Source organism: Lichenostomus cassidix, chromosome 7 (genome assembly GCF_008360975.1).
Source record: "Lichenostomus cassidix isolate B80296 chromosome 7, HeHo_3.0, whole genome shotgun sequence".
NCBI lineage: Eukaryota > Metazoa > Chordata > Aves > Passeriformes > Meliphagidae > Lichenostomus > Lichenostomus cassidix.
Window position 1 is genome coordinate 4,969,950 of NC_139488.1, and position 238,146 is coordinate 5,208,095.

At 43.3% G+C, this 238,146-nt stretch overlaps 7 protein-coding genes across 22 annotated transcripts; 4 read left to right on the forward strand and 3 right to left on the reverse strand.

The window, feature by feature from the left end:
* The first annotated feature begins 1,657 nt into the window (after positions 1 to 1,657).
* S100B (S100 calcium binding protein B) lies at positions 1,658 to 4,272 on the forward strand. Of its 2 annotated transcripts, none has more exons than XM_085065940.1 (3): positions 1,658 to 1,813; positions 2,713 to 2,865; positions 3,326 to 4,272. In XM_085065940.1, exons 2-3 carry the CDS (start codon positions 2,728 to 2,730, stop codon positions 3,464 to 3,466), a joined length of 279 nt encoding a protein of 92 aa, XP_084922066.1. In that variant the 5' UTR covers positions 1,658 to 1,813; positions 2,713 to 2,727; the 3' UTR covers positions 3,467 to 4,272. The 2 variants fall into 2 exon arrangements, with proteins under 2 accessions (XP_084922066.1, XP_084922065.1); XM_085065939.1 differs by lacking the exon at positions 1,658 to 1,813 and adding an exon at positions 1,993 to 2,184.
* A 3,891-nt stretch (positions 4,273 to 8,163) lies between these two features.
* DIP2A (DIP2 acetate--CoA ligase A) lies at positions 8,164 to 82,278 on the reverse strand. Of its 4 annotated transcripts, none has more exons than XM_085065930.1 (39): positions 82,121 to 82,278; positions 60,982 to 61,053; positions 53,602 to 53,721; positions 47,021 to 47,140; positions 41,843 to 42,088; positions 38,345 to 38,473; positions 37,659 to 37,778; positions 36,611 to 36,808; positions 35,701 to 35,792; positions 35,316 to 35,426; positions 34,438 to 34,561; positions 34,075 to 34,184; positions 33,565 to 33,667; positions 32,851 to 32,915; positions 32,427 to 32,520; positions 31,882 to 32,001; positions 31,036 to 31,150; positions 30,037 to 30,176; positions 23,952 to 24,088; positions 23,423 to 23,503; positions 23,100 to 23,227; positions 21,999 to 22,113; positions 20,668 to 20,869; positions 20,442 to 20,542; positions 20,213 to 20,293; positions 19,713 to 19,836; positions 19,325 to 19,446; positions 18,902 to 19,013; positions 18,575 to 18,684; positions 18,332 to 18,462; positions 17,638 to 17,806; positions 16,283 to 16,453; positions 14,216 to 14,245; positions 13,732 to 13,793; positions 12,998 to 13,055; positions 12,616 to 12,690; positions 11,890 to 12,064; positions 10,489 to 10,612; positions 8,164 to 10,171 (listed from the first exon to the last, which is right to left on the reverse strand). In XM_085065930.1, exons 1-39 carry the CDS (start codon positions 82,215 to 82,217, stop codon positions 9,919 to 9,921), a joined length of 4,737 nt encoding a protein of 1,578 aa, XP_084922056.1. In that variant the 5' UTR covers positions 82,218 to 82,278; the 3' UTR covers positions 8,164 to 9,918. The 4 variants fall into 4 exon arrangements, with proteins under 4 accessions (XP_084922056.1, XP_084922055.1, XP_084922058.1 ...); XM_085065929.1 differs by having other exon boundaries at positions 20,433 to 20,542; XM_085065932.1 differs by lacking the exon at positions 38,345 to 38,473 and having other exon boundaries at positions 20,433 to 20,542.
* Positions 82,279 to 84,976: 2,698 nt separating this feature from the next.
* PCNT (pericentrin) lies at positions 84,977 to 154,579 on the reverse strand. 6 transcript variants are annotated; one of them, XM_085065921.1, is made up of 55 exons: positions 154,503 to 154,579; positions 149,459 to 149,656; positions 148,077 to 148,127; positions 147,056 to 147,235; positions 146,154 to 146,297; positions 143,343 to 143,507; positions 140,605 to 143,043; positions 140,403 to 140,495; positions 140,012 to 140,188; positions 138,768 to 139,023; positions 137,369 to 137,427; positions 137,023 to 137,197; positions 136,277 to 136,413; positions 135,638 to 135,749; positions 134,652 to 134,684; positions 133,260 to 133,524; positions 132,941 to 133,025; positions 132,168 to 132,363; positions 131,047 to 131,285; positions 129,649 to 130,115; positions 127,913 to 128,489; positions 127,082 to 127,315; positions 125,977 to 126,141; positions 124,158 to 124,304; positions 123,467 to 123,618; positions 122,399 to 122,610; positions 121,712 to 121,923; positions 120,441 to 120,603; positions 119,827 to 119,970; positions 119,647 to 119,685; positions 115,783 to 116,012; positions 115,228 to 115,347; positions 114,702 to 114,722; positions 112,336 to 112,563; positions 109,151 to 109,321; positions 107,849 to 108,001; positions 107,253 to 107,423; positions 105,881 to 106,993; positions 103,513 to 104,040; positions 102,993 to 103,086; positions 102,375 to 102,529; positions 99,370 to 99,567; positions 98,957 to 99,130; positions 98,172 to 98,367; positions 96,556 to 96,769; positions 95,907 to 96,057; positions 93,738 to 94,454; positions 92,913 to 93,193; positions 92,551 to 92,653; positions 90,204 to 90,368; positions 89,384 to 89,622; positions 88,154 to 88,242; positions 87,251 to 87,413; positions 86,700 to 86,827; positions 84,977 to 85,360 (listed from the first exon to the last, which is right to left on the reverse strand). In XM_085065921.1, exons 1-55 carry the CDS (start codon positions 154,554 to 154,556, stop codon positions 85,317 to 85,319), a joined length of 13,416 nt encoding a protein of 4,471 aa, XP_084922047.1. In that variant the 5' UTR covers positions 154,557 to 154,579; the 3' UTR covers positions 84,977 to 85,316. The 6 variants fall into 6 exon arrangements, with proteins under 6 accessions (XP_084922047.1, XP_084922043.1, XP_084922048.1 ...); XM_085065917.1 differs by having other exon boundaries at positions 102,993 to 103,089; positions 121,712 to 121,938; positions 132,941 to 133,037; positions 134,652 to 134,687; positions 140,581 to 143,043; XM_085065922.1 differs by lacking the exon at positions 119,647 to 119,685 and having other exon boundaries at positions 102,993 to 103,089; positions 148,077 to 148,130.
* A 2,086-nt stretch (positions 154,580 to 156,665) lies between these two features.
* C7H21orf58 (chromosome 7 C21orf58 homolog) lies at positions 156,666 to 164,900 on the forward strand. 6 transcript variants are annotated; one of them, XM_085065945.1, is made up of 9 exons: positions 156,666 to 156,774; positions 158,012 to 158,077; positions 158,600 to 158,657; positions 159,722 to 159,789; positions 160,282 to 160,425; positions 160,815 to 160,929; positions 162,204 to 162,343; positions 162,731 to 162,894; positions 163,963 to 164,047. In XM_085065945.1, the coding sequence occupies exons 2-9, from the start codon at positions 158,018 to 158,020 to the stop codon at positions 163,976 to 163,978; spliced, it is 765 nt and encodes a 254-aa protein (XP_084922071.1). In that variant the 5' UTR covers positions 156,666 to 156,774; positions 158,012 to 158,017; the 3' UTR covers positions 163,979 to 164,047. The 6 variants fall into 6 exon arrangements, with proteins under 6 accessions (XP_084922071.1, XP_084922073.1, XP_084922074.1 ...); XM_085065947.1 differs by lacking the exon at positions 156,666 to 156,774 and adding an exon at positions 157,710 to 157,745; XM_085065948.1 differs by lacking the exon at positions 156,666 to 156,774 and having other exon boundaries at positions 157,752 to 158,077; positions 160,282 to 160,395.
* Positions 164,901 to 165,515: 615 nt separating this feature from the next.
* Positions 165,516 to 174,851, forward strand: KMO (kynurenine 3-monooxygenase). 2 transcript variants are annotated; one of them, XM_085065943.1, is made up of 15 exons: positions 165,516 to 165,670; positions 166,785 to 166,854; positions 167,947 to 168,044; positions 168,880 to 168,969; positions 169,161 to 169,209; positions 169,793 to 169,880; positions 170,709 to 170,874; positions 171,379 to 171,450; positions 172,581 to 172,702; positions 173,156 to 173,303; positions 173,686 to 173,743; positions 173,855 to 173,937; positions 174,210 to 174,311; positions 174,395 to 174,454; positions 174,640 to 174,851. In XM_085065943.1, exons 1-15 carry the CDS (start codon positions 165,617 to 165,619, stop codon positions 174,805 to 174,807), a joined length of 1,428 nt encoding a protein of 475 aa, XP_084922069.1. In that variant the 5' UTR covers positions 165,516 to 165,616; the 3' UTR covers positions 174,808 to 174,851. The 2 variants fall into 2 exon arrangements, with proteins under 2 accessions (XP_084922069.1, XP_084922070.1); XM_085065944.1 differs by lacking the exons at positions 165,516 to 165,670; positions 167,947 to 168,044 and having other exon boundaries at positions 166,788 to 166,854.
* Positions 174,852 to 175,242: 391 nt separating this feature from the next.
* On the reverse strand, positions 175,243 to 186,912 carry ITGB2 (integrin subunit beta 2). Its single transcript, XM_085065942.1, has 16 exons — positions 186,620 to 186,912; positions 182,234 to 182,300; positions 181,841 to 181,929; positions 181,364 to 181,547; positions 180,991 to 181,161; positions 180,533 to 180,774; positions 180,048 to 180,203; positions 179,748 to 179,843; positions 179,518 to 179,607; positions 179,199 to 179,339; positions 178,762 to 178,946; positions 177,829 to 178,073; positions 177,357 to 177,576; positions 176,978 to 177,192; positions 176,699 to 176,865; positions 175,243 to 176,411 (listed from the first exon to the last, which is right to left on the reverse strand). Exons 2-16 carry the CDS (start codon positions 182,295 to 182,297, stop codon positions 176,349 to 176,351), a joined length of 2,328 nt encoding a protein of 775 aa, XP_084922068.1. The 5' UTR covers positions 182,298 to 182,300; positions 186,620 to 186,912; the 3' UTR covers positions 175,243 to 176,348.
* A 3,472-nt stretch (positions 186,913 to 190,384) lies between these two features.
* SLX9 (SLX9 ribosome biogenesis factor) lies at positions 190,385 to 228,884 on the forward strand. Its single transcript, XM_085065956.1, has 6 exons — positions 190,385 to 190,542; positions 191,740 to 191,848; positions 221,151 to 221,219; positions 224,237 to 224,390; positions 226,845 to 226,913; positions 228,268 to 228,884. Exons 1-6 carry the CDS (start codon positions 190,420 to 190,422, stop codon positions 228,392 to 228,394), a joined length of 651 nt encoding a protein of 216 aa, XP_084922082.1. The 5' UTR covers positions 190,385 to 190,419; the 3' UTR covers positions 228,395 to 228,884.
* The last annotated feature ends 9,262 nt before the right edge of the window (positions 228,885 to 238,146 follow it).

Here is a 238,146-nt window from a genome sequence, read left to right on the forward strand (position 1 = left end):
CAGGCAGAGGGCTGAAGTATTTTGCTTAGCCTCGGGCACTGTAAAACCTCCTTGCTTCCTTAAACACATCAGTCTGAAGCTCTGGCAAGGAAGCCCTGACCCTGAGGAAAGGGAGTACCAAGGCTGCACTCCACTGTTCAGAGATCAGGACATGAATTTTAAAATAAGAGAAGCAGCACTGAAAGCACTGCCAGCTCACAGCCCCACACCCATATCCAGACTTGCTGGACTGCCACTGGCTGGGTTAGGGATGATCCAGGCCAGGAGAGCAGCCTTTGTGAGGATATGAGCCTGGACAAGGATCAGGAAAGTCACTTGGAGCTGCTCATTAGCACAGGCAGGAGAGGGTCAAGGTTTCTGGTGTTCACACCTGATCTTGCTGCTCCTTCCCATCCTATCAGCAGATCATTCCAGATCATCACCTGTAAAACACAGCAGTCAGAATGATTTGGGGTGAAATGGACAGCACGAATCATCAAGAAAAAGAATTTCAAGACTGTTCAAGTTTTGATCTGCCAAGTGCTAACTTTTCTGTTCCATTTTAAGGAAAGGTCACTTTCCAGAATGACATCAGAAAATGGTTTAACGAGATGAGCTAGGACCTTGTCTCTGACTAGAAAAGGTTTGCTTTAATGCATTTCTTGGCTATGGACTGAGCTAGACATCTACCAGATCAAATTGCTATCGACAGAAAAATGCTGTCTTTTTCCTCCAGTCAGAGAGCCCCATTTATAGCCAGCTCTTACAGGAATGCAAATACCCTTGGAAAAAATCAGATCGTGCAAAATTGCTGACAAACTACCTCCACAGTAGAAACACCACCACCTAAAAGCATCCCTGCTGTCCCTCCCATTCCCACCAGAGCACAGATAACTGGTGTAGTTTGCAATGCCCTAAATGCAAGAATTTCAGTGGTCGGTAAATATTTAGATTTGACATACTCAGCCTTAATGCCAGGGAAATTATTTTTCAATGACTTATGACTGACTGCAAAATTTATTCCTGCTGATGCTTTCACTCACTCCCGTGGCTTGAATGGTTTTGCACAAGCAGCAATGGTTTCAGTTTGAAAAATCATTTTGTTGGTGGTATGTTTGGTGAAGCTGAGTGAATTGAAATAATCTTATTTTCTCTATTTAACCTGACTCTACAATCTTAAAACAGTAGAAAGCAGAAAGAGCGTGTTCAATATTAATAGTGTGCTCCCAATGGCTCCCAAACATAGTGAAAAGATCGGATGTACAAGGAATTGCTATTTTTGCATATTCACTGTTCAGAGCAGAACAGCAGCTTTAAAGAAAGCATTCACATCTTTGAATTGCAAGCTTGATTCGCAGAACATTCTGTGCATAGAAAGACACCCATCTAATGAACAGTGAGTAGGCATTCTATCTTTGAAAAACATGAACAAATAAATGGCATCATAACAGATTTATTTGTAATGTGTAACAACTGGCTCTAAGGATAATCTCCAAGTGCGTGTTTACAAAAAAATTCAGTTTACTGCATAGATTTTGAAACGGGCTGTATCACTACGTATGTGTCCCCTATGAAAACCAGTTGATTGCAACCATGTCCCCTCACCATCCTCAGCAAACAAGTAAAGCAGGCGTTGTTTCCCTCTCACAAGGGCGCCTTTCCAGCGGCTCCCACGTGTCCCCGCGGGCAGTGCGGGCACAGCGCCCGGCTCGGACACCCCGCCCCGCCTGCCGCTGCCTCCCCGGCTCCCCCCCCAGCCATAAGAAGCCAGCGGGTCCCCGGGGTGCCCAGCCACGCCGCATCGCTGTGCCTCAGCTCCGCCGCCGGCAGAGAGGTGAGAGGGGCCGGGGAACGCCGGGCGGGCTGTCCCCACCAGTGGGGGGATACTGTCGGGGCAGTATCGCCGCTCCGCATCGCCTCTGCGGAGCTGGCGGAGAGCTGGAGCGCTCCTCAGCCGGCCGGACGGGAAACAGGCAGGGCAGGAGCATGCAGAGGGCTCTTAGGGTATTTCCTACCTTGTCTGGGAACAGTCCCTCAGTTTGGACACTGCTGAGCGGAGGAGGAGATCAGCTGTAGGATCAGATTCAGTACCTTACGATGGAGGAACAGGAGCCAGGTCGCAGGGCAGGAGACATTTACCTGCGGGATATGAACAAACAGAATGCCAGGCAACAAGCCTTTTTTATTTCCCCAGTTTTTGGGAAGGTGGGTTGGCAGCTCTCCCTTTTTGATGAGAGCCTCTGGTTTGTCTGTTTGTGGAATCTGTAGGGAATGCTGCAATCGGAATTATAATCATTCCCAAGAGCGTCTCCAGATGAAGTGCAGGAGAAGGAGGTTCGAGAGGTGTTCATTTTGACCTCCTGGCATTCATCAAAACTGGTTCCTAGCCGGTTCCCCTGACTGCTGGGCTGGAGACAGGTCTGCAGGCAAAGGCATGGGCTCAGGGACCTGTGACAGGGACAGCAAAACCTTTCTGAAGCTCCGGAGCAGAGCTGACCCCCTGCCTGCTCCTCTCCTCCCCTTGTGGCTCTGCTGTCTACGAGAGCCACTGGCAGCAGTTATGGTCTCTGGGGACCTTCCTCCTGAAGCCAGAGCTGCTGCCGGTGCTTCCCAGCAGAATGCCTTCAGTGCTGGTCCGACCTTGCTGATCCACGGGCTGGCTGTGCTTCCAAAGCAATAGGAATTGCTGGAGCTTGCCCAGGCTGGCCTTCCCACTGTCCCCTCTGACCTCAGGGCCACACCACGACCATGTCTGAGCTGGAGAAGGCGATGATCGCCATCATCGATTCCTTCCACCAGTACTCCGGCAAGGAGGGAGACAAGCACAAGCTGAAGAAATCGGAACTGAAGGAGCTCATCAACAACGAGCTGAGCCATTTCCTCGGTGTAAGTACTGCCCTCCCCACAGCCTGGCTGGGCTCAGGGGGCATCAGCAGCCACTGCACTCCACTAACTCTGTCTCCCACAGGAAGCCAGCACAGGCAAAGGGGTTTGTTTACACAGCAGGGCATGAAATCCTTTGCTCCAGGTCTGCAGAGCAGCAGGATGAGGGCAACAGCCTGTATGGCAGACTGGGGGGTGGGCTGGATAGTAGGAAAATTACCTTCCCTGACATGGGGGGACAGCCTTGCCCCAAGGGGCACAAAATGTCCCTTCCCAGTAGCACAGCTGTGGCTGGGATTCCCAGAGGCACAGGACAGTGCCCCACCACAGACTGGGAACAGCCATTTGGGATGTGTCTGAACAGAGATTCAGCCATGAGAGCACTTGAGAAATGGGAACATGTTACTGTCTGGGCCTCCCTGTGGTCCTCCCCAGCTTTGGCTGCCTGTTTCTATTCCTTCAGGAGATCAAAGACCAGGAGACTGTGGACAAAGTCATGGAGGCGCTGGACTGCGACGGGGATGCAGAGTGCGACTTCCAGGAGTTTGTGGCCTTCATTGCCATGGTCACTGCCGCTTGCCACGAGTTCTTTGAGCATGAGTGAGCTGGTGGGAAGCAAGAGAGCCCCTTCTGCTCAGGCTGGAGAGAGGCAAGGCAGCATTGCTCTTCCAGGAAAAGGACTGGGTGTGATTACAGGCACCTTGGAGTTCAGCTTGTGCTAGTCTTCAGCAGCTTATTAAAAGTGCTATGGCTTTGTGAACAACACCTGCGCGGCTCACGAAAGGCTATCGTCTAGTGCCCACTGGGTTGGATGCAGTGAATGCCTTGCCTCAAGTTCCCTCCCTGCTGTTGTAAGTCAGGAATGTGCACGGGGCTAGAAGCAGAGGGATGCTGTGATACAAGCTTGCATGCAAAGGAAAAAGGGAAATTCAAGGGTTGAAGGAGGGGGTGATGCAGAAGGGCTGGTAATGGAAAGCTGCTGCTGAGCCCGCTGGCCTGAATGGGAAGGCTCCCAGTGATTCCTGTGGGCTCTGTGCATGGCACTAACCCAGGAAACCCAGCTCCTGTCCCCTCACAGGAGCTCAGTAGAGCCCACCCATTTCTTGGCACATTGAGACGCCCTTGGCTTGCAAGGCAAAGTATAACAACCTAAAAGCATAACCATCTGACAGCTCAGGCTTTTCTCTTGTTGATCATTCCTGCTTTTAGCAGCCTGCAGAACTGGAAGCAACAGTGTATGAGGCTCCTGTTCTGGGGTCAGCTCCTGGGTGTGGGATATTCCTTGGCAAGGTGTCCATGCTCAGTCAGAAGGGGAGGGGGATTGGCCCAATGTGACCACAGACCAGGCACAGCCTCCTGAGTGTGTGGAAATGACAAGAATAAAATGTTGGTTTGGCCTCTGGTGAAAAATGTGTCCTTTTGTGCCAGGCTGCTCTGCGCTGAGAGAGGAAGGCTGTGGGATCCACTGCTACAGCTCATGCCCCTGGGTTTCTTAGGCATCCGCCCCTCCTCTCCTCCCTGGTGTCACTGTGACTGACCAGACAGTGACCAGACAGTCACAGTTGTCACCAGCACCATATTCCATCTGGCTGCCCCCCCTGGCAGGACAAAGGAACACAAGGCCCTTCCACAGGACGTGTCAGCTGCTACCAGGGGTTTGCAGTGGTGGTTTGCAAAGCCCCAGCTAAACCCAGGACAACCTCCCCAAAGCCTGTGCTTCTGCCTTTTCAGTCTGCACATGCCATCCAGCTCAGCAATACCTGCAAGTTGGGCCTGCCTTGCCTGCAGCATCAATCGTGACAGATTCACAGCAAAGATGCTCTCAGATAGTACTGATTTTACCTCATTCCACATTTCATAATGATTTCATGCAAAAAATGACATCTTTGGACAGGGACTGTCTTGCTATTCTCACCAGCTCCCCCCAAACTGTGCAAGGGGACACTCAGGCAGAGCCAGGCCCACAAGGGACAGCATCTTGTACTCCACCTAGCACAAAATGACATTGTGCCATCCCAGGGTAGTGCTCACTTGATAAAATTGTTCAGCATCCAAGTTACTTCCACCATATTTTTATTTCCTCAGGTCTCAGTTCAGCTGCTTTCAGCACTGGTACAGACCTGAGGCCATGGGTGACAACAATGGCTGGGGACACCTCTGTCTCCATGTCAAGGTGAGGCAGGGTAGCCAGGACTCTCTTGACCAAAGGACACCAACAGTTTCCTACTTATCAACAGTAGAAGAACTGAAACGAAGAGAAGAAAGTGCAGCAACAGGAAGGGCCTGGAATGTTTGAAAGAGGCAGATTAATTTCTGAAACTAGGAAAGTGTCAGAGGGGCAGATTTTGTACACCCATGCTGTATTGTACCTCTGCTGAATCACATTTTCAGAATTTAAAATGCTGCTATTACTTTCTGCTCTGGGAGATTAGAATCTGCACTTTTATTCTCTCCCCAGATAATTTCAGATGTGCATCTGTGAAAGGGAACGCTCTCCCTGGATCAGTCAAAAAGTTACCAGCATTTTAAGAGCACTTACAGACACCTCTCCCCTTCCAGAAGTTCTTCCACACAGGATCTTACCAGGAGTGCTGATTGTTGCTCATCTATGAAAACATATACTTTATCTTAACTGTTGATGGAAGTGGATCCACGCTGAGTCATTCAAAAGCAGAGCTCAAGTGCTGGCAGCAAGAAAGAAAAAATAATTTTAAGGAGAAAACTCTGTTTCTTTTCCCACAAATGAGATGTGGAGTTTCACAGACCACAGAAAAGGAACAGAACCAACCCTAGCACTGTCATTCACATTTGGCAGAGAAAAGTGACAGAAATAAATCATGATTTTGCAATTACCTTTGCTAGACAAGTTTTGAGGAATGCTAGAAAAATAGCACTTTCAGGTTTAGGTGAGAGCAGGGTTAAACAAAGCAAAAGTGACTGGAAGAAAAGACAGTGGTGTGTATTGTTTTAATAACATGTATTGAAATACAAAAAAATAAAACTCTGCTTATATGGCACTGGCATAACCAAACAACACCATAAAGCTGGTGTGCCTAGTTCCTCCTAAACAACACAAAAACAACACAAAATCCAAACACAAACACAACATCTAAAGACTGTAGCAAAATTAGAATTGGTCATGACAAGGAATTCTGGCTTGCAAATATCTCATTTGAAATTTGTGACCACATAAATATTTAAAGTGTATTAACCAGCTGCTTCCCTTTCTCCACTAATAAATCCCTGGGTAACAATTAGCAATAAATGAGGGCATTAAAGCAACCTCATAGTACTGTTGCTAAAATGACACAAAGATTTTAAAATGCTGGTATGAAGTGCTGGCTCACAAGGAACACTGCTGCAATAAAGGCAGCTTCATTAATGCTTACAAGGCTGTTTAATACTCACTTTCACCCCAGAATAAATCTGAAACATTCTGCTTCAACAGCATTCCTCAGTCAGTGTACTGAGGGCCAGCGAGCCAGTGAAAGCAGCACATTAGTTCAGGAGACAGGGCTTAGAATTGCCTGGTTAGAACATTTTATTTTCCCACAAATCAGGGGAAAATCCACCAACAAACCAACCGAAAAATCATCCTTGTACTTTTATTACCAGCTGGGAGTTCGATGTCACACTAATCCAATTTAAGATGAATTACAGACTTTTGAATCCCGTCCTCTATTAGTTTTGAGAAAGAGGGGTTAAGTTGCTTTGGCACTGAAATCCAGAGTACTTTCAACATGTCACACAGAGCACTTTCTGGATGCGAGGCACAATGCCTGGCTGGAATTAAAAGTGAGAAAAACAGCCAAGGCTCCAAGATGCCATTGTCTCATTATGTGCAGTGCTTTTAAACACAGATCACATTTTGCAGTATCAATCTGTGCTTGTTTCCTAAACCTACTGTGGGTACAAATGGTTTCTGTAGCTGCCTCAACTCTCTTGCCTTTTCAAACAAAACATTTGCCTTCTTTAAAGAGACTACAACTTAATTTACTTCCACAAACAAGGATCTAAGTAAAAGCAGGTGCTTTGGTCAGGAACCTTGGGAAGTCTGGGTTAAAAAATGCAGATGACATGAAACAAATTCCCAGAGCTCCCTTCCAAGATGGAATGCCCTGTAGCTACAGAGTGTTCTGCACTAATAATAATTATGAGCAGTATGTTAGACTTAAATCACTTTTAGCCAGCATTTAGCAAAGCTGTCATAAGTCACTTTTATGGGAGCACAGCTTGGGAAAATTACTGAGACCTTAAGTTTTGATGAACTAATTCTGATATGCTTCAATTAATAAAGCCTGGGATAGAAAGATGTATTGTTGAAGCTGGACATCTGGAATGCATAATTTATGGACTACAAGGACATTTTGCAGAAACCAGAAGAGACTAACAAAGACTCTGTCTGTGTGTTGAATAGTCCCTACTGGAAGAAATAGATACAAAAACCCTAAAAATATGAACTAATTAGCTTGAACAGCGAGGAATCAGTAAGCAATATAGGACAGTATATTAAGGAATGAAAGAGAATTATGCAATTTAGGACCAATGAACATTAATTTCTTTGTTTGCTAAAAATGTAGAAATAGGTGAAAAAGTTTCGTATCAGTCTGTGTAGAGGCCAGAATTTTGGCTGGAATTTTGTCAGCCACTCACAAACCCTGGCCAGGAATAAAGTACTGCCTCATTCTCCAGCACTACAAAAGACACTGTTAGAGGGTTCTCTTCACCCTTGCAGTTCTGGAGGATTTTGGTAGCACAGCAGCTGCTGTGGGTCAGCCTGATGAGGTTGCTGGAGGGCATCATCCCAGTCCTTCTGTTTCTGTTCCCCTTTTTCCTTTCCAGCCAGGCCTTTCTCTCTGGCAGTCATCAGCCTGGATCTGGCATCAGGCCTCTTTCTGTCCTGCTGGTGCCTTCTGCAGTGTTTTCCAAGGGTATAAACTTTGGTGGATGTCCAGCTGCAAACCAAGCAGGGGCACGGCTGGTCTGTGCCTGGAGCTCGAGCCCTGAGGTCCTGGAAAGGCTTGGCCATGCATGGAGCAGCTGCTTAGTGCCACCACGGCAGTGACACCATATGTGACATGGTGACATCAGCACTGCAGCCTGGCAGAGGTTCAAAACACAGGAAAGTCAGGACCACTCAGGTTTTACAACTGCTTTACCTGCAAAGCAAGTGTAGTGAAGCTTTGCAGGAAAAGCTCTTTAGGCATTAAACTGTCTGAAGTATGGTGAGAACTGTGCTAAGCCAAAGTTTTGACCTAACAGCCTAAATTTCAACATTGATCAAGTCAGATTGGCAAGAGCTGTTTTGAAATGTTTAATGAGCTTTTGTTTTCAGATATACTTTACAAGGCAACTTGTCTCACTGTCATCAGTATCTCAATACAAAAGTCTTACAATGCTTTATTTGCTAAAAAACTACAACATGGAACTGGGGGTTAGGGAGTTCTCTCCTTTTGCCAGCTGTTTTGCTAGGAGGGGTGTCCCACAGCCTGCTGCTGGAGGCTGCTGTACTCAAACAATAAGTTACACAGGTTCTGTACATAATTACAGTCAGAGTATGCAGCTGTATAATACACCACAGGTAAACACCATCAGGGCACATAACTACTATAGAGGAGAGCTTTTTCTTGAAGATTTCACAATTTATTTGACCATGGATAAATCTGATATAGCAGGGGACTGACATCCATCTTTCTTAGGCACTGATCCAGGCAGAATTGCCTCGCAGAAAAAACTGGCTCTTTTGCCAAATTCGTGCATTATTAAAAAAAAATGTATGCAGCTCTCAAAGTCTTTAACAAATTTATAAAAATAATTATTTGCTAGTCTCGTGCTTACCTTCAAACACAGAAGTATTTTAGTAACTTCATATTCTCTTTCTGCATTAGGTTCACTGCAGTATTAGAGCAGGCAGAAACTTCAAAACCTTTATTAGTCCAACTGTGACTCAAACCAACTGGATATTTTAGCCTGAACAAAAGAGTTTAAATACAACTCCAAATAAAACAAAGGAACTTTGTACCACAGCAGCTCAAGCTAACTAACACTGAATAGGTTTTCCATGGTGAGAAAAAAAAAAAGTTACTATTCTAAGTTGTAGCACAGGATATTCAGGGAAAACATATTGTAAGCCAATGCTTTGTAAACATTTGTACAAATCATTCAAGGACTAGTGGCTTTGGAATTGGTTTTTAAATCCTTGGCGTTATGCAGGGCAGGAATTAACAGCTAACACTATGAAAACAAGCGACTTTGACATGGAGTTAGAAGAGCAAGAGCACTGAAGTCTCCCGCATCAAGTACTTAAAACTGGGTATTACTTTGTATTTTATTATAAAGTTTACAGCATTACAGAGTCCAGCATGGCACCTAAGTAACCTTGTTACAGTTGCAATATTTGTTTTTGCTTGGTACAAAAAAGCTGAACAGCAGCATAACTGTTACACTGAATCCAGGTTTGGAATGGGTTCGTTTCTTCTCAATAGGGATGAATCAGTGATTTAAAATAAAAAGGCTGCATTTTTAAAATCTCAAAGATGTGCAAAATTCCTTTCAGTAGAGAATGTGGTAGAGGTGTGTGCAATGTTGAAGGTTGTGTCCCAACCCCAATACTGCCAATACATTGCACTCACGTGGAGGGTGAACTCTGGATGGTTACTCAGGACTTTGGGTGCTGTTTCCAGGAGTCCTCCTCACAGCTGGTGTTCTCTTCCCACCCCACTCTTTGTCCTTTTATGCAGTGCATCAAGTACTGACATTCATAATTATTCACCCCCACCCCCCCACCCCCAAAAATAAAATTGGTCCATGATAGTTCTAATAAGCTTCCTTCAGGGAATTCCAGTAAACTCTCCATCCTAAGACAGATGTGACTGTTAACAATGGATTTATGAAAGCAAATGCAATTTGGGAGATGAAGGTCTGTATGTAAAGAGAAGTATCTCCATTTTCCTAAGGTCTTCAACAGCTTTTAAAAACACAGAGCATGGATTCCGATGTTATGACGAGGAAAGTCCCTTGGATTTGGTGCTTTAGCCTTGATGTGATTTGCTGTTCTCACATGTTGTAGGCGACATAAATAGGATCCAACTGATCAGCTAAAAACCCGTCCCTCAAGTGCATCCGTTGTTTCTCGCCACGGGAGTTGATGGGAATGACCCCAGGATCCACAATGACCACGACACCAACGATGAGATAATGCTCCTCCAGGACCACATTTGTCACCAGTGCCACCAGATCCAGTGCTTCCTGCTCTGAGCCTTCCAGCTCCACCACCACCACCAGCAGGTTCGTCCATGTAAACACAGCACTGTTGGCATGACACACATGTTAATGGGGAGGAAAAAGCACCTAAGCAAGTTATTAAAAGAGATTATTAAAAGAAAGACAAGACCTCCCGAAGCTTACAAGTAAACATGAATGCTTTGATGCTGGAGAGGACCTACAGCCAACGATATATATCATTCATTAGGGCCAAATGGGAATACAATCTGTGAGAAGACACCATCCATGAAGTCCTCAAGATGTGTTTAGCACACCCACATATGGACAGAGCCAAGAAAGTTACAGGTTCTTCGGCTTTAGAAGAAATAAAATGACACAGAAAAATACTGCTGAGGTTCTTACCATTCTGCAATGCTCTTGTGTGCCCTGATTACAGAGGTTTCTATGTCAATGGGGTGGTACCTCATTCCTCTGAGCTCCAGTGTTTCATCCAAAGAGCCCACCACATACAGGGCATCGTGCCTCTCTGCAATACAGCACACACATTTCAACATCACATCTACACATCTACAGGACAAACATGCTCACTTGTATGGGCTTATTCCTGGCATTCTAAGATGTTCTCAGTGCTTCCTAGGGGAAAGTCCGTAATACAAGCTCTAGCATTTGGAGAGAATTAAGAGCTCATGCAGCACTTCTGCCTATTGACTCCAAGCAACTGAAACCACACTAAAAGAACTTCTGGGCCATCAGTTCTGTCCTTTCTCTCATGTAATGTAACTGCAGCTCATAAACCCAATCAAAATCCACCATTAAAGCATCTTTTTGTTCCACTATTCTTACCAGAGAACTTTACTTCTCTGTTTGACAGGAACACTTTTCCAATTTCAACTTTTTTTTTTTTTAACACCAGCTCATACCCACTTGTCCCCATGTCAGCAAAATTCTACTCAGCTTCTTAAATTTACACAGTTTACACAGTAAGAACAACTCTGTCCTGTCCCCAGCCTCAGCTTTGCCAGGTTAAACAAGCAAAGCTCTCCCAGACCCTTCCTGAAGGACACACACATTCATCATGTAATTATGTTAAGTTCTACTTCGCTTTTTCTTTGTTAACTGTTTTATAGTTCTGTTCAATTGTGTCACTGGAGGTGAAAATCATGCTGGGAAGCTGTATTTAATCTGTACTGTATGTTAATTCACCATACAAGGCCTCTCAAAAGGTAAAGGACAATTGGCGTTGTTCCATGGTGATCAAAATCTCTATGATATGTGATTTCTCAGAAAGCTACAAGGCACAAAAGATTGCTATTATTACCTAGTGGCATCAGTTGGGACACTGACACTATCCATGTAGATACCATCATTCATAGAAATCCAATCACAGAAAACCAGTAAAAACCATTTTCTATTAAGTTAGAAGCATTCAAACGCCTTTCCTTAGGATGTTCAGAGATTTACTTTTTTATATATATATGACAATCAAGAGCTATATCTACTTTGTATTCTGTCTCAACAGAAAACAGAGCAGATGGAAGATAAACTTTTCCCAAATTTAGACATTGAAAAAAACCCAAGATTAACAATTTATTTTCTATACTGGAAAGTTTCTCCTCTAAACCTTTAACTTCTGAAAGGCTGCAAAGTAACTGGAGTCTGTGCATGTCCTGAACCTGCTGAATGATAGAACATCTCCTACTTAATTCAGGAGTCTTCCGTGATGGAAATCAGCATAAATTAGCCAGACAGCCTACTGTTTGCTGGCTCAGCTTCCCCAAGGTGCCTCCAGGTGTTTCCTCTCACCTCCACTGGCATCAGTGAGCTCTGTCCTGCGCAGGAAGCCCAGGTAGCCAGTGCGAGCCCACACGGTCTGGGTGTCCCCAAAACTCAGGCGAGCAGTAAAGTGATCAGCGTGCAGTGCTTCTTCTCCATACACCGTGTAGTAACCAGTAGCATTGTGTGGGCTACTCACCCAGATCTAGGGGATAAACCACATCCAAACTGGAATAAACCTAGGGTATTTTGCTGGATAGCATCATTAATTGATTTAAAAGATCTGTTTCACTGACAGTTTTGACTACTCCAAAATGCCAGTTTTATTGAAATCATTAACTTCTGACTGGAGAAAATTATATACATGTAATTCAGGGATGGTAAAGGCCATAAAAAAATGAACCAGGCATTTTGACTTACTGGAAAGGAACACCTGCTAACCTATTAGCTGGGCATCTTATTACACAACAAAAGATGTCTATAAAACAAAGGTTAAACCAAACAGCAAATTGCTGCTGCCCACTGATGGGAGTAAATCCCTACCTATTCTAGCTGCCAGGCAGACCAGACTGTGCCTTGGTGTCACCTGGTGCTGTGCAGGAATGCAAACAGAGCCAGCCCTCTGTGGGGCTCATTGACATGCCACAGCAGGGTGATCCTGGCTGTCCCACTCAGGGGAAGGCATTTCTCTAACAGGAGGTATCGATGGATCACATCACTGCTGATAAACACAGTACAACAGAGCCAAAGCTTTACCTCTCCTAAATGCGAGTCTCCCAGAGGCCCCTTGGTTTCTGTGTGTGCTATGATGACCTTTACTCCCGGAAGAATCTCGAATAAGAAGCAAACAGAAGAAAATGAATTCATTAAAAGAAAAGTTAATTGGAAATTAATAGTCTGTGCTTCCCTTACTACTTCTCTCTACACCACAGATACCAACCACCCCTTCCTACCACTGTTGTTTAATTTGTTAACTCTGAGCAGCTGTTTTGCAGTTTCAGCATTGGTTTCACATCTAGAAAATGCCTTCCACGTGAAGACCTCTGATTTTGAAACGAGCTTTTAAGATCTTTCTAACTCAAACCACTCTGATATTCTGTGATTCTGTGAGGAGGAATGATCACACCCAGCCTCTCACCTTCCCAGACTCCATGAGTGGCAGACTGTGTGGAGAACCTCTCTCTACCAAACGCACCCTGAGAAAACAAGAGGATACATTTGCACAAGGCTTTGAGAACTTAAACAGAAGTTAAAGAGCTGTGTTCTAGTATATCCACTGCTACCTCATCCTTCGCTGCAATGAATCACCCAGTTACTCTCAGTTATTCACAACTAACAGTTAGAAGTTTCTAGCTGTCTTCAAAACGTTCCTATTAGCATTCCCATAGACCATGTTTCTTTTAAGAATCTGTAACTCTGCTCTCTAGAAAGACAAGTAACTTTTTCAACAAAGCCCGAAGGTTGCAATCCCACCAGCACTTTAAATTCACCTGATTTTCTGGATTATTTTCTTCTAATTCTGGATTCTACTTGTCACACTGAGCCATGGCAGAGCATCATCAGGAATTACAAACAATAAAGAGCAAGCAACCTAACTGGAATTAAGGGACACAGTGCAGCCCAGGGAAGGCTGAGGGAACAGAGTTGGTTTTTTTTGAAGGAAAAAAAAAGACTAAGGGAGACTCTAACTGTACTATTTCCACTACCTAAAGGACTGTTAGAGAGCAGATAGCTTGGAATTGCACAGCCAGGATATAATATGGCAGGGAGTCAGCTGGCTGCTGCCAAGGATCTTTCAACAAACCAATGCAATGAGGTTGAAGTTTCTTCTCTACAGCCATTGAAGAGTTGATGCTTTAACACAGACTGTACCTGTCGTGTCGAAGTGCTCTCATATCTACATAGACTGTTGTTGGATCTGGTCCTGCTGTTCCCTAAGAATAATGAGGAAGAAACAAATTCAACAGAAGCCACAACATCCTGCTTTCATTCACATAAGCCACATAAATTCACAAATTTCTCTCCCTTTTTTGCTGACACTTATAAAGCACTTCCCTAATGTACAAGAAATAGAGTAGCCCCCCTTTCTACAGTGACTGCTGTAGAGCCTTTGCTTTTTATGGAATCAGTCAATGAATGCACAGGTGAAGTATGCAGTACAGGTTAAGTCTAAATTTGCGCATTTTTTAAATTTAAAATTCAGCTTTTAAGATTTTATTTGAGTAAGCACTTGATCTAAAACCCACATAACCAGTGCAAAAGGATGTAAGCATAAACCTGTGTGGGCCTAGTCCCTAACACTGCAGAACCAGATGGACTTTAGGACATGACAAGCACACATGCATCATCACTATACCTGTTCAGCCAGCTTGCCCAGCCTGTTCGGCTGACAGCAGGACCACAAACAGAAGTAACAGAGGCCATCAAAGTGTGGGAAACAGAGAGAAAGGGGAAAAAAAAGAAAATACAAACAAAGAGGCACTGGAAACACAAGATACACACAATAAGACAGAAAACAAAACTTACACTGTTTTAGAATGAAAAAGAAATTTCCATTTCAGATTATTTAAAAGCTTGGCGCTTCTAGGGGGTTCTTTGGGAAACATGCAAGTCACAGATAATGAACAAAAGAGGTCTAAGGCAACTCAAACATTCCTTTGTAATAAATCCTTTCTCCCCCTAAAAGACTGTTTGCAGCTTCAGAAACACCTTCTCAGTGAACCAGCTCAGCAGGGCTGGAACACGGGGACTTATTTGCCTGCTAATTTGTACCAAACGTTTGGTCATTCATTTACATTCATTTAAACCCAATTAATTAAAAACGCCTAACACAGGTATCACTTTAGAAGAATGGGGGAAAAGGGGTAGAAAACCTCTCCCACTAAAAAGGGGCTCAAGAATGGAGAACAGAGATGAAGAAAGCATAAAATGAAGGGGAAACTTAACTGCCCAGCAGTCCTGCATTCCTCACAGAGTTTTTATGGAGTACTTTTCATGTTACCATTCACTATTCTCCAGAAAAACTGTTTCCCCCCTGCCTTTATCCCAAAATAGCTTTTGAAATTTTTATTCACACAGGCAATTTGGAAAGCTGTTCTTTCACACTTGGCAGCTGAAATGTTTTATTCAATGAATTGAGAATCTTAATTTATAGTCATCTTGATTTCATGTGTATCCTTCCTGTTTTTCCACCTACTGATTCATAAAATCACTCTGACCTTATTTCTTTAAAACCATTTAGCTTGGTCTCGTTAAAAATCCTTCCTCCTTTAATTGTGAAAGAAACTATAGAAACTCAGGAAACAATTGTGAATGGCAACATATTTAAGTAACTCACGTCCCAGAATATCTCTCTTGTTTGAAACCTAGAACACTGTAATATATTCTGAGAGGAAAAAAGGCTTTTCTTCATCTAATGGGCACCAGGAAGAAAAAAAAAAGAAAACCCAAGTTTTGCAGAACTACAGTAGCAATTTTCATAGAATTTGTATCAGTAAAATTGGAAATTAAATTTACAATTACATATACTTAATCCATGTGCCCCCACAGACACTCCCCACATACTAAGCTACATACTGCCTCACCTGAAACCTGAGCACTTTATTTACTAATTCAAGCATCCTCCAAACTCCAGGGTACTTTCCCTTACTTAATACCTGATTTTTTGGGTAAGTTTTGGAATATATATACGTATTTTTTTAATCTCTTGACTGGAAAAGAAATATCTCATTAAGAAAAGTTAGTCTTCATCTGGTAGAATTACACATAAAAGTTTATTATCAGCTGAATACTAAACTGTCTGAGGTGGTTTTTGCCCACAGCATGTCATTATCTCCAGACTGTGAAGCAGGGCTGAGTACTTTAAGAGCACATCCTCCCCCTCAAAGTTTCCAATTTTATACTTTTAAGTAAAAAAAAAAGGTCCAGCTCTCACACAAGGTGAGACAAAAATATTTGCCTGTTGATAATAGTAATTTGAGATCTTTAAAAGTCAAAAAAACCTGCCAACTGTGTCAATTTTCCTGGGTCTTATTTGAGGAATTCTGTCTTCCATTTAAGTCCACATTACACAAAACAAGACAAAATCTGAATCACACAAATGCTGAAACAGCACTGCTTGTAACCTGTAATATTTATGAATAGGAAGCTGTTTATTTAACATTGCTCCTGTGTAGCAGGAAGGAAACAAGTTTCTTAGTCCTGACCCTCTGGATTAGAAAAGCAAATCAACTGGTCAATTAGTACAGAAATGTGAAATTACCATAACCAACATCATATTAAAAAGCTTATTTAACTTGGTGATGAAGCAAGCAAGCATGCAATGGAGCTCTAGTTCATTAGAAAAAGAAATCCATTCAGCTGAACATGACTTTCTACCAAGTTCCCAGAGATTCTGTGTAAGGAGCAAGCAGTTTAGTCTCACCTGTAAACAAATTGCTACGTTGACCCTGCAGCCAAAGGTAGTGCTCACTGCACGAGCAGAGAGGCCCAGGTCTTTGAACAACTTGGAGAAAGACTGAGTGAGGGTGATCCTTGGTCTCTCCTCCGCCACCACCATGCAGGTGCGCACACAGGACAGGTTAACCCCCTTCGTCTGCGGAGAGAACATCAGTGTGACTTCAAAGGCAGCAATTCTAAAGAGAAACCATTTCATCTGTGCAACAGAAGGGCTTTAAAAGCACTAGAGTAAGACATGAACTGGTGTAACAGTATATCGTGTAGCTGCAACACAATCATTCAGCCTTTTGAGCTGAAAACACCCCAAAAGGTCAATCTGCCACAGGGCTGGGCTCTCTAGAGACCTGCAGGCTCCCAGCACTGCACAGTTCAGGTGTTCCAGACACCATCAGCTCCTCTCAACATGAATGTGAATTATGGGCCAGGTTTCCCTTTGGTGAGGTCCAGAGGAGCAGAGGGACAGGCTTTTTTTGTCTCTGTTGAGAGCACACCATATAGCCACTTGTTTAGGAAGGAGAATGCTTTCACATTCTCAGTGGAAGTCCTTAGCAGCTAAGTTACTATAGCTGTGGGAATGCTCCTTCCTCTTCACAGAAATTAAATCTGAGTTAAGAGATTTCCCATAAAAATAAATAGATGTATTAGGGTGTAATTGCTTTTGTTAGAAATCAAAGAATCATATAGAATGCCTTGCATGGGAAGGAACCAAAAAGCTCATCCCATTCCAAGCCCTCAGCATGGGCAGGGACACCTTTCTCTAGATCAGGCTGCTCCAAGCCCCAACCAACCTGGCTTGGAACACTTCCAGGGCTGGGGAAGATTATATCCATTTTAGAACTCAACACTTTTGGTATCAAGTGATAGCTGAAAGTAAGTGAGACTTGCTAGGTTTGGGGGGCTTTTTCTTTTGGCTGTTTTGGGTAAGGTTTTTTGTGTTTGGTGGGGCTTTGGAATTTTTTCTTCTGTTGTGCGTTTTGTCTGGGATCCTTTTTTGTTTGATGTGGTTTTTTTTCCTTGTCTCAGACAGAAACAAGTTGATAGGCTTGCTATGTATTTTGCCCAAAATCTCAAAAACATCCAGCAGCACAGAGGCTGCACGAATAACTAAAACTGAAAATAGAAGACTTCTTTTTTTTTTGCCTCCACTGAAACACGTGAGCTGAATATTTCAGCAGTCTCAACACTCCCCAAAAGTCAAGTCATAATGAAAAGCTCACACAGAAACACTTAAAAACTCATCTTCTCCAATCCAAAAAGAAGTATTTTTAGACAGACACATGTATGTTTATGTCAGTTTGTGGGAAAATGAAGCCCACTCACCCGGAGGACATCAGTCTGTGTCCCAAGGCCTTTGGTGCACATCTCCATCACAGAGTAGGAGCAGAAGGTGACACGCACTTTGTACTGGCTGACAGCAGACAGCCACAGGGACACATTGCTCTCCAGCTCCAGGGGAGGCACCAGGATGGACTGGTGACCTGAATATACACTGGGGAGAGGAAGCAATAGCAACATGAAAATTCAAATAATTAATGCATGTGGCTTGTTTTAAAAGGCAAGAAGAATTGCAGTTTTGTGAGATGTGTTGCATTAGAGTAGCTACCTGGTTGAATCAAGTCAGGACTCACTCATTTTAAGAAACATTTAACTGCTTCCTTTAGCAGTATTTCTTAGTGCATACTAATCCTGCAGAGAACACCTTAAAGGTCTTGTCAAAACACCTGGTTTAATTGAGAAAGACTTTAAAAGGATTTACTTAATCAGTGTGAGACAGACAGTGAAGTCCTTTTTCTTTTCCTTGAATTTGGTATTCGATTAATTCCACTTGCATAGCTGAAGTTACTCAAGTAACTAACTGACTTAAATGGATTTTCTTAGCACAAAAGGTGTTTTCTGACCTCCTGATACAAAAAGGTTAATTTGGGTTTCTTTGACAGTTTCACTCAGGGTTCTGAAGGTTTCACTCTGGGGTTCTGGAGAAGGCTGGGCACACTGAGGAGCCCCAGAGCCATACCTGCACAAGCACCACAGAGCAAAGCCCAAGCCACAGTAGGGGTCCAGGCAGATGGCAATCTGTCGGGATGGGTACAGCTCACACTGGAGCTTTATTGAGCGACATAAGGCACTTGTAGCTGCATGTGACATCTGTAAGAGGAAAACAGGAGCTCTCAGGGACTTTTTTCTATTAAAAAAGCGTTTCACATACTCCTTTATAAATGTTAAGGAAACAAAATCTAATTATTTCTTGTTACCCTACCTTTACTCCTGCTAATATACCAGTAGTAGACACACTGAAGTCCAAGTATGCCAACATATCTGGAGATGTAGGTCTGAAAACACTAGCCAGCTTCTTTTTAGGCATATCATCTATTTAAAATATGTAAGAAGAGAAGAGTACCATATTACTTTGGGAAACAAGCACAGGACAAAAAATGTATCTTTACAGCATTACCACCAGATCCTGACTATAGGTTCTGGACAGCTATTTTAATGCAATGCAAAACACATCCGCTCAATCAGACAGTTATGGTGTAGCAAAATAAATACATCACTCTTCAAACTACTTCCATTTTGGCTACCGTACCTGTATCCAAAATAGTGGGCCATGTTTTAATATCTACAGCTGCTGCAGCCTCCTTGGACCTGAGCAGTTTCATTATAGCTTGGGTGGTCAGTATACACGCAGACTTACTGACCTGCAAAAGGCACAGCATTAAAACCATTGATAAAACCAGGGGATGCATGCTCAAAGTCATGTCATATCCAGCCAGATGAGATAACCAGTAAGATGAAGAGATGAAGAAAATAGTTGGAAACAAAGCAAAATACATCATGACAATAGAAGACCATTTAAAATGAGTTTCTGAAGAAGTAATTATTGACTTGGCCAGAGCATACTGAATATTTATTTTCTAGCTTATTTTACACTGACTGTGTCAAAGCAATTCATCAGGCTGCATCAACCATTCCACACTCCTCAAAAGCACGAGGAATGTCTCATACCTACCTCTACAATCATTTTGACAGTGGGCAGAGTGGTAGCAAGGTTCTGTGGATGAGGAGGGCGGACAGTGATGGGAACACAGCCAGCATACAAACAGCCATAGAAAGTTGCTATCAAGTCTACTCCTGGAAAGGATATTTGTGAAATTAAAGCCATTTTTATTAGAACAATAGGTCGAACTCTTTCACCAAAATCAAAATACACACTGATTTCCATTATCAAGCTGCAAAGATTTGTCACAAGTATCTCTTCAAATCAACAGGCTGCTCTTGACCACACCCAGTTTAAAGCATTTGGCATTTAAGAGTTAGCAAAAACGATTCCAATCCCATTAATGGACAGAACCTCTTGTGCAGTGTGACTGTGGGTTTTGCTGTCTGTGGTGCTTTACCTGGAGGGTAAACCAGGGCCACATGGTCACCAACGCTGAGCCGTCCCTTCTCCATCAGCGCGACTGCCACTCTCTCTGCCCTCTTGTGCAGCTGCAGGCACGAGGCAGTGCTGGCCACAGTGCCCTGCACAGGAGACAAGTGACAGAGAAAACCTTTATAGGAACAGCAGCAGGTCTTGGACATTGACATGAAAAGGTGTAAACCAAAAGGGTTCCTCCTGGAGGCATGTGAACACACTAACATGTAGCAGGAAATCACGAACTGCACTATTTTAAGCTAGGCAGAATGCATACTGAAATTCCAGTGTGGAATAAAAGATATGGCATAAAAGTCCCAAAGTGGAAAAATTTATGCTGCTTACTAACCAGCAATTTTTGTCTGCTTCATTAAAATAATCTGCAGCATTTCAGGGAACGACTTCTAGATGGAAGTTTCTTAGAATCTAAATAATCTTTTGTTTTCATCTCAATCTCCAAGCATGACCTAAAGTGCCTCTCACCTTGGAATTCAAGAGAAGGAAGAGCAGATGATCTGGAGTTGTCTGAGCTCGCCACTGAAGAACATCTGCTAAATACAGGAACTGAAATGGAAGCAAAAGGAGACACTCAGATTCACTCAAAATGCCTCACGTTTACTCTCAGCAGAGTATCATACCTGGTCTTCTGTCATTCTGAGCAAGCTAATTCAAATATTTAATAATACCAGGACCCCAGTGTCACCTTTCTTGCCTGGTCATTATCCTCCAGCTGGCTAACATCTCTCCCTGAGGCTTGTGCAATCCTCTTGCCAGCTACCAGGTTTCCCACAATCATCGATGCAGGGCCAACATCTGCATTTTGAAAAGAACAATGCAAAATGAGGAAAAACAACCTAAGGAACAAGCAACAACTCAGCCTGGAGGTGCCCTATATGCCACAGGTCTGGCAGAACTAACAAATATTCTGGTTTCCTCACCTGGCTGTTTCTGTCGAGGCTTGGGCAGGTTGGTAACACAGGTGTGGGGACACATCAAGACATTACAAGGATGCAGAGCACCCTCCAAAAAGCGCTGCTTGGTTTCTGAAATATGAATTCCTCCGAGTGGAGCCTTTGGCAAAGTGTTGGCTGGCACCAAAGCAAGGCAGTACACACCCACTTGGTGAATGCTATCAATTGCCTTCACAGAAATAAAAAAAAAAAATATATTCCACATTACCAACTGGGATGTAGCTAGAACAAGAATTTGAATTCAAGTCATTTATAACATTAAAATTTTTACTTGCACCACAATTTGCAAATAAAGGGTCCAATTCTGCACTCACTGAACTCATAGAAGCTGTGCCATGACTTCAATGGGAGCAGGAGCAGACCCAGGACTTTGCTTGTGCCCTCTACCAAGGGGATGCCACCTGCACATCAGGGATTAGGAAAGGCTCTTAAAAGTGGGCAAAAAGTGCAGAGATTTTCAAAAGCCAAAATTATATCACAGCAAATTTAGCATGTATGGCACAATCACAAAAGCGCAGTAGAACATAAAACTCACAAAATTTAGGAGGGAAGCACCTTTGCTGCCTAAAGCTTAAGTGTCTATTTTAGCTATGACACTTCTAAAAAGAGAAACAAAAATATTTTCTCTCATGAAAAAGCCTATTACCAGATATTCCCTCCAAAAAGATTAGAAAGCTGAAATTAGACAGAAACCATTATTACCCATCTGCCCTACTCTTAAGAGCAAACTTCCCTTAAGTTGTTCTCTGGATCCTTCCCTTCAGTTGCCCCTTACCAGTGTCTTCCATAATTGATCCCTCAATTTTTATTTCCTTAGAAATGATACATTCTAAAATCTGCAGATGCAAATCCACCACAGTTGCCCTTCCTCCTGTCCTTCACCCCCAAGGAAATACAGTAAAATAATTAAGGGAAAAAGCTTTTAATACTTCTTATTGCAGATCTGGCATAGGGCTGTTAGTGATAAAAAGCTTTCAGGGGCTGTTCTTACACTTGGCAGTGTAATTGGGAGTATTTTCAGAGGTAACTCTCAGTATGAAATCAGAAGAGACATAACCTATAACCCTTAGGACTTTCAGAACCCTCGTAGTAGGAAGTTAAAAAAAAACATTCTGAAAGAAAATCTTACTTTTTACAAAATGCTGTCAATTCTCAACCCTGAAAAAATTAACTTATTACAGCTCTCTGTGATTACACTGATAAGTTTTGTTTATGGGGAAAAAAAAAAGGTTCTCTAATATTCTCATTTCATGCATCAGCCTTATTCACCTGGAAAGAGAAAAGGACAGACTGACTACCTGTAGAACCCTGCTCATCCACTGAAAACTATCCTCCTCTGAGGCGTCAGGGCGCTGCTCTGCCACAAGCACTATCCGATCATCATGCAAAACGGGCACAGAAAACACTGCTATCCTAAAACACAAAGGACAGAAGAATGATAGGATGCAACATATGGTGAGCAGAGCATGGCTTATCATCACATGGGAATGGCTGCAACCTCGCATGGCACTGTTTCACACACACGAGCATTATTCATGCCAGGTCACAGAATCACAGAAAAATTTAGAACACATGTGGGTTCCTTGTGGTAACTGGTTTCTGGTGGGGTCAGGTGGATTTGTCACCCATGGAGCACGTGTGACAGGCAAGTTCCATACGTGCAGGGGCTGTGCAAACCTTGCCTACAGAACTCCATCATGCACACTAGACTTGCAGCCCCTACATATATGTCCCTTCTGGAAGACAACTATGCCAAATTACTGACCACCTTGCACTGAAAAATTCTTAATTCCCATTTGGGAATTACTTTAGTTTTAGGCTTGCCTCTTCTAGGATAAAATATTAATAATGCCTCAGTCTGGACTGGTCCCAGGCTGGACCCTGAGGGACCCTGCTTGTCATGGATGGCCATTGATGGATTGACTTGGACATTGAGTCATGGACCACTGAAGAGCACTCAGGTTGGAGATACAATACACTATCTTTGAGAGTCCTTCAGCAGCCTAGTTTGTTCTTTAGAACAGGTTGCACAGTCCCTCCCTCAGCCACCCAAAAGGCTCAGGGGGACAGAGGTGTTTTATATCTGGTATATGAGGTTCTTTTGAGTGTCTTGAGAGAAGCTTGGAAAGAAGTTTTAAACAGACACTTTAAGGTCTACCTTCATACTGTGTGAAAGTAGTTTAAAATCTATTATGCACGAAGCAGGGTGTCAATATTTGTCTTTCAATTTAGCAGGGACAGCCAAATTCACAACCTAGTGCCAACTTGCCTATAAAATACACATTAAGAAGTTCACATGCATTGCTCCTGTGTATGCTGTGGCACTTGATGACAGTCTGTGGGTTAAATATGGAGCATCAAAGCCCAATCAGCAGTGCTGAGGTTTTTAGTACACTCACCTTCCCCGATAGACAAACTTCATGGGTTCAACAGCCAAGGCAGTGGCTACCACATCATCTGCGTTGTGCCTGCGGCCACTAACTGTCATCAAGCCATCCAATTTTCCTACCACAAACACCAAATAGTCCTGAAAAGAAGGAAGGATTAGAAACAGAGCAGAAAAACCCCACTCCTGGCAATATATGCCAGACTCAAGCCAACAATACTCTTGAGATCTATAGGAGGGCAGTGCCCTGACATAAAATCCTGCTGAATTCAGAGGCATCACTTTAGAGTTGGGAGTCAGAAGGAAGTAGAGCCCTGAAGGCTTTTTCACACTTACAGGACCCACAAAGCCAAGCAATCCTGTTCTTGTGAAGGGCTGGTCTGAGACAGGCACGCCAGCTGCTGTCACTGGGATGGCCTGGAAGAACACAGAAGGATTCAGACACTCACTGGACTGATAAGGACTTTCACTCCTTTATTGCCAGAAAACATGAAATGGGGTATCACTGCAAGGAAAAATATGGGCAGAAAGATTGAAATGCCTTCAGGTAATTGCACATAAGACCACTATGTTAATTCAAGACTAAAATAAATTTAAATGCTCACACAAGCACTACACTGGATTGTGGAATGCAGAAGCAGCTGACTGAATGCAGATGACACTTGGTATTTTTGGGTATAAGAGACAGAATTTCTTGTTATGATTCTATGAATGAAGCAAAGTGTACCTGGACAGGGTATTTCTCTAACTAACTAAAAAACCAAACCAAACCATAAAACACACATACACAGGACCTCTAAGGAATAAGTAAGTCTGCTTGCAATAAGAAACACTAGAAATGTAACAATTACAAAGAAACACAAACCTCAAATACATTCTTGGTGATTCCAAGGAGGCCAAAATACGCTGTCCCAGTTGCTCCTGAATTCACACATATTTCTCCAACCTCATCAGCTTTACACAGATAAGGAGTCCCATCCACCTTCACAACACACATGCTGGCTGCAAGGAGGAAGAACACAGAATCACAGTGTTAGTCTGCTCCAGCAGCTGACACATGTGGTGCTCTGCCCCTGACAGATAAAGATTTTATTATCAATTATTCATCAGCGACAGCTACAGCACGCAAAAGAGCTCTCTTTAGCTTCTTGACATCCTGTACAATGTGTTCTCCAAGATTAAGTTGACAAATGCAATGTTTTTTTCTTACAGTGCTTCACAGCCTCCACACCACCTGCAGCTAAATCCAAGGCACAATGGACTGAGAGAGTTTGATTTAGCACTTAAGACTCAAGATCAAGAAAGAAATCAATAAATCTACCCAGGTCAATACAAAATAAACATGGCAAAGCCTACTCTGCTGCCTGCAGATAAAACAGATTTGTGGGTATATTTTCAAATCTTAGAGAAGTCTTCCAATTATCAACATCCTAGGTCTGAACAGGTGAGACAATCATTCACCCTTATCAACAGATCAACCTCTAAATTATCTTGGTTTCATAAAAATTACCTATCAGAACAACTAGCAGTTATTAGTAATTGTTTGGAACCATGCAATGATAACCTTGGGTGACCAAGTAAATAGATGCTACTCAAATTCTGATACAGTCCAAGTCCAAATTAGTACAACAGGTGCTGGATATTTTATGTGTGACCTAGATGTCTAGAATTAAAGTCTACAGTGTGAACTATCATTCATGCAAAACTCCACATTTTGCAATTTAGGAGGGAAAAATAATGGTAAAACGGAACTGATGAAATAGCTTATTACTACAGGAAGTAACTTGAGCTATATATCAGAACTATAATAAGTATGTAAGACTTAAACAGTGATGCAAAGAGAAGTGTTAATAACTGGATAAAAGCCCAGTTTGTGGGCATACACAAATGTACAGCCCTCACTGCATTCACAAACATGGAAAAACCAATGGATCAACCTGCAGTCCCTAAATGATGCTCCATTCATGAAGACCAAGGACAATCCTATCACCCTGATCAAATTAAAAAAAAAATACTTACCAGTAGCCAATGTATGATACAGGTAGTCTACAGGTACATTCTAACAGCAGGCACAGCTCTGCCCTGCCAGGTTACACTGCAAGGCTGCCCTTCTGCAGTATCTGTGGAGCTCTACTCTCGCTTCTCCTCCTTTTCCTGCTTCATGTGTGACATACAAGAGAGTGCATTACCACCATTTCAGTCTCTCTCAACAGCATTGCATCTGAAAAAGAATTAAAGAGAAGGGAAAAAGCAGATGGGATGGGAATGTACATGTGGACTGCACGTCATGAAGAACACAGATTCCTGCTAAGAAAGCTTTCTTCAAAGGAGTCCACATGTACATTCTGACAGATGGTGACTTGCAGCAGTCAGACCTGCCAAGGAGCATCCTGGCAGAAGATGAGAACCCTGCTGTGCAAAGGACCATGCTGATGCCCTACCAAAGGCTGGATTCAGCTCTGGATGTTTCAAGACTGGCACAGCAGGAATGCAAGAAGAATGCTGGGGGCTTGCCCAGCAGAAGGCTGTGACCAAAGGTACTGATGAAGCTGAAATGCTCTCTTGTTCCCCTTCCAGTGTTTCACAGCGGTTCCATATACAATGGATACTCCTGAACTGCACCTTTAGTTAGAATTTATCTTCTTGAAGCAGGAAGCCTTAGGAAAAATACTAAAAAGCCAGGCTAAAAAGCCTCTAGAGTCACTGTGGAAGAGATTTGCAGGGTTTTCAGACAAACCTCAGATTTGAGAAAAACAGCATGTGGGGATATCAAATGCAGACCTTAATCTCTTCCTATTTCTCTGGAAAGGGCAACAGGCATAATGCAAGCCAACTTCCTAGAAGAGTGAACATAAATCTGGACTCTTAGAGGTGATCACAAGCATCCAAAGTACAACATTTAAATTGGAAGAAAACACCTCATTCCAAGTGCACACTGGCACAGATCTCTAAGAGTTGCTCTGCAGTGGCTGTTGTCCCATTGTGTGACACACTGAAGCCATGTGGAACGCAGAATTTTGATGAATATGATAAATTCTAAAGGCTGAGTGGAAAAGAGGTTCTGTTAACTCACAATCTAAGGAAAAAACTGAAAGCTTCATCAAGTTGTTCTGTAAGAACTCCTTCTACTGAGGTGAAGGAACCAGATCCCTCTGCAGTGAAGATGCATTGTGGTAACTACCAGAACCTGGGCAAATGTTTGCTCAAACATGGACAGAAGAAACAATGAAATCCAAGACATCCATGGGCTGGAGACAATGTGAGCATCTTGACTTTAGAAAACTAGAACCATCTCCCTGAACTTCTAGAGAAGATACTGAATGCAGTCACAATCCAGAACATGACAGTGTTCTTTGCAGAAGATCTTGCAGAAGCCCAAGATTTCATGCCAACCTGAAGTTTTCTGCTTGAGCATAAGAAAGCAGCTGCTGCAGCAGTAGTTTCTAGGAACCAGCCTTTGTATGATTAGAGGCTATGGGGATTTAGAACTTTTGGATTCAAGAGTGTTAGCTCCTGTCAAAGGAAGAACATGAGAAGGATCCTGGTAAAAGAATGGAAATGATTGGTTGGGAAGCAGCAGGGAGACAAACTTAAATGAATACCCTGAGCAACATATCCAAGCTCAAACTTGAGGTATACTATGCTTCTAAGATGACAGATAACATGGCAATCACATTCCAATTGATGTGAAGGTTGGAGGCAGAGAATGGGCAGAAGAAAAGAGAGAGAGAGAGTTTGCACTCTCCCTACCATCTTTACCAGTCCAATTTGAAAAAATGAACTGAATATTGTTATGAGCTGAATTTAGCAATGCCAGACCCAGACAGAAACTATACAAAATAGCCCAAGGTGGTCAAAAGGTTAGGTAAAACATCATCCCTCCAGGGAGGATTCCAGCAGAATGCATACTAGGTTTTCTCTTAAGAATTCCCATGCCATCTTTGAGGGGAAGATTTCTCTGTGGATGCTGGCACTTCCCTTGAGGGTCTTGTGATGGGCATTCAAGGTAGATAATGGAAGTGAAGGGAATGTGGCATCAAGAATGGCCTGTGGGTTAAACAGCAGTGACACATGAAATGACCCTGGTGCTGATGGCTCTGGTGAGTAAGATCCCCAGAGCAGATGGGCTCAGTGTCTCAGAAAAAATAGCAAGATCTGAAGAAAAGGAGGGTGAGAGTGCATGTTTTATCCATGACCTTTTAACCAGGTAGTTCCTGAATGAAGTATTCCTGAGGTCTTCACAGGTAATGAGATCAAAGCCCCTTGGCTTTACCACTTCTGAATGAAATTCAGGGATGTGAGCTCCTATGTCACAAAGTATTTTAAAGACTAGGGCAGGCAGACTTCCAAGTTCAGTGGGGATCAGAAGATGGAAAAAAAAGCCTTCAGAAAAAAAATACAAAACCGAAAGCAGATCAAGAGCAAGACTCATCAGTCAGCAGAGGAGCAATGAACAGGTGGTGGTATGTTCTCTCCTGTATGCCAAACACCAAGCCAGAATGGACAGGGCACACCTTCCATGAATACTACACCAGAAAAAGCATAAATCTTACCAAGTAAGGCACAAGTATCTCCACTGTTAGAATGTACATGCAGACTCATTTGAAACTAAGTCATTCATTTTCTTAAGTCATTAATTTTTTTCATTTAGCACACCCCTGTAAGTAACTGCTAGTCCTTTGGCTGCCTTCCTACTCTGAAGGATTTTTTAAGAGACTAAGTTATCAATTATCCTCTATAATGAACTCTATCTTGTCTATTCTGACTTAAGGACTGTACAGAGAAATTTCTGCTGGAATTTTTAATATGTGGATAAATTGAAGCAAACCTGCCCCAGATTCTGACAGCCCAATGCTAATCAGTTTTAAAGGAGTTAATGAATTAAGTTTCCCAAGTTCTGCTTAACCTACAGTTTTACCACTTACTACCCTATTTTTCAAATAGCAACAGCCATCAATTACAAGTCATATCACTTTGAGGCACTTAATGGTACACATTTAATTGCTCTCCCTTCACAAAATCAGACAAGTCACTTGACACTTCTTACTCATGCAGAAAGTTATGGCAGTGTTATCACTGCCTGCCAGTGGCTCCCTAATCCTGAAGGGTCCCCTAGATTTGCCACACAATGCTCCAAGGAATTCTGACATAGAAGGGTTTTGTCACAGATCCCTCTGGCTGCTCAATCAAGCATTTCACAAGGACAGGGACACATTTTCTGATGACTCATAGTGAGGGGAAATTACTTACCCATAAGCATATAGGGAACTTTTCCAACACCCTAAGGCAGACCTGAACCTTCCACTGAGCAGATGCAACTCCATGGGACTTACAGCTCCAACAGCTGAATATGAAGAGTAGCTGCAGGCTGCTTTGTGCATTAGTGTAGTGAAGCACACTTTGCTGTGAGAGCAAGCCTGCAGCAAAGCCAGGAGCATCCCTGTGGTGCTTTTGCATGGCCTCGTTTTTGGCAGCAGGAGGGCTACAGAGGTGGAGGAGCCACATGGGATAAACTGATCCAAAGAAAGATTTCAACTGATCCTGCATCAAATATTACTTTTTGAACAGGAGCAACATTGAGTTTAAGCTCAGTCAGTTCACCAAAGGATTCATGACTACCTGAAGGGCAAGCAAAGTCGCTCCCTTCATGTCCCTGTGACTAACCCATAACCTAAGGAAAACACTGGGAGCACAGCTGAATTTCAGTGAGGTTTCAAGGAGACACCCCAAACAGACAGCAGTAGCTGTACACGCAGTCTGTATTCTGGCTGAAGCAGAAAAATCACTACTCTGTTGAGACACCGATGCCAGTCACAGAATTAGAGAACTGATTAGGTTGGAAAAGACCTTTAAGATCAAATCCAACTGTGAAGCTGAAGTTACTGCTTTTCTTGGAATTTATTATGGACTTTCAGAACAACTTCAAATGATCTTAATACAAAACAAAAACTTGAGAGAAAAGCCACACAACAACCAAGCGACTTCTCTGCTGTATTTTGGGATGAAGTGCAGAGCTTCTGCTCAGTCTTCAACAGAAGGAAGCTCTACTAAATTTAAGTTCAGTAACAACAACTGAACCACTGACTTTAGGGGCGGCAAAGGGCTTCTGGGCATAATAAGGAAAATGAAACAAAACCAATGAGACTTGCACACAACGGCTAAAATTTTCATCAGCAGAGTGGGAAGCTGTCTGCCTCCTCTTACTCATATCAGGGCCTTTGGCATACAGAGAAGAGGCTGTTGCTGAAATCCCACAAGTTGTGAGACTAACTCTCCACTTTACCTTGAGTTAATGCTCTACAGAGAGCAGGGATTTAGAACCACAGCTCTGCAAGGCAGGAAGTTCATAAGGAGACCAAGAATAGCAAAGCCAAAGGTGCCAAGGGCATGACCAGAATCAATGAGGTTCTTTCGTAACTACATAGTAAACTTGAGGGGTGAAGAGAGTTCCAAAAAATCTGTATTTCATCCTCTCCAAGCACACCAGAGCAGGTCAGGACAGGGCCTAAAGCTAGCAGTACAGACAGTGTCATGGAATGTTACACTGCCAGCCTAAAAGTTGGAGTAGATGGCACCAAGTGTCCAATCCTTCATCCCACTGTTCACAGTCTTCGGTCTAGCTTGGCACCCTGCCTTTACTAACCTTCTTCAGTGTGCTCTCCTCTCCCTTTCAACTCAAATATTCTATTCTATTCCACTCCACTCCACTCCACTCCACTCCAAAAACAGTTCTGCAGCAAGCCAAAAGCATTTGCCCATACCAAAACCTATGATCATTCAGATTTATTCTACATCAATCTCTAAGCATCACGTGTTTAGGTAATGTGTCAAAACATACATCATACTACCTTAAAGGTATTTAACATTTTTATTTATTCCATGCACACAAGTGTAATAGTAAAGATACCTTATATGAAATATGCTGAAACCTACACAAAATGCTTTCCTACCTCCAGGCATAATCTGCCCAACATCCTGCACAGTTAACACTGACAACTTCTCCTCTGTATCCACTCTGATCACGCCAAAACTCAGACAGTTCATGGATAACACTGCTTTTCCTGGAGGGGGGCCACCCAGTTCAGGAGGTCTGGAAGACAGAAAGTCCAGTTAGATGTGAAACAACAGACCAATATTGCTGATATGTCACTAAAACCACCGTGCTGGTTTCTCAGGCTTGGTAAGGCTAAAAAAAATAATGGTTTCTCACTTTAAACAAACAAGAGTTCAGGACTTATATTGTAACCAAATGAAGAAAGAGCTAAAGCAAAACTCTTCAAAATTTCATATTTTGTTTCAAGTTTTTCAAGAAAAAATTCCAGCATGTATCATCCATATGTCTATTAATAATGAAAGTATTTCCTTTTCTCAGAGCATCCCTTGCTATATCCAGAAATCCAATCCAATTTTTCAGACCAGTTACAAATATTTTTTTTAGTCCCCTGTTTAGAAGAGATTGTACATAAGCAATTAATTAGGGATTCATCATCTTCTTCCTCCCAAATAAGTAAGCCTTGTTTTGGGGGCATTTTAAAAGGTCCTCCAATAACTTTAGTGAGGATGAGACCTTGCTTTCCCAATGCATGAAAAAACCACCTTTTGCCTGACTATTCTTAGAAAATACTAAACTTTTTAAAGAAACCAAAGAAAAATCATCCATCCTTCAGTGAAGGAGATACCTGTGAGCTTCATATTTCTTCTGCCTAGGGTTTTGGCCATTTCTATGTGGGCCATGGTCTTTTCTGACTATCACCTTAACATGAGATTCCCATCCCTGGAAGTGTTTAAGGCCAGGCTGGACAGGGCTTGGAGCAACCTGGTGTAGTGGGAATTGTCCCTGCCCATGGCAGGGGGTTGGAACTCCTTCCAACCCAAATCATTTTGTGATGCTAAGACAAATTTCAACAGTCAAGAAAAGCTTCAGCTCAGGTCTCAGGAAAGGGAATTACCTGCGAATAGCTACAGTCAGTGCCTCTGAAGAACTAGCACAGGGACAGATTACTTCTGGTTTCAAACCTCTGGATTGAAATACATTCAGGAACGCGTCACAGGAAGATATTGACCCTAAAAATAACAATCACACGATTAGAAACATTTATCAAAGAGCAGGAAAGCTAGAGCTGCAGGAATTCAAAGTCTATGCTCACTCTCAGCTCAGTTATACAAATATTGTCACATTCATATACAAACCAAATATTCTTTCAAACTGTCTGAAAGACATTCCGGTTTATTAATTAGAGGGTAGATTTGGAAAAAGAACTCCTGCTGACTAACAGCTAAACTGAATGAAATTCCCAACTGCATACTCCTCATCTGGCAGCACTCATCAGCACTCACTATCATGGAAAGTCCTCCAGGGATCAGAATACTTTGTCACTAACTTTATGTCAACTTCTTATACAGCTCCTATCTGATTGTTTCTTACAGAGGTCACAGCACTTAAAATCAAACATCAAACGCTTCTGACATACCTCCACTTCACAACTGTACCAGGCCTCTAGGACTTGGCCCAAACTGGATTATATCTGTGTTTATATCCCCTAGGTATCGGCTAAAGTCAATTCATGGAAGAGTATAGCACTAACGAAAACATGAAGTTTAAAAACTGAATTTATGCAGGTAAATGTAGCGAAGAAGTGCAAACAACAATGAAAAAGCAGTGGCATCACTGGCACACAAATAGTGTTTTTCTGCAAAACAAACTGCTTAACTCCCCAAGCATCAGCTCTGACCCAGGGCTTACAACAAACAGAATCCTGGCAACACTGACACTCAGGAAAAGCATCCATACTCACATGGATTGGCTCCATCTGCCACTATTAACATCCGTAAGGAGCTCAGGCTGACATCTCTCTGATCCCTCTGAGCCAAAAGTGACCAGTGCATATCACGGGATTTGACTACTGCTACGCGGGCTGCAAATCAAAACAGTGATTATGCTGCACGTGCAGAACAAAATAAAGATCAATTATGTAATTATGTAAGCATTCTTGTGTATTTACACAAATTGGTGAAACCACATATGAAATTTATGACTTTACAAACGCAGAAAACAAATACAAATGCCAAATATTCAACTACTATGACACGTGTATACTCAATGTCTCCAGACAGACTTGATCATAAAATTTAAATGTTTACTACAAATTCAAATATTAAGAAACACAGTTTCTTCAAAGGTCTTTCAGAAGAAGCCATCGATGTCACTCATCAGTGAAACAATGAGCACACAGAATACTGAAATTGAGTACTCAGTGGAGTACACAGACATTTTTAACAATTTAATTTGTTTTTAATAACACAAAAAGAGATGAGTGAAATAAAAAAACTTCTAGAGTACCTTTGTATAAGCAGACTTTCTGTATCCAGGAAAGCGGATTAACCTTCATTAATGCATAGGGAATACTGATGACATGCATCCTGTTCATAACGCTCTACGAGAAAAAGATTCAAAAATAAACTTCCAAGTGGCTTAAAAAATACAGAACATGTAGGAATGCTAAATAAACCCTCTCATCATCACAGCTACAGCAAAACTCTTACACTTAACTGTTAGTGAAAACTAGGCATATACTCTCTGAATAAAATAAGCTACATAAGCTACCGAAAAAGTTTATTCTGAAAAATATAAATATTGAAACAAAAACCATTTTTTGTTAGTAGTACACTACCCCTGAAAGTAGTAGTACACTACCCCAGGGGTAGTACACTACCCCTGAAAGAAGGAAATCACTGCAGGTTTTCGCCTTCCTTGCAAAACTCACCGTTAACACTCCATGCCAAAGGCCAGCCTCTCGTTTGAAATCCAAGACATTTGTTAGTGTTTCAGCTGAAAGCAAAGGAAAAAATATCAGATTTAAAAAGCATATTTATAAGAATACTTAAGAACTCCAAATATTTGTTAAAGCAATTCTGAAACTTCCATAACTGCTAAGAAACCAAAGCTCTGTTGCCTATAACAAACAGGCTGCTTAAGTTACAAGTGGCTTGTTTTACTTATAGCAATCATCTTTGAATTATGATTATAGACTAGAATACTACAAGGTATTTAAGACCTTGATTCATTATAACACTCCTTCCATGTGTGTTTGTAACATCTGCCAATGAACTATGCACACTGTAGTCTTGAAGCAGACTGCTTCAGCTGAACCGAAAAAGTTAATCTGTATTTGAAAGAACTAGATCCAGTAAGAAATATCACCATGGCCATACTAAATTTTCTTGAATATTTTCTCTGAGAAAATTCATTATTAGTTAAGAGGAACATCCCTTCCTTGATTGTGATTTCACAGATAGCTTAACTCTCTTTCACACATCACACTCATTATGAATAAAGAAGTTTGTCTTTCCCTCTGCAATAGAAGCTACTACCCTGTATCTAAAGTTCTTTGAGGACAGCAAACATGATTAAGCAACATAAATAGTCTGAAGATACAAAGCTCTCAGTGTAATTTTAAAGTTACACCTATCTAACTTACCTTCTGAATAACCACATGCCTGAGTCAGTGCATGACAGTGTGCCAGCATGGTGGCATGAGATACAGTAATGCCCACTGTGCTGCCCTCTTTACTTGTTTTGTACTGAGAAGAAAAAGTGTGTACAAGCATTAGATTAACAGCAAAATCAAGAATATTTACAGTAGTGAATTGAAAACACATTACAAAAACAAATCCAGCTTTTTTAAAGTTAAAAAAATAGCATAAATGTGTATTTATGTCCACAGAACATACTAATATGGTAAAAAATCTGTTCCTCTACTCCAATTAAATTGTCCTGGGCATCCCAAAACGCTGATTATCCCCAGTCTTCAACCTGACTCCACACAATCATTCAACTGACAGTCTGCCTGGCAGCGTGATGGAAACATTGTTTCACAGTTTAAAATATTACAGTCATCCCTTTTACTGTATCAAGAGTTTAAAGGAAGAAAACACCTCATAAACTATGACAGAGTAACCACAGAAGTTATCAGATGACACTGGATCACCTCGATATAAGCAATCTCGGCGCTGGCATCCCGGACCTGCGGCTGCCAGTCCTTGGCTGGTTTTGCCAGATGCTTCCCATCAATCACAAACCAAATGAGATGAGGCCAGCCTTCAAAGAAAAAGAAAAGCTGCTGTCATCACAGTTCCAAAAATCAGGGTTTTTTCCTCAGAATTCTGGGAAAACAACAAGAGGCAAGCAAAGGCAAAATCCCCTGCCTGAGAGGAAAAAACAGCACAAGGCACTGCATGACAATCAAGGTAGTTCTTTATGTGTAAGAACCATGCAAGGAAACCCAAAAGCTGCAGTTTGACAGCAACAATCAATATACCTTCTTTTTATGCCATAAAAAATAAATCCACACCTTTGAACGTCACCACCTCGCCAGTCTGAGCTTTTGGGAGGCCTTTCTGACAGGCATCAGTGGTTAAAGCTAAGGTGACTCCACAGCTGCGCAAGAGAAACCCAATCTGCTGACTGCCAGCATCCTGTAGAGAAACCAATAGCAAAATTGCAAATAACAAAGCTTTTGGACAGTTTGCTGTAACTTCTTCACGTTTAGAAAACATTAAGTCAATTTATAACACAGGAAAAAACAAAAGTATATCCCTTAAGACCTTTCAATGACTGAGAAAATTTAGTTTTGCTTAGCACCCACAAAGATTTGGCAGAACTAGTAAGGAAAGCAGTGTTGGAAGCAATGGTTGTGCACCCCTCCTCAACCCAATAGGGATGTTTATAAATTCTGCTAAAACAGAAAGCTGGTGTGATGCTGTTTCTCAGTCCTGACACACTGGGGAGCAGAGCCTGTAGCTTTTTAGCCCTTCCCTAATAATCTCCAAGTGTGTAGGATTATACCTGCATTTCCAGTAACTATGGTGTCTCTGCCTGCCTCACTACTCAGCATGAGAACTGAAAAGACAACCTTTCTCTGATACACTCTGAGAAATACTTCCACACGTATTTTCAGAAATAATGAATTAAAATAATTTCTACAGTTCACAATGACATATCCTAAAATACTTAAATTACTAGCCTAATAATATTTCCTCCTTTCCTTAACTAAATATCAAATATAGTTCCATGCACAGAACGTACACTGAACAGTCCAGCTGATGCTTTCTAAAGAGCAGGCTCTGAACGACCCCATGTAAGGTCTATAGGATTTAGACAGAAACACACACAGAGACATAAGTTTCATTTATTTATCAAACCATAAAAATGTTGAATGTATTTCCCTACCTTTCTTGTCAGTGGAACTTCTATTGGGACAGGAATGAGTTCTGCCAGGAGACATCCATAAAATGCCACCATAAACATAACTGGATCACTATTAGGAAATACGAGAGCTACCTACAAAAATACAGTAAAATAAGAAAATGTATTTTTTGGTCATTTGGCGGGGGGGTGCTACTTTTTAATTTGTGGAACAAAATCTTCACAGCATTGTACAGGCTCTTATATAACTAGGAACAGAAACACTAAGTATTGGGACAAGGTATTATTACAAGTCACAGTAATGATCATATCACAATATATTATTACAATATATTATTACAAGGCTTTCTTCAGCCAAAGCTGTTCCTCACTATTTCATCCATAGGGACCACTTCCAACAGCAGCCTACCCGGTCTCCAGGCTTCAGCAGGGGCTCATTCTTCGTGGTTAGCTTGTTCAGCAGGGTATAGGCTAACTTCAAGCTTCGACTCCACAGCTTGCCTAAATTAAAAAAAAAAAAAAAAAAGAAGAAATTAAGGAATAGAAACTAAAATTTTAACATTTAATTGCCAAATCTCAGTCCCTCACACATGCACTAAGCACGAATGTATCAGAACAGTTGGCAGAAAGCCCAAGTACAATTCAGAACTTGGCTTCTTTTTGGTTTACTTTTTCCTTTTTTAAAAATTTTTTAAATGTAAAACTAAACATGATATTCTAAACACCACTCAAAGCTCCATTGCAGAGTATTTCAATTAATGCAGCTGCTCAGCTCTATTTCCTGCATCCTTCATCTGTGAGAATGCAAACAATAAACTTTAACATTCTAACATACTATACAACGAAATGCTATAGTGAGCTATCCTGAAGGCACTTATTTTCCCCAAAAATGCAATTTACTATAAAACTTCTAGTTCATTAATGCAGGCAAATTTCACTTCCCACCATTAACACCATGGTTATGCTCCTGAGGTACGAGTCTTCTCCATAAGGATGTGTAAGAAGATGCTAAAATGAAATGTCTCCTCTGGGAATTCAAAGAGTGCATTATCAGTCATGTGTTTCTACCTCTCTGTTTACAATGGGCTATTTTTAGTGCCCTTTCATGGAAAAAAACCCCCACAGTTCTGTGAGATTTACAAAAAGCCACTTGGAAAGAACCCATACATTTTCCAATAAACATTTTTCCTCCCTTAACTTCTTTAAAACCATTTTTCATATACAATGAATTCATAATTTACATTCCCACAGCACTCCCAAGCCATGTGTCACAAGCAAGGAACACCTAATTCCCCCTGCCAGCTGTGTCCAACACGTACCATAGGTGAGGGTGTAAATGGCTTTCCCAGTGGTATCCAATGCTGTCAGACAAGGGGCTTTGGGCTGGGTGGTTCCCCAGCGCTGCAGGGCAGCCAGCAGTGAGGGAGGCCAGTTGGTCACAACCCCCAAGGGTTCCCCTTTCAGTACATTCACTTGATTTCCTTCAGGCTTTGGTTGATTCGGGTCAGGCTGTTGCACTGAAACCAGAGCACAGGAGATGGGAAATGTCAATCTGTACAAAATCTGGAAGTTGCATTTCCCAGACTATTCTATGAACCATTCACCTCTTCCTCACAGCTATCACTGCTTCTCCTCTGCTTTATGATGATATTATGCTAATCATCTGTTAGCTTCCCAAAAAACACTGATCATCACTTCAGAGTTGTTATTCCACATTATCAAAGGACCAGGATTTGGATCTCTAGCTCACTTCTCTCTAGTTAGGAAAGCTGCTGTTTTCTGCTGCTTGTTCTCCACATCTATTTCAATGAAACATTCTACCAGTGACATCTGGACATTGATTTTTGCTCAATTCTCAACAGGACACCATGCTTGTCTAACAATATATTGTTAAAGAAAGACCTTCCGTTAAAATCGTGCTCCAAGCTGCTCCAAAAAGTGAAGTATCTTGATCTTAGTTAGCAAAGTCCTGGATGGAGTTAGCTAACACTCAATGTAGGCAAGCAATATAATTAATGGTTCTGAGTGGTGCTCTCCACAATTACATGCACCTGAATGGAAGTTCATCTGGAGAAACTTCAGCAAAAGACTAGAATCACAAAAATGTTGTATCTTACAAGTATCAAACCAACAGTAGGGGAAATCTAGTGGTTGCTGCTCAGAAATATCACACTGAGTAGGAAGGCTGAATTAAAGATTATCTTTCACTTGTGATAACAGATGACCTTTCTTGCTCCATTGTATTAATATTACCATGACTCGTTTTCTATTGAGAAGAGAAAAAGAAACCAACACTTGCTAAGAAGTATCAGGTCTGTGGTGAACCACTTACACAAGGAGAAAAAATGTATCTGAAAGAAAATTAACCTTCTAGAAGCTCTTCAAAATCATCCACAAAAAACTCCTTCAAAGGTGGGCGCTTTGGTCTTTTCAAGGTATTTAGCAGCTGCTGGATTTTAGAGGACACTCTGCTATTCACTGGGACACCTGCCAAATGGAGAAGATTTATTATTTATCATATATTAAGCAAAATACACTAAACCACAAAACTTTCAGGTGGAAAAGTCATTCAGGACAACTATCTTGTTTGGGAGAAAACAGCTTTAACCAGTAGGAGTTACCACCATCAATTTATTTGCTATCAAACAATGCTGCTCCCCAGCTACCTGGCTGACACAGACATGTTCTCACGCTTTCTTTTAGCTTTTCAAACCACTGACCCCTTAATGAGATTTCAAATGAAACATAAAGAATGTCCTTTACTCCAGGAGTCTAGGACCATTTACTGTACCTTAACATTCACTCCATTCTGATAATATCAAAATGTTTGGAAAAAATGAGTGAATCTTTCAGTATTTCACAGGGCTTGTAAAAATAACCACAACACAAGACATGTCAAATGCTGATTTTCACTTGTGTACGTTAAATTAAGTTAATGGTTTTTATATTCACCAATATTTAAAGTTCTGAGGCAATATAAAATTAAGATCCGTATGAAGATACATGTACAAGGGGACACAGATGGAAAGGTAGGAGGTCTAGAATGCAATCACCATCTGCAGTTTCCAGAATGCTGCTGCTGTAGCCCCTGGGCACTCCTCGCACAGATGCGACCTGCGGGCGCTCGTGGTGCAGGTATTCCACCAGGCCAGTGGTCACATCAGGGGGGGCAGAGTGGTTCTCTGCAGAAATGCAAAACACACAGCAGCTCATCAGGCACCTTAAGAATCAACATACTCAAAATTGCTTCTTACATGAGGGCATTGCACAAATCCTCACATACTCACAGGGGCTTGAGAACCTCCTTACAACCTGCAGGCACCAGCCTGCTTTGCTTGGAGCTGTGCCCTGTTTGCTGTAGAGCAACGCTTAGGGAATGTCAGAATCACAGAATGGTTTGGGCTGGAAGGAACATCAAAGCTCATCTTGTTCCCACCCCTTGCCATGGACAAGGACACCTTCCACTGTCACAGGTTGCTCCAAGCCCCATCCAACCTGGCTTTGGAAATTTCCAGGGATCCAGGGGCAGCCACAGCTTCTCTGGGCACCCTGTGCCAGGGCCTGCCCACCCTCACAGGGAACAATTCCTTCCTAAATCTCTCTTCTGGTTTAATTTAAAACCATTGCCCCTTGTCCTGTCACTAACTGCCCCTGCAAAAAGTTGCTATCATCATTCCAAAATGGTAACCTAGGTTATGGAATGGTTTTGAATGGAATGGGTTAGGAAATGGCAGTATTTGTGAGAAGTGTTTGAACAACGGACAATGAGAATAGGATGCTTGAAATATTCAGAATCCTGATGAGTAAAATCAGGAATGCAGCAGGGAAAAAGCTGAAGAAAACCCTGCTGCCCAGGCCTGGAAGAGTTGCCTCTGCAGACCCTCAGCACATCACAAATCCTGCCAGAAGAACTCCAGGCACAGGGAGATCTGGGCACTGCTATGAAATATATACATTACTCCCCACTCTAGGTAGTGATCAGCCCCAAGATAGCAAGTGCTTAAAGCACTGGTCCAGATTTCCAAAGCTGGCACACAAGCCACCAGTCCAGATCTAAGTGCTTTCAGAGGGATCACCAGGAGAAAGATTTAACTCTTTCCATTGGACCTCCCTGCAATGCCAATGTTTGCATTGCAGAGACTAAACTCCTTTTATGTGGGTGAGGCACACAAAGGACAAAGTGTCACTTCACCTCTCAGACAAATGCCCTGGGAACAGTAACCACAAAGATGGCAGCTGTGTAAAGCTGACCTGTATAACTACTGCACAGGGTCCTATAGAGAGCCCATATATACACCTGGCTCATGTATATGCTCTCACTCTGGACTATATATTTTTGGAGTTGCTTTTTTTTCTCTTTCATCTGCCTTGGCTTTCCCTAAGTCCCAAACCATGAACTTCCCACAGCATACAACTTGGCCACAGACATAAGTATACCTGGTTCCAACTTCCCACCTGACAAACCCCACAGGGACTAGCAATGTCTCACTATGTATGGAGAAGGAACAGGTTCAATTTTCACAATTTATGTTCAGATAAAAACCACATTAGCTTAATTAATCACTTGGGGATTTAATTAATAACTGCCCATGAGAACCCAGGCAATTAGTTTGCATCATCCTGAAAAACCATGGCACAGCAGGGTAAGAGAACTGGTAAGGAGTTAAAAAAAAAGAGCAGACTTGTGACTTCAGGAAGAAAAGTTAATTGGATTCAAACTGAAGGACCTTTCCATCCGTGGTGGCAAGACAGAGATAAATGCAAGAGAGCAGTGTTCAAAGAAAGAACACATGGAATATGACAAAGAATTAAAAGCCATGATAATCTGTATTTCCAGCTGCTGTAAGACCTAAGATGGGAAACACTCCACAGTCGATACAGTGACCTTGAAATAAAACCAAGACATACTGCCAACCTTATTAATTTAAAAAACAAAAATTACACAAAAGAAAAAACAGCCCCCCAACATGAAGGGCTGTCCTTGCTCCTATTAAGTGAAAGACAAACATCTTAAAAATAATGCACATTTCTATCTGACTCCATTAAATACTGTAACCTTGCACTTCTGACACTGCAGTTTACTGCCTGGGAACTTAGTCCGAGCTCACCATTAAAAATGCAGGCTGGAGAAGATGAGCTGCAAGGGAACAAGCTGCTAAATTTAAATTCTCCAGCATCTCAAAACTGAATAGCTATTCAGTACACAACCAAAACACAGAATATTTCAGTAGGACACAGCAATTAAGACATGTAAGATGCCTTTCAGATTGCTGATATCAGCACACTATCTGAAAAATAAATAAGCTCTTTTTCTATGCTCTAGGAAAAATCAAAGTCCTTTTGGAAAGTATGCAAGTATTTCTTGAGAATCATAGAAGTCTGCAGTGTAAGAACTAAGTTTTCATATTCTCGTGAGCTAGGAAAAGCATATACAGACATGAAAAATGCCCCAACTGAACTGATATTAGCCATGCATGAATGTTACCAAGCTAGGAATGAAAACTGATGGAACATGGCAAGCATTTCAGAAATGAGGAAGACCATTCTTACATAAAAACGCATCTATTTTTTTTTGTTAAAGGCACTGGAAATTTTCTCTTATATAAACATTTTTAATAGATCAGCTCTTTACAATCCCTGAGCTTCCTTCCTGAAAGATACTATAATTATTTATTTCCCATTAATGAAATTTTAAGCCTGCATACAGCCCAACATTCAGCTGCTTAAATGCTGGACTCTGAACTCTTAATAAGGCCTTGATTTTCCATAAAATGTTGTTGATTACAGTCCTCATGGACATGTCTATCTGGCCTGGGGCATGAGACATAACAAGCTGCTGTTTTTTTTTGTATATCTTGCAAGTTTTTACACCTATATTAAGAATTTCATCAAACCCAGTTAACTGTAACAGGTTAGCCATAACTGACTTTGTAATTTTAAGGAGTTAAACATGATTTCTATTAATCCATAATGTGAAATCCAGAATGGCTCAAAGTGAAGTGGCGACAGATTACATCTTTCTTGCATCCACTGAGGTCAAACAAAATTGCAGGTTTCTCATTAGTAATAAGCTTGGAAATGGGAATATGAAAAATTAGGTTTCTTTAGAGGTTTCGTACAAACAGCAAAAAAACTTTCCTAATGATTAATACTTCTGATTTCATAACTTTCTCAAAGATTGTGGGTTTTGGGTCTTTACCAACTGAATCACATCTGAAATACATAACCTGACATTGTTTAGGGTAAGTACAAGCAGATTGGAGAGCATGCACGAAAACCAGGATTCCTTTGAAATTCTGCTTTGGAATCCACTAAAACAGACCCTTAGTTTCTCGGCAAAGCAAGCATTTTACCAAGAAAAATGCACGTTCAGATCTCATGAACAACTGGCTCGGGTTCAATGAAATACATATACATCATACATACCTGGTCTGTGAATTGCATATTTTAAGGCTATTTACAGGCACCTCCCGGTGAAGACCTTTGTGTTTAGCTCAGCTTTGGGATTTGTAATCTGATTTTATTCCAACCACACCGGCAGGTTTACTGACCTATCTGGGTGTGTGCCATGAGATCTGCAAGCACAGTGGCAGCAGTGGTGGCAGGAGCAGTATTGGAAGCAGCAGCAGGTTTCCCTCCAGGATGAGATGAGGTGGAGGATGCAGAGGATGAGGTGGAGGAGCCCTGAATGACCCGGTTAAGCCAGGGCTCTGCGTTGGAATGGCTCTGGAACGGAGTGGAGCTGATCCGCCCTTGCCGCCGCAACGAGCCCTCATCTTCTGATGCTGACGATGTGTCTGCGGTCAAAATAACGATGACAGGCCTGTCATGTGGGAATGGCAATGACCCAGCACCAGGACATGGCACCTGGCCATGCTCTGTGTGCTCTGCACAGCGCTCTCACATGCTACACCTGAGGGGGTGTATTGTAGGAATGGGATATTCACACACACAATCCCTCTCGCTGCCGTGTTTTGGGTTAACACAACAACTTCTACACATTAGGGCCAGAACACAGCTGGAGCAAAGTTGCTGTTGCCTGCAGCATTTGGAATGACATGAGAGTCAAAGAAGGCTTCTACCTCCAGCAGAGGATCAGTGAGCATCCCAATCCCATCCCATCCCACCCTGTCCCATCCCGTCCCATCTCTATTCTACTGAAAAAATACTTCTGTTCTGAACAGGTAAATTTTATCTCATCACACCTGAATAAAACCCATTGACTTTTTTGTTGGTTATTTCCTTTTTCACTCTTTTTGAGGGGAAGGGAATTCTTCACTTTTTGATTCTTCTGGCAAATTATTTTGAGAACTAATTTCTAAAAAAACCACGGTGCTCCAAAGTTCAATGGAAGAGTAATTACAAAGCATGCATTTTAACCACATAAACTGGTATTAATGACTAGCACATGTAAATTAGTATGCTTAGTAAAGCATCTTTCCATTCTAGTTGTATATTTGTTGCTGTTAGAAGTCTGACAAAGGGCTCCTAATTTAATTACCACCCAGTTATTTAAAACTTTCCAGTTATTTACAACTTTCCAGAAGTTTCCCTTTGGCACACAATCTTTCCTAATTTATTATCCATCTAACAACAAATAAAAAGGTCATTCTAAATATAAAGAAAATACATCCCTTGTGATTTTGACTGAAAACCAGAAAGCCTTATTACTGAAAAAAAATCTTGCTTTTGTAAAGAGACTGCTGAATCTTAACGACTCGATCTTTTTGACGGACTAGACCTCTCTTCAGGATCACCACTTCAACAAGAGCATCTCCATCACACTAATGAGACCACAGACACCATTTAACTAGACTCCTACCACCCAAGAGGGTGGCAGGTTGTAGTCTGACTTTATCAGTTTAAGCTGTTGTTTCTGTATTATTGCCTCTATTTTAATTTTTCCTATTAAATTGTAATTCTGACTTGGAATCTTTTGCAACATATTTGTGTGGGGGTAATTTCCTCTGCTGGTTTGCTTCCAAACTAGCACAGATAGGGTGTCTGTTACTGTGCTCTAACAGTCCCTTCCAGACATGGAAATCTGGGGTGGGTTACATCAGGAATTCTGCATTTTGAATTTTGGCTGTTTTCTTAATCCTCTGAACAAATAATTGTTCAGCTAGACACTATTCCTTATCAATTTCTTGAAGCAACATTAAAAAATCTACTCCTCATCTTGGGCAAATAATTTCAGTTACCAGTTCTTTAATTTTGTGATTTTTCAAGAATATGTGCATTTTCAATAGCTTCAGAAGAACTTCTCTTAGCAGTCTCAAAATCACAAAAATGACAAACCATTTCATAAGAATCCCATTTACCATGATGGCATTTTCAAAGTTAAAATTGCAGGTATGTCATTATTTGACCTCCCTTGTCAAACATGACAATTCTGAATGAAAATACCCCAACAACAGATCTCTGAGAAGATCCAGCTGTGGTGCATCCCCATTCCTGGGTCCATGTCTCATGTGGTATTTCCAATCTGTTGCCAAATTTGGAGCTTTTGGCAGCTGACTCCATGTGCTCCTGGAGAGAAGCCAAAGCTGTCCTGTACTGCTTGCAACCTTCCCTTTCTTTCAGACAGAAAGCAAAAATAAGTAACTCCAGGAATACGGAACAAGATAGGATTATGAATAGCCAGGGATTGAAAAAAACCAAACCAAACCAAACCACCATGTTTGCAATTTACAACCACTTCAGAAGAAGGAATAAAAGTACAGAAAAAGCAGGTTTCTCACAGAACACACACTCTGACAGTATCTCCTTACCCAGATTCAAGACTAATGAAGTCTCTCTAATATTTCTAAGCTTTCAGATGTCTTACACAAGTGGAGGTGAAAAATCCAAACCCTTTAAATGTGTATTATTAACTGTACAAAACTGGAAGATCCATGGTAAAAGAATTCCAATATCAAACATAAATACATGAAGTAGCAAGGTCACCCCAGTAGTAGCCCTGTGGCAGCAGCAGGGGTTAATCTGTGGTTCCTGGTGTGTAGTGACAGAACAGTGACACAATACTGTGTGCTTGGCTTCCAGCTCTTCCTGGCTGGGAGCTGACCCAGAAGCCTCCCCTCTTTGAGCCAGCCTTGCATGAAGGCTACAGCTCCAGTTCTGATCACAGGAAATCCATGTGGGAAGGATCAGAGACTCTATAGGACAACACCAGAAGTATGTTAAAATTTTTGGAAGGATTACTGATAAAAACAGATCATTTACTGCAGCCAGGAATTGGGTTTCAATTTAACATCATGCTGAGAACCACTGATTTAAAGATTGATTTGAGTTGGAAGGGACCCTAAAGCTCATCCATTCCACCCCCTGCCATTGGCAAGAACACCTTCCACTACACCAGGCTGCTCCAAGCTCTGTCCAACCTGGCCTTGGACACTGCCAGGGATCCAGGGGCAGCCACAGCTTCTCTGGGCCAGTGCCTCACCACTCTCAGTGTAAAGAACATGAATCTGATGCTTCCTTTCTGGTACGTGATGGTAGCTATTTGAAACAAGATTTCAGTTATTAACACCAAAGCATGTTTTAATTGCATTAACTCCTGCCAATACAAGGACTTAAGGCATTGCTCAGGACTAGATGCTCAGCACTAGTCGGATTCTTTACAATTTCAGATCCTTCTTGCTGAGCTAACATTGCAAATAAAGACAGGCCCATAAAAATACAATTATTTTTATTATTTGATACAGCTGAAGAAAGTCCCTAGAATGTTTTTGAGTATCCTGGCTCCCTCTGATACAGAACTCATCCAGTGGCCCATTCTCTGACAGAAATAAGGGGATCTCATAACACCTTCTCATAGAAAGAGGTTGACACATTCTAAAGGCACTTAACACTTCATAGAATATCCTGAGTTGGAAGGGACTCGTGAGGAATACTGAGTCCAATGCCAGGTCCTGCACAGGAGCACCCCAATAATGATACCACACGCCTGGGAGTGTTGTCCAAATAATTAATGAATTCCAGCAGGCTTGGGGCCATGACCACATCCCTGTGGTGGTCACAACACCACTTTCAGCTCGTATTTAAGGTGCTGCTTCACCCTGCTCAATCCCAGTGTGAGCATACCTGGCTTCTCTGCTGACCATCAGCACAGGCACGTTACAAGATGACACTCCAGCAGCACAAGCACACAAAAACATGCAGATCCCATCTAGTGCTGTACACACATGTACAGCAGGGAGTGCAGGGTCAGGGGCATGGCCAGGCATGTGTTGTGTTCCCTTTACACAACTCCAGCCCTTTTGATCCTCTTATCCTGCTGTTTTCCCCATGCTTGCTCATCCCTAAGTCTGACCCTTTGACTGTCTGCACTTCCTCACCTACACATCCCATAACAAGACTCCTGCAGTTCCAAAATACTCTTGCCCTGAATCCCATACTGTGTCCCTTAGCCCTCTGTGTGTTCCCTCCAGTCCAGAAGGTGCTCTAGTGCTGACTGGTCTTGATGGCTTCACACCTGGCCAGGAGGGCTGAGGGTCTCCACGGGCAGCCCTGGGACAGGCCAGGACAGGGTGACCCTTCTCCTAGTCCTGAACTTGCCTTCCTGCCTGCTGCTGTTCCCAGTGCTCCTCTGGGCTTGTCCAGATGGGTCTGGGACAGGCTGGTGGCTCCTGGGACAGGGCATTATTTGGGCTGCCCCACCTGCCAGGCCCCATGCTCTTGTGTAGGTGTGCAAGGCAACTTTTATCACATAACCTAACATTGTCTCCATAGCATCTCAGCTTCTTTAAGAACTGCTCATAAAAAAAAATTCTTTAATTAAAAATACTTAATTTATCTTCTAGGCAAAAACGCTAAGGGTCAAGAAAGACCATATATAAGAACACAGAAGATTACTGTTTATTAACTAATGAAACAATTGGAGAACCCACAAAAATAATATACTTAAGTATGTGACTAGCAAACAGAAGTGGAATTCTTTTTAAGTGGGAAGAACAGAAAGAAGAAATACAGCTCAGAAGGCAGAAGGGCAGCATACCTGAACTGCTCTTTCAGAGAAGGGTGGTTAAGAACTAGAAATCATGGAGAAGAGCAGTAGAGGTCAGTGTGCTTCTCCTCCTGGGTCACATTACAAAAGACAAGAGCACATCCTCAAAATTTAACAGCTTAGGAAATCCCTCTTCTTTGTATACAAGACACTGGCCCCAAACCACTTGGCTTGCTAGCACAACACGTTGTGAGACAACAGGAAGATTACTTTTTCCCCCTAAATATTAAAGAAGGCATTCTGCCATGACCAATCTGAACAATTACAGCATATGATTTTCTGACTGTTTCCATCTGCTCAACATTGAATAGTTGAAACCATCTGATGAGTGCTAAGCAATTTAATGCTCTGGTATTTTCTCCAACTTATAAAAAAAGAATCTTCTGCAATGTGAAATGAGATATTTTCAGCTCTAACTTGCTTGCCTAGATTATCTCCTCTGAGCGAGATATGATATAAGAGAACATACTTATGCAAAAAGGGCACCTGCTCACTCTAGGACTGCTTTCGTGTGGACCTTTGGTAGCTGCACTACTGAGACACTAAAAACCAGAACTTTACTGCAACCTACTAACAACTTAGCAAAACAAAGGGCAGGGACACCTTCCACTATCCCAGGTTGCTCCAAGCCCTGTCCAACCTGGCCTTGGACATTTCTTGGGATGGAACAGCTACAGCTTCTCTGGGCAGCTCTGTTAATTCTCTGTGTTCACTCAACATGTACCTGGAGGTGTGTATGTCTCTACTGAAGAGTGCACCAGGACAGAGCGTCTCTTTGAAGGCATGGGCATCTTCCTCTCTTTGTATTTTGCAAGTGCTGCTTGTACTGCTTCAGTGTGGACATCTGTATAGAAAACAAACAAACAAAAAGGTTAGAAATTCAGTTAATCATGACTGAATCAACACCACTGCCTCTGGCTCCAATCCAGTGCAGAAGCAATGGTTTCCAAAGCTAAGGGATGATATAAGCAGGGTCAAGCTGACACATTTTCCTCTTGAAATCAGCCTAAAAAAGGCTCTGTGAATAGCATTTTGGAAAAACCCCTGAAATAAACACTGAAGTGACAGAGAACCCAGTACGTTAGTTTTGAATTATGAGTTATTTTCATTTGGGGGGCTAATTGCAATGCAGATTCTGTAAATTTGCAACAGCATTTGACATGCTCTCCTCAAAATCCAGGAAGGGAAAAGAAGTACATGTACATGCATATTTGAAGGTCTCACAAAACAATATAAGTAATGAAAAACAGAAAAAAGAGACTAAAGGACTCGATCTTAGAGGTATTTTCTAACTCTAACAGAATTCTATGATCCCATACGAAGAATTAGGGAAAAGATAGATGGAGCTTTTATTTTCCTGAAAGCAAAAATTACCCTAAGAGACTCATGGGCTGTATTTTAACTTTTCTAATTTTTAAGCAAAAACTGAGATTAAAGAGGGCTCAATGTGTTCAATGAAGACCTCACTGCAGATAAAATTTAACGTATTCCAGTAATTTTTCAGCAGCTTTTTCTCTTTGACATCTGCATTTCAACGGTGTCAAAAGCTTAAACTTATGCAGGAAGAAAATTCATGAGAAGTGAACCGATGTTGAGGAGAAATGAGGCAGACCAAAAATATACTTTGACTTACCACTAAGGACTCAAACTCATGAAAAGCACAATACAACATGTGTACACTTAAACATAGTTACAGTGGGCTTGTTGTGGTTTAGGAATGGTATTCTCCAATTTAGTCTTCCCTCTAAAAACACTTCTATACTCACTCACTTCCCTGTCTCCCTCCTCTCTGTGGTAGGATGAAGAGGAGAATTAATTGGAGGCATAAAAGGCAAAGATCTCAGGTTGAGATAAGACCAATTTACTGAACACAGCAATGAGATATGAAAATGAACAGCAACAGCAAGACTAATGACAGATGCTACAAGAAATGAAATGTTATTGCTCAGCGTGGAAACCCCTGGCAAAAGACAGAACCTGAACCAGGACAGAGCCCAAAAGTGAGTACATGATTATGCATTGGGCTGACCATGTTTCTTCTACATGGAAACTCCTACACAAGATTTTCAGAATTTAACTATTCAATTTGAAAGAAAATACATATTCTTTCGGTACGTATCCATCTGTTCTTTTGTTAAGATGCAAATATGCAACAGGTAGATAGATTTGAAGATATGAAACTATTTGTAGATACCTAAGTGTGTATGACAGACATACACTTACACAACTTACATATAATATACAATGTAATGTAATTACTCTATCCCTGTACCTCCAGGGATTTACCTTGGTGATGGCTACAGGTAAAATGCTGTATTTTACAGTACCTTTTTTTTGGTTGGTTGGTTAAAAAAAAAAAAAAGAAAAAGAAAGTACCATTTCTGTACTAACCCTGAACCCCCTTTGGTCAAGCTCAGCACAAAGCCCTTCCTAAGGAACTGTTCCCTTCAGTCTGGCCAAATGGATTCTACAAACTCATAAGAATCCCTGAGCATATGGTCCCAGACACCAACCAGTTTTTAGCAACAATAATGTCCCTTTTCATTCTGCAGATCCCCCATGATAAACGGTTCAGAGCGGTATTTATAATATGCATATATGCAAATATACTATCCTGTGGCTAGTATAGTTTTTCCCATGAGAAGTTTTCTTGTGTTTTGTAAATAAAGATAAAGTTTGGATGTTTTTGGAACAGTGTCCCAGAACTTGGGCAGTGCAGGCCTGGCCAATCAGGCCTGGGGGAAGGCTTCTGACTGACCAATCTGGGTGACTTTTGAGAACTCTATAAATGTGATGAAATCAAAACAATAAAGGTCATTCCTTCTTGCCACTGAGAACCGATGCATTCATTACTCTGCTAGCTGCTCAACAGCGACATCATCCCACCTGTGTGTTCCTACAAGACTCAGGAATGTATTAAGTAGATGCTTATCTCAAATAGGAATTTTTTTGTGCAAGTAACATGGGAGGTTCAAAGATGATGTTGTTATGAGAGGAAAAATATTAAGAAGAGAAAAAAAAAAAAGAAATCAGTAAAACCTCTGTCATTTATTACAATATTTTTTTTTGTCCTGGGCCCCCTGTCAGATTTTTGCTGCTGTCCTTCACCCCAAGGATTAATAATAGATGCTTTATAAATTAAAAATTCCCCTTTTCTTATGTCTGTCTGCATCCCTCTCCATTCCCACATCTAGGCTTTTTGTCAAGTCTTGGTTTCTCCTGATCCTTGGTTTTAGTTGTAATTGTCCACCAATGAAGTTTATTTCAATGGATACACAGAAGAAAACCCTTTATGTCCTCAAATTCTGGAAAGTTTAAGCAGGATTCAACATCAATTTAAGGTTGCTTTTGCAGCAACCTAGGGGCAAAATGCCCATTCTGAAGGACACAATTCCTTGTCAGAACTTCCAGTCAAAACCAAGCAGGAATGTTTCTAGAAAGAGACCATAACTATGAGATGCAGTCACTTCCACCATGCCTACATCTACTCATAATTTAAAAAGACATTTTTGTTACATTAGAATCTCACAGGAAGCAGAGGGACATAAATTGTTTTCCTCCAGAAAAGGTCTTCCGAAGAGCAAAATAACAGACAACAGTTATAGTCCACATATAAAATACATTAAGCCATTAAATAATGTGGCAGATAAAAAATGAAAGCATTCTTAGGCAGTTGTGCATTTTGGGAATGGAAAGTCCTAGTTGGAGGCAAGGGTGTGCTGGGGCTTTTTAACAAAGCAGAGCAGGGCAGGTCATAACATCACCCAGATTTGTGGGAGCAAGCATGGGAACTACTTTTTATTCCATTTCCAGAGGGCAAAGCCAGCACCACCTCCTCATCTAGTCCTAACTCCCATCCCAAAACCTGGAACAGACTAGATTAAATGATAAAAAATGCAACCAGGAGACAGTCAGGATGAATTTTTATTCTGTTCCATGTTTTATTTTTATAGCGCCAATTTAACTCATCATTCCCTCTATACTCATTAAGATCTATTTCTGGCTTGAAATCTTTCTTATAATATCTTGTCCTTGGACAACAGCTGAGTAGGAACATCCTCTCTCATCCAAATCAATGAAGTAATTGCTTTCACTTCCCTGGAACACTTTGTTCCTATTCCACATTTCATTTAAGAGCTTTTCAACATGATGAAACACATTTCAATAAAAGAAGTAAAAGGAATGAAATTATTTTGAAGAAGCAGAACGCTGAGGGTACAAAAATTCATAAATTAGTATACATTAAATTTTAACCAGATATTGGAATTGCAAAAAGAAGCTCTCTACCACTGCCTGTTACTTAAATTCTTCAAAATTTACTGTGTAAGTGATTTACCATGTAAGAACTGTGGAGTTCAGTTTTCTGCAGGGAATTAAACACTCATAATCTGACCAAATGTGTCACATTTTTGAGAAAAGGGAACACAAAAGTGATGAGCAGCAAGCCCAGTATTTCATTAACACAAAGAGTACGTGTATCAAAGTGAGGGAAAAAAACATCTGCTGCTATCCAAAAGCTGAAAGAAAAGTCTTGGAGAAGTATTTCTAAGCTTCTGCACTTTATTAAGCTGCTAACAACCACCAACAATTAATAACTGATTAAAAACACTTTCTCCTTCTGTTGTAGTAAACCACGTAATTGTCTCTCCCACTCTTTGTACCTATTTTCATTTTCTGTCTTTCCACGTGTCCTTAAAAAAGGGTAAAGGAGGAAAACTAAAATAGTTCATGGACTATAAATCATCTTAACTCTTACAGCTCCTAAGCTGTCCAGCTATTAGAAGGGCATTTTTCATTCCCATTTCTAGCCTCTGCTCATTTATCAGCCTGATTCTTGTCCCTCCTTAGGCATAGAAGGAAGAATTTCTACTGTCCATTGAAGAAAAAAATGACATTTATAGGCTGACCAGTGTCCCTGCTGCTCACAGATTTCAAAACATCTACATGTAAAGCAATAAGCATTATCTAGGTGAGACTGGGAGGGACCTGGAAAAAGGTAAAATCCATGGGTTGAGATAGGAACAATAACTGAAGTAAATTAAAATGTAATCATGATGATGATGATAATAATAAATAAAATAATAGAATTAGAACAAGAATAATAAAATATGAACATTATTCTCATTGTAAATCCAAATCACAGTACTGTACCAGCTATTAAGAAGAAAATTAACACTGTTCCAGCTGAAGCCAGGACAGCAGGCTTGTATTTATCAATAGTATTGTTAATTGTATTCACTTGTATTCACTGATGGATTTTTATTTTGTAATACTTACTTTTTGAAGAAAAGTATCTGGGTATGATAAAAACATATAGCTCATTTAAATACACAACTCTTCTGTGAAACTATTAAAAAAGTGCTTACAGAGAGTAAATGATAGATTAATTGCATAAAAAGACATAATTGTTTCACTTGCATGCTTATTTTAAGTAATTTATGTTGATGTTTCTGAAGTACCTATAATTGCTCCAGAAAGAGCCTGTAATATGAAAAGCTGCATTCCCCCCATATCAGCTACTTTTGAAAAAGAGTATCATAGGAGAACTGGTGAGATTTCAAGAAAGGAAAACAAGAAATAAAGGCTGTAAGGAAAGAAAAAAGAAGAAACTACACACTCCCCCCTCCTCACAACAGTCTAAAGAATAAATAAGGTGTGAGACTGAGGGCAAGAGGCTGAAGCTCATTATCCCTCACAACAGGCAAGGTATGTCAGGAAAAAGGGAAGTTAAACAAGGCAACAATTTATCTCTTTGCTGAGATAAAGAGCCAATCACTAATGCAGTAAATCTGAAGATTTGTTTTTCTAATTAGAGAGGAAAAAGCAGAATAGATATTGGCTTCTGAAAGCCATATCTACTTTTCCTTGCACAGACATAAGTTTAAACTAAACCATTTTAAGTTAAACCAATCACTATTTTGTTTTGATACCATCTGAGCACATTAAGCCTTGTCATATATTACCAATGGGAGAAAGAAATCCAATTATATGTGCTGTAACTAAGAACTTTTCAAATTTCCAAGTGAAGAACTTGTTCTAGGCAGGAATATTTAATGAAAAATGAGTTGGGGGAGCAACAATGTGAAACCACAGAAGAACATGGCAGTCCTCACCAAGGACTACCTCCCAAGGATTTCCTGCTGTAGTTGTGCACTTCTTACAGATTTTTATTAGTTCAACAGTGGCACATCTTACTTTCAATTATTTTCTGTATTTTTCTGTAACATATTTTTATAATTTAATATTTATTTTCGCATTTTTAAACACATCATTTAGCTAATCATGACACTAAACAATATTCCCTGACATTCAGAAGTTCCTACTCTCTGTAGCTGAACACAGCCATCCTTCCCAGGACTGTGGATATATCCCTCAGAGTATTTAAGAAGTCTCATTCATCCTTCAGTTAGCCTTAATGAATGTAAAAGGCACATCAGCTCCAGCTCTGGAGCCAGGGTTTACACATCATCAGGGCAGACAGGATGCAATAACCTCTCTGCCCAAGCAGTGGCAAGACAAGGTGACCCAAAACAAGTCCCCTGTTAAGGATGTGCAGCACATGGCATCACTTGCACTTCTCATTCCCAACCCCAAGATGTAGAATTACCCTGGAAAACAAACAAAAATATCTAGCTACAAGTCCAAAGGTATTTAGGAGAGAAAAGCTTCCAAACACCTGTTTTTCCTCACTATTGTGACACGGAATTTCACAGGGAAATAGTGCACTTCAACCACCTGAAAAGTAACAATGGGAACAGGATGCAATGAGGATATCAGTATTTTCACACAATTTTCCAAAACAGGTTTGTCACTGTGGTGTCCATTTAAAATGAAGTAGAATATGCATTGTGACATTTCCCTTTTTTGTGCACTTGCTTTAAACCAGGAAATATTTGAAAGAAAGCTACAATAAATACATAATCTTCCTTTAACAAAACAACCCAACCAAGCAAGTGAATTCACAACACTGTAGTCCTCAAAATTTTAAAGTAACTGCTCTACAGGCTGGAAACCCAATTTTGATTTCTCAGCAAACATGAAAAAAGTGTTGAGCATGCTAAAATTCACACCAAGAAACACATCAGAAGGCAGGTCTACAGTCTCTTACCCTTCTAGCACTTCCTTCAGGCCGGATTCAAACAAAACCACTTGTGTATCGAAACAAAAAGATACTCAAAAGGCATTTCTTATCTCTTCCCTTCTTCCAAAGCACTTTCAGCTCTCTGTGTAGGTGCAGATAGCATTTTACAGGTATACTTTTCCTCTCAGGACACGTGATACCTCAGCTACACCTCTGTCCCTTACCAGATCGGAAGCGCTCGTCCCTCGAGTTGGTGGATCGGGATTTCTGCTGTTTTGCTACTGCAGCAGTGGCTTGGGAAGAGCCTGGGACTCGGTTCTCTGCTTGCAGGGATGGATCCACACCTGAAACACAGTTTTGTTTTAGTACAAATTCAGCTTTGTAAAGATAACATCTGCTCCCTGTGTCTACGTTGTTTCTCCACCTTCAACACTTACCAGCTCAACTGATGCAACACATTTATCTATACCCATTTAACAGACCAGTACTCAGAAGATTCACATTTTACAAAAATGCTGCAATTCTCTAATAAAATCTTTGCAGATATTAAGGGCAGAATTACTGTCAGCTTCAGCAGTCTAAAAGCTCCTGCTGTAATCGAGCTGGGTGCTTCATGTACTCCTGAAATGATGACAGACCTTGCCAGCCCCATACAGGGTAACAAAAATAAGATGAACTGAGCCATTCTCTAGTTGTTTGCTTTGCACCTGATTAGAAGAGGGCTCTAGATAACCCAGGGCAGTTGCTTACCTTTAGCCTGCCTAATGTTCAGAAACATAAATCTCAATTTTACATTGTAGCACAACAGGAATAAAAACTCAAAGGGGTGGACAGTAACCATTAAATATCCACTATAACTCCCTGATCCCCCAAATGAGGAGACTCCCTGCTGACTCTTAATGCATCAAGGACTGTATCAATTTGGAACAGAAACTTTCCTTGGCAATTTTGTTATACATCCACACTTAAAAATGTAACATTCCAATGAAGTTGGAAGGGTTTTTATACAATCCTAACATAAATTTAGCTTAGTGCTATGTTTAACAATAAACTTTCCTCAGCAATGTAAGACCTGCTGCATCAAGTTCACTGTGTTTTCTCAGCCCTTGTACCACACATTTCATTTCACTCCTTCCTTCCCTTGAAGAGCTTCTGCTTTCCTACTTGCCCCCAAGTCTTTTGAAAACAAAGTATTTTGAAAACCACATTTTCAAAATGCACATACTTAGTGAAAGCAGCTCTCACTGAACTGAAGACATCATTCCAGAGGAATCTGGGCCAGTTCCTTTGCAAGGAAAGATCTTACTTTAACAAATAAGAAAAGGTTCCTCTCTCTCTCTCATGGGGTTTCTGTTCCCTCCCGTTTGTTACAAAGTGTGTACCAGGAAAGAAATTGGCAATTATTAACAAATCTAGCAATTATAAGACATTTTTTATGAAGACCCTTCAGTAGGATAGTCTTCACATTAGGAGTGTAATTGGATTAAGTATCCCAGTTCTACCTCAACAGATGAAAAAGAACCTTCAAATACTCTATTTAAACATAGTATCCTCAGGGGAAGTGTTTTATCATCTTCATGACAAGATAAATTACTATATAGCAGCTTTCTTGAGTATCTGTTGAGACCTTTGGATGAATGCACTCCCTTTCCCATCCCCTTTGCAGCTGACAGTGAACACCTCTGGATGTTGAAGAGGCAACCTTGAGCTAGACTAGACAAGGGTTCACTCAGGGGGTCTGTGGGAAAAACGACCCTAAATAATAGAAAAATGAAGGAACAGTTAATAAATCACACAGATCTAAGTTTTTAGAAATTAGTCCAACTCCAGAGATATGCTACTCTCTTGTGCAATTTGTGATAAAGAACAAACACATTCTCACCTTATTTTTCCTGATTTCCAAAAGTAAAGCCTTTTAAGCAGATGACAGAATATCTAATATCAACTGCACTGCCCAATGGGATAAATGGAGACAGACCAGCAAAGAAAACAAAGTGTCCTCACTGGAGCAGAGCAGAACATGTGCTTACCAAAACACAGACCTAACACTCCCTGAAACACTTAAGCAGAATTCTGTTTTAAGAGAAAAACAAGTGTAGTCTGCCAATTGAATTGATTCAACAGATCTGATAGAGTGGTGAAAACACTGCAGAATTCTATCCCACATTTCACTTGAACACAAGTTTTCCATAACCACAGGTCAACAGTCCAGGGGGATTTGTTGATCTGGAAACAATAACGACTTTAGATTTTGTTAAAAAGATAGAGGCAAGTGTGCTGGTTTTGCTTGGCCTGGTTTTGGGTAGTGGCAGGGCCCTTAATTTAATTTTTTTCTCTCCTCTGCCCAGCTGCAGCAGGGGAGAGTGAGTGAGCAGCTGGTTTGGGTGTCTGGCGTTTGGCCAGCGTCAAACCACCACAGTAAGTCATCTCCTTAAGGCTGTACCAAGCAAACAGGCAAGGCAAAGGGATAACATGGTAACTACGGTAGCACAAATGTATGTAAATTTTTTTTAATGTGTCATTTCTTTTCCTCCAGGAAGGTTGTTAGTTGTTAGCAGAAAAAGAGATTCATGTTCTTCCCAATTCCTTACTCTTCCCATTTCCTGTCTTGTAGTAACTACAGAGCCTTGAAATCAGGACTAACAAGAGCCCTTTTTCCACTCTGTGATCCCCTATGGGAGGAAAATAATCTGGGAAATGAGCTGACTGGTATAACCCACCAGCAGATGACAACCTGCATACGGGATGTCCCGAGGCATGTGCAACCCAAGCACTGATGTTTGGCCCCACCAGGACTGGGGGCAGGAGGAGCAGGGAAGAAGTGACCACACAACAAGAGGAGTGCATGACTCTTTCCTAAACCAGAACACGCTCCTCCTCCCAAGACTACGCGTCAGATTTTTGGGAATCAGAGTTATTGTGATGAAGTATGTATCGATGAATCTCAGAAATTGCCCTTAAATTAGGAAGAGGAATGTAATCTTTGGCACTGTTAGAAACCACAACACAGTTTTTTCAGGTTAAGTCTCCCTTCTTGCTGTCTCAAAAAAGGTTTCCTACCATAGCACAAAAATACCAACAATTAATCTGAAAAATGTCACTTTTTGGTAAAAATAGTATGATAGTGCATCTCTCTCTTAGGCTACACAACAATGTGCCAGTAAAATCCTGTTCCACAGGCTTGGTGAGCTTGCTCATTTATTCTCCTACTATGCAAATCACTACCTTAGCCTTCAGCAAAAGCAGATGGGTAATCAGGCTAAGTCTCCCCACTCGCACCAAACTTTATAAAGTAACATTTGAAAAGATATATACTAAAGATACTTGGTCCACTATCACTGCATCTTGTCCATTTTTAACTTACCCAAAGCTAGCAAGAATGAAGCCATCTTAGAGAGGCTGCTTGTTCCAACTAACTGAACACTTTGCTTCTACAGGATGAAATTAAGAGTTAATATTTGAATTATTGCTGTATTTGTCCATCCAAGAGCACTGGAAAAATCAAGACTAATACTGTAATTTCTTGCAATTTTCATTTATACAAGCAAAAATTATTTTACTATAAGAGCAGTGAAGAGCTTCCAGGAAAAGGAAGATTCTCTGCTGGCATCACTGGGAAGAATGCACAGCTAAAGATATAAAGTAAGCAGAGATCAAATTTTCAAAACATAATGTATTAAAGAGCCCTGCAGAGAGGAGAGGGTAAGAGGGAGGCCTAAGAGGGAACTCCACACTCTTTGTACATTATCAAGTCCTTCTGCAGCTATTGAACTGGGCCTGGAAAAAAGAAAGGAACAAATGATGGCAGCCAAGTTCAAAGCACTAGAAGAAAGGAAAAGGGGTATGACAAGGCAGAAAATCCAAACAGTGGAGGTTTGGCTCTGGCCCGATTACTGATTATCCAGTCCTCACTCAAATTCCCAGTTCAATGTTACCATTCTCTACTGTCATATCCAATCCCAGAACATGTTAGCTGCTGCACACACTTTTGTCTTCAAGATCCAAAACTAAGTGTTCACACCTTCCAGATCAGTGGGACTGAACAAGAGTCTACCCAACGTAATTTATTACCCAGAATAAGGTATCAGAAATTCAAGAAATGAAAAATAATAATGATAACAAAAGGCATCACAGACATGCACCTTGTTTGACAGTCTTCCATGTTTCTGTAACATTTTGCTCTACTCAAGGAAGTAAATCCCAGCTCATAAGTTTCCACTTGCAGCCTATGAAACCTTTTTTAGGGCACTATCACTTTCCATTCAAGGAAGCACAAAACAGCAGCAAAGAATACAAAAGCATAGAAGACACTTGTTATAAATTCAATGAAACCAAATACAAGCTAGGATTTGGATTCAATTCAGAGAATCCAAACTAAACCATCTCAGTGAAAACACCCACAAGCAAGACACACTCTCATTAGACACTCTAACAGACTGGTAAGCAGAACACCTACACGGCATTAGCTAGAACTTTAATATCTCAAAATAATAGTTTGCTTTAAGCAGCAATTCAGGAGGTGTTTCACAAGCAGACCAGCACTCCTAATGTAAAAGGAGGTGCACTGAGCTGAAAAGGCACAGGAATAGCAACCTCTTGGTATTTTGAGAAACTGTGAGCAATGAAGTTATAAACAGCTTTTTCAACTAGCCCACATGAACACATTACATTTTCACATACCTCATTTAAACCAATTACAGCAAGATCCAACCAAATTAGCCAATTAAAATTTGGACATACTTTGCTCACAGCTGTTATACCCATAGTATAAAGCAGGAGTTTTAACTCCATAGTATCAAGAAAGATACTTATTGTGGAGCAGAAGGCAAGAGTTTTACTTGAGGTGGTAGAAAGGAAGCTTAAGACTATCACTCACTGTAAATGCTGCTTATTTTATTATGTTATTTCTGAATGTTTTTCCACCCCAGCTCTACCCACATTCAAAATCACCCTCTGCCATGCATCTGATGTTATCCATCACTCAGAAGTGTCATCATTGCAGCATGCCAGCTTGCCTACAGATATAATTATTTCCTCAGTTTTATCTGTAATTGGCATGCAGAGGTTGACTGAGGAAGCCAATTACTGACTGTTAAATTTTACTTCATTACAATAATTTATTACTGTTTAATACTTGCTACTATTTAACACTTGGTTTTAATTTCACACAGAGCATTTGGTTGGATCAGTGAAAAGTAACTCATTCTACTTACTATTTCCATATATCTACACAGTTTTACGGTTCCTAAGCAAAATCTTAACATGTCCACCAATTCTTCATCACTGCCGATTTAGAACTTAAGAATACAAAACAATCTACAGAAGTGAGACTCTTAAATCACAGTGTGTTCTGCCTAATTTTCCTGTTAATTGAGAATGTGCTCTGCAGCCTCTTCTGTCTTTTTCTGTTCACCAAGCCCTCTGTTGGGTTGTTTAACACTGTTTGGGCAATGATCTGGCTTCCCACAGATTCAGCTACACAGTGCAGCAGAACACAGCCCAATCCATTTTACATGGCACTGACAGAGCAAGAGTTGGCACATGACTGGTTTGTAGGTGGCAGGTGATGAGGTGTAACATGAAAAGTTAAATTTCCAGAACTCAAATCTACAAGCATGCAAGCAGATTTTTAAGACAGAAAGTTGTTGAAATACATGATTTAGTAGTCCTGGGGATGATTAAATCATAGAGTAAGAACTCAACAAATCTAAAATGCCAACATTCATCAGTCTGCAAAAACTTGATGGATAATGAACCTTATGAATCCTATCAGGAATGCTGCGATCAAATTGTTAATGATAAAAAATTTCTGCAGGCTCAAAGCCTTTGGGACTCCCACACACTATTCAGAGCCATGCTGAAACTGTGTCAATTAAGCAAATTCCAAGTTAGAACTGGGTTAATGGAACATATGTCAGGAAACTGAAACAAGCAGTTAGCTTCATGTTTTAAGCAAATTTTGTCTTTTTGCCAGAGCATCATTCTTTGTGCTCAGAGGCAGACAGCCCATTCATTTTTTTAGAACGCTAAAGCTAGATTCCTGTCAGCTTAATGCTAAACTAGGCAGAAGTGATAAAAAAAATAAAAATCAGGTAATCTGGTATTTCTTAGAAAATGTGGTATCAAGCAAGTAGGACAAACCATAGGATTTGCTGACTCATTAAACCACTGCTTAAGGCGATTAGGGAAAACCTGGCTGAACAAGGAGAAAAATCTTTAAGCAGCTGAAAATTTAAACTTCATTTAACAAGTATGGCAGACAAAGTGCTGTAGCTATCTAAGCTACATACAAGCTACATAAGCTCAGTACTTGAATATTTGTGCAAACAGCCTTTTGAGAGTTGAGAAGGAAAAAATTTAAAGTAACACTCCCACTGTCAGTAGAAACGAACGAAGGCAGAGTAAATCAAAGGTGATGAGAGATTAAACAAGAGACACAAATCCAAAGACATGACTTTTTAGTAGACAAAGTGCATTGACAGGGTATTTCTTTTAATTGTAAACCCTCAGTCAAAATCCATACCTCACTTGGTCTCAGAATCTTTAACTAAGCTGAGTTAGAGGACAGGGTATTTTGAACAGAAAACTGGGACAGTCCTTTCCAGAAAAAAGGTGTAAGGAGGAGAAGCTGTGGCAGGTGAGGCTAGAGATTGCTGCTGACTGTCACAGTCATTCCAAAAATCCAAACTGCTTCTTTGCAAGGAACAAGCCATTTTAAAGAGATGAGTTTGGTTCTGCTTGGCCTACAGAGATTATAAATTTGCTAAGGGAAAACCTACACCTGTTCTTAAAAAAAAAACCAACCCAAACCCAAATAAAAAGCAAAACCACAATAAAGAAACCTTTGCTAGAATCCCCATGATGAAACACCAGATAACATTCTGACTGTTCAACAGTATCCCAGTTTACAGTGTCTCATTACTGGTTCCACTTACCTCCTCGGTTTTCTTCTCATTTTCCCTTATCTTAACCAAAATCTGTTAAGCTACAGAAAACTGGGGGATTATAGAACACCAAAGCTCAATGGCAGCATAACAGCCCTAACCCCAAGTTATTTCAGTGTCCTAGTATAAAAATAAATTTAAAAACAGTTTGGCATTTAGGTTTTGGCTGTGGAAGATGAGGTCTGAAAATAACCAACTTCAGAAGTAATAGTTTATAATAAGAAAGTCAGCACTTTGAAGAAGCAGAGGGGGTGAGGGGGTGTGTGGAAGTGGGGTGAGGCACAGTGTGAATGCAAAACACAGCAAATTAAAGCATGACAGGGATGACTACTGAGCATTTTTATCTAATGAAAGCAGCCAGTTTGCTTTTAGCAATAACTTTACTCATTTCTAAAGCTATCTTAAAGTCTCAGATGCAGTTGTCAAACTGAAGTTTGCTGACAAAAATGTTACCATTAAACATTACACATAAAACTATTAAAAATATATATTTCAGGCTCTTCCCTTGCTCTGCACTTCTCTGTGACAGCCATTTCCCACTGCTGGTTAGATGCCATATCAAACACTATTATAATTCATCCAGTCTATTTAGTGAGAACTTTTCCATTTTATATTTTCACAGATTTGGCACAAAGGAGTAACTTCCATGCAGTTTCTCACCTTGAATTAGTGGTATGTACCGTGCTAACAGCTTTGCCCTCTTCTTTTCATATCCTTTCTGAGTGATGTCTCCTAAAAAAAAAGAAAAAATAAATACATGTTGTTTGGAAATTATACATTCAGATCTCTGCTTCAAGCACACAGCAACATATTGGTGAAAGGGTTTAACAAAGCAAACTATGCAGGGAAAAACACAACAACAAAAAAGACATTAAATACATACATATGGATTCAGCCTACCTCTGGCCAGGTAGAACCTCTTTTACTCAGTCAGATTTTACATAGAAAAGTTCTTACTTTGTATTTTAAAATCTTTCTCAAGTACTTTCCTTAATCCATAAGGGTTGGGGTTTAATTTTTTGCTTAATATTCTCCATTTCCTCAATTATCCACCCCATCCCTGTATCAGAGAACACCAACAGACACAAAATCACTTCATTCTACCATTCCCAACTTCCAGCAAAGTGAATATGCATCATTTAAAGGTATTGACACTCTGCCAAAACAAGCAACGAGAGTTCAAAGGCATTGTTCAAAACAGGTAAGAAAAACAAATGCACATCCTGGAGTGCTTCAATCATTGCAGGGATTTCAAACTACAATCCACCAGTTTTTCTTTATAAACCCATGTAAATATTAAATATAAAATCCAGACACAAGGCAGAAATCACCATTTTTCTTGAGCAGAAAAAATTTAACAGAAGAAATACATAGAAATATAATTTATATAAAAAATTATTATATCAAAAAGAGAATGAGATCAAACCAGAACAAAGCACCACAACTGCCCAAGCAGTCTGCCTGGGAATAGATGGTCAAAATGACAAACTACACTTTTTAAGAAAAAAAAGGAAAAGGCTATCAGAAGAGAGGCATAATTTCCAGTTATGGAGGAAAAAAAAAAAACCAAAAAAACCCAAATACAACAGACAAGAAGCACCAGCACAAAGAACAGTTTTTCTTAAACCAGAAGTAATTTGGAAGACTAAAGCTCAGCACATTCTTTAAGGATCAAAACTGTACCTTACACAAACGTGGCGTACTGTAAGCTCAGTGAAGACACCAATTTTCCCAGCTCCATAAATGCTCCACATAATCTTTGTCCCAACCCTCTGTGCAGCTCAGCCCCTGCCAGGTACCACCCAACTGCACAGGTAAGCCATAGAAGCACTGATCAAAAAGCAGGGTTGCAGAGAGTCCCATTAAACCAGAGTACTTCACACTCTGGCGCCTTGCTGCACTTGGAAATTCTTTGATTTTGCTGGAATGCTGACTTGAAGGACTTTCCTTGAACGAGGTTAAGCAAAGGACGAAGTCAAAAGCATCTGTCGCCTTCTGCAGCACTGTGGCAGGTTGGGCTGTGCTGCCCAGCCAAGCTGGGCTTTGTTCCTCTCTCCAAAGCCTGGGGGAGGGCTCTTCCTGACAACTGCTTCCCCCCATCGTCCCCAGAGGGATTAACCCATCATATGGGGTTTTTGTGATCCCTCATTTCTTCCAAAAAGAGTCGCTTTGCCACATCTGGTACACCGGGGCCACAGCTGCTGTCATTTAGCCTCACTTTCTCCTGAGTTACTGGATTACACAAAAGCAATCTGAGGTTCCTCGGCCTCAGCAAAGCAGCTGGGAAGCCTGCATAAAGCCAGACACTGGGCTAAGCTGTTAGAGCTCTGCTGGGAAGAGATCTTTACTTGAAATATCTAAAGTACTGTAAAATATATATCGTAAAATGTGGCAGAGGTGCAAAGAAAATTAATCCAGACAGAGATGGAAGTGTTAGCATTTCTTAAAATGATCTATAAAAAGTATATTCTTCATTAGAGCACACAAAGAAGAATAAACATTCATGCAGTTATTCTGATTGTGCCTAGGCATGGTTCTATTCCACCATGTTAGCACGAGACCTAACAGAATCTTAATGCCAAATTCACTAAACAGAGCTGAGGATGGACCTGTGAGAGCATGGCACTTGCTGAAGAGAGGGAAATGGCTCCTGGTCCCCAATTTGCAAAGGTCAGAGCAGAGACATTTCTAAATTAGCTAGCTGTGCATTAAACGTGGATGAACCTAATAAGCTGGATCAGCTGTGCAAGATGAAACATTTAAGAACTGCACTGTTTGGCCACTGGTGAGCACAGGCACAATCACAGGTTCATCACCCTGACAAATCACTGCAGGAATCTTTGCCAGTTCCTTCAGGATCAAGTCAAGGGTACAAACTCTGGCTTCTGCCTGCAGAGGTGGTTCCTGGGTGGTTTGGAAAGGCAAGCAAGTTGCCAGTCTAAAACATAACTCACATGTCCTCTGTGGAAGTATTTACAGTATATCCTCCAGGTTTCTGGGATAGGCTGTCACTGTATTTTAAAAGTTGGTGGAGGTGGAAGAATTAATTCAGCAGACATCATTGTTAATTCTACATCTTAAACAACCTTGTCAAAAAAGTCCCTGAAGATTAACCAAAGACCAAAATACAAATCCTTTAAGAGAAACTATAGAAACACTGGAAAAGATGGGAGAAAGTTACGAAAAAATGGCAGAAATTAAACAGCCTAAAGAAAACTGGAAGTAGTTTGGGACATACTTTTTCCATATGCCACCAAAAGATTCTGCCTGTGGTAGTTCACAATCATTTTTATTTAACCCTCAAGCTTTAATCACCACCTAAATCTAGGAACCAGAACAGCTCTTCCAAACCTACTACCAGTATCCATTCCAAGGCACAGTTAGTTCTTACATGTTCTCCCAGACACTACACTTGTGTAGATCAGGATAAAGCCTGATCTACTGGCAATAAATCTACTGATCAACTGGCAATAAAGGAACTGAAATATGAAAATCATGACTTACAGTCAAAGAAAGTTTTGGTGCTCCAAACTATGCAGCAGCCAACACTTGCTGCCATCCCTGAGATATGGGCTCTGGTAGGTCTGCCTACCACATCTGGTAGGTCAACTGATACCTTAATTTAGTTTGCATATGATAAGCTAAGTGAAGTGTGAAAACATCTTGATTGGAATCTTTCATATTCCCGGAATCTCTTTAAAATGGAAATGACATCTGATCATTCCATATGGTGATGCATTTGACTAAGCCATTAGAAATTCTATTTCAAAGACCCTATTTGAAACATCCTGAGAGCATCACGATGCCTTTGAAGAAGTATCAGGAGTTTAGCATGACTTCACTGAAAATGTATGTTACTGGTAATTCTTAATTTGCAGCAGGACTTGAATCCCTTTGAGGGAATTTAAGTTATCAAAGTACAAAACTTGTCTGATGCAAAAGTGGTAGCATGGTGATATACAACGATATAAATGTAGAATTTCATTAAACCTTTGCACATACAACAGAATCATTGGAACATCAAGTTCTAGACACTATGCAAATACTGACGAGTTAATTATGTGTATCTTAATGATAGAAAGGGAAAGAATTTGACCAATATGTTAATAGCAGAAGAAGCGGTCTTCCACTTTGTTCACAATTACACAGTGGGACTACCTATTTTACAATACCATTCATTGCCTAATAAATTACAGAAGGAATTATCAAAATAAATAAATTTAGTTTGATCAAGCCATTAGGAGTTTTGCAATTGGCAAAGCAATGCGAGGCAACGTTTAGAATTAGAAAATTTGAGATGAGAATTAGCAAATTCTATTCTGACATATTTACATATCACCTTTACACCCTGGAGTTTCAAAGCAGTTGCAGGACAAAGGCACCGCTCAGATTTCACAACTTTAAAAAGCCAAGATAGGTGAATCCTGCAGTTCAGAAAGGATGTGCAAAGTCAGTGCATTGCAGGTTATTCTGTTCCATCCAACCCACACTTGTGAACTGTGTGTGTATGTTGGAAGAAGAGAGAGCAGCTCCTTCTTAACTCTGGAACTGCCTGGCTTAAACACTTATTTGCTTCACCTGCCAGGAGTTAGCATTTGACAGCACAAAAGAAGGTTAAATAACCAGATCACAAAAGCAGACTTAGCAGCAGTTTCTAGGCTCAGTTAAGCCAAATTAATGAATTGCTCTTCCACTGGTGCAGTAAATCCTTAATCTTAGTCCTCAGGGGAGACAGAAAAAGCTCCAACTCCATCAGTTCCCTTCTATGCTGCTGGGGCTTAGTGCAGAACACAGACACAGACTGACAGATGCCAGCTCTGGGTACACCTGTGGGTGAACAACATCTATCACACCAGGTACAGCCTGCAATTCTCATTATGATGGCCATCAGCAATGCTGCCATCCCCTTAAAAAAGCTGAGGAAAGCTACGTGCATGGGGTGCAATGAATGGGAATCCTCTGGTGCATAGAGAATGTACTGTCTGCTTCCACAGAAGCCAACAAAAGAAGTTGGGAAAAAAACAAACTAGGAGTGGTCAGGCAGATCAACAGACAGGATCTTTTAAAATTCAAGCCAAATTATTCTCTGACACAGTTACTTGGGTAAGATTCCAAAATTAAAAGCTTTATAAAGAATGCTGTATACATGCAATGTGTTCCCCATCACAAAAATGCTATTTCAAAACAACCAAAATCTCAGTGTACTACAGAAATGAAAACACTCAAGAGTTTCTGTTTGTCACTTCCAAGATGCATCAAGGATAAAATATCAAAGTAGAATAACTGTCTGACATGTAGTAACCAACCATTATAATGAATGAGGCCAGAAATAATTGCCTGAACCAAGTAATTGATGGTATCCCCAAAGGATCCCATGAAAACTGCCTCCAAAGATGCAAATCTAGAAACAACCAGGTATGGGGGAATCATAAAGAAAAGCCTTTCTAAAGTACATTTTCTTTTCCTTTCACATCCTTCACAGACTTACTATATAAAGCATAGTGATTAATGAACACATTGAAGATATTTCAGACTATTAAACTGGTATGAAGCTTTATTTTTACGGTATGTTTTTGGATGTCAGCAACATTGATTTTTTTTTTCCTATCCCTCCACCAATATGCAAGAAATTACTCAATCAGCTACAGATATTTTACAGACAACAGAGCATTTTATACTTACTGCTTGAAAAAAACTCATGTTCAAACTTTGGTAGCAACCACAAAGATCACAGCAAAAGTGCCATTTAAAGCATGATGCACCACACTAAAGACTGAAGCAGCCTGATTCAAAAATTCATGACCATGGAAATATCCAACTCATTTATGAGACCATAAAAATCATTTAAAACCCTACCAGCAAACCCCAAAACACCCAAACAGCAGCAAAACATGCAAAATTCACAGAGTATGTTAAAAACACACAAAGAGAAGGCCTGTAACCTGCACAGTGTCTACTCCATACACAAGTTATTTCAATTTGTAAACTAAGAAACGCTTTCAATGGATTTTTAAGTCTTGGTTTCAGGTTCAATTAGTTTCCTGACACATCATTACGATGCCCTCACATGCACTGTAAAATCATCCTTTTAGAGAAAAGATTTACAGTTAATCTTGAAATAACTGGGGTGACTGGGGGTGGCTACTGGGCAAAATTTTATGGTGAATGCAGACACATTGATTTCTTAAAATAAAATGTTGGCATATTAAAAAATTAATCTGTATTCATGTTAAAGCTACATAAATAACATAGTACAAGATAATTTTATCAAGAAATCAGACCTCACTAATATATTGGATGCACTAAAGTCATCTGACATGATCACAAAGAGTCAGATGAATGATTCACAGATCCTGGCTGAACTACAAATGATAAACTGAAAGAAAAAAAGAAAAGAAACCAGCTGAATTATTGACAGAAGGAGGCAGCAAAGCAAGCCAGCTGGTGCACACAAACATCCTCTCACGGCAGGAGAAAAAAACCATCAATCCCTATTAGGACCAGAACAATTCAGTGCTTGCACACTTGGGAAGCCCCAGCCCACCCAGGCCCCTGTGGTGGCTTAACTTATTCACAATTTATTTCCAGTTCCAACACTACTTATTACGTGTATTTTCTGATGAACTGGAGCTCTCCCTGAAGAGCAAAACCAAAATGTTGGCAATAAAATGTTGAGCAGGGAGGTTGGACCAGATGACCTGCTGTGGTCCCTTCCAACCTGGCCCATTCTGTGATTCTGGGGTTTCTGCCAACTGCACCTTTTCCCTCGTTTATCTGGTTTAAAAGAGCAAAGGAAAGCCAGGTTTCATGCAGTCTCAGATGCTCAAGGCCCCAAGCAGCACCTGTGTGAGGCTGAATGTAACATGCTGTTCCCAGGTTGCTGCCAAGGCAGGGGCTCACCAGCAGTATTTTCTATGAAGTAAGGTTTGTTAAAACCTTATTTGTGAAATGCATCTTTATCACAACAAAGTGTTGAACACAGGAATCGTTTTTAAATCGGTTGCTTAAGAACAAAGCATGTAGGGAGAAAAAGTGAACCAACTCCAGTACAAACCAAACATGTTTCCAGAATGTCCCATGCAGTGAGTGATGCCCATAATCAAAAGCCTGAAAAATATTCATTCACAGTAAAATATCCTTAGTTACCAACATTAACTGATCTGGAAGAGACAGGTTGGCAGTACCTTCATTCACTCATTCAGCCTTACCACCTCTGCCTAATCTTTGCAATTGCTGCTTCCCAAAATATGCATATGGATATGGATTCAGTCCTGCATCTTTTGATCCTGCAACCATGTATTTGATGGCATTGCCTCTAAAGGTCCTTACCAAGCTACTTGGTTATTTACCTTTACTAAGCCCACTGTAAGATAAAAAGTATTCAATTGGCAACCATATGAGAAATATAAAGTGGACCAAAAATTGGACCAAACCTGAGAAAACTACTGAAAATCCTGCCATTTGGGAGGTGGTCACATTTATAGAATCACAGAATGGTTGGGATAGAACTGCAAAGCTCATCTAATTTCACTGCTCTTGTATGGTCAGGCACACCTTCCACTAAACCAGGTAATTAATTGTAATTTATGGTTATTATATAATGAGTGTTATAATACCAAAAATATTATTAAAATATTATAATTTTAATTATGATTTAATTAATACAACTTATAATTCAGTTGTTAAAGCCATATCATTACCATGCTTTTCAAATAATTCACCATGACTTCTAATCTTTCCAGCTTCTTACTATCACATGACTAACTCCAATACCTCTGCTTTTCCCAGGATTCCCCCATGGGAGTAATTCAGAGAAGATTTTGGTCCGTACAAAAAAGCTGGATTCTCAAGTCTTCCCTATTCACACAGACCTACCTCCTCCTGGTTCTAGGATATTCTCATCTATTATCTGCCAAATTATACCTCTCTTTTTTTGGTGTCCAATTTCTTACCTCTTTTGAGTCAGGGAAACAGACAGGAGACAGAAAAATACCAATGAATTACTCAGAAAATCTGTATTTGGACAACCATAAATGTCAGTCAGGCAACTCACTTCAGAGGTTTTCCTTCTCTCATGTGCTCTCTCCACGGCCACACCTCAGAGATTCATCGAGGGCTCACCTCAAATCTGGTGTGCAGCTTTGGTGCTGTCATTGATGCCAGAGCTGTTGAAAGGTCACCTAAATGAGCTGAGGTCACCTAGTGTCCATCATGAGGGTGGCTGAGGAGGGTGCAGCAGGAGAGCTGTGAGAAGCACAGGCAGGGAGGCAAAGGCTGTGGATTCATGAGGCAGGATTGCAACGGCAAGAGAGGGACCTGCTCCCTTTTGGATGCTCCCAAAACAAGGACACATCCTGCACCAGGCCCCTCCAAAACCCACGACACAACAAAGCCTCAATTAAACAAAAAGTTTCAACAAAACTTAGTTTCAAGGAAGCAACATTACACCAAAGTTTTCCCACTTGACACCTAACAGTACTGCTTTCCTCAAGCTCTTCCATTACAAGCAGCTTTTTCCACCACAGCTCCTTAACACTGAGCACTATTAAGTAATTACTAATCACTTAATCGCTTGGAATCTCTTTATTAAAATAAAAAGATTGCAAGCAATTCCCTTAAAACAATATTCATCTATGAACTTTGGAAAGTTCACATATTTGATGCCTTAACAGTGAAGCCCAGTACAAAAAATCCACCAATGCAACGCTATCCAGTACCAACTCTGAGTGTCCAGAATGCAAGCTTAGACAAATTATTACAACACTTACAAATACAGGAATACAAAAATATCAGATTGAAGCTTATCCTTTCAGTCCAGCAAAGACCCATGCGTGCAAGAACCGGGAAAATCTACATGACAATGTTTATTTTTTAACAAGACCTGTGACTCATCCAGTGCACTGAAGAGACATTGTTCAGTGAACAGAACATTGAATTTGTTATCTCTTTTAATTCTCTCACTACGAGAGAAAAGGCTTCAGAATGCAAGAGCTCATGAACAGGAAGGCCATGGATGAAGGCACAGATTGGTGACACTTGTGAAGGAGAAGTCACCACCTGTTCCAACTTTTTCATCCTAAACCAGAAAATCTGTACTTCTTTATACTTGAAACAGTCTTATTCAGACATGTCACAATCTGGAAAGTCACCTAATCCTACATTCAGATTTAGTCTGACTGTGGATTTATTTCAAATTACCTCCAAGATCACCAGCAGCACCTCTTGCTGGTGTTGAGACCTGATGAAGCAGCAACAACCTGTTGGATGCTTGGGACTGGATGCAGGACAGAAAGCAGGACCACCCAAGAACTTCAAAACAAAACCAAACAAAAAAAAAAAAATACCCAAGAAATAACAAACCCAAGAAGAGATGCCACTGTTTGCATGGAAGTCAGCACCTTCAAAGATCTGCTTTCACCTTGTATAAGCTGCATGAAAATAGTTTCAAGATACATGCAGAGTCGTACAAGCTACTGATAAGCTGCTTTTTACTCAATCTCTTGCATTTACACTGAGGCAATTGGAATATAAAAGCCTCCACCAAGAAACTCATTAGCAATGAAACTGTCCTTGTTCAAAGCAATAGGTTTTGACACTTGTTTCCAAAAGCCTCAGCACCACTGACATTATCTTCCCAAATGCTGTTGCTAAAGAACCACTTTCTCAGACGATTAAAAGGTTTTGTTAAACAGCAGCACACTAATTTGCACTGGTTCATTATTTATTATTAAAAAATTAATTAAACATCAAAATGGCCAGAGCCACTTCAGAAAACCTTTGAGTTTCAAAGGATTATGCTAAAGGGCTGCTTGCTTTTTCCATCTCTTATGGCAATGACTGTTTCAATTACTAGGACTTAGACAATTTCTGCGATAAATGGAATACACCAGCATTTTTTTAAATTGACACCCATGTTTAAATTGTTTGAATAATTGGTTTAAACATTCATGATACAAAGCCTTTCCTGTTCAGGCATCTACATTACTTTAGACTGGCATAAGGAACTCCCTACATTGCTAATACAGAGAATGCAGATACTCTTAGAGTTAAGGATCTCAAACAGCTATAATCAGTCCCTTCATTTTAACTGATGAGCAGAAGACACTTTAATGGCCTTGCTGCATTCCATAAACAGCTGTGGAATTTTAAATCAATTAAATTACTGTTAATCTAATATGTAGAAGCTGCTGATATAACCAGTGCAAATGCTGTTTCACTTCTGCCCATTCATCTGCACTAGGTTTCTCAAGCTCCCCAGTCTTCTCTCTCTCCAGTTTTGATTAAGACCAGGAAAAGCATTTCACTTCTCTACCATGACTTTTATTAATTCATGAGCATTTTGAATTTCATTCCTGGAAAAATTAAGACTCTCCAGCTGTCTGGTAAGAGAGCTCTAAACCCAATTATTTTATATATATATATATATATATATATATATATATATATACACACACACATCTGTATGTATTTGAACACTTTTGCACGCAGCTCCTTTCCCATGAAAACTGTCTTGGCATACCATTATTAACAGCTCTATTTTTCAGCCAAAATTCTGCAATTTTAAACTTTCCAATACCTCCAAACTGCAGAGCCTTTCTGATTTTTTTATGTTTTCTTAGGATGTGCCTTGGTCTTATGAAAACAACTGAATCCCAGTAATCCTATATTCTCTACAGCTGCATGGCTAAATCCTCCAGTGCTTCAGAAATTAGACATTCCCCCAGAAATTTAGCTTCTCTCAGGATCAAAAGCATTCTAGTTTTCCATAATTGTCTTGACAACCTTTCCAGTGTACATGACTTAACCCATAAACCATGGGTTTAAAACACTCCAAACCTGACACAAGTGATAATAATTTCAAATCCTTATAACCAATTGACTGATTTATTCATACATTTAGAAAGTAATTTTAGTTCACAAATTCTGAAAGACATTTAAGAATTTAAAATTTGAAAGCTTTTACAGTTGCTACAGATGCTTCTCCCAAAGATTCTAAAAAGCTCTCAGAAGAATAAAGACTGAAAACAACAAATTCTCAAGAAATCTCAAGAAATTCTACTCGTGTCAGCCTAATGCAACAGGCCTAAAAAACTCTGCAAGTCACTACAGTTGGAACAGAAGAACAAAAAAGTAATTTCAAAGTCAATATTCTGCATGCACATTTTCCTTAAGATCACCTTTCGTAAGCACAAAAAAAACTCACTACAAAAGCCACCAGTAAAGGCCCTTCCTACAGAAGCTGAAAATCAGCAATGTTACTATTAACATGGTGTCAAGATCCAGTAAGATTTACTGAAAAATCAAAACAAGGTTAAAGGCATCAATGCGACATTCTCCTGTCAAATTATAGATTCCATGTTTATGCCTCACTTTCAATAGCCCTCAGTCAAGGAGCTGCTGCTCAGAACCTCTGCTAATAAACTCACATATTCAAGACACTCCAGAAGTGTCATGTGAAACCCCAGACATCAGAAACTTTCTTGAAACACCTAAAAAACCTGGAAGATGAGTCTCAAAGGTGTAACACCAATTCCTGTAAAGTTGGCAACTGGATTTCCTTTAAACTTAAGTTTTCCTTAGTCACAAAATACAACCCACTGGCATTTAGCATGAAACACCAATGGTTTAATTCCACTAAACACTATTACCTCACTGTTATTCAAAATGCCTACAAACTGACAAAGTTGCAAAAGTCTCTACACTGTCATTAGGTTTATCATCTGCAGGTAGTATGTTGAAGTTTTGTGGCTCGTAGTTTCCCTTATAAAAGGGCATTGAGAACCTATTTCATGTGATGGACACAATTTTGATAACATCAGTACTGCATGAGTCACCAATCTATCCCACAGTCCCCTTCAATCCCCCCCAGGGAATTATCTCATAGCAATTCAGAACCTCTCTTTATTTTGCAGTGTCAAAACATTGCTTGTTTGAACACAGCAACGCTGCCTCTTGTCATGAGTCAATTTATTGGGCTTCCCAAACTGCACCAGCTGCACCAACACATGACTGAAACCCTTCAGAGCAGAGCTCCAAGTCAAGTACAAACTATGAGTCTATGAGTTCACTGCTTACAAATATTCACTAAAAAAAGGAAAAGCCTCCAAAAAACCTCATGGGTTATCTCTAGTGCTGAATACTTTGGGCAGAAATGCATAAAACCAATTAAAGGCTCTTTCCACAGTGAGGAAAAATCTATCTGTTTGTAGCACAATAGTGGCCAAAAGGGCCTAACCCCAAAAGGGAACAACCCAAATAAATGGTAAAAGCAACTCTGATGCAAGAGCTTGCCCATGGAAGATGCAGTGAGGTGCTGCAGGGCACACAAAACAGGTAATGATCACAAGAACAAGTTGTCAGTTACTTGCTATTCAGAAGTTCTGTATGTTTAAAAGGATTTTTCTTTGTTTTCCCTCTGGATGCAGGCCAGGGAACACTGGTCCTGCCAGGAGGAAGGATCAGCAATATAGCAGTTGTGTAAGTACACAGTCAGCCACTATATTTGTAAAATCTGATTTATATGGCTTCCATTTTAAACAGAAATACAAGACTCTATTTATTTCTTATTACTATCTATAATTTTCTAGTTTCACTAAGCATTCTGCTTCTCCTCTGTCTCAAACCAGCTCGTAATCACCTTCATGATCCCAACTGCCCTGCTACAACTTTGCAACACAGACTTATCTCACCATTTAAGACCCATACAACTTGCTAGGACAAAAACATATACAAGGATTTATGCACAGACATTTTATAATTTAAAATATTATTGATAATCTTAACAGTAGTTTAAGATTAGAATATCAAGCCACAGCTACAAGCAAATACAGAATATGTATGTCAAGGAAGGTTTTTGTAGTTTTGTGGGCGCTGTACCACATGTTACTTGAGGTAACTTGTAACAATGAAGTAAAAATCAATTATGAATCAATTTCACTGGAAAAGGGCAATAACCATAGTGGTATCTTCTGCAGATCTGCATCCCATGGTCTCTGGAGGAGCCCCTGCCCCCCATAAACACCTCTGTTACAGGTATTCCCAGCCCCTGAAGTTCCTTCCAATTAGCAGAATCTAAGCATTCTGAAAGACACCTGAAAACACTGTTTGCTAGGAAGGGAAGAGTCTCATTTGCTAATGGTCAGTCTCAGGCACTGATAAATTGATGTCCTATGCAAATCAAATCACATCAAATCAAATAAAATCAAGTCAGTATCTGCTAAAACTCAAATCTGAAGAAAACTACGACTGCATTTATTTAGGCAATAGTTGCTGATACATCTAATCCTGGCTTCACAACTGTGAAAAGTCTAGAATCAGAGATATAATTTGTTCCAACCACTAAGTTCATCAGAAGAGAGCTTCCTATTTAAAAATACCCATTTCTTTAACACATTCCTTCATCTGTAGCACGATCACACTGGTTGATTACTATAAGTAATGCTTTTAAACAGACTGGTTTATTGAATTATTCATGAAAAGTAACCCAAACCCTCTCTAACAAGGAGGCTGTAGATGGAAAGTGAGCACAGGGACAACAACACCTTTGCACTATTGCTCAAACTGACATGTCCAGCTACGGTTCTGGATCTGACCACCACAGAATATATTGTTCCTCAGTTTCCCAAACTGCTCAAGGCAGACAAACACACAGTAAATACACAACACACAAATCCACATCAGCCAAACTATTCCTGACCTCACTGGTGTTTCTGTGTACACAGTCAAGTGTAGCCCAGAAGTCAACTGAGACCATGCAGAGTCAAACTGGGAAGACCTCCAGAGCAAAGCTCTTAACATACTTGCACTAAACCAAGGGGCTGGGCTGGAGAGGACAAGATCTCTAGCTCCTGCCAGGAGTGATTCTGGGGTCATCTGCTTGACTGGTAAGAAGTTTCAAGGTCATGCATTTTACTACACACACATCTAACCCAAGGGCAGTAGAAAAAAGGTAAAGAGCAACAATGAGCATCCCCAAGTACAACCATTTTAATTACTACAACGTGTACTACCCAACCTCAGCTAGCTGGTTTATAAAGTTTAAGCTTCTAAGTGATTGTTACTTAGCAAAAAAAAAGTGATTGTTAATTAGCAAAAAAAAAAAAAAAATAGAAAAGATGCTCAAACCCAAATGGTGCTTTCTTCAAATACTGTTTCTGAAAGAACATGAAGGGAAAAATCCTCACTGAGCTGCCATCTCTGAAAACAGTGAATATTCTTTGCAAGCTGAAGTTAACTCCCACCAAATACATATTATATACAAACATCTGAACGAGAAACTTTGGTCATTTTGTTAGACAACACATAATTGCCAACAAACATTTTGCCCCAATGGTCACAATGCCTTTTCCTCACCCTGCCAACCCATGTGCTTCAACAACATGGCCTGTCTGACATCCTTTCTTTGCATCCACACATTCTGGTACTTTCTTAACATTTCTTACTCCTTATAATGTAAGGCAGAAATCTCATAGTGTGGCACTTTGACAGAATTCTGCCTTAATAAACAGGCAGCTGGTATAGATGGAGCTGAAGCCCTTCTAGGTATATCCAAACCACCTCCCAACACAGGTTTTCATTTCTCCATAAGCAAATAACTTTTCAAACACTGTTTGATAAAATGCTGAGTTGGCTGGTATTTCCCCTGTAACTGATGAATCCCAGATCTGTGGGACAAAAACATATTCATTATGATTTATGGGAGCTGTCATATTTCAAGTTCTGGGAAAAAATGGTGCTACAATCATCAAGTCCAATATTTTATTCTAGGCTGGATCCAGGACAGATTGAAGGAACAGCCGTACAGATACAGGCAGACATTGGAAAGATTTATTTTGGGTATGAATTCATATTGCAGCTAAGCTGAAGTACTGGAACCATCTTTCCTCTGTCTGCCCTCAACACAATCCAGCTCTGAGGCCATCTGGTTATAAGTTGGAAAAAGGGAGAAAAAAATAAAATTGAGTCACAGTGAATGATAACAAAAAAACAGAAAAAATTATGATTTGCATCTGTCTTCATCATAATCACATCAGCTATCAGTATATTTGCAGTGTCCATAAAGAGCAAATCCTACAAGAGGCAAATTTTTGTCAGACACCGCTGGCATTCAGCAGAACACTGAATGGAAAGTCCCTGCTAGTTGAGGGATGAGGTACAACTGGATTCACCAGCTTATAGAATTCTCTTCAAGTCCTTACACGGATGTACAGAGAGATAATCAAATAGAAATGTCTTGACCTTTAAAAGGTAACAATAGACACAGACGATTAAGATCTGCTTCTTTCTTCACTGAATTGTGAATTGCAGACACCCGCTACAAGGCACAAGCTGCCACACAGGAAAACAACAACAAAAACCCACAGTTCAAAAATCTTTGTGTCCTGTTGAGCACAGCTGGGGAAACAACAGCTTGAGAAAGAAGAAAGGTTGTAATAAACCAGTAAGAAAGTGACAGATATTATTACCATTTGGAGGCTTTAATGATTCAGTCACACATTTCAGTTTGGTCCCCTGAATTCTGCATTGCAGAACTGCTTTGTTTGACCTCTGCACAGGAAAATCATACACTCCATTTTACTGCACATCACAGTGGGTTAACAGTTGGATTCCATGAACTCAGAGGTCTTTTCCAGCCTGAATGATTGTATGATCTTTGAATCTGCAACCATCACTTCAAAAAACTCAGGCGAACGCACCAAGTTTATGTTTCCTCGAGAGCTACAAACCTTGTGCCAAGAAACTGTCAAACACTTTGATACTTATTCCAAGGTAAATAGAAGAGTTCTTAATAACCAAATGACTGTCATGTAATCAGAGAGACTGGCATGTTTTGCCTCTCCATTTGCATACAGGTATATTAAAGTCTGTCTTTTAGTAACAGAACTGGGGGATGCATCTGTAACTCAGCTGTATGAAATGTCATCAAGCAGACACCTCCTTTAGTCCAAGAGATGCCACAGCCCTTCCTCAACGAAATCACATTTCAGAACAACAGTTTATTCCTTTCAAAAAGCCAAACTAAACCAAAGGAAAAAAAATCTCCCCAACAGCATTTTAACTAGCAAATGGAAAAGAAAAAGTCACTTCATGATTCAAGATTGGCTAAGCTTAATTTAGGTTTAGGGGAAGCACAGGGAGGTAGAACACAGGACAGTGTTCAATGCTGATTTTATAAAAGTCTATTTACTTCATAAATGTGCATTTATAATTTTAAGGGAAGCTTATTTTTGCACAAGAACACCACAATGATGGAAAATGAGTACGGTGGGGGAGTGGGAATGAGAGCAAAAAAGAAGGCATGTTACAGATGAAAACCACTGCCAATCGCATTGCTCTGCTGCTACAACGCTGCTTTCTAACATGGTTGCTAATATCTTAGGTCAACTCAACAAGAGCCCCTTAACCAGCTTCTCATTACCTTCCAAACTAGAGGGGAGAATAAAAAACATCTCTCATCATCCAGCACATCCGACATGGCAAGAAAAAGAAAATGGGTCAACCTCTTTTACTCTCCCAATGTAGAAAGGTTCAGACGACCTTGAACTCCGAACACCTACATTAAGTGCAATCTCTCTTAAATCTCTCATTTATTAATTAATTCTGCTGAGGCTGTAGCAAGGTTTGGATAAAACCTCTGCTGTAGCACTTTTGCACAGGTGAAGGAGCAGTGACAATCTGTTCCCTTTCTGAGGAAGAGGCTTTTCACTTGGAAAAATGGATCCCTTGTGTACTGTAACCGTGAGCCTTGCAATGGTTAACTACTGCAAGCCACAAGACTGTTTTAGAACAAATAAACCAATCAATAAATCAAAGCCCTGCTTCCCTTCAAACACATCATGACTATTTCAGTCACAAACTGGGCCGAAGGACACGAGACAGCTTGAAGGACGTCAGCCAGGTTCTGAGACCTGCGCCGGGTGTTATCGTGTGAAAACAAACTTTGGAGACTTACTCAGTCCCCTTGGGCATTTGGCAAGGCCCAGGAACTATCACACAATCATCAGTTTCTGTTGGAGAGCCCAGAAATTAAGCAAGAAAGATGCTGCAGGTCAAGTTTCACAGACTGTCATCTGTCTCCTCAGTCATGACAGTTCGTCCCACTGACAGCCTCAGATCATATTTATTTCCGAGTATTTCCAAGACTTCCATAGTAGAAAACTACCATTTTAAGACCAGGAAAAACTCAACTCCCAAATACCATGCTTTATCACAAGAAAAACAGGTGCAAGTCTGTGTGGATGTCTCTTCCTCACCTGATTTCACATACAGAAATTTAATACCACATCAATACTGTCGGTGTAACAAAAGCACCTAAACTTTTCCACTCTGACCATTACCTTTAGGTTTTATAAGAAAGGCATTCTATTATTTTATCAATTTATTTTTTAAAAAGCCCAACCTGACTCATTACAGTATTTGCTGAAATATTTGCAGTAGCCGAAGATATCAGCCATTAAATAACTTTACTTTTTTCAGGAAATGCTTCATAGCTGGTATCTTCTTCCACTCAGGAATTACCTGCAGTACTTCAAAACATGCCCAACACCCCCAATCCTTGCAAAAGAAAACCCCAAAACAACAGAACCCTAGAGAAAGCTTCCTTGTCACACACACAGCTTCTTCCTTTCTTAAATGGGATATAAAAAACTGGGATAAAAACCACAGGAGAGTCAGCTTTCAGTCCAGGCAGATGTAAACATCTGAAGAGGAACCAGAACAACCAGCCCACTGACCACTCCATGTCAACTGCATCCTTTGCCTAAAGCTCAGCCAGGCTCAGAACAAACCTATGAGGATTGTGGCAGAAACTAGAAAATACTCTCCCCCAAATCAACTGAGAAATAACTGAGATAATAATGAAGATGGTAGGCTACATGAAATACTTACCTATCTCAGAACTAATCCTGCAGCCTGTTTAACAGAAGCCATTGAGAACAGTGTTCCCTATCTGGCAATTGGTGGAGTAATGGAATAAATTTGAACTAGCAACAAAAATATCTTCAGCCTCTTTACTGTAGGTAATCTCTAGAGTTTCAGATTAGTTCACTGAATCATTAAGGTTGGAAAAGACCTCCAAGATCACCAAGCCCAAAATAAGATCAACCTACAAATTCCTAGCAAACAGAAGAAAACCCAAACCAATATACTTAATGCTTCAAGATGCAGAAATTCAGACAAAAAAAAGTGTACTATTCACATGCTGGTCAAACACCCCCTCAAAGTTGGTACAACTGTATTTTTCTTCCCACAGTTTTCATTCAATTTTTACTGAATGCAAATCCTGTGTTGTGCATCCAAATGGCCCAGACTCACTGGATCCAGACAGCAACAAGCATCAAAAATTTCTAAAAAAAGAAACAAATGCAGTCATATGTTCTTGTAAGTCCCTGAACTGCTGGCTGAGGGCACTGCCACCACCACCAGTCCCAGAAGATAAATCCAACACAGGACATGAACACACTACACAGTTTTATCTTTGACTGCTTCTACTCCTACATATCTTGTCCTTAGATGAGCAAGGAACAAATGAGGCACCTTCCTGCATAGATAATCTGGAAGAAGCAAAAAATGACCCAATTCTAAAGTGGTGTAGGTACATAAAAATATACACAAATACATTATATACTATCATACAACAGTTACAGGCTTTAAAACACACATTTATGCTTTTCCTACAGACTCTCCATTGCAGATTAGAAGGGTTTTTTTTAAGAACTATTTATAACCTTAGCTCTCTTTCAGAGCACTGAAGAGATAACCAAACCAACCCCCCAAAACAAACAAAAAACCAACCAAAACCCAAACCACCAGTGTTTTATAATTACTAATAAACAACCTGAAGTACTGGAGCTTCACAGCATCCCCATCATACTTTTACACAGATCCTTCCAGGCTGATTAGGGAACTCTGCATCTTTCCATTACATCAGAAAGCTGCAGCATCTTAGAGTCTTAAGGTAAGCAAGCTTAGTCCACAGATCCATCAGCTGAAACTCAGCTTAGGTACCCGGCATGGTCACAAAACTGCCCTTATTTCCCCAAAAGGTTGTGCCAGATCTCTTACTTTTCTTTACAAGTTTCACTAATTTTTTTTCCATAAGAAAGAAATTAGCATTGACATAACAAAGCAACACAACAGCATCATACACTAGGGTCACTTTTTATCCCTAACTATTATTTTTCTAGTACATGAAGAATACAAACAAAGTCAAGCAAGAGATTAGGATCTTGTAAAGCTGAAGGATTCATAACGGTGCACGTGACTGAATTGTAGCATGAACCAGCATTCCATCCCTGTCCAAAACTCTTCTCAGCTGAATGCTCTACTTAGGATTTTGAGTTGTCTTTAGAAAGTACCAACATACTCACGTCTCCATTCTTCTCCACATCTAAACACAAACACTTTTCTCAACTTTTGCTACGATCATCTGAAGCAAAACCAAAGGAGGTGATTAATCATCTTCCTGACTTATTTTTTACAAGTGAAAATAATGTAATCAAAGAGAACAGATATTATTCCTGCCTCATTACAACACACACAATATTTCAATTAACAAAGTACACAGACCAAGTAGAAAGGAACTTGCTCTCACGTTTCTCCTTTTCTCTTTCTCCCTTCACACTTCCTCTCAGTTGATAGGAACATCCGCCCAAGCACTGACCTTCTCTAACTTGAGGCATATGCAGCATAAGAAATCTTAGATTGCTATTCCTTCCTCTCCAAGTAAGCAAGTGCTGAGTATTAATGATGGAGGGGTCCATTTAAAGCTGCCCATACAAATATCAAGCAATGGCAGGATACGAGCACATAACCTATTACCAGATGTTGAAGAACTACTTGTAGACATTTTCAGGAAAGACAGAAAACGAGTCACATCTAAGCACATAAACTAAGTGTTCAGAGTGGTCAAGAAATTCAAGCTCACATTACCACTTCATCCAATCACTCCATTAACCCAGCAGCTGCACAGCAATACACATTCCACATCAGACTCACAGCACCCGGACAGTGTGCAACCACTTCAGGTGTCTCACAAGTTTAACACACTGCAGACCCACCTATAAAAAATTATTTCATCAGTTAAACAAACACACAGTCAAGAGCTCCAGAGCAGAGGAGCCAGCCCCAGGATATCCCTGCACGTGCCAGCAGGCACACAGGAAGAGCCACTGCATCCAGCATGGCCAAGGAGCACGCAGCCCCAGCTCACACGCAGGAACTCGTCTTGCACAAGCAGCACTGCATGCCAGGCACTGCTTCCGACCGCGCCAGCAGACATGCAGTGACAGGTTACCCTTGGACACCCGTCACACATCCTACACGCTTCCCCCGCCTCGGCACCAAAGCTTCCACACCGCAGGTGAGGACAGCAGGCCTGCGAATAACTTCTGAAAGCGTGACCTGAATCAGGCAGCACGCTGAGGTGAAACAGCCCCAGTTCTGCCCACCTGAACCTGCTGAGCTGAAAACCGCAACATCTACGGAGCACGCTGAATGTTCCTAATCCCAAATAACTCCACAGATAGTATTAACAGGTTTTTAGCTCCTCTGTTCCAGGGTGCAGCTTGACAATGCAACTAGGGAAAATGCAATGAGCAGCTGCTTACAGAAAATGCTGCCTTGGTCACCTCCACCCCGGCATGCCCTCCTGCACCAAGTGCCTACACCTGCCTGGCTGCACGACAGGCCCTGCCGGAGAATCACTATGCAAAAAATCCTTCCCCAGCTCTTTAAGAAAGATACCATGACTAACACCCACAGGGATCACAGAAGGGCTGCTATCACCAAACACTGACCTGGAGGTGGAAAGGGATGTCTCCTTTTAGGGGCAGAAAACCCACCAAATGGTCACAGTGACCCTTTACCTGGCACTGCATATCCTCACCTCTGGGCTCATTAATGCACAGGGCTGGAGCCCTCTGTAGACAGAGGATGCCTCTGCTCTGGAGACAGGCAATGAGAGCTGGGAGTGCTCAGCCTGGGGAAGAGAAGGACCTTGGAGCCCCTTCCAATGCCTGAAGGAGCTCCAAGAGAGCTGGAGAGGGACAGGGGACAAGGGCTTGGAGTGACAGGACACAGGGAATGGCTTCCCACTGCCGGAGGGCAGGGATAGATGGGATATTGGGAAGGAATTGTTCCCTGTGAGGGGGGGGAGGCCCTGGCACAGGGTGCCCAGAGAAGCTGTGGCTGCCCCTGGATCCCTGGAAGTGTCCAAGGCCACGCTGGATGGGGCTCGGAATAACTTGGTGTAGTGGAAGGTGTCCCGGCTCGTGGCAGAGAGCAGAACTGGACGAGCTTTAAGATTCCAACCCAAATCATTCTGTGATTCTGCGGTTTTGCAGAAATGGAGAGACCATCACCATATTCCTGCCTGTGTATACAGCAAAGCATAAAAAAGTTGGAAATTAACGAGAGATATCGAGGGAGAGATTTAAGGTTTCTGCTACAGCTAGGAACAGATATCACAACTAAAATAAAATCGCCTTTCCAGAGTATCCGGCTGCACGCTAGCTGGCCATCTGAAGCGCTCCTCAGGGCCTCCAGCAGCGCTCCCGCTCCCACCGCAGGGGCCGCGGGCGCTCGGCGCAGCCAAGGGGCGGCGGGGGACGGCGCAAGCCCGCCCAGCCCGGCTCCCGGCCGAGGGCTCCGGCGGGAGGGCAGCCCGGGCCCTCCGAGGGACGAAGCCGCCGCCGCCGCCCCAGACCCCCCGACGGCACCGCGCCGGGCCGCCCGCGGCAGCCACCGCGGCCTTCCCGCCGGCCCCACAGCCCGCCCGCGGCCCGCGCCCGGCCCCGCTCACCCTCCGACAGCTCCAGCTCCAGCTCGGCCAGGCTCTCGCGCACCTCGGGCGGCAGCGGCACGGCCTCCAGCGCGCAGCCCCCGCGCTCCGCCGCCATGGCGCGGGCGGGCGAGCAGCGAGCGGGCCCGGCGGAGCCGCCGCCCAGCGCCGCCGCAGGTGGGGCCGGGGGCGGGCCGGAGGCGGGCGGCGGCGGTCCCGGGCCGGTCGGCAGGCAAGGAGGGCGGAGGGAGGGAGGAGGTGCCGCCGGCCCCGCCGCCCCGCGCAGCCGCTAGCGCAGCCCGGGACGCGCGGAACGGGGCCGGGCGCTGGGGAGGGGCCGCAGCACGGCCCGCCCGCCCCGGCAGGCAGCCGCTGTCCTTCTCGTCACCCTTCCCTGTTCCCTCCCTTCCTGGCGATTTCGCACCTGCGGTGCTGAGGCCCCTTTTCTGAAATCCCCGAAACTGCCGTTTCCCTCCCCACTTCTTCCTCCCGGCGGAAAACAGGAGCTGTGAGCGAACCTGAGCCCCCCGGGCCCACGGCGTGCCCCAGAGCAAGGCACGGACGGGTTCAGGGCACTGAATGCCACTGCGAGAGCCTGGATGGAACGTGGTGCCTAGGACGGCAGAAAAGGGGAAAAAAATTATTAAGAGCGTCTTTTCTAAAGCCAACCACCTCTCCAAGGGCACTAGAGAGTAGAAGGAAGCGGTTGGGGTGGAGGCTGTGTTGATGCAGTAGGATTTCCCTGTTCAACTCCAGGTCCCAGGGTGAGGGATGGCAGGATATCATGGCCTGATGTTCTGGTATTCCTGCAGCCTCCCAGGGACTCGAGAAAGGCAAGTCCAGCGCCTTGTCCATGATCCTGGCCCCCAGAGCAACTTTCCTGGAACTAGAAAATACAGATAGCTGGGGTGTCCAAAACACCTCTGCTGTTTGGACTGATTGGGTTCATGCTGGGGCTTCTGATTTCTCTGCTCACATTTCTGCGGTGAACACATCACAGGAGAGTGTGACTGCTCTTCACACCACACCAGCACCGGGAAAACCAACCATGCTGCTGAAAATGTCACCCCTTACCCTGGGCAGAAACATTTCTGTTTCCACTGCCCTTCAGAAAAATGTCTAATGGGAGCAGGGAGCGGACGGGAATGTAGCCACAGGCTACAAACACATTACCTGTAGTTTAGGTGCTACTGGGTTGGATTCGATCTCTGCAGATTTCTTTTCTGAATAGGAGGCTGCAGTATCTGCTCCTTACCCCCATGTCCTGTGTGTGTTCCTGGAAACAGTGACTGTCCAAGAAGGCTCTTGGAGGAGGTGAGGCAGGGAAGCACTGACTGCCACAGAAAAGTTCTTCTGAATGCAAAGCCCTGCCAAGGCTGGGGCAGAGCCCTGCATATTCAGGGATGTAAAAAAACCCCTGGCGATTGATTTTAAAATGTGCCAATGCAAAGCCAAATTCCCTTGAAACAGAACTGAGCCCTATGATGTGCCAACTATCCTTTAAAAAGTAGTTTTAATTGCCCACCTACAAGTGCCAAATTTTAAAAGTAGGCATTAATTTGGACTTTCAGCATCAGTACTGACTGGCTAAATCTGAGCACAGGCGCTCAGGTCTCACAGACCTCCTGCTTACACTCAACATGGAACATCCAGCTTTGATTGCTCTATTACAGATTGGATTTAGTGCCAATTCTGAATTCTGCTCTGGAAATGCATTGTTCCCAAAAGAGGATCAACTTGTGCTATGCTAAACAAAAAGGGCACCAGCAGCACTCAGTGTGTGCAGTCTGACAATGCTGCACCGAGTGTTAGGATTGTTAGAAGCTGATTTTTAAAAGAAATATGATGCAGTCACAGAGCCAGCTTAAACTTAATTCAAACTGGTTTGGAACTCTGGACAAGCTAAGTTGCTTTTGCCACAGTTTTACACCAAATCAGGTATTGTTCGTTCACAGCTCTCTTAAATTTATGCCCAATCAGTTCAAGGGTTCTCCTATGGCTGTCCAGAGGATAATAAATCTGTACATATGCCAAGATCTATCTCTACCACATTTTTTTTCAGAGAACCAAATGGTGATCTGCCTGACAGATAAATAAGAGCTTACCAAGACAAAAGCAGTTAAATTAGTAATAAAACAATCTCAGAGGAATGTCAATATATAATTCTCAATACCCACCAGAGAAAGATCTTTTAATAGTCTGCAGCAGAACAATCTGCCTCTGGAAGAGACTTTTCTCATGCTCCAAAGTTAAACACCACATCTGCTTCAAAGGTAGAGATTTCATGTTTCCAGAGGTTTAAAGTATTTGGTATTATAATTCTTTCTATGCCTTTTCTAAAGAAACGTGGAAATATCACAGAAAGAAGTCTTATTCAGCATGATACTTGAATCTCATTTTTGCACTGAGATATTGTGACCAGAAAGGGGTTTACCACCAGAATACCTCTTTCCTCTTCTCTGACCAGCAACTTCAGCAACACTTTGGAACTGCCCCCCTGAAGACAGCTACAGCACAAGATACCAGAGAGAGGCAGGATCACTAACATTAGATGTTGATAGAATTCACAGGTTTCATTTGGCACATTTGGCAAAAATGCATAGAGTTAAACAGAAGTTATGGGCCTTTTGAACTAGAAAAATGAAGCTAAAAGTGTTCAGAGTAAATAGGACAGACTGAGGGAGGACTTATGTACTAAAAAAGCCAGAAGAGCAAACCCCAAATTCACAGAAGGCTATATAGGTATCTTTGTGAGAGCATTTGAGCTGTTCCTTTAATCAGAATGATCCAACAGAAATGTTAAAACCCAAACAATTTTAGGAATAGCAAAAGAAATAAATAGGTAAGGTGGAAACAAACAACCACACAAAGTAAGAATTCACTAATAAAATGCCATTTTAATAACTTTTTTTACAAGGAGTCCACCTATACACTATAGAAAAATAAACACCATAGAGACTTTTTGCAGCTTACAATACAGCGATGCAGGCACACTTCAGCTGTTAACTTAATTTCACATGAGACTGTAAAACATTGCTCTTAGTGAAAAGTAAGTCCCTCTTAAAGTACTAAAATATAATAAAAAGTCATATAAAAATCTGCTGTAAAAGCACTGCCCTTTATTCAGTTGCACAGGACATTGTAAGTGCCTCTGTTGAGTCAGGACCAACTTGGAAGGGAGCAGGAACTTGCAAGACAGATTTTGTAAGCATTCCCATCACTTTTTCATGTTTCTCTGACGAGGTGAGCCTGGCACTTGGCCTAAATTTAAAAAAAAACACAAATCAATATTGCAAAACTGCTTGTGTTGGGAAGCAACAGTGTACAATTAGCAGCATATTATTTCCTCAAAGCGCTTCGTATGAGCTATGCTGAAAGCAGTTCCAGTTTTCACAAGGCACCTAGGAGCAATCCAAAACAGGCTTTGAAAGCCTAAACATCTGCCAAAGCAAACCTTCCTACCCTGGGACCAGTGCTCCATCATAGGCCTGCTTTACCCCAGTGACAGCTCAATTCTGCCATTCCTGTGGTGATTCTGTTGCTGGGCAATGTCTCATCACTGAGTAGATGAAAAAGTAGTTCATTAGGAACTGGGAAATCATTTGGCTGACAGCACTATTCTAAAGATTGCAGCATCATTCTGTAATGCCTGATATTATCATCCTGGTGACGTGGAAATGACAGGAATTATATGCACTTCTCACAGAAGTGCTGTTTGTGGTGTCCCAGCTGTGTAGTATTTATTCCATACTTAGAAGGAAGCAAAATGTGTTAGTTCTATAAAGGCTGTCACGTTTCAAGTCTCAAAGCTATTTATCTGCATCAGCCATATAGCTGCATTATTTGGGCAAAAAAAACCCCAAAACAAAGAAACCCACAAAGCCATGGTAATAAAGTTTCTAGGTAAAGTCCTGCTGAGAACAATGTCAAAGTTCCCAAACCCTTCAGGATGATGTGATGACAGTTTGTGAGTTCCTCCTTAGGACAAGGTGTTTCTGTGCTATAACCAACATGTAACAGGAGGTAACTAGTCTGAATTAAACAGAGTAAATTCTGTCTTAGAAACTAGATGGAACTGTTTTAAATAGCAAAGCTAAGTGCCATTACAATCCTTTGTGTGCTCTTTGATCAAACTTAGAACTAGATGGCTGTATTTACCAGCCTCTAAATCTTTCTTTAAAATCTGTTATGAACATAAGGAAGTGGCAAATAAAGGAATCATTACAGTTTGTGCTGCAGAGAAAGCCCTGCTCAGCTATTACAGCAGTTTGACTTTAAAGCAAATTAACGCTATACACAGCTTTATTTAAATTGCAACACTTGCTTATTTAGACTTGGGAACAGGAGGGCAACAGAAATTACATGAAATTATTCAACCTTACCTCTGAAGACATTCACTATGAACTCAGAGAAATGCCACACTTGGACTACTTTTAGATACAATTCAGAAAGGTTTCCTTCCAGAGACTTAGTTGTCACCCCCCAGTAATGATAATTACTGCTTAAAACGATGCTCTTTATTGGCAATGTGTACAAAGAACCTTGCAAAAAGCAGGCCAGACTTGCAGGAGCTGTGAGGGGTAGAGAAGGTGGTTCTTACCTGGCTGCACCCCTCCCAGCCTTTGCTGGATCACCTCCAAACGATGGATATATTCTGTGAGCGATTGTTCAGGATCCTGAGGTGGCACAAGGGACTTCTCTGGAGCTGAACTTGGGGATGGGTGCAATCTTAAAAAGAAAACAAATTATCTTCTCCCTCTCATGCTATACTCTCAAAGATATCGAGTAGTTACATTCACACAGGCAGGAGTTTTGGGCAAAGAAAACTGGAACATCACACCTGAGCCACCACTAACCCAGCACAATGAGCACCAGGCAGGGCTGCTGTTATTAATACCCAGTTCCATACCATACAGGTGACTTTTCTCAGCAGGGCTGTCAGACCCAGACACATGCCATGATAGAGGAATAGGGTGAGGTAGAATTAAGTCTTTTAGCAGGTCTCAAACTCTCCAAAACATTTTGCTAAATTCCATGCAAACCAGAAGACTACCTGTCTGTTGTGACAAGCAGTCTGCCCCCCAAACCACTCAGCAGTTAAGAAAAAAAACCTACAATAATTTGAAGCATATTCTGCCTTTGCAGACTGACCTGTTGTGTGAGCGGGAGGAGGATCGTGGGGAGAGGTTTGTGAATCTTGCAGTACAGCTAGTTCTGTGGCACAGCCCTGTGTCCCTGTCCCGGGTAGGGGGAGAGCTGATGGGGACAGCTGGGAGCTGCTGCTCTTTTAGGACTTCTGTTCTAGCACCAGAAGCTGTGGGAAATATGAAGGGTTAAAAAATATGCACTAGGAACCATTCAGAACAGGCTATCATAAACAAATCCATGAAAATGTATAGTGTATAGTTAAGTTTGGTTTTAAATGCAGGCAAATACACTTTCTACAGCTTTTTTGGTTTGGGTGGGGTTTTTTGTTGTTGTCATCTTTGTTTTGTTTGATTTTTTTAATTTGGTTTTTTTTTTGTTTGTTTTTTGTTTTAACCAAATTTAACAGAATTGTGATGCTATTTTGTAGTGAGGTAGAAAGTTCAGCATTTGAGGATTCAAGTTTCTTAGGAATTACACTACAGTGGGTTTATGTACAAAGTTGGTGCTTTTTAAAAAAAAAAAAAAAGTATTTACAGCAACTTAGAAGCAGTGAAAATTACATAGTACCAGGTAATGAAAAATGCACTATTTAATTTGAATTTTGTTTAGCATTGAAAAGGCACAAGTAAAGGAATATTACATTAAGGGGAACAGTTCCACAATATTGGGTGCTGCATTAAGATGTTGGAATTCTTACAAAGGTACTCATAAGAAACTCAATAGAACACTCAGGTATTCCTCAAGCAACTCAAGTCCTTACTGACCTGCATCAGACCATCTATCCATCTACTTCACAGATGGATAGTGGCAAAATAAACAGATTTTTCCCACTTAGGTTTTGTTTTAAAATGAAACATCCCTGAACAGAAATGATGAAGAAAACGATGTACTTGTCCAAACACATACCCGTGTTACCTCCTATACTGTGAGAAATGCTTTCACCCTGTGCACTCTTCCTGCCAACTTTGTTCCACTTCCTCACCAAAAACTTTAACCTTGGTAAGAAAACAAATTTGTACAAGCATTAAAAAAAAGCAGAAATACATTAGATTTTAATATTAAGTAATTTGTTGGTATGGAATATATTAAGCAACATCAGTAACAATTGTCAGGAATGAAGGGAGAATTCTTCAACTTCAGTCTTTGGAATGCTGGCTTATCCCATTTTACCCTGCAACATTTACTGAACTGCTGAAAAGACTTGCTTGTTTTGGCTCTGCTCCTCCACTCTGTTCCTCATCTCCAGAGAGCTCTTCCTACCTGAGAGGAGGAGTTTGGAGCTCACTGTTCCTGCAGCCTTTGCTGTTATTATGGTATTCATGTCAAAGACTGTGTCATCTCCTGACAGAAACTTGTTAGTAATAATTTTTACCAGACAAAGAAATTGCTCAGAAATAACCACCTATTATATTGAAAACTGCTTTTTTTTCATTAAATTGGCTTAAAGCCATCAGGAGATGGCATATTGTCCCATGTACAGCTAGTAAAACCCATTTGATAGTGACAGAGCATGATACAAACACACCCAATGAAACACACACTGCTGGATTCCAGAGAGAACTATCCCTGACAGATCACATTCCAATACAAGACAGGCTATCCAGTGAGACCAAGGAGATAAGGGTGAACCCCAAAGGACTTCAGGTTGTCATGCTGTGCACTGGTTCCCAAATATATTGCAGCTGGGTATTACTCATGTAGCTTTTTCATAGAGTTATGGAATGGTTTGGGCTGGAAGGGATCTTAAAGCCCACCTTGTTCCATCCCCCTGCCATGGGCAGGGACACCTCCCACTATCCCAGGCTGCTCCAAGCTCTGTCCAGCCTGGCCTGGAACACTTCCAGTGATGGAACAGCCACAGCTTTCCCTGGTCACCCTGTGCCAGGGCCTGAGCATCCTCACAGGGAAGAATTTCTCCCCAATATCCCATCTAAATCTACCCTCTTTCATCTTAAAGACTTTTTGTTAAAACTTTAGTACGGATCAAACTCAGCTAGCAAGTCATGCTTCCACCAGTTCTGGAGATTGCTTTTGCTTAATATTAATGTAGGATAAGCCACAGGAACTATCAATCTTTTAAATTCTTTTAAATTTCCAAGAAAACATCACACATGAGAGGGAGTGTTTTAGCTTTACCTTGAGATGGCGATGATGGCTCTGACTGCACACCTGAACTTGGTGAGAGGCCGGGAGTGTGATGCAGAGAGCTGCAGGTCTGCAGGAGAAGGATAGATTCCCATGCGGGCGATGAGAGAGAGAGTTGCCTGCTCACAGTCCTGAAAGCCACCAAGCAGCAACAAGAGGTATTTCTTCTGGTAAACTAGAGCCTTTCTAAAGCTCTCTGCTCGAATGTATTTCCGATACAATCTCTGCAACTGAAGAAAAAAAAAATTTTGTGTCAGACTTCCTTAAATCTCCTGAATGCTTTCAAGCAAAATTGTCATACTCAAAACTCTAGAACAGTTTAACTCTTTAATAAAGAAAATAACATCTACTTAAAAAAAAATTAATATGGTGGGAGAGATGCCTATCAGACTTGATTACAATCAATGTATCAGGAAAATAAAAAGTATTTAAGATTAGTCAGCAGGGATTAAAAATGAGTGTTTTCTCTTTTCATACTTAGACAAGAAATCCAAGTCTCCATTCAAGAATAGAAAGAAATTCCAAAGATCCAGATTACTTTTGGTGCAAGTTCCTGTCTACCACTGAGAAAGTTCAAAAGGAGCTTCTCTGATGGGATGGATATATATGGGGAAAGTCTCTAATTTAAAATATATCAAACTGCTCATCTAGAAAATCAACCTTTTAAAATAGCAACTGAAGATTCCAGCAGTAAGTGAAAGATAAATGCCATAATCTGACAGATCAGGTAGAAATGACATCTCCTAGCTGTGGCACTGCTGCCTCTCCAAGCTCCAGAGAGCCCCTTTGCTGGTTATCCCCATCATTTTACCTTAGGATTGGAGGTTTCTGCCACTGGTTTGTTTTCAATTTCAGCATTGGCTTTAGCCAGCTGGGATTCTGCTTGTTTCAGTGCGTTCTGCAACGTGATCCTCTCTTGCTGCCAAGCCTCTCTTTCCAGCTCTTGAACAGAGTCAGTATCGCCTCTACATCTGGTCTAAAACAGAAACCAAACGGAAGTGAGCCACGGTAGGTTTTTCACATTACTTCTACAATCAAGCATCTCAAAGTAACAACCCAACTTTATGACAAATTAGAACATAATAACAATGAGCCTGAAGATCTGCAATGGCATTCAGGTGTTAAACAGCACAACGGGAATCTCAAATGCATGAAAAGCCCTTCTTAAGAAGTAACAAATTTTTGTCCATCAAGCTACCCCTTCTCTGATCAGCCTTACAGGAATTCCTTTAATAGCAGTCTCCCAAACCCTTTGAAATGGAAATAAATAATCTTTCTTTTACATCCACAGGCAGCACAGAAATTGTGAAGATGTCTTTGTACATTCAAAAACAAGTTGTACATACAACTAAAACAAGTTGTGGAGCATCTACAGAAGTAAATTCTGAAAAATCACACATTCAGTTCTGAGAATCCATTGTCCAGAAAAGCTGTGGCTGTGTCATCCCTGGAAATGTCCAAGGTCAGGTTGGACAGGGCTTGAAGCAACCTGGGACAGTGGAAGGTGTCCCTGCCCATGGCAGGTGGTTGGAATGGGATGAGCTTTAAGGTCCCTTCCAGTCCAAACCATGCTGTGATTCTATGAAATTGAGTTTTGTGGTAAGTCATCTCTTGTAGGAATGAAGACTCAGGACACCAGCTTCAATTCTTCATGGAAGTTTTGCCTTCATAACCATCTATGTATCAACTGCAAATTTACTGGTCAACAGTTACATCAATGCATGATGCAGCAGACCACAAAAGAAATAAAAGGTATTTTTTTAAAGTAGTCAGTGTTTTTCCTTTGAAATAAAATCAATACATTAGAGGAAGCCAGTACAGACAACTGACCCCAGTTTCTCCTAGCAACTTATTTCAGTACAATCTGTAGTATCTGAAGGAGTTCTACATGACTCATCTATGTCCTTGGCTTCTGCTGCACCATTTGGCAGCTGATTGACCAGACAGCTCCATTTTGGCACAGATTCTCCATGCTGACATTCTGCCAGGTTCCCTGTCCGACACTTCCCAATTTATCACAGCTCAAGGAGGTAACAGCAGTAAATTCCTTTTGTTTCCTGAGCATGTGGTTCAGTACCTTAAAGGAAACAGAAATTCAGGGAGGAGACTGAAAGAAAAGGTGATTCTGGAAAAATAAAAAAAATCAAAGCCTGAAAAGAGGGCAGAGAGGAGGGACTGTTTGTGCCCACAGAGCAAAAGCTGTCAAGGTGAAGTTTTTCCTCTTAAACTCTTGAAAGGAGTGTGTCTTGAAAGTCCTCTACTGAACTCTTTTTTTGTTAAGCAAAATTTAAGTCAGGAAACTTGAGTTCCTTTATTTTTGTGTGGTCAGTCCCTGGAGGAGGGAATTCTGCTCCAACAAGAGTTTTGTCTACAGCTGACAGCTCTAAAGGTTTGTGAAGAGGAAGGCTTAACCAAAATAACCCCATGAACTTGGAGAAGAGGCTGCATCCCCTTCCTCAAGGCTGGAGATGATCCATTTGGCAACCACCTATGTGTCTGCAGAAGTGACAGAAGGAAAATATGAACTGTATTTTGTGAGCAGGTGGACAGGGAGAGCTGCAACATTGCAAGGCAGCTTGTCACACATCAAACTGGTGAACAGAAGATACGAGAAGTTTTTAATGTATCAGACAGTCATAATTCCTTCTCAAAGGTGTGTCTTCTGGAGACAGGGCAGGTGAGGGAATAGAAAGGCTGAATCAAACAAGAGTCAATACTGTTAGCCTTAAATCCCCAAATTTTGACTGAAAAGTGATTGAAGATGGAAATGTCTACTGCAAGAGAAAGACATAAAACTGCAAAGTTATCTGGGGAATCAGATGGAATCTAAAAGCTATGCTTTCATGTATTTTGTATCTATAGATCTGAACTCAGTCTTTGAATAATCCCTGGGCTTGTATAAAATATTTGCAATACAGCAAACATGGGTCAGAACAGCCCTCCTGAGATTACAAACCACTATGGTGCTTTATGAAAAGTACTTGGCATTTTGGTGAAAAACAGTTGTCTCTGGATGCATAAAGAAGCTACAGCAACACATCCCAAGGTTTGTGATCCTTGGACACATTACATATCTAGGAAAAAAATACTGTCAGAAGCAGACTCTGCAATGCAACAAAACAGAGTTGGACATTGAAACATGTTAATATTTTCCTTACCTGAAATGTAGGAGGAGACAGTAAATCTGATTTTAGTTCCCTTAATGTCTGCAGTATAGAGGCTACAGCTTCATCATTTGATGCAGACCAGTCGTTAACCGTTCTGTTAGACAGAAATACCTTTTCAGTATTGGGTTGATTTGTAAGGATGTTAACACACATTTGATTGCTTCTTCCCACTACATGACCTTTAAGTTCTGAAGCTTTACTAATGCAATATTTAACAGACAGATTACTATGGGTACACAGAGAAATTAGCAAATTCTGTTAATTTTTAAGAATTAAGAGCACAGGGGTCTCAGCCATGACCCACCCAAGTTAAGAAGCAGAATGGAAAGCAAAATGCCCTTTTATGAACTCACTTATCTAGAGTTTTATATATGAACTCATTCAGGTGCACAGCCACAAAGAGCAACTGCTGCCTTATCTTCTCCAGCTGTTGTTGCTGCTGGTCCAAGTGGGGTTTTTCAGTTTCTTTTGTCACAGGCTGTTTGACACTCCTGTCTTTTCTTGAGGTACACAAGAGTTCCTCCTGACGGTTTGGAGTTGGAGGATTTCTTTCTCTTTCTTTTAATACTGCCAGTATTTCCTGCAGTTCTTTAATTCTTTGTTCATCCCTCTGGTGTTGCTGTTCCAAGTTTTGCTGTTTGAACAGAATAAGTAGTAGTTGATTGTATATTATACATACACACTTATATAAGTGTCATCACACCTAATGAGCATATTCCCCTGGGTGTTCCTTAACTGCCAGATCACTTTAGAGCACTGCTTTCCAGGGCCACCAGGAAGCCATTTAATGACACTGGAGTGGGCATTGTGTCCATACAAGGAGAAATCCAGGGTAAAAATAATACTGTTACAAGCCACGACTGGGATGCTAGCTCAAAATAAGGGCAATGACACAAAACCTAGTTTGGCTCCATCCTGCGTTTAACCCATGTTTGTCCCTACCTGTGAAAAACCAGCAGTTCCCAGCATGGGCAAAAATTTAAAGATCAACTTCTGTCAACAATAAACCCAAGACACAATCCCTTGAAAACAGCTCCATTTGAGAAAAGCAGGACAAGAGCTCATTTAACACATTTTTAGAATGCTTTAAGAGAAGGAAGCATTCCAATTGACGAACACCTTCCAGAGGCTTAAATCCCAGTGTGTGGCTATGTCAGTGTAAGGCAGAGCATTCTCACCAGTCTCTCCTGATCTCTCTGCCGATCCTTCTGTTTTTCTAGCTCTGTCTGCTGGTGCTGTCTCCGCTCTCTCTCCCTCTCCTCTTTCCTGTTCTTATCTTGCTCTTTCAGCAGCTTGAAGAGTGACTGCAGCTGTTCCCAGTCAGCTTTCAGCTTGGCCTCTCTCTCCCTCTGGGCCTCCAAGGAATGGATCACCTCTTGCTTCTGTGCCTGAAGAGACTCCAGGGTGGCTCGCAGTTTGTCGCTGACCTCCCTCTCCTTCTGGGTTTCCTCGCAGCACATCTGTACCTCAGCCTCCAGCTGCCTTTTGGACATGATGGCCTTGTGGTGCATTTTCTCAATAACAGCAGCAAGCTCCATAGTTCGGGTCCTCTCCTCTTCCAGCTGGGCTTGGAGCTCTTGGATGAAGGCTTGTTCCAGCAGCGACTCCCTGTGCTGACAGGAAGCACCTTCCTTCACTCTCATGCTCAGCTGCTCTGTCAACACACGCTCATGATTCAAGGAATCCAGGAGCTCCAACGAACGACTTTTCTCAGCATCCAGGTTTTTCTGGAGCTCCCACAGTTTGGTCTGTTCCTGGGACAGCAAGGCTTCACAGCGGGAGTGCTCGATCTGCAGTTCCTTGCGGAGGTTATCTGTTACTGTTTTCTCGTGCTCCAAGGACACAACCAGCTGGCGATTCTGCACTGACTGCACATCCAGGGCAGCCTGCAGCTCCTGGGCACAAGGGGGAGAACACATTAATATTCCAGTACAAACACTCATCTGTGGGGCTGGCTCGTATCTAGCAATTTTTAACCTCCTGTTTTATCCATGAAGATATTCAAGACTTCACTAGAGCAGTTCAGGTATTAAAAAGTTTAATTTAAAATCACAAGTGTCAAGGAAAATGCTCCTTAGCAATCTGACACCAAGCACCAAACCCAAAAATTATCATGTTAATATATCTACCAGTACATTATTTCTTCTTCAGTTAGTAAGACCCTCATTAGGAAACCACTACTCTTCATATTACTCAGTCCCATTAATAAGTAACTTCTGAAACAGCAATAACCCATGTAGTTTTAAAAAGAAAAATCTAAGCAGTAGGAGTAGATGGAAAAATTCAGGACTTGGCAGCCCATCTCTTCAAAGCACGTCTCATCCCACCCCCTTCCACGGGCAAGGACACCTTCCACTAGACCAGGTTGCTCCAAGCCTGGCCTTGCACACTTCCAGGGATTGAGAGGCAGCCACAGCTGCTCTGGGTAACCTGTGCCAGGGCCTCCGCATCCTCTGAGTAAAGAACTTCTTCCTGACACTTAAAAATGTGTGAATGCCAGACTAATCTGTCCCACAGCTACCCCCAGGGAAATGCACTTTGCTTCTGGCCTTGGCTAACTTGTCCTCCCTGCATGAGCAGGTTTCTGAAAAGGTGGAGGATGGTGGCAGCATGTAACAAAAATCCCAACAAAAATCACTCACAAACCTGAACACCTACCAGGAAGACAACAGGAGAAGCCAGACTACAAGGAAATAGTCAGAATTGTGTTTCCTCACTTAGGGAATTTAAGTAAGATTGTTTGGAGTTCTTTGATAGTTTAGTTTTGGGGTTCAAGAAATGGTTTATGTTAAATCTTCTTTTCCATTTGTTGTAGTCCTTTTACAAGCACTGAGTCATTGCTATTACAGTCTTGGAGAGAAAGCTGTTCACTTATTCTCTCTTCAATTAGAAGGGAACAGGATGACTTTGGTTAACCTCCAAAAATACATAATATATTGGAAAGGCTCCACTTACTCTCTGCCAAACCTATTTATCATTGGGTGGTTTTCTTTATAATCTCAGTGATCACACACAACACACCCTCATGGCAAGTTTGCTCTGGAATTAAGGGTGCAGCTCCACAGCTGTAGAATCTGGCTGTTCCTACTCAGCAAGGGGCAGTACACAACAGGGAAAAAGGGGAAAGGAAAAAACACTAAGATGATGTGGAATAAAAACCAAAACAACCCGGCATTCAGCTTGGGTTTATTTCTGCACGTGTAATTAATGAAAGTAATTGAAAGCTTTAATTCTGTGAAAAAAGCTTGCTGTGCACTTTCAGAAGAGGTTTGGGGGGTTTTAACAGTTACTAAACAAAGAACAGTAGAGGTGAAGAAGACTGCACAAATAACCTGCTAGTTAATTACCTCCACGGCCTTTGTCTTTTCATCCTCTGCTTTCCTCTGCTGACGCTGCTGTTCCTCAAGCCAATCTCGCAGCTCAGATTCCTTCAGCTGCTCAGCCTGCAAGTCTTCAAGTGCAGCTGCCAAATCCTTTTCTTTTTTTTCCAATTCAAAGCTGCAAAGTTCAGAAAGACATTTCCATGTTCAGAACAGAACATCCTTCACTAGCATCACAAGCAAGACATTTTGGGTTGGTTTCTCTGAGTTTTTTCTATTGATTTGTTTCTTTAAGGTGGCCTCTATTCTTTCTAAAGGGGATCAGTTTTCAAGTCACAGCTATTTAGCATCTGAAAACACTTACCTCCCTGCAAGCCAAGCTAGCATTGCTCTATTTAGTAAGAATTAAGAGATAGAGAGACGTTATTTATCCTGGCAGAGCAAAGCTGTCCAAAAGTTGTCCCATGAGAGGAAAGAAAAATATTGGCATACACTAAGAGGGGAAAGGAACATACCCAAGATGACAGAATTTAGTAAAGGAAATGTAACCCTTAAAAGTGAGAGACCCTAGTTTGCCTTCCTGTTTCCAAGTGCTAAGCCATTTGTGAATCCAATTAGTATAAAGCTCTTTCAAACTTGCTGATAAGTCAAATAAATTAATAGATCTACTTCTCACCGTAACTGATTTATTTCCCTCTGAATCTCCTCCAGGGATTTCTGCAACCTTTCGTTCTCTCGCTTACTTTCAGAAAGCTCTGATTTCAGGGATGCCTTTTCTTGATTCAGGAGATCACATGTTTCAGAGGCTCTTTTCTGCTCCTCAGAGAGGGTGCTCTGCAAGTCACTTACAATAGATTTTTCCTGCTGAAGCTTATATTCCAATAATTCAACTAGGATGAGAAAACATTGTAACAGTTATTTATATTACAGAGACCTTGACAATGTAGTATCACTTAAACTAATTCAAATTAAGAAAAAAAAATCAGCTGTGTTGAAGTGTTCATCTAGAGAATTCACTTCTTTTCATACATGAGAGGAATAAGCAGAAAGATGCACAAACACTATGATTCTACTATTGTGATAGTCTGTAAGCAATATGTTACTAATGGATTTTAAACCTCCTTAAGCAAACTTATCCACTTACATAAACATTTTATGACAGGAATCACTAAATAAAACCTGTTTTGCCAGCTCTGTTCAGAGTTAAGAGAAACAACTTTCCCTAAATTTGGAGGTTCCTGTTTGATAAGTACTAGTGCATGTGCTATTAATAAGCTTTTAAATGGCTGAATCCTGAATGATAATGAAGGAAAAACAAAAACAAGGAAAAAGTGTTTTGCTTTGAAGAGAGATGTTTGTTTGACCAAGGTCACTTGCACTTGTTTCTTTATTACATAAAGGCAACCTGCTGTGAAAACCAAGGCTTGCTTATTTAGTCAGGAACGTGGGTTAGCAGTGGGCTTGGCGCTGTTTATGGTTGGACTCCACAGCCTTAAAGGTCTTATCCAACCAAAAAAATTCTGTGATTCTATACTAGCAAACACATTAATGAGAGGAAAGAGAAGGGAGTGTCTTAACATACAAACTGTGAGTCTGCTGGTAGATAAAGCCGGATACTGAGAGAGACAAGAAACAATGGGAAGGAATTCCATAGGAATTCCACTAATTGACTTACCCAAGGCTGTGTTATATCCCTGGATTTAACTAAAAGAACAGAGACAAGGAAAAGGAGAAGGGGGGATGTATATTAGAAGGGGGTCTGTATTAGGCAATTTGGGAAGTCTGTACCTCTCGAGTACCTCAGCCACTGGGGAAAGAGAGAGGGAAATGCAGCTAGGAAATTAGGATAAAAGAGGCTGTGTCCTCTATCAATTTGAGAGACTCCATGGGAAATGCTCATGACCTCTCCCTTTACTCACAAATAAAGTTACAGGACTCCTCCTTTTTGGACATAAGCCTCTAGAATTTGTGGATCAATTTTTCTGACATTAACAATTCCCTGCAAACAAATTCCCTACTGTCCTTGCTGTATTTTCTCCATGTATACACTACTTCAGTTCTATTGCTTTGGGTTGTTTTACACTTTCTCTTTGCTTTTCACAGATTTGTCTTAACTACTGATACATGAGAAAGAACTGCTAACATCATAGGCAACCTGAGTGCATTCAGTAAAACTGAAGAACTGTACAGCATCTGCTTCTTTGCAAGACACCTTTTTTTGCCTTTTACTTTTGAGGCAAAAACAAACTGATGCAGAAGACAGAAAGAACTGAGAAAGACAGTAAGAATTACCTTTCCTCCTGAGCTGGTGTTCCTGTTTGTTGCCATGATCTTCAGCCTTGGTAAGGGTTTCCTGGAGCTGCTGGAGCTTTTCCTGGTTCTGGAGATGTGTCATGCGGAGCTGAGCTCGGAGGTCCTGGATTTCTGACAGCAAGCTATTCCGGTCTGAGGAGAAGAGGTGCTCCACAACCATCTGCCTCTGCTCCTCCTGAAACAAACCAAACTATTCAAACTACAAGGCTGTTTCCATATCTCCTGCAAGGATAAACGCTAAGGAAATGCTTGCAGCACAGGTTTTATACAGAAGCACTCAAATGACTAAGTATTGCTTCGTGTTAACGCAAAATGTTAATATGAGGTAAAAAAGAAAAAAACCCACTTCACTTGTCTTATAGGGTTTACACATAACTACTACAACCTAGAAACTAAGTATTATTGGCAAAAATCCCCCAGATTCAGAGTTAGTTCACTACATATCCTTTGCAAGAGAGGTCTGTGAAGCTCTAGACAAATGGGAAGAAAGGAAAGAATTGTACTAAGTATTTCCTATTCACTATCACAGTCTTTCTGGCTAAAATAATCTTCTTGCCAGCTAAAATAATCAATAGGCTTTGTAACACCATGAACAAAGTTCAAGAAAAATGCTACCACAACAAAAACTCTAAAAACTATTGATCCCACGCCATCTGCATTAACACACAAAATTTAATAACAGAAGCAAAAACTGAAAAAAACTCTTAAAAATAAGAGAATAAAGAAGTGATTTATGAGCAGAACACTTTAAGAGCTTTTCATACTTGCTGTTTCATTATATACTCCAGCTTTTCCCCTAATGAACTTGCGTCGCCAGCTGCAGGATTGGAGAAGTGAGACTTCAAGTCAATTTGCAACACATTTCTCTCCTTCTCAAACATGTTCTGTACTGCTTGCAGAATTTCTCCTCTCCAGTCAGCAGCAACACCTGAAATTTCCTGTCAAAATATATATTTTTTTAAATGGCATCTCTCAACCTGTAGCCCAGTGTTTTCATATCATAAGAGTATATCTTAATTTAGGCACTTTTAGAAGTGTTTAAACAGTATTGTCCCATACTCCTTAAACATAGATACGTGCACACAAGCCTCATAAAATATTACATATAAAATATACATTTATACATATATATATAAAACCTGGTTACCCTGCTTTAAAGGGGATTTGATCGCCATACCTTGTCTCCTCTATCTGCCACCTTGCTGAGGTAATCCTTCAGTGACTGGATAGCATCCAGTAGGGATAATCCCTCCTTCTGCCAGCCCTCCATCACTGCTCGGGTCTGAGGGACGTTCTTGGGCTCCCTAAAACCATAGGGATGCTCTGACAAAGCCAGTATTTTGTGGCTCTCCTCATACACCATCTTCAGCACAGCCTGAGAAGGGAAAAACAAGGTAATATTAGGAAACAGTGTAAGAGTAGGATGGGACAGTACTAGACAACAAAACTAAGGTGTCTGTGTATCAACACACTAAGATGCAATTAAGTATAAATTATTATTTATGCCAAAGGGCTGTGCTTTACCTTTGTTTCTGAACCATTTAGCTAACTTTCCTGGGAATCAATTAAATTCTATCAAGTCTGAAGCTATGTTACTAAACCCCAGTGATGCCAGAAAGCTGAATCATGTATTTAGAAAACCTTGGCTTAATTTAGCCAATTGTGTACAAATAACATCTCCCAAAATCATCAGTTTTAATAATTTACACAGTGGAAAATGTTTCCTCTGACATTGTCAGGCCAAATAATATATTTTAAATAAATTCCCCGTTCACAAACTATTACATCATGCACAGATGTTTCCTGGCCTCTTTTCAAGGAAGGTCACTGGAGATTTAAGTCCTTTTCTTACACACATCTCATCAGAAATATCCCAGATTCCATGTGGAGCTGTTCCTCATTGCTACTCACTTCAACAACAACACAGAGTACTTTTATTTAACTCTTTAAATTCTTTTCTTGCACTTTTTTTAATTACTTTTGAACCAACTTGAGTTGCTTTTCTGTCACTGGAATCAAAATAGTGATTACTTCAAGAATCAATGAAAACCTTTAGTAAACATTAACAGCAGAAGCACAATAAAGTGTTCAAACTAAACATTCAATACTGGAACATGCACTCAGATCTTCCAGCCAGTAAAGTCTAGACTGATGCTCTACAAAAGAAAAAAAATATATCTCTGTTCCTTAAGGTAAAATAAAACTCACCTCTTCCATTAAGTCTCTGAGACTATGCTTTTAAGAATTATTAGTTTTTTAGGCACAGAATGATAGAATGGTTTTTAGTTGGAAGGGACCTTCCAAGACCACTTCTAGTCCAACTCTGCTGTGACACACATGGGGAACATCTTTTAGTTCAGGTTGCTCAAAGCCCCATACAACCTCATTTTGAGTGGATTCTGGGATGGACTTCTAGGGTTCTGCCACCTCTCTGTGCCAGTGTCTCATCACAAGAAATTGTTTTACTTATGTCCAATCTGTTTCATGATCTAACTGGGCACTGAGATGAGGCTGAAAGGTCAGTAGTTTCCAAGGTCCTCGTTATGCTTTTTGAAAAGGAGTGCTATATTTCCTTTTTCTCCAGTCACTGGAGACTTTATCTGACTGCCATGACTTTTCAAAAATTATGGAGAGCGGCTTAGCAACTGCAACTGCCCAATTTCCTCAGGACCCTGGGATTCATGCCTTCTGGTCCCATGGACTTACCTATTTCCAGGTTCCTCTGATAGTCTTGAATCTGATCTTCTCTTACAATAGGAGGCTCTTCATCCCTCCAGTCCCTTCCTCATCTAATTTAAAGCTTTCCTTACAGGTTTGGCCAGCTTATTGGAGGACACACTCTTGTCCCACTCGGTCAGGTGAATTCCATGAGCTCCCAACACTTCTGGCTTCTCAAAGGTAAATCAGTGATCATAAAAATGAAAACCTTGAGTGCTGCACCAGCTGCACAGCCAGGGATTCACCTCTATCCTGGTCCCCTTCCTCTGACTGGGAGTATAGAGAATATCACCCATGGTGCCAATCCTTTGAACTGCCCTGTTACAGTACTGTTACAGCTCACATGGGGGATAATCTGTAGGGCTCGCTCAGCTTGGCAGCCTCAATAATACCACAAATACAAACTGCTGGTAAGCAACAAACTTCTCCAGAGAAAGTATCAGGATGGCAAGAGGGTGTTTCAGTGCCTCCCAGCAAGGAATCTCCAGTTACTAACACCTGATGTGCTTTTCTGGTAGCACTGGTTCTAATGCCAACAGATGGTTTCATCAGCTTTGCATGTTTGGCTTTTCCTGGATCACATCAGTTACTCCACATGCTCTTCCTTCTCCAACCCTAAAGCATCATGACTCTTATGAAGGGCAGCTGGATGGGGGAAGGATCTTCCTTCTGACTTGAACAGTGATAAAGGTCCAGTGTCCATCTTGTGAGTTACCTGTGCCAGCTAGCTTGAGTGAGTTTCAGCTCAGGCTCACCTTCCCTCCTTTAAGTCTTCCTCCATTGTGCTGGGCAAGCTGAAAGAACCTGCTAAGCACTTTAGGACGCAGTATTCCTTTCTAGGAAGGCTATTTCCTCTAGTTTTGTATTACTTGAGAACTCACTGTAACCTGCTGTATTCTCCCATAGATGAGAATTTCTCCCTTTTCACAGGTGGAATTTTCGGAACGGCTGAGAGCTTGTTCAGCAAACCAAAAAGTTCCAGGCATATTCAACTTGCTTTACTGACTAGAGTGAGTAGTCACTGCTCAGTCTTCTGCATATTCCTAATGCTGCTTGAACTGGCTTTGAAATATCCCTACACACCTTGCAATGGTGTTTCACAGCTCTCCATCACATCAGGATGACAAGAACATGCAAGGGAGCATGAGGTCAGCCACCTATCACTGCTTCTGAAACAACTTTCAGTGAAGCCTCCATGGAGCAAATTCAGCAATCCTTCTACCCCCATGTTCTGAAACAGCACCAATCCTGTCCTAGCAAAATTAGTTCAATTCTAGCAAATACAAGCAAATAGCAGTGATTTTGTTACGAGAGATGCAAGGACAAGAACCACAATCAACTTGAAGTTTAAACCATTGCAGACAGCTCTCAGTGTAAATGTAGCAGCGAACTACTTTATATTAGCATTTCATTTTTGCTGTCCAGTTTTAATTTACTGGTATGCTCATATTAATCATACCTTACCTTCATCTGTGGTGAAAGTATTTCCTTTTCTCTCATTGATTCCATGATATCTGGAATTATTCCGCGGTATCGCAGATAAGCCATGACATTGGCATCTAGGTGATCTGATGTTTGTAGCTCCTGCTTTAGTTTAGCTGCCAAATTTGAGCTGGTATCTGAAGGAAGAGACAACCCCCCATTCCCACAAGGTGTTATAAATATGAAAAGAACTTGAAACCAGAACAACCACTTGCAAAATAACCATGATTTCTTCTGCTCGTATGAATGCAGGATCATATTGAGTTGTTTGGTTGAGAATTCAACTAACTTAAACAAGGTAAAAGTCAGTAAGTTGACTTTAGACCCAGAGAAATTGTTGTAGTTAAGTCAGGACTCACTTAAACCCCCTGCCTATTTTCTGTATGTACAGATGAAAAGGTAAAAGCAGGCACAAATATATATATATATAGATATATATGTGTATGTTTTATATATGTATGTTCTTAAACAAAGAACAACCTGCCAAAGGCATAGCTTTCCAATAAAAGACCCACAGAAAAAGAAAATGGGAGAAAGGAGAAACATGTTTTTGTATTGAAATTAAGAAAAGGTAAAAGGAATCTATGAAGTTCCACTTACTGCTGCCACATCCATCGCTCATTGCAGATGCTCTTGATTGTTCATCATCTTGTAAATCAGAAGGGGTTAAAGTCAGATTATCAGCTTCTCTCATCTGCTTGAGAATAAGTTTTGCATGTTAATTTGGTTATCTGAATCCTGCTGTTGGTTTCTGCATTTAGAAAATGCAGAAACCTTGTTACTAGTGCTGATTTTAGCAAATGTCTACTTGATATAAGTGCTAGAGATGGCAAATATCACGATTAATGCAACATAGGCACTCTCTGGAAGCCATTATGAAAGATACATGTATTTATATATAATTACCCATCAAAGCAAGGCACAAAAATATATAGCTGAAGATAAATTTTCTGAAGTACAGGCTTTATCTTCCTGTGAAATTACAAAATACAGACAATATATATGTATCAGGGTGTAGGTTTCTACTACTTGGAGCTCATGGCCCCTCAGCAATCCCCAGAGCACAGAGCTGAGCAGTCTTGTTTAGTAAGAATTAAATCAGACATGGACTATCACTTACCAGAATCTTCTTCTCCATATCTTCATCATCATCAACAGAATAGGTACTTTCAGAGAAAGCTGGAGATTTTCTATCTACTCCCACTGCTGCATCCCCACTGCCATTTTCATCCAGGTTAGAATATCCCAGAGATATAGAATTATCTCCTTGCAGGGATGACCTTGTGTGCACAATTTCAAAATCTGTGTTTTCAGCCTCTGAGAAGGGTGTCAGGTAAAGAACTGGTTGAAGTTCCATGCTCATATCTTGCTTTCTCATCATCTCAGGCGAGCCCCATGAAGACATGCTTGCAATTAAATTCTGGAAATCTTTTGGAGTCTCTTTGTCTATGTTCAAATTGTGTTTTGGTGAATGAGGAGTTTGATGAATTTCCAATATTTGCTGGCTATGCTTTTTCAAATCTTGATCCCCTTCAGAGCTGTGGATCACATCCAACTCCTGGCACAAGATATTTTCTTGTGATTGCGTAATCTGTGTTTTTTGATTTTTATTGTGAACTGTTAAGTCACACGTAACTTCATCTTTTTCCTACAATGAAATAACAGATATTAATTGCTTAATGGAATTTGAGTATGATTTCACAAACTGAGAAACATGCACTTTAAAAAAAAGACCTTTCAGAATTGATTTTTCCTTCAATCCCTTTATCTAAGGCATTTTAAGACAAAATTACTCTTCTAATCTCTGATTCTGTGACTGAGTCTAAATAATGCACTATTTGAGAAGATATTTTAGTTTATTTTAAACCTGTCAACATAGAAATTTACTTTCATCCTCCATGCCTGTTAGTTTGTTAGATACAGTGAATAATTGTTTTCCCTCTCAATTTAGATCATCCTTCTTAATCCTTTTGTGTTAATCATGCCTCTTAATCATCTGCTTGAAGCCTAGTGCTAGCTGCTTGGACTTTATTCTGTTTGCTGCTGCTCCAGCTTTCATTTTAATACACTTCCTATTTTTCACATTGTTTCCACTTTTGAACCCAAGCATAACTGTAGGAGGGGTTCTTAGCTCCTCTAAGAATGATGTCAATATTACATTTTTTCTAATACTAGGATGAACTTGATCCATAGGAAAAAAGTCTGTTGTGATGAATGCTTGAAGACATGGTAGTTTATTTACTTTGATTCAACATATTCTCCAATTTTGATAATTATCCCTCTTCAGCCTACTTAAAAACTTCTAGCACTTAAACATGCAAATACATATACTGACATATAAATATTAATTTAAACCTTTCAAAGTCTGAGTTCCTACCTGAAAAGTGATTTTTCTATCATTTAACTGCCCCCAGAATTCCAGCATACCCTGATATCCTTCAAAATGTTATCAGTCCTCTCTTCACTGGATCCTAAATTATTTCTGTTTTTTAAATAGGGATCTGACAATCCCCACCTGTATAAGCAACATGGTCCAGCAGCCACTGGAGTAGAAATGTGCTAACTTGTACATCAGTCTGCATGGGTCATTGAACACTTTTCCCATCTGTTTCCCTTTTCTGAGAGATTTCTGGGACAGACTGTGAATATAGAGTGTCACCCAAGCACTGATGGCACTACTCCAAACTTGAACTTCCAAGCAAACAAAAATAAAAACACCAGGAATGATCCCATGTTTTGCCTAGCTACACTCTGCATTTCTGCTTTAAAAAGAAAGATGTCATTATACATAGCAATTATCCTATCACTTCTTTAAATAAGTCAACTCCCTTGGATGATTATTGTATCATACTGCCAAGCAGGGCCCTGAAAATCCACACAAGCCTAACACTGAATGTTCTTCCTTTCCTGTGTACTCAAACTCTTCATATAAGCCCTCTTAACTAGCACTTATCACCTCTGTAAGCCAGCCTTTAAACACAGTAAGTTGATGTATGACAGAATTCTACAGCTCTCTGAAAAAAAAATCACCTGGTCCTACTGCCTTCTAAAATTGAATGATTTAATAAGGGTTTAAAAAGATTAGGTTACTTGGAGCAAATGGTTCTAGGAAAGATTCAGAATAATTACAAGAAAGAGTCACAGTAAATGCAGGTTTCTGAAAAGAAAAGGAGATATGATGAAGTGTTTTCAAGTAGTTCCCCAATAGAGATATGAAGGATGGAAAACAGTCCTGGTAGCTCATGGTGGGCTCATTGCCTGGCTTGCTGATGCCCAATGTCTCACTCTCCCTCCTCAACACATCAGAAGGAAAAAATAAGATGGGAAGAGCTCACAGGTGGAGAGAAAGGAAGGGATATCACCTATTAATTACTTTCACAGGCAAAATAGCGTAAAATGGGGAAAATGTATTTAATCTATTAATCTAGAAATAGATTATTCTAAAAAAGCCTCCAAAAAATAATACTATTAAAAATCAAATCACATACCAGTTTAGCAGTAGGGGATGCCAATACTCCACATGACTGATCAATATTTGCTTCTAATTCCTCCATTCCATTTTTAAGGGCTACATCTTTTCTTTCTCTCTGGCAGAATGGCTTGAGAAATGCAGTCTTTTCATGACTTACTTGCTCCTTCAGCTTGCAAGACTCCAACTGTGAAAGAAGTTCAGCTCTTTCCAGTCGTAAGGCATCGAGCTCTTTTAGATGGGCCTTGATGTCACCTTTCAGTTTTGCAGTGCTCCCTTGCAGTTCCTTGATTTCTCTCAGATAAGCTACTTCTTTCTGATTCAGTGCTTGCACCTGGAAATCAAGTCTGGAAACTTCTAATTGAAGACTGTAAACATCTTGTGCCTGACATGTATCTCTCTTTTCCAGCTCTGTTTGGAGCTCTGCTGCCTTTTCTGTTAAGTACTGCAGCTCAGTTGTGTCAGCTTCTCTTTGATCTGCCATTGTCTTAATTTGCATGTCTTTCTCTAGAATATTTGCATCCCTCTCTCTCACCTTATCTTCAAGTTCTTGAACTCGAGATGCTGTCATCTTTGTTTCAGCCTCTCTCTGAGACAAACGAGTTTGGGAAAGGCTGTATTGTTCCTGAAGTGCCTTGTGTTGGATTCTCAGGGCACTGAGCTCTTCAACAGACTGCTCTGATGATTCTTGCAACTGCTGGCATTTTTTCTCCAAAATTTCCACTTCTGTTTTGAGCTGCAATTCCTTTTTTTCCAGTTGCTGCTGCAGAGCTTCTCTAGAAGCTGAGACAAGCTCCAGTTCCTCCTGAAGTTCTCTCACTGTGGAGAGCAGCGATGTGTTTGTTCTGTTTGGATCAGGATCACCCTGACAATCTACCAATCCCTTCTTCAACTCATTCTGAAGGTTTTCCACTGACTTTCCCAATGCAACTTCATAGAAATCATCTTGGTTGTCACTATCTTCATGACATACTGGTCCAAATTGTGCCAAGTCTTTTTGGAGCTTCTCAATTACTCCATGGAGTTGCTCCACCTCTTCATCCTTGTCCTTACGCAGCCTCTCCTGGTCAACGCGAAGGTGCTCAACCAGTGACCTGAGTTCTTGAAGTTCAGAGTTTTGGTCTTCTGCAACCTAAGAGAAAGGATAAGGACTAAATATTACTGTATGTAGGCAATTATTATTGCACACAGAGTTGATATTTCTCTGCTGTATCACACAGGCATTAAATCACACATTTAACAGCAGGAAGAAACACACATTTCAGCTGGTAACTTCTCAAAATAATCTCTGCTTTCCAAAGAATTATCAAACATATTTAATTTACAGTAAGAATCTGCACACCTTGCTTCCCCCAAAAATCAAGCAATGAACATATAGTAAGCACTTTTACTTTATTCTCCAGAGCATTCTGCAGCTCATGCTGAAGTCTCTTCATCTGCTCATTCAAGTGATCGATTTCTTGATTCTTTTCTTCAAGTAGTGCTTGTGGGAATGACAAAGCTGAGGAATCGCTAATACCCACGTCCTGACTTTGCTTCACATGAAGTTTTGTTAGATCCTCCTGACCAGAAAAAACAATCTCATTAGAAAGGACTGACAGTCTCTCTCAACCTGAGGTCAGAATAGAACTAGGGGCTTTGTTTAAACATTCTCCTCTTTACTATAATGGTGAAGAGCTCAGGAACACAACTACAGCTTCTTTGGGTTTGCACCACTGTATTAGACTGCCCCAACCCAGAAAATAACCTCAATTTTTGATTTAAATCAAATCACTGTAGAAGATAATGCTGCAAGCACGAATCCACAATACTGGGAGACTTTGGTTCTACAGTACCCAGCATTCATTCTGGTAAAGGAAATGCAACATTCTGCTGGCAAGAGAAACAACCCAAATACCTGTTTACAACATCATGAGATGAAGACTTCAACACTCCAGAAAGCAGGTCTCTGACATTTTAGGCACTGCACTAAAGTTAAGGAACCTACCTTCAAGTGGGCATTCTCTGCCTGAAGCTGGCTGATGCTTGAAGTGCTAAGGTTTTGCTGTATCTCTAACTGCAAGTTCAGCTGCAATATCTGCTCTTCTTTCTTGTTCAAGTTATCTTTATATTGTTCTAGTTGGTCTAGCAAGTTTGTAATCTTAAAAAAAAAAAATGCATAGTTGTTTCAATTAAGTCCTCCAGGATAAAACATCATTCATTGCTTTATTTAATGACAAGAAGTAACTTCAGCAAATTCAGTGATTTAAACTCTAATCAACCTGCATTATTAAGTACCTGACACATAAAAAGAGTGAGAAGCTTGCTTTCCAGCTCACCTGCAAAACCAAAGTACTGCAAAGGTGGGTTTCTATTTTCTTTTTAAAAAAAATCTACCTGCTCACAAAAGATGCATTAATCTGTATTGTGAAGGCTTGACTGATGTCATTTGATGTAAGAATATGAGACATATTAGCATTTGATGTACAACAATGACGAACAGTCAATATAAACACCATCCTTTTCCTCCCAGAAGCCAGAAATTAGCACTGCAGTGCTAATCCCAGTAACACAGACATCAAAGAGACTATTCAATAACCACATTTTTCTCTGCAGTGTGATGTTGCCATCCACTGGTTTTATCATCTCTTGGCCTTAATGGGTAGCAAGGTAGAGTGGCTTTGGGAATTACAATTGTTGAAATCACACTTCATAAGACAAATGGAAATTCCTCTCCGTAAGAAATTAATTTTTATTCTAAGAAATCTAATTTTATTTTCATCTTTTACTGTTCTTGAAAGAACAGTGTACAATTGACTGGAGGATCACACCTGTTTTTCTTCTTTACACATCCTTAACCAGTCTGTGTGTTTCTATATCACAGATATTATAATAATTATGTAATAACAATATAAATATACAATGGGGTTGTGTATGCATCTATACATGTAAATCCAATAGAAGTTCCAAATGTTGTGACCAATTACTCTGTGCTTCTTCTTAGCTTGACACAAAAACTCATCACATTCTGTCAAAACAGAGGTTAAACTACAGCATTATGGGTAATTGCCCTTTCTGGTCTTAAAAGAAGTATCTCTTACTCTCAAACAAAAATGGATCTACCTATTTCAACTTTGGAAGGAAAGGAAAATCAGTTTACAAGTGATACTGATCAGTTTCAAAATTAGGTGAATCATCACAAGAGTATTTCCAGCAGGAAGGGAGATGGACACAGAACAAAGCAAGAAAAAGGAAGGTTAGCTGAGGCCAAAGCACCTCCAAGTCTGCAGGACTCTCCCAAAGCTCTCACCTCTCTCTCCTTGGCCTCAAGTGCTTCCTGCTCTGCCTGGCGCTGCTCCTTCAGCACTGGGGCAGAACTGCCATCCACTGGCACTCGGTGCCTCGCTTCGTCCAGCTTAGACTGCAGGGCAGAGATCTGGATCAGGTTATTGTACTGCTGCTGCTGCAGTGCCTCTTTATCCTGAAAAACATTGGGTTGTTTTAATGTTAGCATTAATTGCTGTCAATATACAAACCTACCTAACCAGAACAATCCTGCCAAAACACTTCAACCCTGGCACACTCAGTAAAAGAAAAGTACATAATCCCAGTGGCCTATAAAGAAATAGGAATTCAAAACAACTGAATGCTTTTAGCTCATTTTTTACCCCCCCTATTTTTTGTAACCCAAGTTTAACAACTTCTGAAAATTTAGCATTCAGTGGTAAATTATACTTTCTCAGTTCGACAGCATTCAATATGTTTAAGAACATCTTGTTCTTGTAGCCATTTCCAAATTTATTATGATACCATATATGTCACAAACTAAATTTGATAGGTGGACAGAATTTAAGAAATAAAGAGTTCTGAGCAGATCAAAACCTACTCACAAACACTTCAAGTTCAGTCAGAATGTAATAGAGCACCACTAAGTTTGTCCAACCTGTGATCTGCCAAGCTACCATAGCTTTTTTACTTAAAATTCTTTTTTGGTCCTCGTTCTCTCACAGTCTCAGGAGCTGGGTCAGTCCAAAGAGGAAAGGTTCACTTGGGAATTGTCTGAACAATAAGCCTACATATCTGTACTTAATGCAGGAAAGGAAAGCTGGACAAGAAACTAAGGCAGTAATTGCCTCTGTTGTTCAACACTTACTCTGCCTATAGCTTAATTCACATATCTTTAATAGGTTATTTTGGACTCATCGTATGATTTGCAAAAAAAATACATTAACTATCTTTTCTCTAATTCAAGAGATCTAATGCCCAGAGTACATGGCTAGCATCTTCTGATCATAAACTGAAAGTAGCAGCAACTAAAAAATAAAAATAAATTGCAAAGTTAATGCTGTGTCACAGCATCAAAAGGGAAGGGAAAACCAGAAACTTTTCTTGCCCTTGCATGTAAACTGTGATATCAACCAGTCCCTCAGGAAAGAACATACATAAAACCAAACCTCAAACAACAGCAGAGCCCATTTTTTGTTTTTTATTGACTAAACATGTTACTCAAACCACACTGATCACTGACCAAAAGCCTTCAGCACCAGTGTGCAATCCAGACTCCTGCAGAATTGGGCTCCCTTAGCTCCAGTGTCCTTGCCTTTCCTGGACAGCAGAGCTGCAAGTGTGCAGTGTCAGTACAGCTCTGCACACTCGAGTTCAGTTGCATGTCCTGAGGTTGCTATAGAACAACCCAGCAAAATCAAATGGCAAACCAGGCAAAAGTCAGGGCTTTATGTAATGCATCTTCAGTGTAAAACCCTCTGGGTGGTCATTCACATGTAGTCTAAGGTATTTCTTCCATGAATCCCAAAATCCGCAGGAGAGCAGCCTCCCTAAATTAGCCCCACTTTTTAGATCTCAAGCAAAAGGATGAGCAATCCTCCCAACACAACCCTATCCAGGAACTTCAATATTAAGTATCAGCAACCTGAAACCACTGAAAGTAACTGGAGCAGGATAAACCAAAGACCTGTTTCATGCACATCAGAGCAGGACAAATGGATCTGTTAGCTGTGATTTTACTCAGTATTCCTTAGAAACCCCCACTGTTCTATATTCACGACATTCTATTTCCAGACCTGTTTCTTATTTCTCCATCACCTGCCACACATGCATTTTTCATATGTTGGAATCTGGGGGACAATAAAATTCTGCAATTGCCATTCACATCAAGTGTATTTTTACAGAAAAATGCCATGGTATGTAATTGTCTCTAGAACTTATTTACTGCATAAAATCACTTCAAGACAAGCTATTACAATGCTTACAGGTGGCAAATTGAATACTACAACCTCATTTAGACTGGATGAATTACTTTCTCAAAAGAAATAAACCAAACCCACGAGTGTCTGAGTTTGGCTTATTTAAGATTTTTACAAAACACCAGTTGATGAGGACATTCAGACAACTAAAAGAATATTCTGAATTCACATGGATAAAGAAAGCCTATTTAACACAAAGCCAAGATTCCAGAGAAAAGAGCAACTTGCCAACAGCAAGCAGCACTGTGTCCATCCACTCCAAGGCAGACAAAGTGAATGGGAATGGCTTTTGTAAGTTTGGATAAAATCACAGAAAAAATTTATCTGGGAAATCTTTTTAGAGTTCTCTGACTCGAAGCACAACCAACTTGGCTCTGCTCAGACACTTCTCACAACTCCCAGTCAGAGACACCATTGCCACTTGGAGCCTCCTTGAAGGAGTGGCTGCCCCCAGTGTGACCATTTCCCCTTCCATTTAATTGGAATTTCCTTTGTTTATAATCATATCTTCTCATCCTTTCATTTGCACCTTCTTGTCTGACTCCACCTTCTTATAACCTCCTATTACTCAACTGTAGGCAACAAGATCTCCACAAAGCTTCTAACAACACTCCACCAAGGAAAATTGTTGGGAGGAAACAGAACATTTAGTTTCAGATAGTAGAAAAGTTACTCAAATGTTTGGTCACTTTTGCTAAATGGATTGTAATTCTTAACTCCAGGCTGTGATTAAATCTCTAGTACTAGCACAGCACTAGAAGTTTTGGACTGTGGCAAACAGGTTTGGCTTCAAAGACACAGAGCAAAAAAGGCTACAGATCAAGATAATTTGATTTTAAACACAGGTAATTACTGAAGAGCCTCCATGTTTGATATTCAGTAACACTATGTTCTCAGAAACTTCCAGAAAAGCACAAGAGCAGCTCTGAACCAGCAAACATGACAACTGTCAAAAGCAGCCTCCATAGCAGGACTTGGAGTAAGTCTTACTTAAGTCTTGTAAGTAATATCCAAGTACAAACTACTTAAAAGTAGTACATAAGTCTTTATAATGGACTTAAGAGTTTGTAGAACCAGAGATTATTTAAAACTGTGGCTGTGATATGTGCCATTAATACACTAGTTTAGCTCACCAGTGGCTGCCAGACAGCACTGCAAACCCTACTGACAAACCCCATAAAGCCACTGTCATGTAATGCCAACCCCATTTAAATAAGGATTTCAAAAGTACCTGTTTCAGTTCAGTTTCCACTTTCTTCATTTTCTGCAGCTGCTGTTCCAAGTTGTGCACAGTCTTTGAGACCTCAGCACCACTGAACTTCAGCTCTTGGATCTGTGCCACAAGTTTCTCTATCTCTTTATCACGAGCTGCAATTTCTTGGTGTTTTCGCTCCTTTTCTAGTAACAGTTTATTGTAATCATCAATCTTCTCTTTTATTTCTGCTTGCAAAGATTCAACCTACGCAGAAATTGCAGTATACAGATATTCAGGCAACATGAACAAAATTCCTTCCAGTTGAAAGCAAGAGTAATTTCATGATAAAGCAAGTTTTACTACGGATTAAAGTAGTGCTAAAATCCCAGGTGAAAATAAAACTAAATATGCATAGAAAGTATGAAAAAGTTAGCTTTCTGAAATCTTGTTTTCCAAATGCAGCAGCTCTTAGATACATAATTGATTACTCTCTTAACATTTCCAGTACCTCCCATAAAGTACTAGGTGAAAGGCTCCCAAAGGAGCCTTTTGCTGGTAGGGGTTTGTTAGTTATGAGATTAAAACCCCACCAAGATTACATGAATTATTAATAATAGCATTGCATTTATTTCTGTAACTTCAGAACCCTCTTCCAGGATTCCAACAAATTCCAATTTAAAGTAAGATACCAAGAAATGAAGGATAAATATGCAATCAGAGAGATTCCCAGGAGTCAACACAGGACAGATACTTCTTTTTCCAAAAATTATTTAAGTATGAAGAGGATACCAATTTTGAATTTTAGCTGCAGGAAAACAGTCATTCATTCATCTCACTACTCAAGGTAAAGGCAAGGCTAGGAGCTTTGGTGTGACAGACAGAGTACCTCAGTATGTGATAAAGTCATTTAGGACAGTGAAAGCAAGCTCAGGCAGGAAAGCAGTGGGAAAGGGGGAATCATCTGGTCAATACCCCTGAGCAAGGAAAATGGGATTTTACAAAATAAATGCTTTGTTCATCAAAAAGTGTCTGAATTGATGTAAATCCCACTTCAACATTATAAAATTAAAATTCTTGGCATTAACATAGATCTTTACACCTTCAAAGTGTTGTGCAGGTATACTAAAGCAGCAAAACACACTTCAGCAAATAGAGAAGAGTCAAATTAATAAGCAGGGAGAGTGTAAGACTGGTTAAGAAAACCAAAAGTGATGAACATTACATTTTCAGCTGCTTACAGGCACAAACATTTCCTTGCCTGTGTATCTTACTCCATTCTCATCTCATCAGCAACTAACCATGGCTAAGCATAATACAGGACTTACAGAAAAGCTTTTGGGTATAAAAAAATCTTCTAGAAGTCTCATGTTTCTAACGCTACAAAATTCGGGCATCAGAATCCCAAAACTATGGCACTTGAGACATGAAAAGCATGTTTACAACACCACATTGCTAGGAAATTGGTGCTGCAATCCTGTTAGCTAAGGAAACACTTCCATAACCTTCACTCTCACAATTTGCACTGCAGCTCCCAAGAACAGTCAGCCCTCTTCACAAAATAATCCCACTCACACACACCTTGAACCTAGTCAACATCAGAGAGGGCAATTTGTTATAACTGCAACATGCAGAAATCAGGAGTTCACTCGAGATGATTTGGTTTGGAGTGAGTTAAACACTTACTGATGTTACAGGTGCATTAAACAACTGAACAACTGACAGTTCTTGGCACAGAATTTCTTGCCCACATTCCTGGCCTGCCTACCTCATTGTACCCACAATGTCACTTGCTTAGTTACCATCCTTATGTGTTTCTCTCCAAGAAAATTTTCATCTTTTCTGACAGAGGTTGCAAAGCTACAGCATTAATTTTTGCAGCTATGCTCTCCAGCATGGAAAATTCATTAATTGGAAATGAATTCATACCAAAATACAGATGTGCACCTCTAACACCGAGGGACACAATTCCATCAACTATACATACATAAACAGATGACAATGAAATTAAGTAGCTTACACATTGAAGTTTTGATAAGAGCCAGGCCACAAACAAAAGCTGAAGGCTAAGGCACAGTTTTACCATCACCATTCCACTATCTTTGCTTTATGCTCCAAAAATCAACTTCTTTTATACCAAAGGACTGTTTCAGTGAATAACTGCCTGTAACACCTCTGAGCAATAAGCCAGGAGAAATAAGTACTTATGTACAGGAAATTAAACTGAAAGTAGTTCTTCATTCCCTGCAAGAATCCTGTCACCCTAAAACCTATATCCTTAGCTCCAAGTCTTGCTGGGTCATGTCCTGACATATCAATAAGAGAAAAAAAAGCTAATGCATATCTAGAAGGGATTGAAAGGAAAAAGAAAGAAAAGTTAGAGACATTCATGCTGTTTTCCATACCTGTAGAATCAATTCATAGTTCTGTATAATGTTCATTTATGTGAAAGAAAAACCAACCAACCAAAAGAAAAAAAAAGCAAAAGTTAATCTTTGAAACCAAGCATCAAACGAATGAACATGTGTAAACAAGGACTCACTTAGAAACTTAAATAGGACAAGGCATGCAGACAAAGGGGACATCTCTATTACAACTGTTACAGGTAGAAAAAAAATAAACACATTTAGCATCCAGAAGTCATTCCTCAGATGCACTTTTTAGAGCAGAGTGTCTGTAGTGCTGTCCTCCTTGGTTCATTTAAACCAGACTCAAACTTTACTGTAAAGCACATGCAACAGTTCTTTCCAACTCCATAACAAATAATCTAAGTGCACCCTCATTGCCTAAGTGTAGTTCAATCAGCTGGGGAAAAAATCTGCTTTCTGGGTGACAGAGGGGAGGGGAAAAAAAAAAATCTCCCAAGAGCCAGGTTTTGGTATTTAATTGTAATAAAAAACTCCTTTGGCCACCAAGTCTGGTTTTACTCACCCTGTGCTCTCTGGACTGTCCTGAAGTCTGTGATTTTGCTGACAGTTTTAACTGTTCTTCCAATTTTTGAATTTCCTGCTGAAAATCATCACGTTCATGTTCCCTTTCTATGGCTTGTTCCTGTAAACCCAGCCAGAGAGAGCCAAAATTTATTTTTGAATATTTCATTACAATCTTGAGTACAAGAATAATTTGGAGTTTGTTTTTGTGGTGAAGAAACTTAATTTAAAAACTAATTAACTAATTAATAATTAATCAGGACTACCTTCTAGTAGTTCTGAAAGCATATCTACAGTTACAGGGAAAGAAAAAAAAGAAAGCACCTTTTTAACTGCATCATACATATTATCAATTAATGAAAAGGAAAAACTAGCCTGCAATATTACAAAAAAAGGAATTTAAAATTTAACTTTTTTTTTTCCTGAGACTAGAATACCAAGGTCTTAATTTCAACCAAAACTGAAAATACCCCATTTTAGGAACCACATTCCAAGACTCAAAACACAATGAGAATTTATCATCTCCAAACCCACGGAAATGAGGTCTCTTACTTACATCCATGAACTGCCGCTGGTTTTTCAGCTGTTTTTCAAGAACTTCAATTTGCTGTTTCAATTCAGCAACCTGCAGTAACTGTGTAGCCAGGTCTTTGTTACTGTGCAGCTGCTCTTCCAGTTCCACCTCCAAAACCTTCATCTGAGAGCGCAAGTTGGAATGGTCCTTTTCTGCCTGACACTGAAGCTCCAGTTTCTCCTTGGACAAAAATTCTACTTCCTTAAGGAGACCTGAGTAAGAGCACACAAATAATAAAAGGTGTCAGTGCAGGGCACAAAAGTCAGATGTCTCAGACGAGATTGAATTTGGCTATTTTGGACAGCATCAAAACAAAGAAAAATATTCCTGAGATGGGCTGTAAGAGACACCCTACACTGCTCTACCCTCAGTCCTTGCCAGCTTTCTGTCCCAAATCTCTCCTTAATCAAGCCATCTAAAGCAGAGTTCTCAGTGCCTCTAAACTCTTATGCAAAGACCCTCTGAAGCAAACTGCTATGAAAAGGCAAAGTTACTGTATTTCTTTGAACCTGGGTAGGGATTAAAACCCACAGAAAAATCATGCTTACTGAAAATCAGTCCAGTTCTGAGGTGACAGGGAAGCTTTTAACCTGGGAAAAAAGATGGCACATACTTTCCCCATGCAGACTGCAAAAGAAATATCAAAAATAGGAAAGTGTACATAGCTCAAATTATATAAGTTATGAAGAGTTAATTTATAGCTACAAACTGCATTTTCAAGCAGTTGGATGCACTGAATACACTGTTTAGGAGACCAAAACTGAGACTCCACTGTGAACACTCTTGGAGAAAAGCTACTTTAATGTGAATATAGTTACTAACCTGAGCAAAGAAAAGAAGCCTATTTTGTATCAAAGCAAAGTCCTGCAAAAGCTCATGATTTTACTTGTCAAACATTCCATTATTCACCTTCAATGTTATTGGTCATAGGTCAAAGGTAAGTCTGTGATCCAACAAGGACCTTAAGAAATCATCCAGCCCAATTTCCAGAATGGACAATTCCCTTTCTGAATTATGACCAACTCAATGCATATGATTTCTGCCCTAATGTCATTACAAGCTGCTCTTACAAGTATCTTGGATACCACAGCCTACCTTCTTTTTTCCTAGGGCTTCACTATCCACAGGTATTTAATGACATTTCTAGACCCTTGAAAGTAAGCAAAGAATCACGAAAATTTCCATGTTTGTGCATAAAAGGGTAAGTGGGACAGGCTTGGAATGATGCAACAATGGTTACACTACACATTGGGGAAAATGTCACCACAGTGAGGATAATGGAAAACAACGCGCAGGGTCTGTGAAATCTCTGGCTCTGGAAATCAAAAAAAGCTGGACAAAGAGAAACAAGAGAAGTTTGGGACAAAAATATGGACTACATGAGCTCTCGAGCTCCACAGCAACCCTGTTGTGGATTACAGCTACATTCCAACTCCTGGGTTAGCTCCTACATTTCACTCCAAGCACTAATTATAGCCTACATTAATAACCACAGTGCAACCACTGTGCCACACTCCCTACTTTTTCTTTTATTTTTAAATAATCACAATAAATAACCACAAGTTCATTGGGTTGTGGATGTAACTCAGGCTCTGGCAGAACACATGAAGTGAAGACTCTTCCCTAATTTCTCTCCCAACCCCCTTGGAGCTGTACTGTACATATCATATATCATAAGTATCATGCAATGCAATAGGAAAAAACACAGAGAAAACCTCAACAATAGTCTGAATTCCACTAGGACATTCAATCCCAGCCATAGCTGCATGACAGGGAATATCTTCTGCCAAGAGCTGGGTTTTGCCAAGCAAGAGACGGGAATAATGGGAATAAAATAGCACTCTGGTGTATTTGCTAATACATGGTGCAGAGAGGAGGGCAAGGTCAGGTGCTATAGATATTTGGGCACCCAAAGGAAAGTCATGGATGCAGACTGACCCTGAGAGAAAAGGACTGGTATTTGGGTAAACAAGCACAAGAATTTTTCCTCCTATATGCTAAGAAACATGGTTGATGGCTTCTTTTTTAGGTTCCAGAAGAACACTAGTGCTTTTGAAGGAACAAAATACTGATTAGGTAACACTGACCTACACAGTCAGTCACCTCCTCAGACAGAAATGCAAGTTAATGGAAAAAAATAATTAGGCAAACGGAATTTACCTAGAATCAGCAGTATTTCATAGAAAGCAGGTATCAAATTTTGGCAATCTCTAAGCACAATCTCTTTGACAAATCTTTTTCTTTTTTTAGCATACGTTCCCCAAGTGCATAAACAGAATTTCGGGAAACACCGATAGGTCATCAGCTCACAGATTTGTTTCTTTGTAGGGACAAACTTGTTATTTTATTAATGCTACTTCAAATCATGCAATTCCCCTTCGGAAAGGCCCCAGCACACTCCTCCCCACTCCCAAGATCATTAGCAAATGCCAAGCTCCATTCCAAAAGAGTTTTAATTAGCAAGGCCATTCTACTCACATTAGTACTCCACATGAAAAACGGGAGGAGGCGTCAGCTTGTCAAGGAATAAGTCCATGTCAATCAACTCCAAACAATCTGAATTCTATTTATCATGTTCTCTACACACTACAACAACTCCAAATCTGAGGAGGAGAGTACTACAGATGGCTGAGGTGGGGGAAAGGGGATGGATTTGAGGACTCACCCCTTGCAGCAAAAGCTACTGTTCAAGTCCTAAGGAGCTGCTGGCAAGAGCTGGGCTGCAGCTCCCAGGAGAATGTCAATCCCAAAATACACCATAACCAACTCGGTTTTACATTCCCTCTCATTCAGAGGGCAGCAGCAAATTTCAGGACAGTGAGGTGGCTACCAGAAATAGGTTAAATTATAAATAGTGTTTGAGGGAGATCTGAATGGACAGAAGGAATAAAGATACAGTAGCAGGCAAGAGAGCTCAGTGCAGCTTTTTAACCCTAACAGGAATTTACCTATGTAACTTCTATTCACCTGAGTGATTTGGAGCTCACACTCTCTGGGGGAAAAGAAAAAGTCCAAAACCAAGAGACAGTGAATGTGCAAGAATCTTTGAATATATATGTATGTTATAAAAAAAATTTATCTAAAAAACAATAGGAGAATTATATTTTGAGTAGACCACAAAACAATCATGTCAACTATGAATTTATCAGAGCTAAATGTTAGCCACTCAGGAGTTAAGTATGCAGACTTCAGTTTAGGAGGAAAAAAGGAAAATTCCTCTTTCAACTTGGCATCTTCAAACTTGACTTCAGCACTAGACTTCTAAAATCAATGTATAACTCTATGTATCCTTCTTGCTTATTTTTGGTTTCCCCTTTTATTCCATTATTAGCCTTCCCTACCATTCTGCTTTCCTTTTTTCTGACAGACCAATCCATTCAGTTACATTTCTCTTGTCTCCCTCAGACTTCCTTCAGTTCTTGCTGTACTTCTTTTAGCTCACTGTTTTTATGTCACCTCAAATATTTTTGTTTTTTCCCCCTCCTTTAATTTACTCATTTTGACAGCCCACTCTGTATCACTAGAAGCTCACAGCCAGCTTGCAACCCACTCCATCCCCTCAAAAAAATGAAGCTGGCAAACACAAAGACAATGGCACAATGCACTTTAAGATTGATGGCAGCAAAACATCTTTTTCCCTTCAAATATTCATTATTGAACTGAATGTTCCTAATTTTGCACCACAGAATTTTTTTTTTGGCCAAGATACTTATAAACCCAGTAACCTGCTGGGCCTAATTATGAAGTACTATTCCTCATTGTTAAAATAAAATAAAAGTTATCAATTCATTCACTCAGCGTTACAGCAACACAGCAAGAAAAAAGTCCACACTTGTCATTACAAACCTGAACCTTCTTTTTGTGCTACATTAGCAACAGGTGTTCCTAGAAATCAAAACACAAACACATGTACAAGACAAGAAAACGGCATTGTGATCCATTCCATCTTCTAAAAAAAAACTAAAAAACGTGCCCTGACTGGAGACAGCTTTCTTTTGCACTAAGAGTGTTATGCTTTCTCCTCACCAAGAATTGCTTGCTCCTGGGTTAGCTCCTGGAAACGTTCCTTCATGTTCTCCAGCTCCACGACAAGACGACGCTCAGATTCCTCTTTCAGGTTCAAGGCCTCTTCTAAAGCAGCTTTTTCTGCTACATAGCCTTCAATAATGCCTAGGAGCCAAGTCAGAATGCAAATAAAGCCACAGACAAACTCATCTACTGGGAAGAAGCAGCTTGAAAACATGAGCAAACAATTTTTGCCCAGCAATGGAAAGTGACGTAAAAAGGAAGAAGTAAAAGATGATTTAAGTTAATACTGTAGCTAGGCTTTTGAACTATCTTAAGGAATAAAATGTACTAGTTAATGTATTCTAAGATTATCAAGATTTTATGAGGCTGACGTGTCACAAAGTGTCTCTAAATCTGTAGAATTCAAATGGGGATCATTAAGCTTTGAAGGCCTGGGATGAGCTTGTAACACATCCTCTGCTGAGGGCTGAGGTTTGAAGAAATAGAATCTCCAGAAAATATGATCAAACGTTAGATTTAGAGCCCAAGAAATGCAGGACACAGAAAGCACATCATAGATATTGGGAGGAATGAGCTGTAAGTAAATGACACTGCAATCTCTATTAATTTACCCTCTGCCTTATGAAGCTCTAGTGCCAGCTGGTTCTTGGCCTCACTCTCCTCACTGAGGCACTCCATCAGCTCCTGGTGCTGACTCACCACCTGGGCTGTCTCCCGACTGCGGCGACTGAACTCTTCCTCAAACTGTGCGTGGTTTTCATGCATCTTCTCCAGCTACAAGGGAATGATTGCCCCAGCATCAGACCTCCAATGCAATTTAATAATACTGCAGACATTTCAACAAAAATCTTCTCTGTTTTTTAATAACATTTATGCATTAAGGTCCAAATTTTGAAGTTTCGTTTTAGTACTAAGCTGACTTTGCCCAAAACCTCTGGACACTTTGGTGAATCCCTGTACTTGCATACCACTATCTTTGTCACAACTCTTGCTTAGGAACCCAAGTTTCTTCACTGTGCATAGAAAGAAATACCTCCCTATTGGCTCAACTGCACAACTGGACACATCCTGAGCCACTTGAAATTCAAAGCATCCTTACACTTAAATTCTTCAAGCGGTTCAGTCATGTCTAACAGACAGTGAAATCCATACATCAAGTGTCCAAGGTACACCACCAACAAGCAAAATATGCTAGATCACAGCTGATGAGAGTCACCTAGAACCCAGATCTACCACGGCTTGGGCAAGTGCTTTAACCACAATTAGCTATGTCTTAGTGGAACCATCATCAGTACGTCAAAGTAAATATTTATGCACTGCATTCTAGGAGGGATTTTTTAAGATGGTGAATATACATTTCACACAGACACGTTTCTCTGGGTTTCACAAAATCCCTGATAAGTAGATTAATATCAGACATGTTCTTTCCCTTCACATTTTCTCTTCAATTAGGGACTTCCTTGCTCAACCAACTAATTAGTGTTGCACTAAATTCAATCCTCAGCTGTATACAGTGCTTGTCCATCTACCCCAGACTTGCAGCTTAGACTCAGTATGGAAATACTCAAGTTCTTTTATGATACTTAGTGCATCTCCTTTTGTCACAATTAAAGCAGCATATAAATACAAAGATGTTTGTTTGCTGCTACCTACATATTCCCCAAGCATTCTGGCATTGGACTGAGTTTTCCTGAACTCACTTATCAATGTTGAAGAAGCATCAATATGAAGTGTGATAAAAAAACTTCAAAAAACCTCCTGGTTTCCTAAGGTTACCGAATGAATTTAAAATCCTAGTTTAAATCTGCTTAAGGTGACCAATTTACTGCCTTCCCACAGGATCTGTTAAAAGGTTAAATACACAGAGATTAAAAAGTTTTACTTGTTTCGTTGACTCTGTAACCAGCTCCAGAAGTCTCTCCACTGCAGTGCGCAAACGATGACAGATTTTCAGCACCGTTTCTTCACTTTCACACGCCAGTTCTGGCTTTGCAAAAACACTTTCACATAAGTATTGGCTCAACTCAGACACCTCGTCACTCCCTGGAGACAGCTGGTTCTGTTCTGTCAGAGTTTCATCAAGCAGCTCCTCGACTGAAAACAAGGAAGCTATTGAAAAACACAGGCAAGTGACAGCTAGCCACAAAACTGGTCACCCAGATAACTGACGTCAGACAGTGACAGTGGCCCTGGACAGGTACTACAAGATGAAAACCTGGACACATCAACAGCTCAATCTTGAAAAATCATGAGGGGTTTTCACAAGGTTTGGGAATTTTGTGCTATACATCTGTATATTACATCTGAACTGTGCATTCACCAAGTTCATCTTTCCTGCCCTATAATCTATTCAGGCTTTTCCATCAACATTTTAGTAGTTGCACTATTAAAAGAATTAAACAGAGAACACTGGTAGACACTATCTGAAGTGTGGACCAACTTTGAAAAACACAAACATCACAAAGAAAAGATCTCTTTTTGTAATCTTCATCCATACAAAAGAAAATTTAACAAAACTATTTTCAAGAACATGAATTGACTACCTCCACGTTTGCTACTCTGCACTCACCTTTTTCTAGGTGGTTTTCTTTGGCTTTAAAATACTGCATGAATCCCATTTCTTCCACAATACTCTGAGTTTCTTTAGAATCTCCAGAAGCCAGACTGTCATCCAGGCAAAGACCAATCTTGCTACAGATAAGGTCCTCAATAGCTATTGTGGCTTTCACTGCTTCCATAAGCAATTTCAAAACGTGCTGATAAGATTCACGCAGTTTTTCCCTACAACAAAAAGCATATTGAATACTTGAAAAATTGTCTGTCTTTGTCAGTAGATTCAAAGGGTCTTTCAAATGAACCTGACAGTCTAAAATGGGTGTCTGCCATGGTTGGACAGTTACCAGTGAAGGTCATCGAAATGACTCACAAACCCCAGGTCATCTTTAAAGAGCAAACAATTAAACAATTTTTAAAGAGCTGGCACAGCAAAACACCTTTGTCTTCTCCACAGGGAGGTCACACTGCAGTCACAAACATCTCAGCCTTCCACAACCTGTGGAAGCACCAGCAAGGAGCATACATCTACTACTACAGTATCAGTGACATCAAAATAACTAGAGGTGTTCTGGCAGAGCTGACAACAAAAGGCATTCTATTTCTGTTTCTGAAAATACTTTAGTTTTAAGATTAACACTAAGCCAGTTTCTTATAAATGAGAGAGGGAATTCTAGAAGCTTATTCAGCATGACAGCTTCTCTAATTCATGCATCCCCATGACATGCCAAACCAACCCACACTGCACTGAAAGCCTCTTGGTCACAGAACCTCTCTCCATTTCTTAGATTTTTCCAAGATTAGAGACAATGGAAACCCCAAAACACTAAAGTCTTCATCAGACTGAAAGAAAAAGAGCAAGAAAAAACCCCAATTTATTCTGACATGAAGAACAAGTTGATAATTTAAAAAAACCTCGAAATAATTTGCAAATAAAAGCAATATATCATCATCCTACACTACTCTTTTGAGCTGGCTTAGTTTTGCCTAGTTATTGACTTCTTTATGTGAAGTGAGAAAACAAGCAAAAAAAACCCAAAAAAACCCCAAGCATTAAGCATTATATAACAAAAGATGGACAGACCTTTCCTCCTTGGATTGCTCAATATCAGACCTCAACAAGGCTACCAAATTGCCTCCTTCTTGGTTTTCCCTGTCCCTCCACTGAAGGAGTGTCTCCAGTTCAGAGTTGGTCTCCTCTATTTCATGATTTAAAGACTCCACTTTCTTTTCCAGCTGTGGAAATACAGTGACAACACAACCAAGTCAACAATTTTGCCTAAACTCTGTTTTATAAATTCTACCTGAAAACAAGTTTCTGGAAAAATGACTTCTCTCCTCATATTTATTTGTTCAGATGATACCTGTACCTGATTAAAATATATGATTACATATAAATAAAAATATGTATCTGTACATATATGCCTACCCCTACCTTCACATTTTGCTGCCAAACAAATTAATGCCATTTTGTTAGAAACTCTTTCTCATAAGTAAGCCAGCAAATAAGTCAAAATAGCTATATGGGAGAAAACTGCAAGGAGAGAAAAGCATTCTGCTCCCATGCTGACGTTCTCAGCCCACATCAAGTCCTACAGAAGAGCTAGAAAGAGTAACGAATTCCCAATTTAAAAATTCTTAGTGTTACTGTTTCCCCCCAGACTAATATACCACAAAAATCATACCTGCAGTCCCTCTATATACACATTGAGAGAGAGCCCTGTGAAACCCCAAAAGCACATTTAAAACCTAGTTCTAAAGTATTCTCTCCACACCTGGATAATTAGTGCTTCCTGTTCCTGCAGCTGGGCTGACAACATTTCTTGTTCCTTTTGGTGAGCAGCCTGTGCCTTCTCTCTCTCCTGAATTAACATCTGCTCCTTGTCATGTAGCGATGCCTTTTTTTCAGCTTCAAATTCATCCTGCATAAATCACATATACTTGGATTTACTGAGAGAAGAAAAAAAAAAAGGCCCAAACACCACCACCATCCTCCCAAAAAACCTCAAAACAAACATCCCCTGTATTTTTTCTTTATTCTTTAGAAGCACACACTTTGTCTATCAGAATAACAAACAGTAACTTACACATCAACACCTCCAAACAACAAAATTATGCTGAAACTGATCAAAATCAAAAACAGTGTGGCCAGCAGTGACAATTGATGAGGGACAATTTTATCCATGAACACCAATACACTCCAAGGTGACAGCCACCTATTTTTTACATTGGCAAATCAAGAAAACAGTGTTTGCCCAGGGCAAGAAACAAGACTTCAGAGCAGAAGATCTGCAGTCACCTGAGCTGACCTGGACCCTTTGCAGAAGACAGCTAATGTGCTTTAGCAGTTAGGAGAGTAAAAATGAACAGATGCAAAGAGGTAGGATGGCTTTCCTTGACCTAAAACATGGCACTTGTGGACAAAATCTCTGAAGCAGGCTGCTTGTTCTCAGAAATACTTAGAGAGTACGTCAGAGCACAAAGCAACTCTGAGTATCTCAAGTCTGCTAAGGAAGGCAGAGGGAAAAAAAGAAATCAAGGGAACATGTTGGCATGAAGACAACTGCATAATCAGCATAGGGGTGTGGGAAAGGAAAAACTTGCTGTAAAAACCTGGATCAGCTTACAATACAGCTCAGCCTGACTGCAATGAGATCCAGGCAGTCTCTCCTGGGACAAAACACCAGTCATCAAGTTCATGAGGGGGAAAAAAAGAAAGAATCCATAGGCATCTGTACCAGCAGAAGAATTAGCCCTGGCAAAATCTCAACAAAAAGTCAAGTTTCTGGTGTCCCAAATGCTAATTAAGGCAGCATAAGAGAAAAAAGCAGAGATAATTTCTGGAGTTTCTGCATAATATTCAGTCCAGTCCCAGCTTTTGTGGGCTGAAGGCTGGGGTTCAGCTGAGGACAGCAGTGCCAAATATACCTGCAGCAGCTTTCCAGGATATACTTGTGCCCTCTGTTTTCAAAAGACAGCTGCACCAGACAGAGGTCAAATAGTGATCAGGACTGCACAGAGGGCCAGAGGCAGGAAACATCTCAAAAATGCTTATCATGATGTTTATCAAGGTGAAACAACGAAAACAGAGATTAAGAACACACCAACAACAAAGTATCTCACAGACAAAGAGTTCACTGCCATCACACACTTGGTAAAAGCTTAGGTAACACCGAATTTATTTTTGCCATTTCCACACAGTGCAGTCGACATGGGATGACAGGCCAAGGGCACAGTCTCTGCAGACACCAAGAAGAAAAAGTCTCAAATGACAAACTGAACATTTGCACAAGGAATGCTGCTTGGAGTGACAACATCCCACTGATTTTTTTTTGTTTTGGCTGAAGGATACCACTTCCTATCCAGTTCAGGACTTTTAGACAACTTAGACAACTGTGGTAAAGACAACTGCTGACAGAACACTGCTTTATTTCCAGTGCTGTTTTTCTAGTTCTAACATTGTGAAGCATGGAAGAGATCTCACCCAGACTACCATTTTAGAGGTTGAAGAACAAGAATCTTATACCAATTACTCTTTTTCAGCAAAACACACTCCCAGTGCATACTGAGAAGTGCATTTTCACCAGAGCCTACCTTCAGCTGTGCAATCTGCTGCTCCAGCAGCACCTCTGACTGACACTTCAACAGCTCAATCTCCTCCTGGAACTGAAGCTGCTGCTTCAATTTTACCTCCTCAAATTGAGCCAGAAGAGCTGTTCTCACAGATTCTACTTCAGTGGCTGATGCAGAAGCATACAGCTGCAGACAAGGAAGGAATATAAAATATTTTAACCACTGTGTTAGAATTTAGGAAAAAATGAAACCAAACCAAACCCATCAAGTTCCACCAAATTCTTAAGAGTACATTCACAGTCCTCAAGGTCATACAGGGCTGCTGTCTATCAAAAGCAGGTTGATAAAAATAGATAAGAAGTAACCAGGCATTAGGTATCAAGTATCTCCTGTATTCATGAGCCCATCAGGTCAGACTAACAAAGTATTCCCCACTTGTTCTTTTCAGCAGACATTTCCCTAAGAGAAATTCAAAGAAATAAGGAGGAAAGAAGAGGAGAAAAACACAGGGAGGGCATATTTTGTTAAGATGCAATTTCCCTTGTTCAAATGGGAGCCAACATTACGCATCACTATTTAATGCAATTATCCTGAGGTACAACAGAGAATGCTTTGAGAGATTTTTGATCATTTGGGGCTTTTTTTTTCCCTAGTATTCTCTCTAAGAAGAGTCACTGTAGTCAGAATAGACATAAACCCTGTTTCTAGAATGATGGGCTTGAAGACTGAAGAGCAATTAGAATCTCTCAGAAAACTAATGAAATTTCCTCCCCATGCAATTTATTCTTCTGAAAGTGATTTAAGAGTTATTTGGAACAACACACAATTCTCAATTTAGTACGTGAAAAAGCAAAAGTTAATAATATTTTAACTTAACATGTGTTATGTGGTTATAGCTGGATAAAGCTCATTTTGTTTGTGACTTTTCCTACTATATGAATGTAATACATAACACTCGTGGCTGTTTGCATCCACAGAAGTCAGATTGTATCTTCTTATTGGCACTATTAAAAAAAATTCAAAAAGCATCTAGATATACAGCCTTATTTCTAACCTCAATAAAACTGAATTTACTTTATGATAAAACATGGATTGTTTTGAGTTTAGGTATTAGCAGCATTCTGACCTCTTGTTCATGCTCATGCTGTGCTTTTAGTTTCCCCAGTTCTTCTTCCAACTCCCTGGAGTACTCTTCCTTATGTTTCCTAATTTCTGCCTCATGAAGATCCTGAAGCTCTTGGAGTGCTTTCCTGTGCTTTTCCTCCATCTGCAACACTTCCTCACGTAACAGATCCAGAGCCAGACGTTTTTCTTCTTCCAGCAGCTGCCTTTGATTTCGAAGAGCTGTGTTCAGATCATCCTGTGTAAGCATTAATTTAAAGAAGGGAAAGGGAAAAAAGTAAGTACAAGTATCTTTACAACCCATTTGTCAAGCAAAATTGTCATACTCAAAACTCTAAAACAGTTTATCTCTTGAATAAAGAAAACAACATCTCAATCTCCCCATTTAAATGGGTTTATTTTTCTTATCTAGTAGAAGTTTTGTAAATCCTTACTTATTAGGAAGGATGTTTAGACTCCTGGAGATGTGGCTTAACCTTCAGAATTGCATTTACTTTGTTCTAATCGCTTTCTGAAGAATTACACAATAGCTCCACCAGGAAGAGAAGCTCTGAACCACAAAATGAAGATCCTCCAATCTTAATTATGTTAAAAATGTACCTCATTTGTATCTTCTCCACACACTGAGATAGCTCATTAGACTGCGCATTTGGGGCAGGAAGCAACAGATGGATTTAATTTTCAGCTGGAGTTTCTTATTTCAGCTCACAATATGGCTACATGCAATGTGTAAGTGGCATAAAGACATTGTGAAAATATCCCCTGAGAACAAGGGAAAAGGTGATCCCACACCATGAAATTTCACCTTCTATTCCATGTTTTCTCTCTGACTCACCTTATGAGCTTCTTCTGCTTCAAGAGCCATGGTTTTAAGCTTTTCCATATGAACAGTAGCTAGCTCAATTTTCAAATTATTTTGGGAGAGCTCAAGTTCTTCAGCATGCTTTAATTTCAGCATCTCAATTTCCTGAAGCAGTTGTGCCTGATGCATTTTATCCTGCTCTTGGAGCTGTTCCCTGTGCTGCAGCTGGAGCTTCTCCAGAGCCTGACTGTGTTCATCTCTTATAGTCTGAATTTCAGATAGGTAGGAAGACTCCAAGGAATCCAGATTTGATAAGTGTTTGACCTCCAGCTCATCGATTTGGGCCTGATGCTTTGTCTGTAGTTCAGCAACACAACTTTCAAGCTGACTCTGCTGTTTACTTTCCAGTGTAGATTTAAGTGTCTCAATTTCAGCTTGGTGTTTTGCCTGAAAATCAGCTGTCAGAGATGAAATCTGCTGCTTATGCTTCTCCTGTAACTGCTGACTTTGGAGTTCCAGCTCATCCACATGTTTCTTTTTCAGCTCTTGGAGCAGAATCTCTTGCTCAGTTGTGAATTTCTGAGTCATAGCTTTGTGTTCCTCCATAAACCTGTATTATTTCCAAGAAAATTAATAGACTATTGTCAAAAAAGTCACTTTTTAAAAATAATTGCACTAATAAAAATCCAAGGAAAATCAATGGACCTCATTTAGCCTCCACAAGTTTTACTTGATGTATCAAATCTAAATTCAGAGCAAGCCACAATGATGATTTCATAGCCACATAATTGAAGGTTTCTGCAGTCACTTGGAAGTATCTGGTTACTACTAGAGAGACCAGCAGCCCTATTAACTTAAAAATACAGAGCAACATGTTTGAGAAATACTGCCATGACAGCATCTATGATATAAACATGGCTCCATCACAGACGTGTTTTCTGCAAATAAATGAACTGTCATAACAAACACTTCTTAAACATCTGTTAAAGACAGACATAAAACCACTGTGGAAGTGTAGGTGGGATACTTGGGGGCTCCTCCAAACTCAGTTCTCTGAGTTCTGCTTAAAGCTTGATGCAGAAGATGTAGTATCTGAAGTGCTGCCATTTACTACAATCGGTAACTACAGTATTTTTGCATGCAGACACCAATAACAAACAAAAAACAGTTATCTAAAAGTTGCTGCTTTCAGTGGTTTTTTACTATCATTATTTCTCTAGTCTTGTTCTGTGGGCATAGGTTTGGGGAGGCAAGAAGGGATAAATTTGAAGCAACACATGCAAATACCAATATGGAGCTACTTCCCTTAATTCACTTGAAACAACAGATGTAAGATGGAAAAGAAAAACAGCAGTTCCAGGTATCCAACCAGAACTGAAAAATACCAAAGGGAGCCCTATCAACCTCAGCATTCAATGGTTAGCAAAGCTTCATTCACCAGGAAAAGCTTGTTCACATCCACTCAAATTGTTTAAAAATATTTAGAGAATTTTTCCACTTACATATCCTATCACATCTCTTTGAAGGCTGGTATAGGATTCTTAGCTATGTTGTACTCAGGCAAAACCTAACCACACTTCATTTTATTTGCTAGACTACAGGAAATGCCTTTACATGAAGCAAAATTATACAGCAGATCATAACAGACAGCATTCCTTGGGAACAGCAAGCTTTCAATATCTCAGATTGATAGTGCCACCCAGTGACTGCCCTACACTATCACTCAGTCAGTTTAAAATAAGAAAAAGCAACTCCTAAGGGAAACCTACTTGTTTTGTGCTTCCAGGAGTTTCAGTGCACATTCCTCCTGCAGGCTGAGTGTGGTCTTTTCCATTTCTTTTGCCATGAGGGCTTTGGCTGCCTCCAGGTCAGCTTCATATTGCTGCTGAGCTTTCTGCATGGTGTGGGCACTTGCAACACTGTCCTCCAGCTGCTGCAAGTTATTTTGCTGCTCCTTCACCAGCTTCTCCAGCTCTAGAATTCTGGCAGCTTGGTGATCTTGAAGTTGAAGCATTTCAGCTTCACGGAGTTCAAACTCTTTTTGTAAGTTCTGCTTCTCACATTCTGCTCTGCTTTGCAGTTCTATGTGCAATAGTGATAATTTCTCTTCTGCTAGGATTCTCTGGGCCTCACTTTCACATTGCCATTTCTTCTCTTTTTCTTTGTACATATTCTCTATTTTCTGGACTTCTTCTCTTAATTCATTTTTGTGATCCTCAGCAATTTTATATTTTACCTGTGAAGACAATTATTTAAAAGAAAAAAGGAATTAACCACCAAAATCAAACTGAAGTGCATGAAGTGAACACTCTCAGGCATTTAAGGTCTTGGAAAGATTAAACTCTTATAGTGAAGTAACCCTTCCTAATAAAAGTAAGGTTGAAATGACAATTTATAGATTGACATGCATTAAATTCAATGCATTAAGAATTAATTTGGATTACAAAGCTAAGAACAAGTAAGGGCAAAATTCTGGAATTAATTCTGTTGATTTCTCATGAGGCCACTTATCTTCTTTTCAGGTGTTCAACTTATACAGCTATGGGCATCTTACATGTTTATATTGGGCATGAATAAAAACCCATTTTAAACTTCTTCTGTGTTCCAGTGGTATTTTATATGGAGTGCCCAAGTTCATGACATGGACATAGCATAAAAGCCACAAAAAAAGCACGTAGCACAAAGAAGCCAAAGCAGAAAGTGATTGCTCAGAGACAGAAGACAAAAAAAAGACTCTCTGGCTTTTTCCATCAGTTTCTAAGTCTGGAAAAGATACGCAAATCCACAAAAAATGGCTCTTTACAAAGTGAGGAAAGGAGGACTTGATAAGTAAGAGCTTCACCCCTCTAATTCTCATACGCATTCAAATATGCAAGAAGTTAAGCAATTAATTAACATCCAATCTGAGTTTATCCTCAGACGGAACAGCTGATTTAATAGCAACAGTACCAGGTATGATTCTTTCAACTCTAAGACTTTGAGGTACAAGAGTTACACCAAAACTGGATGTATTCCAACATTTGTGTCTATCCAGGCAAGTCCATGGAAAGCTGAAGCTACCAGCCCTAAACCAGGGACTTTTACAGGCAAGTGCTGCCTCTCCCTCCCTTGGCCTTCCCACCAGATTGCAGTTTGCCCAACTGTACACAAAACAGTAGTACAATTACATTTTCCATTTCTTCTCTCAGATGCTTTTCATTCTGCTCAGAAATCTCTTTTTGTTTCCTAATCTCTTCCTTTAAGAGCCTTATTTCCTCTGAGAGCTCTGCAATACGCTGTTGCTCAGAGTTGAAGAGGGAAAGCTTGGCTTTGTGCTCTTCCTCCAGCACAGCCACTCGCTCAGCCACCTCCATCTCAACCTGCTGTGCTGCATCTCGAGCACTCTCAAGACGCAGTTTGGTGATTTCTGCAAAGAAAGAAAAAATAAAAGAAAAATCCAAACCAAACAATAAAATAACATTCTGGAATTTATTTTAACAGCTCCTATTAATGCATAGAAATAAAGCTGAATGTTGTTAGCTGTGCAATTTTTCAGTAGCCTTGCTAACTACAGTACAAGGAGAATCCCTTATCTGGATGATTTTATAGTCTGCTCCATTTTATCACCACTGTGGGAATTTACAGTATCAACAGACACTGAATAATCATAAAACCTGTGGCAGGACCTCCCTCCTTATTTGCAACAGCCAGAGGAGCAGACTTTCTTTCTGGGCAATGTAATGGCAGATTGATAGAAGTTTCATCTCCTCTTTTGCACATACTACTTGCATAAGGCATTTCCCCAAAAGTTAGATGGGACAAACCTCTTAACATTGTTATTTAAGTAGTTTAGATATTCTGTCTAGTATTAAAAATAAATAATTGAAGATAAGAAATACAAGTGCAAATTAAAAAAGCTCTACTAATCCTTTCAACCAACATACAGTGGAATACAATTATAACCATGTGTGTTAAATTAGCTAAGTTATGTACTGTTAGTTCAACTGTTTGTAGGACAATACCCTTCTAGACATCAAAAATGGAAACCTGATCAACTCCATTTAGCAACTGCTCCACAGGTTTAATAGTTTTTACTACAGAATAAACAACTTCAGGTCACCACACCTCCAGAAGTGGAATTCAACATGCCCGTAAGTGCTTGATGAAAAGATTAACATCTGTTAAATGTTCCCATAGTTTAGGGTAAACTAACAAGTTAAAAACTTCTTCAGATAATCCTGTTTAAAGAAAAATATAAGCCATACAAGCAGCTTACTATTTTCCTTCCCAGTCTGTCACACCATCCTACCTCTACAATGCTCTTCTGAAAGTCGGGCACGGAGCTGCTCAAGTTCTAAACAATGCTTTCTTTTCATGGCCTCAATTTCTGTTACATATTTGTCTGACAAATCCATCTTCATTTTCATCAGGTCCTCTTTATACTGAAGTGCCAGGGAGGATCTTAAGGAATCCAACTCATGCTTGTGTTGTTCTTTAAGATGTAGCTGCAAACAGGAAAATTCTTCCTTCAGATATAAAGGGTTAGGAAGGGATCTTTAGCTTCTAAGAAACCATGATGAGAATCTTTCAATGAGAGAAAGGAAAATTCATTTTCCAAACTCTTAGTCAACTTGAAACAAGTTGAGCAAAGATGTTGAGATCTTTGATTGCAGCAAGGTGCATGAAAAGAGGAGCATAAATGAAAGAGGGGCCAAATTAGCATCTTGGCTTGAAGAGAACAGACAACAAGGAAAGGCACAATTACTACCAGAACTATAGAAAGAGAAACACCACGAATTCTTGTGCACTTGTGTAGAAGAACTGATAAGCTCCTTACTCAGCACAGGATAACCCAAACAGTACATAGAATTACACAGCACTGTTTCAGCTCTTCTGCTGAACAGCCTCTCTGGGGCTAAGAGCTATTTCAAGTTGGTAATTTACAACATTCTTGTCAAAATAATTAAGCCCTACTAATCATCTGAAATTAATTTACTCTTTTTAAGAGCTAGGAATCAGACATCAGTTTTCATACAGATCATGTAAAGAACAGTACAACTTTTAATATATCAAAAATCCTACCTGATGTTGTTCAAACTGTTGATCTAGCTGAAGTGCAACACTTCTCTCTTTCTCAGCAGTCTCTTCAAAAACTGTGACAGAAGAACTGAGAAAAGGGCTTTAAAGTTAAAGATAGTGACATTTCATGAATTAAGTTAAATATAACTTGATGACTTATGGTGCAGCACTGAAAGTAGGCAAAGAGCACCCATAACAATTGCTCAGGACTGGCCCATCACCTAATACTCAATCCCAATATGTTTAGATGCTAACACCATCTTTTATGCAAAGAAAAATGAAAAGGAAGCATGCTGTCATAAAATGAAAAAAACCAGATCACCTGATGTCCCCTGCTTGATCTTGACTCATTTCCAACTCTGACAGTGAATACTCCTTCAGTTCTTCAAGTCTCTGATGCAACAAAGCCAACTCTTCTTTGTAGTTTTCCTCAGCAACAATTAACTTGTTTTCAAAATAAAGTCTCAGTTGTTCCAATTCAGCTTCATGCTCCCTGTTTCTCTGCTGTCGCTGCTGTTCAAACTCCTGCTTTAAACACTCTATTTCTTTCACCTGGGATGCTCTAGCCAGGAGCTGCTCTTTTAGCTCTGGAATGGAGGCAAAACCAACACAAGCATTAAGAAGACATATCTTTAAGGCTAAGTAATTCTGTGAAGATTAGATTCAGTTGCCTGTGTCAGATTTAGGAAAGGCATTCCCCAATTAATACTTCCACTAAAAACACCACTCCTTTCTCAATGGGAAGCACAAAAGACAGATTACAGGTTGAGATAAGAACCATTTACTGGAAATAGCAATGAGATTAGAAAAATGAACTTCTGAAAGACAAAAATTCCTTCCTCTGAAGACATTCTCAGTTACACTGCATTCAAGGAAACCATCCTCATGCTAAGAATCAAAATCACCAGCACACTGTTAGCTCTCCTCATTTCCTTCCAGTCCAGGGCTAGGCTGGTAACATGCAGAGTCCTGCACTGTTGATTAATCTTCACACCTGCTTATTGTTGTAGCACCCAGAAGCAATAAATTATTCAAGAACATTTAATTTGCTCCAGGCAAAACTGTCCAAACAAAACCAACTTGAGCATAAACTGTGCAGAAAAGCAAAAATCACAAGAAAGAAAAAAATCAATTCTGGATTACTTCAGCGATGGTTGGCTACCCATTGTGTGCTCAGAGGCTGAACTCACTGGATTAAAAGAATTAACCAATAAAACAGGAATGCAGCAGAAAGCAGCTACCAAGGCGAGTTCAGCAAGCTGTGCTCCTTCCAGAGAGTGAGAACATTAGCCAGCATTGCAGCTTTTTCACTAGCCCTCTGAGAGCTTTCTTTCTTCCCCACCTCCTGTATTAAAGCAGCAGTAATGTTTTGGGAAGTTAAAAGGTAGGAAAAAAACCCCTCAAGAGAGATAAGTTTTCCTGATAGCTCAACTTTCCAAATAATTGAAATTAATGGAATCCCCACAGAATCAACTGAAGAGGGAAATGCATTTCAAGAAGGAACTTGGAGAAGTTTATTGAAAAGAAACTACTTGCTTGGAGAAAAGCAGTTGCTTTTGTTACACAAAAAGAGAAACTTGAGAAACCTTGATGGAAGCAGATGATTTGGATCCTACCATCAACCCAAAAGCATGGCCAAATCATCACTCAAATGAAGAACAGCAGAGTAAAACAAAACACCTTTAAGATCTCACACACCAAAAGAGATCCTCACCTGGACCATGGGCCTGCATTCTGGTCTCACCATCTTCTAGTAAGATGAAGAAACAGAAAGGATCCAAAGAATGGGAATGTGAGTGGTTAGAAACATGGATAAAGACATGTGAAAAGTTAAAAGATTAGGGCTACAGAGAAGAACTCCAGCAAATACTATAAAGTGCTATGTGCTAAAATCCTGTAATATCAAAACAGAAAGATAAAATAGTCAAGGTAAAGTCTGCCTGGATAGAAAAATATATTTATTTAGTGTATGACCAAACCAATAAATCCTCACAAAACCCTAATATACATCAAAAGCTACCTAGATCTATGTTATTCTGAAAATCTGATAGCATTTGTTACTATTGCACATTACATGTGCCTTCTGTTCTAACTACCCCAGCAGAAGTCAAGAACCTCATGTTACAGTCTCAACACAGTAACACTGGCAGAGTCCTGGTCTCTAGGTTTTTTTTCCCCCAGAAGTTCTTTAATGTATTATACATGTCTGTGCACACGCATCTAAGACATGTTATATTTTATTTCAAAAGTGTAAGTCATCTCCAACCACTACACAGAAAAAATGGCTGATTTATTTAATACACCTGGGTCTTGAACAGAAATACAAACAGGAGCATGTTATTGAACTGACCAGCATCTGCCCCAGTCGTTAATTACATTATACTTAATTTGACATTTCAATGAAAAACCTTCGGTTTTCACTGAAGATTTTTATAGTGTGCAAGAAGAGAGTGGAAAGGGAAAGGAAAAGCACAGGAGTAAGCTTTTCCTCACAGTCATACCATTCTTTTTGATACTGCAGAACCTGACATCTGACACTGACTCACCTCTCAATCTAGAAACAGATCATTGGGCTACACCCATTGACACTGTGACCTTCCTGTGTGTTTCTTGTACAACATTAAAAGTATTTTGCATCAATAATGTGTACCTCTGGATGAAGAAGAGGCAAAATACAAAATGTATCAGTTTTGGACATACCACTTAGCTCTTGTCGATTTGCTCGAGTACTGTCAAGCTGAGACCAAAGCTCCCTGATTTCTTCTTGTGACTGAGCCTTGAGTTGTTCATACTTGACCTGAAGTTGGTCCAGCTACAGAAAACATGTTAAAACAAAGAGAAAAGCCACCACAACTTGTTAAACAGTTTTGTTCTCAGGGCTTATTTTACATGCAACAGACACTTCTGTCAGAAATAGGTGGAAACAGTGACAATAACACACTCAGCTCCTGACAGTATCAGAGATCCAGAGTAGCAGTGTCTCTTAACTATTACACCCACTCCTCTGAGAGGAAAGAAGTGGTTCCTGACGCCATAATTATCTTCACTGGCAAAAAAATAAAGCATTAGCCAGATAAAAACAAAATGTGAGAACCAGAAAATTAAGGCTGTAAATACAGAGGAAGAGATGGCACCAAATGGCACAAAGGAAACTGCATTCCTAAGGTTTTGTAGTCGTATGAAAACTCACAGAATTTTACCTGCTTCATGAGATGCATTTTGCTTTTTCAATGACATCCCTAAATACAAACAGGTCACTCAAATGATACATGTATGGTCTAGGTTTTGTTATAAAAAGAGTAATCAAGTACTCTAAACAACCAAGGAAATGTAATTTACCTCGTTCTGAAGATCCTGTTCTTTTTCTTGGCTTTTCATCTTTATCTCCTCTAGGAGTTGGTTATGTTCAGCCTGCAGCTGTTCTTGTAATTTTGTGATGGCTAACTGGTGTTGCTTCTCCAATTCTACACATTTCACTAAAATTAAAAATAAGTTCTGTTACTCAGTCATCCTGGTTAATGACTAACCTGTACAACCTCCGTGCAACAAAAACAGAAATGCATGTCTCTAGCTTGAACATGAGCTTTCAGGGAATCACAGAAATGCTTGAATAGTAAAGCATTTGGAAGTCAAACATTTCCATGCACTGCTTCCTAGTTCTCTGCATCCCACACTGTTAGTTAGCCAAGAGACAAACAGTTTGATGAACTTTTATTCCATTATGCCTTAACTATTCACAATCCAAATGCAACTTTTGCTAGAAAAAGCTTCTATTAATATTAATCACAACTTTCATTAACTCAGCAACTATCAAAACTGATTTTCAGCTGGAAGCAAAACAGCATCCCCCTTTTAATATTTGCCTCGCACCTCATACTCTGTAGAAGTCAAAATGCAGCAGTGCTATCCAGGTTTTAAATGATTTTTCATTTACAACCTGTTCTCTAGACAGTCTCAGGCCATCATCCCAGTTTTTAAATGAGGCTACATAAATACATCTTGTATTTGTTTTTATACATGTGGTGAAATCCCTTAGCTATATCAATGTTCAACAAAACAGCTGCCTCCCAGACCATGGTACTTACTTTTAGATTGTGCATTCTCAACAGAAAGAAGCCCCAGCTCTGCTTTGAGTTTCTCCAAATCCATTTCCAGAGATTTCTGCAGTGCAATCATCTCAGTCTGATGTTTTTCAGACAGCTCTTCACATATGTTTTTTAAATGTGTATCTGACTCTAATTCCCAGTCTCTTTTGAGGGTCTAAGAGAGTAAGACATGCATTATAATAAAGCAAACACATTTAGTAAATTCATAATTTTTTCTCCATTTATTTGTCCTTTACAATAAATGTGTAGCAGATGTGGGACTTGTACCAGCTCTTGTTTTCTGAAAAGAGATTTTTTTTTCTTGTATGAAGAACAGAATTTGTACCTCTAATGCCTGGATATGTGTCTCTTCCATTTCCAATTCTATTTTCTTTCTCTGGTCAACTGTGAAATAAAATACTTATTAATACATTTACATAAAATATTATTATTAAATTAGAAGTAGAAATATGGATGAGATTACAATTTTCAACATCAAACTCAGGACTTAAATGGGCAGGCATAGAGCAGGGTAAGGTGCTGGGTTCTATCCACACCTGCACTGTTGCCTTACCTTATTTATAATATTTAATAATACCATTATTTCAAGTCATTCCATGGGAAATGAAAACCTAGAGATCAAACTGACATTAAGTTACACTGGCAAAATACACCTTAAGAGCATTGATATTAAGAACTGTATCTAGACCTCCTCCTGCTCCCAAGCCCCAGTGTGCTCCAGCATTACTGGTGGTAACAAATGTTTTCCTACTTTTAGGTCAAAGAAAAACACACTTAAATGAATGTTCTCGTCCTCTTAGGGAAGGACAACAAAGGAATGGTTTCTATATCTTATTTCAGAGCTCAGAGGGGTGTGATGAGCAATGCAGAGTCTAGGCAGAGACCTGCAGCTAGTGCTGTTCCCCATGGATCCATCTGAATACAAGGAAAAACTTGTTTACTGTGAAGGTGACAGAGCCCTGCAACAGGCTGCCCAGAGACATGGTGGCGCTTTTCGCTCTGGAGATATTCAAAACATGCCTGGATATTATCCTGTGCAAATTTCTCTGGATGAACCTGCTCTGGCAGGGGTTTGATGAGCCCCAGAGAGCTCTTCCACCCCAACCAGCTGGGATTCTGTAAACTTCAGTGAAGTGCTGCAGGATCCACTTTTCTCCAGAAATTCCTCAAGCTCTGCCATACAGGTTAAAAATAGTCTGACCTGGGAAGAGGCAAATTTCCCAAACAATGCCAAGAGCACCATCAGCAGGCCTTCAGTACTATTAAGCGCAACTTTCCTCTTGCTTATGCCACACTACAATCTTATACAAAATGCAGCTCAAAGGACACCCAGCTACAGGTTCTCACTGAGCCTTTCAGTTCTTTCCCAACTCCTTCCTAACACTGAGAGGGCAAGCCAGGAAGCATTCACATATCTTCTCAGAAAAACAACAGTAGTGCTGACTTAGGGCAAGAAAAACCCTGACAAAATACAAGGGATTGCACTGATTATGAGAGCATGGTCTAAAGCCTCCTGAAAGAAAGTAGTTTAGTTTAGCACTACTTTACAGATAACAACTGAACTTAGGTCTGCACAACTTGATTTTCATACATAAAACATGCACTCTTGCACATGGCAGTCCTGACCATATTCAAGGCAACACCAGCTATTATTCACAAGCCAGCTCCACACCAAGACAGAAACCTGTGCAGGAAAAAAAATAATTATTCCCCACTTTTAATACCTAGTTCTTGCTGATACTTGGACTGAAGGTCTTCTTTCTCCTTCAGACATTGTTCTTTGATCTTCTCCCACTCCAGCTGGTGGCGGCTTTGCAGAATTGCTACCTCCTGTGCCCGTTTGTCATTGAGCATCTCCCGCAGCTCCATGAGGGCAGTCTCCTTCTCTTTCCTCAAGTTGGACTGTGTAAGCTCCAGCTGAGAGGTGTGCATATTGTTTAAGGTCAGGCGTAAAGCTTCCAGTTCAAGGCTGTGCAGTGTCTGCAGTGGAGGAAAAAAGGGTTTCTCCCTCCCCTCTAATTCAATGTGCTCACTTTTTTCACTATACCGGTTTCGGTTTTGACTGTTAAACACTTCTAAGTTTTGCCTTTCTGTACTTAGAGTATGTTTTTTTGTGGCAGGGACCCTTAAAGGAATCCTTAAAACAAGCTCTTACAATGATAATTGGATGTTTTCAGTGCAATGGAAAAGGCTTTCCTTACCTGCCTCTTCACCTCCTACAAAATACGCTGTATCTGTCCACTTCCTCACATCAGAGCAGAACAGAAGCTCACCCCAGCCCTTCACTGTCTATTAAAAGAATCCCTTATCTTTGCTGTTGGTTATAATTTGTTTAAAAAGTGAAGTTCTAAGTCAAAAAAGTGAAGTTATTGGAAAAGAGAAATAAAATTTAACACACTTCATTAAAAAAAAAGGTGAGGAATAGCCAAAAGTTAGAAATGGTAGCTAAAATAAACCAACCAAACTTCTCAATCCTTAAGGTAAACTAACCAGAGTACCAACAGCTTGTAATGATACCTAACACTAGACATATTCTTTCCATTTCCACTTCATATTTAGTGCAAATGTTTAAAAACCCAGGAAATATATAGAGGAAAGTCAGGTTTTCACACTTCAGCTTACCAAGAAAGCATTCCTGATTATAGTGGTGGAATAAGTAAAAAATGGGAGGGGTTTACTATCCTTTATAAAAATTTACTTGTTAAACTTGCCAAGACATGAAAAAAAATCAGTTGTTTTTTCTCTCTTAAAAACCATCACTTTAAACATCCAGTTTTCTTCAGAATTAACGTTAAAATACAATTGCAGTGAGGATTCTGGAGAACTCCTCTAAAAAAAATCTCCTACCACCCACCAAGAGAACACTCCTATTCCTTCGGCTGCAGCACCATGCAAAAGAGCACAAGTAATATCCACAACAATTAAAGAGAAGGGTCCTTAATTAATCAACTGGGTTTGCTGTTTTTACCTGGGATTGGAGCTGAGCTTGCTCGTGCTCTGCTCTGTGTGTGGCTGCCATTTGCTGCCTGACTTCATCCAAAAGGTGACCCTGTTCTTCCTTTAGCTCAGCACGGAGCTTCTCCATCTCCTCTCTGTGTTTAGCAGTCAGCTCAGAGATTTCACGATCGTGCTCTCGTTCATGCACCTGCAGGGAACACTCAGATGAAAAGCTTTCTTCAAAATATGCTTGTTCAGCCCTGATTATGGAACCAGGGCTCTCCCCTCCTCCTGACCCCAAATCAAAAACACCAAGGAAGAAACAATGAATAGAATTTTACATGTCTAAAATGCTTACACTGCTTAAATGACAAGGCAAAATGAGTTTATTTTTCCAAAATAAACCCAATTACAGCATATACCTTTTTTATTATAGCAATCTCTTCCTTTCTTTTTTCTTCCAACTTCTGTAGCTCTTCCATTTTGTCTTTCATTTCAGCATTTAACTCTTCCATCTGAAAACAGGCATACAAACATTTGCAATGGCTACCTTAAGCATTCTGAAATCCCATGACTGCTGCAGTTATCAGGGTTTCCTACCTCTCTCTTGTGCCTCAAACTCACTTCAGTTAATTCAGCAAGGTGCTGAGCCTCCATCTTATCCATTTCCTCTTTGTAATGCTTCTCCATCTTGGACTGAGCCTCCTGGGCACCTTGACAGGACTCCTGCAAGTGAGCCTCAAGCTTCAAATGAGCCTTTTTCAACTGGGCAATTTCTTCAGTCAACTGGCTTTTTTCCTCATTGTATTCAGTAGTCTTTTCCATTATTTTAGCAGTAAGTTTATTAATTTCTTGGTTGCTGAGGTTTAACCTGTTCTCATAGCTCAGTCTTTCACACTCCTGAACTTCTTTGATGTTTTTCATTTCAGCGTTAAGCTCGTGGATGTTTTTCTCAAGGTCCTCAATGATGCTAGCATTCTCTGCTAGTGCTTTTTCTGCTTTCACTAGATCCTCCTCCACACTGGATAGTCTCTCTCTTAAGGCTGTTTTTTCTTTCAACCAAAGTGCTAAATTTTGCTCTTTATTATTGATTTCAGCTTTCAGCAACTCCTGTTCTTTTAGCAATGCCTCTTCAGCTGTGGTTTCCTGAACAAGCAGCTCTGCTGATCTCTGGTTTTTAGCCTTCTGAGCATCAAGCTGGCTTTGCATCTGATCCCTCTGACTTTGCAAAGCAGCCAACTGATGGCCAAAAAGAGACTGCACTTCACTTGTCACGGAATCAGAAGCTGTTTTCTGCTCCCAAATGGCTCTCACTAACTGCTCCTGAGTCCTCAGCTGCGTCATCAACAAGTCTCTTTTCTCCTGGTGGTCTTTCAGCATTTCTTGCCAGATAGAGGAGTTTGACACTTGTGTTCCAGATATCTGGGCTCCATCCTCACCCTGTGTCTTTACTAGAAGCATGAGTTTATTTTCAAGCTCTTTCTCCTTCTCCATTTTCTGAACAAGTTCTTTTTCGCAACAGATCCGTGCTTCACTTTCTTCCTCCAGTTTTGCACGCATATGAGAGAGCTCAGACATGGCTTTTTCCCAATTTCCAACAGCTTCTGGCATGCCCTGACAAGGCATTTCCAAGGCTGACTCCTGATGGAGCTGCCCAGTTGGCTTCAGATGTATCTCTGCTAAACACATAATCTCATCATCCTGTATGTCACCGTGGTCCCCGATTTTGTTTTGCTGCAGGGAACCATCTGACACAAATGAAATGAAAGCCTCTGGTCTCATCTCTGCTTCTTCAAAAACGTCTTGATCCAAGCCACTAGGACATGTCCCTTCATCAAGGCTGGAGTTTAATGGAGGAGACATAAAATCTCTGCTGGGTTCTAGGAGTGCACTGTTGTCTAACCCATACATACTGCATCTGCCCTCTTCAATGGCACGGCCTTCCAAAGAGCTGGACACACAGGACTCTTCTGAAGCTTCTGTGGAAATGAGGTACTTAGCCAATATACCTTCATCACCACTGAAAAGCCCTAGCTCTGAAAAAGGTTCTTCAGACAGGTTCTCCCCTTCACTACTTCCATTATCCTTGATGATGTCTGAATTCTTAGTTTCTTCTAGTTGATCCCTTGAGGAGTCATGCTGGAACTCCAGTTCTCCATGCATTGGCTCATCTCTGCCTTCCAGTTGGTGTGCTTTGTCCCACATCTCCTCAAGCCCAGCTTCCTGCAACTGAGACACCTCTGACAAAATCTGTTTTTCTCTCAATTTCAATAACTTCATATTGGAGACAATCTCCCCATCATGCTTTTGCCTGACATCTATACTTTTTTCAGCCTCATAGAGTCGCTTTTCATTTAATTCCTGGATGTAGGAATTCAGTCGCTGAATCTCTTCATTCAAGAACTGTTTTTCTTGTTTATATCGCTGGGCTTCCTTAGCTTGCTCTTCTGCATTAGAAAGTTGATACTTAAGGCCATCAATTAAATCCTTGTATTTAGTTTCTATTTCAGATTTTTCCCTCTGAAAATCTTCCCGTTGGTTTTCAAGTTTCTTCCTCAAATTTTCTTTACTGATTTCAGATTCTTGAAGACTTATATTTAAGTCAATTATTATGCCATTCAAATTCTGAATGTGTTCTTCAGAATTCAAAGCACAGAGTTCTTTTTTTAACTGTTCAAGTTCATTCTTGTATTTTAAAGTCATTTCTTCCTCACAGAGGTGCCTGACTTCTGCAATCTCTCTTCTGTAGCACTTCTCCAGCTCATTCCTCAAGTTACCCAACTGTCTGCAAATATCCTTCTCATGACTGATTTTCAGTTCTTCAATACGTTGCTGTTCCATCACTTTGGATAAAGCTATTTCTTTTTTTAGTTCTGTTATTTCTGAGTCCCGGAGAGAAAGTGTGTGCTGTAGTATAGACAAGCCAGATCTTTCTGATGTCAGTAGATCTTGAAGACTTTTAATAAATTGTTCTTTTTCATCTATTCTTTCGTATAGCTCTTGCACTGTATCTTTCATATCCTCTTCCATTTGGGCAAGCAGATTTTCTTTATCTTTGGTATTCTTAAAAATAAAACGTTACATATAAAATATGCCATTATTTCATTTCCTTAAGTTTCATGCTTTTAATTTACATGCATAAATAATAATGTTTAAGTTAAACGTTTCTATTATGGCACTACTGGTTACATTTTCAAAGGAAACCAGCCCTTAAACTGTTTCTTTAATGTATGTTAGTCACCATAATCCCTATAAATTTATTTCTAGATAAAAAGACTTCTCATTATTATGTCACTACAGCAGATTCAAGTTATCATCTAATTTGAAATACATTTATTTTTTTTTAAAAAGTACATTTTTACCTTTTGAGAGGACTCCAACTGCACTTCCAGGTCATGTGCTTTCTCACGCAGCATCTCCAAGTGTGCACTTTGCTCTCTGAGACGATCCTGAAACAAGGACATTTGCTGCTGGGCTTCCAACCCTTCATTTTTCCTGAGACTTTTACTCCTCAGCATCTCAGTAACCTGAACACATAAAAGGTACTCACAGTCAGGGGAAAGTTTGTATCCAAACAATGCATTCACAAGACTCACTGTAAGCACAAATGAGAGAGACAAATCTGATTTTTATTTATGCCTCAACATATGTTACACACGAGGTGAAAAATGCTTTTAGGGTTGGTATGCATGCTGGAAGCCTTGTCCCACAGGAGGCTCTTTTCCCCTCTTTGTTCCTTTTCCTGCCCCCCCTTGGTAGGAACACTTACCCTTCTTTATCAATAAACAGTTCTCAGATATAATATTGCTGCGTTTGCACTTTATTTTTTGCCTGGGAAATCTATTAAAAGGAATCCTTCCTGACTCCCCTTTTTTACAGCAGGACATTAAAACAAAATACACTGTATTTACAGATTTACCTTACACCTTTCATTCTCAATGAATAAAAGTCATCCTAAAAAGGCAGACAACACTTGTCATGTTTTAGATATTATTACTTACTGTATAAAGATGTAAATGTTAGATAACACTATGGTGAATTATCTAACATTGTGAACCTGTAAATCTAACATAATGAATCATACTGAATTCCTCCAATACGAAGCAGAATTTGCAAAGGACTGAACACGCCATTAAGAGGACAATGAACAAAAACAGTCTTCTCTGCAAAGGATTTACAACTCATTACCAGAGGTTAGTTATTCTCCTCTCCACATCCCTTCAAATGAAGGAAAACTTTTCCCCCATCAGGGTAACAAACTATGTTTTATTTATTGTTAGCATCTTTTTCTCAAGATGTTGCTAAACCCAAGAAAGAATTTAAGACATTATGAGTGCTTTCATCTGTTATCAAAGTTGACATGCTTCCACAATGTGCATCCTCTCACTAGACTTACTTAGAATATGCCTGAAATGCTATTTAGAGGCTTGATCCTTGTCTTTCAATGGCTTATGGTGCAAATCCCAAACACCTGTAGATTAACCTTCACTTTTACCACATTTTGCTGTTGCAACCAGAGTTGTAGATAGGAGTATTTTTTGTTACTTTACAAAATTTCATTTAGCACACAGTTTACTTTCCAGGGCATAAGCAGCTCCTTTAAGAGAATTCCTGGTCTGAAAAGCCTCAGTTTTTATTTTAAAAAAATTTTAAATCCCCTTCCTTTCTTACCCAGAACTTTAAGATGTGTAATCCCACACAGGGCAATTCTTATCCTGCAAACCTGAAATAGTACCTATACAGAAATATTTGTCTTTGGCATATACTACAAGGCTCCAAGGACAACAAATACATAGGTTCAGAGAGAACAGCCACTTGAACACTTAGCATCACCAAAAAAGAATAAAGCACTTTTTAAAACACATTTTACAGCAGAGAAAAGCTGCAGTTATAGCTCACTATCCAGGGATTAGATCCATGATCAACCAGTTGCACTGAGGCAGGTTCCTATGTGTCACAGAGGCTGCTTCAACCATGTTCATGTTATTTTAAATTTCTTTCTTTGAGCCAACTCACATTACCTCAGCACAGCAAGTTTCTGTCTAACAGCTGAGATGTTCCAGCTGCCCAAGCAGAAACTCAGAGATTGCTCTGGCAAAGAACAAATGATCACATGCCAACCCAAATTATTACAGCAACAGTTGTGTACAGGTCACAAACCACTTGTGGCAGGACATTCCCCTACCACAGGAAGGCTTATCTGCTCTGCCTAGCAGCTGGTGAGATAGCTCAGGGCATCTTCCCCCTCACATGAATTTGCTAATTGGTGAAATATCTCAAGCCAGACATCTGTTAGTGAGATATTTCTGGTGCCATGGAGGTGGCATTCCAAGCTGACAATAAATATTTTGCCTTGGGAGCAAGATTGAAGGATGACAAGCTGGAATTTCTGACTGACAGACACTTTATTTTACAAACTATAAAAGCTACACCAAACTTTCACAAAGCAGAAGTCTTTTGCACATTCCCTGGAAATGTGTGGGGCTTTCCACCAAAGTCAGGATGCCACTTTGTGGGTCCTCTCTTAGGGGTTGAGTGAAAGGAATCTGTGTGCCCCATCATCAATCCAGTGGTAAATTCCACTGACTCCTAATTACTATTTCTTTGCTAGCTATAATATAGGTACCTTTACATTGTGCACTGTTTCATCTAATCTACTAGTAGTTCTTTGTTTTAACCTGTAATAAGTAACCCTGTTTAGGCTCATTTGTCTGTTAATCTTCTGTCTAATCAATAAATAACTCATTTTATAATAGACCTGACTTGCCATTCTTAAGAACTTGCTAGCCGGAGCAGTTTAGGTGCAGGTCACCTGAATTTAAGCTGCTGCCAAATATCTGAACTTAAGGCAGGGCTTGTCTAACACTTTCACTTGATCCATAACACCACTAACAATGTTGTATAAAATTTCCTAACCAGGGCTTAAGTGATGAACAAAGAAGTGCAACAACCTCCCAAAACATTAGGCAAGCAATTGGAAATTATGAGGATATTTCCAGGACCTTTTCGTAGCAAGTGGGAAAAAACCCTGCCTCACCCTGAAATAATTTTCACTGTTGTGCTGTAAACTGAACTATGGAGAGTCAAATCATCAGCTCAATGTTTTGACATTGATAGTCTAAAGCTGCTCTTGCTGTCTCTGTGAGGACACACAGATTGGAGGAAAGGCACACCTGATGTAACTGGAGCTGTAAATCATGGATCTCACCAGCCACACGCGAAGCCTCTTCCTGTAGCTCATCCCTGTCTTCCTTGGCCTGTTGAAGGCAGGTTGTTAACTTCCTGATGATTTCATTCTGCTCTTGAACTGTATTTTCCTACAGGGGTCACAAGAAGCGCACTTTTAGCATTAAAATACTCTTTATATATATATGGAACCAAGAAGGTTTTCTTGATGAAAAACTGTTACAGAGTCTGTAGTTACACTTCAGTTTTAACCAACTTGCACCAAAGAAATCTGCATCCAAAGCCAAAAGCAGGCATGATGGAAGAGGAGTCTTAAACTGATCTCAGAGATGACAAACCTAATCAAAAGTGTTTTTAAAAACAAATTATGGGATGCCAGCAATGAAATTGGTATTTTTACATCTACATTTGTAGCTCTTATTGATGTAGAAGGCAATCAAGTCTTCAAAAGGGATATAATGAATATTTAGTACCCCCTAAATTATTTCCTATCAGCCAGAAATTCCCTTCAGTCGTGTGAAGAAGCTAATGAGATGGGATACATTCATGCTATTTTATGTTAATCACATTTATCTTTTCAATTTATTTCTCACCAACAAGAAATGTCTTTGTTTACCCAACCCTAGAAAGAGAAAAAAATATATAAAGGGGAAAGTAACTAGTCTTAAGAAGCACCTGGTAATAATTTACATAGAACTGCTAAAGAAAGGGAATTCAAAACATTATATTTTTAATATTCTGGAAGAGGATGCTGCTTTTTGCAGTACATGTTAGCAAGGTGAAGTACTTCTCACTGAAAAACAATAGGTTTTTTGAGTCTTGTGGCCTAAATATTTTTAGAATGAAAACCAAGTAGTATTATTGCATTATCCAATTCTATGAAACATACCTGAAGCAGCATAGAATCGTTGTGCTGGGTGAGCTGGTCCTGCAGCTCATCCATCTGTACAGTGAGTCTTTCCACTGCCTCCTGTTTCTCCAGCAGTCGGCTCTCCAGCTCAGCTATCCTTGCCTGACACACCTGAGCATCAGCTTCACTGTATTCTCCAGTAGAATTTACCCTGTCTTTCTTTATTTTAAAAAAAAACCAAACATTTATTCACTAAAACAAAACACCATGTCAGGTTTGTGATTAGTCTGAAAACAAATTCAGCTTCAAGGTTAAGTCCTGGGCAAATTCTACTTTAAAAGTAATTCAGCAGTGGGACTTTGTATTGAATAGAATCATTATAAATAAAGTCCTTAATTCTAAACAATTTCCAATAAAAAAATTATCATAGCTAATACATTTTCATGATACATTAAGGCACAAAACTAAGAGTGCTGTGATTCTACGGCACCAAATGGTGGCAAGATGCCATTCTGGCACGTATTGTGATTTAAATACCTCCAGTTGTGAGGAGGGAGGCAGGAAACTACCAACTTAAACAAAACTTTTACATCCATCTGTGCTGACTGGAGAACAGTCCACCAACAGGAGAAACAACAATGTCAAGCTCTTGAATCAAAATTCAAGTCCTGTGGCTTCTTAGAAGCAATATTGTTACAATCATCGCAGAGGATACAGTATATTGTATTTGATTTTAAGTAGTTTTTGGTTGTAGTATATGAAACAAGAATGAACCTATGTATCAATTAGAAACATTAAAAACATACAAATTTCTCGAGGCAAAGTGTATGTTTTTACAAAAATCAGTTTTCTTAGCAAGCAATTTTGACTGCCAGTACACGTACATACAGCAAAACGCCTGTTTTATACCATAAAATAGTGGTATTTTATGGTATAAATCACATCAGTTTTATCATATTTTATAACAATGTTCAATTAACCACTTTAGCAACCATTTATCACAGTCTTCTTTCATCTCTATCCAGCATCTTTTACTGAAGATGCATCCTTTCACACTTACTTCAGTTGCATGATCATCCAGTGGCTCCCAGCTGGACAAATCAGTGTTGTCCTGCTAAATAAACAAACAAAACAAACACTAAATCATAGCTATTTTAAATAAAAATAAGAAAAACCAGAACTATTTTGGAAAAACCCTAAGCATGAGCCAGAGAGGTCTGTGTTGTGAGAGACTGACTTTAATGCTACACCCAGCTAGTCCTTCACCATGAAATCCCCTAAACTGCAACAAACAAACAAAATTATTATAAATGTCTACTTAAATTTAGGGCTAAGCCTCAACACTGATTCAATGTTTGATCCTCTGCTGTTGTAGCTGGCAAATAGTTGAGCAATCTTCAATCTAACACTAAAAATTAGTAAAGTGACAGGAGATTATTTAACAAACATGCTAAAAACATTCAGGTAATCACAAAAGCAGCACCTTTTTCTGACTCACAGATTTAACATGGCTTGATACCTCGAAAGATGTTTTCTTCTCACTAAATTCACAACAAAACCAAGATGATGAGAGCTTTATTGGGAAAAGGCAGCCCACAGCTCTCCCCGTATTTTGAATCTGCTTGAAGTAGTTCCCAATGATCACTGCCTCCCTGGAGGTGCCCTCTCCAGGTAACCTAGAATTCCAGTTGCTTTACAAACCAGCTATTTTGACAAAAGCTGCTTAGCAGCATTAAGTGATTTTTGGTTTAAGTTCACATGAATGCAGCAAGGACATTGCTATGGCTGAGTGACAAAACACTACATTTTTGCTCATGCAGACACTTGTGTGTAGCTTCATAGCAGCCTTTGCAATGCTAACATTATGCTGAAAATATTCTGAAGGCATCAGTACAAAAATACCAAAATACATCATACAGAAGCAGAGTCACACCTCAAACAAATCTGTGGAAATAACACCTATGATGGCTTTACAAAGGTGACTAAGAGCTTGCTGGAATAAATTATAATTTTTCAGAATACATCAACCATATTTGAGCCAGCAAAGTGATACAAAACCAAATCAATGCTGCTGTGCATTTTAAGGCCCTGGCAATTTTTCATCTGTTGATCTCCCAGTCCAGATCTGCCATTTCATGAAGTCATAGCCACATAACCATAAGTCTGCCCAAAGAGAAGTCCATGGCAGTGAAAGGTGAAAGACTTCAATTTCGCAGGCTAACCAGCTGCCCAAGACATACCATGGAGATGTCTTACGCAGTAAATGAGATCACTTTGAAAGAAAGTGAACTACTATAAGAGAAAATACACCATTCACTTACCTCCCAAGGGCAGCTTGCAGCCAGTGCCAGTGAGCTAACACTCAACTGGGTAAAACAACCACCTGGAACACTTGTTACCTGCACACAGAGTGGAGCAAAGGCAAGAAATACTAAGATTTACCTGTGTCTCTGTTGTTGCCTCTGGCAAGTTGGTGTCTTCAGCCTGACTCTCTAGAGCCTTCCCAGCATCTCTGGCTGCTACTGGGTGCTCTTCCTTCGGAAGGTCATGCGCGTGGACAGCCGAGCCCTTCCTCTTCGCCGCCTTTTTCTGCGACTGCGCGACGTCGCCCTTTGCTTTTCGCTGTCTGAAGTAAGCAAACTGTGCAGGAAAGATTGCAAGAAGTACAGGGAGAGGTAAGCAAGGAAAAAGTAGCAGGACCACAAGATTAACACAGTCATGGGTGACAAAGATGCTGTCTTGATAAAATATATACATCTGCAGAAAAACTGCTTGATCTGCCTACTTTCCACACACTCACAACATAGTGGATAACTGTGCCATTAAGCAACAAATCTCACACCAGCACTAAAGGCTCATTTCCATAAAAGAATCAAAATTTTACTCAGTGAAACTTTGTGTGTCAACGATAATCCAGAACTACAGCAAGACAAATTAGTAAAGGAACAAGTTGTCAATATAGTAGAAGCATTAGGAAAAAATAATAATTGAGCAGTCTTTCTGCAAGAGCAGCAAAAACAAGAACCCCCTTGTCACGGTGCCAAAACCAGCACACCCCTACAAATATATCTAAACAGATCTTTGGCAGCGTAAGCTTTGAGATGAGGATTCACTTCCGTTAATTTTAATGCTCCTTCCCTGCCACCCCCTTAAGAGAATACAGCAAAACTTCCTCGCCAAAAAGCAGCCTCCAGTACATAAATAGAAAATCAATTAAGCCAGGTCATTTTAATTTCTTCTGTTGAAGAATCAGATGCTCTACTTTATCAGGCTATCACGGCTCTGCAAAGCCCCGGGGACTTGTAAAGAATGTCACTGACAATTTATTACCCAACTCTCCCTAGTACCTTAAACAGCTTAAAAAGGATTATTGTTATTTTCAACTCTAGTATTGTGTTTAGGCAGCATTTCCAGGTAACATCTCCCCCACAGCATAAATGCAGACATCCTTCACATAAGGAAAAAGCCTTCTTCAAGGTTAAAGCCATAGATTATCAAATGCAGGATCTAACACATCTTTGTGATAAAACAGACAGTTAACTGATGACTGGATGTAAACATCACTGCCCAGTTCTACCTGCAGTACATATGAAAATCCACTGCTTACAGCTTGGCTTTCCTGTCAAACAGCCACCTTGCAGAAAAATCTTGTCCCATTCTGCCCATTCAGTTTGTGAAAAGGATCTAATTCAGTCCCCTCTCCTAATAGGAACTCCTACTTGACAACTCAGCTACTCAACAGGTGCACAGTTACACATCCACTACACCAAGCAACCTGTTTAAAAGGTATTTTTGTAGAAAGACATCAATTCCTTACCAGCTGATAAAATTCTTATGTACAAATAACTTATTTTTAAGATGACCTTCTGTAATTTCTACAGTTATTAATACTGAAATGCAGATTAAATGAAGATTGCCAGACCTGTGCCTTTCTTAATAAGCAAAATGAACAGAGCAGTGGATAAAGCTGCAGTGAGACACAAATACTATCCTCTGAAATCAGGTGTCAACTCCAGCACTTAGTGATGGCAATGTATGTCAAAAATAGCTATGGCACCAATTAACCTGATAACATGGGGAAACAGGGCAGGAGGAAACCTGCAGAAAACCGGAGAGTAGAGGAAACTGCTGAAGCAGGGAAAAAGGGAAAACAGGAGTAAAACCACCAGAAGAGATGAAAGGCAGAGGGAGTGGGCACTACAGAGAGCAGTTACTGATTAATGAAGGGAGACCAAGTACCTGACATTAAAATACCAAGACTTGGCATGACTGAACACCTAAACAGTATGAATTTTTAAATGCACAGGTCAAAGAAAACAAAATTTATTTTGTCCCATTCACATGCACTAAACATATAAAATCATAATACACACAGTGCAAAAGTATCTAACTACACCAAAATATGGAACTACTGGACTTGGTGGAGTGGCTGGAGGCAGACAAGCTCCAGATTTATGGGAAAAGTTCTATTTAGAACAATATCAGGTTTCCAAAGCCCTTAATCCGCTACATCAAGTTAAACGTCATTGTAAGAGAATCTCAAATTCACAGACAGCCAATCAACATGAAGTAGTGAATGTGAAGAAAGCAAGACTCAACTGCCTCTGCCCCATCACAGTGAGATCTCCCTTTTGAACCCTTCTTTTGCTTTCTAAAAGTACATGCAACTTCATTTCACCAGGACCAGTCAGTTAGAAGTTGATGTACTACTTCATAGGCTTCAGAAAAAAGTACCAAAACCAACACCCAGAGAAAATGGAACAGAGCAGAAAACCCCATCAGCACCAAACAGAAACTGGTTGTTTAAATAAACAGCCCAGCTCTTGGATACAGCAAACAAAAGCAACAAGTGCTCTTAGACAAAACCCAGAAATATTTTCTAGACCTTCCTCAAAACTATGAGGCAGAAAAACTTCATGGAAAACCTGAACTCATTTTTCAGCTCCTAACTGAAAAACGGAGGTGGAGCAAAAACTTCTCACACTTGAGGTTATGGCTTGAGGTTACAGAGAGCTTGAGGTTACAGAGAGCTCTGTAACTAAGAGGCACAGTGACCAACATGCAGACTAGTTAATGTGAGGTAGGAAAAAACAAGGAGAAAAAAGCAGCACTGAATAGTCAGGCTTGTTCTGTATCTCAATTACTACCCTGGCTATTATTACTGCATTTATTAAAAACAGGAATCTGAGGGACCTGATACAGTCAGTACTTAACTGCCAATTACAATCTCCAATTAATACAACAGTTGGCATTATCATTATTATTGATAATTTAAATCCATCTCAATTATGGAACTTTCATTCCTATATTAAAAAGAAAAATGCAAGTGCTGGTTTGAAAAGGAAAACATTTACATCCTATTTCTTCGCCAAGTCACTGCTTAGCAATTTAAAGGATGCTAAAGATAAAATAATTCATTTTCTGGTGGGTGGGGCTGAGGCAAAAAGCCCTCAGCAGTTCACACCTCGAGAACAAAGCAGGATCAAACTGCAGTTGCATCACTGCACAGGTTGCTACAACAGAATCCTTTCATACAAACCAGCCTCATTCCTGTGCCCTGCTGCCAGGAGCACCTGTGCAGTGATGTGCAGAGATGGTTCAGGAACCTGATCTGATGGACACTGAACACTTGGATCAGACCAGGAATGGGATCTCCTTAAGCTGCTCTAGGCTGCACCACAGGAAGGAAAACCTGGACTTGCTCATGGTTCTTCCTCCCTTGCAAAACCACACTGTATCCATGAGATGGGGAGCACAAAGAAAACTAGAAAAAAGAAAAGCAAAAGGCTAAAAAAGGAGGAAATGTCCTCTGGGTGGTTTTTGGAAGCTGCCTGGTGACCACAGTCTGGCAGCCAAGGAACAGATCTCTGTGACATTTTAATCACCTATCTCTGTCTCTCTAAAACCCTTCCTCTCATCTCAGCATACCATATGATATCATACAGTAGCACCATTGGTGGGGCTGCTAATAAAGTTGTTTTTTTATTAAATGGAAGAGAGAAATTCAGTACACACTATAAAAAAATAGTAAATGCAACACTGGCTCTGCACATATAACTTGAAACATAAGGCAAGTCCCTGCTTTTTCTTTTCAATGGCAAAAAACCAGTTGTCCAACAAGTGCAAACTAATAACTTACTCAAATTAAGTGTCACATTTTTCTAATCATAAACAGGTTGTGCACCTGGAATTAATTTACATTAACAGAAATGTTAACACAGGTCGTGCCACACTAAGGTAACCTTCCAGCCTGAAGAACTCCTGCTCTCAGAGTTCTCTCTCATGAGCTAATGCTACAGTTGTTCTCTAGCAGAGGTTTGTATTTTCAGAGCACGAAACAAGGCTGGGAGGGCAAGCAGATGAGAAACTGCTGAGCAGGAGCAGGCAGTGTGGAATGCAGGGCAGCACCAGGCAGGACCAGGCCAGGGATGTACTGCCCACCACGGGCTGCTGCTCCAGCACAGCTCCAGCCACAGCCCTGCTCCCTTCCAGAAAAGCTCTCTTGGATTTTCTTGTGCACAGCACTGGCAGGAAGCAGCTGAAACAGAAACACAGCAGACAGACAAGACAGCTGCAAGCCACCTCTGAGCCCACTAGCCAGATCCAGACAGGTCCCCTGCAGAAAGAGCAGGATTTGAAAGACCTGTTAGGTCCAAACTTGCCAAGTGCAGCCTCAGCTAGCCCTGCAGACCCTGTGCAAGCTCAGCTACTCCTGTCTAGCTGTAGCCCCCATCCCAGCCCTACTGGAATGGTGAGAACAGGGGAATGCTGTAGCCACAGACCAGCAAGCCTTACTCAGCAGGGACAGCCAGGAGGGAAATATGACAAAACCAGCTCCAAACCAGCAGAAATGTTGAATTAAAAGGAAAGTAATCAGGCATTTCCAACCAGCTCCCTGACCATCGTCACCAAAACAAAGCAGGTATTTTTATCTAAGGGGGTTAGCACACAACCAGGGTTAAACACATGGCTGCAGGCAATATTTACTTGGAGAACGTTATTTTTATTTATCAGCCTCATCCTGTTAGCTCTACACAGACCCTAAACTACAGGGAGATGAAAACACCTGAACGTTTAAAGTTTATGAAGTGTTTGCTGCCAGCGTGAGTGGAAACCAAGAGAGCCCAGCTCCCTGCTAACCCACAGGCAAGCGAATGGAGCGGTGGAGTAATAAAGCAACACCAGGTATTTGGGATCCTTAATGGAAAGGTAGTATTCCCACAAATTACTGAATCCTAGGCAAAAATGGGAGAGTACGGAAGAAAAAACCCAAACGAGAGCGGAGCCTGAAGGAAGGTATACACACTGCTGTCAGCTGTTCCGTGCCCACCCGAGGCGGTGTTTCCATGCCTGTGTAACGGGGAGAGCGCCTCGGCCCCGCCACCGAGGGGAGAGCCCCGGGGCGCGCTGAGGCGAAGCTCCCCCCGGCCCGCCATCCCTCTCAGCGCAGCCTCCGCCCAGCCGGGACCCCTTCCCTTCCCCTCACCTTGGCCCTGCCGGCCTCCAGCTTGCGCCTCCGCGCCTCGTCCTGCGAGTCCATGCGGCACCTGGCTCGGCTCAGCCCGGCCCCGGCGCTGTCACGGCAGCAGCGGAGCGTCGCTCATGGCCGCCTCAGGCCGCTCCCCGCCCGCCGCCGCGCCACACACACCGCGGGGGGCGGAGCTACGCGCCCATTGGCCAGAGCGCGCTACGCAGCGCGGCGGCCAGCCAATGGGAACAGCCTCCCTCAGCCGGGCCCCGCCCACTGCCGCTCGATGGCTCCTGGGATACCTCGGGCAAGCCGAGGGGAGCTCCCGGCCACGCCCCCTCCGCCGCGGCCGCCAATAGGAACTTCCCTCACCGTTTCAAAAGGGCCGCCGGCCCCGCCCAGCGCGGGGGACAGCCAATGGGGAGCGGGGCTGGGGCAGCCAATGAGGGTAGGGCTGGGCAGCCAATGGGGCGCGGGGGCGGGGCTTGTCCCGCTGGCCCTCAGCGCCCTTCCCGCCTTGGCGCTGATCGGGAGCTTCTTAGCGAACAGAGAAATTAATGTTCGTTGGCTCTGAGCTGCGTGGTTCTCTCCACTAATCAGTGTTCTGCCCTCTATTGGTTACTGATTTCTCGCTCTTCTGCTAATTGGTCCTCATTCTTTAGTCCTCTTACCTTTTTCTCCAATTTCGAGGCTTTAATCTCCTCTGGGATCTTCTGGTTACTCTAGTGTCCCTGAAGGGCCATAATTTTAAGATCCCAGATGTACAGTCTTCAACTCCCTTCAGCTCTGTTTATTGAAGCTACAAGGCTGGTGGCTTCTTTGTATTTTGAGGTCATTAAATTATAAAAATAGATGCTTTAGTCAAATCTGTTCTTTGGAGCAGTGTGCTGGATTGGCAAGGCTTTCTCCAAACTTCAGAAAGCCCATCTGCATCCAGGGCTGAGTTAAGGTTTCTGGGGTATGGTAATTTTGGCTTTCCTCTTCAGGAACAATTTTACTCTTCCATAGAAGAGTGGAAGTTTCAGTGAGCAAACCATGCTTATGTTAGATGTGACACTGAGGATCTGCCTAAGGCCAACTATGGTCATCTCCTGCTTTGTCAGCTCTTGAGGGGTTTTTTTGTTTTAGTACTGTCATGCTCTCTGATTTTGTAGCCAGCATTCTGAGATTGTCCCCAGTCAGTACTGAAAGATAAAGTCTGAATTATGAAATTTCACGTGAACACCTGCAAGGATGGGGCAGCCACAACTTCCCGGGGCAACATGTTCCAGAGCCTCACACAGAAAACCTTTTTCCTAATATCCAATCTAAACCCACTCTCTGTCAGTGTCCTACCACTCCAGACCCTTGAAAATTGTCTCTCTCCATCTTTCTTGTAGTTTTCCTTCAGATACCAGAAGGCCACAGTTAGGTCACCCCAAAGTTCCTCTTCTCCAGGCTGATCAATCCCAATTCTCTCAGCCTTTCCTCATAGCAGGGACGCTCCACCCCTCTAATCATCTTGGTTATCATCAAAATATCTTTTAAAATGGCCTTTTAGAACTCATAGAAATTAAAATTAAGGGTATAAAATATCAAAATCGATAAAAGACATCAAAAAGATGCAATAGTGGTGTGGACCTCAGCAGGTTATCTAATCCACCCTGTAACTGAGGAGTCCTACAGTAGTTATTGTATACAATGTATAGAATGTATAAAATGTATAAAATGTGTAAAATGCATACAATGTTCAAAGTATACAATGTATACAATGTATACAACCTGCAACACATTTGGTTTTTTAATTGTTTGTAAACAACTTCTGTGAAAGTTCTTTCTTCCATAGCTGCTCCACATTTCCCTTAGTGGCTAATTAATTTACACACCCCCCAAACCAACCACGTTTTTCCAGACAGAATCTCCTCATCCTGCCCTGTTCTTAATTGTATCCTCTCATTTATTTAAAAATTGGCCTGTCCTCTTCTCACCATCTGCTTACTAACTAAACAAAGCCAGTTCTTTCAAATCTTCCACAGAACCTATCTTTTATAAATGCACCTTTTTTATTTCCCCTGGACTTTGTTTCCCTCTTAAACCACCATGTCTAAAAATAGTCACAGTGTCCAAACTCTGACTTCAGCACTGCTAAATAGAGCAGAATAATTATCTCCTGTGAGGTGCATGCAACACTCCTGTTATTCCTTTGTAGGATTAAATTTGTCTGGTTTGCTCTTCTGAATCCTCATACTCGAGTGTGATCCCTGGTTTGGGATTCAGTGGAGCTACAGATCCCTTTCAGCAAGATTTCCTTGTGTGTGGTTGGCACATTCCTGGCACCTCATTAGTTAGGTTGTAAGATGTCCCAAGGGTAGGGATCACACTGTCACCAAGGCATCCAAAAGTGGGGAAAAGAGACATCCCTAAGGGATATCCAGCTTTGCTGGAAAGCGCTTTTTTTTTCCCCTAATATTGGATTTCCTCTGGGATACCTGTCACATCAAGCAAAAATTTCCTCTTTAGTAAATTCAGTTGCTTAACACTGGTGCTGTATTTTTAATGGAATACTTATACCTGGTTCTTATTGTCAAACTTTGTATCACTCTATTCACACTGCAATGATGTTTCTAAAAATTTAACTTTTAGGGGCACTGTACTAAACCAGTCAATGTTAATAATAATTATATATACACAGAGAGAAGGAGTGTTTGTTACTTGGCTTTTTTCTCTTGCCTTGGTGCTCATTTTATAGATGTCACTGATAAATGTTACCCTGTTTTTATGCTGGTAGGGCTTTGCTGGGAGAGGGAGACACAGCAGGTTTCTTTAAAAGGATGTGATGCCATAGGTTCTTTACTCTTGAACTTACCCAGGGGTGAGTTCCAGCTATGCTCTTTCATTTTTTTTAGTTATTGTGTGCAAAGGGCTGTGTCAAAATGTGCAGACCCCTTACAGTGGGATAAACAGGTACCAATCAGCAAGATTACAATCTGATCCCTGGCACTGGCCTTGTGCTAAAGAACCATTGGCTTTTATTTCCTTTTTTTATTCTTGTCCACCAGTGTGCCAGGCATTTGCTTTACCAAAGGTACACAAGTTTCTGTGCCTGGAGATTAAATTGTTTATGTTGTGTTGGCACTGCAAACTTAGCAGCCAGGTTACAGGCACAAAGCTCTGAGATAATTAGAGGGCTCTAACAACACAGAGGCCAGGCTTAGTGATGCTGCCAGGGGAAGGGTAGCAACCATAAGGAACAGACAAATATTCAGTCTCAGCTGCCCTCCTGTGACCATCACAACCTGCAGCACAGCAGTGCATTGAGGGAAATGGCAGGAAAAGCTGTGTCTGTGACACTGAATGCCTCTACTCATTTTTAGCTGGGAGTCAAACTGAAGCTTTTATCTTCTTCTCTCAATTTCTACTCATCTTCTGCTACCGTTTTTTAATAATGGAATTATCCTGTGAAGATCATGGAGGGGGAAAATGAGCACTGAAAACCCATCTGCCTCTGTTTAGCTTTTAAACCTGATTTTCAGTGCCTCCTCTTCCAGGAGACAATGGCAGATCCTTCAGTGGTGGATCACCTGACACGTCTGAAACTCAAACTCCTAGAAAAGGTAAGGGAAGAAGTCTGCAGTGCTCACCTTTGCTCTGCTTTTTGCTCTTGCATGTTTAGGCATTCAAACTGTTATTTTAAAATAGTATAACTCTACTGAGATACACTGAGGAGGGGTCCTGCACACTGTCGCTTTCTTAAATAACATTGCACAAGTTTATGTGGACTTACAGTAAATTAAATTGACTCTGATTTTATGGGAGGTGTCACCAGTTAGCTCAAAGCCAGTTTGACAGGTAAAGTTTAGGAATAAATCTTGGGTGAAGAGGATGTCAGATTGTTTTAAGGCAATTTCATGTCTGCTTTCACATTAGGTGTGGAATAGCCTGCACTGTTGGAAGCATGACTGTTCTTTGCTGTAACTAGATTTGTAGTGAGACATTTTATACTTAAGAACCACCACTTGTCTCCACTTCTGCTTTATTTCCTCCATCCCAAACCTGTGCCATAAGGTAGGCTTGGAAATCCTTGTGAGCTTTTCTGCCTGACTTATAACCAGTTCTGGTTGTGATTCTGCCAACAGAGACTAGAAAATGAACAGGAGAACCTAGAGAAGATGGAATCATCTCTCCCAGCTGCGAGTAAGAGAAACATTTGTTATAATTATGGGAATACTTTGGAAAGGGCTTGGTTATGTTCTCAGGCATGAGTTCCTCAGGAGATGATCCCCTCTCCTCCCTAACAGCTGCAAGCTAACTGCTTTTGAAATTCAAAAGTCTTTTGAATTTCTTCAGCTGTTTTTTTCCTGGCCAAGGGAAGTGAACAACTAGCTGAGCACTAATATAAGATGACTTCCTGCTCAGGTAGGAAGTCTGCTGCCTCTCAGCTGGAGCAAACTGATGGTGATCCAGCCTGTCCTAGCTCTTACACCTATTGCAGTCCTGCTGTTTGCTTGGCTTTGATCCTGAAAAGGCAGGAGGAACACTTCATTTCTTTGCATGGCACAGGCACTGTTTATAATTATGTTATCTATGTATTCAAGGCTACCAGTAGAAGCTTGGTGATATTTCTAGATTGTACTCTGGGCTCCTGTTTATTGATCTGATGCACTAATAGTTGGAAACTTCTAATGCTGTGGCCAAAAATATTTTTTTTTAAAGTCTATAACAACTTACAGTTTCAAAATACAGAATGGTGCTTTCCAGAGCAGATGCTGAGCATGGCTCAAAAGTATTTGAAAACTTTCTTGTTTATCTTCATTTCAAGTGAGTTTAAAATCAACTGCATGTGGAATGAACTCAAAAGTAAGTTGATTCAGAAGAAAATAGAAGCAGAAAAGTTGACGTTCAAACCTGAGTTTGTTTTGAGCTGTTACAACAGACAGTCATCCTCTGCATGCACAGGGTGAATCTAGAAACTTCCAGGCTGAAATGGATGCCTAAGCCAGGAGGTCAAAAGGAGGCTTTGGAGAGCAATCTAAAGAGTTTATTTTCAGAGAAGGTAGAGCTGCTGAGCAGCTGTGACTGCACATGGCATAAAGTCATTATCCATGTGTGTATTTGACAAGAAAAGTAGCAAAAGCCTTTTTATGGAAGAGCTCAAGCTATCTAACAACAAATTTTCCACATTAATATCATAATGCAGGTGCTGTAATAGCTCTGTCTTTGTGATCCTTTGAGAAGATAATGGACTTTTCCTCTTCCAGGGAGCAGACCTGAGAAGATGCTCCAAAGTGCCCTGAGGCGAAGGAAAGATCTGCTGCAGGAGCTTAGGGTAAGAGCTCTCTGTGGCCAGAAGCAGCAGAAAGGGCCCTGAAACCTCCACATCCACTGCTGATGTGGATTCAGTGTTTTCCTGTCCTTTAGTTCTGGGGCTGGGCAGGATTGAGTGCTTTGGAAGCTTGCCCCTGCTTCAGGTACTCAGTGGGATGATTCTGTTTGTCCTGAACTGCTGTGTCATGGACTTTCTGTGCCAAAATGCAAAGAAGGGATTTTTAGTGCTGCCAAAGTAGGGACAATAGTAACTGTTACTTATTCCTAGTTTGTGGAGGATACCAACTATTAATGAAATGTTTTCCCAGACTTTTGGCAGCTTGTTCTGCACATTTTTTTCCCCCCAATCCTTTTTGCTTACGCTTCAAGATCTGTGGGAAGGAAAATTTTCTTTATATTTATGCAGGCGCTGACAGTGCCCTGCTGAGAGCATAACCATACTGTCTGCCTTGCTGTGACCAGATTTTCTTTAAGAGAAGACTTGATTTTGCAGGAGCAGCACCTTCTGGAAGAGCTTTCACAGCCACCTGCGCCAGCTGGGGGACACTGTGACACCCACAGAGCTGCCCTCCCACAAGTCTACCAGCTCCCTTTTCCAGCTGCCCAGGTGGAGCCCCCAAGGATTATCCAGCAGACTGTAAGGATTGTCTCCTAGAAAACACCACTAGCACTGTGCCAGTCTGAGCTGACAGCTGTTTGGGAGCTGTGTGGGAACAAAAAGGAAAGATATTCCTCTTGCTCTTTTATGGGATCCTTGCTGCCCTCAGCAAAACCTTAGGGAAATTCATCTTGCAAGTAAGGCACAAAATTAGCAATGGGAATGGTTTACTCTTGGAACAAGATGGCAAAAGGGATGATCCTCAATGGGAATGGTTTACCCTTGGAACAAGATGGCAAAAGGGATGATCCTCATCTCCACGAGGATCCCAGAGTTCTCCTGAAGCCTAGGCAGATGACAGCCCTTCTCACAGGTGGGGGAGCTGGCTAAAACCAGCCCTGTCTTTTCCATTGTCCTTTCCATTCCAGATGCCACCTCAGCCTGCCACCATCATCCAGCAGCTGCCTCAGCCATCCCCTGTGATCACACAGATCCCCCCAGCCCAGCCCTTCGCAGCCCCTCGCTCTGGCAGCATTAAAGAAGGTAACAAACTCTCCATTGGGCAGCCAGCTACTTAGTTTTATCACTAAAACTAAACAAAAAAGGAACTGCAAACTCAAGGGAAGCTTGGGAAAGCAAAACAGCTCAACTCATGGCAATGAGTAATATTAAAGAAGTCCAACTCATGCACATGGATGATTCCAGAATTAGCAAAATCTGGTTTTATTATTTTGTTCCTTCCTAGCCTGCTGTTCAATCTCCTCAAGGCTTTTATTTGTGTTTGGTTTTTATTTGGTTTTTCCTGTGTTTGGAAGCAAGACAGAACATCTGAAAGTGTTGTTCTAAATATAGTGCAATGCCAATAAAAGAGTTTGTTTCTAAACATAGAGGGGTGCTACAGTGACATATGTGAACTCAAACCTGGGGTGACTTCCCTGGCTCAGCCTTCAGCCAAAGGTTCATCTCACACAGGAATCCTCAGTCATGAATCTGCAACATTTCTCAGCTCATACTTCATTTAAGTGTCTGGATTTTTGGATCAGAGTTTATTTTCATAACCAAAATAGTCCCAATCCACTCATGACTCTTCTGAAGCTGCTACATGTAAACTACTTTTTCTGTGATCAGTAAAAAGGAAAATGAGAGTTGCCTTCATAATTTTTTCCCTTTTTTCTCACCTCTCCCTTTTCACTTCTCGCCAAGCAAATTAGTTACATTGCACAAGTCCTTTGAGCTCGTGTAAGGAGATTTGATGTGCATAAAATGACAGTTTGAGGGTTGGACTTGCTGATGTTAAAGGTCCTTTCCAACCTTTACGATTCTATGAGTCAGTGGACTCTCCAGGTGGCACTGCAATATCACACAAATTTGAGGAAACCTCTCACATGGAAAGCAAGGATCTGGGCTGAAGCAATGGAGAGCATGGCCAGGAGCCTGTTCAGTCTGGAGTAAGGGAAAGCTGCAGCTCAGCTCTTCTCCATCCTGCCATTCAGCTCAGCCAGGGGTGTGCAGGGCAAACAACACACAGAAGATTCTTAGCAGTGGCTTTCTTGTAGAAGGGAGGAGAAACAGGAAAGCTGGCATGAACAATCTCACTCACAGACATTAACTTTGCACTGTCTGGGGAAATAATGCCAATATTCTTCACGTGCCAATATTCTTCACGTGCCAATATTCTTCAGCTTCTTTCAGCTGCTTTGCCTTGCTTGCAGTGACCAGGCTGTGTGCTGGAGGGCACTCCTGACCACGCTGCCTCTGCTGCTTGTGGATAAAGCTGTGGATAGAGCTCTTCTTTTCTTCTTTTCTTCTCTTCCCAGATATGGTAGAGATGATGCTGATGCAGAACGCTCAGATGCACCAGATCATGATGCAGAACATGATGCTGAAGGCTCTACCACCGACGGCGCTCGCACAGCTTGGGGGAGCCAGCTCTGCCCTGCTCCAGCAGACACAGCAGGTAATAACATCCTCACCCACAGCAGCATCCTCACCCACACCAGGCAATGCCTTATCCACCTGGGAAGGCCTGGAAAGAACACACAAAGAGCTGGGAGAGCCAGAGGTCTGGAGGTCAGAGGAAGAGCATGCCCTGCTGCCCTCCTTCCTCTCCAGGCTGTTCTGTCATTCTGCATTTCCCTGACATTGATTGATGGAATACATTGGAGGGAGTGGGGTCTGAATGGGAGGTGAAATCTGAAGTCATCAAGTGTTTTTGGACTGTTGGAACTTGCAAACTCTTCTCCAGGCACGTCCCAAAGGTCTTCCTTTCCCCAGGGGTGGCAGAGTGGAACCCCAGCCCCTCAGCACAGGTTTCTGCAGCCACCCTTTGTCTCTCTCCACCAAGGACCTCCAGCACGGACCCCTGGCTGTGAAAGCAGACAGGCTCAGAGCACCCGTGGTGCACCACCATCACCATTACCCTCCCACAGGGGTGTTCCCTGAGCCCCCCAGGAGCTTCCCATTCCCACCCACAGCGCAGCACTGGACTGGCAGCTCTGCCCATCCTGTGTAAGTAAGCAGGCAGCTGGGATGTCCACTTGTAGCCCTTTCTCCCTGCCCAAGATGGAATAAACATGACAAGAATGAGGATCACACAGAGACCCCAACCTGCCATGCTGCATTGCTCTGCTCTGCTGGGGCTCTCACCCCACCTTTTGGGTCCTCCTGTGAACCTAGCAGTCACCTGCTTAATAAGACAGGGGATGGGGGGGAGGGGGGGGAAGTGTTTTACATCCAGGCTAAGGTTCCCAGCAGGATTTATGTTCTTAAAGCACTGCTGAGACATTTGCTAATCAGAAAATCCTGGGGAAGAAAACCCCAAACCACCAGCTAAGGAAAATGGTACAAAAGGATGGGAGTGTCAGAAATAATGCTGAGCCTTTGCCATAAGCCTGTGCTTGCAGCTGAAGGGGGTTGGTTTCAAGTGCAGAAATGGATGAACTTCTCCCCAGGATGCTCCCAGGTCTGTAGAGCCCTTGAGCCCTGTGCAGAGGTCACAGCCAGCTCCTCCAGGAGCTCACTTGCTCTGTGCCTTCCTCTGAGCTTGTCCTGCTTGGCTTCCTAGGCTAGAAGTTCTTACATGCCAAGGCTGGTAAAGAAATGCTCCTTGCTAGAGCATGGAAGGGGGGTGACATGGGGACACACTGTGAGAACTCAACTGTTATTTCCATACCATGGCTCTTTCAGAGTCTTAGTGAACAGAAGGACAGGATGGAGGCAGCCTTGGGCATGGGTGAGCTGCTGGCAGGGGTATCTGTACAGCCCTCTTTAGCTGAGGATTTGAATTCCTGAACAGATTATTTACCTAATGGGTTTACAAGGGATGAACATTGCTACCTATTTCCCTTTGACATGGGTTTGTAATCTGAACCAGTAAAGAACTGCTGGCTCCTGTCAAGATCAGTGCAATTCAAATGTTTGCAGAAATCAGTAAAGGTCTTGTCATGGCCTTTAAACTATTTTCTTCCTCTTCTTTAGCTGCCTTCCACCTCAAGGTATGAGACCAAACACATCTTATTGCAGCTGCAGCACTGCTGGCTGTTGCTAAGCACAATAACCCCATTTCTCTTGTTGCAGGTGGCACACATACTGACAGCACAGGATCCTCTGCAAGTCAACCAAAGCCTTTGTAAAAACAATAAAATCCTGATGTTCTTCCTCAGCCATTGTCTTTTTCTTCAGCAACATTAATTGAGCACTTTTCCTCCCTTTACTTTTCCCACTAGTTTTCAGAAGGCAGGCTTTAATCCATGCCCATGCTATCCTGATCTTTTTAGTTTTATTTATGACTCCTTAAAGGCTCACTCAGAGTTTTTTCAGGCAACACTTTTTCATGCTCTCAGCAGCCTGGTTTTGCTTAATATAGAAAGATAAACAATGATTTTGCAGCACCTTCTCAATATCTTCCCACCTTCTCCTGTTTTTAAAGTGGAGAGCATCTGTACACTGGGTTTGCCTGGTGCAGTTTGTGAGTGAGTCTGATCAAGAAAACCCAGGGACCTAAATTTTGTTTGGAATGAAGAAAAGATAGTAATTGTCGCTGCTGGAAGCTAATGGTGTGCTGTCTGTGCTTCAAAAACAATTAATGAATAATTTATTTACTAAGTAAAACCTACCTTGCTCTTTGCACTCTCTGCTCTGCTGTCTTTGAGATTCTTATCTCTCTCTACAACTTCTCACTCTCCACAACTACCTGAAAGAGGAAATGGCCTCAAGTTTAGAGGTTTAGATTGGATATTAGGAAGAAATTCTTAACTGAAAACATTGTCAGGCTTTGGAAGAGGCTGCCCAGGTAATCATTAGAGTCCTCCCCATCCCTGCAGGTCTTTAATAGCCATGTAGATGTGGCATTTAGGGTCATGGCTTAGTGGTGTGCTTGGCAGTGCTGGGTTAACAATTGGATTTGATGTTCTTAGAGGGCTTTTCCTACCTCAATGATTTTATGAGCCAAATCTGCTGATGCCTGGCAGGTTTAGCAATAAATTGTACTCGGTGTATGCAAATGTCTGCACTTTCACTGGCTGCTGTTTAATTATTGTGTGTTGGCTCTAATTGGCTCCTCCCTTCTCAATGCTTGCTGTGGGCAGCAGTGGCAGAGCATTTCCTCGCAAGGATGGGCACGTGGAATGGTGCCTGCAGAGATGTCTCCTCACAGCCTCGTCCAAGCCCTGGAAAGCTTCTGCAGAGCAGGCAGGGACCTTCTCCTCAGCATCACATGCCAAAATGTCTGAGCCACACACAGCTTCCTTGGACAAAAGATGTCCTCAAAGATGGGATGAGGCTCCTGGGCAAGCAGTGTGGCTCACATCCCATCCTCAGGAGAGTCTGTGAGGCTCCAGAAGTCACTTCACATTGTCCCACCAATGCCTCTGCAGTTGCAGCCCAGTGGAGCACCAGCAAAAGCCTGGGAGATGCAAGTTCTCCTCCTGCTCTGTGTGTGTCCCTTGGAGCCTAGAGCAGGGCTGCTGTACAATTTCCAAAGGAGGCCTTTGGATAGAGCCTGACTGAATAACACCACATTGCCATCTCTGCACCTCAGGCTCAGCCAGGCTGACTCCCTGACAGTCTCTGGGCTGGGAGTTAAACTTTAATACAAACCTGGGAAGAAGAACCCAGGCATGACTCAGCCACCCACGTGCTCTCCCCTCCCCACTGGCAAGGGCAGTGGGACTGGGGGGAGCAGAGGGATTGGAGACTGAGCAAGGACTTGAGAGCCAGGGGCTGCCCTAGCATGGAGCCCTGTGACCCACGAGGGAAAAGAGTTGCTGTCATCGGTGGTGGTCTGGTAGGAAATGCCATTTAGCTGCTGCACGATTGTGTTTGCCGGGGAGCTGGGGCTGTAAAAGCACTGCTTGAATGTGGGGGTGAATGTTTTTCTAAAAATCGTTCCTCTGTCAGATGGCAGGGTGTTGCGAAGGGGTTGATTGAGTTCCTGCTGTGGGAGGCTCCTGTTCTTTTCCCAGAGGAAGGGGTTTGGGTGGTGGTGGAGCAGTGGTGCCCAGGAGCACTGAATAACATCCCTGCTTGGGCTGCCAGATCCCACTGCCCCTTGGCTGCTTTTGGCTTTAACCAAATCTCTGATGTGAAATGCTTTGCAAGGACTGAGGCTGGTAAATGCCAGGCTGAGAGGAAATACCTTCCTCTGCCCACTTTTGTTTGGGAATGGTCATCATTCACTGCTGCTTCCAGAGAGGTCTGACAGTGAATGCCAGGCTGGATGGGGCTCTGATTAACCTGGGCTAGGGAAAGGTGTCCCTGCCTGTGGCAGAGGGCTGTAACAAGGTGGTCTTTATCGCCCCTTCCAACACAAACTGTTCTATGAGTCTGTGATTCTATCTCAGCTTGGGGCATTGCAGCACCTACACCTCCTTCTTGACTTTTTGGACATTAGCTTCTTGGAAAAGAGTGATGACATGAGGCTATAGTTCTGACAACAACTCATAATGGAAATTAAACTTTAAAAATTATTTAAATCGCAAACAGGACATATTTGTACTGTTCTCTCTCACTGTGTTCCCAAGGGAATGCTGCAACCCCCTGCATTTTATTGAGGAAGGTAAACATAGTCCAGAGAAGAGGTGGGAGCTTGCCTACACCAGCTCCTGCTATCTCTGGCTGAAGAGCTAAGCCCTGCTGCACTCAGCCTCTGTGTGTAAACAAGCCTGAGCTTGGTGTGACTTTAGAAAAAGAGTTTGGATGGTGGCTTTTGTCATGGACACTCTGCAAACACACAGGGCTGCCAGAGGACTGCTCTTCAGGAAAAAGTTTTCTAAGGTTCTTGGTAAAAGGATCTACCTGTTTATGCTGAGCTTCATCCCCATGTCACTTCTTTCCCTTGATGCTTCTCAGTAGTGACCTCTGAAATACTTCACCCACCACTCCTGATCCTTCTCTTGTAGGTGGGTGCATTAAATGCCTGTTTCTTTGCTAGACGAGGTTTCCATGTTGATGTTTATGAAGCCAGAGAAGGTAAGTTCAGCCTGATCATTACTGTGTGAGCTCACTTAAACTGCAGGGAAAAAAAATGAAATCTAGGAGTGGCAGTTGGGGGATATTCTTTTCTCTCTCTCCTTTAGCTCCTGTGGTGGGGAAGAGCATTTATTTGTAGTTCATCTTGTGTGGAGGGAACCCACCCTTTAGCTACTAAAATGATGCCCTTTTTATGTTCTTGGCTTAAACACTGATTCAAATCCTCACCTTTGAAGCATGATAATACAGTGCTGGGTCAGAAGGAGAGATGGAGCCTCCAGGTCCACAGGGCACCACAAAAGAGAAATTAGGATTTAGAGCCAAGATGCTGGCTGAAAGGCAGAGAAATTGTTCATCTTCAGTATAAGCTGGTGGACAAATAAAACCTGGGCAGAGGTGGCGGGTGAGAATGACACCGTGGAAGGTGAAACTCGACTCAAGTGTGCAGTGAAGGGAAGGAGGAGCTATGCCTGACACCTCTCTGTGGTAAATCTTCCTGCCCTGATAGACATCAGAACAGGCAGTTCTGCACGGCTCACAGGTGCTAGAAGTTCCACACTTCGAAAAGCCTCTGATTTCTCTCATCTGCCTTCTAAGTTGGATGGCTCTTACTGTGCTACTTGAGTTTTTGGCCCATGGCTTGCACTGATATGCATGTTGTGATAAGGAGGATCTGCCCCATGCACTGTCCAGACAACCTGGGAAGTCTAAATGAGGCAGCTTGGAGGAGGAAAAGGCAAATGCACAGACATTTCCATCTGATCAGCCATGAAGAAGGTGACCTGCCAATGTCCCAAAAAGCATCACTCTGTGGGCTTTAGCAGAACCCTCCAGGCATTCATTGCTCAGCCTCCTCATTTAGAGGGGAAATGGCTCTTGATGATAATGGGCTCTCTGGCACATGGGGAGCTGTCAGGATCCAGCATTCCCTCTGCAGCGCTTGGCTTCTTCCAGGCTAGAGGTGACACAGAGGATCCAGGCTGGGCTTTCCCCTACCCCACCTGCTGCTGCAGCTGCAGGGGGCTTGGGAGATGTTCCCCTCAGCAGGCTGTGCTCTCAGTACCTCCCAAATCAATTTCTCTTCCCCTGCAGATATCCGAGTGGCCAGCTTTGCCCGGGGCAGGAGCATCAACTTGGCCCTGTCTCACAGGGGACGCCAGGCGCTGCGAGCCGTGGGCATGGAGGAGCAGGTACCCTGGCACATTCTCTTGGCAGGAGGGGGTCTGTGTGGTTAAAACCCTCTTGCCCAGTCCCAGACAGACCTCTTCCAGTGCATGTCTGCAGCCTGGCACTCCCCTGCTTCACATCTGCCAGCAGGATCTCCCCCAGTGGAGATCTCCACCCCTCCTGGCAGTGGGTGCTTCCCTGGGAGACCAAACACCTCCCAGTGTTTACTCCCTGCCATGCTCCCCTCTCTCCTAGAGGTGAGAGCAAACAGGGCAGGAGTAGATGGACCCCCAGAAGAGGTGGTGCAATAAAGCAGAATGCAATAAAGGCAGCTGTTGCCCCCACTGATGTGCCCAGATTTGTATTTTCCCACAAAACCTTGATCTTTAGGCTGACCCCTGAAATCCATCCACACTGCTTTCTGCCCAGCACGCTTGGCTGGGAGCCCAGCACTCTTCTGCAGGGTTCTGGCTACTGTTTACTGTTTTTCTGGTGGGATCTCCTGGCCCCTGGATCCCTGCAGAGGAGCCCAGGCTTTGACACATCCCAGTCCCAGGATGTAATTTGGCTGTCATCCCCTGCCCTGTCCAGCACTCTGGGATTTTCACGTCCCTTCTATCCAAAGATAATTTCCCTCTGATTTTTATGAGAATGAGCTTGTAAGTAATCACAGTAAACTGTAGTAAATTGATGTGACAGCCCTGTAAGATTTCCCCCAGTGATTTGGAAATGTGTGAGGAAAGAGCTCCCCATTCTTCCTCAAGTGCAGTGCTTGGGTGAGGCAATGATGCTTGGTAACTTGTACTGAAAACCCACCGTTTTGGCCAGAAGCCTGAACTGTATTCCCTTCTGTTTCAGATTGTGGCCAAGGGCATTCCCATGAGGGCAAGGAGGATACACACACCTTCAGGGAAAAAATACTCCATCCCTTATGGGAAGAAGGGCCAGGTACTGGACTTGCTTCACAGAGCACAAGGGGGTTTTGTTAACATTTTTATCTGTGTCTTGGGGGCTCATGGATGTGGGAGAGGCTGGAGAGAATAAGGGGAGGGGATTGACTGGAGGGGAGGGTTCCCTGTCTGGCCATGCAGGGTGTCCTTCAGCAAAGCCTTCTGAACCCCTGTTTGTTTGCCTTGCAGTACATTCTCTCTGTGGACAGAGCGAACTTAAACAAAGAGCTGCTGACAGGTAGGTTGTTACTTCTGTTTGCAAATACTTCTAACACACCTTTTGCTGGGGATTTAGGGTTTGCCCCATGACCAGAAGGTTTTGGGCCCCAAGCTCCTTTACCTGGCCTTCAGAAAGTGCAAACCTGAAGTAGCAGAGGAAGACCTGTGCTGCTTCCCAGCTAAAGCAGGAGACACATCCTCAGCCTTGTCGTGGTTTGTAGCATTTTCTATAACCCCTGACTGTACAGAGACAAATAGAAATTGGAGCTCTATGGCCAAGTATATAATCAGACTAGACCAAATTTATGCAGATTCCCCACTGACTGCAGGAACCTCATCCCATCCTGAACTTCAGTTGGAGTGATGGTGGAAAGTCATGTCATTGTGGAGAAGAAAGACATCCTTACAGGATTCCTTGTGTTTTTCAAATAGTTTATGCCACTGTTGACCAGTCCCAGTGTGCCTTGCCCACTGGCCCTCACTCAACATAGTAAATTATTCACTGTAATGGGAAGAATCCCTGTAATTTAGGGATCTCTTGGAAATATTTTTTGCAGTCACAGTAAACTCCCCAACATTTAGATGTCTTTTTTTTTCCACAGCTGCTGAGAAGTACTCCAATACTAAACTGTTCTTTGGACATAAGCTCCTTGGGTGCAATGCAGAGTTGGGGACATTATCCATAAAAAGGTAATCCCTGGGCAAGCGTGGGATCAAGCACTGTGGTCAGGTCGTTTCTGCTTAATCATTTGTAAAACCTCAAACAGTTGAGCAACCTCAGTTTCGAAACTACTGTGCAGACAAAACCTTTCGGCAGCTTTGGAAAGAAGAGACATCAAAGCAGGGTTCATGGGGAGGCTGAGAAAGGTTTAAACAACTCACTAACCCCCCAGCACGGCAGCAGGCACACATTTCTGACCTGTGCAGGGGATAAACGTGCCAGTATCCATGGCACTGGCTACAGGGACACACTGCCCATCAGGGAGGGCAGATAACTGGTGATGCTCCATCCCTGGAAGTGTTCCAGGCCAGGCTGGATGAAGATCTGAGCACCCAGAGCACTCTTGTGTCTCTGCCCATGGCAGGAGGTGGAACAGGCTAAGCATTAAGGTCCCTTCCAACCCAAGCCATTCTGTGGCTCCATGACCTTGTTTCATAGGCTTTCACAGAGGTTCTGCTCCTATCCCCCATCCACCTGGCAGGTGCTGCAGGCTCTGCAAAACAGTAGCATTATCCCAAAGGTGCCTGCTGCACTGCTGAGTAGACCTGGCAGAGTTATGCTTTTGAAAACCCGCAGGATAATTATTTATGATAATGCTGAGCTTCCCAGGCAGTGAGAGCTGATCTTGCCTCATCCTAGAAGATTAATAACACATTTTGCAAAAGGCAGAGCCTCCGGGCACAGCAGTGCTGAGCTGGCCTGGAGTTACAGGAGGATTAACCATAGAACCATGGAAAGGTTAGTGTGGGAAGGGACCTTAAAGATTAGATTGATGCAAAGGATGCTCTTGCTTTCAGATCTGACCAGCAGACCTTGGAAGTGACCTATGATCTCATCGTGGGCTGTGACGGAGCCTTCTCCACAGTCAGAAAGCAGTTCCTGAGGCAAACACGCTTTAACTACAGCCATGAGTACATTCCTCATGGCTACATGGAGCTGACCATCCCTCCCAAGGATGGAGATGTGAGTGTGCCTGTCCCAGGGGCTGCTACAGCCTTCACAGGCTGGACATCCCACCCCCTTCTCACAGTGGCTCTGTTATAACAGCTTTGGGAAGATTAATTTCTCACTAGGGCTCAGGCAAGGGATTAAGCTATTCCTAAGAGAAGGCATGGATCTCTTCCTCTTCCAAAAGTGGGGCCAGTGTTGGTACCTGCATGAAGAAATCCTAGAGAGCCTGTCCTGGAGTAATGGGGTTAACTCTGGCTCTGAGAGGTCCTGGCAGTATGGGAACATCTCTATGAATACATCAACAATTTCAAAGCATGAGATTTTTGCCCATATTTCTTACCCTTTCCTCTTTCCCTTGCTCTGTGCCTCCCTGAAGCATCAGGGACCAGAAAGGAGCCCTGTAGTTGTGTCTTTCCATGGGAACTGTTGTGCTGGTGTGAAGGGGAGCCAGGGCCTGGGCTGGGGAAGCTGAGCAGGGACGGTCAAGGATTCAAGGCAATTTTCTTTCTCTTACAGTTTGCCATGGAACCAAACTACCTCCATATCTGGCCAAGAAACACCTTCATGATGATTGCACTGCCCAACATGGTGATAACCCAGGGCTGTGCTCTCTTGGGGCACAGGGTGGGGCTGCTGGGGATGAACTGGCTCTGGTGGCAGGGATTGAGGGGGTCAGCAGTCACAGAATAACAGAATCACAGAATCAAGTAGGTTGGAAAAGATCTCTGAGATCAAATCTAACCTATGACCCAACAGCACCTTGTCACCCAGACTGTGGCACTGAGTGCCACATCCAGTCTTTCCTTAAAAACCTGCAGGGACAGTGACTGCACCACCTCCCTGGGCAGCCTGTTCCAATGTCTAATTACCTTTCGTGTGAAGAAATTCTTCCTAATGTCCAGTGTAAACCTCCCCTGGTGCAGCTTCAGACCGTGTCCTCTGATGCTGTCCCTTGTTCCCTGGCAGCAGAGCCTGGTGACATGGCTCCACCCTCCTGTCAGGGAGTTGTAGAGAGTGATGAGATCTCCCTGAGCCTCCTTTTCTCCAGGCTAAACACCCCCAGCTCCCTCAGCTGCTCCTCACAGGGTTTGTGCTCCAGACCCTTCAGCTCTGCTGTCCCTCTCTGGACACACTCCAGCACTTCAATGTCCTTCCAACACTGAGTGGCCCAGAAGTGGACACAGGACTCGAGGTGTGGCCTCATCAGTGCAGAGCACAGGGGAAGAATCACTTCCCTGGTCCTGCTGGCCACACTGTTTCTCAGACAAGCCAGGTGCCATTGGCCTTCTTGGCCACCACAGGGCACATACTGGCACATATCCAGAGAAGGAGCCAGGAGGGACACCAAACCTGTGCCAGGCATACCACAGCCTCAGGGGTGCAGGACAGGGTGCTCAGAGCCAGTCCTACTCACAGCAGTGAGCAGGTACCTGTGGCACCTCTCTCTGCCCACACATCTGAGCCCAACCAGACCCCACAAACCAACACTCTACACACCAGGAGCACCAGGACAGCGTGCCAGGCCCATGCTGGCCAGTCACACACTTTTTCTGCCTCCCCTGTGCATGCCCACCATGAGAAAGGGGGTGCCCAGACACATCCCTTGCTGTGCCAGTGGGTCACTGTGACTGCTGGTGACAGGCTGGGCACTGAGCTGCTGCTCCAGGTGCTCTCTCTGGCCTCTGGGCTTCTTACTGACCTTCCTTCCTGGCTGGCAGGACAAGTCCTTCACCTGCACGCTCTTCATGCCCTTTGAGGATTTTGAGAAGCTCAAAACAGGCGAGCAAGTGCTGGATTTTTTCCAGACCTTCTTCCCAGATGCCATCCCCCTCATCGGAGAGTAAGTGTTCCCATCTCCCCTTTTCACTCATCAACACAGTTATCTATTATGGGATGGGCTTTTTCTTGGATGATATCAACAGTCTCAGCTGTGTTAGGCAGCCTCCTTTCCTCTCAAGATGAATTATCACAGGACTTCATTTTAACTGAGAAACAGATATTCCCTGGTATGTCCTTCCTACATTGACCAACATCTACCACTGCTCACAGTAAGAGGACAGAGATGTCAATGGTCATGTTGTGTGCAGAGTTTAAAGCCTGCAACCAAAACATCTGGTCCACAGAGGGGAAGTTGACTTCCACATTTTTCCCAGCACAAATAGCCTAGTGTACAGGCTTGGGGTTTGCACACCAAAGCTGACAGTGCCTGTGGCCTGGCTTCCTGAGCTTGGACGTGGCATGGCTTGTTCTTCTCTCTTGTCCCACACAACAAAATCTGTTGTTTTACCTGAAGGCAAGAGCTGAAGCACGATTACTTTTTGCTGCCAGCCCAGGCCATGATCTCTGTGAAGTGCTCCTCCTACAACCTCTCCTCCCGGTGTGTGCTGATGGGAGATGCTGCACATGCTGTTGTGCCCTTCTATGGACAGGGCATGAATGCGGTGAGTTCGTGGCTGGCCTGTCCCTGCTGGTGGGATCCCCACTCCTTTTGCCCACAAACAGCTGGTTTCAGTGTTTAACTCCACAGAGTTCATGGGCTGCAGAGCCTGATGTCCTCTGCACTGGCAGGGGTTGAGCTTCTGTCACGGTGTCCCCTTGGGGAGGACAGGGGTTAGGGTGATGATGCCACCTTCCCATGGAGCAGAGGATTGTGTGGGAGGGTGGTCCAGGAAGCTGGGAAAGGCAATCCCCTGCATTTCTCTCAAGATCCCTGTTGGAAGGGCCTGGAGTAAGACTCCTGCTCTGAGGCTGTGGTAAATGTGACCAAACAGCTACGTTAGTATGGCTTCTTTATGCCTATTAACCTCCTAATACTCCTCCCAGGGCTTTGAAGATTGTCTGGTCTTTGATGAATTAATGGACCAGTTCCACAATGACCTTGGTAAGTGAGGTGGCTGGGGAGGAGTGAGAGCAGAGGAATACCCCTCTGCAGCTGAGGGCAGCTGGATACCCTGCAGGGAGCTGCCTATGAACTGTTGCTTTCTTCTCTCAGGTGCCTGCCTCCCCGAGTTCTCCAGGCTGAGGGTGCCAGATGACCATGCGATTTCGGATTTAGCCATGTACAATTATGTAGAGGTAGATGAGCTGCACACAGACCTGTGGTTCCATGGGCCATTCACACACAGTGGTGCTCTCAGGATGCATGCAGCAGGCAGAGCCTCTGGCAAGACTCTGGCTGGGCTCTCACCCTAGCAGGTTTTAGCTTCAGAGCTCCTTGGGAATGTCACTGGGGCTGAGGAGGCACTGCTCCCTGCATGACCTCCAGGACAGGCAGTGGGAGTTGTAGCAAAGCACAGGGGAGCTCTGCCAAAACTCCTTGCAAAGGGGTGACTGTTGCTGTGTTGCAGATGCGTGAGCATGTGAATTCAATGTGGTTCATCTTCCGGAAGCACGTAGACAACTTTCTCCATGCCCTCATGCCTTCCACCATTGTCCCACTGTACACCATGGTAAGCCAGCATGTCAATCCCTACTGCCACGAGCTCCACCTGCCTGGCTTTGGGGTGGTGACATGCTCCTGCAACCCTCCCAGGTGACCTTCACCAGAATTCGCTACCATGAGGCCCTTCAACGCTGGAAATGGCAGACAAAGGTTGGTCAAGCATGGTGCCCATCCTCCCCCTGCCATGAGCCTTGGGAGCATCCTGCACCCCAGCACTGCTCAGTTACAGAGGGCAGCTTTGGTGGTGGGATATTGCCAGGTGTGATGACTTTGCTTGGTGCTGCAGGGTAGCAGCCAACCTCTGATGATGTTGGGGTTTCTCTGTGCACTTGCAGGTAATTAATGGAGGGCTCTTTGTTGCGGGGGCAGCAGGACTGGGTGGCACCTATCTGCTGATAAAGCGTCTGGCACGGAACTTGGATTTCTGCTTGGAAGACTTGTGGGGCTGGTCCCATTATCTGAAGAATATTGGAAATCTTCCCTTTGGCACACGAGTGGCTTAAATGTGAGGGGAGCTCCTTGTTGTAATAAAAGCAAAGGCACAGGCTGTTGGCTCAGCTGGATGATGTTATTTCTCTCGGGATGTGGTTTGACAGCCCCTGCAGCCCCTTGGAAGCAGTTTGGCCTCTCTCCCTCCCAGGTGAAAGGAGCCCATCATGTACAGAGTGCCCAGAGGGCCTCTCCAGGGGCTCAGGTGTGTGCCCTTGGCAGCCTGGTCTCAAAGGATGTGGCGTGTAGATGTGGCACTTAGAGATGATGGTTTAGTGTTGGACCTGGCAGTGCTGGGTTAATGGTTAGACTCAATGAGTTTTTTCCCAATCTTAATGATTCCATGATTCTATGATCTGACTGGTGTGTCCCAGCCTACAGATTGCTGTTCTTACCAAAATCAAGCCAACATTTTGAGGGTCCTCAAGCCAAAAACAGTTGCAGATGCATTTACCTTATATATTAATCTTTATTCACATTAAACCCCTTTGGAGAGGAAATGAAGATGCAACACAATACAACTCTATGTAAATTAATCCTAAACTTAAAGCAAATAAGGAATTGTACCACTGTTTCCCGGGAATGATCCACAATGTAAGAGCAACTGGATGTTGTGTGTGGTTGGGATAAGTGCTGAGCTGGAGATGCTCTGGGTACTGCCAGGTGTTTTGCACAGCTGGCTCCTGGTATATTGGACTTGCTTGCAGAGCAGGGAAAAGATTATGCTCCAGGGGGTGTGGAAGAAGCTGTGGATGACCTCCAACCTGCAGGGAATTTTCCAGGTGCTCAGTGCCAAAGTTTCATAGATCAGTCACTCCTTGCTGTGCAGTCAACTTCACGGCATGATGGAGGTAAGCCAAGCATGCAGGAGCCCAAGCAGAGCCTTGCCTGAGGTAGGTCTGAGCAGGGAATGATGTCAGGAAACAGCTGGTGATTTGGGAAAGATTCAGTGCATGTTCTCCAGCAGCTCTTCATCATAAGGTACAGGTGCTCACTAGCCCTTAGGGCCCATCACATCACTGCAGCTTCTGGAGTGGTTGCTTGGACCCTTTATGTCCAACTCAGCATTTGGAAAGCATTGCATAGTGATGGAGACCAGTGCAGCAGGGGAAGGCATGGAGCAGCCTGGGAGCAGATCCTGCTGGAGCAGAAGAGAGACGGCAGTTTTGAAATCCAAGCTCAAAATCAAATCTGGAAGCACTCTGTGCTCTCAGCTGGCTTTGGGGCTTGGTGTTGAGGACTCCTGCCAGAAAGCAAAGTTATCATCAGGAAATGGGACAGGAGCCACTGCATGTTCCTGTGGTGAGGCCTGAAGCTGTGTGTGTTCCCTTCTTCCAGCTGCACTAACCCAACCATCAAGCAGTGGGCCAGGAGACTGGCATGGTGCAGCCCCTCAGCCAGCACCTGACATGATGGGAACCTCTTGGAAGAAGGGAATAAACCATGAGGATAAAGAAGAGCAGGTGAGAGCCTTAGTTTAATGTTTCCTTAGTTTGAGCTTTCCTTAGCTTGGCATTGGCTTGAACAGTGGGTCCCAGCGCTGCCAGGTGTTGCCTCATTCATTAAACCTGGGGTTGACGACAGTGGTGGTGGCACTCTTGAAGAGGGGGTTATCAGCCTGGAGGGAGAGAAGAGAAAGGCTTGTGTTGGGCTGTGCTGGATTTCCAGCAGAGCATTACCCATCCCACCCATCCCAATGCCAACAGCACAGACAGCACTGGAAGAAAGAGCCCACAGGATATTTAGTCCCCTAAATGGCAAAATCCAGCTGGGCTGAAAAACGAGCAGTGGGGAGGGCTCAGGTCTACGTGGCTGCCTCTGGAAAGGCTGTCCCCTTCTACTGCTCCCTCCCCAGTGGATGTGAGAGCCCCAGAACACCCCACTGCCATGGATGGGCTCTCTTACATCATTCCACTTGGCTTTGGTCTTCTCCTTCTCAAACCGGCGGTATTCCCGGCGGTCAAGCAGCTCCATCAAGAACCGCCAGATGACCAGGATCAGGACGCCAATGAGGAACACGCCGGCAATGGTGCTGCCCACGATCAGGGGGACGTTGGGAGGCTGTGGGCACTCTAGGGGACAGACAGATGGTGTTGGGCTGCAGCCCCTAGTGAAGCAGTGAGGCTGCTGTGGCAAGGCTGGCAGCCTGCCTGCAGCAGGGCAGGAGGAGTGGGGATGGGGTACCTCTATCAGGACTGACAATGACAGTGTATATCTCATCACCATCCTCCTGGATCATACGGAAGGACATCCAACAATTCTGGGAGTCCTTTTCCCTGCATTTCCTATCCTTTTTGCCCACATCTGTTGAGTTTGCGGCCAGATGGATGTTGGGGCAGGCCTGGGAGCAGTTCTTCTCAAAGGGGCCGCTGCTGAAGAACTTGCACTCCACACAGGGGCTGTAAAACAAGCAGCCACAGCTCACATATGCAGGGGCAGAAACCCACTCACCTGGCTTTGGCTACAGCTGGGCTCTGCCCAAGCACAAGCAGGGCCTGCCTGCACCTCCCTGGGACACTGGGGAACCCCGCTGCCCCATGCCCTCTCTGTGTGCACCACTCACACGTGTTTGTCACAGGGTGAAGGGCAGCCTGGGCATTCCTGGCAGAAGGGGGGCTGGTAGTTGCCCCGGCACTGGCAGCGGTTGCAGAGGCAGGTCCCACGGAGGCTGCACACGTTTCCTTGGCTGTTGAGGCAGTCCTCCGTCGATTGCTGGCACTGGCAGGCGCTGCCCTCGTACCCAGGCTGGCACTTGCACACCCCGCAGTCGCACTGCCCGCGTGCTGCAGGGGAAGAATTTTCAGATCCTGCAGACAGCCAGGCGACCCTCCCTCTGCTGGTGCTTGGAGAGCATCACATACTCTGCGCTTGCCACACCACCCTCCATGGGATGCTCAAGGAGGTCCTACAGGCTGGTGTGCTGAGACCCAGCAGCCCCCTCCCACCGGGGTTATGGCACAAAAAGGCCACATCTCCCTGGGCATTTAATTCTTCTAAGCAGTGGCCAGTTGGAGAAGCCATGCCGGGTGCGTCACCTGGGCCGCCGCAGAGGGAGCCGTTGAAGAACTCGCAGTCCATGTTGTCGCACTGGCAGTAGGTGCCGTAGATGTACTTGCCGGGCACGTCGCTGGTGTGGCAGACACACTGCCCACACACACAGTCCCCCTGGCCCGAGCAGATCATCGAGGTGTTGTCCCTCCGGCAGCTGTGCTCCAGCTCCTTGCTGCTCTTGCCTTTGGTGTCGCACTCGCAGTTCTTCCCCGTGTATCTCGAATTGCAGCTGCCGCCAGAGGAGAGAAGCAAGCTCGGGTTAGTGGCCGTGGGGCATGCAGAGGGCCCAGACCTCCATAAAAGTGGAGCAAATCTGGGACAGCCTCACCAAAAAGCAATGATAGCATGTTGGTGCTAACTCCATGCTGGAGCAGGGTGGCTGACTGGGAACAAATCTCAGAAATGCTGCTTTTCCCCCACTTGTATTCACAACGCTAAATGGCTGCCCAGAAATTATTGTTTTATTTATAATTTTCAAAACCTTGCCAGGGAGATGTGAGTATTTTCGGAGGAAACCCAGGAAATTTTTCTCTCCTTGTCACCGAGGGGCCATAAAGCAATAATTACACTTAAAGACCTGTACGAACTGCAGCCAAGAAGGGGGATTTTGAGAGATTTCTATAGAAATCTGTGTGTGCTTGGTGGGTAGATTGGTGGATGATTTGATACTGAGATGGATGGGTGGATAGTTGGATGGATTGAGGCCCTCAGGAAAGCAGAAGAGATAGCTCACTGTGTCCCCTGCCTCCATGAACACAGGGGACCGTTCCAAGGGGAATGCACAAATCCACCTCTCTGAACAAAAACATTTCTGCAAAGCTACAGAGCCCAGCCCTGGTTTGGCCCCACACCCCTCTCCCAGCAGCTCCCTAGCTCTGGCAGCATTTGAAATTGTGTTTTGGGCAGATAGCACATACCTGCAGATCCCACATTCGACGACGCCTTGCCCATTGCAAGCGGCCGGGTCAGGCTGGTCATTGCAGTGGCAGTCACAGTTGCTGGCCACGTGGACAGTGAGGGTGTCTGTGAAGCCTAGTGGCCGGATGGTGAAGGAATAGTTTGGAATGCATGCCTTGGCTGTGACCTTCACTTTGAAGGTGACCTAGAAAGTGCAGAGTAGGACAAGGAAGGGCCAGACACCCAGCTGTCAGAGGGTGGGATCAGTCCTAGGCTGAGGACATGTACATCCAGCACAAAGGAGCAACTCCCCCATCCCACAGCATTTTGGACACTCTTGGCATTAAACGAATATAAACAGAAAGCCTGGAACAGCAGCAAGGGTTCCTGTCCTCAAACAGGATGGACAACAGGAACTGTGCAAGCTGTGGGGTGTTCCTGGAACAGGAGAACATACCTCATCATTGATCCTGACATTGTCACACTGGCCTCTTGCTTCATCCATGGAGTCCTTGTCGTTACTGCATTTGGAGTCATATTTGACATCCAGAGTGTCCAGCAAGGTGGAATGCTCCAAGATGATCCGTGAGGAGAGGTTCTGTGGGAAAATGGTAGAGAAAGCGCCATCAGTCCAAGAGGAGACCAAACCAAGGAGATATGAGGGTGCAGGTCAGGAAAAAGGGGCAGAGATCACCCCAGATCAGGATCTCAGCTGCCTGGGGTGGTCCTGGAAATGCATGTGACAGCAATGGAGAGGTGGGAGCTCCAGCACTTACATTGTAGGCCACCTGGATGAGTTCAATGATGTTGCTGGAGTCCTCGTTTAATTCTCCCACCGCTGACTTTGGAATCATCTCACTGAGTTTCTGCCAGTGGAGAGCGAAGAGGTGAGCACTTCCTACCACATGACAGCAGAGCAGGAGACAGCAGCAGGAGGACACAAGTAGCTGTGTCTCTCCTCCTGGGAAGGGGATGGAGGCACCTGGACCATCTGACATATCCTCACCTTGTAAACATCCACCACTTTACTAGTGACAGCAAAAATGGGCTGAATGTTGTTTTCAGCAAGTTTCTGGACCAGCTGGCCAACAGATGGGTAGTCCTGGGTGGGGAGAGAGATACCACACTCAGCACAACCTCCCCCACCAGCAGAACAGTAGACACTTTGGGTGTGGCAGCACAAATTATGGTGATTATGGTGATGTTTTATTCCCCATAAGAGGCTTTTTTACATGACATTTTCTTGTCTGACTGGGGGTGCGAGGCAGTGGGTGTTGGAGATACTGAGCAGCCTCCAAGTACTTACAAACTCATTGCTTCTTTTGTACATATTGTCCTCCAAGTGACACTTGCCATCGTTGGGGGTCAAGATGCCTGCAAGCTTGCCATCCCCGGCGAAGTGGAAGCCATCATCAGTAGCAAACACCAGCAAGCGAGTCACATTACGCCAGCCAATCAGGTCCTGCAAGTGACACAGAGAGTGGCCTGTGTCCCTGAGCAGGGCTGGCAGGACAGTGCCAGTAGGTGTGGCACTTTCCAAAGTCTTGCGTCAGCCACAGCATGGGGCAGGGGGCACTGGGAAGGTGAATTATGGGAGATCAGGGTTAGGATGCTCAGGGTTAGGAGGATGTCTTGTACTCCCCAGAGTGGACCTGCCCCTCTGCCAAATCAGAACTTACACAGAATGGGCTTCCAGAGCCCACCTGGAGAGGGGCAGAGCCACCTGCGTGTGTGGGTCACAGCCCTCTTGCCTGGGCACAGCTCCTGGCAGTAGGATGGCACAGGACTCACCCCACACACTGCTGCCTGCATCATGGCATCCAGGCCTCCCTCTGGGGCATCCAGGTTGCCCGAGATGAACTGCTTCCCCACTTCGCTCTCAAACAACTTGGCGTTGTCGGTCAGCGACAGGATGTGCTTGAAGGCGAAGGGAGGCTGGCACTTCTTGTCCTTGTTGGGGCAGGGGTTCTGCAGCTTCTCAGGGTGTGTGTTCACGAAGGGCAGCACCGTCTTGTCCACAAAGGAGCCAAACCCTAGGGTAGCCAGACTGCAGTTTCAGGGGCAGGGCACAGGGCACAGGGCACAGGGTATGGACAATCTGCCAGCACTAGGGGACATGCCCATGTCCCTTGCCCTGCCACACTCTTCAGCCTGGCAGAGGACACCTGCTGCCCACTTCTTGCATCCCCCTCCAGCCCTGTGGCTCTTCCCAGCAGCAAACAGCTGTGCCAGGCCAGAGAAAGGCTCACCAATGCGCCGAGAAGGGGTGGTGCTCTCCAGCGCCCTGAGCAGCTCTCCTCCCAGCTTCTTCACCTTCTCCAGGTCATCCAGCATGGAGTAGGAGAGGTCCATGAGGTAGTAGAGATCAATGGGATACCCCATGGCACGGCGAAACTTCACCTCAAACACAGCAGGCTGGCCTGAGGGAAAGGGATGGAGGGATCAGATGCCATGTTGTACCAGCTGGTGCCATCACCCACCCCTCCCCTCTCTTGGAAGAAAAGGGGTGGAAAAGCAGGCTGCAACGTGTTGCTGTGTCTCAGGTGAGCCTGGGGATGAGTGGAAGGGCATCGTTGGCAGGCCATGAGAAGAAGGGTGTCAGGAACACCAGGGAGAATGTACCTATCCTCAGCTTCAGGTGCACTTCCTGTGGAGTCAGCTGTATCTTGTTGCTTAAGGGATTGTCCTGTGCTCTTTTGATCTCATTGCCTGGAAACTCAATCTCACTGCGTGGGCATCCCCTCTGCTCCAGCTGCTCGATGGTGTCACAGCGGATGGAGTCTGGCTCGCCGGCTTTGGTGAAATTCTGTGTGTGGAAACAACAGCGGGGAAAAAATCAGAGGAGCAGGAGGTGAACAGGCAACCTTATCCCCAAACTCAGCCCCCAAACCAGGACTCCAGGGCATTGATGGGGAAAAGAAGACCTTTGATGGGTATTGATGGAGAAAGGTCATGGCTGTTGGATCCCTCCTGGCCCCATGTAACATATGAAACACTCCCACAACGAAGTCAGGCAGAGCCAGGCAGGCAGAGTGACTGTCCTGATGCCTGTTAGCTGACTTCTGGGGGGTGACAACTAGACAGGCTTCGTGGACCTACCAGCTTCCTGCACCAGGCACAGCCAGGACCAGACTGGATGCAGTCCTTGCATGTCCCCACCTTGATCTTGGGGCACTCCATGGCAAAGGCTGGAAAAGAGAGAAGACACAGTTGGTGTGGGGGGCACTTGGGGTGTTCAGACACCCAACAGCAGGCACCCATGCTGGCCTGAGCCTGCCTTGCCTCTCAAACCCATGCTGGCAGGGCCCTCAACTGCCTTGCTGTCCCTCAGCTGGGCTGGATGGAGTTAACTCCAGATCCCAGGAAGTGTAAGGATATGGTCCTTGCACACCTCTAAATGCCATGTTCCTGCTGCTATTGGGTGGCATTTGGGATCCCCAAACTATTTCACTGCCTGTGAAAAGTGCTGGGAGGAAGGCAGGTCAGGCATACCTGTTGTCACCAGCAGCAGCACCCAGGTTACTGCTGGCAGCTGGAGGTAGCAGTCACGAGGCATTTTCTGCAAGACAAAAAGCACTCTTGTGACCAGCTGGGATGTGCCCCGGGGATGGGGCAGCCACAGTTTCTCTGGACAACCTGTGCTGAGATCACATTCATTAACACTGTCATGTGTCACACATTTCCCCAGCAAAGCCCTGGAGCAAACCCTGACATGGTAGTAGCCTTGCAACATGGAGGAACATGGGGAAGTCAGAAAAGAGGAATTTGTTAAAAGAAGAAAAAGGAGTAAGAAAGTATGAAGGAACAACAGACATTGCCCTTTTTAGCAATAGACACAACATCTGAAAATCATCATCAGTTTCAAAATAGCTGATGCTGCCCTGAGTAAGGAAAGAACCACTCCTTGGCTCCTGCCATCACCCCTTCCTGTGAACTTGCTGAATACACAGCTCAGAGTGACGTGGAAATGAGAATACAAGGGAAACCTTCAAAAGGCACTGAGGCCAATTAGTATGTAGGGCTGCTCAGAACCCCTTCTGAGGCATCAGGGTGTCCTGTCTCAGCTCATCAGCCTCTGTGAGACACCACACCAGGTGAGGATTGCACTGGTCAGTCTTGAAAGGATGTCTGGTTGGCTCCCAAGGGCAGACAGAAGGTCTAGGTAGGTCAGTGGGTAATGTGTGCACATTGAGGTTTGGTGCCCAGTTGTGGTATAGACTTTGAGATGTGGCAAGACTCTAAGGGTAGTGGCTGATTATGGCAGAGGCCATCTGGAATCCCACCCTGCTCTGGATCCAGTCTCCCTGGCAGAGCTCCACAGCCAACATCACATGGCTGCACAGCCAACAAGAGGCACCTCTGTGGTCATCCAGCCAAATCCTCAGGGTGATGTGGCCTGGGAGCTCACTCTGCCATGTCTGCACAAGACCATCCTGTGGTGGGTAGCCAGAGCCCTTCTAGACAGAAGGATCCTCTGCAAGTCCCTCTCCACCACTCCAGTCCCACTTGGTAAGATTTTAAGAGCATCATTTATTGTCACAGCTGCAATGTCCCTAACAGTGTGATGTGCACTTCCTGTGCTTAGCTGGCCCAACACATTCCTGTAACCTCCACATTCTGCCAGCAGAGTTTGAGCTTGCAGGAAAGAAAAGTGGCTCCTGCCCTTGTTTCCTGTAGATCTCAGTGACTGACACCCCAAATGCGCCTAATTAGGCTCCGGTTCTGCTACAAGCCAGAAGTTTCCCCACATGCTGTGAGGACCAAATCCATGGACTCAGTGAACTCCTGCTACTCCACCTGCTCAGTGTTTCCAAGTGTTTAATTCGTGCTGCCATGCCAGAGTGTGTGGTGGTGATGGGATAGAGTTCTGTGAGCTCCTCGTTCTTGCTGGAGTCTGGAGTTTCCTGCTTACAGGCTCAACTTGTAAAACAGAGCAAGTTTCCAATTAAAACTGTATTAAAAAAAGCTCCCAAACTCCAGAAATACAGCAGGACTCTCAACACACCCCCAGTGCTGGCTGCTTTTAAGTAAAGTAGGATTCATGTTGTGGGCTGGATATGGATGCCTTTTTCACCCCAACAGTGTTTTTTTGCCCTTGTCACAAGAATGTGAAGCACACCCTGACACTTGGAGAGAGCAGCAGCAGGAAGTTCAACACTTCTTCAGCCATGGAGGGAAATTACGCCCTGGTGTGTGGGTGGGTGAGTGAATAATGTAATGTGGCATGTCTTTTAGAGAGAACAAATGGAGTTCTGCCTTTGCCTCCTTACAGCCTTCAGAGGAGGGCAAAGCAAGTTTTCAGCCTGACTACACGAGCAGGGTGCTGACACAGGCCTCAGCAGCATTTCCTCCAACCCCCCTGCTGATCCCTATGGCTCATGCCAGACTTGCAGTCACCACCAGTCCTGGGTCTCATCTCCTGACTGTGCTCTGCCTTTGAAGTTGTTTTTTTCCCCTTCTCTCCCATAAATTCAGGCAAGTACAGGGGTGCACACAGTCCAGGAGGAGCAAGCTAGGAGTTATAAATAAGGCTGAAGGGGAAGTGTTGATGCCTGCCGTGATCTCGTTGCTATTATTAAAACAAGTGTTTAACAGCAAAGATGAGTCTTGTAGTCTGTTAGCCACAAGTTCCCATCAGGGCTTTGCTAAACATCTGTGTTCCCACAAAAAGGGAGGACATGCACTCGTGCCCAGTATCATGGGGGACTCCTGGCACCACCCACCTGTAATGGTGAGCTGCCACTAATGCCAGTGCCCATGGGTGCTTCCTGCACACTGCCAAGCATCCCTGGTGCTGGGTCACCATCATACTGTGACAGAGATGCCAGGTAGTGCACCCAGCAGAGCTGCTCCTTCCCACCCCTATAATCTGGGTAGCTCCAGACCCCAATTACAGAAAGGAAATGAGCAAAGTGGGGTTTGAAGAGGATGGGAGAGTGGATGTCACTTGACTTGGGGCTAATTCTTCCATCATTCCATTGTGTGATGCAGATAGATCCCACGTAGATGGTCATACACAGGGCTTTCCCAGTCCATGCAGAATATCACACTCAGTGTGTGTATGTGTATTTTCATATATATTTTGTATCTATAAATCACAGGGAAAATATAAAAAATAAATCTACATAAAAACATTTTCATATATAAAGAATTGTTGCGGAGCATTAAGGTCTTGCAAAGTGAGGGCCTTGTTGCCCTTGTAAAATCCTTGCTCATTTCTGTTTCTTTGGCTAACCAAAAAAGCATTCTGGAAATAACTCAGCTAAACTAGAGCTAAAAAACTAGTTACCTAATTGTAAAACAGTTATTAGAACCAATAAGTGTTCACACCATGGGGCTCGTAGTCGGTTACATCTAATACCTCTTCCTATCATAACCTATGGTAGTTAGTTAAGCACATTTCTTGTGCCTCACAAGTATGTAAACTCATAACAAACTAACAGTTTAAAAGCCCTAAATTTTTGCAATAAAGTGTCTTCACCACACCATCTTAGAAATTGTGTGCTTAACGCCGCAAACAATAAGTATAATTTAATAAAAAAAAGGAATATATACATTCCCATGTCCTGTTAGAGGAAATATGAATATAGTGTATATATATTTCCTTCCAGCAGCTTCCCGTGTTTGCAGAGGACAGATCTGTGGGGTGAGCTCTCTCCCATGTGCTGGATCCCTGCCTAGTCTGTGGCTTCCCCTGGCACTGAGCACCAAGGTCCCTGGATGCCCAAGGGACCCTTGCCCTGCCCTGGGAGGGAGGGAAGGAGGGCATTTGTGTTGCTGGGTCCCCTGGGGTCAGAGCTGTGTGAGAAGGGACTGCCCACTGGCTCTCCTGCCCTGGGTAGTCTGGGAACATCACACTCTTCAGCCTGCTGAGATCACTCGGAGCAGCACCAGAAAAGTGCAAAACCACTGTGTGAAGCAGGATGTGACAATATATGAACCGAATATATGTGACAATAGATATACGTTCATATATTTGCTTCTCACCTGCCAGGAAGCTGGGAGCTGTGGCTGTGACATTGGAAAAAGCACCAAAAACAGAGACCAGGCTGCTTTCCCTGACACCTGGGGTGTGTCCCACATTTCATCTGCATCCAAGAGCCACTGATGTGCTGGGAAGGATCTGCTCTCCCCAGGGTCACATGCCTGTGGAGTATTTGATGTGTGCAGCACACAGAGAGATGGAGGAGAAGAGTGAGGGTTTCACTCCCTCTTCCAGCTGCTCCCTCAGGCCCACAGGGGTGCAGGGACACCCGGGAAGGTCTGTGCAGTGGCACAGTGATGACACTGTGCTTAGCCCTCCAGACAGCCATCCCTGCCACCCCGGTGCCCTGCTGCTATGCCACTTCCCTCTTCCCCACCACATCCTGCAGCTGACAGTGGGGAAGATCCCCTGAGGAAGAGAAGGTGTCACTGGAGGGGAATGTGGCAGCCCACAGCCCTGGTGCTGCAAGTGAGCACACAGCCCATGCCACCCTGCCCAGTCACAGGAAGGCACAGGAGGAGCACACTGAACCGTCTCTGCTCTGCTTTCCGAGCCCACAGGGTGGAGAGGAAAGGGAGTTTTGGGGGGCCTGGCATCCTCCCCACAATAACACCTACAGTTCCAGGCTCAATGTTACCTCCAAAGACAAAGCATCCTCCTGTTACAGGCCAGGCAAGCTGCCTGTGCAAAGGCTGCACAGACTGACCCGCTTGAGAGAGGGACACCATGCTGAGTTCCCTGAAGCTCCCTGAACTCAAGCGGCCAGAGGTTAGATCAGGAATTATAAAAGAAATGCCCTTGAAACACCAGAGTTTCAAAACCCCTTTGTTGCCTGGCTGCCTCCCCCCAAGAAAGGAAGAACAGAAGCATAAAAATCAAGATGTTGTACTCACCTGGCCTCCAGCCCTTGCCTCTGTCCCGTACGTGGGCTGGGATGAGGATGGTCTCAGCTTCTCAAGCTTGACTGGGAAAAGCAGCTAGGCATCAGGAGCTCTGTGACGTACCCCAATCTTTCCTTCCTATTTCTGTCTTGCCGTCGCAGGAGAAAGAGGAAGTCAAGAGTAGTGCCTGTGGGAGGGCGTGTTCCCCCAAAACCCCAGCCAGCCCAGTGTCACTCAGCCCAGCCAACCCCACAGCATCCTGCCTTGTGGGCCTTGGGCTGGTCTCCCTCAGATAGCCAGGGGCTTGCAGCCCTCCTCCCTTTTCACCTTTCACAGCACTGCTGTGGATGAACCCTGACCCCTGTGGGAAAACAAAGCTGCGAGCAGGAAAAACTAGTTCATTTGGGATCTATTGGCAGCCCTTGGGTATGGAGAAGATGGGGAGTTGGCTCCCCTCAGACCGTGGCTTGGGCTCTGAAATGTTTATGTCACCTCAAATGACAGAGGATGCAGGTGCTGTCCTCACTGTGGCAAAGCTCAGGGCTGTGTGGGAAATTTTTTTAAAGCAGCCTTCTTGTGTTTTTGTGTTGGCTTTGATAACGTCTCCCAGCAGCAGCATTTCCCTGAGCAGAGAGGAACCAACTCCTGGCAATTTTCTCATAACCTCTTCAGGGCACTACAGTAAAAAAAATAAAGCCATGTAGAAAAGACACAGGATTGTAGGGCTTTCTAAAAAGGTAATTAATGTGAGTCTTTTTAAATTGCTTTGCATGTTCCCCTTCCACACCAGCTGATGTTGAGTCACCTGTTGCATTGTCATGGAATCCAAGAAGAGTTTGTATTGAAAAGGACATTACAGACCATCTTGTTCCAACCCCCTGCCATGGTCAGGGCAGCCTGAGGCATTCTAAGACCCTGATGCTGTTCACCTGCTGCCGTGTTACAGTTATGGGTTTATTTTTGCAGCAAGAAAAGAGATTGCTGTGCCAGCAGAAAACTTCCAAGCCCTGATGGATGCTCTGTGGATTGGTGCTTTTATTAAAGAAGAAAAGATAGTCCTGGCTTGGTTTCATCACAGCCAGGTGTAGCAGAAAAGCATCACAATAGTGCTGGCAGTGGGACAGGAGCATCAGAAGGTAGGTGGAGCTTCCTGCCAGTGGTGGGGGTTGCAGATCTGGGGAAAGGAAGTGTGGTTGAATGAAATGAGCTGGCGTAATTTTCCTTTTGTATTGCGTGAGCCCTCGATGAGCAGATCTTTTCTCCTCAGTCATTTCATGGGCTTTGTCCAGCCACTTGGCTTCAACTGCCTCAAGGTTCTAGGAAGGGGGTGGGAGAGTTGTAAGCCCCCAGAGTCGGACTAGTGGGAGCAGAGAGGGTGTATCATGGGTCCTTGCAGCCAAAGCTGAAGCTTGCTGGCATTTCCCAGTTCCATCCAGCTGTTCCTCAGGCTCTCCTGCAGCTTTGGCCTTCAGTGCTGCAGGTGAAGTGGGTGGGATGTGCTTGATCACAGCACATATGCTCCCCAGCCTGTTCTGTAAGCATTTTAAGCTGTGAAACATTCCCTTTCCTATTTTAACTGCCTTTATTTTTGTTGGTTACTATCTTTACTAGAGTGGATTGTTCCCCCGCACCACTAACTCCAGGACTGCTGGGGTTTATGCAGGATGCCCTCGAGCAGGTGGGGTGGGGAGCTGGGCATCCAGCTGGGCACTCTAAGAGTGGATTTTCCCCAGAGTCATTGATTTTGATTATCAGAATTGATTTTGGGCCTTTGCTCCTAAATGATGCTCACCCAGCCTACAGCAGGATAAGGGAAGTGTTCCTGTTGTTATTTTTCATTCCAAATGAAAACTAAATCTTTCTATCCCTGATAAACATTAAATCTTGCGGATGCCCCATCCCTGGAAGCGTTCCTTGTCAGGCTGGACTAGGCTTGGAGCAACCTGATCTAGAGGTGGTGGAGTGGGACGAGATGATCTTTAAGGTCCCTTTCAACCCAAACCATTATGTGATTCCACATATTCAACATCCTTCCAAGGGGAAGCAGAGATCTCTTCACTCTCATGTCTAGTGACAGGACTTGAGGAAATGGCAGGGACCTGCGTCAGGGGAGATTTAGGTTGGATATCAGGGAAAGGTTCTTCCCTCAGAGGGTGTTCACACACTGCCCAGGCTCCCCAGGGAATGGGCACAGCCCCAAGGCTGCCAGAGCTCCAGGAGAGTTTGGACAATGATCTGAGTCACAGGGTGAGATTGTTGGGGTGTCCTGTGCAGGGCCAGGAGCTGGACTTGATGATCCTGATGGGTCCCTTCCAGCTCAGCATATTCCATGATTCCATGATCTTTCCAATCACCTTCCCAGAGGCCTCTCCCTGCGTTTCCCTGCTACCCACAAGGAGTGTCACCAGCTGTGCACTTCCATGGCCCAATATCAGGCCCTGGGAAACACAGCCTGGAGGGGAATGGAGAGGGCAGAGAATGCGGAAAACAAAGATGCATTAACTAGGGAGGACCTGTCAGAGCTTTTTAAGATCAAACACACTGTGGCTCCAGGCTTGGAGCTTTTTATTCACCTCGGAGCAAGGAGAAGCAGCTTTGCATTTCACCCTCTGCTGTGTTTGGAAAGGTGCAACTGGGGCTGGGGTTGCTTTGGTGCAGCGTCCACCTGAACCTATGACTGCAGCCTGGCAGGTGTTTGGGCACCCTAGGGCATTGCTGGGTATTTTCTACTGTTTTAACTGGATAAATAATTTCTGGTAGGAAGTTTTAGCATTGTTTTCTGTCCTACTGTGGCAGCCTGGTCTCTGGCTGGTGCTACTGTTACTGAGAAACCCCCAAAATAGTTTGGATAAATAAGACTCTCTCTAAAACTGTCTTTTTAGTGTTAGTAAAGCTTTATTCCTGGCCAGGAGGTGTGTGTGTGGCTGACAAAGTTCCAACCCCCACACTGACCCCAGCAAAAAACCTTTTCCACTTATTTATACATTATTATATATATATGCTACATTATGCATTATAGAAATTAATGTAAATTGGTTCTAAATTACATAATTCTCTTCATTAATCAGTATTCTATCCTCTATAGCTTATTGATTTCTTGCTCTTCATGCTAATTTGGTCCACATTCTTTGTTTTATCTTTTTCTCAGGCAGGGAGTCTTCAACTTTCGAGGCCTTAAACTCCTCTGGTATCTTCTGGTTACTCCAATGTGCTTGAAGGACCATAAATTTAAGATCCCAGATGTCCAATCTTCAACAGTCTTTGGCTCTGTTTATTGAAGCTTGTCAGGGTTAACCAACTAAAGGTTTTGGTGATTTAATGATCAAAGTAAGAGTGAGGAAACTTAAAAAGCGCAAGTAACTGAAACAACTCATTAAAAACGAGTTTAGGCAATACAATTTCCAATACTAACAAGAGCTCTCAGCTCCTACAGGGGCTTACACCTGATTTAAAACCGTGTTACAGAGTGTCTGGGTTTAAGCTAAGCACCCCGAACACCCTCAGGCCGTTCCAAAGAACCATCCTGGGCAGCTGCAGCTGACCACAGCGCAATAACCCGCGGGCTGCTGGCATCACAAAGCTGCCAAAACCAGCACAAAGCCACCATCAGCCCTGACACCATTCTGCCCCACAGCGAACAGCCGGGGCAGGCCGGCCGGGGCTGCCGCAGCACCGCTAGCCGAGCTCCGCCCGTGGCCGGGAGCAAGGCGAATTTGGCGGGCGCGGTGAGGGCGCAGCGGAAGGTCCCACCCGTGAGGGCGCGGCCAGCCCGGCCCGACCCCTTCCCTTCCTTCCTTCCGCCCCGCGCCGCCATGGTGGGCAAGGCCAAGCGCCCGCGGCTGCACCGCGCCGCCCCCCGGCCCTGGCCCGCCCGGGAGCTCCCCGAGCCCGGGCCCGGCCCCGCCGCGGGCGGATGGAGCGCGGCGGCCGGGAAGGTACCGGGGCGGGAACACGCGGGGCGGCGGCGGGCGGGGGCTGGCGGCGGCCGCCTCGCAGTGACTAGTCGCCTTGCCCGTGCAGAAAGGGCCGCTTCGCTTCCCGCACACCGCCAGCCCCGCACAAGCTGCTGCGGGGCCCCGGGAGTGTCCGTGCTTCCCCCCGGGCCTGGCGGATTTGCTGGCTCCTTGCTGGCGGGGAAAGCCCTGGTGGAGCTCTGGCTGTACTCGCCACGCTGCGGTCACCTGTGGGAGCGTGTGACATGGGCTCGGCAGGGAGGTGACACGAGGAGCTGCTCCAGCGCTGTGGCAGTCCCAGCGTGCTGCTCCTGTGGTGGTATCACAGCAGCTGTGGTGTTACCAAGCAAGCCTTGGGAGAGGAGGGGACTTTGCGGTGCCTCCCTTCAGTTTTAGGTTAGGGCAGGTGGACAGGAGCTAGTAGTTAACACAGAACTATTTAGGATATTCTCGTTTAACCAGCTTTGTTTGGAATACACAGTTCAGGCTAAAGCTGGGTGCATCCCCCAGCCCCCTCACAGCAAGGATGCTACATCAGTAACTGTTTTTTTGGTGCCTAAGCTTTCCTTGTGAGGAGGAAGGAATTGCCTATGCCAAATACAGCTGGATTTATACCACTGTGAAGTTATGTGTTGGTGCTGGTAGATACTGTTGGCTGAAGTAATAAATTTTTCTAATTCCACCAGAGTAGCTACTACAGATCTTAGGGAGGCATTGCATGCTTAAAGTATGATGCTGAAGATTTGGTGAGTTGCTGGTAGTTACTGAATCTGCTTAATGTCCATTGATTTAGTGTTTAATCCCCTAATCTGCTCATTTGTTGCTTATCTGTATCGTTCTGTACCTGTAATAAATCTGTCTTTTCCTAAGGATGCTGTTTGCAGCTCTCCTGGGAGTGAATGCATTTGAGTGAGGCGAGGCTGAGTTGAGACAGGAATCTGTTAGGAACAGAACAGCCCAAAATGAGACTTTGTGAAACTTCCTTCTGTGTGGAAGAGCTGGGGGGATGAAGCAGGACAGTAGGGTGCCTTACCTGCCCTTCCCTGCTCAAGGGAGGCACCTTCTCACTGCCACCATTCCTATCTGGGTGGTGCTGGGTTTCATTTTTAACATTTTTTTAAACAAATGTTGCTTGGTGGTGTTTATACTGATTCCTGCTTTATGCTTCTTTTGGATAAGGACTGGGACTTCTCGTCTTCTGGTATATTTTCTGGGCTGAAGATTGACCCTGATACCTTAGTAAAGAAGCTTGACTTGGACTCCAGAAGCATCATTTCCTCCAGAACAGGTTTGTTGTATTTCAAATGAGTGCCACATCAGGTTGTGAGCAAAGACACTGGGGACTGTATTTGCAGTGGCTGTCAGTGGCTATCCCAGAAGCTCAGGGAATTACAACCTAAACATTGCTTCCTGTGTTCCCAAAAAGGCTTTTAGAACTGGTTTGGTTTTTTGGGCTTCTGCATGGATATGCTTAGTGATCCCTAGGTGGGGAACTAGCTTCAGGATATCTGTGGGATGTCCTTGTGCAGCCAAAGACTGACAGAGCTGAGAGCACTAAGAGCACACCCAGGCTCTGATCTCTGATCTTCACCTCTGGCTGCTTTTGCCTCACCAGCAGCTGCCATTGGTAACCCAGTATTTTGTCAGGAGGTTCTCATTGAGTGCCAACAATGCTTCACTCACATCAGCCTGACTGCAGCAAGTCTTTTGCTGTCCTTTGCTGTTGTGGAGTCCATGCTAGAGGATTCCTGGGCAGGAGAATTGTAGCATATAGGGAGTATGGGAAGTGAGAGTGGGAAGAGGGAGGACATGATAGAGCCCTTTGATTTCCAGTTCCACAACAAAGAAATGCTCCCTTTGACTGCTCACTTGCAGACAGCTTTGTATCTGAAAGCAGTTTTGTCTACAAAATCTCAAATGTTTACAAGATCTCAAAAAAATTATCTGAAACTTGAATCCCAAACCCTTACAGATTGTATGTAAGTGTTTAAGAAGTCCCAGAAGAACCAAACTACCAGACAGAGCCTGGTAGCACAGCAAGCTGTCTTGATGCAGAAGATGCATGTGACTCCCAAATACCTTCTTTGCAAACTAAATTAATTTCTCTTCATGTAGATAAATACTACAGCGACTTTGTTTTCCTATCCAGGGCTACGAACAAATCAATCACACAAGAGATAGTGGTTGCCTGAGCAGTGGTGAGCTACCCACCAGCCACATTTGGGCACAGAGTGAGGGAGTGGGGAGGTTGTGTGAGGACACATTTGCCTGCTCTCTGCGCAGAAACCTTGGTGAAACGTATTGTTTTCAAAACACTGGGTACATTGTTGGTAGCTCTCCTGGGAAAAGGACATGTATGCATCTGTGTGTGCATGTGCACGTTGCCCTCTCTAATTAAATCAGACAGCATGTTGTTGGGGGCTGGCAGCCTGCAGTCCCAGCCTTTCATTGCAGGCTACAGCTGTACATGTCTGGGTTATAAATAGAGCCATGCTGCTGGTCCCCGTGCGGTGCTGATGATGCAGATGTGCAGTGCCTGGCTGCCTCTCTCTGGGCTACGTGCTGCCTTCCTGCAGACAGCCATGCTGACCCCAATGCTTTGTGCTCCCACGCGCTTTCCAGATGAGCAGCTAAAAATAACTGCTCATTTGGGGGCTCAAAACTGCAATTCAACCAGGCAAAAAGCGATTGGATTATTTTTTTACATTTTCCCAAGTCGTTGTGCCCTTTCTTGTTGTTTCACTCTGGAGCCGTGTAGAGGCTTTTTCGTTGTGGAAATCAATTCATTTTTTTTGTGTTAATTCAGTGAACTGTAACTAGGCTGTGCATACAATGGCAGACACCCTGGAGTTAGAAAAGAGATTCTAGGCAGCTGTGCTTTGTCTCCTGGCATCTCTGGTCAGCTTAGAGCCTGTTCAGCAGGAAATTCAGCCTGACTCTAGCCCTTCCTCCACTTCTTCCTCCCCTTCCCCCTCAGCTTAGTGCACAGGGCAGGAGGGTAGGTTCTCCTACACATTGCTATTTTAAGATTTAATAACAAGACAAAAGCGTGCTTCTCTCCCACTTGCTTTTCAAGCTCTGAGAAGGTCAAGTTGGCAGACTGTAGGTGGGCTCACTATCTCCTGTGCTTTTCACAGCTAGAGAAGTTTTTTGTTTTTTTGTTCTGCCAAGGCTGCTATGTGGCAGTTGGGAAAACAGGTATATTTGTCCTGTGTGTGTATGTGTGCCTCACATTATCCAAGATTTAGTCACATTGTCCAAGGTTGCTGGTATTTCTGTGTTTTTTATTCTGTGACTGTTTTATTCTGGCGCTATTTTATTCGGTGACTCTCCAAATAAAAATGAGTCTGAAGAAGATCTTGGGATTGGGTTAGACTTTAGAAGGTGTCAGCTTGGAGCTCAACAGTGGTCAAAAAAGCCAATTGGCTGTTGGGAAATAGGAGGGGAAGAGAACACAGAGAGCACTGTAATGCCCTGTAAATAAATCTGTGGTCTAGGCAGCTATTTGATGCTATTTGTAGGATCACAGGGGCTAACTAACCAACGGCAGAGCGTGGTTACCTCCACGGGATAAAAGGCTTCACCTGAAACACCTGTGTTGATGTGTCAGAGCCAAAGGGCTGCAGTCCTGTAGGAAACCACCATTGTGCTGGGGCTTGAGGGCTGTTGCCTGTGGTTGCCAACAAGAGAGGACACCTTTCTCTACAGCTTTTTCCTCTTAGTTTTCCTCAGTTTGTAAGTGACCAGCTTCTGCCTCTCTTTTGGCTGTGGTGGTTTTGAGGGAACAGGGAGAAACACGATGTGCAAATTGGAAAGTGCATAGTCTCTAGCAGGGTCATCTCAGTGAACACGAGTGCTTGTGTGTGCTGGGGCTGAAAGGAAAGAGGCCCCTTGTTCTGGAGGATAAACTGGTGGTGTTGGTTCTTGCCACCTGAAGGCCTTGTTTTTCTGGGGGTTTCTGAGGATTGTTGGTGCATCTGGTTGAGGCAGGGTGCCCTGTAGAAGTATCTGCTTCCTTTAGCTACAAGGCTGATTCAGTGTGCTTGTGATTAGTGTGAGGTACCAGCACAGGCTGTTCTGGCATCAGTAATCCTTGTGGCATGAGAAGGAGAGGGTGGAACTGTAATGAAAAATGTCACCAAAATGGAATTAATTGTAGGTGAGTCTTGTGTGGTGTCATACAGAAAGCCAGGGGTCTAAAAAGGAAAGTATTTTAATATGGTAGCTCTGAGCTCTGTCTTTCTCTTAAGCAGACCTGCTGCAACTGCTTTTCCCTGCTCTGCTTTTTGCCTTTAATCATTAGCTCAGCTTAACGCCAGGTTCCAGATGATTTCCACACACACAGAGGTGACAAAAGCCAGTGCCATCCCTGAGAATGCTGGAGCTCAGTCCACGAGTTACTTTCTTGCTCAGTGATTGCTTCCTGTCAATATAGTTTACTTAGCCACTGACGTAATGTAAACCAAAGGCTTTGCTGTAATCTAAGCCACGCAGGGACGTCTGTGACTCATTTGAGTGAATAAATCTCATCTGGGTGAACCTCTGTAGCATGGGAATTGAATGTTTCCTAGCAAGTCAGAAATAACTGCCTGTCATATTGGGGTTGCTGCTGCTCAGTTTTTGTTGTTTTCTTTGGCTTTTCTTCGTCAGTGTTTGCTCCCTGAAGCAAGGGTCTATTCAGGCTTGGCTCTGGACAAACAGTTGCCTGTGAATGTCTCTTTTTTAGGAACAGATGATGAACCACTTGTGGAATGATATGAACAACTGGATTGGTAGTTTCCTGCTTTATTTTCAGCTACTCCAGAAGGGAAGAGTGATAAGCTGTGTTGTTGAGAAAGCAAAAGTGTGACAACAACAAGTTCATAATTGTTTGCAAAACCTGATGCAAAATCGTCCTGATCTCTGAGGTTGGATTGGACATAAAGAAAGACTTTGCATTTTACAATGAGAGTGGTGAGGCCCTGGCACAGAGGGGGGTAGAGGAGGGAAATGACTGAGCATCTCACAGAAGAGATTCCCTTCTCCTTCTGAAGAATTGTGGGAAATAGGAGGGAATAAAATCAGACTAAGAAGGAATTCACTGACAGCAGTGAATTTCTGGGGTCTGCAGGCTGTGTGCAGCCTTACTTTCCCCCTTTCTGAGGTTCTCTATGAGTTTCTTTTGTTACTAAGCTTCCCTCTGCAGTCACTGACAGATCCCTTCTGGTTTGCACCTCAGCTTCTGCTCTGGAGTTCCAGATCTGCTGGGTCTGTCACCTTATCTGCTTCCTTCTGCTTGGGCTCTGCATGCACTTGTCCAATTCTGTTCTCCTTTTCTAGCCTCCAAGGGAAGCAGAAAAGCTGTACTTGGTTGGCATTGTGGTCCTGCATTAGCTTCATGAGGTATGATTTACAGTTTGGGGTTTTTTTAATGGATGTTGTACCAGAATGTTGTAGAGTCGCTGTAAGACCTCTCCTCTGACAACATGGCTGTTCCTGCAGTGTCTAGACTTGTGGTTACCCCTGCAGTGGATCCACTCCAGTGTTGCTGGAAGAATTTCAGCCATGACCAAGCCCCCATTACTGTTCAGGAGGTCTTGACAGGATGCCAGTCTTTGTGTCCCATGGTTTATTCCTGTCTACTGATTGGATTTCTGCTTGTTTATTGCCTTTAAATATTATGGTTCTTCCTCTTCTGTCCTCATCCCTGATCACCTTCCCTCTGTTTTGATTCTGTGTTTTGGGTTTTTTCACTCTTCTGGCATACTACAGTGTTCAACAATTGAAGGATTAAAAAATAAAAATTAATTCTGTTTGTTTTAATGAATGCATCCTTTCTGAATATCAATTCTAAACCTCTGCTGCTTTTTCTTAATGCATGCTTGTGGAATTTTGAAATCTGCTTGTGTTGGTCATTCACATTGCTGGTGTGGAAAGCTGCTGGATCCTCACAATTCTGTTGCTTTTTTTCAGCTTTTCATTCTGTGCTGGCAGCTGTCAGGCCTGTCTTGTGTTTGTTTTGTGCAGAACGCCTTCGTCAAGCTGTTCCCCACCGTAGCACTGCTCAGATGGAAGGGGTGGAAACGGGCTGCTTGCTCCACATGCTGAGGATGGCAGGGAGTGGCTGCAGCACCTCCAACATGCACGTGAAATTTCCTTGAGAATGCCTGTGTGCTGTGCTAGACCCAAGTGATGAGGTGTTCCCCCTCCATCTGTCTTTTTTTATTAGCTGCCCAAGCTTTGGGCTGTGAATTTGGGGAGTGGTGAAATGCTCTCCCTGAAGCTGTTGGTGGTGCCCTTGGTGGTGTAGCACTGAAACCATTTTAATGTCCTTGAAAATATCTGATGGGAGCGTGGGTGCTGCCCTGGGAGGAGCAGGTGTTTGAGCTGGGAATTCTTGCTTTAGCTCTCCCCTCTCTCCACCCCGTTCTGCAGCTGTCTGTGTCCTTTGTGTCACCTGCACAGGTCAAGGATGTGTCCCAGGACTGAGTGTGCAGCTCTCAGCTCAAAGGGCTTCCCACCATAAGCTGGTGTTGCTTCTGACATTTTGCGTGAAAGTGCTTGAAACCTCCAATAACAGAATTTGTAAGAAAGGAAAAGTTCCCAGGGAAGGGAAAATGCTGTGTAGGGATTAAACTCTTTAGCTCTCCCCCAGGCCCAATGCTGGCCACCCTGGTAGCTTGATAAAGTGACAGATGGCAGTTTACCTTATCTGGGTAAATTGCTTTAGGTAGCAAATTACTGTACATTCCTTATTCCTTACTGTTCGACTGAAATTAATTTGGTTTTTTGACTGCATCATTAGGACCTGCTTTTATCTTGACAATGCAAAATCACCTTTTAAGGGCAGATTTGGTGTCTGGGAGTTTTGTAAGAGGCTGTTAGAAAACTGCACTGTGTTTGAGAGGAGCTGAGATAGTGGTTTATGGTGTGGGAAGCCTCTCTGGTGAGGTCAGACAACCTCAGTCTACAGGACACCTCAAACAGATTCTGTAGTTTCCAACTATGTGCCTTGAAACCAGAGGGTTTTTCTGTTCCTTTGGTTCAAAGGATTAAAGTCAGTGGGATGTTACTCCAGGAGTCACATTGACCAAGTTCTGTAGCAGTGGTGAACAGCTGTGGGGACTGGTTGAAATGGAGAACAGAAGAGACCTGCTGTGGGTATCTCCTGGGAGATTGTGGAGTGGGGATCCTACTGAAAGCTAAAGACATTGGTGCCTTAAATAATAATTTAAAAAAAGGTAAAAAATCCACACTGCTTAATGTTGCTTTAACAATTTGTCTGTGTGGCGTGGTGCTGGCTGTGAGAATAGCTGTGGGAAGCTCTACTTTAATTAAACTCAGTGCAATTAATTGAGAAGCAGTAAATGAGCGTCTGAAACTTGCACTGTTTTCAGTGCTTTGACTTCCCTTCCGCAAAAAGAGCATTTCCATGTTGTGAGTGCCTTCTGCCAGATCACAGGAATCAGTTGTGTTAATATTTATGGAACTAATTAACTTTTTTGTTTTCTTTCCCTCCCTCTAGCTGTGGCTAAGTCTGTGTTCCTAAAACTAACATTAAAAAACCAAAAGACTTCAATTAGCTCGTGGTCATGGATACTGAGCACTACACAAACATTTTTCAGAGAGCCCAAACGTTCCAAAATGTTTTGCAGCCTGCTCCAGGGGAGGAGGCTTTTGGTGGGAAAAGCTTGAAATGAGTCCCAGGAGTTTGAAGGATGTGTCAGATCCCTCTAGTTTCTTATTTTGCTTGGTTCCTTGGCTGTGCCTGCTGTGTAGTGCTCACCAGCAGCACTGGTGTAAGATATGTGCCTGCCCTGGAGCAGCCTTGCCGTGCTGCTTGGTGGCTGGAGAGGAGGATATGGCTCGGTGAGGGGTTGGAGATTTCTTTGGAGAAGCTCCTGAGATGCTGTTCTGTGCTTTTGCAAAGCTTTCTTCCAGCCTTGGTAAAAGTTGGGTGCTCAAACATGATCTTTTTAGGTCAAAGATAGCAGTGCCTTGTGCCACTGAAGGGCTTTCTAAATTTGGGGGCAGTGTGCCCCCTTGCCTTCCTGCCCAGGTGTGGTGGGGCATGACAGTTGTATGTCATGCCATGTCTTGCTCTGTGTGATCATGATTCCTGGAGCTTTAAAAAGATACTAATCTAGCCTGGTATTCTTCTGTGAAATGAATTTAAAATTGTTGGACATGCTTATTTACACAAAAATAGATAAGCACCGCTTAGGAGAGTACTGAAGCTGCAGCGTTACAAAACAGGGTTATGAACTGAAGTCCTTGTCTTTGCTGTACTAATATTATAGCTTTGACATAATTGAGTTATAAAATTATAAATTCTACAAAGAGAGAGGTGGAACGGCTCTGCACTGGTGCCAAAGGGGCCTCCCAGCACAAGTCCCAGTAATGAAACCCCTCGTGGGGTGTGAGAGGGATGGCTTAACACTACAGGAATTGAGAAACCAAATCCCAAGAGGAGTGAGGAAGCGCTTGTGGAAAGGGCGGATTGATAGCTCTGGAAGGCAGAGCCCTTTCCTTGTCACCAGCAGTGGTACGGTGTTGTGTCAGGCTGTCAGGTATCTCTCTGAAATACATGTCCTGGGAGTTTAATAGACACTGTTTAGAAAATCAGTAGAGGCTGGTGAAGGGTGGGTGGCATGAAGATTTCCCTCTTCTGGGTTGCCCCTTCTGACTTGTCTTGATGTGTTTTTGAGGCGCAGGAATAAGTCAGCCTTCTGCTAACACCTCTGGGAAATGCCTACGTGAGAAACATTGTTTTGCTTGTTTGTTTTTTTTTTTTCCCACAAACTTCTTTGCTACATAAATGACATTTCTGATTTACCAGGAGATAAATCTCTGCCCTGCTAATGTGGGTCTTCCTGAGTTACAGGCTGTGTTACAGGGAGATCTGAAGAGTTCATATCTGTCATTCAGACCTAGGGAGATCTATATTATTATTCTATTGTATGCAAGTTATCCTTTATTCCGGTCTTTGTGGGCTATTTATGGACCAAGGTTTTCTTTATGCTCGAGTGGGAATGCATGTGTCAGCTGAAGATCTGTTTATCACCTTCAGCATTTCAGAGTAGCACTACTGATGCTCATGTGTGGCATAGCTGGTAACAGCATCTAATTTGGGCTTAGGTTTTTAGTCAAGTGGCTTGTAGAAAGGGTTTTTTGTTGGTTTGTTTTTTTTTTTTTTTAAATGAAGCTTTTAACACTGTAAATCTTAATGTACATTGCTTGGGCTAAATGTGGGAAACACAGCTATGCAAGGATTAAATGCAGTGGGTGCTGGAATATTTTGGGTTGTTTCAAGTGGTAATTTGGACAGATTTAGACTGAACTAGCAGTGTTGCAAATGTTCCATAAGGCTAACCACAGAAAATTCTGGAGAAAGTCCTGCTGCGGAAGAATAGGCTATCCAAGCAGATCTTCAAGCAAGAAGGGACTGTGAGCTGGAAGGTGCTTAGTGATACTGATTATCAACTTCTTTGAAATATGGTGTTTGAAAGAGTCCCAGGCGGGAAATCTGATGGAAAATGGGGCACACAAACTTGTTTCCTGACTGGCTTGTGCTGTGTTGTTGACTGTTTGGAGAACACACAGCAAATCAACAGATCTCCTTAAAGAATTTTGGCTTTGATGGATGTTGAGGATGTTCGTGCATGGTGTGGCTGTGCATGTACGTGCTCTGGGCTGATTGCCCTCTGTTGCATTTCCTAGCTCTGTGGCTTTTAAACTTTGTTTTCCTTATGTCTATTTTCCTCTCCAAGATTATTTGTAAATTCAGGTCACTGAGTGTTCTTATGTAACAGGAATGGGCTTCTTCAGCATGGAGAGGACATTTCCAGCTGCCATGGGTACAGGCTGTGTCTGTACAGGCAGCAGTTATTTTGCAATGTGCTTTGAGTTGAAATAACCTGGTGTGCCTGTTGACAGGGAGGCATGGGAAGGCTGCAGGAATTCTGCTGCCAGAAATCACAATTTTAAATTGCTTTGTTCAGCTACACTTCTATATTGTGCTCAGCAAAGCCTCTGGCTATTGCTTTTGATTGATGCCAGTATTTGTGACTGCAGGGCTGGGCTTAGGTAGGGCTGGGCTTAGATGTGCTCCTCTGCAGCTGCAGGTGTGCTTGTTGTTTTAGTGCCAGTACCTGAGTGGGTTTTTATTTATGGAAATAGCATACAGATGTCTAGATACTGTTTGTGGGGGGTTATTATAACTTCTTTGTGTATTTTCTTCTCCAAAACTGAGAGCATTGGCCTGTTTGCCTGCATTGGGTGTAAGTGGCAAGGTGTTGGTAGCAGGACAGAAACCAGAGCTGTCACAATCTGGGCACAGTCAGGTCCAAAGAGCTTCAGTGCACCCAGGGCAGCCAGAGTGAGCCTGTCAGGCACAATGGTGCTGGCTCTGGGAAAACATAGAATTAAGGAGTAGAAAAGAAGTGAGAGAGCACTTTGAAGACCAGGGGCAGGAGAGGAGGTGCTCCAGTCAGCAGGACCACAGTGGGTTAGTGTGAGGAGGAGGAAGCAGCAGAGAGTGACTGTAATGCCATTCCCTGGCCCAGTGCTCTGCTCAAGGGAGCCAGGAATGAAGAAGTCAGAATGAAGGGGTGGAGCTGAGAAGGGGGTGGGTGGGGGAAGGTGTTTTAGTGTCTGTTTTTCACCATCTGATTCTATTTTAATTGGCAATACATTACATTAATTTTCCCTGAGTCAAGTCTGTTTTGCCTGTGATGGTAGTTGATGAATGATCTCCCTGTTGTTTACCTCAACCCACAAACTTTTCATCTTATTTTTCTCCCCTGTTCTTTTGAGGAGGGAGGGAGCAGCTGGGTGGGCACCTGGCAGCTGGCTGAGGTCAACCCACAGCATCACAGTAGCTCAGTAAAAACCCAGATGAAACTCAGTATCAGGTAGAACTCTTGCTCCATGGCTGTTCCTCTGCCTTCCTTACTGCTTTTTTCAACTGAATGTCTTCTGAGCATTGTGCAGATGCAGAGACACCCTTGAGTGAGAACTTAATTCCTTTGCTGTTAATTGATGCTCATAGGTGATTAAGTAAGTCCTTCTTTCACATGTCTGGGGTTCCTGGATACCTCTCATTGTGGCCTTTCTGTCCTGAAGGTCACAATTAGGAACTTCTCCCCTCCCTCTATTCAGGCAAGGAAAGGGAACAGAACAGGACACAGCCAGATACTCCAGTCTACATTCAGGGAAGTACAGAACAGACCTTGGGCCCATGCAGGTGTTTCTTCTGCCTGTCTTTGCTGTGTGGGAGGTGCTGCTCCAGCTGTGCCTGCATTGCTGACAGCTCTGTAGCACAAGGGGACGTACCTGTGGCAGTGCAGAACAGATCTCTTTTGAGAGTGTTCATTTTCAGATGTTAGATGTGCTCATTAGAGGGCAGCAGAATAACTCTTCCTTTTTCTAGGTCAGGTCTGTATTTTTGAATGATATTTTTCATCTCTGCAGGGCACAGAACAAAATTTTCCAGTTTCTCCTTCAGTTTTTCCTGGTACATTAAGTGTACCAAACAACAATGCTCATATGAAAACCTTAGCCTGTGTAAAGAAACATGGAATATTTATAGTAAAACTTGCTTCTTGGAAGCTTGGGAGGGTTGCAGGCTCCAATGAGAGAGAGCTTCTCTAAGATTAATCCACAAATGGTCAGCACAGTATGTGGAAAAACAGCCAAAAGAATGTTTCTCAGCTAACTTGTTTTTTGCTCAGCCTAATTCTTATTTGACCTATATGTCCATATGTATCTATGGATTTATTTGCTGCACTCCAGCTGCTGCTACTACCTTTTTCTGCTTGAAGAAAATATTAAAGAACCAGTCTTGCTTTACTACCTTTTTCTGCTTGAAGAAAATATTAAAGAACCAGTCTTGCTTCATCTGTAAGTAATCTTTAAATGAGATCTGATAGTACACCCCTCACCATCTTCTGGAATGTAAATAAAATGAATAATTATGGCACTGTCTTTAAAGGCTGAGAGAGGCTGGGATTTGGAGTTCAGCATCACAATACCTAAAATGCATTATTTGTTATGTAACATCCATAGAAGAAGGCTGTAGCACTGACTTTGTAGCCAGTGTGTTTCAGGTTGCTGAAAGAGCTGTGTACAAATCCTGGCTAGGAGTGAACATCTCCCCTGCACATCTTACTGGTAATATTTTACATGCTGTTGACTTTGGGAGGAGCTAAGCTGGTTCAAGACAGCTGGAATAGCAGGAATTTTTTAGGTTTTTTTAGCTTTAGCAGCATCAGCCATTGGTTTCCAACAGCTGACTGATTTTGGAAGATCCTCAGTAGAAGCAAAGGTTTATTAACTCGTCTTTGCTCCTTGGCCTGACATGGTGGAGCAGGTGGGAGGATTGGCAGGGGGAGACAGGCCACCTTTCTCTCTTACCCGCAATGTGTTGTGTGTTTTGACATCCTGCAGATTTCCTTATCTCCCTGCCCTCTACCCAAAGGTTCACATGTCCACCCAAAGGGTTAGGTCCCTCAGGACTTGGTGGGTGCATTGTGTTCCTCACATGCATGGAGGCTGTACCACAGCAGCATACACTTGGCTGCTGCTTTCTGCCCCGAATTATTTTTAGGGTGGCAATATCCAAACCCACAAACTGCTGAAATGGAACAGCCTTCTTGACACTGACAAACGTTGCTCCTGGCACAGTAGCTTGGAGCAGTCCCTCCTCCTGGAGAAGTCCAGAGTGTGCTTTGCACTCTTGGTTTGGGATCCGCCATGTAGCTGGCATTTCTTCACGTCATGCTGTGACACCTCAGCAAAGTCAGGACTAATGGGGAGCTCCTCATCAGGGAAGGAAAGCTGAACAAAGCCAGAAAAATGTGAATAATAGCTCATAGCTCTTGGCAGCTCTTGGGCCATTAGGTAAAATTAATATCCTGTCAGCGGGGTAAAAAGATTAAACTCAGTCTTATGCCAGGTGAGAAACATGATGAGTCTGTAGGCGTGTGGATCTAAATCCATTGGACTGTGATCCATATTAGGAAATTAGCAGGCACAGTGCTCATGCCACAGCCCTCTTCATGCAGAGAAACACTCTTCCTGCCAGCATCTTCCCTGCAATGTGGAAAGATCTGCTGGCTTCCCTTTTACAGTGAAAGTCTCTCTCTTCTGGGAACCCACATGGCATTTTGTTGGGGATGCAGGTGTTTTCAGTAGGTGCGGTTTTTTGGGTGTGGTGAGCCTAAGTATTGCATACAGTACTTGGGAAGGGGTGTGTAGCTTTTTGTTCAGGGAGCACTTTGTTCACAGGAAGGATGGCAGTCCTTGTTCCCCTGTAAGCCTGAGGATACTGAACGAGAGATATGGGGGATGGGCAGTCTCAAGGTTTGCTGCTGCAGTCCCAGAGCTGAGAAGATCAAGGCAATGCCGAATGTCTGGCAGCTCGGTGTGTCAGAGAAGCACCTACTCATGATACTCTGTTCCTTTGCCATCCCCTGTTATTTCTTTTAACATCCTGGGTGTTCTTGCCACAGCTCTGTGCTGGCAGCTGCTGATCTCATCTCTGCGTGGGGTGGATGGGGCTGGACCTGTTTGTGCTAGTGCAGACAGTGTAAATGAGACTTTATTGTCTGCCTGTGCTGCTGGCAGGGGAGAGCATCAAGTACAAAGTGGCAGAGCCCTGTCATTTTTAAAAAATTTTGCTTGCTTTAAAATAGATTCTGCCAGGAAAATGTCGTTCCAAGATGGGTGACCAAGGCAAACCTGCAAGGTTCAGATAAAGAAAAGGGGAAGAGGTGATGGGCTGGAGGAAAAAAACCCCAACAAAACAGCTTCTGCCTCTCCTAGAGGGGCCCAGATCCTGATTTTCCTTTTTAAAAAGATTTCTTCTGCATTTAAGTGAGCCAAATAGGCATGTTGGAGTAGAGAGGCTTGCTGTGAGACCTTGTTTGAAAAACAAGTCTTGTGCAAAAGTCATTGTGGGCAAGCAAAGAGTTCCCTGACAGGGGGCAAACCCAGCTTTGCCAGGAATGAAGAATGCTGTAGGAGGTCTGCAGTGAGGTGGTGATCACTGGGGTCTGTCAAGGGGTAGTGGGATTGTGCCCTGTGTCCTTGGAGCCAGAGGTGGAGTTGGGAGGGGGTGTGGATGTAGGTCTGGCCACGGGGGAAGATGCTGTGTGAGTGTCTGTGTTGTGTAAGATGGCAGAGCTGGTGATCCTGTTGGTGCCTCAGGGCTTTTGGGAGCTCTGAATTGTCGGCTGAAGCAGAAGAGAGTTGAGACAGAACGAAAGCAGCAGCCACCAGAAATGGCAGTGGCAGCTGGAAGAGATGGTGAAGCAGTGCTTGGACCAGTTCCACTCACAGGGCAGTCTGTGCTCCCAGGAAGAGGGAAGGAGACTTAATGTGCTTGGGCACCACCTGGGAATGAGTGTTTTCATGGGCTAGGCTTGTTGAACTGTGTAATCAGCATCACCACCATGGAAAAAAAAAACCATCAAAACCAGCAGTTCACTGTGTCACGTTTGACCATTTCAAGGTTAAAGGGCCATTATTATCACACAGAGGCTTCATGCAGCCACAGGATCACCTTGGTTTGTCCTTTAGGGACTTCTGCTTGGCAGCTTGTCTTGACCTTGTGGTGAAACAGTTACTTATCTATGTTACTCAGCTGTACAGTGCTGTGGTAAAAAAAGTCATCTTTCTGGTCTAGGCATTAAGCCCTTTGAGCTGGGAGGGCTGTGTGCTCCTGTGGGATATGAAAGAGTACCTGGGTGCAGCAGATGCTAAGCTTCAGTAGATTTTGAGAGTTTCATCTCCACCCCAATCACAGACCAGAGCAGCAAGGACTTTATGTCTTGTACTTCTCCAGGCAATTATTTTCCCAGCTCCATTCTTCAAATACTTCCCAAATCTGCTATATGTGCTCCTAAAAAGAGAGCGGAAGAATGGGAAGTGTTCTGCATTGCTGATCCTGTGTGTGTGTTGTTGCCCAACTGAGCTGGGGGCTGGAGATGAAACATATGCCTGTCACAAGCTATTTGGGAAGCTTTCCCAGGTGTACTCACCCTCCTTCTTACTGTATGTTAGTGTTTTAGTCCTCTGTGTGTGCAGCAGTTTATAAAGCCACCTAAGATGCAGTTGGAACTGACTGATCAGAATGTGACTAGATTGAGCTAACAGTTCTTAAATGTACATAATGAAAGTCTGCTGGTGCTATGCAGGCTGAGTTGTGGCACTCTTTTCTATGTCTGAATCTAAAATTACTATGTATATTTTGCCTAAGCAGAGTGTCAGGTAAAATAAATGAATATTATTACATTTGATATGTGGCTGGTCAGTGGTGGAAGATGTGGCTGGACTTGGTGTTTCCTCAGTGCTCCCAAACTGCAGGTGTGTGGGTTTCCTGGAGTGTAGGAGCTCTGACAGCTGCAGATGGTGGGATTAACTCCTTGACGTATGGTTGTGCAATAGATAGGGCAGCATGGGGAGGGGAGCACACTGCACTAATCTGCCATACAGACTTAACAATCAAGGGCAAGCTCTGACATGTGATTACTTTTTTCATTTCCCTGTCAATGCATGGAGTGTTGTGAGTGGGGAAACTAACCCAGGCCATGGGGAGCCTGAGACTAGGCATGTTAAAGAATCCAAGGAGGAGTGCTGGGAGAGGAGAATTAATCAACAGTTAAAACAACACAGTGGAAATTTTGCCATGGTCCTAAAGCTCTGACTGAGGCTCAGAATAATTACTTCATAAAAATAATTGATTGGAGCACTCAGAAAGTGTCTCTAGAAACTCTAGTTCTGCTTTTCAGTCTGCTGGGGTGTAGGCATTGCCCAAGTCCTTGGGGATGTGAATATTCATCTGAGTTCACTGAGTTTCCTTAGCACAGGGGCAGGAAAAGTACACATGCCTCACCTCAGAGGAGGTATAGGAGCTCACAGTGGTGTCTGCAGTCAGTGCTGTCCTTCCTGAGCATTCACATTTATCTGCAGATCAGGTTTTCAGCAGTGATACCAAAGGTGTGAGATATGAGCAATGATTCAATGGATCAGAGCTCTTTTGCTTGGAAAAGATGACTGTGAGAAAAGAGGAGCTGATGGAGTTCAATCAAATAGGATTGCCACAGAAACGACACTTATTCCCAGTCTTTTCCAGTGAGGTAAGTGGGAAAAAAACAAACTAGAAGATTCTGGGTTCAAGGTGGGCAAAGATCTTAATGAAAATGGCAGGTAAATGGCAGGACTTCTTGCAGATAGTTGTTCTGGATTTCTGGAACCCACATGGATTCAAAGCAGATCCTCCAAAATAAAAATACATTGGAGGTACTACATGCAGGCACTCTGTACTTGAGCATTACATGAAGCTGTGGTCAGGCCTGGGATGTGTTCTTAGCCCAGTGGTGCTCTTTGGTGGTGGTAAAGCTGAATGCCAAGGCTCCAGTTCAAGTCCTCCAAGTGCCTTCTGTTAATGCCCTGTGAGATGCTGGTGTGTAGCCTCTGCCTGTGGCTGCCCAGACGAGGTGAAAGGCCAGAGTGGCTGCCCATGGATGCTCCAGTGGGTGTTCCTCCAGCCCAGTTTCAGTGCCTTTTTTGTCTCCTGTAGCTGCAACTGGAGATGGGGCTGAGGGGCTGCCAATGGTACAGCTAAGCAATGCCAAAGTAGAATTTTTTTGTTTCTGTCCTGATCCTAGTCCTAAATTCATGCAGTCACTCTGCCCCTCGGCTATGTTAGCATGAAGTTGTCACTACAGTATTTCTACTGCAATTTAAAAACTGGAATGAAAGTGTTAAGAATCTGACCTTGTACATGGTTTTAATGCAATTCTGTGGCAGACCTGCTGAAACTGAGAACAGCTGATTAAAATATTTCTGGGGTACAAGTTAAGCTTTGGGCTTTTTTGTCCATTCTGCCTGTAGTGTTTTTGTAACTGCCTGAAAATTGCTCTATCTTCCCAGTCTGTTTTGCAGTCATTAGTCTGTACTTACTTTCTTCTTTCCTGTGCTTCCTGCTGTCCTTCAGATTTATCATGGAATTAATTGGTGAGGAAAAAAAGAACACAGAAAGAAATTTGTCCACTGTGCATGGCAGGAGTTTGCTGGCAATGCTATCTCAGGTCAAGTACAGAATTGTAATGCACCTTTCTGTAAGATATCAGGCATCTGCTCCATGTTTCTTGCTTCAGGATAGGATGTGTAGGTTTTGTCTGAAAAATAAGGCCTATGGCCAAGACTGGGAATGTTGGTTACTTAGCACTAGGGAGGAGAGAGTACAGTTGACCAAGCAAACAGGGCAAGAATATAGTAAGTAATAGAAATGCTGACTCTGCTGCCCTCAAAAAAGGGTAACTGGAGGCTGGGAAAGAGCCACTGTTTGGAAAGCAGTGGCAGGGATCTGTTGGAAAGGTCAGGGACTGGCTGGATTAACTAGGACAGCACTGAAAACTCATCAAAAAGAGCATAAGGTGGGACAAGGCTTTTTTTAACTTCTCTTTGTTGGTTGCCCAGGATCAGGCACTAGGAACTCATTAGAATAGGCTGGAACTTTCTCTGTGCCTCTTTGTCCCAGCAAAGGATGTGTCTGTGTCTCCCAGTGTGGGCCTTCCTGGAGCCTGGTCTCTGCACACTGCAGAGTCTTAGATCATGTGGCCTTCTGCCCAAGCCTTCCTTCTCATGTCATGCCCATTCACAAAGCAGACCAGAGCACTGAGTCCCCTTCTAATTCTATTTTCTTCTGTTTGTTTGCTTGTGCTACAATTCAGGCTGTGTAAAATTCCCATGTGTGCATCTGAAGGGAGGTTTCTGTGATATTTGCATCTTCAATTTAGAGGCACATAGTCCTCTCTCAATAGGTGCTCTGGGCTGCACAGAGCAAAGGAGAGGCTGAGGGAGTAGCACTGGTTTGATGTGTATCCTGTGCTCTGTTATGTGCCTGAGACCAGTTAGGAATCTGCTGTTTGCAAACACAAAACGTGTAACTTGTAGGACTGTGACAATCAGGACACAGAGATGTGTGTCTCCAAATGTTATGCTTATCTGCTCTATTTTTTTATCTTTCCTGAGGCCCATGCAGGGGAAAACTTAGTGTCCAGACATCTCTGTGTGATTTTTTTCATGTCAGCAGCTCTCCAGGAGCCAGTTTGGATACTTTCTTACTTGTTATGCGTGTCTGAAAGCCGCTGCATCTTTGGGTGGGCTTGCACAGCCTCTTACCAGCAGCTTCCCAATAGTCTTGAGCTGATAGTTTTTTGTTGTGTAGTCTTGGTAGCCTAATCTTTTTTCAAGATCTCCTTTCTGAGTATTGAGGCAGAGGTGTTGACATTCCAGTACCCCTAAAGAGGAGTATGAAAGTAAGAGAGGACTGCAGACATGGTGGAAAGCTCATTCCTGGGACAGTTATGGGACCCTAGGAGGAGAAAGGAAGCACTTGTGCCACAGCAGGCTAAACCATACAGCTGTATCTCAGTCTGTAGGGAAGAAGAGAAGGAAGAGATCTTGTAGCAGTGTTCATCATAACTGTTTAACAGACAGATGTGGGACACACAAAGTGTGCATCCAGGTTTCTCTGTAGGTGACCTCTGCCAGCTGCTCCCCTCCTTTACCCTCTGTCTAACAACAGGGCTCTTCTGGAGTCCTGAGTTTGGCTGGGAAATCAAAAAAATCAAAGTTGTGGTGTCATGCCAGGTCCTGCCTCTGGTCACCTCCCTTCTCCCATGCCATGTTGTCTTTGTCTTTTTTCCCTGTGGAGCTGTGGCTGGCTGTTCTTCTAATTAGGTCCTTGGGAAGAGGCAGAACCCAGCTAAGAAATCTGTGGCTAGAAATACTAAAGAAGGTGAAATTGGGGAGGAAGGAAGATTTTTCAGGCTGTTGATGAGCTGGTTTTAGAGCAGGTCAAAACCTGCCATTTGATGTTGACCCCTGAGCTGTTTCTCACACTTTTTCTGTTTTGTGCTTCCAGGCTGCAATCAGAGTGGGCATTGGTGCTGGAATGTTTGATCAGGGAATTTGTTTCTTCTTTCTCATGGTCAGACACATGTTTCTCTATGGTTCCTGTGTGTGAGAGAGCTGTGTTTGCAAGGTGAGGGTTGGAGTGGGTCAACCAATTATTTTCATGTTTCTCTTGTTTCTCATGGCTTGGTTGGTGCTGTCACTGCTGAATCTCTTACTGTGACAAGATCTTCCCCACCTTCCCACGAGGCTTGGCACAGGAGCTGGTGTGCTGTGTCAGAACAAAAGGGTATCCAAATTGAGCACTCCCATCTTTTGACAGCAGCCAACAGGGAAAATGTTGGGAATATAGCAGCACTTTCCTCAAAATGCTTAGCTGGGTACTTTAAACATCCAGTGCCTAATAATGGTTATGAAAAGCAAACTAGTGAACTGCAGAAGCAGAAAGCTGTACATAACCACCAGTGCCACATCCACTGTTTCTCCAGCCTTGAGAGGTTCTGCAGACATTCCCTCTGTCCTTGGTTGTGAACCTGTCCTGGGGACTTGGGAGTGCTTGTGTGCTCATTCTTGTCAGGCTGGAATAGGGGCAACAGTTGGCCTAGAGATATGTTGCTACTGATAAATTTTAACTTCTGTCTAAAATAGATTATGGGCACTTTAGACCTCGGGGCTGAAGTCTGAAAGATCTGTCCAGCTGTCTCACAGAGTTCCCTGTGCTCCTGATCATGCATCTCCCTCGGTTTTGCTCAGCTCATTAAAGGAGCAGGAAGCTGTTCTTGGTGCATGGGCATTGGGTTTGTGTGCAGGACCTGGGGGAGGCAGGGTGGAAGAACCAGCAGCAAATGCTTGGGTAAGCTAAGCCATGGCTAAGCTCTCATTTACCAGCACCCTGAGCTGCTCTGGAGTCTGCCTGCTGTTGTCTCTGTGCCAAGTTTCCAAATGTCATGTGTTGATACTGCCCCTGGTATTGATACTGTTTCACATTCCATGTCGATCTTTCCAGAGGAAACAGCCCAGGCTCTGTGTTATTAACACAGAAGTCGATTACAGTTGATTTTTTTTTTCTTTTGTTCCATTAGAGCCAAGCAATCCAATACTGCTTTCTGTATTCCCTGGAGGAGGTCAGCACTTTCCAGACCTCTTCACTGATCCCCAAAACACCCCCAAGCATCTTGCCAGCGTCGCTGTAGAATTTGAGAGTGTATCGCCATGCCTTTAGCAGTAGGTGGGGGGTTGGCATACAGAGACCTTGGAGAGGTGTTCTGGAGATGTTGCCTGTAGAGGCATGTGGTGGAAGAGGCTGCCAGTTGGCCAGGAAAGCAGATTTACTGAACAGAGAGTTTATTAAATGAAATCAGGGCTCTTTCCCTGATGCATGACCCAGCCAAGGCTGAGGGCTCCCTGCGTTAGGTGTGGCTGAATACACTGAGGCTTTTTGACTGTTGCCTGACTTGTTTTTAAAATATGTGTTTTGGTGAAATCCCAGCTGGATTATAGATGCTAAAGAACTATTTCTGCCTGATGGAAGTTTTTTTGAGGAAGTGGGGGAAAGCAGAGGTGTGACATTTCAGCCTCCTTGTCCCTGAGCTATGCAGCTCTTTGGACGATGGTGGCAGGGTGGTCCTTCCTATTGATGAAGTATCCTCTCTGCTGAAAAGGCAGCCTGAGATAGCTGCTTGCCAGTGGTAGAAGGCTGCATTCAGTCAGGGCCATCCAGCAAATCCCTTTCCTCAGGTCTGGATTGCAATACACCCTTTAGATGCTAATATAGCAAATCTCCAATGAAGAAGCAGGGAAGCTGTTAGCTGGGAAGAACACTTGTCTGGATCTTCAAAGATTTTTCTAGGATTTCTCACAGTTTTGCACATGTGCTTTCATTGTATCATTGTATTTCTGGACATTTGTGAAGAAGGGAGGGCTTCAGGAATAAATTTTAGGCAATCCTAGTTTGGACAAGTTCGAGTCCATGGTGCTCTTGGAATAGTTGCCATGAGAGATGAAGGGATGCAGAGATCAGGCTTGGATGTTACTTTTGGGTCAGCTGTCATGTTTGAAAAGTCATAGGTTCAGATTTTTCTGGAAAGCACTGACTGGCATAAGCACAGTTGCTTCTCAAATAGAAGTTGTTGGAGTGAAGTATTTAATGCCCTTCTGGCAAACTAGACACTGAGGAAGTAATGGTAGGGAGACTTCTCTCCTTGCCCAGCTCTTCTCTGCCTTCTGCTATGCCCCTGAATTATTTCATCTCAACTGATGGAAGGAGAGGATCTGTCCAATCTCTGCCTCATGTGTCCTGTGGAGAAGAGAGGGCTTAGTAAGTAGGTGCTTTGGGTCACCAGGCTGGGAACAGAAATGATTCTCCTGCCTTCTCCTCTCCCTGTTTGCCTAGATGGGCTTTCTGTGGGCTTTGGTTTTGGTGTGGCAGCCCTGTACATTTCTACTGGAAGACAAACCTCACTGAACATTTAATGGTGTCCTGTGGGTGTCCAGCTTCCTTTAATGTCCTTGTTTCTGCCTCTTCCCTTCCTGATCATCCTTCTCCCCTTTTTCTCTCTGTAAGAGCTTCCTCCTTATGTTCCTGTCATTTGAGCCTGTCATTTCAGCCAGTTTTGACAGTCTTTTCTTGACCTTCATGGCTCAGTTCTTCCTCCTTCACGATGGAGACATTTGTGATGTGATCTTTTCTCTCCTCTCTGTGCTGTTGAAGCTCCTGTATGTAAGTCCCACTTAAGGCTGATCTTGTGATGGTTTTGTTTTTACCCTGAAGTTATGAATCTGCAGAGTCTACTCAATGCAGTTTCTGGCTGACGTTGTTGTATTGCCTGGAAATATAATTAAGTATTGATCACAGGGCAAATGAGTTAATGAGTCAAATGAGTTAATATATTAATTATGTGTAAGAGTATGTTGTTCCAGTAATGTTTGTTACCTATGGGCTGACATAGTGTGTGTGTTGAGAGGAAGGGTGGAGATGGACATTGGAGTGGTGTTTGCTTTCTGTTTTGCCTTTTAGTAGTTATAAGTCCCTTGACCAGTGGTGGTGTGGGCATTGCTGTTTTGCTGGTGCTGTTGTTTCTTGCCTGTTCCTGCTTATTCTTCTCTGCTGCTGATAAATTTCAAGAAGCTTTACACTACCTCAGTGGTTAATGCGAAATCTGTTGGAAGCCAGGCTGGATATCTTGCCAGTTGACATCTATTTTCTGGGGGCTTCCTGGGAAATGGTGTTGCCTCCCTTACTCAGAGTATCTGTCAGTGGTTGACCTGATTCAGGAGCTGAGTAGCTACTGGCTGGAAGATACATGTCTCTGCCAGGCCTCCACATTCCAGAGAGTGCAAAAAAAATTCACCTTATCCTCCTTGCTCCCTGGTGGTCTTCACTGCTCTGACTCCCACCCTCCCCTTCAACCTACAGAGTGGATCCATTGTGGATACATGGCTTAAAATGGGGGAAAAAAAGTGTCTCTGCTGCCAAGTCTTGCTACTAGTTCATGTTGGATTCTGTCCATCAAAAGTTTCTGAAAACCTCTGGCCAGATGCAACTTTTTAATAGGAGCTGTGTGATTAACCTGAAACTGTCCCTGCCAGCTTCCCCTGTGGCACAGTTGGTGTAAAACATCAATCACATGGCCTGACCTCAGTGTGTGTGGTGGGAGATTGTTCTTCACACATCCAGAGAAGGGCAGTGCTGCTGGGGAAGGGTCTGGAGCACAAATCCTGTGAGGGAGCAACTGAGACAGGCTGGGGAGCTCAGCCTGGGGAACAGGAGGCTCACTTGCTGTCAGGTAATGTGTGCTCTGTTTTTGCTCAGCAGGAGGAAAGGGCTGAGCCCTGGGATTCTTCCTACCTCTTTTTTTCCATTTCCACCTGAAGAAAGGTCCAGCTGTAGCTCTTGCTACTGGCTGCATCAGATGTTGAAGGGAGGTTCCTGCAGGCACTTCACAAGCTGCGCAGTGAACACGGTCCGGTTGCCTGTCCTTCCTCATTTCAGTTAAAGAAATGATTCCAGATGATAAAATCTGTCTGAATCCCTCCATGTCCTGGTTTCCCCAGGAAAATGGCTTTGACTCAGAGAAATGAGGGAAAACTCAGTACTTCGACCAACAAACCAATGAATCCATGAAATGTGTCATGTAGGAGTGGAGGGGAAGGTGGGGCTCTGCACATGACAGATTCTAATGTTTGCTGTAATTCTTGAGAAACAGCAAACAACTCCACAGCTCATTCTAGGTGCTGTCTCACCCCTCCTCCTGTGTGCAGCTGGTCTGCTGCCAGTGCTGCAGTGGCAGCTGACAGTGACATACTTGTCTGTCTGCCTTGGAAGTCTGTCCCTCTGTGGTTTTGTCTCTCTGTACTCTGAGCATCTTTAAATCCTTATTTTGTTTTCCTCTCTTTGTTTTTGTCTGCTCTCTCACCTTTCCCCAGCACCCCATCAGGCCACTGCTTTGGCTTTGAGGGGAAATGCAGCATAAAATGCTGCCTGAGGCAGTCATGGTTGGAACTAGATGATCATTACGGCCCTTCCAACCCAAATCATTCTATGATAGAATGTTGTGTCTCCACTGAGTCCATCCACTGGGAATGGAATAACAAGTACAGCTGAGCAGAACTGCTTCCTCTAAGGTGCTGAAAGAGCATATATGAAGGCATAGGTAAAATGCCTTAAAAGAAATGCCAGGTGCCAGAAAACGTGTGAGGGGGGTTATAGGAACCAGTGGCTAGAGATGGAAAACTTCCCTAGGGAATGGCAATTTAATTGTCTGCTAGCTAATGTGCAGTTAAAAGGCAAGGAAATTAAGGTAGACTAATGTGTTCTTGCTTTTTGCATAAATTAGTAGCACCAGATAAAAGCCAGTAGTGTAACTATTTCAGATCTACATCTTTCACCATGTAATACTGTAGAAATACTGAACTAATGATTTACAAAACTTCTCAAAGGACAGTGTAGTCAAAGGTAATCTTATTAGCAGGAAAGGAAAGGGTATTTTGGGGAAAATCTCTTTCAAATCCAGGCCTGCAAGGCATTGTCAAAAAGCATAGGAATCCTGCCTCCCTTAGTAAGCCCTAAGGAGAGAATTTACCCATTGGTAAACATGAATTACTCTTGGTCTCAGAATAAATTTCATTCCAGAGATTCATTGCTGTTCAAGCTTTTATAGAAATGGTATTCTGTTCTTCTCACTGCCCTTTACTGAAACTGCCACATCCACACTAATAACTCTGGTGGATGTATCTCTGTTGCTAAAATATAAATTTTTATCCTGTATGAAGGGACTCTTGCCAGCTGTCCAAATTGTGCTGCAGACTAGCTGGAGTCTACTTTGGTGGCCCACTTTGGTCAGATAAAGCAGGTTGTTCAGGACTATGTCTTAACCAGGTTTTGAATCTCTCCATGGATGGAGACCTAGAGGTTCCATAACCCCCTGACAGTTAAAATACCATAAAAATTGTCCCAAAAACAAGTGGTTCAGTGCATGCTCCTTGTCTCTTGTCACTGGGCGCTATTGGGAATAGTCTCTCCCTCTTCTTCCTTTCCATCAGATATTATGCACACTGATAGTATTTCTTTGAGACTTCCTTTTCCAGCTGTCTTCCTCTCCTCAAGTAAAAGATACTCCAGTCCCTTCACCTATCTATTTTAGTGGCCTTTACCTGGATTAACTCCCCCAAGTGTGTATTTTCCATGTCCTGGGGAGCCCAGGGGTGAACCCATCACTCCAGATGTGGCCTCACCAGTGCTGAACACTTGGGAAGAATCACCTTCCTTGACCTCCTAAAGCATCCCAGGGCACCATTGGCTGCTGTGAGGGCACAGGGCTAGCTCATGTTCAACTTGGTTGCCCCAGGGCCTTTTCTGGAAAGATGCTCTCCAGCTGGTTGAGCAGTGCTTCATACCCCAAGTTGATGTGCTTCTTCCCAGAAATAGTGTGAGTGCTGGTTGGAAGAAGGAGGACAAGTGGCTTGCTGGGTCTCCTCAGACAGAGGAAAGAACCAGCAGTGGAACAGAGACACTGCAGATCCTGTCAGACCAGCAGGAGCAGGGCAGCAGGTACGGTGGGTGTAATCCCAAGGAGGGTCACATGTTGCTCATCTGCAAAGCTTCTGCTAGGGCTGGCTGCTGCACCTTGGGGAAGGCTGGAGTCTTTGGGAAGTGAGGGCTGCCCGTGCTCCCAGGGGAGTGAGCCTTCCCCTCACAGTCTGGTGTCATCTTCACATACACCTATATCTGAATATATGTATGTGTATTCCTGTATCTTCCCCTATGTCTGGATTGCAGCAGAGGAAGCTGCTTTAACTGGGCGGCAATGCTTAATGCCAGTGTACCAACTCACCAGCTTTTTATTTCAGGAATATCTTGAGCCAATTGTTCCTCTGGTTTAGAGAGGGTCCAGGCTTCCCTGGTGCTGCCTGAAACAGCATTGGGCCTCAACTTCACTGTCTGCCCTTCTTGGAGCTGTGACTCTTGGGCTTATACATGGGTGGTGGAAGAAAAGGAGGCATGGTTGGCCCTCCTCTCTGAGGGGGCTGAGGCCATGAGGTCACCCTCAGAAGCCTCTGGTGGGGTTTCTCTGCTCACAGTGTTAAGACAGGATGTTAAAATGGTCAGGTTTCTTGGCTGAGTGTGAAAACTGAGGCTGCTGCAGACTCACAGCTCCTTGGCCCAGCTTGATTGCAAGAAGGCTTTGCTGTTCATACAGTCATAGAATCTTTAAGGTTAAAAAAGCTCTCTGAGTCCCACCATTCCTCCAGCACTGCCAGGTATACCCCTAAGCCATGTCCCCAAATGCCACATCCACACACTTTTTGAATGCTTCCAGGGATGGTGCAGTGGTGCTGTAGCCTCTGCTGCTCTTCTCTTAGGTCTGGGTGACTTTTTGTAAGGCTAGAAGCTACAGCAGGACTTGTTGAGAGCTGCTGGGCATAAAATTAAATTCAGTGTGATTGCGGGTATTTAAATCGTTCCTGGGGCTGCACAGAGAGCAAAAGCATACCAGAGAAAGCAAAGAAAAAAATCAACTTTTTTGCCATGCTATTCTTTGGCAAATAAGAATATTTGAACTGTGTAATTTAGGATACTTTTGGAGAACTCTTGTCGGAAGTATACACACGCTTGTTGCATGTACATGGAAAGGGGCAGAAGGGGTTGAAATGTCTTTCCTTGTAAGCAGACTCCCCCAAGGCTGGAAAACACTGTTTCTTGAAGGAGATGACACCTGGTCTTGGAAAGTCCCTGACATGGCATGTGTTTGAAGTTTTCCGTGTCAGGGAGGGAATACTGAGACCTTTTTGTGTTTTACTTTCTTTGGTGGGTGTTTTTTTTGTTTGGGTTTTTTGTTGTTTTTCTTTTCATTTTGTTTTTTTTTTCCTTTTTTTGCTTTTTCCCATGGCAGGGGTTTGGAATGAGTTGGTCTCTAAGGCCCCTTCTAACCCAAACCATTCTATGGTTTCTTTCATTCTCTGTGCCTGAAATGGCAATACCAAGCTCCTGGCTTAGACAAGGCATTCTGCAGTCCTCGTGGCACGCTTGGCTCAGAAATCAGAGTTCCCTGCGGCATTCCAGCCTTGGTTATAAAAATAACCTTCAGCTGCACAAGTGGCTTTAGGAAAAGGGACACACTGGGCCACCTTGAGCATCCTCTGTGTGCCTGTGTGTGACTGAGCCTTCAAAGGGCAGCCTCTGTGCTGGGCAGAGCTGCTGAGAACATGCAGGTGGGAAGGATGAGGTCTTAAAATGGAAAAGGCCTTGGGCAGAGGAGGAGGAACTTTTACCTTGTGGCAGGGACCGAGTGTGCCAGCAGTGCTTAAGACATTGCATGGAGAGACAGACCTGGTCTCTGGAGCTGCCTTTCACAGCCTGCTGTGCAGATTGTGACTTCCCGGCCACCTCCTGAGGGCATGTGCTCCACCTCAAATGGAGCATCACTTGTGCACTTGTGTGAGCTGAGTCTGAGCTCTGCTGCTCTGGGAGGCCTCTTGCCCTTGCTGGGGCTGCCTGGAGCCTGGGGATGTTTATCAGGCCTGACAGAGCCATGACCTTGGTGTGAGGACACAAGCTGCGCTGCTGCTCTGGGTTTCCAGTGGGAAGCCAGGCTTGGAAGTAGGCTTTGCTTTAAATAACCAGGGGATCCAAAGGGGCTGAGAATGCAGATCCCACATTTTGTAGGATGCCTTCCACACTGGGGCAGGAGGAGGGCTTGCATGCTGGTGCAATGATTAAGTGTGAACAAAAATAATGTAGCTAGTTTTAGATCCTGAAAAGCAAATGCTGTATCCATGGTGAAACCTGCCCTGGCCCAGCAGGAGTTGTTGGCACCTTTCCCTCTAACACTGCTTCCCAAGCCTGCTTAGGGTGTGGCAGGGTTTGGACCAGGCAAAACCCAAACGTGTTTTCTGTGCCCACATACAGGCACCAAGCTGTCCCTGGGAGTCCCTCTGACAGCAAGAGGACAAAGAGCTTGGATACAACCCTGTGACTCAGTCCTTGCCACATCCAAGCCTTGATCACACCAGTGACCCTTCTGCATCAATGTGGAGGTCACTGATCAGGAGCTGTGGGTGAGATGAGGGCAGGGAGCTGCTGCTGTGGAGCATCCTGTCTGCCAGAGGACATCGTGGCTGGCCTTTTGCCTGGCCTGTGTTGTCCTTTAGCTCTCTTCTAGAGGAGTAAGAACACCTTCAGGGGGTGTGCACTGACGGCTGCCAGGTCACACCACGGTTGCATGTGCCCCAGGAGACTGTCCTTACCATTTCCCAGGTTCTTTCATTGGACAAGAGTACAATTTACAAATGAAATTATGTAATTTAAAAAAACAACCCCAACCACACCCAGTATTCTGCTTTTGGATGTAGTCTGACTTTTTTCATTAATTCATCCCACAGCTGTAGGCATATGCTCATTCTTGGTGCTATACAGCCAAGGGTAAGATGAACACATCTGTTGTTATTTAACTTCATTTTGCCAAAATACTACGTTTTGAGCAGCAACAGCTTTACTGTTATGTATCATTGGAGTTCTGGGAATAATAATTAATGTTACATGCTGTTTCTTAATGTCTCATAGCCAAGGTGGAACTTTGCAGGGGGTGCAGGAGATGCCTGGTGCTGAAGGACCCTCCTCTGTCCATGTGGCATTGCACAGGTTTATTGAATATTTCTGCTCATGGCCAAATCCTCCAAGTAATGTAGTTTCCTGGAACTGTCAAACCCTCCTGGTTGTGGAGCCAAACTTAAATAGTGAGATCTTGGGGCAGGGAAGCCTGTAGTGTTACAGCTTTAATTCAGTCCAGTTTCTTTCTGAATGCCTGGAAAGGATAAAATGGGGATTTCTAAGGGAGGATTTATAGATATATTTAGTCTAAGGAGTTCTTTATGAAAAGCAGTCATATATATATATGTGTGTGTGTATATATATATATTTAATTTTTATTTTTAGTCTTGAGTCCTTTACCCAAAAAAACCCCAAGATTTCTGCAATTAAGGAAGCCATCCTCAAACGAAATCTGCTTCTCTGCCATGAAAGCAGGATCCTGAGGATTGCCAGGAGTAGCACCAAATGCTTGATGTAGGTGGCAAAAAGCTATTGTGGTTTTTTTTTAATCTGTTCATATCTGAGATGTCTTGTACTGCACAGATCAGAGGGAAGAAAGAAAAAACACATTCTTGATAAAATGAATAATTGTCAAGTTTACAGTATGGAAATTACCTTCAGCTAATGTAATGGGGCTTGCTCACCTTTCCTCCACGCACAGGGTTTCAAAGGCAGGTGTTGTTAAATTACATGTGGAATGGGCTGGAGAGGGGGACTGAAACCCTTCTAATTCCACAGGAAAATAATTAAAGTGGAGCTGCGGTTTGGCTTTGATCTCGGAGGTGCTTGCAAGCTAAATAAAAATAAAAGACTACCTTGGGGACAGTCTGTGCCGTTAATTAACCAGCTAAATTCAGCCTCCACTGCTCTTCAGTGGGTTTCCAGAGGTTTTGGCACTTGGCATCGCAACTGGAAGCTGCCAAACACAACTTTGCGCATTCCAGCAGCTGAGCAGCCTTCTGAGGGGCAGGCTAGGATGTGGAAAATGGAGTGTCTGGGGAGCCAGGTGACGGGAAAGGTCAGGAACTGGCTGCTGGTAGAGGAGGGATGTGCCTCCTTCCCCCAGACACCCTCTGGTGATCTGTGGCTCCCTTCCCCAGCCAGCAGCGAGTTTGGGCTCCTGCCAAAGAAACAGCTTTTGTGTTTCCTTAAATATTCTGCTGCCGTTTGGGGGGAAAAAACACCAACCCAAACCTGAATTGCTGTTATTACTAGAATTGGCCAGCTGGCTGAATTGGGCTTTTTTATTTTCATTAACAAATGCTGCCAGGCGCTGTTTTTCATGTGAAGTCATGAGTGTGTTTCCAGATGAGGGGCAGATCTTCCATGGCTGAGATCTGGGCAGGCTGGAGCAGCCACGGTGTCCTGTGCAGGCAGCCTTCTGGAGATCACTGGGATGTGATAATAATTCCATAATAATAATAGTTGTGTGATAATTGACTATAATTCATCCTTTTTTCCCCTGAGACCACAGAAATGTGGGATGATCAGGGATGGGCGTAACTCAGAGTTGGTTATTGGAACATGCAATTCGTTGTTTCAGCATCTGCTTTGATACCACAACAAACATGGTTTTATTAAGTGCTTTTTGGGAATTTGTTTTTCTGAGAATTGAGGCTGTGGAAACTCCAGCTTCATTCTCCCTGTCCTTAGAAACTCAGAACATGGTGGTGATTGTTGATTTTATGGAAAGGTCCCCTCAGCCCCAGCAGGTTTGTTTTGTTCTAAAGATATTACTAAAGGATGATCCTGCTTTTGTTCAAATCATCCTAAAAGATGTGTAGCTTTAGAGAAGTTATCCTTACAGAGTTGTTTTCATAATTGCATTGATTTCCTTCCTTCTATTTCTTTTGGGGGAAAAAGGGGTACCTTTTCATCCTCAGACTTAAGAATAAGCTAAAGTGAATGATACCTAGGGAGCTTGTTACTCTATTGGAACTGTGGTATTTCCAGCACATTTCAGGAGAAAGGCTGACTAGTCAATTTTGTTTTAAACACCTGAGATAAGATATAATTTTATAGCACCTGCAACAGGTCTGCACTAAAAATATTGGTGATGCTATTTTACTTGATACTGGATATCAGTGCCCAACAGCTGCTTTCTAAATACTGAATTTGGTAAATAGTAGATACTAGTCTTCTTTACAAGCTGCTAGTGATCAGCTGCTCCTTAGGGCTGCCCTGGATATATTTCAGCAATCCCTCCCTGTGAGGGTGGGGAGGTCCTGGCATAGGTTAACCAAAGAAGCTGTGGCTGCCCCTGGATCCCTGGAAGTGTTCCAGGCCAGGTTGGATGGAACTTGGAACAACCTGCTCTGGTGGAAGGTGTCCCTGCAGGGAGGTTCAAATGTGATGAGCTTTGAGGTCCTTTCCAATCCAAACCATTCTGTGGTCCTATGCTGGTGATCTGATCTACTTTTAATAGTTTCATGATTTTTAACTGGCAGCAACGCAGGTTTGATTTGTTTGACTAAAAGCAAGGTAGCCCCTGGATGTGCCTGCAGCCTGCCTGCCCTGCCATCAAGTTCAAAAGCATCAAGGGTTGAACAGAATGTGTTGTGCAGGAGCCAGGCTCCATCTCATGTCTCTTCTCTTCTAGGCTTGGAAGAAAAAACAGTTATTTCCAAAAAAGAGAAGATGAAGCTGAGGAAGGAAAGATGGCTGCAGAGTGAGTATTCCTGTGACAGCACAGCTCTGGTGATCTCTGTACACTGGGTTTGGGTGACAGTGCTGGGAGAGGCTGAATGCTTGTCAGAAACCTTCACCCCTCCCCAGCACAGGGCTAAAAGTCCCAAGTGTTGTTTCTCGGTGTTCAGCACCAAGACTCCATCATTGCCCCAGTTCTACTTTTGATTTTTTACCATATGTAATACGTGTGACTGCATAAACCCTTTCTTTATCCAGAAGGACACTGTGCCCATGTAAGTTTAGTGTATTTTTCTGTCTTTTAAAGCTTGGTACAGATGTGAATAGCTGTCTAGTGGAGCTCCTCCTTGCCCAGGAGCTGTGGGGATGGTAGGACAGCCTGGAGCTGAGCTCCATGCTACCACCAGCTAATCCCAAACCTCTGTGGTGAGAGCCCTCCTGCCCCTCAGAAGGGAGAACTCTGGACACTGCTGGTTGTGTTAATGTTCTTTCCCACATGCTACGGGTCAGTGAACCCTCTTACCAGACAGTCTGGCCTTTCCTGAGGCTGTGAAATATGAGCTAAACAAAACCAGCCCCTGGCAGAAATGCTTCTGTTTCCTGTGGGAAGTGATTTTTGCTTTGAGTGTCTTAGCAGAGTAGGGGATTATGCTGTCCTACCCAGTGTAGCAGAGGAATTCCTTGTGTCACCTGAAGCTGTTCTTGGAACAGGCTTTTTCCCTAACACCTTCTTGCCCAACAGAGCTGGAGGCAGACTGTTTGGAGCAGAGGGATGTGGCTTTCTGCTGTACCATATGCTCTCTGTGCCTGAGCTCTGAGCACAAGTGCATTAATCTGTGATTTCACCAGCTGCACTGAAGGTGTGTCTGGTTCTTCTTAGGAAAAAACTAAGAATTTAACATCCGTGAGTGTGAAGGAAACCTCCTCCCAAACAACCAGCCAACAGCTTCCCAGTGCTTTTTACATCTTGCTTGGACACAAAGCACAGATGGCTGTGCTAGTCAAGGTCAGCTGCTTTGGAAAAGCCCAGGAGCAGGATCCCAATGCTGTCTTAATCCAGCCCTCCTGATGCCTTTGTAGCATCAGTCTTTTCCAAGATCATGTGTGCTATTTTGGCCCTGCTGTGGCCTCTTTGCCTTTCTCTTGGCTCTGAAATTGCTAAGCTGAGGGAATACGAGTAAAATGCAGAGCCTTTGCTTTGAGGAGAACACCAAAACAGTAAAACTCCAGGCCAAATTACCTGTCTTAGGAGATACTAGGTGTTAGAAGTGCCTTACAGGCACAGAAGTACCTAAAAACTCTTTCACTTCTTTGTGGAGAAAGAACTCTTTGTCCCCCAAAAGTGAGCCCAACTTGGACTGCTGGAGTTATCACTACATCTCTGTTTTCCTAAATCTGAGTTTGTTGTTTCTTCTTGTCCCAGGGCTGCTTTAGTGACACTGGATGCCAAGACCCTGGGAACCAAAGTTCAGCCCAGTAGTGCAAAAGCAAAACTTGGAGCTTTCTTCCATTTTAATAAGTAATCTTAGGAGAGACTAGAGAGGGGAAAAAACTTATGTAATGCTTCAGACATCAGAAGTATGCACATTTAAAAATACATATATCGCATGGCTCCTCAGACGAACAAGATTTCATAGGAAAAGAATTTGGGATGTTTGCGCAGAATCAGGTGTCTGAAAATTTTGAGCACACGCTGTTTATGAAAGCACTGAAGTAGTCAGCTTCATAAAGCCAGACCAAAAAAAGAAGTAATGCAGAGCAGAAAGCTGTGTTCTTGGCAGGGATTGCTGTGAGGAGAAGTGTTTCCAATCCTGATTTATCACAAACATCCATGTACAGCAAAACAGTAGTTCATGAAAAACTGTTGCTCTTTGACTCAGCTGAGTTGGAGAACAGGCAAGGCAAAGGTATAAAAGGAGCCATCCACTGAATTTGAGTTCTGCTTCCTTGACTGTGGCAGCAGGATTAGACCCAGCACTGTGGTCTGTTAGTGGCTGCTTTTGTGCTCCCACTACAAGCCCTTGGGCTTCAGTGGCCATGCTGCCTTGGGAGCTGTTGGCCTCCCTGTGTCACCAGCTCAGCCCCATGGCTTCTGGCACACTGTTGTGTCCACACTAGGGGTTTGTAGCTCAGCACCGAGGCTCGTCCTTGCAGTTGTCCAAGGGACTTTTGGGTCAGGTTGGGGCATCTTGGAGTTCAGCTGGAGACTTGTAGCAGTGCTGGGCTTTGGTGTGCAGTCCTAAAGGACACGTTCTGCCAGTACTCACCCTTAAAGCTGCTGACTCTGAGAAGTGTGGGCAGCTGTGGGATTTATTGCTACACTAGGGAGCCTCAAGGACTGAGGCAGAAGCCTGTGGCTTTCAATGCCCACCTCCTAAAGCAAAGAAGGAGACAGATGTAACATTTGTGGAGCTTTCTATGCCCACACCCTTGTCAGAGCTGCTGCAGGGAGACTGGGAAACGTGGTCCTGAGGAAAAGCCATCTGTATCTGCCACTTGGTGCAGTGCTTTTCCAAGGATCCAATTTATCCAACATCTGACTGCTTGCACTCCACAGTGAGTCATGAAGGTGGAACCTCGGCTCGCTCCAAACTAAGTAAACAACTGAAATTAAGTCCATCTTTTCTGCCTGTGCTAGGAGACCATTGTTTGGTCCCAACAGCAACGCAGAGAGGGGGCTGTGCCTGTTTAAGGCCAGATGTGGAGCTGGCTGAATTTGGGTTGTCCCTTCCCCTCTTGTTTCCCAATTCCATGCAAGGTCAGTGTGGTTTTTGCCATGCCAGGACAATGAACAGCGTAAGGGATGGAAACGGACGAAGTCAGTCTGGGAATTTTGCTTCCCATTGCAATGTCAGAAGGGATGTATATAGTTAGAAGCAAACCCATCAAGGGAGGGGATGCATTTTGTTCGTTTTTTCCCTGGTTTAAATCACTTCTGGCCTGTTGTAAATGGTAAAGCAGTCTACGAATTTCTTAGCTCAGGGGTTATCTCCTGCAGGTGTTTCCCCTTCCTCCAGTAATGCCTTGTTTCTGACTCAGAAATAGAAAGCGTGAAGATGGCCAAGCTGAAGCAAAAAGCTGAAGCGAAGCGGAAAGCTACGCCTGTGGTGGGAGACATGCAGCCCTTGATGGAAGCCCTGCCTGAGCTCTCTGACCTGACCACAGGTGGCAGGGGCAGGAAGCCTCTCAAAAGGTATGTGCCATTTAGGGATGGGCTGTGTATTTCCCTTCTTCTTGTGGGATGAAGTGTTCTTCAGCTCAGCTTGCAGCTATAGGAAATGGTCAGGAGAACAGGGTCTCCTTCTAAACTTTATTTCAACCCTTTCCATGCTTCACTTGACACAAGAAAAAAAGATGAAATGTGTCTTCTGAACCTACAGCTAAAAGGGGAGCCATATTGCTCGGATGAGGCTTGGCATGAGACAGGCTGGGAGCATCCAGATGTGTCCTGGGAGTTGCAGGAGTGGCATGCAAGTGTCCACGTTGTAATGCTGCTGAGCTCACCTGATAACCTGGGCTTGTGGTGTTGCAGCCTGACATTCCATCCTTCCAGACCTTCATCCAGGCTTTCTCCTGAGGCAGTTCAAACCCTTTGAGGGGGGCCCATTGTGCTCTGGCTGGAATCTTTATTGTCTTGTAGTGTGACTTTGGCCAAGAGCATGGCTGAGTTGGCTGCTCCCTGTGTGCTGTCAGCTCCCTCTCTCCCTATCCCAGACCTTCCCCACAAGTCTCTCCTTTTAGAAGCCCGAGTTGGCACAGTGGAGGTGGGAGTTTGTCATGAGCTGATGTCACCCACATTGCCTGTGACCTGCCAACCCAGAACCAGCCCCCCTTGGTACTGGCATGGAGGAGCTACAGGGCTCTTCTGGCTTCCTGGACGTCTGTGTAGAAGTGCTTGAAGTAATCAGAGGAGGCTTTTATAGGATTTGAATCATTACAGAAAGGAAGGGTAATACTCTGGTGATTTGTCAGCATTATTAATAAAAGATTAGATTCTCCAGGAATATGATCTCCTGCAGGGTAAAAGCGTATTACAGGGAGGTTTTTATTCTTTTTTATAATGAATGAAGGCAATGAAGTGTAATGAAACTGGGCTGCTAACAGGGTCCAAGTGAGCAGGCAGCATGCTGGTGGTTTTGGGGGGAAATCCAGCCAGGGGTGTACTCTAGAGTAACTTTCCTTTAGGCTTTGTCACCAGCTGCTCAACTCTGAAGGGACTGCTGTGGCAACTTGTTGGCACACACAGGCTTGGCAAGCCCTGCTCTGGTGGCCATGGGTTGCCGTCCATCTTGAGAAGGGATTTTCCTGAGCTTCTGTGAGCACTCCAGGGAAACTAGGACCAGAAGCTGTTCTGTGCTGAGCTGCTAAAAATGAGGAGAGGAAGAGGAGAGGAAAATGAGCAGGTGCTGATTGAATAGAGAGGGGGTCATGGAGATGAGTGACATGAAGGAATGTGAGGCAAGGAGAGTAGGAAGAAAGGAAGAATGGGGGGAAGAAAGGCAAAAAGGATGGAGGGTGGCATGCCAGAGAGGGAAATAGGAAGAGGAGGTGACTGTAACAAGAGACCAGATCCTGCTGTCTTAAAGAGAAGGTGAGAAACTGTTGTGTTTCCTAACCTTTGGGGCAGATCAGGTGGGGGTGGCTGTAGCCCCTAGCACCCACCAGTACAGGAATATTTCTTCTGGATCCCTGCCCCAACTGAGAAGTGGGATGTGGGCCCTCTTTCTGCCTCTTGGCCTGTGTGCTGGAGCTCAGCTTCAGGGCAAATTGGGGAGGAGCTACCCCTCGGAGGCAGCCCCTTTTCCCAACCTGTTTCTCCTGTTAACTTCCATAGCTGTGAAATCCTGAAGAAGGGAAATGTCTTCTCCTTTCCTTAACGTCCAGTTCTACCAGCAACTCCCCCTGTGCACCACAAGTCCCAAAAGCAGTCTTCCTGTGTGCCCCTTGCTGGGGCTCAGCGCTGGCTTTGTGGTAAATCTCTGCTGCTGCTTGGCATCAGGCAGCACGTGGGATGGGATTACACCTCTAGTCGCCTTGGACTTTGCCCAGGAATCAGGAATGCGTAGAGAGATGGCAAATCTATACCTGCTGCTGTGCCTGTGCTGCACACAGTGCACTATCCTGCATTAGAACACATTATATCCCAGTGCAGAAACCAAAGCAGGGCTGGCAGCTCCCTCCTCTTGTGAGTATCCATGGCGCTCCCTGTAATGCATGGCTGAGGAGAGCAGAGCTCCACAGCATCAGCAGGGAACATGAGCTGTGCAGAGGTGACCTGTGTGCTGGGGAGGGGAGGTTCCATGGAATCTTTTCTCTGAGCAACAGGATCCGTTTGACCTGGAGGTCAGTGATGAGCAGAAAGTGATCTGGGCGTGGGCAGCTAATGAGCAGTTCTGGTACTGAATGATCTGGTTTTCCTGTAATGCCTCCTGCCCTGGCAGCCTCGGGTGGAAGGGGTTTGCAATTCCATGCAATGCCTGGCTATGGAAATAATTGCCTTTCAGGACAATTTGCCTGCAGGACAATTAATTACCTGTCCTTTCTGGGAAAGCAAATGCAGAATCCCTGGACTCTTTCCATCTACACAGCCATTGCTAAATTAATGCTCTTCTCTAACGTTCATTTGTTTTGTTCCTTCTCTCCACAGCCACATAAAAGCAAAGGCAGAACCAGCAGACTTCTCTCTGATGAAACAAGCTCAGAAACATCAGCTCCTGTAAGTACCCAGCTGTCAGTGTCCAGTCCCTGCTGAGCCTTGGGGAATGGTTGAGACTGGAAGGGACCCCTGGGTGTCACTTGGTCCAACCCTTGTACTCAAGCAGGGTTGCCTAGAACTGGTTGCTCAAGACCAATGTCCACATGGCTTTTGAATATCAGCTAGGATGGAGAGCTAAATGTATCCAAATAACTCCTGGGTTTAGTCTGGCAACTCTTTATTCTTCTGTATAATCTCTTGGAAAGTTTATACTGCCATCAAGAACTTCATTTTCCCTCAGCACAGCTCTCCTGGGGCTATGCTCTGTGATCTGGCAGTGTTTGCTTTCTTGTTTCCAGGATTTGTCAGTTTTGAGCCATTCAGCTTCAAACTGAGGCTGAACAGTCTGGCTACAGATCCAGCACTGATCTCCATGAATACGCTTCTCTGTCAGAAACAGGGCACTATTGGTGCTGGGATGCCTTTCTTGCCCAGTTCAGCCTTTCTGTACTTTTTGGTGGTCAGGGAAGTCTGTGCTTCTTGGGAGGGAAAAAGTTTGGAGGATGGTCTTGAGGTTTCTTTCCCAGGGTATTAGTTCAGATGAAAGGTTCCCTAAGCCTCACCTTCTTGCTCCAACCCAAGCTTCAGGTTTGGCTCCTCTCTCTGTTCCTCCATGCAGGAGCTTTGAAGGGAAGTGCCATGCTTGGGAGGGAAGTAGCTGAGTGTCTGGCAAGGCTGTGGAGAGCCTGGCAGTCTGAGGGAGATGGGGATGCTGCACTGGATGTGGCTCTGTGAAAACCCAAAGGTCTTCTTTTACATTCTTACTCTGTTCTTGTCCCTCCCTGTTTGCTTGCTCTTTGAAACAAGACCATTTCCCCAGAAAGCAGCTGTGACCAGGCATGCAGAGGTAATGGTCATGTTATTCCCGTAGTGTTGCGTGTAGGATTACCAAGGCTCAATGTTCAGCAATAAAGAGAGTCAGTAGATGAGCTCTCTGAAGAGAATCTGGTGTTGTGCTAGTGCAATGTGAAGTCATTTTCATTCCTGGTGATTTACCAGATCCACAGTCTCTTGTTTCTGGTTTACTAGGGAAAAGCTCTAAAAAAAGCATTCCCAAGTGATGCTGGACACTAATGTGATTGTTAGTGTCTCTGTGGCATGAGATCAAGTCTCTGGCTCCCATGAAGCTGGCAGCAATTTGAGCTTTGCCCTTGGCTAAACTAGGTTTATTCTTGCACTGTCTCTCTCTGAGATTTACACCCAGGATCACTCTGTCTCGACAGAAATCTGCTGCTTTGTGAGTTTCATCCTTATCTGCTCAGTTCCTTTCACACGAGGCACTTAGAGAACTGCTGTGTTATTTTTCTTTCCTCAGAGAGGAGGAAGTGGCTCGGTTTCATGAGGTTATCACCGATCCCCAATACAGAGCCAACCCCCTCCTGGCCATCAGCAAACACCTCTCCAAGAGGCTGAGGCAGGGGGAAGAAGGGCAACCCCTTTAGAGCTTCAGCCGGGCCCAGACTGAAGGAGCACATCCCTGGCACGACCTCCCAGCCACTTTGGTCCTTGGAAGCAGTTCAGCAGATGATTAAATCCAACAGCCCTGGTTTCTGTCTGCAGGAATAATGCAGCTCTCTCTCCTGACAGGGGCAGCTGCTCCTTTACAGGCAGTCTGCACAGATCAGGGTGTTCTGTGAGATCGTTGTGCAGGCATTAATCTCCCTTCGAAGTGTCTTGATACATTTGCTCTTCTTGTGAGCAGGCACGATTTCTGAAATTGGGCCAATGGCCATGGATCTGTTTTCTGTCGTTTCCTTCCCCTCCCTGACAAGTCTGAGAAGAGATTTCTGCTTGCTCTGTTGGGGTGGTTCAGGACCCCAAGCTGAGGAGCCCAGGAGGCTTTTGGAGTTCTGTCGTGACCAAGGCTGCTATTCATAGACATTGTTTCCTGTGAGAAATGTAGCTTTGGAATAAACACACTTTTGTACAGCACTGAGTTTGTCTGGCTCTTGTTTTGGTAAATAGGAATTGAAATATGAGTTTATTTCCTTCTCTTGAAAAAGGACTTAAAATAATTGTTCTTTCCATGTGTACAGTGAATTAGGAGACTGCTACAAGCAATGAAAAATGACTGCAGATCGTGTCTAACTCATGGACTTGCCTTCCTCCTGCCCTGGAAGCACGTGCTTCCTGTGGGTGATGCTCATCCCTTTTGGCCTTTGTTCACTGTTTGGCCTGCCCTGTAGGAAGCATCCCAAAACATGTCCAGTCTGCAGGCTGTGAACTTCAGCCAGTCATTTTCGGGATTGGGAACCTCTGGAGCAGGCCCTTACTTTTCCAAACAACTTTACAAAAGCCCACTGAATTTTCCTGGGGAACAGCTGAAGGCAGGGCCGTTCCCTATTGGAGATGATCCTGATTTGACACCCAAAAATATCAGTGCTGTCTTTTGAAAAAAAGTTTACTGATGCTTCTTAACCTTGGGAAAGCAGCCTGCTGCAGTTGCCCCTGACCCAAGTTAGTGCCTGAAACCAGCTGGCACTTTGATCATACTTGTCTTGCCTCTCTAGTAATGCTGCTGCTGCTCTCTCTCTCGGCTGGCACTGTTGAACAAAGGCTTTGTCTGGTGCCTCTTGGCTCTGGCAGGGCAGACAGTGTTGCTGACTCTGCCTGTTAGAGAAATGCCACCCCTCTCCCCACAGGCCCTGGCAGGAGCTTCCTGCTGGCAGAGGCCTCAGAGACATGCTGACTTTGTCCCATCCTCCATCCTGTGGCTCTCAGGCTGGCCAGCCCCAGTTGCAGCCATCCTTGTGCTGAAAGGGAGAGAAGGTGGGAGATGAAGACATCCAAGAACTGAGATTGTTCAGCCTGGACAAGAGAAAGCTCTGGGGAGACCTCTGAACCCCCCAACCCCCAGTGCCTGTAGGGGCTCCAAGAGAGCTGGAGAGGGGCTGTGGACAAGGCCAGGAGGACTGGGACAAGAGGGAAGGTTCACACTGCCAGAGGGGTGAGTTAGATGGGATATTGGGAAGAAATTGTTCCCTGTGAGGGTGATGAGGCCCTGGCACAGGGTGCCCAGAGAAGCTGTGGCTGCCCCAGCTCTGGAAGTGTTCAAGGCCAGGCTGGACAGGGCTTGGAGCAACCTAGGATAGTGGAAGGTGTTCTTGCCAATGGCAGGGTGTTGGAACTGGATGAGCTTTAAGGTTTGTTCCAACCCAAACCATTGTAAAATTCTCTCAGTCTATGATTTTTAAGTACAAAGGAGGATGGAAAACTGGAAACAGCAATGAGATACGAAAAGGAACAGTAACAGCAACAATATTAATAACAAAAGAGTACAAAAGGGGGTGATTCACATGCAAAATTGCTTACCCAGACCCTGAGACAATGAACGATGGCAGAAAACGCTGCTGTGTTTTTCTTTGACTGCAATTCAGAGAGTCCCTAACCCCCACCCTGGCAATGATGTGAGGTGGTATGGAATAACCCCCAGGTCCTGGCCAAAACTTGGACATAACTCTGCAAAACCATCTCCAAGCACTTTGGAGCCCCAAAAAGCATCACTGATGTGAAGGGCTCTGTGTGTAGCTCTTTCCAGGGTGCCACCAAGGTAAGGTCCCTGTTCCTCAGGCTGCATGTGGATTTCCTAGCACATATAGGTAGCTACAGCCAGAGCTGGCCACTGGAAATTTGGACACCAACAGTGTCCAGCACTTTCCCCTTGCTCAGCCTGTTTGCTGGGTCCTATTCTTTTCCCTTCAAACCTCTGGGAGCCAACAGAGCTGAAGCTTCATTATCTGGGAAGTGAAGGGGTGACTGACCCAGTGGAAGAATTGAGCAGGGTGACCCCCCTTTTTGCTGCCTGGTAGCTGTCCCCAGGTGGATGTGCTGGCCCAGTGACCCCCCTCAGTCCCTCCTGTACCCAGGCTGGTGGCCCTTGATGTGCCACACATTTACACCTTTCCTTCACCTCGGATGGGCTGGCGCTGTCACTTTGTGTGTAGCTCTGAGCTCGCTGTTTGGAGTTGTTGGTCCCCCGGGAATTTAGCAGCAGTTAAACATGTGAGTGTTTAGAGCTGCAGTTCACAGCCTGCTACTGCAGGCATCTCCTGCCCCCGCCATCCGAGCAGTTGAGCAAAGGACTTAAAATCTGCCAGGAAACAGGCGTCTGAGACACAGAGTCGCCTTCGCAGTTGGCATGTTTTCAGGATGATAAAAGCTTTCACGCCTTTTTTTTTCTTTTTTAGATAGCAGGGTGGGAAAAAAATAGCTTGCAAGCTGTAAGGAGTAGTTGTACCAGAGGCGAGGGCGGGGGCCCAACCCGGCAGCTCCAGACTTGGCAAGAAGTGAATGCATCATAGCTCGTACTGGGGAAATTTGGGGCTACTTTTCTTATCCGTTCTCTTTCTTGTTGGGGATTTTGCCTTTGCAGGCTGTTACAGAGCCGTGTCTCAAAGTGGGAGCTGGGGTATCCTGTCCATCTGGTGGTACCACTGGATATTTTCATCTACACACAAAGCAGTGGGTGGAAGGGGATTCTCCCTGGCAGCTCATGGGTAGTGTCGGTGGTGTTCAGGAATATTTTTTAATATCCCTGCTCTTACTACTACCACATTTTTCCGTGGTACCAGCGATGGCCCAGTGGTTGGTTCCTGCTGGAGCAGGGGTTGCATCAGGGCAGCAGCAGCACAGCTCAGAAAGACACAGTGAGTCACACAGACCTGCTCCCAGCCTTTCGTCTAACCCAAGGAAATCCCTTGGGCTGTGAGCACGTAGCCTCCCTCCTTCTTCCTTCCGCTTGCTGGCTTGTCTGCCCTGGAAAATTTTCCTTACAGACCTCTGCTCCTCATACAAGTCCCCTTTGCCTGTGGAAAATAAGACTTTTGCTGGGTAGAGAGCACTTTTGCTTACACTCTGTGTGAGGCCAGGAGCTGCCTTATGTGACCATGGCTTTCTTTGTTCCCCTGGAGCTAAGCATGTGTGATGCCTTTTGCCTCTGTAACCCCTGTCAGCCCTGGCACTGAGGCACATGCTGGTGCTGTGGCTATTGGGGTGGAGCTGGCTGCCTCCCAGGCTGCCAGGGAAACCTTGTGGCTCTTGGGGTCCAGATGGCTTGTCCCAATGGCTGGCTGTGAGCAGTGGGGCTGCCATGGGCTCCTTGAGATGATTCCCAGGTTTTCCCCTCTACGAGCTGAGAGCAGGCCCTGGGTCATGCCATGGTCTGGTGAGACTCTAGCCCTCAGCTACACTTGTTATGCTGTACTTAAGGTGCCAGTGGCAGCTGGTGAGGAGCAGTGGGAATGCTGGGAGCATTACATCTCTGCTGCAGCATGGTTGCTCTCCTCTGCTCCTTGGTAGGGCACACCGGGACTGAGTCCCTTCCCACACACTGAGTCCCTTCCCACGCATGTCTGCACCACAGCCAGTGGTCAGTGTGAGCTTTGAGCCTCTGTGGGTGATTTGGGGGTGTGTCTGTAGGTTTGCTGGCTGGGCATGAGGAGTTTTCTCCCAGCTCATAAAAAAGACCTGCACTCCTCACCCTTCCCTAACCTAGCAAGTCACCAGTCACAGCCCAGCCCACAGGAGAGTCTGCCCGGGGCAGCTTGCCAGGGCCATGGCTGCAGGTGCCAACAGACCCCTCCAGCCATGATGACTCCTCAGCAGTCCCACTGTGGGCAGTGTGGCTGACCCAGCACACAGGGAGCTCCAGACAGTTGAAACTCCTGTGTCTCCTGCTCCTTCTGGCCCAGAATGGGGCTGGCAGAGCAGAGACTTGGCACTTCTCACCTTCTGCCACTCTTGCGTGCTCCAGCATGTGCAGCGAGCTCTTTCCCTGAGTGGGATTATTTCCCTCCCCACATGCTCTCTTTCCTGGCTGATCTTTACATTTCCCACACTCGTACCTGTTTCTTTTGCCCTTTATTTACCTCTGAAACCAACCCAAGGAGGGTTCCTGCAGGAGCAGCCTCAGGGAACTTGAGGAAATACAACTGCATGCAAATTCGAACTGCATGATGGTTCGGGAAGCTGCTCAGGTTGGCACTGGCAACTCCTTTCATCGAGGTGTTGCACAAGAGGGGCAGAGGTGAATCACCTGATCAGCCTTTGCCTCAGGGCAGAGCCCCAGTTGTCACTGCCCAGAAGCACGGGTTTCACCGTGGCCTTTTTGCCTTTGTCTGTCGGCGTCACTGCCCTTGGTGGCCATCCTGCATGGATGTGCTGTCACAGTGCTGTGCCCTGGCCTTTTCAGAGCACTCAGGTAGGATGCATTGGAGCTTCCCTTGAGAGCTGCAGTCCTTTTCCTGCTCTTCACTTCCTGACCTGTCACCAGTTACTAATCCCAGGAGGGCTCTTCCTCTTATCCCGTGACAGCTCAGTTTCTGTAAGAGCTTTTGGGTATTCTTTAAGTGCTTAAGAGCATTGCCACATACCATTTTGAAATCCCCATAAAGTCTGGTTAATTGGATCACTCTTATCTCCATACTCACCATTTCCTTGCAAGGGAAAACCATGCCCTGCATGCTGACTCCTCCCAATGAGATAATTATCTGGGATCTGCTGATTGTGCTCCTAACCGTGGCTGCTTCAGTGTGAGGCGTTGAACCTGGCTTTGTGCTTTCAATTTGATGAGCAATTTAATCCTGTTCAGACTTTTTTTCTGGGAAAGGCAGCTCTGTGTGGCTCTGCAGTTTCTCTCTGCTCGGTCCTGATGCCTCTCTGGGTGCTCTGGCAACCCTAACTGGGATTGGGATCAGGAGTGGCATTGCTGACAGGGAGACAAGGATTTTTGTGGTGGCTTTTTTTTCCTTAACCTATTCAATTGTTTCCTTACGAGGAAGCTGTTAAATAGTGCAAACAAAACACAGTGCCTTGCCAGCAGCAAGATTTTTAAGATTTAGATCTTTGCATCCGGACGCTCTGAGATTTTCCAGAATGCTTGATTCCAAGTAGGATGCATAAAATATCATCTAAGGGTTACTCTCTGCTTTAACAATTGGTGTTTTGAACAGGTGACCCTGTTTGAACTCAGTGTGATTTGTACATGACCCACACAGGTCTGCCTGTTTCTGTTCCTGGCTCATCATCCCCAAACATCTGGGGAGATGCAGTTGTCCCTGATGGTGCCACCCCAGGGCAGTGAGGAGTGGGGTCTGGACCCATGCTTAGTGTTTCTAAATTGAGGATTTCTGTGGTTTAATGCAGTGCAAGTTCTTCTTGAGACTGAGTGAGCCATGACCAGGGGGTTTGCTGCTCAAGGAGTGTGTGGGATGCAGTTTGCTTTGGAGAATGTTGACATGTTGTTTGCCTCATGCTCCCTGGACTTGGTTTCAGTAACACAAATAGGACAGGAAGCTTAGGCAAAGAAATGTCCCAAACAGGAAGGTGCTAGAAAGGGAACAAATGTCAGGCCTGGAGCAGGTAAAAGTAGATGATGCCAGGATATCCTCCCAAGGGAAGGAGGTGAAGGAAGGGGTAATCACCCTGGTGCAGGCACCCCTTTGTTCCAGCTCAGCCAGCCCGGGGGGATGGACAGACCATTGTCAGCTGAACACTATCTGTATTTAAAGTGTGGTTTGTCCAGCTTTAGCAGGCATTGTTGGAGGGGTTGATGGACAGAAGCCAACCCACGTGAGGGGAGAGGCAACAAGAGTGGCTTCCCTGGGGGATGCTGCTGCTCAAGGCCCCTGCTCTCCGCAGGCTCGGCAGGGCAGAGGGGACTGCTCAGAGCCCTGCAGTGGGACAGGGCCACGGGGGGATCAGTGCCTCCTGCAGCTGCGAGGGCTGCAAGCCCAGACAGCCTGATGGATTTGTGAGCACATCCACATCCCTGGTGCCACAGCTCGGAGCTGTGCCGGTGTCTCCCAGCTGGAAGCAGCCTTAGAGCGCTGGGCAGAGGGGATGTGGCTGTGTTTACAGCTGTTTTGGAAACACTTCATATGAACACATTTACAGCTGTCCTGGATACATGTAATCACTGCTCACCAAAGTGATGGTTCATCTAAACACCTTCCACTTCACTGGTAAAACAACCCCTGCCTGTCTCATGAGCCCCTTTGCTTTGGGAGCAGGAGCTGTTGCTATGGGAAGACACTTAACTCTTAAAAATCTGTTGATGTTGCTCCACCTGCCTTTTGGCCCTGTGTGTGAATGCAGAGCTCGTGTTGCTTTCAGGGATGCTGTGCTCACGGTGCCTGATGATGGTGGGGAGCTCCAGGTGAGCACTGGGATGTTCATCATTGCTCAGTGTGCACTGCAGTAGCATCAGACAAGCAGGGGATGCTGCAGGCACCTGGGGTGAGCTCTGGATGCTGCTGCTGATGGTGATCAGCCTAAATAGCAGTGGTGAACCAGTTCAGGCGATCCTTTTCCACACATTCTTCACACTTCTCACAGTCCGTGTCTTGGGATTTTTGAGCCAGAAATGTTCTTGTACTTGAATAAAATTGCTGGATCTTGCTTCCAGTTTCTCCTCCTCCTAATTCCCAATGCTAACTTTACTTTTTACATTTTTTTGACCACTCTTTGTCACAATTCCACAAATGTCAGCTTGGTCTGTCTCAGTGCCAGGGCCTGGCAGCTGAGCAGTAACAGCCAGCCTACACTGCATCTCATCTGCCATGACCAGAACCTCCCTAGATGCTCATGGTTTAAAAACTTGCCTTGTGTTGGTCACTGAGTAGGTTGGTTCATGACCTGTTGCTGGACACTGCTCAGATTGTCCCCCAGTTCTGCACTTTGGCTTCTCGTCCTGCCTGCCCACTGGGACCCAAGGGGACATTTTGCCATGGGTGGCATCACACAGCCCCATGCCTGTGGCTGCCCAGCCTGGGGGTGTGAGAGGGTGAGGGGGAGCTGGAATCCTTCCTCTGCCCTGTCCCTCAGAATCCTGTAGGTGGGGTGAGAAGACAGGAGCATCGGTGCTCGTGTGAAATTGCATTGGATGTCACTCTTCCTCCAACCCCAAGGATGGAGACCCCTGTCTCTGGGACGTGTCCCAACCCAGTGTGGGGCCCTCTCTGTGCTGGGGCTGCCCTGTTCCAGCTCTTCCCTTGGATGACACCAGGCAGGGCACTCTGCTTGGGCTGTCACCTGATCTGTGTGCTCACAGGCAGTCTGGCATCACCATCCTGCCTGCAGACCCAGCTCACGACACCGTGTAGGCATGAGGACACACCTCGGCATTGTTCAGGGGTCTACACAAGTGAGTTACTGCAAGAAGAGCCACCAAACTGCCTTGAAACATATGCTGGCCTTAGAAATTCATGTTACAGACCATCTATGAAGCAGCTGAATCTTTGATTAGTCAGCTACACTCCCCAGTTGTCCTATGGCAGCAGCCACCACCCTGGTGAGGATGCCATTGTCCTTCCACAGGACTGCCAGCTTGCCACGCCACAAGGAATGGGTTAAACATCCTCCCTCCTTCTTTTCACAGCATGGATTTGGAAGCAGGTTCCCCAGGCTTGGCAGCTGCTCTGCTGAGGATCATATGGCGACAGCAGGGAGAAACTACCAAGCCTGGATCTGCTGCCAGGGCTTTTCAGGGATGCAGCTTCTGTTGAGTTGCACAGAATGGTGGAGGAGGTGCTGGGTCTGGCAGTGCATCCACCACATCCTCAGGTGAGGTTAGGGACTCCAAAAGTAGGTCTGGATGAACTGGCATGCCAGATTCATGGTGTGTCTCCTGTATGGTGGATGTGGGATGGAAAATCCATATTGCCAATCTGTGCACCAGGACCAGCACACAGGGGTATGTTCAGCACATGTGGGGACCCCAAGGAGCAAGACCAGTTTGCAAATATTGCCCTGAGGTGGAAAAACACTGTCAGAGTGTGGAAACCATGAAGCTGCTTTCTCTTGTGGTGTTTGAAATGTGCCACGCTCACTTCTATGAGTGACAGCCTAATATTTCTCATTTCCCAGGACTGTGATGAAAAAATCCTTGTTAAAGAGCCATTAATTTGTTAAAATGAATTTGCAGAAAACAAACCAAGCCAAAAAAATCCCAACCAGCCAAAAAAACTGGCTGATCTGTGGTGGAGCGAGGTCTGACATTGAGCAGGATGAGGAGCCTGGGAACACACTGTCTCCCATCACACCCTCCTCCCTGCCACATCTCACAGAATCCTGGAATGGGTCAGGTTGGAAGGGACCACAGTGGGTTATCTGGTCCAACCTCCCTGCTCAGGCAGGGTCATCCCAGAGCACATGGCACAGGATTGTGTTGAGGAGTGATTTCCCCAGCATCCTGTTGGGACACAACCACTGTGGCTGGTGACAGAGGTGGAACTGAGCAAAGCGGTTTTGTTTCGTGGCCTGACTGCCGATTCTAAGGCAAGGGAAAAAATGCAGTAGTTAGTGTTAAACTCCTTGAGCTTAAAATAAAATAGCATAAGAAAACACAGACAGGCATTCCTGGAGGTGAAGGCATCAGCAGCCAAGAGCAGCCTCCCTGCTGGCGCTGCTGCTCCCGGGCAGGGCAGAGGCAAAGGGCTGTACCTGAGAGAAGGAAGTATAAAAATAGATTGTTGTTTCCAGCACTGGCTTTTGTGCTGGTCCTCTCTGCCCTCCCTGTGAATGCCTGCATGGATCCTTACCCACCGGGAACAGGGAGAGAAGGAAGAAGCCACGAGCCACTCAGTGCTGCACCTGGAGCCGTGATGGGCACTGAAGGGACGTGGTAATGAGGGTGTCACCACCCAAACACTCTGGAGAAACAGGTGAGGAATTACACAGAGTTCTCAGCACGAAGTTTTAGTAATGTCAAGGTGGTTGATGCAGCAATATGTGTCAATATCTGGACCAGAGAAAATGGCCTCAGGCTGTACTGGGGGGGTTTTGATTAGGTATTAGGAAGAATTCCTTCACTGAAATGGTGGTCAGGTAACCTCAAAGGGACAGAAAGCTGGGAAAGTTAAGATTTCTCTGTGACCGGTTGATGTCTGTGGTCAGCTGTGGCCTGGAATGAGATTTTGGGACATGATGAAAGCGCTCTGAAGGACAGAGATGAGGAGTGATACCAGGCTGCAAGCCTGAAAACCCACAAAAACTGGGAAGAGCAAGGTCAGCATTGCATTCCTTTGTGTCCTTCAGCATCCCATGGGCTGAGCTTGGTTTGCAACCCACAGATACCTTTAAACTGCAATGACCTGAAGTGGTTTTTAACTGACAGTGAGTAGGTTTAGATTGGATATTGGGATGAAATTCTTGGCTGTGAGGCTAGTGAGGCCCTGGGACACGTTGTCCAGAGAAG

Excerpts from the sequence above, each read along its gene's own strand:
- ITGB2 (XM_085065942.1), bottom strand. The coding sequence starts at position 182,297 with ATGCCTCGTGACTGCTACCTCCAGCTGCCAGCAGTAACCTGGGTGCTG. Across the intron at positions 181,548-181,840 it reads GTGCCTGGTGCAGGAAGCTG|AATTTCACCAAAGCCGGCGA; the intron begins GTAGGTCCACGA and ends TTCCACACACAG. Across the intron at positions 180,775-180,990 it reads CACCCCTTCTCGGCGCATTG|GGTTTGGCTCCTTTGTGGAC; the intron begins GTGAGCCTTTCT and ends TGGCTACCCTAG.
- KMO (XM_085065943.1), top strand. The coding sequence starts at position 165,617 with ATGGAGCCCTGTGACCCACGAGGGAAAAGAGTTGCTGTCATCGGTGGT. Across the intron at positions 168,045-168,879 it reads CCGTGGGCATGGAGGAGCAG|ATTGTGGCCAAGGGCATTCC; the intron begins GTACCCTGGCAC and ends CTTCTGTTTCAG. Across the intron at positions 168,970-169,160 it reads CTTATGGGAAGAAGGGCCAG|TACATTCTCTCTGTGGACAG; the intron begins GTACTGGACTTG and ends TTTGCCTTGCAG.
- SLX9 (XM_085065956.1), top strand. The coding sequence starts at position 190,420 with ATGGTGGGCAAGGCCAAGCGCCCGCGGCTGCACCGCGCCGCCCCCCGG. Across the intron at positions 191,849-221,150 it reads CATCATTTCCTCCAGAACAG|GCTTGGAAGAAAAAACAGTT; the intron begins GTTTGTTGTATT and ends CTTCTCTTCTAG. Across the intron at positions 224,391-226,844 it reads GGCAGGAAGCCTCTCAAAAG|CCACATAAAAGCAAAGGCAG; the intron begins GTATGTGCCATT and ends TTCTCTCCACAG.
- PCNT (XM_085065917.1), bottom strand. The coding sequence starts at position 154,556 with ATGGACTCGCAGGACGAGGCGCGGAGGCGCAAGCTGGAGGCCGGCAGG. Across the intron at positions 135,750-136,276 it reads AACAGGATCTTCAGAACGAG|CTGGACCAACTTCAGGTCAA; the intron begins GTAAATTACATT and ends TGTTTTCTGTAG. Across the intron at positions 128,490-129,648 it reads CTCCTGGAAGCACAAAACAA|GTTTATGGAGGAACACAAAG; the intron begins GTAGGTTTCCCT and ends GAAATAATACAG.
- C7H21orf58 (XM_085065945.1), top strand. The coding sequence starts at position 158,018 with ATGGCAGATCCTTCAGTGGTGGATCACCTGACACGTCTGAAACTCAAA. Across the intron at positions 158,078-158,599 it reads AACTCAAACTCCTAGAAAAG|AGACTAGAAAATGAACAGGA; the intron begins GTAAGGGAAGAA and ends TTCTGCCAACAG. Across the intron at positions 160,930-162,203 it reads CTCTGGCAGCATTAAAGAAG|ATATGGTAGAGATGATGCTG; the intron begins GTAACAAACTCT and ends TTCTCTTCCCAG.
- DIP2A (XM_085065929.1), bottom strand. The coding sequence starts at position 82,217 with ATGGCGGCGGAGCGCGGGGGCTGCGCGCTGGAGGCCGTGCCGCTGCCG. Across the intron at positions 38,474-41,842 it reads CATGGCACACACCCAGATAG|AGAACCACTCTGCCCCCCCT; the intron begins GTCAGTAAACCT and ends GCATTTCTGCAG. Across the intron at positions 20,870-21,998 it reads GGATGAGCAGGGTTCTACAG|GCAATTGATAGCATTCACCA; the intron begins GTAGTCAGTCTG and ends ATTTCTGTGAAG.
- S100B (XM_085065939.1), top strand. The coding sequence starts at position 2,077 with ATGGAGGAACAGGAGCCAGGTCGCAGGGCAGGAGACATTTACCTGCGG. Across the intron at positions 2,185-2,712 it reads TTTCCCCAGTTTTTGGGAAG|GGCCACACCACGACCATGTC; the intron begins GTGGGTTGGCAG and ends CTCTGACCTCAG. Across the intron at positions 2,866-3,325 it reads AGCTGAGCCATTTCCTCGGT|GAGATCAAAGACCAGGAGAC; the intron begins GTAAGTACTGCC and ends CTATTCCTTCAG.